This window comes from Heterocephalus glaber, unplaced genomic scaffold (assembly GCF_053883595.1).
Source record: "Heterocephalus glaber isolate CG9 unplaced genomic scaffold, H.glaber_assembly_v1.0 deba00001472, whole genome shotgun sequence".
NCBI classification, from domain to species: Eukaryota; Metazoa; Chordata; class Mammalia; order Rodentia; family Bathyergidae; genus Heterocephalus; species Heterocephalus glaber.
Window position 1 is genome coordinate 5,131,500 of NW_028258315.1, and position 247,964 is coordinate 5,379,463.

Here is a 247,964-nt window from a genome sequence, read left to right on the forward strand (position 1 = left end):
AGATAAATTTGGGACAATTTTAGTTTAAAAAGTATGAAGATTGTAATTGAGTAAAACATACTGAATATGTTTATTAAATCCATGAGTTCTCTAGTGACATACTCAATGGGAGCGACTATCACTCACCTTCTGGTTCTGAAAATTGCTATTAAAAGGAAAGAAGTAATGATTTGCCCTATATTTACAGGTAAATGCTGGCTGAATAATATAGGAACAGTAAAAGCAGGAAATCACCACTTTTTATTTGATCATGGAATAACCGATCTTACCAAGGATAAGCCATGGATGTTAAAAACCTTAAATAAAAGTTGATTATGGTCTGGAGAAAGTAGGCAAGAAAAGGGGAGACATTAATCAACAGGTACAAAGTTCCAGTTAGATGGGAGGAAGAAGTTCTGGTGCTTTCTTGCATAACACAGTGATAAAAGTTGCCAATAATAATCTATTTTATTATAAAAATAGCTAAAAGAGCCAAAATAGCTAAAAGAGAAGGTTTATGAAATGTTCTCATCATAAAGAAATAAAATATTTGAGGTGATGTGTATGTATATTTGCCTTACCTGATCATTCCACAATGTATACCTGTATTGAAACATCATACTGTACCCTAAAATGTATAAAATTATTTGTAAATTTAAAATAAAATAAAAGCTTAATGTATTAATTTAAAAAAAAAAACTTGGCCATGGTAAACTGGATTTTCACGTGGTAGGCAAGAATCATACCACAGATTACTCTATGGTCCCAAGGGAAAAGTATAGCTCCCCACCTTAAACAAATGACTAAACACAGCTTCACCAAGAGCAGACACCCAGTCAACACGTCTCCCATGTGACATGATATGAAGGGCCCAGTATCCTGTGACGTTTTTTATGCAACAGATTCAATTTCAGTCTAACCAAGCCTTTAGTTCTTTGTAACATCCAGATGGAGAAAATACAGAGGACAGAGGAACAAGCCAAGTGATACTATTAGAAGCCATCAGATAAATCCAGTATGTGGGACATTCTTAAGAGAAGCGGTCAGATATCTTCAATAATCAATATGCTTGGAAGAAAGGAAAGGGAAGGAATGATTGTTCCAGAAAATGATGAATGCTTTTGATTGGATCTTGTTTTGGACAAATCAGATACAAGGAGTGACTGAAAAATACTATGAATATTTAAGACATTTAAAAAACTTATTACACATTGCCAAGAACAATGGAATAAGAGTTTCAAAGCAAGGGGGAGTATTTTGTGAAGGATTAATGGCAATATGTCTTTTACTGAAATAATTTTTTTTTTTAGTACTGGAGTTCAAACCCAGGACCTTGCACTTATGAGGCAGGCAGCAGAACCACTGAGCTAAATCCTCAGCCTGAAATAAATTTTTAACTTAAGTATTTATTGTATTTTTATCACCCCTTGTTGATCAAATGTTTATGGCAATTTCTGTCAAATAAAAACATTCTAGTGTGTCCTCAATCACCTTATTGACCATATCTGGCACTGTATGACTTCTGGTTCTTCCCCAAAGTCAAAATAACCATGAAAGGGAAACGTTTTGAATGATTCAAAATGTTCAAGGCATTTACAACAGTGCAACTAAAGACACTCATGAGAAAAGACTTCCAGAAATGCTCCAGAAAGTGGTTAGAAAGTTAAGTGTGTTTGAGGCAAGTTGTAACATAGTTTTACATTTTAAATATTCAGTGTATTTTTATGGCACCTTAAAAATAAAACATGTAGGCAATAGAAGAAACAAATACTCGGGAATTATTATTGCTCGAGTTGGGTGTGACATTGTTGTGAAGTTATTTAGGACAATGTCATTTTTTGAAATGTACACTGAAATATTTAGAGGTGAAGTTTCTTGATAGATGTAATTTAACTTTCAAATGGTTTTAAAAAGATAGTATATATGTATGTATATACCAGTGGCTCTCAGTATCCTTGGGTTCAACCAAGTAGATTCAACCAAGTATGGATTGAAAATATTCCTCCAAAAGTTGCAGACTTTTTTGTCATTATTCCTCAAACAACACAGTATAACAACTATTTACATAACACTGACACTGTATTAGGTATTAGAAGTAATACAGAAATACATATACTCGTCATTTAATGACCAAGTTCCATTCCTGAGACTAGATCTTTAAATGAACTGGTTGCTAAAGGAGGAATTGTATACAGTATGTACAATATTCAGAACAAAGAAATGGTCGAAGGAAACCCAACCTGGTGACTTTGGTTTTATTTACATAACTTTCACATGCAGTAATTTAATGTATAACAGACTGTACTGTTCAGTGCAATCAGCAAAAATTGCAGCACAATATTGCATAAACAAGATGTTCTGTACCAAAAAGAAAAAAGACATTGAGGTTCTACACACAAGATGTACATAAAAAAGAAAAAAAGACAAGTCCGAGTGGCAGGTCAGTAGGTTCGACCAGCAGGCCTAAGTCGTTAAATCCAGTCATCAGTCATTGAACAGGTAGGTGGTTAAACGAGGAATATCTGTGCTGATTTAAAGTATAAGGCAGAATGAGTATAGTTTCTATGCAACTGTGATGTTGTTTCATATGAGACTTAAATTATGGATTTCAGTATTTCAGGGCATCCTGAAACCACCCTCAGATCCAAGGAACAACTCTGTGTGTGTGTGTGTGTGTGTGTGTGTGTTTGTGTGTGTGTGTGTAAAATGTTTACATATGATCCAAATATGGCAAAATGTTAAAAGTTGTTAAATTTATGTGGGCTGATTATGCTATCCTTTCTAATTTTCTATTATTATTTGAAAAGTTAAATTTAAAATAAAGAATGAAAAAATTATGAAAGTGCTATCAACATTTTTTGATTCTACAGATGTGTACTGACACAAACACAAAATTTTGAAGAAAAAAAATGGAATTTGTCCTAAAAAGAAAGTTTCCTGTATAGATTGCATGCATTCAATAAAGAAATCAAGAAAAAGGGCCAGATTATTAATATTAGATGATATTGACTTTCAAACAGACCAATTTCATGTTCCTATTACAGAATCATTTCCTTCCAAATCAATTGTTTGAAGCCATAGTAGATTGTTTGCAACAACCAATAAGATTTCCATCTTCCTGGAGACCTTTCCACTCTTGGTAACAAAAGAGACAGGACTGTAGAGATACCTATTTAAAAATTCAAAAGCAAATCCCTCATTTTGAATCTCCACAATGGCAGGTTCTGAAACTCAATTACATGTAAAGGACTAAAAGACTGGAGAATCTCTTCTTCAAAGCCCCCCAAAAAAGCACTTAAATCTCGCTCTTTTTTTTTGGTACCAGGGATCGAACTCAGGACCTTGCGCTTGAGAGGCAGGCACCGGAACCACTGAGCTAAATCCCTGGCCCTTAAATCTCACTTTTGAAGGACCACAACTTTCAGAATTAAAATAGTCAGGTATCTGGATTGGGTAATTGGATTCCTTAAAAGATAATGTTGGCTTCATAACACAAGAGTGAGAATGTAGTCAGTGGCTTTTCAAATCAAAACGATCTCTATGAAGAGCCAAAAGGGAAAGGAGACCTCTCACTTCCCACTCAGTTCCTTGGCGCATGGAAACTAGTCTTCCATCCATCCAAAACACGGCACCCCCATAAAAAATCACAAGATAATTCTGAACCCCAAAGCCATTCCTTATCCTGGTCTCACTCCTTGTTCTCTTCAGCAAGTACACAGAATAGCATTAACCCTGTTGACCACTCGCCGCTTCCTCCTTCTTCCCTTCCCTTCCTGGACAGGGAAACTGCACTGAGCTATTTTTCTTCCTTTTGGGGCAAATCTCCCATTTCCTTCTCTGTTTTCCTCGGGCACTAGACATAAGCATTTCATAAGACTCACTCTCTTCTTCCTTAAACAGCTCATATCCTTTCATAGCTTCAACCCTTTCCTTTCTACAGATGACTCTCTATATAGTCAGCTTTCCCATTGTTGGACACAATACCCAAACCCCACAATTTAAAGGAATGGCTTCACCTGGCTTACTTTTAAAAGGATTCAGTCCATGGTCAATTGGCTCCAAGGTAGAAAGATCTTGGTGGAAGGGCATAGTGGCGAAAAGCTCCTTCGGCATGGCAGCTGGGAAGCAGAGGAGGGGAATGGTGCCAAAGAGGAAGGGGTAAGGGGCCAGACATGACCCACCCAGACATAGCTAGAAGTGTGCTCTCCCAATCCTTAGGCTGGATCCCAAAGCCAATCAAATGGACACTCTACCCTAAGCAGGCCACACTCTCCAACTTACATCAGCCTTGCCCTCAATTCATCCTTAAGACCCAGACTCAATGTCCAATGACCAGCTGGAAACCTGAACATCATTATCCACAGGTGTTTAGACTTGGGAAGCAATTTGACCCCGACAACCCACTTCTGCACTTCCAGCTCTTCTGTTCCTTCGTATGTGATATATAGAGGGAACACAGCACATCTTATTATCGTTGGGTGTCACATCCTCTCAGCACTGCTGGACTCAACACAAAGTCTCCATCCCTTACGCGCCTCTTTGTGCTTTACTTTAGTGTTTTACTGGTTCTTAACACAAGGGGCAGAGCTGAGAATGTAGGTCAGGGGCACCACGCCTGCCTGGCAAGAGTGAGGCCCTGAGTTTGATTCCCAGTACAAAAAAACAAACAAACAAGGGGCTTTCTGTAAACACAGAGTTCAGATCCCCATGCCCAGGTTTGGAAGCCACGGCTCTATATGTAACATTTTCCAGATGAAATCAGGCCAAGGGCTTGCTTGTCCTGTAAAACTGGGCTATGATTTGGTGTGATGCCCCTTGCTTCTCAAAAAAAGCTACAAGAAGCAGTGTGATTAAAAAAGTGCTGCTGTACTTGCTGCAGAGGTGTGGCTGAGCTTCTGGACATTATTACATCACAAGGGGGCCGTTTGTGAGGCAGAGTTCCAGCCTGATGGGCAAACAACCAGGGCTGAAGCAGCCCGAAGGCCCAGTGGAAGGAAACTTACCCTGAATCTAGTGATTTGCTCATTACTAAGAGCACTCCCTTGAAGGTGATAGGTTTTTGTTTGTTTGTTTGTTTTGGTACCAGGGATTGAACTCGGGTCCTTGTGCTTTGAAGGCAGATGGCGGAACCACTGAGCTAAATCCCCGCCCCAAAGGTGATAGGTTTTGAAGGAAGTTCTGAAGAGACTCATCTCGGGACTAGGCAGGTAGGCATGGAAGGGAGGAAGTGGGAGGGCAAATGGAACCCATTGAGAACCCCAAGCTGCCCTCAACCAAAAGTTCCAACCACACATGCTTCATTTATGGAACTGCCATTTTTTTTTAAAAGAAGATCCCATTTGAACAAGTGGTTCTGAAACTTTAGAAGAATTTTTAAATTCTATGAGAGGCAGAGGTCTGGCTTAGCGTGAGTGTTTGCTTAGTATGCATGAGGCCCTGGGTTCAATCCTCCATGCTGGAAGAAAAAAAATTAATTCTAGGGAACAGAGAGTGGTGAAGTAGATTGGGAACAGACTGCAGAAGGCCCTAAATTCTAAAGAATTTCATCTTAGACCAATAAAAAGCCGGCAATAGATTTTGTGAGAAGAATAAGACAGTGAAAGCAATATTTAAGAGAGAATAACTTGGTCACAGTGTTCAGGATGGACAACAGAGTTGAGAGATGAAATGTAGACACCAACTGCCAAGTATTTTATATAATAAGAGTTTTAGTTTGAATTTTTTTTGAAGGGGAAAATGCATCGCTTCTCAGCCTTTTGGCTAAGATCAAGTGTAAAGGGGAAAATGCAAAAGACATCCAAAAGGAGAAAATTCTAGATTTTGTGATTAATTAGATTTAGGAGTAGAAAAAAAGGAAAAATCCAAAATTATGTCCAGATTTTAGATCAAATGCCTGGAACAATGATTCTACCATGTACACCAGGATAGGGATGCTTGAAGAGCAGGTAAGACATCTCTTTTTTGGCCAATGGAGTTGAATTGACAGCAGGACACAATGGTCACCACCTACAAGTGAATGATGATTCATAAAATTGTATATCCAACTCTGATCACTTGTCCAAACATGGATTCATATATCCAATCAGCTACCTGACATGTCCACTAAGATGTCTCAGAGTCGTCTCAAACACTGGGTATTCCAAAGGGAACCCCTGTCTTCTCCTCTTTGACCATGCATGATAGTACTGTGGAAGCTGAAGCAGGAGGGTCATAAATTCAAGCCAGCCTGGACACCTTAGTGATTTAGTGAGACTGTCTCAAATTAAAAATTAAACCAGGGCTGGGAATGTAGCTCAACACAAAGGCTCTGGTTTCAATCCCTAGTACAAAAGAAAAAAGCATATCCTCTTCAAGTCTCCCCAACACAGTACGTGGCACCCTCATCCATTCAGAACTCCCAGAATGTCTGAAGCCTAGGAACCAATCCTAATAATCCCTGCCACTGATTCACACTATCGTTTCTATGCCATCAGCAAGTCTGGTTCTCTAAACTCGCTGCCTTTGGTTCATTTTCATCCCTGGTCCATCAAATCACCAAGTTCCCATCATCTCTCACCTGAACTACTCCCCAAAGTATTCTGATCCCTCTCTAACCTTGTCTTTACACAGCAGCCACATGATATTTTCACAATGAAAATCTAATTTATTATATGTCTCTGCTGTAAAAGGGTTTCCACTCTGATGATTTTAGAATAAAGATGAAGTCATGGTGGCTACACGGCCTCAGTCCTTTCCTTACCTGTCTCTCTAGCCTCATCAAATACAATGCTAGCTGGGCCTTGAGTTGTTCCACACTCTGTCCTTTGCCCTGTGGCACAATACTCTACATGTACCCTGCTGCCTCCAACCTCTGACCTGGCCACCCTTCCCCTAGTTGACTTCTACTTTCCCTTCCAACACAAGAGCAAGAATCTCTTCCATGGGAACCCTCTCTGACATCATTGCCTAGTTCAAGTCCCTCATCATGACTTTCATGGAACCATGTACCTCAGTTCAAGAAAAATAAGCCTACTGAGAACAAAACAAGATATCAAAGCCTCCTACCTGCCTGTCAGCCAAGGATATTTTGTTCCTTCTTTCAAGTTATGACAGCAGATATCCTCTTGCAATAACAGTGTAGGCGGCCAGCATTAAGTCCTCTGAAGGAATGTGTGTTTGTCCCAAGAAGTCCAGCACCCAAGAAAGATAAGTAACAATTCTGTTCAGGCCCCACCTGGTAAACACTCCTTACACCACCAGTCATGCTAATTGATGGCTTCACCGATTTCTGTTCGTTCCTACACTGCCTAGCAGTTCTAATTATAAATTAGAAGAATCAGAACTTGAGGCTGGAGATTTGTACTAAGAATGAGATCTAGACTAATGAGTGGTTATGGGTCCCAGGCCAGCAGATCCTAAAGGAGATGAAAGCCATGAACTATCCCACCAGCCACCCTCAATAAAGAACACTGGTAATCATGAGTTCTGTACCTCAGTCAACTGGAAAGCCCTGGCATTTCCCAAATTGCTGCTACCAGCATCATCAGTATATCAGCCAGGAGACAAAGATGAAAGAGGCCACAGAGAGCCTTCCAGCCCCACATAGAGCTCTAATTAGGCCATTTTCCTGCTCAGAAGTCTGCCCTGGCTCCCACTGCCTGTACTAATCAGAACCGTCAGAGTCACCTGGGATTCTTCTCACATATGCAGGTTGTGGTCCCACCCCGATGATTCTCATGAGTAAAATGGAAAGAAAACAAATACTCCTTCAGTATATAATATATATCCTTCAGTATATAACACTCAGAGGAGCCAAGCATTCCACCTACAATACTTTATTTGACCCTTTCCACATACTTTCAGAGGTCTATCTCTATTCTCATCACCATCACACATGAGGATATGAGACCCTGAGACTCAAACTATGTGTCCAAGATCACATAGTGAGCAAACAATGGAACTGTTAATTTGGTCCCAAGATTGTTGTGTTTTTTATGTAGGCTTGGGATGTAGCTCAAAGTCAGAGCACTTGCCTAGTATATGCAAGGCCCTCGGTTTGACCTCTACACTGGAAAAACAACCCTGTATTGTACCCTATAAGCTCTGGACATCTAAATTCTTCAGCTGAGCATTCAAGACCTAAAAAAAAATCAAACTTCTAAAATGGGTACATTCTATAGTATACAAACCATACCTTAATTAAAAGTAGGCTGACTCTTGAAACACTGGTCATATTTGGGTTTTTCAACAGTTGTCACCCTACAGAATGGAAGACTGGATCCAACTATGGTGGCTCATTTGTGTCGAATCTTTCCTGCTCTTGGTGTATCTAAAGCTATCCATCTGCCCATAAGTACTGCTCCAATGGTGTTACACAAATTCTAATGTGCAATCTTTCATTTCATTCTTAATAGTTATTTTTTAAGTTGAGTGTTATTTAATGCTATGTAGTTTTAAAGACATAGGATTTCACTGTAGCCCTCTTTTAAAAAACATTAATTCCATGATGTCGTTACAGTTGGAAAGCATTGTCTAAATGGGATTGATTCTTCCTTTGAGGCCTTCCTTTATGGCCTAATACATGGCCTATTATTGTAATGTTTCTAGGTATGTTCAAAAAAGAATGGTTTGTGTTTATGGATATGTTTTGGTTTTTTTTTTTGGTACCGCGGATCGAACTCAGGTCCTTGTGCTTGCGCAGCAGGCAGCGAAACCACTGAGCTAAATCCCCAGCCCTATGGATATGTTTTTATTGTATTTTATTTCTATTTGATCCACAGCTCTTAGAGATGCATGTTATAACATTTCCAACTATAATTGTTAATTTGCATGTTTTCCCTATTTATTTTATTTGATACAGTTCAAGATTGTATTATGATGATTATTTATTATATTTATGATGATTATTATGATGTATTATTTAAACATTTTAAAACTATGAAATATAATATACATGAACACAGAGGAGGTGAGCCACTCCCAGTGCCCAGGAGGAGGCTTCCAGGGCTGCCATACCACCGCCCCCAGTACAGATGAGGTGAGCCACGTGGGCACCAGCAGCACACACCACACTACCACCACAACCACCACCACCCCCCCATCGAAATGAGAAGACATGTAAACAAGTCTCAAAACCAGACTTCCAGATCACTTAAAGCAACCCCAAAGGGAAACAAGATGGAACACTCTGATACGCAACCACCTGGACTCACTGAACTGGCAACAAAAGAGGATCTGGAAAAAATAAAATCAGAAATAATTTGTCAGATAATAGCAGACATTGTGTCCATAGTGCAAGACATGATTAATAAATCTAGAGAGGAGACAGATAAAAAAAATAGAGGAGCTAAGGAACATGATGGAATCCCAACATAGGAAACAAATGGAATCCATAAAATAGATACAAACAGATTTCCAGGAGATTAAAAACTCCACTGAAAGCTTACACAGCAGAATGAGCCAATGTGAGGACAGAATTTCAGATATAGAAGATAAGATTGCAATTAGTGACAAGGAAAAGAAAAATTTTTTTTAAATTGTAAGGGACCACGAGAAATCAATCCAGCACCTGCTAAACGATCCAAAGAAGAATAACACAAGACTGATCAGAGTCAATGAAGAAACAGGAGAGAGTGCAGATGACATAAAAAAAACTGTTCACAGAAGTGATGGCAGAAAACTTCCCAAGCAGGGGAAAAGAACTTGACATACAGATAAATGAGGCATATACGACTCCAATTACCCCTGATCAAAAAAAATCTACACATAGGCGTATAATAGTTAGGATTCCAGAAACCCAACAGAAGAACAAAGTTCTACAAGCAGAGAAAAAAACAAGTCACATACAAAGGAAAGCCCATCAGAACCTCAGCAGACTTCTCAATGAAAACCCTCAAGGCAAGAAGAGCTTGGAGTGACGTATTTCAAGCCCTAAAGGAAAACAGCCTCCAACCCAGACTGATGCACCCTGCAAAACTATCTTTCAAAATTGATGGTGAAATAAGATACTTTCACGACAAAGAGCACTTTAGGAACTTCATGAATACCAAACCAGCACTCCAAAAAATTTTAGACAATATCCTAGGAAAAGACAATGAGGATCACAACCCCAGGAAGCTCAGCAGAATGAATACATCGGGCATGACAAGAAATTAAACACAAAGGGGGAGAATCCAACAAAAAGAAAAAGTCATGACAATGATAAGTCAATACATATCAGTTATAACCATCAATGTTAATGGTCTCAATTCACCAATCAAAAGAAATAGACTGGCAGAATGGGTCAAGAAGCAAAATCCAACAATAGGCTGCATACAAGAAATACACTTAATTCAAAAAGAAACTCAGACTGAAAGTTAAAGGGTGGAAAACAATACTCCATGCGACAGGAACCCGAAAAAAAAAGCAGAAGTAGCTATCCTCTTTGCAGATCAAGTGGATTTCAAACAAAAATCTGAAACACTTCTGGTCCCAAGAATTTCACATAAGGGATAGTCAACTTGTATGTACAAATCTATTGTGAACATGTGTTTTCATTCCTCTTAAGTAAAAACTTAAGAACAGAACTGTTGGTTCTTAACAGTAATACAAGAAATTTCTATATTGATTTCCAAAATGGTTTTATCATTTTGCATTCACATTAGCAGTATTAGAAAGTTCTAACTGGTTCACACCTAAGCTGACATTTGTTCTTTTAAAACTTTTAACTTAATCTCGCTAGTGAGTGTGTAATATGATCTTGTTATTGTACTGATTAGCATTTTTCTGATTCTAGTGTTGCACACCTTTCCTTGTGCTGTACTGGCTATTTATTATCTTCTTGTGTCTATTTTTTAATTGGGTTGTCTATTAATGAGCTATAAGAGTTCTTTATTGTGGTCATAGGTTATATGTATTATAAATATGGTCTGTTTAAAGACTACTTTTCATTTTCTTAACGATGGCATTTAAAGTTCTAAATTTTGACGGAACCTCATTATCGATTTTTTCCTTTTATACATCATGTTTTTTGTATCCCAGGAAATTCTTGCCTACCCTAAATTCATGAACATTTTCCCTTATAATTTCTTCTTAAAGTTTTATAGTTTTAGTCTTTCATATTTAGGTTTATAGATCCTTTCAAGTTGTTTTTATGTATGGAAATAAAGTGTTGAGGTTTATTTTTTACATACGGATACCAGGTGTTCTAGTACCATTTGGTGAAAACACTATCTTTTCCTCTGCTCTTGAGTTTATGTTCTATAAAATGTTAATGTTAAATAATCTTTCAAAACTCAGTGGACATATATGTGTGGTTCTATTTCTTGATTCTCTGTTTTATTCCATTAATCTACACGTCTTTCCTTTTGCCAACACTGCCTTGATTACTGTAGTTTTAGAGAAAGTCTTAAAATTAGGTAATAAATGTCTTCCAACACTGTTTTTTTTTCTTTTTCTTTTCATTTCTTTTTTCTTCTTCGTACTTTTCTACGTCCTTTGTACTCCTTACATAGCTTTTAAATTTCACTATCCAATTCTTCATTTATAGCAAGTAAACATAGACCTGAATTTTTATATATATCTTGTGTTTTCTAATCCTGCTAAATTCAAATACAAGTTCTAGGGGTTCCTAGAGACTTCTTAGTGATTTCTCTGTGGATGATCATTTCATCTACATATAAAGATTTTACTTCTACCTTGTCAATCCTATGCTAATTGTTATGACAGGACCATATGGCTTTTTCCTTTCCTCTGTTAAAATGATGACTTTTGGGGGTGGATCTTCCAATGCTGAACCAACACTGCCATTCCTATAATAAAATCAATTTCTACATGCTGCCAGATCTGACTTCTAATAGTTTGTTTTGTTAAACAAATTTTTATCTATGTTCATTTTCGATTTTATCTATGTTCTTTTTCTTCTATTATCTTTATCCAGTTTTAGGATTAACACAATGTTGATTTCCTAAAATGAGGGGAGAAGTGTTCCTTCTTTTTTCTGCTTTAAATGTTTGATATAATTCATCAGTGAAAATGTATATGAGCCTGTTGTTGTCATATAGGTAGGTTTTCAAGCTAGGAATATACTTTCTTTAATAGGTGCTATTCAAATTTTGTATTTCCTCCAGAGTCGGTTTCATTAATTTGTCTTCCAAGGTACTCCTTAGAAGTTGTCAAATTTATTTCAAAAAAGATTTTTATAATATGCTTTCTATATCCTTTTAAATTCTGTAAAATCTGTGGTAATGTCCTCTAAATTTTGATATTATAATGTAAAATGCATAATTGATATTGTATAATAGGAAGAAAAGGTCTAAAGGAGTAGAGGAAGTGGGAGGGGTAGGGGAAAGGAAAGAAGGGAAAAGAAAAAATATGAGAAAAGAAAAAGAAATGGAAAAAAAGTCTTTGCAAATAGGGAAGGGTGGAAGGGGTGAAGGGAGGGCAGTGGAAGGGAGAAAAAATAAGAACCAAGATACTCATGTAAAGGTACAAGATCCCAATGATGAATGTAACTGTATTTTATACCTAAAATGTACCAATAAACTTAATGTAGAAAAATAAAATAAACTACTTGTGGAAAAAAAAGAAATATAATATACATGCAGAAATTGTATAAAGCTTATCTGTAAGTCTAAATAAATATTTATAAAGTAAACATGCATATAACCAGCATTAATGTCAAGAAATAAAGTATTGTCAAATTTTTAAACAGCATTTTTAAAAATCCAACTTCAGCCCAACTGTCAAGGCTTGTTTGTCGCAGTCCACCTTCTCCCCCAGGCCTTACACACACCCCATTTTCTTAGGGGCAGGTGTTCACTGCCCCATATTGATTCTGCCATTCATTGCTTGGCCATCTCCAGTCCTCACCTTAACACTTTAAGACTCATACACGAGGCCTCTTACCTCAGCTACACTGCTGAGAAACTTACCCAAATTGCAACTAAATGGTAGTTTTAGGGAGCCTTCCTTCATTCTCTCCTCTGCAACAAGTCTCTGACTTTCTCTGTTTGTACTTAACATTTAAAGACAGTATTGCCCTTAGGCCAGTTCCTCTGCTTTCCCCATACTGTACTCTCTTTCTTTATCTACTAGATAAAGGCTCCTGGGAGGCAGGACCAGGGATTTACCCTCTGCACTTCGTACAGCTGCTGATTAGGTGTAAGGCATATGTAACTACTCGACCAATAGTAAACCAAAATTAAAGAGAAATGAATAGAATCCTGCTATGTTTCATCTGTCAAGATACCTGACTGTTTTTCTCATTCTTTTCCTTTTTGCCTTTAAAATGTCTCTGGGTTTATTTCATCTCCATTTTAGTTGCTACAATTTTATTCCAGGCCCTTCTCACACCCAAGTAGCTACAGAAAGAGATAGGGGGAGGAAGGAAGGCAGGAAGAAAAGAAAGAAGAGAGAAAGAAGTGGGAGAATAGTAGTGTGCTCAGACCCCTCCCCAGACCAAATAAATCAGAATATCTTGGGAAAGGGTCAAGGCATCGATAACTTTTCAGAGTGTCACCACTGCCTATCAGGTCCTTTTTAATTTGATCAATCTTACCGCTAAACTTTAACCCAAAAACCAGTGAGTCTTTTAAAAACACAAGTTTCAGTGCATGTGGTACTCCTAACTCTTCTCAGCCAGCGACTCCGGATGATTTACGTAGGAGACACTCAGAACAAGATGCATAAACAAAGGGGAAAAGAAGGAACTGAATGTCAGGCTTTCACGGCCTTGCGGAATGGTCCCATGCAACACATTCACTGCTTCTTCCCATGGGCTCCTCCTGGCTCCACCTGTGCGCTGCGTTCCTGTCTTTATTCTCCGTCCTCACACCTGCGGTTTCTTTTCCCTCTCCCTCGGCCACATCCTAACCACCCTTTAAGGCCCTTCCCATGGTTTACCTCCTCTACAAAGACCCCCAGTCCTCTGCTCTCATCCTAAGTCCTAGTCTGAAGTAGCCATGATGATGTAAGATTGTATTACATACTGAAATTGGCTAACAGAGTAGATTTCACGTGTTCCCACTGCAGACCCCAAAGAAGGCCAGGATGACAGGAGAGATACAGTAATTTATTTAACTAGTGATTATTTCATTGTACATATGAACATCAAAATTTCTGGTTGTCCACCTTAAATATATGCAATAACAGAAAAAGGAATAAGCCAGTCAACGTGACATCCCACAAAACCGACTCAACACCAATACTGGTCTGTGCACATCCTTTTCTCCCCAAGGACACGAAATCCTTGGGAGCTGAAGATTCCATATCTCTTGCCAGCAGCTCGGCCCCCAGCCCAGGTGGAAGGGAGACGAGTGCGAATGAGTACTTTCTTTAGAAGGGGCCCTGTAACCCAACCCTCTCCTGCTACGAATGAGGAAACAGGAAGGCTCCAACACCTGGAGAGAAGGCGCTGAGCGGCTGATCCCATCGCGCACGGATGCTTGATCGTGGCCGTCTCCCTTCCCCCTCCTCTCCTAGATTCCACCTCAGGAGGGGCAGAGGGCCTGTCCTCTCAGCGCAGGCCTCCGGAGCTCTGGTTCCCAGTGACAGCTCACTCACCCGCTGCATTTGGAAACAGAGCCCTGCAGACTTCACAGACCACAGCACCTGGGGAAATTCAGACCCTGGAATCGTCCTCTGAAAATCTTTCCCCGAAGAGTCATCCGTGGTGCAGGTCTGTGGGGAGCCTTTCTAGTCTTGCCCCTGACTTACACACTAAAGACCGAGTTTCCTAGAGGACAGGCCACCAGTGCTGCATAAAAGAAAAAAAACTCAGACCCCACTGCTGCCAACTGGGGGAGAAACAAGTTCTGTCAGCCAGTCTGAAGCCGCCAAAGGTCCTCCTGGAGAGACTATGTCTGTCCTCCTCACCGGAACAGCTCCAAACAGCAGCAGCCCCAGGGATTCGGCCAGGACCCTGTGCAGCAAGAGGATTAGAATCCTGCACTCCAGCAGTAATGGCTCTGTTGTCCCAAGCCCCTGGCAGGCAGTGAAGGGAGTTCCATTCCCAGGAGATGGGGAGATGCCAGGAATTGCCCCTGAAATTCTTGCTGGGGGAGACTACAGGCCAGGGCACCAGTAAAGGTGAGGGCCATTAGGGGAAGAGAGGGTGAGTCACGCAGGTGGCTGCTAGCTCTCTTTGCAGCTGGTGGCCCGGGGCAGCCAGGCAGGAACAACCTCCTTCCCCAGCACAGCTGAGGGCACTTGCGGCCAGGACAGCTGCCAATGGAGGGTTCTCGCAGGCCGTGTCCTGCCACTGGATCCTCCCTCTCTCTCACACACCCACTCACACCTGGAACTGCTCTTCTGGCCTCCAATGGGACAAAGACTTACAGAGTTAGAGCCTGCAGATTTTACAGCCGGAAGTGGCTTCCACATGAGAAACTGGATGAAAGAGCACAGAAAGTCACGCACCACCCATTTGCTATAGCGATCCAAGCCATGAGAACGAGGGGGCGAGGGATCTTCTCCCTGGCTCTGCCCTTTGCCAAGCACTACATGACCTTGGGTGCTGGGAGTGTGGTTCATCATTCCCACATCAATCAAATGAAGGGGACCAACCAATGGCAAAGACCTGGACAGCTTCTGGAGCTCGCGCCTTATAATTAGGAAGCTGGGGAGAAGATCGCACAGCCAGTCAAGGGCTGAGCACCTTGACAAGGAAGCTGCTCCCGCCAGTGGCCCTTCTCTGCCCATACTCCTTACCCTGCTATTCCCAGCCCAACTTTCACAAGGAGCAGCCAGAGGAGGAGCGTCTGGCTCTGAGGCCAGAGGGAAGGCTGTCCTCCAAGTCGGTGGGCTGCATGGGTAACTTCCAGATGCCAGGAAAGGTCCTCTGGGCACCTAACCAGGGCTCCCCACAGAACCTACAGTGAGTGAGAGTCCACCTGTCAAGGGATTAAAGCAACTTGACTTTCTATGCATTATATGAACTTCAAACAATTAAATAGATATTCTACTATTAATTTAAAAATTGAGTACAAATTAAAAACTCTACATGAAATTCTCTTTTTTTCTGGCTTAGAGTAATACTTGGTAAAACATATACCCCGGCATTGGAGCATTCGCACACAACTCCTGTGCATAACAGTAGCAGTTTACATCCACTGAGATCACACCACGTGCCAGGTTTGTGTATGCACCATTTCGCGTCATGCCTGCCACAGCCTGTGAGGTGTGTGTAGCTGTGACCAGCACCTTCCAGATCCAGGCACTGAAGGCTGGAGACAGAGCCATGTGTCTGGGCTCCCAAGAGAGAGGTGGAGCCAGCACTTAGACCCACACTGGACAGACTTCACGGTCCTCATCCCTGACCCCTCACCGGACTACATCTCTCTGAACATTCACACCTGATGTCATTAGTCTCTAATGCTGCTTTTGGAATTGGGTTTTGACAGTGTAAGGAGAGAACCTCAGAGTGTCTGGGTTCAAGTCCCAGCTCCACTACTGGCTACATGACTTTGGAAAACCTAACCTCTATGAGCTATGATGCCTCCTCTTTTAAGTAAGAATTATTATAGGAGGCTGCTCGCAGTATTGTTGTGAACATTACATTTAAAAAATCCCCGTACAGTACTCAGTGCAATGTCTGGTGTTATAATAAGCTCTCAACAAATTGTGGTTCAGGACACCAAAGATCAACATGGCCCTTTTTGGCAACATTGCTGCTGCTCAGCCCCAGGTGGAGGGGTCATCTTCCCTGCTGCCAGGTTGTCAGCTTTCAGCTGCCCTGAACACTCCCTGCAGTTTCCGGGAAATGTACATCTGACCCCCGATTAGACTACGACTCATAAGACCAGCTGTCATTTCCATGGGCCACGGTGCAGGATGCATGGACAAGCCGGGGGAGCCAACCCTTTCCAGTCACCTCACAAATCCCTGGACAAACCTCAGGTGCTGACTACTAGAGAATTCATACACTGCCTGGTTTAGAGAGACTTGAGCTGCCAGTCACCTGTGTGGACAACAGCGATCTAGATGCACCATCTAAATTGGGGTTCCGCTTACCTCTGTATGATACAAGTTAAAGTAATGTTAAAGGCAAGTGACGTTTTCACCTGCGTGTCTTGGAAACCAAAGAAAATAATCTTAGCTGTTTTTAATCCGTCTAAAACAAATCCCAAAAGGCAAAGACTCTCCAACATCATCTCTGATGCCAAACCACCCATTGTCCTGAAGGCACCTCGTGCTGTTCATGCCTCTGTGCCTGGGCTCCATTCCCCAGGAATGCTCGATTTCCCTAACTCCATCTAAACACCTCGTGACTTCTTCTCTCTCCTTTCCTGAAGATGCTTATGTGTTTACCTCCCTGGACTGTAGACCTCATGAGGACAGGAGCACCTCCTTGCCATGTTCCAGTCCATCGGAGAAGGTAAAGACAGGACCTGAGATGGACCTTAAGGTGTGACACAGGCACCTTCTCATGGCTTTGAATTCTGGTCTTCCAACCCTCATGAAGAATATCAGACCACTCGGCTTCCTCACTCTCACATTAATGCATCATTATGAATTGCAAGTAACCAAGATATTGGCATATACTGAAGTGAAGAAAAGCAAGTTCGACAACATTAAACATTGTTTTTATTCTTTGTCCTTTTAAACGTGTTGTTACTTTGGACACGGTGCTTAATGACATTTATGGCTGCCTCTGCAGAGCACAAAAGCCGCATGGCTCTCAAATTCAATATGCACTTGAGGAAAGTAGTTAAATGACACGAGCTGGTGTTTCTCCATTCACTGCAGTTAATTCCTCTTACTGCGGTTGTAATTGCAGGTGGTGATCACAGACGAAGAGACCTCAGAAGAGTCTTATCGGATTCCAGGCAGGACTGAGGCCAGCATGGGGTAAACGCAAGAGTAAGAACTGGGAATAGGAAGACCCCTACCCGGAAGCCATTCTTGAAGAGAAACCATGGTAAGACCATTCGGCTCATATGCATTGACTCTGACGCGGTAGGGCAGCATTTTAGAGGGCTCCTCCCTTTACTTAAAAGTAGTTCTTTTTCTTGGTGTGTGTTCACACCAGCGTTCTGGTATTTGACGGCCACGGCACTGTGGTCTTCTGACAACAGCCTCTCCCTGGCACCCTCTCCTCGCCTTCCATTTGCTCACCACCGTCTCCCATCCGGCTTCTCTAAATGAATCTTTTCTAGCCAGAGCTTCTGTGTTGGCACATCCGTACTTTTGCCTCTCCTGTTGCTTTCTTTAACTATCACAGCAGTCAGAAGGCTGAGACAGGAGGATCACCGTGAGTTCAAGGCCCGCCCAGGCTACATAGTGAGTTCAAGGCCAGCTTGAATTACAGAGTGAGACCCTGTTTCAAAAAAAACAAAAATGACTTTTAATGACCTAAAAAATAGTTGGCTGGATTCCACTCTCCACTTCCTCCGAGCCAAGTGACAGCCCGTCCTTCCCTGTGTTTACCAGCACCTCAGAAGGCAACACCAGTGCTTTTGCCTTGTCTTCGTGGTGGGATGCTTGGACTCTTGGCAGGGCGGGATGGAGCGTGGAAGTGATTTTCTGCATTGCTAACAAGTAGCAAGCTAATCGGGATGTCAGGGGGCTACCACCCTGGAGGCATTCTCATTCACTCATGCTTCCTGTCTGATGTTTCCCTCAGAAGGGCACAGGGTAGGCGCTCCGGGACAAAGAGGGCAGAAGATCAAGTGAGGGCACAATTATATCCCACCAAGGCAGAGCCAGCGCCGGTGCAGGTCCGTTCTGGGAGGCTGAGTTTGAAGTCAATGGGGGCCTCAAGTGCCAGTCAAGCAGGCTTCAGGGGGCGGGGAGAGAAATCGGGAAGAGGAGGATGAGTCGGGGATAAGGGGCCCGAGGTGGCATCTGAGAGGGGTCGTCCTCAGTGCCTGGCTCCTGTTTCCGACCTGGGTGCTTTCGCTGCATGGCTCCCCAGCAGGAGCTGCTGGGCTTTTAATTTCTAGGCAAAGAATTCCTGCCGCAGCCTCGACCCAGGGTCCACAGGCAGGGGTTTCTGCTTAGGCAAAGCTGCATGCCAGTCTTTAAAAGGAATGGGATTCTTTTATTTTCACTGTTTCTCTCATTTTTAAGCTAATACTTGTAGAAGGTTTTTTTTTTTAATCTTAAAAGTATAAAAAAGGTTTTTAAAAATCCTGTGTTCACTAGCCAGAGGCCACCTAGTTTATGCCCCAAGCTTTTCTGTGTAATTAATGGAAACTAATATTCACATATTGCTCCTGTTTTCTACTTGTATATTTTTTAAAATAAAAATTAGGCGATGTTATAGGTAACTTTGGGTATTATTTTCTTTCTCGCCACATGACAGATCATGGTCTTTGACATCTACATCTATGTCCTCATTTTGGACTCCTGCATGCTGCTCCAACCTTTACTGATACTGAGGTTATCTCCATTTTTACATACTTGTAGACTTTTCTATGATTAGCATACTTCTGTGTGTATCCTTGTGCATGTAATCTGGAGTTTTCCCTTAACACAAATGTGTAGAAATAGGATTACAGGGTCAGCAAAGTGTTTAACCCCATTAGTACGCATTGTCCTTAGATGAAATTTACCTTCAAGTGCTTTAACTTTTAGCCTCCTGGCCTCCTTCCCTGTGAGTTCTTCTCGCCTATCCTCTACTCCCTCTTCTGATTCAAGCCCCTACCGTGACCCCAACTCTTTCAAGGCCTGAGTTATCAGCTAATCACCTCAATCATTAGGATATCCACTTGTACAGCTTTTGACATTGTGGCTCGTTTTTATGAAGACAAAAATGGCTTCTAGAGCCAAAGGAATGAAGCTGCAATGCAGGCAAGCAGGAGCTGTTTCAGGGTGACTCTGGCCTGATGCACTGAGTTAGCATCGGGAGCGGCATTGCGAAGAGCAGATGCTCCATCCATCCACACTGGGAGATGGCGTGGATCTTTTATGAGCACAGACTCTTCATGTAAACAGTCTCCAGAATTTCCATTTCCAAGATCTCTCGACACTTTCCCCCAAAGTACCTTCTATGGCCTCTACAGAGAAAGTTGTTTCGCTATCAAAGTCAGACCAAACTCTCCCCACTGTGTTCAACAAAATGTGTTCACAGTTGCTTGGCCTCTCGATTTCTTTCTGCCATCCATTTCCATGGTTATTATCACTTAGGATGAAGACCCGGTAATTACTAAGTCCATTCTTCTTCAACTCTGCTGCTTTGTTAGCCATGAACATCACAAGCTAAGCTTGCAAAGTAAACATCTGTCTTTCTAACCATGGTAGCTAAAGAGAGCTTACTGTGGGACTTGGAGGTCTTATTCCACATCCTCACGTTTCTCCAAAGGAAAGAAATTTATAACTTATAAACACTGAGTCGAATTCTTACAAATTTCATAAGGCAGCAAAACAAAATGGGAATATCGTCTTGAAAATTTGGTCTAAGCATATCCATATAATTATTTTTTAAAATACAACCAAAATGAATGTATACTGATGATTTCTTTCCAATAATTTGATGTTCTTATAGGTTGTCAACTTGTTAGAAATTTCATTTTCCATTATCTCCTTACATACTGTAAGCATTCAATAAATGTCTGCTAAAATGAACTAAATTTAATATACTTAGGTCAGTATCTTTGATACATGTTCATGGTATCTAATAATTATAAGGTAATATTAACAGCAGCCATTCCCATGAATAGCACTTTCTTTGTCTGTGGAGAATGTAAACATACCAAAGGGAACTATCCTGAGGGGCTTGAGGTGGAGTGTTAATTCCTAACTTAGCCACAGCCAACACTGTTAATTTGTTTTAAATAACTTCTCCAACTCTGAGGAGGCAGCAGTGATTTGGGGAGCAGAAGTAGATCAAGAAAACTGATATTAAATGGCAGGAGTAAAGGGGTACATATTTGAAATTCTGGCTTCCTGGAGTAAATAGTCAAAAGCTTTCCTAGTGGAAAATAATATCTTGAATTGAAAAGCACTCAGATCATAGCAGATTTTAATCCAATTAAACTTCCTCTTCCCAGGCGGCCTATTTACTGAAGCAGTATGATAGCTGTTAATATTGTCATTTAATAAATGTATTTCTAGTGGAAAAAATAAAACATGCTATATATTCCAACTATTACCCCAATGTACATGAAGATTTCTTCTCAAAGTATTAGCTCAGATGGAGATTGCTACTTTTCCTTTCCAATTGATCTGCCTCTTAGAAATTAAAATAGAACAATAACACCATGCACAGTGGTACAGGGCTGTAATAGCAGCACTCTGGGAGGCTGAAGCAGGAGGATCACAAATTCAGGCCCAAACTGGCCAACTTAGCAATTTATTAAGACCCTGTCTCAAAATAAAAATAAGTAAATAAATTAAAAGGGCTGGGAATGTAGTGCAAGAGTCAGTGAGAGGTCTTGCATTCAATCCCCAGCACTACAATCAATCAATCAATTAATTAAAATACACTAATTAATGAAATTAGTAACACAATTCTATGCTCTTCATGACAAGCAAATATCTTCTGTTCTCAGGATCACAGTATGCAGGAAGGACATGGACATGAGAAACTATCAGATAAGATGCCTAAAAACGTATCTTTAAATTCGGAGTCATATTCAGATAGCCCCATTTTTTTTACTGTGAGGCACTGTATCACTCTCTTCATTCAAAACTTCCTAGTAAGCTCTCACTCGTTACACTTTGCTGTCTTCTGCATTCTTTGGGTGACTTCCCCAGAGAGCAAAGAGATTTAGACACAAAGCAACAATGCACTTTACAGCAATTTCCCTTAGGAAAAGAATCTGACACACATTTATCAATAGTGGGAAATATTCTGTTATTGTTCAATAAAACAACTTTGGATTAAACGTGATCATAAAAATATTTTGAAAGATAAGATAATGTTCCTCAAAAACCAATCTTAAATTTTTTTTTTTTTTTTTTGGTACCGGGGATTGAACTCAGGTCCTTACACTTGTGCAGCAGACGAAACCACTGAGCTAAATCCCCAGCCAAATTTTTTTTTTAAAAGAGCACACGCTGCAGTAGCCAAGCCATCCCAATGTACCTAGGATTGTCTCTGTTTTACCATGAGATGTCCAAAGTCCTGGGAACCCTGCCACACAGACCCCAACTGAGACAGGAAATGGTGTTAGCATCAGGAGTCTTTGAATGAAAATGTCAGGACAGTAAGAGCATTCCACTGAATTGAGGCAAGCAGAATCGACTGAATGAGAAGCTGTGTATTTAAAGTATTAGGTGGAACAGGAATCAGCCAGGGTCCAGGCAGGAGACTAATGGCAAGGTCAGGCTCGGTAATACAGGAGAGGCTATTCACAGAGGCAAGGGCAGAGTTCGGAAGCCAAGGCGATGTAGAGGAGTATCCTGGGAAGCCATGTGCACCTGAGGGGTGGCAGCTGCCAACCTGGCTTCATCACAGGGAGCGAGCAGACTCCACTCTGAGGATCCACATCTGTGCTCTCCCTGGCCAAATCCAACCAGAAGGCAGGGGAGGGGACCAGCCATGGAGCTGTCAGCTTCCCAAGCCAGAGCACAGGGTGGGGAATGACCTGCAGGTGGCCAGATAAGACCTATACCTGACATGGGAACAATTCAAAAGAAAGGGAAAACATGAGTCTTTGGAGTGATGAGACTGTGGGTAACATTGTTGCTTTCTTCTTCACCAAGTGTTTCCAACACACATGTGTGGGGCAAAAGAGTGGCTCTGGTCATTTCACCATGGTGTTCGACACTGAGTATGCTTTGCTTAGTGGGTGGAGCTGCCTTGCTGGTATTGCCTGTGTTTGGAACTTCACACTTCTCATAATCCAGTCTATGATTGTGCTCATCTTTTTCAGCTCATATAAATCTTGTAGTTAACTAAAGCCTAGCCTCTGGTCTTAGCAATTCAAAATCCAAGAAAAGGTTGAAGGTATTATTTTAGGCACATACTTACACAACTCACTAGAAGCAAAACCTGAGTGTTTGGGTCTAAATAGTCCTTGCAAAAGTAAACAGAGATCAATTTATTACTTCTTTGTGCCTCCTGACCTCATCTGCCTTTAGGTAAGTTTGAATTAACAAATCTAGTGTTGAAAGGAGATATTTGTATGTTTTAGTCTATTTTTTTGTGTTAATAACACAATGCCACAGACTGAGCAAAGTATAAAGAAAAGAGATTTATTTGGGCTCAATGCTTGGTCCAAGGTCAAGGAGTCACATCTGTTTAGCAGCCTTCTTGCTGGCAGAATCCTGAGGGGGTGCAGGGCATCAAGTGGTGAGACACAGGGAGCAGGCAAGACCTACCCCAACTGGTTTTTATAACAGACCCACTCTCAAGATAACCAGTTAACCTATTAGGCTATTAATCTCTTAATCATATGTATGGATTCACCCATAAGGTTTGGATCTAGAATGGTCCCCATGTGTTAAAATCTTGGTCCCTCACCTTCATGCTATTGGCCAGTGGTGGAAATTTGAAGAGGTGGAAGGGACTGGAGATGCAACTCAGTGGTAGAGCACTTTCCTAGCATACACAAGGCCTGGGGTTCAATCCCCAAGACCACCAAAAAAAGAAAAACTAGAGGTGGGCCTAACTTAGGGTTTAGGTTATTGTGTGCATACTGTGTGCATGTCCTCAGAGGGAACTGTGGGACCCTGCCTTCTCTTGGTCCTCTTCCACATCCCAGCCACGCCCCACACACGTTCTACCATGGCCTACCAGTCATGGACTAAAACTTCAAAAGCTATGAGCCTAAACCAACCTTTTCTCTTCATAAATTGATTACCTCAGGCATTTGCTATAGTATAGTGGACCCTCAAACTATGACCAGCCTGACATCTGAACAATTTAGGTTATGACCAGAATTTTAGTTTTAACTTACAGTCTTGAGTTATGACCCAAATGCTGGCCGCTTGTCCTTCCAGTGGTCTCAGATACAGATTTAACTCTTAAAGAATTCTGGAGGGAACATCACAACATCCTTTCCTGTGTGGGGTTAACAGACAAATCCTGGCCCACTGTCTCTAAGGACACTGAGATCTGCCTGTATGCAGGAGAGAGATTTTGAAGGCTGTGTAGAGGAGCCTGAGCCTTCAGTTGACCAACTTGAGTTACAACCAGCCCTCACAAATGAATTGAGTTCATAAATCAAGGGTCCACTATAACCAGAAGCTAATTCAAGGACAGAGACCTTATCACCTCTTAAAGATCTCACCTGGCCCCACCTCCTGTCTCATAATGGGAAATAAATTTCAGTATGTGATTCTGAGGGGACAGACCATATTCACACCATAACATTATATGAATATGAAATTATCTTCAGCCATCCTAATTGTCTGCATTACTTTCACTATTGAACCTTTGAGTCCCACATTCATTCCTTCCCCCTTAAAATTTCAACACATCCCACACACTGAGATGCTGACACTGTTGGATTTATCTGCAGGCCTCTGCCCAGGGTTTCTACTCTGAAGGAACCGCTCTTTCTGAAAATGAGTATCTCCATGCTTCTCTAAAATGTGCCCATTCTTGTCAAAGCCAGAAACAAATGAGCAAATTGCCAAGCAGGAGTTTACCATATTTATGTTTTCTCTGCTACTTCCAACTCTCTAAGTAGCAAGTATACAGAGGAACCATTACAGGAAATCATTCATGTGATACCCAACCATGGTCCCCTGATATCCCCTCTACCACCAGGAGTGCAATGTTTAGAGGCTAAAATTCTAATAAATGTCTCATAAAATCAGATTTCACTCTGATCGCACTGAGCCACAGCTAATAGCTCCTAAAAAGACCACACTTTCATGTGAAGGGTGCTTGTTATCTTCAGGAAGATTTTGAAGGAGTTACTCTGAGACTCCTTTCCTTTCTTTGTGAAATAAGGAAAATTAGGGTCACTCATTGGCTGTTCTAAGGGTTCCTATAATTTCCCAAAAATACATGACACTCAATGGGCACCAAAGTCACATCTCTTATCATCACACACCAATTCAACCTAGTATGTAAACACATCGTTTCAGTAAATTTTTGTTGAATAACTTTACATTTTGGTAACTTAAGAAATGCATCTTCCATAAAATGTCAGGGGGCTCATCTCCACCTCCTGGAGCAGAGCAGCCATCAGTAAATGTATAGGATGGAGTGAGACAAATAACAGCATTCTGTTGAGGAAAGGTGTCCAGAGAAGCACAAATTTCCTTTGTGTCAACCTATTTGAGGTGTAATCAATCCATTTTGTCCAGGCAACATGCATTTAGGGAAGGGAGAAAGGGAGAGATCTTACATACTTTTGGAGAGGAAGCTAAAGCTCTTCCTAGATGCCATAAATAGGGCCTCTTGTCCACTCAAGTAGATAGCAATGCTCAGCCCTTGATAGTCTTGAGCTCATCTCTTGCCAGGAGAATGAATCAGTACCAACAATGAGGGAAGCTGCAAGTCTTCCCTCTGTGTACAATTCTAACCCAATAGTATTTGCTTTTTTTCAAAGCCTAGAGTTCCTCTCTTTGTCTCCTTTCCATCTTGACCCCCTCTTCCTCCACCAAAGACATTAAAATTTCTCAGTACCTCCACTGGACACTGTGATTAACATCTGCCCTGAGTAGACATAAACCCTTTCTTGAATTTTCACTGACAAGCTGCTTCCAGCTGCCTCCAGGCCGGGACACCCACAATAAAATACAGTGTTTGCTGAGGATTCCAGCTGCCACCCAGGGGCCCCACGTACTCAATGAATGGCATTTAGCAAAGCTAGTGCTGAAACGGTGACAAATGGTATGTTGACTTTTTCCTGTGTCTGTGGTTTTAGGACCTGTCGGTCTCAGCATTGCTGGCTCTTTCTTCCGCATTACCAACCTTTTCCACATTTAAAGCCTGTGACTGCTCCCCCTCCGGCCTTCTGTCAGAAAGTTGAGTGCCGCTAACAGTACCCATCTGTTGGTTCGATGGACGGTCACACCTGAAACTACTGGCAGAGACTGATTTTATAGTGAATCCATGCTTCAGAATTGATGTTCATGTTTATTTAAAAAGCTCTTTCTTCCACTAATCAAACAGTTTTTCTCTAGTAGACTGCTATCACTCCACTCACATGGAATGACAGGACTGTTACTTCTTTTATCTTGGGTCACACCCAGTGAAATTGGGCTTGTTTGCTTTTGATTAGCCACAGACATCTGAGCCAAACGTCCCTGGCTGGCTTTGCTCCCAGTTGGACTTTGCCTCAGGCTCAGTCTCTGGGGCCACTACCTTGTCATCTCTACAATCCCAGGAGCCCTTCCCTGGCCTGGCTCTCAAGGGTGTGTCTCACTAGCCTGGGCTTCCAGATCTTCACTTTCTTTTCCTTGCTCCACCTTCCTCTTCCATCCCTCTTGGTTCTAGAACATTCCCAGTTATTTCCTCCTCAAAGTCCTGCATTCAGACTATTGGCTGAACTAAAATACAGATGAGATGGAGAGAGCTGGGCACTGAGAAGCCCATTATTTAAACTGTTCAAAGACACCAAAAAGGACCCTCTACTCCTGGTGAGGAATCTCGGACTTCTGCTTATCAAAGGGACAGAAAATCAATTTCGCTGCAGGCTTGTTGAGAAATTCCACAAAGACTACCGACAGAAGGCTCTGGTTGTGAGGTAGCCTCCTATTTTCAGCTGTGAAGACACCTGAGAGCATTTCTCCTTGAAGCATTTCTCCTTTGAGGAGATGCCACGGATTCTGGGTCCTTCCTGTACACTTCTCCGTATCTTGCCCACACCAAGACTCCAGATCTGACAGCCAAGGGAAATAGAAACATGGTTATGCTGCAATCCCAAGTACGCGTGGGGTACACTCTATAGGCAACTGAAATATCTCACAGTTTCACACCTCTCCATGAATTCAATACGAATGCACTCATGCACAGCCTTCACCTTGTTCTCAGGTCTACTTCCTAAGCCCAGGCCCAGAGGCACGGCCTCCACACTCTTCCTCCCCCTGTCTCCATCTCCCAGGATCCAGTCCATTCAAAGTAAGCTGCCAGATGTCTGCTGAGAGCCCACTGCTAGTCGGGCCCAGCAGTGGGCTGGAACCCACCCCTGCCAAGCCTCACCTCTGTAGAATCTCTGCATCTACACCTGGAATTGCCCTGAGCAGATGCCCTGGTGCTGCTCATACTGGACCAAAGGCCCGAAGGAGGCCTTGCTGACTGCTTTTGCTCAGCCCTGCTTCAAGACTTGCGAGTGCCAGAATCTGCGCATCACACTGGAGGCACAAAACCCACATCCGTATTTCTAGACCCTTTACCTGCCCAGACCTCTGGGACATCCAAAGCCCAGACAGGCTAGGGTTCTCACCAGGTTATTGACTGTTGCAGAGGAGGAAGGATTTGTCACACCTCAACAAGACCATGTGCCAATTTCCTCAGGAAATTAGAAATCTATCATTAAAAATATTTTTAAATGACCCAATTGCAGTTAGGATTAAAGAGATGGTAACACAGATAACCTGACACATCCCAAAGATTCCAGAGCTCTTCTGTTCCGAAAGTAGCCGGCGATTTTCTTTTAGTAAATACATTTTTCGAGTGATACCGATTGAGCTATTACCGGAACTAGTGTCTCCAGCCACTGGTAGTCTGGAACATGAAAAAGGTGTGCTCAGGGAGCCGCGGTGAAACTGGCCCAAGATGATAAGCATCACTGCAGGTCAACTGGACAATGGATCACATGACTTAGTTCAGCGTTTTTCTAAGGTTCTACAGCTAGGTGACATCACTGACCTGCCCTCAAGTGAGGGAAGAAATTCTTCACACCAAATGTCTTCTCACTCAGCAAGTCTATTTTAAAGTATTGCTCAGGAGCTAAGGCGGATTCAGCCTGAGGTAAAAAGGAAAAAGTCAGGGAATACACGGACCGTCTATTCCTAGAGGCGCTCCCTGAATGGTAGTCAAATCAGCCAGCATGAATGCACAGTGTCTGTTCTGGGCTGGAGACAGGGGTTCAAAAAACGGGGTTCAAAGTCCAGACAGAGCTGTAAATCCAATACCCTCATCCAAGACAGTCAGCTGGGTTGTGTAGAGGAAAGAGCTCCACGGAGCCAGAAGATTCCAGGAAGGACCGAAATCTTTTCTATCTTCCTTCTGTGGTACTTGAGGTTGAACCTAGGGCCTTTCCACTGAGCTACATCACCATCCCCTCTGTTGGTGGTGGCGTTGTTATTGTTGCTGCTAATTTTGAGTCAAGGTCTGACAAAGTCACTAAGTTGCCGGGGCTTTGGGTTTGGACTTAGGATCCTCCACCCTCCGTCTCCCAGAGTGCTGGGATGACAGACGCATCAGCAGAGATGGCACCAGAAAGGAAGTCCGATACCAGGTCACACGGGACTTCGAATGCCATGCTAGGAATGCCCTCAGTCCCACCTGCTCCCATCGTCCTCTGTGGACACTGCATCGTTGTCCCTCTTAATACCTCACTCCATTGGGCAAACATGCCAGGTCTGCTCCCCTCCAAAACAAATGTTCAATGTGGCTCTATGAAGGGATGAGATCACAAGTCGTGTTATCTTCCTCTCCCTGTGTTTCTAACATGAGGGTTTGGGCGAGGATGGCTGTGGTCTTCTCCTCACGGTGCCCAGTGTTGCGCATGCTATCTGGCTGTACAGGGAACACTGCCTTGCTGGCATCACCTGTATTTAGAGCTTTACACTTCCAATAATCTAGTCTAGGGTTGTAATTTGTCTTTTTCAAAGCCACTTAACACTTTCTGCTTGTATAAATCTTGTAGTTAACTAAAGTCTCCAGCTCTTTTTCATGTGAAGTGTTCACATAAATCAGGAATCTCCCATTCAATTCTCATCTTTGTGAGTAGTTAAGATATAAATCCTTCCTGCTGACATTAGGGTATCAGCCTACCCAAGTTACCAGTAGCCTTCCAAACGGGGCCGTCATGATGTAATTCACATGGTAAGAGTCCAGGCGCTGGGCCGGGCACCCCCAGCTTCCTCTCCCAACCACCCTTCCACATGCCCATCCTACACCCCCTTCCATGTGCATCCATAGATCAACAAAGCATTCCTTGGACTACTACTTCCTACAAAAATTAATATGTCGAGAATTCAAGGTAGTGGTAACCTGGATGGGGTAGGAAGGTGGTGCAATAGTCATTTTCTTGGGGCCGGGGATTTAGCTCAGTGGTTTCACCGCCTGCTGCGCAAGCGCAAGGACCCGAGTTCGATCCCCGGTACCAAAAAAAAAAAAGTCATTTTCTTCATCACTGGGACAAAACACCTGACACCCACAACTTGAAGTAGGAGAGGTTCATTTTGACTCACGGTTTGTGGAAGTTTCAGTCCATAGGCGGCTGGTGCTGCTCAGGGCATGGCAGCAAGAAAGCAGAGTGAAGGGAGGGGTTGGGGAGCGAGATAAGCCCTTCCGGGTCATGCCCTAGTCACCGCCTCTTCCGGCCAGACCCCACCTCCTAACAGCAAGTCCGCTGTTAGCTCCACAATCCAATTCCCTTCCAAAAGCCCCACTCTGGAGCACATGAGGCTTTAGGGGGACCTAGAGATAGAAATAACAAAAGGAAAATGTTTTAATCCTTTGAGGTATCCAATTCAAAGCGACTGCTTTATTTTATGTTCTTTCATATGTCTAAACTGTTACATGATAAAAATGTTGATACCTGACAATTTTAAAGTACAGTAATATGTAGGGATGATTGAAGGGGGGAAGAAAATTATTAAGATCCATTGAATTTCAAGAAAAAAAAGAAAGGCAACAAAAAATGACCAGGGAAAAAACACTGAATAAGGAAAATGTAAGGAGAGGAAAGAAAGAATTCAGATGAAGAAGGGAAATGAAAGAAAAAGAAGACAGGAAAGAGACACCAGCTTGGGAGCCAGCCAAAACTAGCAGGGTTGGAGGAGGATTTAGCCAGGTGGGAATGGAGGGGGGTCTGGGCACAGATGGGGCCAATGAGGATGGACAGGCTCTGGAAACCATGCTGCAAGGGCTGGAGAGACAACAAACCCAACCCACCCTCTGGCTATAGCCCTCAGCCAGCAAAGGGAGTCAGTGTCCCACTGCAGTCTAGCTGGCACATGGCCCACAGCCAGGAGGTGCTGACACTGCCGTCCTCTAATGAGGTCAGCCGGGCCTTGCGTCCCAGCTGGGTGCAGAGCCCCAGGCTCCAGAGGTCTCTAGGTGACTCAGTGTGCTGTCCCCCTCCCTCCCCTAGGGCCTGAGCAGTAGCCTGTCTGACCAGGAGCCAGCAGAGCCCTGCAAGCCTCAAGAGGAACGCCGCGCTCCTACCACGGACACCTGCCAGGTAGGTGCAGTGACATCCTGGTCACGGCGACGATCTGGCTTCAGGGGAGAGGCAAGGCTGCCCACCCCACACCACATGGCAAAATCAACTCCCAGGGGATGAGGAGATCTGTGGGTTTTAAAAAGATAAGACCATAAAAGTATGAGTGACTCAGATAAGTGAAAAAAATGAATTACACTAAAAACAACTGAAGCAGTAATATGCACTGATAACCGGTGTGGCGAGCACACGGACAGAGGTGAAAATCATGAAGTGGCTTCATCATTTCTTCACTCCCATCACCCAGTCTCCAAATTTCCGGTCCCTTCATGACTAATTGGGCTGAGCAGATGGCTCTTCAGTGACTCTATTTTAAAGTCAGTTGCATTCTGGTCACTGAGATTGCACTTCAGGTGTTTAACCCATTTTCCACTCAGAAAGAATGAAACAGTGCAGTTTACTGCCAGCGTTCTTTCAATTCCCAGGGACGGGGAATGACTGTGTTTTGTAAATGGGAACACCACTGCTAAAAACAGAATGCTACCAATAGAATGGTGTCTTGTGTGTCCGACGACTACCAGTGTGCTAGAGAGTGATGCGGAACAGTAATAAAAGCGAGGTATTTGGGGCAAGCTTGGAGGTAGGTCAGGGCTGTAATCCCCGAGTTCCCTCGGGGTAAACGCAGCAGTCAGAAGTGGTGCCAGGAGCATTCTGGGGCAAACTGGACATGGGTTAAATTTGGTAGCTTAAGTCAAATACTAATTTTATGTCATTCAAAGGCTTTTCCCTCCCCCTATCCCAGGCTGGACCTGTGACTGGTGGAACTGTCCTGGAGAGGAAGGCTTTTTGGATTTTTTTTTTTTTCATTTTACTGCTTTTCTCTTCCTCCCTTTGCCACCCCTGAGGTTGGGGTTTGACAGGAGGGGAAGGGAAAGGCACAGTCTCACAGTTGGGTCCCCTCTCTGGGAAGGCCTCATCTCTTGGGGTCTCATCATCGCAGTATTTCCGGGGTGCTGTGGTTCGGCTCACAGGCCCACTCCCAGGCTCCTCCCACTGTGCTCCTCAGAGCTTGGGGTGCAGGAGAGGTGACTGCTCCCCAGCAGCCCCTCTGCTGCACCCACCTGGCCCATGAACACTCTGACCCCCGGGACACTCCAGAGGGGCGGTGGGCGCTGCGCCTGCTCCCTGCACTGCTGGGTGGGCTATGCCAGCCACACTCGGCAGTGCAGATACTCCAGAGGAAAAGCAGGAGTACGTTTTCATGTTCACACAGGCTGCTAAACTCGAGGAGTGCGGGGGTCCCAGACCCACCTCTCCCAGGAGCTTTCTCACTGCTGTAGCAGCAGCTAAGGCCCTGCATCCAGCAAGAGAGACAGGCCACAGGCTCCTGTCCCCAGCAAGCAGCCGGTTTGTATTGCAGTGTTCCTCGCTGTCAGTGGGGCTGCGACTTCCCCGTACACCGTGCCAAGTCATAAGGGGAAAGTGCCTCTACCACATGTACCTGGCAGACTCCCTGGTTCGGCAGCATGTTGCGAGGGTCACCTGCCTCCCCTCCCAATCCCAGGGCTGACTCGGAGCTGTGGACTCTGCCACTGTCCAACATCCAGAGAAGGATCGGAACCCACGTTGCCAGCCTGAGAAACAGTTTCTACCAGATGCACATCACTCTCACACCGTCCAAAAGTCAGAAACGTCTCAGTCAGACCATGGAAGGTGGGGACCATCTGTAGTGGCCAGGGGAGGCCCCCACCCCACCCACTCCCCCTAGACCTTTCCTGAGCTTGCATCCTTTGGATGCTCAGTGAACTCTAGGGAGCCCTTCTCAGAATAATGTTCATATGTTTATAAAATAAAATACACAGGATTACCAAGACACTCATATTACTGATATGCAGTTATCAAAATCATTTTCAAATTTGAACTCTAAGAATGATGCTTTTTTTAACCACTTCATCAAGATTTGATCGGCACAAGCTGTACATATTCAATATATACCCTTCTGCATTTGGCGATAATTGCACACCTATGAAATCATCACCATAATCTGTGCCATGATTATGTCCATCGCCTTCCAAAGTTTCCTTCTGTACTGTTTGTTTATCCATTCAATCATTTGTTTATGTAGTAAGTGAACACTCATCAGAAGAGCAAGCCTCTTAGCAAATGTTTAAGTATGCAATAGAGCAGTGTTAACCATAGACACTACACCGGGCAGCAGACCTCTAGGATTTATTCAACTTGCATAAACGACTCTGTACTCTTACACCCATATCTCCTGGTTTTCATTCCCCTAGCACTGGGCATCCACCCATTTCACTCTGCTTCTGTTGTATTTGACTATTTTAGGTTCCTTGTGTTAGTGCTATCACATAGTATTTGTTCCTCTATACCTGGCTTACTTCAATTTAAATGCTGCTTTAGTCACAGACTGTGTAACCCGACCTAGCAGTAATTCCTAAGTAAGGATGGATATCAGTGATATCTTAAGACATCTGCAACAACTGCATGTCACGTGAAAACACACGTGGTTTCTACTGGTGACAAATGTACAACTGTGGCCGATACTTCTGTAGTTCGTTGGCTGTGTCCACAGCTGAAGGAAATGCCAAATTTCAACTAGAGGATAGTGAAAATATGCATGAACCCCTTTCCCATCCTTGTCTGTGGACCCTCTGAATTCCATCTACAAGCCCTGGACATAGATGAGGGAAGGAGCCCTGCCCTGGGGTAGGCAACCCTAACCTAACCCCAGACCAGGCCACCTGCCCTTGGGGATCCTCCCATATCCTTGTGGCCTCTGCTGATATGTAGGTCAGTGTGGGTGGAGGGCAGGTGGCTTGCAGGGCCGGTTTGGTGGCCTGTTGGTGAGGGTTGAGGGTCACCTAGCAACTCCTTTAGGAGTGGACAGAAGTTAAGAGAGGGGAGGTCTAGTAATTGTCCAGTTGCTGTAAGGTCTATTTATGCCCCATGTGTTCATGAGAATGTCCCAGAATTGACACCCCAGAAACTGTCAACAGTGATTATTAACTCTGGGGAATAGAAACAGGGGTTGCAGGGAGGAAAGGGAAATAGCTTTTCATGTTAAACTCTTGTCTCTTGGGAAAAAATTAATAATGAACATATCTTCTTTAAATGATGAAAAACAAGCTTTACAGAGACCATTAAGTTTTTCTAAAGGAAACTAGTGTGACTTTAACTGATTAGAGGCAAGTAAGGGCTTTCTAAGCATAAAATTAGTGAAGAATTGATGGAGGGATATTGACAGATTTGATTACCCAAAAAGATAAGTCGAAACACAATAATGTCACAGAAAAAACTAAAAGACAAATAACAAACTTGAAGTAATGTTTCCAACAAAAATATCAGAAAAAGAGAGTGAATGGTCATATTGTGACTCAAATTCATAAATCAGTAAGAAAAATAGTAAAATGCTACAAACAGCTGGTTTGGACTTTTCAATTTTCTTATTTCTGCCCTAATTCCAAGATGCCTATCTCACAGGAAAAAGTGAGCAACATAAGAGAAAAACAGGGGAAGCCAAATACATGGATCACATCACAGGAATCAGCACTGTCTGAGGGCGTGTCCAGTCCACCTCTGTCCCCAGGTCAGCCTGAGGTTTCTCACTGCCACAGGTGCTGGGAGCCTCATCTGGCCTGGAGCAGCTCCAGGAATGTGGACCAGAACTTCTACACCGAAATGAAAATGATTTGCTCCGGAAATAAAATACTGTGCACATTTGCTCTTAGCTTTTCGGAACAGCATTGCACCATATGGAAAGGAGCTTTGGGCTTTGGGACCACAAAAACTTGGGTCCAGGTCCTGCCTCTTCTCCCCTTTACTACGGATGCAACTCAGGCAAGTCCCGTGTCTAATCCCATCAACCTGCCAAACAGGAACAACCTCCGCCTCACAGCCTGAAGGGAAGGCTGGGAGATAAAACATGAGATCTTCCTTCACACCATGGACACAAAAAAGACTCCAGGACAGCTTTTTAAAAATTAAGTAAGGCATTAAAATGTTTAGAAATATAGGGTAATATGTTTATGACTTTTAAATACTAAAGGATTTCTCAAAGAAGGCCCAAAAAGGACATATAATAGAAGAAAATATATGGAAATTGGACTACATCAAAGTCAAAAGCTTCAACATAATACCAGATGTCTTAGAAAAGGCAGAGACAACCCAGATATTTGTAATATAAAAACAAAGCCAGGATACAAATCAATATTTAAAAATCAATAGCTTTTCTATAAACCAATACTGAATTAGCTGAGAAATCATAAAAATATTCCATTTACAAAAGCTTTAAAAAATACCTAAGGAAAAAAATACCTAGCAAAGGAAGTGAAAGACTTCTATCATGAAAATTACACAACACTGAAGAAAGAAATGAAAGACATTTATGGATCATTAGAATTAATATTTTTTAAATGGCCATATAACCAAAAGTGATCTGTAGATTCAGTGCAATCCCCATCAAAATTCCAATGACAATCTTTACAGAACTATAAAAAATAATCTTAAATTCATATGGATACACACAAGATCCCCAAGAGCCAAAGCAATCCTAGGCAAAAAGAGCAAGACCAAGGGCCTTACAATACCAGGTTTCAAATTATACTACAAAACCAGCATGGCACATGGCACCAGCACAAAAATAGACACAGGGACCAACGGAATAGAACAGAAGACATAGAAACAAACCCAAGCTACAGCCATCTGACCCTTGACAAAGGAGCCAAAAGTATATGTTGTAGAAAAGGCAACGTCTTTAACAAATGGTAATGGGAAAACTGGATATTAATATGTAGAACACTGAAACCAGACTCCTATATCTCACCCTGCACAAAAGTCAATTCAAAATTGATCAAAGACACAGAGATAAAACCTGAAACTTTAGCAGGGCCTGGTGTTGCATATCTGTAATACCAGAACTCTGACAGGCTGAGGCAGGAGGATCATAAGTTTGAACCTAGGCTGGGCAATTTGGTGACTCACAAGAGCCTCTCAAAATAAAAAATAAAAAGGGGTGAGGTTGCAGCTCAGTGAGAAGACCTTGGTTTCAATCCCCAGGACTACAAAACAAAAATTGCAACTGCTGGAGGAAACGTAGGAGAATTTGAAGTCTAGGCACAGGGAAAGACTTCCTGAACAGGACTCCAATCACACAGGAAATACAGCATGAATCAGCAAACTCGACTACCTCACATTTAAAATGTTTCTGCACAGCAGAAAAAAAACACACAAAAAAACCATGAAAGTAAAGAGACAGCGTACAGAATGGCAGAAAATCTGCCAGCTACTCTTCTGAGAGATGATTAATAGCTAGGATATATAAAGAACTCAAAGCTAAAAAAATCAAAGAGCCCAATCAACAAATGGGCAAATGAATCGAACAGGGAACATCTCAAAGGAAGCAATACAAATGCCCACTGAGTATATGAAAAACTGTTCAATGTCTTTAGCTGCTAGGGCAGTGGTGGCAGACCTATGGCACATGTGCCACAGTGGGCTGCTTATTTCATTGAAAGCCCTAAAAGGTTTGCCATCACTGCTTCAGGGAAATAAAAATTAAAACTACATTGCAGTTCCATCTCATCCCAGTCAGAATAGCGATCAACTAGAATGAAAAAAATAATTATACTGGTGAGAATGGCAAGGTGGCAGGGAGAAATCCTTCTACACTGTTGGTGGGAATATAAATTAGCACTGCCTGAAAATTCCTCAAAAAACTGAAAATAGAACTACCATATGACCCACTCCTTGGTAGACCTGAAGGAATTAAAGTCAGCATACTACAGGGATACCCACATATCCATGTTTATTGTGGCATGAGTCACAATAACCAAAATATAGAACTAGCCTAGGTGCCCATCAACGATGAAAGGAAAGGAAAATGTGGTATGTATACACAGTGGAGTAATATTCAGCCATAAGAAAAATAATATTATGCCATTTGTAATAAAATGGATGGAACTGAAGATGATCATATTAAGAGGACTAAGCCAGACTCAGAAAGACAAGTATAACTTTTTTCCCCAATGTGTTGAATCTGAAACAGATGACATGGAAGTAGAAGAGAGACTCTTATTAGGCAAGAAGAAGAGAATAAAGGAGAAGGGGAAGGGAGATGGTGGGAGGGTAATGGGGGATGGATGGGATAAAAATATGCATACGTGAAAATAACATATTGAAACTTGATATTTTGTAAAATTAACGGGCACTAATAAAAATGTCTTTAAAAATAAAACAAAGCATTTGTATCTAGAACATGCTAAAACTCTTTTAACTAAACTTTTTAAAGAAAATCCAATAGAAAAATGAGCAAATGATGTGTACAAGAATCCACAAAAAATCACTATGGTCAGTAAGTCTAGGGAAAGATGCACAATTTTATCATAAATATGGAAGCACAAATAAATCCCAATTTCACTTCCATAAAATTTTTTTTTTAACTTTCAAATTCTGACAGTGTCAGGGAGGATTGTGAGGACTGGGATGTGTATGCACTACTGGTGGGACTATAAATTAATTCAACCCCTTAGGGGAACAGATTGGCAATTATTCAGGAAAGGTAAGAGTGGGCATAACCTCTGCTCTGACAATTCTTCTGAAGAAACACTTGCATATGTGTGAGGAGAGATAGATAACAATGTTTACCGTAGTGTTGCTTTGCAGCAAAAACTAACTGAAACCAGTTCAAATGTCTCTCTGTAGGAAGATAAGTAATTAAACTCCTTTACACTCATGCAATGGAATACTATACACATCTTAAGGCAAATTAACCAGATTTATATTGAGCAAGGAAAAGGAATTGCAAAAACACAATTTTGAGTTGTATATAATACGATACCCAAAGCAAAACTAAATATTATTGACACTTGCACATTTATACAGTGTTTGGATCTTAAATGTCCCCCCAAAGGCCTAAGTGCTAGCAGCCTGATCACTAACCTGTGGCATTATTGGGATCCTTTAGGGGGTGGGGCCTAGTTGGAGGAAGTGAGGTCATCAGGGGCGTGCCCTTGAGGAGATATGGAATCATGGGACCTTCCTGTCTCTCTCTTCACTTGCCAGCCACCATGAGGTGAACAGTTTTCTCTGCCACACACTCCAGCCATGTAGTACTATGTCAAGGCCCAAAACAACAGGACCAAGCAACCATAAACTGAAGCCTCTGAAACCATGAGCCAAAATAAACTTTTCCTCTTTTCAAGTTGATTATCTCAGGTATTTTGTCACAGTGATGGAAAGCTGACTGATACAATACTTGTAATACTGAAGTATGAAAACACAGTGTGGATACACACTAATTTCTGAAGGGAAGGAAACATGGACTATTACTTACTTTTTTATACTTTTAAAAAGCTTCTCCAAAAAGAAGTATGAAATACTAAAAAGCATGTGTGACCTTTATTAGCTACTGATTAAATCTCAGCTGTTTTTGAAGTTATCCACCAAGTATAAGCAAGTAAAATGTACTTATTCCTGTGTCCCAGTTATAATAAGATGGTCACTTCTCCCCACCCAGCTAACAGCAGACTATGTTGTAGACCAACATGAAGTTAATGTTGAGCTTTGTGTTAAGCCAGTGGTACTCAATTGGGGGCAACAATCACCTTCAGGGGACACTTGGCAATATCTAGAGACATGTTGATTGTCACAACTATGACAGAGAATATGCTACTAGAATACAAAGGACTCCGAAGTTCCATCTAGCTATTAAATCTCGCAAACTCCAGAATCTCTTATTGAAAAACCAAAAAATAAGTCATTCACATTTACATGCCACACAATTGCTAGAGTAGGAGCAGAAGAACCACAGTAAGATTCACACCAAGCTAGGCATGGCAGTGTGTACCTGGAGTTCCACCAACTCAACAGGCTGACAGGAAGATCACTTGATCCCATGAGTTCAATGCCCCCCCAGGCAACATAACAAGATCTTGTCTCTTTAAAAAACAAACAAAGAACACAACTTCATACTAGAAGAGGGAAGAAAGAAAAACAGTGCAGGGATCGGTCCATTACAATATTAAATCCTGCTGGACAGGAATGGCGAAGACTCCCTGTGCTGGAAGAGGAGCACATGCCTTGATTGGCCCCTCTGGCAGCTACTGCCTTGGAGAAACTCTCGTGTCCATTGTTGCCCTTGCCTGCTGGCTTTGCCCTCGGGGAGGTTCTTCCTTACAAAGGAAAATGGCCAAACCATAAGCTCAGAAAATAGGATCGTTTTTGACATTGTATGGTTTCCACAGCCACCTTCTTGCTCTTGCAGGTAGGTTCCCAAGGAACCTGAATGGGAACCCGAAGAGCTGAATAATCAGAAGGTTTTGCAGGGCAAGCTTAAGGTTTCTGTCCAAATATACTAAGTTTCCATCCATTCTATTTGACTCCAGAAAGTTCCAAGTCTGAGTTACTACAGCCTAATATCATGTGCAGAAATACTCTTTAAGCCTGAAGGCTCTGATTTTTGTTTACAGCTCTTTATGCCCTGTACATCCTTTCCCTCTCAAATTAATACTTGTGGCCTTGGGACTGTTTGAAACACAGAGAGAAAATGTTGGGAGGGATGACAACATCCTCAACCTGAGCTCTGTGGCCGGGCTTGTTTCCATACTCTAGAAGCAACTTCCAGGGAAGATGTTTGGAAGGGCCTTGGGGCCCTGACTGCAGTCACTTCTTACTACTGCTTCCATCTTGAGTAGGGAAGTAGTTGAGTTTTTCACCCCTGCAAGACTTCCAGTTCCTAGGTTTAGCCTTGGTTGAGCTCACAGGCAGAGACTTCCCCTTACAAACCTGTGTTTCCTTCTATCTCGGCTGGCCACTGGGATAGCTCTAGCTCTGGGTTATATCTCTATCATGGCACTAAGCTAAAAGCTACAAGAAGCAATCAAAACGAAGGAAAATTTTACATTTCTTACCTCTAGCCCTGCCTGCACCCTCAGTTTGCATGTTGCTTGCTTTATGTGATGTAGCAAGTGACCATTTGATTAAATGCTCTGCTGCAGCGTAGCAAGTCACTAACTTTCTGACCAAGGATATCCCTCCATTCTATCACTGTTCCAAGTCTGACACAATTGAATTTTATCATAGAATAATATACATCTATACAGTATGAGGTAGATATAATCTAACTCCCAGGTATTAAATTGATATCGGATAAGCTTTAGCTGCTTAAAACAAGAAAATACAAAATAATAGTGGTTTAAACATAGAACGAGGTGCCAACCCCCACAGATAATAACTTATGAAATGTAATATGGCAAATGCATTGTGTTATATTTCTATAAAGTATAATAAATACCAGAGATAACCAAATTATACAGAGAAAAGTTATATTTTGGCTCACAGTTTCGGAGATTATAGTCCATGGTTGGCTGGCCCATGGCTTTTGGGCCTATGGCAAGGCAGCATGCTGTGGCAGGAGTTTATAGGTGTGTTGCTTGTGGCCAGGACATGAAAAAGAGGGGAAGAGTCCAGGGTCCCTCTGTCCCTTCCCAGAGTAAACCTCCACTGACCTAAGACCCTCACTAGGACCTGCCTTTTAAAGTTTCCACCAATCACACCAAATAGGGACCAAGTTGCTAACACAAGGTCCTAAGGAGAACATCTACAATCTGAACTATAGCACACATGTTTGCTTATTATGACAGTTCCTACCAATAACTTACACCTGAGGGTTTTGAGCTTAGCTAAAACACCCAAGACTAAGAATGACAACAGCTCCTTTTCTAAGTTGGCTCGTGAACCTTTTCTCAAGTTGGAACAGAATGTAAGATGCTGCATCCCATAAGGAGAGATCCAAAGATCTCATCAATGTCAACCGGCTCCTGAATGAGAGGCTCAGCAGAAGCTGCCAAGAGAGGGAGGGGGCTCCATCACTGCTGAGCAGGACAGCTGTCAGGTGGGACCCTGAGGAAGGGTCTTCGGGGAAGTCCACCAGCTGAGGGCCATCAGGTGAGAATCCGGCTGTAAGAAAGTTAAATTCGGAGTGACACCTGTTGAAATCAAAGAAAACTCTAATGTCCTACTCCAAAAATCATTATTATCCACGTTTTTAAACACCAGATGCCAGGCAATGTACTAAATTCCTTTTTTTCTTTTTTCTGCATGTTTGCAATACATAATAGTGATACTGCTTGAGGGAATTAGTACATGTATGTAACATATCTTGATCATTTTTTATCCTTTTACCACATCCTTTCATGTATTCTCCTTCCCCTGACCCCCTTCCTCATCTCCAAAAGTCTGCTGCTCATCTCCTATCATCTATCTTCTCATTTACTTATTTATCTTTTAAGTCTGTCATATGAGAAACCATGTGATATTTAACTTTCTCTTCCTGATTTATCTCACTTAACATTATAGTCTCAAGATCCACCTATTTTCCAGCAAATGAGATGATCTCATTTTTTTTATGGCTAATGTTCCTTTGTGTGAATCCACCACATTTTCTTTACCCATTCACCTGCTGATAAATTTTTATATACTTTAATCTCCACAGCTTTATGAGGTAGATACTGCTATGATCACTATTTTACAGATAAGGAAACTGAGGATTAGGTTAAGTAATTCACCTAAAATCATAATGAACTGTGGAACCAGGACTCGAATGCAGTTTTCTTGGAGACCAAAGCCAATCCCCTAACCATGGCAGCACATCATTCAAATGGTAGATTTGGAAGGCAGCTATGCTAACCACTACACCACCAACGCCTCTTCAAATGGGAGATTTGGGGTTTTGTTTCTTCTTCAGATTCCTAATCATGTTAATTATTCAGCACAAGACAATTACCCAGAATCTGCATAATCAGTCGGGTTTTAGAACGAGGAAAGTCACTTCAGCTGCACATTCATGACTGGTATTTTCAAGACACATGCTATGGTCTTTATGAGCAGAAAGGAGGGGAAAAGGAAAACAATAGCATTTGGGAAAACAGACCAAGTACAGTCTGAAGACTTTCCATCCTTTTCTCAGAAAATCTCCTTTGCTTCCCTCCCTTTCTTCTTCTTTTATTAAATACTGAGTGTCCACTCTGTGTCCAGCACTATGACAGCAAATGTCACGAAGCCCAACTCTACACTCACAGAACAGGGTACCGAGTGCTGCTGAGGGTTAGCACAGGGGCTGTGCACATGCACAAGAGCTATGTTGCACCCAGTCTGTTGGGAAATGGAGTGAAAAAGGCTTCCTGAGAGCACCCAAGCTGAGACCAGAAGGATAAAAAGAAGCTGGCCAAGCCCAGACAGGCCAGGAGGCAACCCTGGCAGAGGAGCACCGTGTGCAGAAGCCCAGAGCAAGACAAAGCATATGTTCAGGAACTGCTGAGTTTAACTAGAATTTGGGAGCCACTGGCAGGGAGGTGACAAGAATAGTCCTGAAGGTCAAATCACGAAGGTCTGTGTGTACCACATGAACCCAAATAGATGCAACAAAAACAGATATGTGGATCAATGGAACACAATTGAGGGTGCAGAAACTGTTCCTGACACATTCAGCTATTTGATCTTTGACAAAGGGGCCAGAAGCATATGTTGGAGGAAAGATGGCCTATTCAACAAGTGGTGATGGGGAAACTGGTTATCTGTGTGCAGAAGACTGAAACTGGACCCTTATCTCTCACCGTGTACTAAGTGAAAATCAAAATGGATCAAGCATCTAAACATTAAAACAGAAACATTAAACCTACTGGAAGATAAAAAAGGTAAAAGACTTGAAGACATAGGTGTAGGAAAGGATTTTCTAAACAGAAGCTCAGTTGCACATGAAATAACAGCAAAGATTAACAAATGGGATTATATTAGACTAAAAAGCTTCTGTACTCCAAAAGAATCAGTCAGTAGAGTGAAGAGATAGCCTACAGAATGGGAAAAAATTTGCCAGCTACTCCTCAGACAGAAGACTAATATCTAGAATATACAAAGAACTCAAAAAAATTAAACCACCAAAAATTAAAGATCTAGTGAAGAAATGGGCAAAAGAAATGAACAGACTCTTCACAGAGGAAGAAATACAAAGGGTCAACAAATAAATGAAAACATGCTTAACATCTCTGGCCATTAGAGAAATGCAAATTAAAACAACACTAAGATTCCATCTTACTCCAGAAAGAATGACAACTATTAAGAAATCAAACAAGAACAAATGCTGGCTGTGGTGAAAAAGGAACCCTCCTTCCTTATTGGTTGGAATGTAAACTAGTACAACCATTATGAAAATCAGTATGGAGATTTCTCAAAGAATTGAAATTAGAAATTCTGTATGACTCAGCTATCTCCCTGCTAAGTATCTGCTCAAAGAGCTTAAATCAGGCAGGGGATTTAGCTCAGCGGCACCACACCTGCCTTGCAAGCACAAGGTCCTGAGTTCAATCCCCAATACCAAAAAAAAAAGAGCTGAAGTCATCATACTACAGCAATACATGCATACCAGTGCTTATAGCAACACAACTCAAAATAGCTAAATCCTGGAAACAGCCTGTATACCCATCAACAAAGGACTGGACTAAAGAAAATGTGGTACCTATATATAATAGAATACTACTCAGCCATAAAGAATGACACATTTGAGGCATTTGTAGGAAAATGGATGCACGTGGAAAATATAATGCTGAATGAAATAAACCAAACACACACACTTAAATACTGTATGGTATCTCTCATTTGAGTGAGCCAAAGTACAAACAGAATAATAAAGGATGGACAGGGGATTTAGCTCAGTGGTTCCGGCACCTGCCTTGCAAGCGCAAGGTCCCAAGTTCGGTCCCCGGTACCAAAAAATAAAATAAAGGATGGACAGAAAGGGGCATGGCGATGAGTCTCTTGCAATAGGGAAGTGGTCCAAGGGAACGAGTGCGAGGGATGAAGAGTAAATAAGAAAGATGTGCCATGTGCAGAGATTTAATAACCTCAGTTAATGTGAGCATTAGATGCCATAACGTGAGCTAAGATTAATGATACCAACAGGAACAAAAACGGGATAGGATGGAGGAACTGGGGGAGGAGGGCGGGTGGGGAGAGGGAAAGAGGGGGCGTTAAAAAAAGAAACAAGCCAGGTAACGTGCACATATATACAAGAAGACTGTAAACTGCATGAATTGCAAACACATACTAATAAAATTTTCAAACATAAATGATTTTTAAAGCACAATAAAAAATGAAATAAAAAACAAGTAGACCTTATCCAAAGGAGAACGGAAGGGGAAATACAAGAGGGCCCATCAGACTGGGCTTGGGAAAATTCATCCACGCAGCAGGGTGGCAGAGAACGCTTTGCAGTCCAGAGATGCTGGTGGCCGGAAGTTCAACCACAGGCGGGGCGGAAGTGGAAGGGCCGCCGCGCGATCTCCCGAGAAGGTGGAGTGCGTGTCACAAGGGAGTGAGGAAGAGGCAGCAAGGCCGGGACCCGGGCTCCTGACCTGGACCATTAGGTGGTGAGAGGCACCAGAAGCAGGGTCAGAGAAGAGCAGATGCTGTTCGGGTGCGCCTCAAACTGAGGTCACGAGTCAGAGTTCGCGGTAGGGACCTGGCCCAGTGGAGCAGGGGCCGAGTGGGTGGCAGGCAGAGTAATCGGAGCCCGGGGATGAGAGGACCCAGGTTCGGCTGGCCTCCTCCCGGCACCGGCACCGGCACCCGGCTGCACACACCGCCCCTCTTCCCTCCCGGTCCACTCCTTGGGCTCGTTTTCTGCCCCACCGCATCCCAGATTAGTCCTGAGTCTCTTTCTCTCCAGCACCCTCTCCTAGCTACTCTGGTAAATAATTTAATGCTGAAAATTCACAGGCATTAGTGGATTATTTCCTAAAATATTTCTGAATGTTAATGGAAAGTGATCGATGGAATTTGAATGCAATGGAAAACTTAGAAATTAGCCCGGCCGTGAGTAGTGGTGCCCACCTGTAATGTAATCCCAGCACTTGGGAGGCGGAGGCACGATGATCGCAGACAGTCCAAGGCCAAACAGGGCTACATAGCGAATTCAAGGCTAGCATGAACTACATGGTGAGGCACTGCCTTAAAAAATAAATCAACCCGCCTGCCTCACAAGTGCAAGGTCCCGAGTTCAATCCCCAGTACCAAAAAAATTCAAAACAAAAAAGAGATCTGTGAATTTTACTATTTTTTAATTTATTTTGGCTACGTGGTTATTATTGAGGTGAACTAGTCTTCAAGTCCCTACATAACCCACACATATGTGGTTTTCAAAAATCAAGTGTTTGGTGCTTGCTTTGAAAGCATAGGTATGAACTCCCTTTCCAAGGCCTAACCCTTTTATCTTAGGGAGAACCAGCAGTGACACTAAGTGCATTTATTTATTTATCTGTAGTAATGGACGAGTCGTATTTTGGCCGCTTTAATGAGAGAGATAAACAAAACAGAGTCGGAACACACGTGTCTGTTGCTCACCAGGGTGAAGTTCCCCAAGTGAGAGCCACCTGGCAGTGGGTGGCAGGGAAGAAACTGCTTTGGAAGTTAAATGCCAACGCCCTAATGAGGCTTGCCCATAGGAATCAGGAGGGGCAGTGTTCCCATGGCAGGACTGTGCTTGTCACACTGTGCTGCGATTCTTTTGTTTACAGCTATGTCTTTGGTCCTATGCTTAAGTTCCAACATGAGACCTATCATAACTTAACCATCTCCCTCTCTGCCTTAACACCGTACTGTGTATAGCAGGTGTTCAATACCTGTTGATCAAATGAATGAATGATTAACTCCGCAGAGAGAGATGCCTTTCACAGCACGTATCAGAGAGATTCTGGACCCACTAAGTCACCCAGGCATACTTTTCAGGAGACACAAGATTCCTACCACTCTGTCTTCTACCTGGGAAAAAGCAAAGGAATGCTTATTAATAACAGACCATGTGGCAAATGCCTAATTGGCTTCTGGTGGGGGGAATTCTGAGGAAACAAAACTGGAAACTGGTACTAATAGGGCTAGCAGTGAAATGGGAGGGGGCATAACCGAGCACTGTGGCATCAAGAGATGCCAGGGAAGAGACAAAAACCACAGGGGTGAACTGACAAAGGACAGGGAACCAGGAAAGGAGGACAAGTACCTGGACTGAAGGACTGAATGGGAAAGACAGGAAAAATTAATTCTAATTTTAAAAAGTAAAGATAGAAAAATTTGGCAAACTGAAAGTGAAAAAGAAAGAGGAAAATTTTTTTTTAAAAAAAGGAATGTACAGAAAACCAAGAAGTCTTTTGGCTTACAATTCCTCATCCTTAAAGGCTTCTATAATCTTTTCCCTCTGCTATTCAACATTTTCTTAAATTTCTTCTTTTCCTAGAAGTCTTTTAACAGCCTAAAAGAAAACATTGTGTGTGTGTGTGTGTGTGTGTGTGTGTGTGTGTGTGGCTAGAGATGGAACCCGGCCCCTCCTATAATAGAAATGTAAAAGTAGAAGGAACTTCAGCAGTCATCATACTCTTTCATTTAACACGTGATAAATCGAGGGCCAGAGGATGGCAGTTACTTCCCTGTAGACACATTATCAGATCTTTTGGAACCTGATGCCAAAATCACACTGCCTATATTTCTAGTACCATGTTCATGTCAACAGATACTTGTTTCCTGCTCCCACTTCTCCAAACATTTGACTGTCACTGAAACTGAAAAAAACAAGTCATTTTTAAGTAAAACTATAAACATTTCTATGTGAAAGAATAAGCAATAGGCCTGGGAGGAACGGAGGCTGTTTTTTTCAGTATTGCTGTACTTCCAAGATCTAGCCCAAGGTCAGGCACAAAGTGGTCTTCAGTAGAGTTTTGTTGGATGAGTGGGTAGCGGGTGGATGGATGCATGGATGGATGGGTAGACAGATGGATAGGTGGATGGATAAATGGGTGGGTAGATGGATGAATGGATGGATAATTAGGTCGATGCGTGGGTGGGTGGATGTGCTCTATATTGCCATCATTATCCAGCTATTTATCAAATGGACTTATAATGTTTTCTGGCTCTAGGAGGTATCTGAATTCAACTTGCATGTGCATATGGGCAAAGATCCCAGATTGTTTTAAAGAGTGCTCAGTCAGTATTGATCTAATAAATAAATGAGACCATGGCATTCTCAAGTAAGTTATAATCTTGTTGGAAACATAAGTCGGGGGCAAGTAGAAGTGATTAACAATACAGGAAAATTGGCCTCTGAGTAGGGGCTCCATGGAGGTTAATTGACTAATTGTCAGCTTGAATGGGAACGCCCACCGGAATGGAGTCAGCGTGGTTCTGGGCATGGAAGACCCGCAGAAGGAGGCTTGTTGTGGGAATGGTGTAAAAGGAGAATGGGAGGGAAGATTCCAGCTGATCTTCCTTGGAGGAGCTTCACTGTGGCTGCGTTTCTTTGGAGAAATGTTGGCAGTTTTCCTTCACAAGAGCTTTGGCTGTTTTCTCCTTGGAGGAAGCTTCAATCCTCATCTTCATCTTGGACGTCATCTCCTGGGTTCCAATGTAGAGCCCTCAGCCCTCTGGCTCAGACCCTTCAGCCTTTTGGCATAGACACTGCAGCTTCCAGCACTGGCCCTTGGGCCTTTCTGGTGCAGATCCTTCGGTCTCCTGGTGCAGACTTGCACGAGATGTTGCCGTCAGCTCCAGGCCCTGACTGGAGCCTTCGGGTCTCCAGTGTGCAGACAGACGTTTTGCACTCTTCTACATCTGACTCTAGTAATCATTGGCTAATACAGGCTCTATCATTTCTTTTCTAAACGGTGTCCCTTTTGAGAGTGAAAGGGGACTTATTAATACAAGACGATAGGAGCCAACTGGACCATATGGTCAAGGTAGATAAAGCGAGTTCAAATGAAAGGGTTAAAATTTCCATTTGTTTGGGGAGCCCATGGGCCTTTCTACATGCTGTGTCCATGACCTGGAACATTTTCTTCTCATTCCTAATTACTATCCAGTCTTCTTAAGATTAATGAATACGATGTATTAAAATGAGTATAACAACTATGCATAGATGTTAAGGGCCAGAAAAGAATTGAAGGGATTTCTATAAATGCTGTAAGTTTGTAGACATGAGTTTATCACTTAAAAAAAAAAACAGACATACTTTTCTAGAGTTCTTAATTCCAGATATTTGGCCTGGGCAAATGTTCTTTTTAAATTTTTCATTTTATTATTACATGATTATATTCATTGTAGGGAGTTGATATACGTACATTACACAATTTAATTCTTTTTACACTCTCTTCTTCCCTCCCTCCATATATTGATCCCTTTTGCAAAAGATCTATTTCCTATTATATAGTTTTTATTTTGCTCTTTAGTTTATTTATATTTTGGATGCAATAGTTAAGCTTGTGTGCCTGATTTATTTCACTTAACATTATGGTCTCAAGATGCATCCATTTTCCTACAAATGACTCAAATTTATCATTCTTTTTAACAGAATAGTACTCCATTGTGTATAAGTATCACATTTACTGTATCCGTTCATGATGGACATGTAGGCCACTTCCCAGATTTAGCAGGTATGAACTGTGCTGCTGTAAACATGGGTATGCATGGATCACTTTAATATGATGTAGTTAACTCTTTGGGGGAGATATCTAGAAAGGGAATATCTGAGTCAAATTTTAGTTTTCTGAGGAATCTCCATACTGATTTCCATGGTGGTTGTACTACATTATCCTCCCACCAATAATATAGAAGGGTTCTTTTTTCCCTGCAGCCTCAGCAGCATTGGTTATTATTTGATTTCTTGATGGTAGCCATTTTTTCTGAAGTAATATAGAATTTCAGTGTTACATTTCTCTAATGGTCAGAGATATGGAACATTTTTTCATGTGTTTGTTTGTTGGCCTTTGGTATTTCTTCTTGACAAAATTCTTTTTAATGGTCTAATGAGTGTAGCTCAGAATTTTTTTAATGATAGAAATGTTGCTAAGAAGAGTAGCTTGATATACAATGTGTCCCACAGATGAACAATGCCACCATCGCCTACCATCTGTCTGTTGAAGTACACATTCTCAGGTCCCATCCCAGACCTAGGGAGTGGCTATTGGCCTGTAAATGAGGCCCTCCAGTGATTTGTAGGCACATCAAAGTTTGAGAAGTATTGGTTTTTACCACATTAATTCTTTCAAAAGAGTAGAATTTATTAAACATTCAAACACACTTTTTCTACCTTGCTCCTGTTCTCCTTTATAACATGTATTCAAATATGAAAAGAAAAATAAATCAAAAGTATTCAGAATGCACTTCCTTTTGCTTTTAATCCATTTAAGTGTCTAGAACTTTAATGATGATAATGAGGAGGACCTGGAGTTACAGAGCGTGGGCACGCACACCCTATTCCCACAGAGGCGTTCTCTCTCCAGGGGTAAAGGTGGGAAACAAACTCAAATCCACAGGACAAACTACTCCAATCTGCACCAGACCAGCTTTTAACTTTATCCAACCAGTTTTGCTTTTAAAACTCTCAAGGGGAGGGGAGGGTCATGACAGAAGGAAAAACCATACTTGGGAATGCAAAGTATTCCAGGAAATCTTCTCTTTCCTTCATTGTAAATATTTAACAAAAGGCTTTATCTTGAAAGAATAAAGTCAAAGAAATATTAACATGCAATGGGGTTGCCTTGTTCATCTTGCCTGTTCCTGTTTTCCCAGCTCTGGGCCCAGCATGAACTTGGTAACCCTGGGCAAAGCCATAGCTGCATGCCAGCCTACACTGCATCTCTATTTTTGCTGGCTTCTCCACTCTCCAACATGTGTTGCTGCACATGTGACCCAGTGAATCAATCCCCTGTAGAATGAAACAGTAATGACCTTGGGGCAATTAGCACAGGGACGGCAGAGCTTCTTGGCAGGCTCTTCCTGTGTTAATATTCTCCAAGAGACTCCTGGTGGGTGCTCTTGAGAATTCCATTACTGCCATCACCGAGGAGGGTGGGAATAGCAGGGATAGAGATCAGGCCCTTCCCCTTCCTTCCCAGGATAAATGTTGTGAAGGGCAATGAGGGGCCTGCTAGTGCCTTTAAATAAAGGTCTTTTATGGCTCTTTAAAGCTGTAAGTCATTCAGTCACAGTCTCTTTTGCCTGCTGGCATGACAACTTTAAAAATTTACATTTCTGAACTTGTACTTTAACAGGCTTTCATCATCACTTCAGGGAAGATTTAAGTAGGAGAAATCTGGATGCTATTGACTAAGTGCCCTCCTGGGGATCTCCTAACACAACCCGCTGCCCTGCCTCCTAGGATTTCACATTCCAAAAAGGATAGGGGAACCCAACCCGTTACTCTGAAAGGCTGGATGGACAAGGTATTTCAGAGTGAAAATTATGGATCCTAGCTCCCCCAAAAGGTTTTAGAGCCCACTCCTCCTTTTTTTGGCCATTGTCTATAAAATGAGGATTTTTACCTGTCATACTTCATAATGTGGCAATGGGAGCCTGCATTTAAAAATTCTCTCAGGTTGGGGATAGAGCTCCGAGGTACAGTACATGCTTAGCACTGGTGAAGCCCTGGGTTCAATACCAAGCACCACCACACACACCCCAAAACCTGGTTCATGCCTACAAACTAAAATAATACATATATCCTTAATTATCTCTCTTTTATCTTACACTGAGAAAATGGGCTCAAAGGAATCTTATGGTGACTAGACAAGAGCTCCCTGAGAGTACTCACCCACATACACGTTAGCGTTCCATTACTGTAGCCAAATACCTCAGCTAATCACCTTCTGAAGAGGAAAGGTTTATTTTAACCCACAATGGTCAGTGGTTCTGTTGCTTTGGGGCCTGTGGTAAAGCAGGCACATCATGGCAGGAATGAAAGCACAACAAAGAAAGCCGCTCACCTCGCGGTGGCCCAGAAGTGAAAGAAAGGAAGAGGCTGGGATCCCAGTATCCCCTTCCAGGCCCCGCCCCCAGTGACCTCACTTCCACCTGCTAGGCCCCACTTTCTGAAAGTTCCACCCACTTCCCATAGCACCATGGGTTGGGAACCAGTCCTTCAAAATATGGACCTCTGGGGCCGGGGATTTAGCTCAGTGGTTCCACCGCCTGCCTCGCAAGAGCAAGGAGGCAAGTTCGATCCCCGGTACCAAAAAAAAACCATGGACCTCTGAGAAACACTTACCCAAACCATATCAGTAATTTTCCTTAGAAAACCTTGTCCTTTTCCCTTGGGCCATCAGTAAGCAAAGTGCACACCCACCCTGACAACACAGAATACCTGCACACTATGCTCTCGCTAGAAAATACTATTCTGAACTCCTGCTCTCCAATCCCTTAGCAAAATACTAATTTTTTTTTTAACCTGGCAGTTATTTAATTTGGTTCTTAGTAAGAAATTCAGAACACCAATTTGTGAGGGTACATTCCATTTGTCAGAGCAAAAAGGGATCGGATGTAGACCCGGAGCTGAGGAACAGTTTTGAGTTTTGGTAAAATCTGCGAGTCCACCACTCTCTGATCCACCTTGCGCTGCTCTGAAATCTGGTGTATCTCTCTCTCGGTGTCAAGGATCTCACCCTCCTGGTGTCTGGGCCTCCGCAGCTTCTTCTTTTTGAAGTAAGCAGGAGTGAGGTGTTTGGGGATTTTCACATTGCTGATATCGATTTTGGTGGAGGTGGCAATGACAAGCTTCTGGTGTGTTCTACACAGAGGAACTCGATTGAGGTTAAGAGGCCCAGTCACAAGTAGCAAGCCACTGGCCAGCTGCTTCAGGAAAACCACCCTCTAGCCTCGGTGGCGCCCACTGAGGATGATCAAGTTGGTGCCAGGAGTGTCGCTGGCTCGAAGTTTACTCACGTGCTGACTGAAGGATTTTTTGCTGTGGCTCAACAGCTTTCGGGGCACATCTTCAGCAGGGTAGTACCGAGGCATTTTGCGAAGCTTAACCACCCGGGTACCGCCATTTTTGTCACCACCAACTGGTTTTGTGACAGTAGCAAGAACCTTCTCCTTCTTTTTCTTCTCAACCTTGGATTTAGCAGCCGAGTACTTCCTCTTGTACAAAGCCTTTCTGGAATACGTAGCAGATTGGGAGTATCTACCAATTCCTCTAACCAGGACAGGGTTTCGGCTGCAGTGGGGCTGCCCCTTCTTGGATTTTTTAGCCTTCTTCACATTCTTTTTAACTGTGCCAGTGGCATCAGCCTTCTTGGCTTCAGGTTTCTCGTCTTTAGTACTGGGCTTCTCAGCTTTTTCGCCTGCCATCTTGCAAGATGGGAAAGAGTCAAAATACTAATTTTTGAGAAACAATATTTGTGGAAACGTACACAAATTCTCCATTCTGCTGGATATCTTAAAATTTACCTTTGGATCAAATCTGATCATCAGAGCTCTGTGTATTTAGATCACAGGCATTTGCCTCCTTGTAGAACTGATTTGACTGAATGGTGCTTACATGAAGGGATGCTATTGCACTCAAGTCCAAGAAATGCATTCTTGTGTTTAACCCAAGGATGTGCTGATTGCCTCCTCTGATAGAGTGACAGATTCCTCTTTATAAATATCTACAGGAGAAATTTCCCTGGGGTTGTAGCTTCAGGAGAACTTTGGTTTTGCTAAAAATAATTTTTATCTTATGACAAAAAATCTCAATAATCTCATTAACTGGGTTATTAGCTTTCCATTATTATAACAAAATACCTGGAGTAATCCACATAAGAGAAAAAATTTATTTTGATTTGTGGTTTCACAGAGTTCACTCCATGGTCTGTTGTCAGAAAGAATATCAGGGTGGAGAGTGTGTGGTGGAGAAAGTTGCTCACCTTATGGCAGTTGCCAGGAAGTGAAGCAGAAAGAGGCGAGGGCTGGGGTCCCAGTATTGCTTTCAAAGTCACGTCACCAGTGACCAGAAGATCTCCCACTGGGCCGCACTTCTTAAAGTCTCGCCACCTCCCACAGTACCAACCTAAGGACCTTTCACATCTGGGCCTCTGAGGGACTCTTCCGATCTGAAGTACAGCACTGAAGCATTTCCCTTTCTGCTCTGGCCACTAGGAAATGTAGAGCTAAATTTATTTAGCAAATGGATTGTATTGCTCTATGATAATCTTATCCTTGGCTTTAATTTTCTTACTCCTTTTTCCCTTTGACAGTTTATTTTATCTTTTTGATTGCCTGTATTTTGTAAGCCATCATGTTTCAGAAAATCAGTTGGTGCCTGGTGTGGTAGCTCATCTTCATTCTCCCAGGACTTAGGAGACTGATGCGGGAGGATGACAAGTTCAAGACCAGCCTGGACTACAGTGAGACACTGTCTCATAAGCAAACAACAATAATAATTATGAAATAAATTGTGGAAAGTTCATAAATTTTAGTTGAATTGAGTTCCTAACATCATTTCCCAGTGAAGCTTTGATTCAAAGTTTTTAAGCAAGACGCAGGTATAGCTCAATGGTACAGCACTTGCCTCGAATGTAGGAGGCTATGGGTTCCATGCCCAGCGTGGGAAAAAAGAGGTCTTTAATCCAAGTACTTTTAACTCCTGGGTCTTGGCAAAGGTGCTCAGCTATGACTTTTCAGAGGCATACTTAAGTTATGAACATAAACTAATCACATTTCCAAGTCCATAAAGTTGATAAATTTTCATTTTAGAAAATCTAATTTAGCTCCATTAAGATTTCTTAAACTTTCAGCTCAATGTTGAAGAATAAAGAACTTGATTGACATTTAATTCTTAGACTCAGTAACTTGCACTGAAGTAAAATCTCAATCAGTTGTCTTGGATCAGTTAGATCTTGTGACAATTTTCACAAGGAATAGTTGAAGCTTTCTCTTTGGTTTCTGAGCAAACAAATAAAGAATTTAAATTGTAAGAAGAAATAATTGAATATTAAAGAGTGATTTCCCGACAACTTGTATTCACATTTGCATATTAAAATGCTATTACATTATCCTCATAATCTAATGTGGATCTGCTTGGTACTTTAATGCACTACTTATAAACACTGTTAAATCAATATTTGATTAGTTTTCAGGAGAGTCTATCTTTCAAGGTGATAAATACACACTCTTGGAAAATATCCTATAGATTAAATCATTTGCTAAGGTCTTTAAAAAGTTGTTTCAAATCAAAACTACTCTGGAATGTGATGCCTGGAACAGGCCTTACCTGTGATGATTTGTAATGTCTGCTGCTTCTTTCTTGAAATCACATCTCTATTGAGTTTTCTAATATCACATTCTCTTTCTTCCTGTTCCCTCTCTGATAATGCTTTCATCTTGTTAATGATTTGCTGCTGCTCCTCTCGTTCTCTAACTGTGGGCATTCCCCAGCTTCAGCATTCAGGCTGGCAGCTTCTCTCTCACGCTTGCTTTTTTTGCAGTACTGGGCATTGAATCCAGGCCCTCCCATCCGTAACTAATCCTCTTAAAGCATCAATTATCACCCTTAAGAGATGACGCTCCTGTCCTGAATATTCTCATCTCAGATTACGTACTGGACACTTCCACTACCACCTCAACTACATCGTGTCAGCTATCAATAATCACTGGTAAATTTGTTCAAGTGGTACCTAAGACTTAGCAATAACAAGATAAATCTCCTTTATTGATTGTATACTGCCTGCTACATCAGGTGATTTAAAAAGAAAATCTCTTTTAAGACTCTGAGCCATCCTAGAGAAATGGGTTTTATCACCTTTACCTATTATGAAATTGGGAATAAGAGAGGTTAAAAATAATAATGTGGAAAAATAAAACTTACCTTGGTCTCACAGCAGCTTGAAATAATAAAATTTGAACTTTTCTGTCAAATTAAGCTGCCTCTCAAAACTTATATCTAAAATTAAATTCTTTTTTTACATTGTATATAACAATCTTTTACTTCTTAGGTCTCTATTTCTATCTGCGGTGCCATAATTCTCCTAATATAGAAGTTTGAAACTTTAGATATTTCTTTGGCTCTTCCCTCTTCTTTATTACTCTTTATATCAAATCCATCAGTAAGTCCTGTAGTATTGCTTCCTCCTAATTTTCCTTTCTTACTTCCCTTGCTTCGCACACTATTAACGCCTCCCATGAACTGCTGTCCTCTTCTGCCTTTAGCTCTTGTGCACACCCTTCTTCCCTAGGGAATAGTGAGGGACCATGCAAGGGCAGCCATTTCCCAGTAGTTTAGCTGATCAGAGACTCCGACGGCAGCATCTAAGGTCCTGAGCCTGACCATCGAGGCTCTGCAGCCACACATGCATTTCACTCCAGTCTCCGGCTCTCTCTGCATTGCCTGGGGTGGGGATTTTTGCCCACATCGTCTTTCTTCTCTTGAAACATTCTTCTCTCTGTCTTTCCCTGAAAATGACCAACTCAAGTTCCTGAGTTGGTTCTTCCATCTCCACCTTCCTCGAAAGTTCACCTGCTTTGTTTACTACTTGCATAACTTTCCACAGCACAATTACATGTTGTCTTGTGGTATAATTAAATTTGTATATGGGGACATATTTTGCCTCCTGATCAATTTTTAAGTTCTTGCAGTGCAAGGATGATCGCTTTCCAACATCTTCTATATCCCTCAGGCATTTGAAATGAGCTATCATGTAATTCACTCTACAAACAATATAGTATTCAAAGAAAGAAAATTACTTTCGTAGGGCAATAGGGTATCATTGATGGCTTTAGAGTTAAGAATATCTGGGGCTGGGATTTAGCTCAGTGGTTCCACTGCCTGCCTCACAAGCACAAGGACCCAAGTTCAATCCCTGGTACCAAAAAAAAAAAGAATTAAGAATATCTGATTCAAGTCTGATCCCCTATGTGAATTCAGTGCTTTCAGGTTCTTCCATAATACAAGGTTACTTGTGTCATGGCCTATTGCAATGTTCATTGCACCTTGAGAACCATCCAGCCAATCTCTGGCTCCTACATACACTAAAAAACAAACTACAATGGTTGTTTGATAACTGAAGACCATCACTGTCAGTTGAGGTCCTATATGAGTGTGGATCATTGATATCTGTATCTGTAACTGATATGGTATCTGTAACTGATATGAATAAATGTACACCATGGTATCCGTAACTGATATGAATAAATGTACAGAATATATGCTCATAGTATTAAGTAACTTTGTTGGCTTTTTTATATTGAAATATATAATTTTAATATTGAAATAGTTCTCCTTGAAAGCAATGATTTCCAAAAGTCTGCAAGAAAATAAGAAAAACTATTCTAATGGTGAAACTAAATAATAAAACTTACAGAATTATTCTGTATTTTGCAATTATCTCCTATGTTTGATATGGTTGAAAATCCTTTTGTTTATGAAACAATAGTGACAATAAATCATAGGGGACAGTGGTTGTAGTTTCTATTGTTGCTCTAATGTTTTCCCTTAAAAAGCAGAAAGTAGGCGGGGGATTTAGCTCAGTGGTTTCGCCGCCTACTGCGCAAGCGGGAGGACCCAAGTTCAATCCCCGGCCCTGGTACCAAAAAAAAAGGCAGAAAGTTGTCAAACTGATGATGATTTGCACAATGGTTTTGACAATGTTACACGTGCATGTTACCCCAACTGCTTGGGACTCCTAATCTAACTCAAGCTCTTTGCTTTGAAGTTGAGAATTGTTTGATTTACAGAAGTTAAATGGCTGGTTCAGGGTCACCTAGCTCATACTGCAGACCTGATGTGATAATTCAACTCTATTAAGTCTCTGTGCATCATTCTTTAAGTGAATGACTGTCTTTTCTACAAAAGGAAAGAAGAATCTACTTTCCATATGACAGCTGAAGAAAAGGCATTATATAAATTTTATTCAATCATAACAATTTTACTAAAATACTCCCAGAGAATGGCTTTGTCACTAAATGGAAGAAATCGATGGTAGGTGAAATAACATCAGAGATTTTTTTATAGTTTTTCTGAAGTTTTCACTTCTAAAGTTTTAATTTTATTTTTTCCATTTATTTTCAAAGAAAATTTACTTTTATTAAAAGTATCTTTGTATAGACAAAAACTCTGGAAAACACAGAACTACAAAAAGAAATAAAAATGATCTATGTACAGAGAAATAATTGGTGATATTTTAGGATATTTCTGCTAGATATTTTTTGTTTCTATTTTTACATAGTTGAAATTATACTGATATGCCTTTACATTTCCTAATTCTTTATTTTACTTCTGTGTCTTATTTTTTTTTAATGTAATATTTACACATTCTAAAGCTCAGAAAGAACAAACAAGTATAAAGGGACTCCTTCTGATACTCTTCAGTCACCTCATTTTCTTTCCTAATGAAAATGAGTATGTCTTCTTCTTAAAATTTTTCTTATGTGTTTTCTTCCATACATATTTTACACACTGTGGTCAAACTCTTTAGATTAATATTAAAACATATATATTTCTCCATCTCATTTAAAATCTCATAAACATCTGCTTTAAGGGCTACTAGTTTACTGTATAGATATACCATAATTTATTTAGTTGTGCTTATCTATAAGACATTTAAAATGCTTTCAATTTTTTATTTTTAGCAACTCTTCAGATCCTAGCCCTTAAACGGAAAGAGCTTATTGATCTTTTACTTTTGAAACTTTAGGACCAATAACTAAAAATAACTTTTCCACAAATCACTTTTCTTGGACAAATTATCCCTGTTTTACTTTACCCCAATTATCGAAAGCAAGTCTATTGTTTCTTCTGCTGACGGTAGACAGTCAACCTGGGGGTCGGAATAGCTTTTCCCCCACTGAACCGACCTCAGCTGGATAGCCAATCTTCTTGTACTCAAGAAAGAATATGCTCTCACTTAGGGTCCCATGAACATTGGTGGTAGAAATGCAGTACTGACCGGCTGGTGTTTGACCTCATCATCATGGAGGACTGGTGCTTGACCTCATCATCATGGCGGACTCTTGTGTCCTGTGTTGTCTAAATCCCCTTTGGGGGCCTTCTTGCTAAAGCAGAGCAGCGGCGATGCATCCAAACACAAGCAAGGACAAAGAGAGAGAACAGCATAGCAATACAAAAAAAGAAAGAAATGATGATCCAAGTAGAAAACATACCCAAGAATAAATGAACGTTTATGCTGCTTTCAGAGGACTATGCAGTTGACAGGCTCAGCAGTAAATGCTGAAAGCATCAGTTCTTTTTAGATTGGTCAGAAAAAAGTTTGCCTCACTTAGAGGAATATTCGTGGATTTGGCAAGGAACAGAGAAAGGACAGGAAGCTTCAGCAAAGCAAAGGAGAGGCTATTTCTGGCCTAGAGGAAGGTATATGTAAAAGTAAGCTATTCCGAGTGAGAAATCTGGACCTAAACTAGGAGAAAATTAGCATAAAGGGACAGAAGAAGCTTGACAAGAAAGGAAAATTCTCGGTTGAAAGATCTGTAGTAAAGGGGTGAAAATATGGGCTTCATGTAGATGGAAACTTGACTTTCAGAAAAACAGACGAATCAGTAAGGCTTTGCCCCACACTTTTTTCTGGCGTTCTCTCCCAAACAGCCCATCTCCCAGCTCCATCCCACCCCAAACTAAAGTCTGTTGGCAATGCTCCATTCCTTGATGTGGAAATATTAACATGTTCACAATTTATTAAATGTTATGCAACTGTAGACCCAACCTACCCTTCTGATTTCATTTCCAACTATGTTATCATACTGGTCTAAGACTCTCTTTCATAGAAATGTTCAAAGTAGCTGTGGCAAAACTAATGTTTGCTCCCAACCATTTTATACACTTCCTAAAAACTCTTTCCACAACATGACGGCTAATTTAAGACAAGCTCTGAGGGGCAGATGAAGACCCAGATTGAGCGCTCCCCAGTTACAGTTAAGATAAATCCACCTTTAAATAGATCTTCTCAAAGCTGTGTCTCAAATTCAATGCAGGAATGTTAAGCACCGTGGGTGGGTCTGCTGCAGAAATACTTTTTGGTGCAAGTGCTCTTCCCCACGAAGCTGACTGTGAAGACTTACATGATGCTAGCTGAGGTCCCAGGGACCTTCCGCTCTAGCCAGCAATCTAGGCAGTGCTTGCATTGTATCTGTGGCTCTGGTCCCATTCTTCAGTCGTTGTTCTCAACTCACTTCCTTGCTGTAAAATGAGGATAACAATGCTCACTTTACAGAACTGTTGTAAAAGGTAAATCCAGTTTCTGGTAATGGCAGACTAAATAAGTCAGAGTAACTTTTCTGCTGAGTATGATCAGAAAAGTAGGGAGAAAACCATATTTAAAAAATCTAGTTCAAGGCACTGGAAGGCTAATAAGATACTGAGCAAACTCAGCCAAAAGAAGGAAGCTTGGGTGCCCACGGGGTTGAGCTGGGTGCAAAGCTAAAGGGTGGAGAGACCAGGAGTTTGAGCTGCAGTTCTAAAAGCCACAGAGGTGGAAGGCTGTCAGTGTAAAACTCTGAAGGACCTCAGGGAAGAGGATAATTCAGACGTAAGCATCCCAAGAGACTACAGCTCAGCTTTGAATAGTCCCCACCCACAAACTTGCTTTTAGGTGACCTGTGTTTGAGCAGGTAGGCAGCTGGTAAAAGTGAACATAAATCTGCTTTGGAGGACAGTAACAGCATCTCAGACCCCAAACATTTCTACAGTTTCACACATACAATATCTGACACACAATAAAAAGAAATCTGATACATAGGAGTAAAACAATATGAACTGGAATCAGTAGTAATATCAGACAACAGTAACAGATTCACAAAGCCTACAGATAACAGAGTTTGGGACACCAACTTCAAAATAACCGTATTAGTAAGGTCAAGGGATGGAAAAACAAACAAGATTGAGAATTTCAACCAAGAACAGCAATAGAAAGTAAATAGATACTCTGGATTAGAGAACACAATAAACAAAAAATTTAAGAGCAGATAAGATGCAATGAAAAAGAGAATTAGTAAATTAAAAGATCAGAAGGAAGTTCCCAGAGTGCAGTAGAACGTAAGAATAGAAAAATCAGAAAAAATAGTAAAGCACATGGAACTACCATGCAAAGTTCTAATACACATTCACTAGAAGCCCAGGAGGGAAGAGGAGACTAGGGTGGCCTTAATATTAAGAGATAATTTTCCAAACTGGTAAAAAAAAAAAATTAATCTGTAGATTCACTAAGTCCTTCAAGCAGTTCGAGTAGTCCTTCAAGTAGTTCTTCAAGCAGCAGGAAAATGATTCCAAAACGGAAGTTGGGGTACAGTAAAAAATGAAGGGCAGCCAGGGATGTGGCTCAGTGGTGCCTTACCTACCTGGTAAGCACAAGGTCCTAAGTTTGATTTCTGGAACTGGGGAGAGAAAAGAAAAGAAAAAGGAAAAAAAAAATGAAGGGCAATAAAAATGACAAAATATGTAGGTAATCTAAGTAATACTGACTGTATAAACCAATAACTATAATGACTTTGGCATTTAAAATAGAGAACTAAAATACAAAACAAAAATGAGGACCGAACATTGAATAAGAGGTGCTAGAGACAGGGACAATAGGACATGAAAAAGATGGTGTCGACGTTTAATTTTCTTGCATTATCCAGGATGAGGCTGCAACTATTGTTATTATACTTAACCATACTTACTTATTATACTTAGTTGAGAAAAAAGGAAAAAGAACATATGGCTTTTAAGGTAATCATGAGAAAAAAATTTAAGTAATTACTTTAAATGTAAATAAACTAAATTCCCCAATGCAAAGACAAAAGATTCTCAAAATTGGTTAAAAATTAAATTGCTAACCGTAAGACACATATAAAATATGGGGATCCAGAAAGTTTAAAAATACAAATCTGGAGAAAAATGTTAATTATCACATTCAAAAAAAAAATCAAAAGAAATTGGTTGTAGGTATCTTAATATAAAACAAAGTAGACTTAATGTAAAAAACATTATTAGTGTCTATATAATGACAAAATACTTGCTTTACCAGGTAAATACAATAATTTTAAACTTATAACTATGTGTCAAGTAACATAGTTTAAAAATACATAAAGCAGGAGCTGGGGATTTAGCTCAGTGGCACCACACCTGCCTCTCAAGCGGAAAGTCCTGAGTTCGATCCCTGGTACCAAAAAAAACATAAAGCAAAAACAATCTGAACTAAAACAGACATAATTACAATTATAATAGATTTTTAACATACTTGTTCATAACTTGTGCATAACACCTGAGCGTATTTGTGACATATATAAAATTTTAATAATATCAAGGGACTGAAATTCTAAAGATTATGGTTTTTGACCACAATGTCATTGCGATAGAAATTTTTAAAGTTTTAAAAAACTAGAAAATTGCTATAATTTAAAATTAAGAGGCAGGGCATGGTAGTGTATACCTGAAATGCTGGCAATCAGGAGGATTGTCAAGAGTTCAAGGCCAGCCTGGGCTACATAGTGAGTTCAAGACCAGCCTGAAGTACATAGCAAGACCCTGTATCAAAAACCTAAATAAATAAATGAATAAATAAGATTAAGAAATATACTTTTAATAATCCATGACAGAAAAAGAAGCCACAATGGAAATTAGAATATATTTTGAAGTAAATGATAATAAAAATACAAAATACTATGACTTGTTTATAAGTTTAAGTGCATGCATTTGAAAAAAACCGAAGATTAATAAACAAAATCATCTTAAGAAATTAGAAAGGGCCGGGGATTTAGATCAGTGGTTTTGCTGCTTGCTGCACAAACGCAAGGACCTGAGTTCAATCCCCAGTACCCCCAAAAAAAAAAAGAAAAAGAAAAAAAGAAATTAGAAAAAGAATAAAACTCAAAGAATAAAAACAATTAATAATAGTAGAAGCATAATGAGATAGAAAAAAATCTCAATGTAGATCATCAAAAAAGCCAAGAGTTGGTATTTTCAAAAGACAAATTTATATATCCCTAGTGAGATTGATAACGAAAAAAGAGAGAAATCATGCATGTATTCAAATAACAAAAATGGACATTACTACAGATCCTACAAATATTAAAATTTTATGAAAAATTTGAAATTTTAGATGAAATGGACAAGTTGACACAAGAAGAAATAGAAACCCTGAGTGTTCTCAGCTTAAAGAATTTGAGTCTTTAATGTAAAACCTTCCAACAAGAACTCAGTACTGCAGAAAAAAAGAAAAAAGGATGCTCCAATACTAGAAGGTTTTACAAGAAACACATACAGATAGTATAAGAATAAACAGTGGCATTCATACACAAACTAAAATTTGGAAAAGAGGACACATGATAATTACATGATAATTTCTTTTATGGGTTCTCAATCTTCCTTATGAACATAGATTCAAAATCCTAAGTGTGAGAAAACCAGGAAGGAGGGAGAAAGGAAGGAAGGGACAAGAAAAAAGTGAAAATAGAAGGAAAAAATGGAAACAAAGCATTTGTTCATAGGGAGGGGAGGGAGCTTGAGGGGGAAGGGGATAGAATAAAATTTACTTTAAAATAATGAGGAAATTAAGCTCAGCACTTTATAAAAAGGAAAAGGCATCAAAATCTTATTTGACATAACCTAGAAAAAAGTGTTTGGTTTAAGGTTTTAAATAAAGCCATATAAGCCAACACATTTACAAAATGAAGGAATAAAATCATATGCTAATTTTAGTAGATGTCAAAAACTGATATCCATTTATAAGTTAATAAAAATATCTTTTAGAAAACTAGGATTAGAAAGAAACTCTCTTGCTCTTGATTAAAGATGCCTACAAGATTTCACCAGCAAATAGCGAAATAATTGCAATAAAAAATTAGACAAAACATCCATTATCATTTTTATTTAATGTTATATTGAAGGTCCTAAATGCACTATCAATAAATTTATGGGCATGCTGAGTATGTTCACATCATTAGCAAACCAAGATCACCAAAAATTTATCTTGAAATGATTTAATAAAAAAAATCAAATTCAATACAATAGTACAATAATTCCCTAATTGTTCTGTCCCAATCACCTGTCCTTCAAAGACAAGGTTTAAAAAAATATAGATCTGATTAGAAAGTAAGGAAGTTCTCAAAATATACACCCCATAATGACAGGTGTGAGTCAAAGAAGCCAACGGAAAGGGCTGCCTATCTCCAGAACTGGGACAATCTGAATGAGATAAAGAGTATGGATTATAGTCCGAAGTATAAATTAAATATCCATGAGTCCTACGCTGATATAAATGATTAACAAATGAATAAGTAGGGGAGAAGAGACAATCTCCTATGCAGAAGAATCCCAAATACTTTCGCAGATGTTCTGCTCTCGAGGTGGTGCCTAGGTTCTCACTGTGGGATGCTTATAGGGGCTCCCTTTCAAAGAGGACAGTGTGGAAAGGTGAGAAGGGGGTGTGAGGGTCACTAACTTACAGTGGAGAAATCTCACACGCTGTACTAGAGCCAGATAGTCAAGAGCAACGTCAACAGCGGTAAGAATGCTGACGTGCTGAGAGTGGTACTTCACCTCCGCGGTCTTCCTCCCCCAAACACAAAACTCCAGACTGCAACTACAGGCATTCTGCCTACAGTCTTCTAAATAACTGACTAATACTCTCCAAAACTGTCAAGGTCATCCAATAGAAAGTCTCAAAAATTGCTACAGCCAAGATTAGCCTAAGGAGGTCGGAAGACTAAACATAATGTGTGTCCTGGGTGGACACTGGTACAGAAAAAGAAAATCAGGTAAAAACTAAGGGGGTCTGAAAAAGCATAAACTCTAGTTTAATAATAATGTATCAGGCTGGGGCCATAGCTCAGGGGTGGACCATGTGTTTAGTATGCATGTGGCCCTGGTTCCATGCTGCACACACGTGAACACACACACACATATACACACACAGATAAAAATTATGTATCCGTATCGGTCATTTATTGTGACAAATTTGTAAAGCATACGGGAACTGTCTGTAAATCTCAAAGTTAAAATAAGATAAAGTTTATGAAAAAACATCAACAACTAAATATGCCCTAAATACTGAGTACAATGTGCTATGGTTCCTAATCTCATGAGCTATTGAAAAGTCTGCCAAGCATTGGGCTGGATATGGGGATACTACTGCTCCTAGGCTGGGGATAGGTGCGCAGGCCTCTCTTGTACCCTAAGTATCATTTGTATATTGGGGATTGGCACCTGCTCTCTTGCACGCTAGGCAAGCACTCTACCACAGAGCTATAACCCCAACCTCCGTTGTATTTATTCTTTATGTCTGTTTGAATGTCAAGTATTTCAGTTTCTCAGGATGTTAACTGTAAAGCAATTGTACAGAAGTAAAAATGTCAATTTTTCCTGTGTGTCTACTTAAATGTTTTGGTTTTGGTTTTTGAGACAGGGTCTCACTGTGTAGTTCTGGCTGGTCTTGAACTCACTATGTTGCCCAGGCTGACCTTGAACTCCTGGGGATCCTCCTGCCTCAGCCTCATGAGTGCTGGGATTACAAGCGTGTGCCACAATGGCCAGTTTAAATGTTTTTTGAGACATCAAACTATTTGAAAATAAGTATTCAGCGTTCCTGTTTTACTGGTTCCCAGGGTGTCCCATGTGCCCGTAGGATGCCTGGCACAAGTCCTTGAGGAGAAAGCAGAACCAGCTCATCCCTGGGTGGTCCAGACTCACTGCTTCCAACCGTTTTCCTGACTGGTAATTAAGGGCGTCTCTTCCCTGACAATGTAATGTCTATCTATCCGGATAGATTGTTAGCTGTCTGGGAGCAGGATTAGCAAGAGGCCTGGTGCAGAACCAGTGGGCAGTAAATATTCACTGAATGAAAGCATGACTATAACTTCATGAGGAGAGGTGATGTACGACCGTAATCACAGAATTCTGGGAGGCTGAGGCAGGAGGACAGGAAGTTAAATGCCAGCCTTGGCAACTTAGTGACTTAGGGAACTCCTGTCTCAAAAGACTTTAAAAAGGGCTGGGGATGTAGCTCAATGTGAAGGTCCTAAATTCAATCTCCAGTGTGAAGAAAGAAAGAAAAGAAAGGAAGGGAGGAAGGAGGAAGGAAAGGGAGGACAGAGAAAGGAAAGAAAAGCCACTCAGGCCTTTGAGTTACCTGTACCTGAGCATGAATTTTAGCTTTCCCACTTTGTGTGAATGGAATCAGTAATAGTGCCTATTCCAAAGGCTGCTCTGTGGATGAATGTGCTTGCTTAGGGTTCTTTGTAAATGATGATAATTGTATTAGGTGCATGTTGAATTAAAGAGCTTAATATTTGTAAAGTGTTTATCTAGAACAGTTCCTGGCACAGGGTGAGTGCTTCTTATTTGTGTTTTTCTGATGTTGCTATTGACCAAATTAAATTTCATTCATTTTGTTCAGTCTGTTAGGGATATTACTTGGAAATTCTACATTCTTCAGAAAGAAAAGACCTAAAATATATACTATAAATTCTCATTAGCTCAAAATACATCATTCTGCGATATGTGATAATTCAGAAAGGAACCTGGTCTGAACACCTTTGTAGTATTTATGGGGAAATGATGTGTGCTACAAAAAGATATCATTACAGGGCCAGGGATTTAGCTCAGTGGTGCCGCTGCCTGCCTTGTAAGCGCAAGGACCCAAGTTTGATTCCCGGTACCAAAAAAAAAAAAGATATCATTACATTATTTAAGGAAACCATTTCAAAGCACTTCAACAATGTCATAATATCATTCATGTAGCATTAACAATCCCAAGCTTACAGGGATTTGTCTGACACCTGTCTTTCCAACATTGGCTTTAAATTTTTTAACCTAGCTCAAAATGTAAGACACTAATTTTGCATCATGACCAAGTACACAGTAATATGTGTATATGAATCTATATTTATGCATATATGTGCATGTACTGTATAAATGTGTGTATGTATAATGGAAACAAACTTTACTACATAGCAGTTACCCTTAGTGAAGTGATGAATGCTTTTTCCATTCATTGCATTCTATCCATTCAATTCTGTCTCATTCAAAAAATGCTAGTCAAGCTCTACTAAAAAGATTTAATGAGGGTTGGGGATTTAGCTCACTAGTTCTGCCGCCTGCCCTGCAAGTGCAAGGACCCGAGTTTGATCCCTGGTACCAAAAAAAAAATTTAATGACCGACTATAATGGTTTGAAGCCAGTAGCTTGATAAAAATATACATACATACGTATATATATAAAATATATTCGTGAACTCAGGGCCTTTGTACTGAGCTATACCCCCAGCCCTTTTTTATTTTTTGTAATTTTGAGACAGGATCTTGCTAATTTGCCCTGGCTGGGCTCAAACTCATGATCATCCTGTCTCAGCCTCCTAGAGTGCAGGACTACTGGTGGGCACCATTGCACCGGGCATACTTCTCCTATATCAGTACAAATATCTATTGCTGTGAACCAGCGTAGTCTCAAATGTTAGCCTGCATTGGGACCCCCTGAAGACCTGTTAAATAGGTTGCTGGGCTGCAGCGGGTGAGTGGGTGAGAACTGGCACTTCCCTCCGAGAACTTCCGAGGTGGGGCCCTTGCTACTGGGCTGCAGGCCTCAGAAGACCCACTGCAGACCCAAGAAGCTCTGCTCTGGTCACACTAGGGACTGAAAACAAAGGGAGCCCCATTGCGTGTTTTCATACACCTGTCTGGCTCCAGCTTTACTTTCAAATTCATTCACTCTTTGCCTTAGATTCAACACTCACCTACCTGGATCCTGAGCGAATTCTGGTTTTCCCCGATTTTGGTAGGCCTGTATTGCTATATTCCCTACCAGTCAAACTGTCCACATTCATCTTCTCAGTTGTGGGTCTCTCTCTCTCTCTCTCTCTCTCTATCTCACCAGAGGTTGATGAATTTACTAGGATAGCTTCACTTGTTTGATAAACATAATTAATCATCACAATAATTCAAAGGAAAGTTACCTTTGCTGGTTTTTTGAGAATTCACAATGAATTCGTTACTTCTCTGATATAAAGTTGATCGAAAGGTAGCGGTAGTGTCTTGTAGCTCTTTGCTCTTTATGATTTCTGGTCTCTTCTCTCTCCAGAAGTTGGGGAAATGTACACAGTTATTAATAAGAAAACTACCTTGCTCTTGATCAGTTATTCCAGTTAAAAGAAGGGACAAAAATACACATTACAGGGCCGGGGATTTAGCTCAGTGGTGCCATGCCTGCCTGGCAAGCGCAAGGTCCTGAGTTTGATCGCTGGTACCAGAAAAAAAAATACATATTACAAAGATCTTTTGGATAGAATCACCATCAGCTAAATAAAAAAAGAACTGCAGGTAGATCCAGCTGGGTGTGGAGGAGCATGCCTGTAATCCTAGCAACCTCCTCCCTAGGGCAGGAGGCTGTGGAGTTCACATCCAGCCTGGTCTACATAGTGAGTGTAAGCCCACCTGACATAAACTGCCAGACACAGAGAAATAGAAAGAGATACATAGAAAAAGTTACATTGAGATGACAAAGAAAATGGCCCTTAGCTGTAAATTTCTCGGTTTTGAGCAGTGGTAGTACCTCTGCCTAAGAAGACATTGATGAAATCAAATGTTAAGAAGTCTCAGATTTGCCATCCATAGGGCAAAGAGTTAAATAAATGGTGGTATGTGGCCAGAAAGCAGCAGTGCGGCAGCTGGCCACCGGCTTTGACACGAAAGAAATGATACCCAAGGACCAGGACAGAGAGAGGCAGGGAGAGGCTGCCAGCTGAAATGGGGAAATTGACTATTTGACCAGGGAAGGAAACAGCGGCTGAAACCAGAAATCAGATGTTATTGGTTGGCCAGAAAAGGGCACTGGTATCCAGTTTAAACTCTTGGGGAAGGAAAAACTGGTTGGCTTCAAGTTCAAAGAAGGCCCTCGGATCTGAATTCATCTTATGACTGGTGCTCTGACTCTCTCTTGTGTCTTAGGTTGGATTCGTTCTTACTTTCCTTTGAGTAGATGACTGGGTGAGGGAATTCCAGCAAGTTTTATGAAGTGGGGATCCCATAAGAAGAACAGGATTTAATTTCCTTTTTAGCTTCAGTGTATTTAAACAAACATTGATCTTTTCTTCATCAAAACCACAATTAAATTTTGAGTTTTGGAGCAGGTAGCCAAGATGCTTAGGAGGGTAGGAAGTGCTGAAAGAGGACTCAAGATCAGCAGCTTTTCCCAGACACCCAAATTTAAAATGCTGTTGGCTTGGAGAGTAGTGGTTACTGATTTTTGGCTCCTTTCGTTTTGAAAGCCCCATCCCCCATCCCTCTCCGGCTCCTGGGATTCAAATGTAGATGAAATGCAGATTATTGAGAGAAAGGAAGAGTGACTGGTTTGGCTGTTGAGTGGGAAAGGGGAAGACCTCAAATTTAAGATTGTAGGCACTGCTCTCCTGAAATAGAAAATGGCTGTGATTCCTCATTGGAAGCATGTTACCTTGAGTAGTACTGGTGGTTGATTATCCGTGATTTGGGACCATCCGGAAAAGGAGTAAAATGGATTACATGGTCAGGTAAGAGCTGAAATTTACTGCCAGTAGATGTGTATTGTGATTGTGTGTGTCCGTGTCTCTTGTTGGCCATTTCTATAATCTTCTGAGGTTCATGTACCTTTCTAGTACACAGTATTTATTGTACAGGATGTATTTCTGGTACAGCCTTCCTGATGCGTTTAGGGGATGCGATTTCACTTTTATTCTCAATCCACGAGAAAGTACTTTTGCAGAGCACCCACACGTGTGGTCATGGTAACTACAGCAAAGTGGACAGCTGAGAACTTGGCCAGCTACTTGGACACTGGTTAGCTTCCAGCTGGGTCCTCTGCGGGGCGGAGAGAGGCGGTTGGGGCTGTTTAGATCTGCCTGCCGAGCTTTAGCACAGTCTACCAGGGTTACACTTGGAACATGGACGGCTAACCATTGCCGCATAAATAACCCAACTGAAGATGAAAGGTTTAACGTAAACTCTTTTCTTCCCCCTGGTATTGCCTGGGGATTGAACCGGGGCCTTCACACTGAGCTACATCCCTAGCCCCTTTGATTTCGAGACAGGGTCTCAGTAAGTCGCTAAGCTCCCCACGTTGGGCTCTGAATTTTCGGTCCCCCTGGCTCCCCTTCCCAGAGTGCTGATATTACAAGCGTGGGCCACCGCGCCTGGCGTGAGATTGACTTTTTTGCTTACCTGTGTAAGGTTGCACTCTCCGGGCTGCTCGCCCCTTCTTTCGGATAACTAACTCAGTGTCTGAGTTTGGGCGTTGCCGATGTCCTTCACTGCTCCTTTCTCCTCCCTCTTGGGCAACAGTGGCAGCATTAGAGGCTCTTTAGAGATAAATACATTACAGCACCATTAAGCGTGGCGATCCACCTTGTGAATGCTTAAGCTGTTTTTGAAAGTGGCAGTCTACGCTGAGGGCAGTGGGCAGAAGCCATGCTTTTGCTCGGTCTATCACTGTATCTAGGTTTGTATGGGAGATGTATTTGTTCACTGTATACCGATGGCCCCTTTTATCCTTATTTTTTAATTCTCTGCGTGACTTTAAAAAAAATCATGACCTTCACGTATTTGACCACCTCGTGTTCGTGTGCGCTAACTGCTGTGAGACTTCTGTCTGTAAAGTCCTCGTCTTCGCCTTCAGGGAGCTTACAATTTCTGTGGGTGAATTGGCAGTCTGGAGATAGCTAGCACATGTAGCAAATAGTGCAGATGCTCGGGAGGAAGAGGACAGAATCCGCTGCGCCGTCCGAGGGTCCCGGCTGGAGGCTGATGGGAAGACTGATTCGATTCTTGTACCGGAATCTGATAATGTAGGTAACGGGATTCTCGTGGACGCTGAGATGCGAATTCACTGGGCCACAACTTCCTTGGCTTGAGAATGCAGCCAGGACAGCAGGTCTGAGGGCAGGTCTGGTCGAGGGGGCCAACCAGAGATGGGGTTGGGAGGAACGTTAACTTCGCGAACTGGGAGCGCAGCTGGAGGTGACGTCGGGGCCGGGGACTGCGGGCCCGGAAGGGCTTTGCAGGCGGAGGGAACGGCAGGTCGAGGTGCCCGCCGGAGGGGCGGGATGGGGCGCCCTGGGACTCGGGGCCTGGGCTGCGCGGGTTCCGGGGCGTGGGGCGGGCGGGAAACTCCCCGAGGTCCGCACAGACCGGTCGGGTTTTAGAAAGGAAACCCGGGAGGAGCTGGGCTCGGAGCTGTGGGATGGGATTGAGGAACGCGGTGGCCCTCGAGGAGGCGTGGGGGCCGTGGGGGCCACGCGGGCCGGAGGGCGCCTCGCTCTGCCCAGCACGGGGACGTCCTGACCCGGCGGGCAGCCCGCGCCATCTCGCGTGGGGAGCGGAAGGAGCCCCGCGGCCGACAGCCTCGACCCTGGGAGCCCGGACCCCGAAGTCCCGGCTCCGGACCCCCGGGAGGAAGCCGCCGCCCGGGAGGCGCTCGGGCCGGGCTCCGGGTCTTGGTGGCGGCCGCGGGGAGGTGGCGCGGGGCGGGGGCTCCGCCTGGGGTTCTCCTGCCGCGGGGAGCGGTCGGCCGCCGTCGGGGCTGGGGTCCGTACGCCTGCCGGCCGGCCCGCACACCCCCAGCCCATCTCGGGCCCTTCCCCTCGGCCACCGCCCTCGCCCGCCGGACCCCCCGAGGTCCAGGACCCGCCCTCCCCGGCCGCGAGAGCCCCGGCCCCGGCAGCCCGGGGGGCGGCGCCACGACTAAGCCGACCCCGGCGGGCGGAGGAACTTCGGGGAGCCAGAGCCCCGCCCCTCCCCGCCCACACTCCCCGCCCCGCCGCGCCCGCGGCCCCGCCCACCGGCTCGGCTCCTCCCCTTCCTGCCGGCTCGCTCCCTGCCGCCCGCGCGCCCGGCCCGCAGCGCAGCCACGGCTCCCCGCGCCGCCCCACCCCGCCCCGCCCGGCCCCGCCCCGCCCCTCCCGCGAGGGCGGCCCGAAAACCTGGAGCGCGGGCGGGAGCGCGGCTCGGCCGGCCGGGCGGCCGCACTGGGCATGCTCAGTCGCCAGGGCAGGTTTCTCGGTCGCAAGTAGGAAGCTTTCTGCACTCGGCCGGAGAGGGAGCCGCCGATCCCGCCCCAGCCCGCCCGGCCCCCGCGGCGGGGCGCGATGAGCCGGCGCTCGAGCCCCAGCCGGCCCGCCGGGCAGTGAGCGCGGGCGCCCGGGGCGCGTGGCGCAGCTGCTCCTGCGCACAACCCCGCCGCGCCGGCCGAGTCGCGGCGGAGCGCGAGAGGCGCCCGGGTGCACCGCGCCCGCGCCCGGCGCGAGCAGGAAGCGCAGGCCACGCAGGACCAACTGAAACAAAGTGCGGCCCCGCGCGCGCCCGCCGCCGCCATGGCCTCCGAGGAGCTGTACGAGGTACTCCCCTCCCCCCGCCGCCGCCCCGACGGCGCCGCCCCTCCCCCGCGCGCCCGCAGCCCGGGTGGGCGCTCCACGCGAGACCCGCTGGCCGAGCGCTGCCGCCTCCGCCGCGCCCTGTGGGCGTCGCGGGGCGAGGGCGCCTTCCTGTCCCCTCCGCCCGGCGGGGCTCGCCTTGGGGAGGGTGGGGGCCGCGCGGCCGTCCCTGCGCTCGCCGCCCGCCCGGCGATGCGAATTAGCGCCGGGACGGCCCGGCGGGGACCGCGTGCTGTAAGTGGGGAGCAGCGGCCGGGCCGGGAGTGCGAAGGTAACGCCGCTGCCCGCCGCCGCAGCCTCGCGCGTCTTCGGGAGGGTGCGATCCTGACCCCGCGTTGTGGGCCGTGGCTTTGCCAGCTCCGACTCGGAGTTTGGGAGTTAGCAGTCTGCATCTTCCGCACGTTTTCTCTGGCTCGGTGCAACTTCTGGACGTCTCTCGGAGTAGACTTGGGAGTGCGGTCGTGTGGAAGACTTTCCGCTCTTTGGAATGAAAGAGTCTTGTGGTTCGCGTCTATTTACAAATACACGTTTCTGAGAGATTCGGAACTTCTCGTTGCCCTATAGACGCACTTTAGGGTACGATTAGGGACTTGGGCAGGCGTCTGTCACCCTAGAGCCCCTCACCCCAGTGATCCTGGGAGGTGTCAGCGCCTTGTGTATTGCTGCTGTGGGCCTGCAGTAGCGCCTTGTTGACAACAGCAGCACCACTCCCTCTAGCAACTTTGTTTCTTTGGGGTTGCCTTTGAAAAGCAAGTGATTGCAGAAGTTCCCGGGAGGAGCCGAAGGTTCTTGCCTCTAACATTGCATGTGGTCGGTGCGCTTACTTAGCTGGCGCTGAAAATGTTACGTTTCTGTCAAGCATTCTACACGTTAGCGGTGCCCTGCTGGACTCAAGATCTTGTCTTAGGTCATTTGGGGATGTAAAAGACAAAATCTCCCTCATTCCCCAAATTTCCCACCCACAAAGCAAAGTGTTTTCTGTGGGGAAGGCCCAGGAGTGGCGGCTGGGGCGCTGGAGGTCTTCCCCGCCTCCTCGAGCAGCGGGGAGGTACAGAGTATGAGGTGGCAGGGATTTCACTTTTACCTTAGATCGCTTTTCCGCAGTTTAGTCTTGAGTGTTCACACTTAGATTTGTTTTTGTGATGATAGGTACATAATCAGTTCCATTAGTGTTTGGATGAGAGTAGCACCTTATACATAAGTTGTATCCTGTATGTGTTAAAATGAACCTAAGGACACATTTGCCACTGGTGCGTTATGAAGTAAATGTGGTATTTTTTTCTGTTTACCCTGTATCTTGAGGTTGTTCTATTCTTTATTTTCCTGGCAGAAATTTTAAGTATCATTTCATACTAAGTTCGTGTTCATTCAGCATGTTTATTGAGTGCTAGCCATCAGGAGAGATAGAGTATTCGTGCCCTGAAGGAACATTTGTTGGGAAGAAATAAGTACGTCCCAAGGAAATGATAGTGCTGTACAATTGAACTTTTGATTCTGAGTTTTATTTTAGTTAGCTTTGGTTAAAAGGTAATGAAAACTGTAATTGAGGTAGTGAATTTAAGTATGCATAGTACGTATGTAGTGGTCAGTGTCTTTCAGACGAAGTTTCCTGCTGCTCTTAGTCAACACTATTAAGATTAAAAGTTGACTTTAGGAACTTTTGCATTTTGACTGAAAGCCTGGTTTTGGAGTCAGGCAACTAGTTATTGACATGAGCTCAGTTTTCTCATCTGTGACCTTGGGATCAGTGCTTTCCTCCTAGAGGTGTGATGTTTACAAGAGAAAACACGGAAAGCATTCCTTGCAGTTCTGATAGCAAATACTTAGTGATGATAATTATTGTATTGAAACTCATCGACAGTGCCTCTCAGAGGCATCTTTTTGTTTCTATAGATGTGGAGTTGTGTTGTTTTGATCAAGGCAGCCTTATTTGTAGGGTAACAATGCTATGAAGCTATAAATGGACACTACAGGGTGACAACCTGGAAATCTCTAGTACTTGAGTTTCCAGGGAAAGGGACATACTCTTTTTTTCCTCATTCCCCTCCCCTCCCTTCAATCCCTCTGCCGTTCCTTCTTTACAAGAGCTTTGTTTCAATTTTTTCTTCTGTTCTTTTTTTTTCTTGTCCCTTGTTTCTACCCCCCACCCCACCCTGGGTTTCCTTTCTCATTGGAACATTCACTTACCATTTCCCAGTATCTGTTACATATTCTGGTCCTTATTTGCACTTTTGGTTTCTCACACCAGAGAAACAACGTGATATTTAAACGTGTGTGTCTGATTTATTTCACTTAGGAGTATGGTCTCAAGCTTATCTCTATTATTATATTGTATTATCACATAGTCATTTCAAGCTTATCTATTATATTATACTTTATTTTAAAAATCTTCTTTACTCATTTGCCAGTTGATGGGCATTTGGGCTGTTTCCAATATTTGGCAAACTGTGCCACTATAAACGTGAGTGTGCATATATTGCTGTGGTATGATGCTTTTAATTCTTTCGGGAAGATACCAAGAAGGGGAATAGCTGGGTCAAATGGAAACTCTAGCTTTAGTTTTTTGCAAAATCTCTACACTGATTTCCACAGTGGTTGCACCAGTCTACACTCCCAGCAATAATGGAGCAGGGTTCCTTTTTCCCAAACCCCTCCAGCATTTGTTATTGGTTGATTTCTTGACAGCAGCCATTCTTTCTGGAGTGAGGTGGACTCTCAGCATTGTTTTAATTTGCATCTCTCAAATGACCAGTGATGTTGAACATTTTTTCATGTATTTACTTGCTGTTTCTGCTCTTTCATCTGAGAAATGTCAGTTTATTTAAGACGCCCGTGTTTGGATTGAGTCTAAATTTGGAGGGTCTGATTTTTTTTTGAGTTCTTTATATATTCTAAATATTAGTCCCTTGTCTGAGGAACAGCTGGCAAAATTTTTTTCCCACAGAAAGTTTGTCTCTTCATTCTTTTTTTTTTCCGTACCAGGGATCGAACTCGGGTCTTTGTGCGCTTGCGCGGCATGCGGTGAAACCTCTGAGCTAAATCCCCTGAGCTAAATCCTCAGCTGGCTCTTCATTCTTTTGGTGGTTTCTTGTGGTTTCTTTTGCTGTGCAAAAGCTTTTTAATAAAATGAGATTCCAGTTGTTGATTCTTTGTGATATTTCCTGTGTGATTGGGTTTTTGTTCAAAAAATTTTCCCCAAGGCCGGGGATTTAGCTCAGTGGTTCTGCCGCCTGTCTCAAAAGTGCAAGGGTCCAAGTTCAATACCCCATACAAAAAAAAAAAGTTTTCCCCAATTTTTTCAAGAGTTCTACCTATTCTATCTTCCACCAGATTTAATGTTTCTGTTTTAATACTTAGACCTTTGGTTCATTTTGGTTTTAGTTTACTGCATGGTGAAAGATATGAGTCTAGTTTTAATCTTTAGCATGTGGAAAGCCAGTTTTTTCAGCACCATGTATTAAAGGTGCTGGTTTTCTTCCAGTGGAGGTATTTGGCTCCTTTGTCAAAGATAAGGTGGCTGAGTTATGTTTGGAGTTGTTTCTACATCTTCTAATCTGTTCCAGTGATCCTTGGGGGTTTTTTGTTTGTTTTTGCCAGTATCATGCTGTTTTTATCACAATAGCTTTGTATTATAATTTCAGGTCAGGGATTATGATACCTCCTGCCTTGCCTTTTGCTATTGTTTTTGCTTTTGCTGTTCTAGATCTCTTCTGGTTCCAAATGAATTTTAAGAATGTTTTCTGTAATTCTGTGAGATATGCTATTGGTATTTTGATCAAGATTGCATTAAATCTGTATAACAATTTTGGAAGTATAGCCATTTTCACTATATTGGTTCTTCCTACCCAAGAACAAGGGATATCTTTCCATTTTCTGATAGCCTCCTTGATCTCCCTCAGAGTACTGTAGTTTTCAATGTAAAGGTATTTTATTTCCTTCATTAAATTAATTCCTAGGTATTTCAGGTTTTTGGATGCTATTGTGAAAGCTGTTGTTTCCCTAATTTCTCTCTCTGTAAGTTTGTTATTTGTGTACAAGAATGCTAGTGATTTTTGAGTGTTGACTTGGTATCCAGCTGTGACTGAATTTGGTTATTAAATCTAAGTCTTTTGGTGGTTTTTGGGCTCTTCTATGTAGAGCATCATGTCATCTGCAAATAATAATTTAACTTCTTCCTTTCCTATCCTTATTCCTTTTATTTCTTTCTCTTGTCAAATTGTTCTGGCTAGTGTTTCGAGAACTATACTGAACAAGAGTGGTGGCAGTGGACATTCTTGTCTTGTTCCTTATTTTAGTGTGAAAGTTTTCAGTTTTTGTCCATCCATTTAGTATGATGTTGACTGTTGGTTTGTTGTAGATGGCTTTTATCAGATTGAGATAAAAACCAACTATACCCATTTTCTGTAGGGTTTTTATCATGAATGGGTGTTGGATTTTGTCAAATGCTTTTTCTGCATCTGTTGAGAGGATCATGTAGTTTTTGTCCTTGGCTCTGTTAATATGGTGTATTACATTTACTGATTTGCATATGTTGAACCATCCCTGCATCACTAGGATGAATCCTACTTGGTCATGGTGTGTGATCTTCTTGATGATTTGATTGCTGCATTCTGTTTGCCAGTATCTCATTGAGGATTTCTGCGTTTACGTTCATTAGGGAGACTGGCCTGCAGTTTTTGTTTTGGTTGGATCCTTCTTTGGTTTTAGTATCAGGGTAATGCTTGCTTCCTTCCAGGAATGAATTTGGGAGTACAGCTTCCCTTTAAGTTTCATTAAAGAGTTTGAGAAGTAGTGGCATTAGGTCTTCACTAAATTTCTTGTGGAATTCAGCAGTAAATTTTACAAAGCAAGGCCTGGGCTTTTCTTTGTTGGTAGGTTTTTAATTACATCTTCAATTTCATTGACTGATACTGGTTTATTTAGAATTGTTACATCTTCTTGATTCACCTTTGGTAATTCATATGTATCTAGGAATCTGTCCATTCTGTGTTTTCCATTTTATTATAGCACAGGTTTTTGAAGTAGGTATTGATGATCTTCTGGATTTCTGTGGATCTTTTCATCCCTAATTGCATGAATTTGAGGGTTTTTTTTTTAATAAGATTGTCTGGGGGTTGTCAATTTTATTAATCTTTCAAAGAACCAAATCTTCTGTCATTGATTCTTTGAATTGTTTTCTTGGTCTCCATTGCATTAATTTCTGCTCTTATATTTATAATTTCCTCCCTTATATGAACTTTGGGCTTGACTTGCCCTTTTTCTGGAAGCTTGAGGTTCAACATTAGGTTGTTTATTTGAGCTCTTAATATTTAGCTGATGTGGGAATTACTGCTATAAATTTCCCTCATAAGACTGCCTTCATTTCATCTCATAAGTTCCAGTATGTTGTACTGGCGTTATTGTTTGATTGTAGAAACTGATTTCTTCTTTAATTTCATCTGTGACTCATTGGTTGTTCATTGGTTGTTCCATGTGTTTATGAAGTTCTTGTAGTTTCTTTTCCCAATGATTTCTAATTTCATTTCACTATAGTCTGATAATATGCATGGAATAATTTCAGGTTTTTTACATTTACTTAAGCATGTTCTGTGAGCTAGTATGTGGTCTAGTTTGGAGAATGTCCCATGTACAGCTGAGGATGTGTATTCTGATGTTGTGGAGTGGAACACTTTAGACATCTACTAAGTCCATTTGTTCAAAAGTGTGGTTTAGTTCTGATATTTATTTGTGTTTTATTTGTGTGTGTGTCTAGTTGATCTATTTGTGACAGTGCAGTATTGAGGTCCTCCATTACAATTGTATTAGTGCTTATTTGATTTTTTATGTTCGTTAATGTTTGTTTTATATAGTTGGGTGTGCTGGTGTTTGATACATATATATTTATGATTGTTATCTCTTTCTATTGAATTGTCCCTTTACAAAGATGTAATGACCTTCTTTGTCTCTCTTAATAACTCTTGGCTTAAAATCCATTTTGTTGGCAAATAGAATAGCTACCCCTGCTTTTTTTTTTCCAGGTTCCTATCACATGGAGTATTATTTTCCATCCTTTCACTTTAAGAATTTGTTTTTTAATTAAATGTGTTTCTTCTATGCAGCATATTGTTGGATCTTCTTTTTTTTGTACCAGGGATTGAACTCTGGACCTAGCACTTGTGAGGCAGGCATGGTGCCACTGAGCTAAATCCCCGGCCCTGGATCTTCTTGATCCATTGTGTCATTCTGTCTCTTATGATTGGTGAATTGAGACCATTTACATTGATGACTATAACTGGTATGTATTGACTTATCCATGTCATGTTATTTTCCTTTTGGTCACCCCAACCCCATTTAATTACTTGCCTTGCCTGGTGGATTCATGGAGTTGTAGTCCTCGTTATCTATTTTTAGAATGTCCTTGGGAACATTTTGGAATGTCCTTCAGAACATTTTGAAGTGCTTGTTTGGTGGTCATGAATTTCTTCAGGTGTTCTGTTCTTTGCCATGGAAGTATATTATTTTTCCATCAATTTTGAAAGATAGTTTTGCAGGGTACATCAATCTGCACTGGAGGTTGTTTTCTTTCAGGGCTTGAATTACTTTAAGATCTCTTTGACTTGAGGTTTTATGTTGAGAAGTTTGCTATGATTCTGATGGGCTTTCCTTTATAGGTGATTTGTCTCTTTTCTCTAACAGTTTTTAATATTCAGTTCTTGTGTTGAATTTCTGGAATCATGACTATGATATACCTTAGTGTACTTTTTTTTTATCATGACTAATTGGAGTTCTGTATGCCTCAGTTATATATGTCAAATTCTTTCTCCATGCTTAGGAAGTTTTCTGCCATTACTTCTGTTAACAGGTTTTTTTACGTTGTTTGCGCTATCTACTGTTTTTTCATTGACTGATCAACCTTATGTTGTTCTCCTTTGCTATTTTCAAGAAATCTTTATTTTCATGATTGCTAAACTGCAATCTTGTCTTCTACATTTGATATTCTGACCTCACATGGGCTCATTGTGCTGCATATACTTTCAATCAAATTTTTAATCTCCTGGATATCTATTTGAATCTGTTTCATGGATTCCATTTCTTTCCTGTGTTGGGGTTTCATGGTTTCCATCATTTTCTTAAGCTCCTCTATTTTTTTGTTAATCTGTATCTCCTCTAGAGTCACCAACCATATCTTTTATAATAGTTACCATCTCTAGATATCTGAAAGATAATTTCTGATTTGATTTTTTTCTACAGCCTCATTCATCTCCTTTGTTACTTCCTCTGTGGGTGGGTTTTTTATTGTTTCGCTCACTGCTCCCTGGGTTTGCCTTTGGTGAGCTGGAAGTCTGGGGTTGCATCTTGCTAGTCTTCTCATTTCTTTTTTTTCGTTTAATTCCTGGGTTGATGGTTATCAATTGCTTATGGCAGGTAGCTGTATTGCTAGTGTTTAGAACCCTTAAGAAATGACTACTTCTCAGAGATGTCTTCCAGGTGTAGCTGCCTTTTGCGTTCATATCTATTGAAGTATGGAAAAATGTAATGTATTGAATTATGGAGTGGTTAAATAGAGCTAGTTAAATGCATTATCTCAGTTATTTTTTGTGATGAGAACATAATATCCATCCTTCATACTTCTTAGCAATACCAATATATCATCAACTATAGTTCCCCTTGCTATACAATAGATCTCTTGAACTTACTCTTGTATAAATGTAATTGTGTATCCTCTGACCAGTATTTCCCCAACTTTCCCAGTAGCCACTATTCCAGTCTCAACTTGAAAGATCCACTATTTTAGATTCCACATAGGAGTGAGTTCATGAGGTGATTGTCCTTCTGTCCCTGGCTTATTTTACTTAACATAATGATCTCCAGGTCCATGTATGATCTCAGAGATGACAGGTTTTCATTCACATTTTATGGCTGAATAGTACACTACTGTGTATGTATACTATATTTTCTTTATCCGTTTATCCATCAAGAGACTCCGGCTGAGTCCATACCTTGACTATTGTGAATAATGTTGCAGTAAACAAGGGTGTGCAGGTGTCTCGTCCCATACTGACTTTTTATCTTTTGGATACATACCTAGTAGTAGGAATGCTGGATCATATGGAAGTTCTATTTTTTAATTTGTAAGGAACCTCCCTACAATTTGCCACAACAGTTGTATTACTATGCATTCCCATTTAACCATGTCCAAGGTTTCCATTTTCTCCACATCCATTCTGTAGATTGTTGTTTTTTTTTCCTTTCTGTTGTTTCCTTCACTATCCAGAAACTTCTAAATTTGATACAGTACCATTTGTTTATTTTTGCTTTTGTTTCTGTGCTTTTGAGATCATATAAAAATAGCAACAACAACAGCAAAAAAGGACTCATTATGCAGAACAACGTCTTAGAGCTTCCCTCCTATGTTTTCGTGGTTTCACAGTTTTGGGTTTTACATTCCAGTCTTTAATCTGCTTGAGTTGTTGTTTGTTTGTTTTTTTTAGATGATGAGAATAAGGATCTAATTTTGTTCTTCTGCATGTGGATATCCAGTTTTCCTAGTTAATTTATTGATGTGATTGTCCTTTCCCCATTGTGTGTTCTTGGCACCTTGGTTGAAAATTGGTAGGCTGTAAAGGTTTGGTTTGTTTCTAGGCTTTCTATTTTGTTCCATTTGTTCGTGTCTGTTTTTATGCCAGTACCATCCACTCTTGGTAACTATAACTTTGTAGTATAATCAGAAGTTAGGTAGTGTGATACCTTTTCTGTTCTTTCTACTCAGGACTGCTTTGACTACTTAGGATTTTCTGGAGTTTCCATATAAATTTTAGAATCATTTTTTTTTTCTTTCTGTGAACAGGAATATTGTTGGCTTTGATGAGGATTACACTGAATATTTAGATCACTTTGCATAGTGGGAACATTTTAGCTATCCTGTTGCTTATAGTCTATGTACATAGGGTACCTTTCCGTTTCTTCATGTCTTCAGTTTCTTTCGTCAATGTTTTATACTTTTACTTGTAGAGATCTTTCACTTCTTGGTTTATTCCTATTTTATTGTAGCTATTATAAATGAGTTTTTTCCTTTCTTTTCAAATAGTTTGCTGTTATTGTATAGAAGAAACACTACTGATTTTTCTATGTTGATTTTTATCCTGAAACTTTATTAAATGTATTAGTTCTAATAGTTTTTTGGTGGAATTTGGGATTTTCTGTATATAAAACCATGTTGTCTGCAAACAAGGGCAGTTCAATTTCCTTTTCAGTTTAGATGCCTTTTATTTCTTTCTCTTGCATAATTCCTCTGGCTAGGCCTTTCAGTACATGTTGAGTAGAAGTGAGAAGTGGGCAACCTTGTCTTGTTCCAGTTCTCATCAAAAGAAATCTCAGTTTTTACCCATTGAGTGTTATGATTTTGTCATATATGGCCTTTGCTGTGTTCAGGCACATTCCCTCTATGCCTGATTTGTTCGTGGGTTTCATCATGAAGGAATGTTGAATTCTGTCCTGTGCATTTTCTGCATCCATTGCAATGATCATCTAGTTTTTGTTCTTCGTTGTGTTACCATGTCATGTTCATTGATGTGTATATTTTGAACCATCCTTGCATCCTTGCATCTTACTTGATCATGGTTGATGGTTTTGATATGGTTTTAATATGGTGCTGAATTTGGTTTGCTCGTATTTTGTTGAGGATTTTTATATCTGTTTATCTGGATGTTAGCCAGTATTTTTTTTTTGGTACTGGGGATCGAACTTGGGTCCTTGCACTTGCGCAGCAGGCAGTGAAACCACTGAGCTAAATCCCCGGCCCAGCCAGTATTCTTTTTTATCATGTTCTCATCTGGTTTTGGTATCAAGTTAGTGTGAGTTTGGAAGTATTGCCTATTCTACTTTCTGGAAGGGCTGGAGGAGGTGGTGTTGGATGTAAATATTTGGCAGAATTCACCTGTGAAGCCATCAGGTCATAGACTTTGCTTTGGTGGAAGACCTCTTATTAGTGATTTAATCTATGATTTTATTGGTCTGTTCAGATTTCCTATTCATAAGTCAATTTTGATAGGTTTTGGTTGTTTTGTTTTTTGCTTTTGTTTTTTGAGACAGGGTTTCAGTATGTAGTCCAGGTGGGCCTTGAGCTTGCAGCAGTCCTCCTGCCTCAGCCTCCTGAGTGCTGTGATTACAGGTGTGTGTCACCAAGCCTGACAATCTGGGGGTTTTTGGTACCAGGGATTGAACTCAGGACCTTGTGCTTGCAAGGCAGGCGGTGGCACCACTGAGCTACATCCCCGGCCCTAGGCCTGACAATCTTGATAGTTTTAGGAGTCCAGGATTTCTTCTAGGTTGTCTAGTTTGTTGGACCATAATTGTTAGTCCTTTATGATCTTTGTATTTCTCTGCTGTTGTAATGTCTTTTATTTAAAATCATGTCTGATTTTATTTTGTCTTAATTTAGCTAAAAATTGATTTATTTGGTTTATCTTTTTTAAAAGCTAAGTCTTTGTTTCAGTGATTTCTTGTATTTTTCTAGATCCTCTTCATTTGTTTTTGCTCTGGTCTTTAGGGTTTCCTTCCTTCTACTAATGTTGGGTGTAGGTCTTTCTTTTCTGGTTTCTTGAGGTGCAGAGTTGGGCATTTAAGGTTTTTTTTTAGTATGCATTCCCTCCTAGAACTGGTTTTGCTAAATCTCATAGGTTTTGGTATGTTGCAATCTCAATTTTATTTGTTTCAAATTTTTTAAATTTCCTTTTAATTTCTTCAGTGGCCCACTGGTTGTTCAGGAACATATTAAATTCGTGAATTTCCAGATGTACTTCCTGTTACTGATTGCTACTTATATACCATTGTATTCAGAAAAGATACTAGGTATGATTTCAGTCATTTGTTAAGACATATTTTGAGGCCCACTGTATAATGTGTCCTGAAGAATGTTCTGTGTACAGTCGAAGAATATGTATGTGTGTGTATATATACACACAAACATATGAATTCTGTTGATGTCGGATGGCATGTTCCTTGTGTATGTCTGTTAGGTCCATTTGATCTGCGTAGTTTAGGTCCAGTGCTTCCTTCTTGATGTTCTGTGTGTTGCTGCAAGAAGGGTGGTAAAGTCCTCTGCTGTTACAGTGCTAAAGTCTGTCCTTTCAGGTCTACTAATGTTTGTTCTATGTATTTAGTGTTCTGACTCATGGTACATGTACATATACAAACATATATAATATTTACAGTTCTTACGTCCTCTTGCTGAACTGACCCTTTTGCTGTTCTATAATTTTTTTTACAGTTTTTGTTTTAAAGTCTTATCTGATAGAAGCGTAGTGACTCCTGTTGTTTTGTAGTGAGTATGTTTTCCATCCCTTCAATTTTTGCTCTGTGTGTGTCCTTCAGTGAAGTGAGTCTCTTGTGGGCTGCATGTACAGCAGGTCCTTGACCTGGGATGGTTTGACTTAAGATTTTCTGTCTTTACAGTGGTACTAGCGGTACACTTGCAGCAGGAACTGTACTTGAGGTTTTGGATTTGGGTCTTTCCCAGGCCACTGATGTGTGGTGTGATTCACTTTTGCAGGGCTCCTGTGGCTGTGGGAAGAGTTGGAACTTTTGTATTACACTCCTTGGTTTCAGACACCCAGGGCACAAGTGCAGTTGGGCAGAGGTGGGGATCTGCAAGAGAGAAGAGGAGCTCAGGGTGGGCCACACTGGTCCTTTCTGCAGGCTTCTGAGCCTGAACTAATAGTAAGACCCTGTCTGAAAAAACAAAAAAATAAAGCCTAAGCATCATTTTGTGGTCATTATTTTCTGCAGTTCAAATTACTTTAATGGAAGAGCAAATGACTCTCCATTCCTGACCTTACTGGAAGATTCCTCCTCCTCCAAACGCTATGCCCTGTGCTGATCCATGTACATTTCAGTTCCTCGTCTGCTTTACATGGCTTCAACTCTAGGATGGAGAAAACTACTAACTTAACTATTTCCCACATAAGCGCATTCTCTTTGTCTTGTTAAGCCGAGCAGGAGAGTGGTTCAGCTCTCTAGAGGCTCTGGGACAGGCCTGTTGCATTGGAGGAAAGTTGGTGCGGGTATATGCAAGCATTTTTCTAGGAAGGAGGATCAATAGCTTTCATGCACTTCTCAAAGGAATCTAGGATCCAAAGCAAATACTGAATTGGTCTTTAAGGTTTTTATTTTTATTAGAACACGTTTGCAGTACGTAGTGATCACACTCATCATGGGGAGTTGATACTGGACATGGCACATCTTAATTATTTTATCACCCCCTCTTCTTCCTCCTCCTTCCATTCTCAGTCCCCTTCTCATTTGCAAAATATCTATTTTCCTGTATCTTACTGTGTACCTTTTATTTTGCTCTTTATTTATACTTCGGGTCTCCTATAAGAGAAACCATGGGATAGTTATGCTTGTGTGCCTGATGTATTTCATTTAACATTATGGTCTTAAGGTGCATCCATTTTTCTACAAGACTCAACATTTATCCTTTGTTATAGCAGAGTAGTACTCCATTGTCTTCATTCATCTGTTACTGGACATACAGGGCACTTCTAAGATTTAGCTCTATAAATTGTACTGCTATAAATACAGATTTGCATGTATCACTGTAATATAACATCTTTTTTTCTCTTTTGGAAGATCCCTACAAGGGTAATAACTAATAACTGGGTTGAATGGAATTTCTATTTTTAACTCTTTGAGGAATCTCTGTGATTTCCATAGTGGTTGTACTAGTTTACATTCCCACCAACAGTGTAGAAACCCCACATACACGGTCTCTCCAGCATTTGTTATTATTTGATTTCCTGATGATGGTCATTCTTTCTGGAGTAAAATGGAATCTCGGTGTTGTTTTAATTTGCATTTCTCTAGTGGCTAGAGATGTTGAACATTTTTTCATGTAGTGTTTGTACTTTTTCTGAGAAGTGTCTATTCACTTCAGTTGCCCATTTTTGATTTGGGCTTTTATTGAGGGGATGTAATTTTTTTTTAAGTTCTTTATATGTTCTAGACATTAGTCCTCTGTTTGAGAAGTAGTTGACAGAAATTTTTTCCCATTCTGTAAGTTGTTTCCTTTGCTGTACAAAAGCTTTTTAAATTTGATATAATCCCATTTGTTGATTCTTGATGTTATTTCTTGTGCAGCTGGGGTTCTGTTCAGGAAATCTTTGCCTGTGCCTGTATCTTTAAGAGTTTTACCTGTGTTATCTTCCAGCAGATTAAGTGTTTCTGTTTGAATATTAGGTCATTGATCCCTTTGATTTTATTTTGGTGCATGGTGATAGGGATCTAGATTCAATCTTCAGCCTATGGATAGCCAGTTTTCTCAGCACACTGTTTATTAAGGAGGTTGTCTTCATTCCATTGTATGTTTTTTGCCCCTTTGTCAAAAATCAGATAGCTGAATATGCTTGGGGTTGTTTCTGCATCTTCTATTCTGTTCCACTGATCCACAAGGCTGTGTTTGTGCCAGTACCATGCTGTTTTTATCACTGTAGATTTGTAATATAACTTGAAATCCAGGATTGCTTTTGCTGCTCTGGGTCTCTTCTGGTTTCATACAAATTTTAGGAATGTTTTCTCTACAGAGTGTGATTGGTATTTTGATTGGAACTGCCTCCAGTCTATATATCAGTTTTGAAAGTATGGCCATTTTGACAATACTGGTTTTGCCTAGTCAGGAACAGGCTGTATCTTTCCATTTTCTGATGTCCTTCTAGATCTCTTTTTTCATAGTGCTTTAGCTTTTATTACAGAGGCTTTCAGTTTGTTAGGTTGATTCTTAGATATTTACTTATTCTGGAAGCTATTTGTGAATGGTATTTTGTAATTTCTTTTCTTGGTGGGTTCATTATTGGTGCACACAAATGCTATTGATTTTTGTATGTTTTGTATCCTGCTACTTTGCTAAATTTGTTTATTCTAGGAGTCTTTTGGTGGAATATTTTGGGTCTGCTATTTATTTGTTTATTTGTTTATTTATTTATTATTTTTTGGTATCAGGGATCGAACTCAGGACCTTGCGCTTGCAGGGCAAGCGTGGCACCACTGAGCTACATTCCCAGCCCCTGGGTCTGCTTCTTAAAGGGTCATGTTGTGTGTGAATGAGAAAAGTTTGGCTTCTTCCCAGACCCTTGAACTACAACTTGCATTCAGGGCTAGGGAAGTAGCTCAACGGTTGAGCATTATTTAGCATGTACGAGGCCCTGGGTTCCATCCCTAGTGCGGGGGAGAAAAAGACTTGGCTTTCACTGCTCTTCAACTATTCTATTATTTTATCAGACTCACTACTGCTTGACCCACAGTCTGCAGTAAAACCTCATTAAAATGTCACTGACTGGGTGTGGAAGTTATTTTGCTATTTCCAGTCTTTTAAGCGATTATTTTAAAAATTACACATACATGAAATCTAAGTTCAGTACCACTTTTGACAATACAAGGACTTTAAAGTTCTTTTACCCTAAGCTATCCCTGAACTTATATAGTGTTTTTCAGTGTTTTATTATGTCACAAAATAGGATGTTATTAGTTCATATGGATAATATTAGTTTAGGTTTATTTGTATCTTCACCAGTTTCTTTGATCACCAGTCTTGTACTGTAGTACTTCTTTTTAGGATTGTTTATTCCTTTAAGTACGTACATCCATTTGAGATTTCTTTAGTTAAGGACTATGGACAGAAAAAGTCTCTAGTTTTTAGATTATTTATTTGGAAATGTTTTTATTTTGCCCTCCCAATTTTGAATGATAGGATTGTCTCTTATGTAAAAGCAGTTAATTTGTTACTTTATTTTGGCATTTTGAAGACACTACCCCATTTTCTGGCTTCCTGATTATTCTTGAGGACTTGTCTATCGATGCAGTTACATTACAGGCAATCTCTCTTTTGTGGGTTTTTTTTAAAATTCTTTTATTGGTCCATTTTAGGTATACAATACGTTTACATTCATCATTGGGTGTTTGTATCTGTACCTGATGTATCTTGGTTCCTATTTATTTCTGCATTCCCTGTGCGCCCTCCACCCCCTCCAGCCTTCCCTATTTACAGAGACTTTGTGTACATTTTTTTCTTTTCTCATAATTTTTCCTTTCCCTTTCCCCTTCCCCTCCCACTTCCCCTACCCCTTTGGACCTTTTCTTCCTATTTCAAATTATCAGTTATCCGTTTAAATCCTTATTTACACTTTCAGTTTCTGACACTAGAGAAACTATTCGGTATTTACACGTGTCCTATTTATTTCACTTAAGAGTATGGCCTCGATATGCATCCATTTAGCTGTAAATGACTCTAGTTTCTTGTTCTTTATGGCTGAGTAGTACTCCATTTTATTAAAAAAAACCCTGTCTGTGGTTGTTTTTGAGGTCATCTCTTGGACTTTGATGTTCTGGAGTTTTATGCGGTGATATTTTGCAGTAACGTTATTTATTTTCACAAAGACATTTGGTATATGTCGTGCTTCTTTTGTGGATTTGTGCTCCATTGGGTCTAAAACACTCTTGGCCATTGTCTGTAAGTACTGTTTCATCGGGAATCCCAAGTAGGTGGGAATCGGACCTTCTCATTCTGTCTTCTTTGTCTCTTACTTTCCCATTTCCATGTCTTTGTTTTTCATTTTTTAGTTTATTCTCTTTTCTAGGCATATATGAAAGTTATCCGTTTTATTTTCTTTTTGTGAGATATGGTCTAGATATTTCCTTGACTCTAGCTCAAGTTCACATGAACTGTGTGTAATCTGCTAGATTTACCCAATTTACCTGATGATTTTGAACATGCAAATATAGCATGAACTAGATAGACTTCCTGGGGACTTTTTAGGAAAATAGGTAAAGTAGTTACAGAACAGTTGGTTCTGAAGCAATGCATTCACCTTTATTCTTCCTGTTTTGCTACATAAGCATGCTCCTCTTAACTTTTCATTACCTGAAGTTGTGTGTCAGTCACCTTTCCATCTCTGTGACAAAATACCTGGCACAAATCAACTTTAAGGAGAGCTTCTTCACGGTTTCCAAGGCTTCCATCCGTCCATGGCCAGCTTCATTGCTGTGGGTCTGGCGAGGCAGAACATCAAGGCAGAAGAGTGCAGTGGGGAAAGCTGCTCACTCCTGGCAGCCAGGGAGTGGAGAAAAGGCCGAAGAAGGGGCCTGCGGCCACACGGACCTTCAGAGGCAACCTGCTCCCGGCAGCCGGGCCCCGCCTGACAGCGCACCCAGCCACAGACTTGCCAGTGGGTTGATCCGCAGGTGAGAGGGGCGTGCGCACCATCCAGGCAGCTCTCCGCCCCACCTTGGAACCTGGCCACGCTGGGATCAGACCCTCGTGTACGAGGAGTCTCTTTTTCAAGCCAGGACACAGGATGTGAATTTGGCTTGCCTCGTGCGTGCCTGCATCCTTTTCCCATACCCATGAGTTGCCGATTCTCCAGGAAGTGGCAGGTTGCAGCTTGCCAGCCGGGGTGTCCTCTTTTAGAACCTGAGCAGAACTCTCCACAGCAGGGCTCTTCCCACCCGGGTTCTGTGGCATCAGTGCATCTTTTTACATTATAACGATCAATTTCACTTGCTCACACCTTACGCTCTCCAGCTGTGATGTCTCGTGTATTTGCCCTGGAAAGGTTGGCTCCTTGTGTGCCTTTCAGTGTACCTTAGGACCTAATCTGAGGACATGAATGTGGTAAACGGTCAATAATTGCTGGCTTTTAGTTAAGATGTAAGTATTGTTACAGTGATAGAGTTATACCTTACACATGAGAATTATATACTTAGGGATCTTGTTTGAGAAAACCCTACAAAGTGTTTTGGAGACAAACTAGAGTTCTAAATTGAATACAAATAACTTAAGGAAGGAAATTGTGTTTCTAGAAGGAAAACTTGAAATATTAGTATTGAATGAATTTTATATTTAAGAAACATAAATGGACTTTAGCTCATATTGGTGAAAAGTGTGTGTGTGTGTGTGTGTGTGTAGGGGAAGACATCTATCAGTAGCGCTAAGTAGTTGGAGAAGTTAGTGTCAGTGTATTAGGAGGTGCCTCTGCATCCAATTCCACTTATAATAGGCTCTTCTCTGTGTGGTATCTAGCATTTGTTTGATAAAACCCCACTATGTTGACTGCAGATCATGAATATCCTTGGGTTAAAATGTACCCATTTTTCACTAGTAGTTTTCTATTTGGGATTTCAGGGCCACACATAGTTGCACCCACAAGTATTTCTTATTTTAGCGTGTAACTAGTCTGAAGAACTCAGGTATTGAGCATACATGAGAATAGAACAAGAAAGAATCTTAGTTTGTTGAGCAGATTTTCTACCCTTCTGCACGTCGGTCAGGTCTCGTGTCCCCTGCAGACTGTTTGCCTTCATCTGAGGCATCATCTGCCAGGATTTACGATATTAGAAGAATGTGTTTGGTGAGGGACAGCTCTGCCAAGGGGGCAAACTTGAATTAGTAAGTTTGCTTATGAAGCCAGCTGGAGGTGAGCTGGTGAAGACACCTCTCTTGCTACCTGCAGATTCTTGGAGTTTGTTTTGTGCTTTGGAGACAGGGTCTGCTACATAGTTCAGGTAAGTCTTGAACTCACGATGTAGCCCAGGCTGGGCTCAAACTTGCAGTCTTCCTGCCTCAGCCTCCCGAGTGCTGGGATTACAAGTGGGCACCACTGTGCCTGGCCTCTAGCTCTTTATCTGTGCCACCCAGCGAGAAGTTCCGTGCTTGTGTTGTAGCTCAGGTACCTGAGCTCTCCACCAACACAGACCAGCCAGATCCTTTGCCTGCCTGTTTCCCTCTTAGGCTTTCGATTAAAGCAAAAGTTCATGATTCTTCTGTTACTGCCTGCCTCTGAGGACGGAAAGAGGGGCGTGTGTGCACGCAGGGAGCTCACTGGACTGTGATTTGTTGTGCTCTTGGAGTATGCTATCCCTTTCACAGTGGGATATTTCCCAGGATGCCCAGGGGAGACCTGACACCATGGCGTACCAGCCTTCTGTGTAGTTGTTTCCCCTCTGCACATTGCTATGGCTTGGATTTGCAGATCCCTTAAAGGCTCAGTCGCCATCATAGCAGCGCTGGAGTTGGTGGAACCTTTCCAAGATGGAGCTTACTGGGAGGTGTGCGCGTTACTCGGGCGTGTGCACCGGGATGGAGACTGGGGCCAGGTCTCCTCCTCTGTCTTATTTACTTCTCTGCCATGAGTTGGACAGTTGGTGTTACCTTCCACTCCCCATCTTGAGGGGCCACCAAGGGCCTGAAGCAAGGAAGCCAACCCTGACTGAAGCTCCCAGACCTGTGAGCTACAGTAAACCTGTCCTCTTTTAGGTTGTTTATCTCTGGGATTGTGTTTCACCAAGGGAAAGCTGACTGGCTGATGGTACCTATTGGGGCGTCCCGAGGCTAAATTCTGTGGTAGTGGAGGGATGTAGGTGAACTTTTAATTTAAAAGTGTCTTCAATAGGGAGTGGGTCTCTCCCATTGGAAAAAAAAAAGTACTCAGAAATCTTGGTGCAAATAAAGACATCCGTGTACCCTGAAGGTGGAGGGAGTCCTGTGCTCTCGAGGCCGAAGCAGAGACTGGAATGGTCTGCTGCGTCCCCGAGCCTTCCCCTCCACGGTGACGGTGAGAGGTGTGGGAACTAGCGGTGGGACGGAAGCTCCCACCCTGTCTGGGCCTCATCGCTGCAGTTCACTGTTTAGACCTAGGAGCTTCCCCTCAGTGTGGCCTGCGTTTACCTATGTTTCTCCGCAAGCATCTGCCTGTCCAGCAGCTGGCCCCTTCCTGCCCCACGTGTTAGGGTGTAGCTGACGTTATCCTCTCTGGCTTCCTGGGCCAAGGGTTGGGGTGTTGCGCCTCCGCCACTGCACCCGCTAGATCAGCCTTGTAGGGGTCTGTCCCTGTCCCTTGGTGATGTGGTGCGAGCCAGGCTTCTTTGCCCTGCAGCAGGCCTGGGAGGTCTCAAGATGCACTTCCAGCCTGCTGCTTCTGTCCAGCAGGGGCGGAGCAGCCTCAGCCAGAAGCTCCTGCTTTTCACAGACATCGTCTGTCCCATGGCATCCTCAGGAAAGCAGAGTCTCATTTCCGCTAGCCCTGGGTCCTGGCACACCTTCCCCTGCAGGCATCTCCCCCAGGCCTGTGCCCTGAGGACAGGCTCTGCGGAGCGAGGGCTCCCTTGGCCTGAGAGGGCCAGCATGCATTAGACCTCTCAGGAGAAATCGTTGCAGGATTGGCAACTGCACCAGGAGTTATTCTGGAATTCCTTGCTTTGGTTTGCTGTAGCTCTCTGCCATCGATAAGTTTGCGTAGGGAATTAACGCCAAGGGAGCTGGCCATGCCCAGGCCCTGGAGTAGCGAGGGCCTGCCGGTCCTGACCCTCAGCACCATAGGGCACCTGCTGATCACTGATACGGGGCAGGGCTGGTGTGAAAGAGCTGCCTGCCGAGCACAGCTTTCTTAGACGGTCCTGTAGCGAAGCGACAGACGGCCCTTCCCAACGCAGTGTTCCACCGAGGCATTTTGGCTGTGCCTCACCCTGGTCTGAGCTGAGACAAGGTGCTGTCTCTCCGCCTCTCCTGAGCCCTCCTCCCACCTGCCGCCTGAGCTCCATCCTGTGGTGTGGAGGTGAACTGAGTTTTCGGTTCTTCACGGATAATAAAATCCTTCCGTCTTTCTAAGCAAATCAACTTTCAGACTAAATTTTCTTATAGTAATCTGCACTTTCCCAAAGGGCCTTTGTCTGTAAGGGAAAATAGGTTTCCCATTCCTGCTGAAGGTCATGGTTTAGGATAAATTGTCCATCAGGCATTCGCTTATTATTTGTAGGCATCGATAACGATACAGAAAAAGCAGAGATACAGGAGACTTTCCCCTTGTTCCTGGTTTTGGGTCTGTATTAGCGGAATGCTCCTTGCTTTTCCAGTGGCAGTGTGAGATTGAACCCGGGCCTTTGCATTGAGCTGTATCTCCAGCCCCTTCTTAAATTTTTATTTTTAAATTTTAGAGTAACTTACCCAGGCTGGGCTTAAAACCTGTGATCCTGCGTCAGCCACCCAGAGTGCTTTGCTTACAGGCATGTGACCCCATGTTTGGCCTGTGTTTATTAAAGATGGTATTTGTAAGGCTTCTTAAAGAAAACTTATAAAAAGTATAATACTAATTTTTTTTTTTGAGACAGGGCCTCACTGTTACCCAGGCTGGTCTTGAAGTCTGGGCACAAGGGATCCTCTTGCCTCTGCCTTCTGAATAGCTGGGATTGCAGGCATTCAGCTTGCAATGAAAATCTTTTAAATGGGAAGACAACTTAAAACTTTTTGAAATTCTTTTAATGAATTTTTAATGAGCAGTAAAAATCGTGTGGTATCAGTGGCCCAGTGACCACTGGGTGTTGTAGAAAAACTTGTCTGGAGTCCAGGAGGTGCTGCCCTGTGGCTTAGGGTTCGCTTTGGTGTTGGAGAGACACAGCCCTAAGGAAGTGAACAGCCCAGTTTTCTTGATGGGAGACTAGAGGTAGGAGGAGTTCTTAAACTCTTTGTAGTGTGACAGATGATGGGGTTTCCATTATAGAAGACAAACAAGGTTTCAGTGACTGTCCTAATCCGCCTTCTCCTCCGAAGCCCTGGCCGGTATTTGATAGGTATTTGAGGTCATCAACCAAAAGCTGAGGGTTGAGCAGGGCTGAGCGGACCTGACTGAAGTGATGACACTCCCTGGGGTCACTTGTGAAAGTAGAATAAGAAGGCTCAACTCGTTACCTGTAGTTTCAGAGGCTGCCAGGAGCCTTTGGAGTGAACAAAAATGAGTGCGGCGGGATAGGGTCGAGAGTTAACCAGCTCCACAGGAGGTGAAACAGAATTTGCAGGAAGAGTGAACTTAATGCTCATCTTGGATAGCACCTCATCAAAGATTTCACATTAAACAGATGCCCCTAAGGAAGCAGGAAACATTGATGAAAACAGTGAAGACCAGAGATTGGATTTGTCCAAACAGGTTAACTGAAAAAAAAATTTTTTTTTTTTTATCTGATGAAAATCAGCAAGTGCTCACCTTGGAAGAGAGTTGGAAATTTTCTGCAAAGATGATGAACACAGTGATTTGACGTGTATTGTGAGCTTTGTTGTTTTGAAGAAATAGAAAAAATATGTTTGTAGAATATGGTAAGGAGCAGTTATCCAGTACAAACAGTAAAAGGCTTGTGCACATCAGCAAGCATTAGCATTCCTAAGGATCTAGAAAGCACCACTGTCATCAGCCGCATTGTTCCTTCTATAAATGGTTCTGTGAGTCAAATAGATTTCAGGATGTGGAAATCAGGAAGCTCAGAGCCAAAGAAATGTAGAGAGAACAAACCTGTGGTGCTTCATTGTATGATTGAGAAACCACTTTGATTTAAAACAAAAATTTGTAGCTCTGAATTACTTTATTCCAAAACCCAGGTCTCTCTTAGTGAAGATGGGGTGCCATGGGGATGTGGTCTATGGTGGTAGTCTGTACACTTGAAAAGATTACACATTTTTCAGTTTTAGGTAGAGTTTCATAAATATCAACCAAATAAAGATTGATATTGTCAGCTGGGGATTTAGCTCAGTGGTTTTGCCCCCTGCTGAGCAAGCGCAAGGACCCAAGTTCGATCCCCGGTACCAAAAAGAAAAAAAAAAAAAAGATTGATATTGTCACTGCTCACCTGTGTGCTGTTGTCTAGTTTTATCAGTTACAGAAAAGTGTTTTAGAATTTCCAACTGTGCCTATTTGTGTCTCCTTTTATTTCTGTTTCACATATTTTGAAGCTTCGCCATTATATGGATTTGTATTTTTAATATTGATTTTAATATTGATGCATCTTACCCATTGTCTTTTAAAAACACTATGAAGTGTCCTTTGTTTCTAGTTTCTCTTTGAGTTCTGTATCAGTATGTCCATCCCAGCGTTGGTGTATCTTCACCGGCCTGTTACTTTCAGTTTATTTCTGTTGTTATATGTGAAATGCTGCTACAGCATAGTTGGCTCTTGCTTTAAAAAAAAAAAAAAAAGAAAAGTTCAGCCTGAGAATCTGCTTGTGCTGAAACTGTTTACCATTTATTTTAAAGTAATTATCGTTATGGTTGCATTTAAGTCCGTTACTTTGTGCTTTTCTCAGGAAAGGAATTTTATTTGCTTTTGTTCCTCTCTTTTGTGTTAATGAGAAATTTGTATTCCATTTTAATTCTTTTGAGTTTCTAACTGTACCCCTGCTTTTTGGGCTATGTAGCTGATCAAGGGTTTACAGCACTCAACTTAATGTTGTCTCTGTGCTTAGTATTAATACTGAGTCAGCATCGAATCTCTGAACGAAACTAAGAATTTCAATAGTTTATCTTCACTGCCTTCTCTTACCCTTAGTATTGGCATTTGGAAGTGTAGTGCTGTAGATTTCGCTTTAAGCTGCCGTCTTTGTAGAAACTGGAGAAATTGCATAGCATACACATCCATATAATTGCCATTTCCAGCTCTCCATTTCTTCCTCTAGACCCAAGTTGTCATCTAGCAGAATTTCCATTTGCACTGGAGAACTTTGTTTTGATGTTGTTGTTTGTTGTGGTGCAGATCTGCCAATAACAAATACTTTTAATTTAATGGGAAATACCCATATTTTACTTTAACTTTTAAAGGCTAGTTTTTCCAGATGTCCTAGGACTGGTTGAGAAGTTTTTCCTCAGTAGTGGTCCCAGTGTCCTTGTATGTCCATAGTTTGTAGTGAGAAGTCTGTGTTTATTCTTGTCCCTGCTTTTCTATTACATGACATTTTTCTTTGCCTGCTTACAAGATTGTCTTTGAAATCTTTGCTTTCAGCAGTCCAACTAAGGTGTATCTAGTAGTAGTTTTATTTGTGCTATTCTCTTTGAGGTTCATTGACCTTTGACATATTTTTCAGATGTGTTACATCTTCAGATTTTTTTCCTCCTTTCTCTCTTCGAGATTCCAATTAGTGTACTGCTTCCTGTTATCACACAGGTCTTTGAATTCTACTCATTTTTAAAGTATGGTTTTTTTTGTTGCTGTTCTTCTTCAGATTATTCAGGTTGATTGCAGATAGCAGAAGAAAGCACCAAGGTTTGTCCTTAGCCAACCTACTTGAGTTCAGATCTAGAATTTTCATTTTTCTATGTTGAGTGTGCCATATTTGTTTCCTCATGGATACCATATTTTCCTTTGATTCCTTGAGCATGTTTGTAACCTGCTTAGAAATCCCTTAAGTCCAATATCCAGGCTCACTTGGAGTTTGTTTTTATGTTTATCGACTCTTTGTTTGCATGAGTTATATTTTCTCATTTTTTGTTATCTAGTTAAAACCTGGGCCTGTGACTGAGCTCTTCTGTGTTCTCAGGATGATGGGGTTTGATATAGCAAACAGTTAAGGTGCTTGGGTACAACCACAGACTTTGTCTCCCCATAGTTGGAAGCTGGTTGTGACCCTGCTGTGTTCTTAGGTCTTTCCACTGCCCTATGGGTCTCTCCTGTGTCTCAGAATTGGGGAATTACCTAAGGATTTGGTAGAGATGGACTCACACCTTCTAGTTTGCTTTCACCTGAGAATTCCCCCTGCCATGGAGCTGTTCTGCCAACTTCGAGCTCTGTGCTCCTCACGCCCAAGCATCTGCCACCCTAGCTGGGCACGGCATTATATTCACAGATTTGCCTCCATGTTCTCGTTCAAGATTTCTTTCTGGTCCCCAGCTTCCTTTTCACCACATTGCCTGTGGTTTCCTCAGCACACATGTAGTTAAGCTATCAGCTGGGGCTTCAGCATTTTAGCCTCAGCATTTGGGTGTTACTCCTACAGTTCTGTCGTGGTCGGAATGCTTGAGATGCTCAGCTCCTGCAGTGCAGGGTGAGCTCTGCTGTCCGGGCCTTTCGCTGGTAAGACAGGAACTGGTTTTCACAGCCGTGGTGGCGGTGGGGTTGGGCAGTCAGTGCTTTTCGTCAGAAGGCCACAAACTCCCCATTCTCCCCGCTTCTGGCTGTAGTTTGGGTAGTTTCAACTCTCCCTGCCTTTGCCAACAGTCTCTAGACGGCTTTCACAGTTCAGTTGTCTTGCACGCTGTCCGTGGGCATCCAGAGCCCCTTTGCCTCCCCTGCCTTTGCAGAAAGGTGGCACGTTCGGCGTGTCTGCAGCCATGGGGGTGTACTTCCCCTGTTATAAGCGTGTCCTTCTGTTGTGCATCCATTGCTTTCAGGGTCATTGACCTGGTCTCTGATTTTGCTGTCGAGATGATTTTGTGTGATAAAGCCATCTCCTCCTGGACCTGCAGTTGGTCTTTGTACCTTTCTCCAGGGAGCCACAGCTCCAGAGCGCCCTCTCCTGGGCTCTCAGGGTTTAGAAGCGTCCTGGCGCGGAGTGAGCGCGGCTCCGCCCTCTCGCTTTTCTCTCCTGCTCCCTGCGCTCCTCTCCCTCCCTGCTCCTCTGTGTGCTGCCCCCAGGGCTTCCCTTGGCAGAGGCGCCCGGCTGGTCTCAGGAGCTCCGAGGCTTCAGCCTGCCGCAGACCCGGCACACCTGACCACATGAAGATAGATGTGCAGGGCTTTGGGGCGGAGCTGCGGGCCGACTTTTTGTTCCCGGCGTGGACACCCTGTTGCCCCCTTCCCACTGCGCGGATGCGGTACACCTGGGTCTCCCGCTCCTGCCGCTTTGCCCCTGCTCGGTGTTATTTTGAGCCTGGGGGTACTTAGCTTTCTGCTAGCTGCTGATCCGAAGTCTTTTGCTTTTATTAAGGGTCACGGAGCCTGAGCTGCCCCCGCTGTCCCCAGCGCCCCACGTTTCCTGCTGCCTTGAGGTGAAGCAGGTTTCGTTGTGTGTCGAAGGCTGGAGTGTCCGCATTCTCTCCCCACACTGCCTGAGGAGCAGATTTCTGAGCATCTCTGTCCGGGTCAGCCTCTTATCTCCGTTGGCAGCCGGGACCTCGCCTGCGCAGGTCTTGATGTGACCTCCTGGCTGCCTGCCTGCGCCTGCAGCGCTGTGTGCCGACCCGGTCGCCGGCAGCCTGTGTCCCCGAAGCGATCTGGCTCCAGACTTGGCTTAGCTTTCTTGACTTTTCTTTCTAATTTTGTCTTTATGTTCTCAAAGAGATCCATTCCTTCTTTCCAGTTTGTTAGTGGTGACTTTTACAGTATTTAAGAGGCATTTTACCCAACTCTGTGTGTGCATTTATGTCTCAAGAGTGTCTTGTCCACCACATTGGGGGAAATGAAAATTTTATTTCGTCTTCTTGGAACTTGGCCTTTTTTTTCTGTGACTTCTCTGTCCCAAGGCTCAGTGTTTTCTTTTCAATCTTAAACCTTTTTTGACTTTTGAAACACCTTTGTTTTCTGTTCATGTCACAACAGTGTTATCTTCTTAAACTGGTACAAGGGCCATCGTTCTTGTGAAGCCTGGGCTTTTCCCTGGCTCAGTCACCTCTGCCAGCTCTGCACCCGGTGCTGGGACTGAGCCCAAGGGGAGCGGTCACCGGGGCCACTCGGCACAGGGCTGCCTGGGATCAGAACCCATGGGTCCCCCATCACCGGGAGGCAGGTGCCAGTCACCCCCCCACAGCCTTCAGCTTGTGGACTCTGGACCGAAGGTCAGATCTCCGGCCCCTTCACCTGGCCAGGGCCCCCTCACTCACCCCTGCTTCATACACAACAGACAGAGCAGCCCTCCCTGCTTCCGGGCTGGGGCACTTTCTCTCATCCTTGACAAACATACATATACTGTTTTTGAAAAACCAAACCAAACCAAACGCTGGGCTTGGTGGCATATGCTTTATAACACCAGTACCCGGGATGCCAAGGCGGGAGAGCAGCAGGTTCACGGCCAGCCTGCACTACATAGTGAGACTCTGCCTGCAAGAGTGTGTGTGTGTGTGTGTGTGTGTGTGTGTGTGTTCCTGTGTGTGTGTGATGGTCTAATGCGCCCTGTGAGACACGTTATCTGTGCCGTGCCCAGTGCTAGAAACTCCAGCGCTAGTCCACTGAGAAAGATATCTTTCAGTGAGAGTAACCTGCAAGAGTAATTAGATGTAGCATCTGGGCCTTCATAGCTTATCGCTTAAACAAAAACACAAAATTAGCAAATTATGTGCAACTCTTGGCCCATTTAGCCTGTATCTGTATCCCATTTCCTTACGCTCAATTCTGTATCCAGGTTAAATTGTTTGATTAGGGTAAAAGTAAGAGGGAGAAATTGTTCACGGTAGCCCGTAGTTTGTAGTGACTTTTATTAGAATAAAAGTTTGGGTCACAGTTTTAAACTAGACCAAAATAAACGTACATATGCCACCCTAGAATAGAAGGGACTTTTATTTTTATTTTCTGTTTTTTTGAGACTGGATCTCACTATATGATGCAGGCTAGCCTTGAACTTGCCGTGTAGCCCAGGCTGGGATTAAACCCCTGTCCTCCTGCCTCAGCCTCCTTAGGGCTGGGCCTACAGGCATGAACTAGAAGACTTTTAAATAGTAATAATATGTAATCCAATGTTGTTCTCAGGACACTAGAAACTCGTCATATGCTAATCAGTTGAGTTAGGTTTTTTTGTCTAAACTTACGGATAATTTTTGCTTTGCCATTAGCAGCTTTTAGAACTGAACATAAACTCGTGTTAGTCCAGATAGTCCTTTGGTACTAAGGATAATATTCTGTTCTCGTTTTTAAAAACGAGATATGGTTGGTTAAAAGAGAAAAAGACGCTAAGCCTTGTGCAGGAGTCAGGGCTGCGCTGGTAATCTGGGGAGATCTTGCTGTGTAGTGAGAGGTGACCCGCCAGCCACCAGTGGTCCCGGAGGCCGCCGTCGGTCTGAGGGCGCAGATGTGAGCTCCGGGACTGCTTCTGCCGCGCTGGGCTGGGGGCGTCCTCTGTTGGTGGGCGCGGGATCCTCGCACCCCGCTGCGGGCTCTCCGAGCGAAACACCTCAGCTTTTCACGCTGCGTAGGGGTTGTTTTAAGACTGGTGGGAAAGCGGGCGTGGAGCCGCGTCCCACCTCCTGGACGGTCCGAACCCGGGCACCGCGGGCGTCGCTCGGGCACCCGTCCTCCCTCCCTCCTCGGTCCCTGTGCTCGCGCGGCCCGGCGTTTTCGGACTTACCCTGTAGAACGCCCCCAAGTTGAAGCTGAGTGCATTTCTGGGAGGCCGTCCCAGAAGTGGCGCTGCCCATGTCCTGCCGCGTCAGTTCGCCGGCACCACACAGCCTACCCACGAGGTCCGGCGCCCGCTTCTCAGGACAGCCGTAGTCTCGGGATGCGGACCGGAGTTTCAGCATGGGCATTTCAGGGTCGGGGCGCGAGTGTACAGTGAGGATCCCGTGAATAATAAAGATACCGTTTTTCACTTTGTAATCAAGGTGTCTGGGAGGAGATAACTTTGACATAACTCACCTGCTGCTGCTCTGCAAACTTCTGCCCTCACCTTAGTGTGCCATCGGTGGATCTTGCCCACGATAATTTGTTACTTTTTTGTTATATAGATTGTTCAAGTTTCCATCGTTGGTGGCACCTTCAGTTTGGCTCCTGTGCCTCGTAGCCCCCCAACATTTCATTTGCTACCACAGGGTACTGAGGGCTTCTCTTGTGCCTTTCTTCCTTGCTGGTCTGGGGAGTCGGCCACTTCTCCAGGCGCCTGGTTTCCCTGGAGGACGGCGCAGAGAGCACCAGATGCGGCCGGATGTGCTTGTCCTGCGGCGTCGTCCGTCTCCCCTCCTGTGAGACAGAGCATGGACACCCACGCGTGACGCCTGTATGCGCCCATGTAGGCTGCATCTCTTTGCACGGTCCTGCCTGTATGTGTATTCCAAAACCCAGCGTTCGTATTGGTAAGTTTCGTTTCCAATCGAACACCGATAATCTTCTAACTTTCCTAATGTAACTTCTTTCTCCAACAATGAGAAACCCGGCTCCTGTGATCTACAGTGCACTTACTCAATTTGGGTTAAAGTAGTTTGCTCACCCATCTCCCTGTGAGAAACAGCTTTATTAACCACATCAGGTGTCAGTGGATACTGTGGGCCAAATCCAGTCCACTTCCTGTTTTTGTGAATAAAGTTTTATTGGGACGCACGTGCCCACCTGTTTGTGTATTTTCAGTGTTTGTGTATTTTCAGTGGCTGCTGCTTCAGGACAGTGGTCCAGTAGAGTAGTTGCCACAGAGACTGGATGTCCTGCAAAGCTGAACATGTTTCCTGTCTGGCCCTGTATAGAAAAATCGTGCTGACTCCTGAACTCTGAGAACACAGATTTTGTGTTTAGTTCTTTTTATCTTTGGCCTAGTCAGAATACTGTTTTCCACAGTTGCTTTTTCTTTCCGCATCCGCCAGTGTGGTTATTTTATTCATTTGTCATAGTTAGGTTTGTTCCTTCCTGCTTGTGCTCCGTTTTCGTTTCCCCCACAACACACAGTGGTTGGTTGTAATTACGCATGTTTGGGTGTGTGGAACATCACTGCGGCTCTGAGAGCAGGCACTGGGAAGATGTGTCCAGAAGTGTAGAAATGTCACTGTTTCCCCATTCCCGGTCTGAGAAGCTCCACCCCTCTTCCACCCACCCCTTGGGAGTGACCAGGCTTTAGATCTGGTTTGTCTTTCAGGTGCAACTCTGCTGTGTGGTGCTGGAAATGGAACACAAGGCTTCGTGCCTGCTAGGCGAGCTCTGTACTTCTGAGCTCTCTCTGCATCCCTGCATGAGTCTTGTGCATGTCAGCAGGTACCCGGGTGGTTTCTTGGTGAACAATCTTGCTTACAGGAAGAGTCACCCATGGGTCCTCTCATACTTAGCCACCTGTCTTGGAAATCACTCCAGATCAGCTCTTAGTGAGCATCCTTGTTTGTTTTGTTTTTTGGGAGGGGGCATGGGTGATTGAACTCGGGACCTTGCGCTTGCAAGGCAGGCGGCTGAACCACTGAGCTAAATCCCTGGCCCCTACATCCTTGTTTTTAAAACTAGCTGAGTGGAACGCCATCGTGTGAATGCTCCATAGTTTATTCAGCTCCTCTCCTCAGAATGGCATTTAAAATGCTTCTAGTAGTTTACAATTACGAACAGTGCTGCAGTGAATTATATATGTGTAGTTTTATACATGGTGGGGTGAGCCTTTAGAACATGTTCCTAGAAGTGGGGCTGCTGGATCAGAAGGGAAATGCAGATGTCGCTGTTCGCTATTGCCAGCTCCTCCAGCAGAGTGGACCCGACTTGCATTTTCCTGAGTGCATGGGCGCCCGAGTGCCTTCGCCTCGCCAGCAGTGTGGTCACACTGTTCTCTAATTCCATAGGCGAGGACGTTTATCTGTGATTTCCCTAGTAATGAGTAGAAACAATTTTTTATGTTCGGTAAGTTACATATTTTTGGTATTTTTAAATTTCAGGTGTGATTTGTCTTTTTTGTATTTTCCCCTTTACTGTCAGATCGCGGTCCTGTGCTCTTGAGGTTTTGGTGTCTGGTGCAGCCGTCCGCACTGTGGCCTCATGTGGAGCACAGGACTCCCTGGCTCTCTGGGCCTCTGCAGTGAGGCTGATCTCACTCGTGAGTGGGGCCCGTGGCCGCGCCCCATCTCCTCCGGCCAGCGTGTTGAGACTCAGCGTCAGTGTTGGGGTTTGGTGGACACAGACACACTGACTGCAGCGGGCTGCTCTTGAACGTGCCTCCTCCTGGTGCTGCCGGCCAAGGGAGGCCCCCTCCGGGTTCTGGCTGCCTTGGGCCAGCCGGACACTCAGCGATTGGCAGCATAGAGGGGACCCTGTTGCCTAGTTTAGAAGGATTTCCTTCAGATGGATGAATGAGCAAGAATATGAGGTGGGTCAAACGGCGGGCTGGGTAAATTCCCTGAATTCTGTTGTCTAGATAGTATTTCAGCTAGAAATAGCAGTTAGTTTTGATAAACTTGCTGGACTTAAGGCAATTTTACATAAAGACAGACCACTTGGTTTAAAAGTGGTTTTCTGCAGTACAATGAGCAGTCAGCACCATTCATCGATCACTTTCTCAGCTCCTGTTCTCTTCTGGCCCAGTTAGTGGTTCTTGTTTGAAGTGAAGAGCTGGCCAGCATTGATTGACCCTGGTGTATTTGTCCTTAGGACAATCCTAGAATTCAGTACTGTATGCCGAGAAGAGTTCTGTCTGGGTTTTTAAAAACTAGCTTTTTTAATAATTTTTTTTGTTTTGGTACCGGGGATCGAACTCCAGTCCTTGCTCTTGCGGGGCAGGCGGTGGCAGCACTGAGCTAAATCCCCGGCCCCCAAAATTAGCTTTTAATTATGTAAGTACTCGATTACATTATTCTTGTAACATAAATTCAGGCATTATCGATAAACTCAAGCCTAGGCCTCTCCTCACCCCTGCCGGCGTGACTGTCACTGCGGCTCCCTGGAGCCCCCAGGGCAGCACACCTTTGCTGACTGGCGGCCCTGGGGTGCTGACTGGAAGCCACTGTCGCAGCAGTGGTTAGAGCAGGGCAGACTCAGGCGCCATCCAGACGTGGACGCAGCCTGCCTGTTAGCCAGACCTCAGCAGTCGAGGCACACACTTCTGTGCTCGTGCCTGAGGAAACAGCTGGCAGGAAGACACAAACGTTCCAGGCAAGATCTTGCCCAGCTGCGTCCAGAGCCTCGGTGTCGATTTGACTGTTTCTGTGATCAATGACGTGTCTTTCAGTTTTTAGAACGTTGCTTTAAGTACTGTGGCTTTATGACGTTTTCATTTCAGGTTGTCCAAATCCCCCTTTACTGTAATTCTTCGGAATTACTGACTTTTTAAGGAGTTTCGCATTCTTCTATGGGAAATGTTAGCTTACCTAACTGTTGTGTTCTGCGTACAATTCTAGTGGAGTTTTCATGGCAGAAGAATTGCGTTGAATTTCTAGATTAATTTGAGCAGAGAAGTTTGACTGTTGAGCCTTCTACTACTCATTGAGGATGGTATTTCTACTTCAACTCTAAGTCCTTTAGTAAAGCTTTGTATTTGAATGTGTTTATATGTATATTTTACATATTTTTGGTTTAATCTGTTTTCTGTTAGCTATAGTATTCTGAGGTAATTTTTCTAGCTGATATGAATGTGATTGGAAACCATACTAGGGACTGAACCCAGGGACTTCACGCTGAGCTATATCTCCAGCTTTTTTTATTTTTTGTTTTGTTTTATTTTAATTTTTATTCTGAGATGGGGGTCTCCCTGAGTTATCTAAGCTGGCTCACGCTTGAATCCTCTTGCCTCAGCCTCCCAGAATGCTAGGATTATTACAGGCATGTAGGTTGGGTTTTTTTTTTAGGACTTTTACTTTGAATTTTAAAGTAGTGAAGGAGCTATTGTTTACATTGTAAGAAGATGAAACTATTAAAATCCCTGAGAAATTAATACAACCATATTAACTCTTTCATGTGGTCAATATTGTTTTAAACACTTTGCAGCTACTGTTACAGAGCAGTTACGCCTTCATTTCTCAGCGAGCAGACATTAGGCTGGTTACATAATGCAGTGGGGGGACAGCAGCAAGGCAACAGCTGTGTGTTTTAGTGGAGATCGTGTATAGGGTAAATCGAGGCAGACGCGGCCTCACCCCCTCCGTGCATGCACCCCTCCCGCCATGTCGGCTGTGTGTGCTTCCTGGTTTAACACATCATCAGTGTTTTCCTCACACCATTAAAACACTTTTATAAATGTCACTAGTGAGTATTTTCTATCCTACCAGTAGTGTTTCTAAGTCTATTTAAACCTATGGGCTTTTTTGTAGTTTTAAAAAATACTTACACATACAAAAGAGTGTCACATATGAGTTGTGGAGTTTAATTCTATAGGGGACGGGCAGCCTCCGCCAGAGCCTTTGGTGCTCACGGGTTGAGCTGTGTGGGGTTCCCAGTGGGTATTTAATTGCAGTGCGGCTAAAGTAGCACTGTGACCTGCTGGGACCACGCTCTCCTTTTTAAGAGAGGATTAGAAAAATACAGTGAAATTACTGGGTCAGAAGCCGTGGACATTGTAAGCGTTGTAGGAGTCTCTTATTACAGGAGCACTGGAGCGGGCCAGGCATGCGTCCCTTCCAGCGCTGGGAGTGATTACACTGAAAACGGAACTCTCAACTCGCCTGATAGGAAAGAGTTATCTTTGTATTTGTATTTTTTTTGAAATTTTTGTTAACCCTTTTCTAGTTAAAAATAATTTCATATTAACTCTTCGTGTTAAGGCCTTTTTATGACAAATATATTTCTCAATTTATTTTCTTTATATTCTGCACTTTTTATTTAGCTGAGTTTTGCTGCTTAAAATGAGCCAGGGGCCAGGGATGTAGCTCAGTGGTGCCGTGCCTGCCCCCACGTGCAAAGTCCTGAGTTTGATTCCCAGTACAATAAACAAACAAACAAAATAGCCAGGTCTACTGGTCTTACTATTTATAATCTGAACTTAGTCTCTTCCCAAGGATAAAATTAGAATTTTTTTAAAGCTTTTTAATTTGCAGTTTGCCCAGGTGGAATTTATTTTGCCAATTTTTGGTCTGAATCTCATAACCAGCCAGTATTTCCTTCCTTATTTCTGCCTCATCCTGCCCAGGTAAACTTTGAGTACTGGCATCAGTTTTGAACTGGTCTGCTAAATCACGATTAGATCAATTTACCTGCGTAGTCCCATTTCTTGGGACAAAACATTCCCTTGAAGAAAGGTTTTGTTTTTTTTTTTTGTACCAGGGATTGAACTCGGGACCTTGCACTTGAAAGGCAGGTGCTGGAACCACTGAGCTAAATCCCTGGCCCTGAAGAAAGTTTTTAAGAGTGTCTTTTTCATAATAAGAATGTTCATAGGTGATTCTTGTTCTGCCAGCTACTGCTAAAATTACATCCTCTCAGCCTTGATGTCCTTGAGTAAGGTAGTAGCTATTAACATTCAAGCTGGAAAACACACCCAGAAAGGAAGCAAGTAGTAAGAATGTTACCGACACTAGAGAGATGCTTTATTCCTGGGAAGGGGAGGGAATTGGAAGCCTGTGGAGAAAGGGTTGGTACTGCTCTGTGCACGTGACTCCACCTGCAGCCTCCAGGCAGTGGGGCTGTCATGTCACAGGTGCCCTGTCTGGCGTCTGTCTAAGCGTAGAGATGTGTTCAGTAGACCGTGAGCCGTAATTGAATTGTCTTCCATGTGCAAATGGACTTTTCTCTTTTTCGTGCCCTGTGTGTTGTGTTGTGTTGTGTTGTGTTTTTGACAGTACTCGGGAGTGAACCCAAGCCCTTTTCACTGAGCAGCATCCCCAGCTGTTTTTCTTCTGAGACAGGATCTCACCAAGTCACTAAGTTGTCCATACTGGGCTCAGATTTGTGATCCTCCTGCCTCAGCCTCTCGTATCGCTGGGATTACAGCTGTGTGCCATCACACTCAGCTGGTGCCATTTTCTTCCCCTGCGCATCCTGTGCTTATCCTGCTTTGTGGAGTGGCTTTTACCACCAGATTAGCTTTCTTCCTTGCTCTCCTTCAGGAAGAAAGCACAGTTGTATTCTGTTATAAATGCTAAGTAATAAAGTCTAAAAGTTAAGCCAGTTCCTACCACCCTCCTAGCATTTAAATGATAAATTTTAAAATGTGGCCTTAGGAGTCCATCCTCAGAACCACCAAAAACAAAACACAAAACAAGAAACCACAATAACAGAAGTGTTTGCTGGGCCCCGCCCCTACCCCAAGTACCTGCTGAGAGTCAACACAGGTGCCGAGTAAGTGCCACGCTGTCGCGTGCAGTTCTGTGACTGGAAACTTCCCTGAGCCTGGGACATGAGTGTTGGAGTTGCAGACTGCCTGTAAATCTGAATCTGTTCACCTCAGTGACTAGGGCACAGCTGGCTCTCTGCATCATGGCCCGCATGTGAGTGAAACTGTTAAAACACTTGTGTCCGTACTAGAGTATGTCCAGACATTTTTGCCATTATTCCCTAAACAATCCAGCATTTCACTTGTTGACATAGCATTTGCACAGTGTTAAGTACTCTGAGGGACCTGCAAGTGGTTTAAAGTGCACAGGAAGAGGTGCAGATACTGCCATTTTATAGACGGGACTTTGGTGCCTGAGGGGTCCTGGAGCCAGCCGGTCCCTTACAGATAGCAAGGGACCGCTGTAGAACTTGGCTCTTGTGGTCTCTTCTGTTCTGTTTTTTGAGACAGAGTTTTGCTGTGCAGTTCAGGCTGGCCTTGAGCTCACTGTGTAGTCCAGCCTTGCCTTGAACTCTTCCTGCCCCAGCCTCCTGAGTGCTGGGATTACAGGTATATGTCACTTGTGTTTGGCACTTGGTTTTTTTGGTTTTTTAACGTGTGGGTCAGCATTTTTTTTTTTATCACCAGGGACATACTTTGATTATATGTGTGCCTTGGATTTAATGTTTTATAAGTGGCACTGAAATTTGAGGTATTCCTAGTGGGCTAACAGGAGAGCTTCCCACTCGTGTATGTCGGTCACTCCCAGCTTTGATGCTGTTCAGTGCGCAGCCTGGGAAGTGGCAGTCTCCTCGTGGCCCGCTGCCTGCCAGGGCTGAGGAGGGCTCTACCCAGACTTGTCAGGCTCACTGAGCCGCAGCCCAGCCGACCTGCCGTCGCCTGCACCATGGCCCTCAGGTAGTGGGGCTTCTGCACCTGTGCGCGCGCACGCGTGTGTGTGTGTGTGTGTGTGTGTGTGTGTGTGTGTGTGTGTGATTGATACTTCACCTCAGGAGCGAGCAGTCGTGACTCTGTTTCCTCCTTGGTCTGGGCTCAGTTCTCTTTTTTCCTCATCGTCCATCCGCGAGCAGGTGATCGTGGCAGTGGTTTCCAGGGTGGGGTGGGTGCACTTTGTGCCTGGAGACACTGTTCTTGGAAGCATTGCCAGAGGGTGTGCTCCTGCCACCCCGTGGGTGGAGGCCAGGGACACTGCCGAGTGCCCTGCAGTGCACAAGCCCACGTCACAGGGACTTAGCTGGCTTCGAACACCGATAGTGCTGAAACTAAGGAACCCTGGTGCAAGTGATGGGTGGGAGGTCTGGGGTGACTTTAGCAGGACCAAGGGCTTTAAGGAAGACCGACTAGGCAGAGAGATGGAGAAGGGGGCAGTCTCGGTGGTGGGGAGGCATCGGGGACTCGTCCCTGTCCCTGCCCGCTCCTGTGTTCTCCCTGGTGATTGGCCCTCAGGCTCACGCAGAGCACCATAGGCAGCCGTGGAGAGGTCTAGATCTTCCCTCCAGGGCGCAGACACTCCTGACAGATCCATAAGGAGTTCTGCGGTAAGTAGGTGTACCATTTGTCTGTTGTTTTGGGGTCCTGAATAGACTATGACTTGAAAGTGATGATTAACAGTAGCCAGTTTGCTCTTTGAAGGTCCAAACGAAAGACATTAAAAATAAACCTTTACTTGTGGTGGACCATAGAGCCCAGCTTTCTTTTCTTACCTCTTCTAAGCACTGTGATTTCATTGTGCATAGTACACATTAGACCCAGGTATTAATTCAGTTAGCAATTTGAGGTTCTAAGCTCAGTGTCTCATGGCAAAGAAAGATCAGTTTCCCCACAGTTGGATTCCGGTACCTTCTCTTTCTGGCAGCATCGAGCTTTTCAGGGTCCTTCTGTTTAGCTCCTGGATCTTGGGCTGGTGTCCCCTGTGAGCAAGGTAGAGGACTCTGACACTGACCACAGTCGACAGGCCTCCCACTCCTATGCGTTCTGCTATCCTGCCTTATGTTGTTTTGAAGAGGCTGGGTAGGCATTGAGACCTTGAGGAGCTACAGGAAGGGAAACAGGATCAAATTAAACAAACTCCCTGATGAGCATGTTGAGAAGTGAGTAGAAATGACACCCACAGGATGACTTAGATGCCTTAACTGCAGGTGGAAACTGCCCTTCGGAACCAAAAAGTATAGCCGAAAGCACTGAATATCGGAAAGCCTTTAATATACTGAAAATGCCGGAATAATGTAACATTTTGAAATCTAAAAACATCTACAAGCCTTGCCTCACATCCAGAACCTGTAATCCAGAGTCAGAACTGTTTTACATCTCAGTTCTGGGTGCACACTGAGTATTCAGTATTCAAAGCAGTCAAACCGCTTTTGTATTTTCTAGCCTTTATATTAATCTTACTAATGATGGAATACAGTCTCATTTCACCTTATCACTATTAGTCACTATCTTACCTTTTCATTTTAGTGGTTCTAATGTGTTTATGACAAGAGACAGTCCACACATGTGAAGAAGAAACCAGAGGGGAGGTGGTTATCGTTACCGTGGGGTAGTCGCTGTGTGACAGCGCTTCTTGGGTTTCTACACAGTGTTTGTTTTGTTAAGTTGTGAAAGGGGCCTCACTAAGTCACTAAATTGCCGTACCTGGGTTCGAACTTGTGGCCTTCCTGCCACAGCTCCCCAGAGTGCTGGGCTTTTCAGGCCGTGCCCAACTCCATGTACTCTTAAGGGACATCATGCCAAAATTTTTTGAAGAAGCATTATGGGGGTGTGTAACGCCCACTTTTTTTTTTTTTTTTTTTTTGGTACTGGGGATCGAACTAAGGACCTTGCAGTTGTGAGGCAGGTGGCGGAACCCCTGAGTAAATCCCTGGGCCTCGTCCGCTTTTTTTAAAGAAGTCTTTCTATTGATGAAATATTTTAACTTCATGAGTTTTATGGTATTAAACAGGAAAATAAAATATCAATAAAATATTAAATTTTAATATGTAATGAGTGTGTAGAATAAACATCAACATTTTCAACATCGAGATCTAAAAAACAGCAGCAGAAAAAATTTCTTATGTGAACTACAATGAAAATACAAGCAAAACTACAACAAAGTAGTCTTTGCTTCCATTCTCACGCCTAAGGCAGTCTTCACACATGACAGCAGCATGTTCCGTGCACATGTATCGCTTACACTGACAGCACGTGTGCTTTGTTTTCCTGTCTTCTTTGGTAGGACGCACTTGACATCTTGCTGCTCTTCCGGTTTTATCACGAGGTTCTTGTGATGTTCACTGGTCTGCTCCAGAATTTCTTTGCAAAGGTCTTTGAGCAGATGCATACTGTTCTTCCTCTGTTGTGATTGATTATTTATCAATTCCAGTTCTAGTCCTCTAAGACAATTTCTCCATGATTATTTTGTGCTCTTCATTTTCTTTGTAAACTGTGAAACTATGCCTGACATGTTTAAGATCTAGTAAAACACAACTTTGGCCAGTGGTTTGTGTTTTGAGTGACATCATAGTTGCTGCATATCTCATCAACAACATCTGCTCCGCCTTTTGTTTTGTTGTGAAATGTGACCATTTCTGACTTCATTTGAGGATTCACTATCAATTTTTTTTTTCTTTTGGTTTGGTTTTTTGAGACAAGGTCTCCCTACGTAGTCCAGGCTGCCCTTGAACTCACTGTGTAGCACCAGCTGACCTTGAACCCACAGGATCCTGCCTTAGCCCTCTGCCCCAAGTGCTGGGATTACAGGCATGCACCACTGTGCCTGGCTTCATTAACAATCTGTGTGTGTGTGTGTGTGTGTGTGTGTGTGTGTGTGGTGTGTGGTACTGGGGTTGAACTCAGGACCTTGTGCTTGTGAGGCAGGCGTGGAACCACTGAGCTAAATCCCCATCCCTTCCTTCATTAACAATCTTGTCATGGTGTAATGCTCACAGTATCAGTATTACTTTTGTTTTTCTTCACCATATAGGAGGCTGTTATGTTTTTATGAAATCCAAAGGTTGTACTATACATTTTTCTATTGTGAACTTGCATCATTTTTTCAGGAATCTTGACTCTGTTCTTGCAAATAATTCCTGTGCTAGTCAACTGGTGTTCTTTTGGTTTTTTTAGTTTTGTTTTTTAGCAAATATAACATCAATGGGTAACTTGTGAACCAATTGTTGAATGTGACATTTGGGTTACTTTTTTGAAATAGGTGCAGCAAATCTGTTCACATCATACAGTTTATTGCTATAGGAATGAAGACCTGGTAGCCAGGTTCCAGGATAAATTTCTAAATTCAAGGTATAAAATGTCTTTACATCTACAAGGGCATATATTTTATACCATATTTGGCATATATTGCTGAAACCTTCAACAACCACAAAATGATGCAAGTTTTTTGTCAGTTGTCATGTATTCAGATATTGTATAAGTTGCTTGACAGTTTGAAACAAAGCTTTCAAAAAATGAACAAATAGCAGCCAAATTGTTAGGGTTTTTTATCTTTTTTCTTTCTTGGCAGGTCTTTTTGTTGTCAAAGCTAGGGAATTTTGAAAGAAACCAAATCTCTGAGTTCTTTTTTTTTTTTTGTACTGGGGATCAAACTTGGGACCTTGTTCTTGCAAGGCAGGCGGTGGCACCACTAAGCTAAATCCCCGGCCTTCTTTGAGTTCATTATTGTTCTAAAAATCTCAACCATATCTGTCACTTCTTCATAAATCCTTTAGATTCTGACAATTAGAATGATAAAGTCCTGATCTGAAGGCTTTTAGTTCAGATAGTGAAATATCATGATAAATATACTTTTGAGTATTATTATTATTGATGCATATAGAATGTTTTACTTGTATTTCATTATTAGTGTATTTCAAAACATCTTATAACATATTGTCCATTACAAACAGTTTCTAACATTGAATTGCAGTATTGGCATTCTGTCCAATAGGTTTCATCCCTGGCCAGAACCTACTAACATCATCTGATTAATTTCTAACTTAGCATTCAAGTACACATGACCATTTTTGTAGCATTTAGACTAGTCAAATATTTATTTACATTACTGTTTTCTTCCTCATCTGAATAAAAGTCTTTATTCTGTACTTCTCTATCTTGCTAAACTTCTTTGGCTTACATGATCCATCTCATCATCAGTAGGTGAATCACTTGATGACTCACTTTCAACCTCCTCACAAAATTGTAAAAGTGGATTTTCATACAATATTGTACTGAAATGGGTGATTTCTACAAGAAAAAAATTTTTTAATGTAATAAAAAATTATGAACACAAAATAATAGCACGTGACGTGGATAAAACTCACCCATTTATGTAGGGAACAGGGAAAGGAGACATTACTAGAACCTCTGCAGTAAGTCCTAGTCTCCCGAGAGCCAGTAGCACAAGATGAATTACAGGAAAGGTAGAAAAATGAGACTTTGAGAAGAAGCTGAGCTTTGGGTCTGATCAGTGCTGCTCTGGGCAGCCAAGAGGAAAGCCCCCAGCTTACTGGGAGAAACAGACTTAACAAATGAGTTGCAGAGTGTTCAGTACATCGGGATAAACAAGGTGTAACAAATGACTTGCAGAGAGTTCAGTACATTGGCATAAACAAAGTGTAACAATCCAAGAACAATGAGGAACTGAGTAGATGAAGATTTTGTTCCTCCCAGGATGTCTTCAGCTTGTGTAATCTTGTCCTGGAGCATCACAGCATCACCTGGTCATTGAGGTCTCAGTTGTGACGGAGAGCCAAAATGGAATTATGTCTCAAAAATGCCATAGCTGGCCTGTAGGCAGGGGAACTAGGCCTAATCAAATGGTTTTTCCCTAAAATTATGTAGCATTGCTCCCAACACGTTTACACTTTGACACACATGCACACTCCTTGGCATTTGTTGTACCAAGTGGGGGAACCCAAAGATTGTTTCCTGTATTCCCCCAGTGCAGCTACTGAGATGCAGAGCCAGCTACCATTATGCTAAAGTACATATTTTCATTAGAAAAATATGGTTAGGGTGTATTTTACCCACCGTGATGCCCCAAGTGAAGTTTGTAGTTTAGAACAATTGAAAGTATACCCTTCTGGGATTATATGGATTAAAATTTGCATCTGTGTTGTCCGTTAGGTAATCCCAACCATGTCATTATTTGGCTCAATTTCAATTAAACCATAAGCAAACTTTGAATTGTTTTTTGCTATTATCGCAGTGTTGTGTTTGCCACCCACACTGTTGACATTTCCTTTTTTTTTTTTTTAAAGACGTTCTCTTTGTCCTTAGTCATTTAGGAGTATCACTCAGTTGAAATAAAAATACAAATGTTAACTTGGAGAAAATGTGTTAGTATTTATTGATTAATAATTTTGTAGCTCTCTTAAATTAACTCACTTATATACAGTTGGAAAGTGCCAAAGATAACTGTGTGTGTCAGCTTTCCCACCACCAAGATAAAATGACTGATATATACAGCTTAAAGGAGGAAATGTATTTGTCTAATGACTGTGGTTGGCTGGTTCTATTGCTCTATGTCTGAATGTTTTATTCTTTATTGAAAGTAGTGAGTGAGGTCTCCAACTATTATATCTATCTCTCCCTTTAGTTTTGTCAGTGTTTGCATCATGTAGTTTGGAGCCCTGTTATTTGGCACACATATGTTTACAATTGCTATGTCTTCTTGATGAATTGACTTTGGTGTCAATGCACTTTAACTCCTGTAACGGTTTTGACTTAAAAGATTTTTAAGTGTCTGATATAGTAACAGCCAATCCAACTCTTGGTTACTATTCACATGCAGTATCTTTTTCCATAATTTCACTTTCAGTATTTTTGTGGTTTTGAATCTAAAATGAGTCTCTTGTAGACAACATATATTTAGATTATGTTTTTATATCCATTTTGCCAATCTTTTATCAGAAAAGCTTAATTTACATTTAAAATAATTACTGATAAAAATAAGTAAAATAATTACTGATAAGGAAGGACTTGTTTTGTTTTACTGTTTGTTTTCTGTTTTACGCATCTCTTGTCCCTCATTTCCTCAATTACTGCCTTATATGAATAGTTGATTTTTGTTTGTAGTGAGTTGTTTTAATTTCCTTCCTATTTCCTTGTATATATTTTAGATATATTCTTTGCGGCTATGCTAGAGATTGCATTTAACATTTTAAGTTCATAACTGTGTAATTTGAATTGGTACATACAAACATCTGTCCCATTTATGTTGTCAGAAATTTATCCGTATATCTTTATCTTTAAAATCATATGTGAAATATAAAATGGATTTACAACTCCAAAATAAGTAATACTGACATAACACTGATTTTTATATTTGCTCATGTGGTTAGCATTACCAGAGAACTTTTTCAGTTGTTGCCTAACATGCTTTTTGTTTTTCTTCCCCTTTGATACAGGGTCGCACTATATAGTTCAGGCTGGCCTTGAACTCAGCTGGCCTCAAACTTCTCATGATCTTTCTGTCTCAGCCTCCCAAGTGCTGGGATTGTAGGGATGTGCCATCATGCCCATCTTTGCATGCTTCCCTTGAAGGACTGCCTTTAGCATTTCTTGCAGAGCAAGTCTAGTAGTAATGAACAACTTCACCTTTTATTTATCTGCAGATACCTTTTTTTGAAGATCATTTTGTTGAATATAGAGATCGTAATTGTCATTGCTTTCTAACTAGACCTCTTGGTTTCTGATGAGAAGTAAGGTGTTAATCTAATTAAAGGCTCTGTGTATATACTGTGTACAGATGAATCACTGCTCTCAGCATTCTTGTGAAAATAGCTTCCAATAGTAATGTATTTCAGTGTAAGTCTCTGACTTTCCTGCTTTGAAATACTTGATCTTCTTGGGTTTATAAATCCATGTCTTTTCTTAACTTTGGGATATTTTGGGCATTATTTCTTCAGATAATCTTTCTACCCCTATCTCTTTTCATCCTGGGTCTACTATAATTGTTGGTTAGCATCATCATATACCACTAATCTTTTGGGCTCTTTTCTTTATTTAACTTTATTGTATTTCTTTCTACACAATCAAGATGTGATAATTTTAAGTTTGTTGGTATTTGTTTGGCTTGTTGTTGAACCCCTCTAGTGAACTTTTAATTTCAATAATTGTACTTTTCAGCTCAAGTATTTCCTTGGTTCCTTTATATAATTTCTATTTCTTGATTTTGCTCCTAGATAACTTTTCAGATTTCCTTTAGTTCTATTTCCTTTAGCTTTTTGGAGCATATTTAAGAGAGTCGATTTGAATTCTTTTGTCAAGTCAGTCAAATGTTCAGGCTTCCTTGTGGCTGATTTTTGTTAGTTTATTTTTTTCCCTTTTAATAGGCCGTACTTTCTTATTTTCCTTTATGACTTGTGAAGTTGTTAAAAACTAAGCATTTGAATGTTACAATATCTTAATAGTAAGCATCTAGTTTTATCCCTTTCTCATGTTTTTACAAGGGTTTAAAAAGTTGTTGAAAGCTGCAGTAGTCTATTGAGTGATATTTCTATGACACTTTTTGCAAAGACTGTATTCCCTATTGTTGCATGTGGTCACTAAAGTCTCTGTTCCTTCGTTTGTGTTTTGCTAGTGTTTGCACAGAGCTTTTCTTGTATACCTGGAGCTAAATGAAACAAACCAGAACCCTCTCCTGATCTTTGCATATTGACTCTGAGATAGGGCCTCTCTTCCATACTTTGCCAGCCTTGTGCTGAACCTGGGCTGAAAGCCAACTCCTGGTACTTTGCTTTCTCCCCTCCCTCCTTGATCCTGAATGATTCTGAATGTCCTGATTTTGCACAGATTCTCTTCTAGAGTTTCCATATGTAGGTCCTGTGGAGTCCATTGTATGTCCCAACTGTGTGATTTTTGTTCGTTTTGTTTTGTTTTTTGAGACAAGGTTTCACTGTGTGGTTCAGATTGGCCTTGAACTCACTATGTAACCTACGCTGGTCTCGAACTCCCAGCAGTCCTCCTGCCTCAGCCTCCCGAGTGCTGGGATTACAGGCATGGGCCACCTTGCCTGGCAGCCATGTGATCTTTTATCCCAGGTGTCTGGGTGCTCACCTTGCAGTGTTTCTGAACAGTGTCCCCACTTTTCTAAGCTTAGGGCATCAGTGTGTCGTGTGCAGTGGGCCCCAGTTGGTAGAACACAGCTACACAGTAATTTGTGCACAAGGTCTTCTGCTGTCTTCTGAACCAGAAGGCCGGAACCCCAGCTGGGAAAGCAGGCAGCTGGGCTGGGAAGAGGGTGCAGAAAGGGAAAGTAAAAAGTACACCACAGAGCTTTCTTGCTGTTTTGAAGCTGCCACATCCTTGATTTACTTCTGTGCTCTAAACCCTTGACTTGATTCCACAGTTGTGATAAACTTGGTTCTAACAGTCACTGCTGCTGCTTACTATTTCTGTGGGGCGTGAGACCGGAGAGCTTCCCACTCCACCGAGTTCCTGGTCTTGTCTACTTCTGAGTGGTTGCAGGCAGAGGTCAGCAAGGTTGTTCAGTGTTGAAAGTGTGCAGAAGCCCCTTCCACTCGGCTCCGGTCGGCCAGAGGAGGCTCAGCACCCCTCCAGCCCATCAGCCCTTGGCCCTAGCTATGGGCATCTGATACGCACTGTCAGTTCATCCTGTGCCCCCGTCACCAGGAGGATGCTCGCCGCGCTCCCTATGATTCAGACGGACTGTAGATGGTACCGATGATTCTGCTGCTGAGCCCCTGCTGTATGCCAGACCGGGCTGCCCTGTAGTGCACCGTGACAGCCATCTTCCCTGGTGGGCAGCCATAACTGGTGAATGCCTTGAACTCGGTCTCTTTCTAGTCAATGCTTTTTCATCTGGGAACTTCAAAGTCATTTATTCATGAGGCTTAGATTTCCGTATCAGACACAAGTGCTACCCATGACTGTAACATAGAAACAGGTTCTCCAGAACCCAGAGTGGGTTTTAGTCGTTTTACACTGTGCTTTCAGTCCTGGCCCCCTAGAGGAGTTGAGTTTTAAGCCAGTGTGATAATTGCCCATCTGCTTTGCTTTATCCCACACCGCTCCATATTTTATTTTGTCCCTCAGGGCCCCCGTGGAATGGCCTTCTGCTCCCTTTCCAGAACTTCCACCTGTCCTTGCGTGTCCACCAGGGAGCAGGGCGCTCACTGTCTGGCTTTCTCCCGTTTCTGCAGTAAGTGCTTTGTCCTGCTGCGGTCCTTTAAGAAACTGCTCATTAAAATATACTCTTTTTGTATGTATGTCACCATACCACAGGGAAAAAATAAGTCACACACAAACATTATGCAAAAGAGAAGGTAGCAAAGAAGTCTGTGCAGTGGACTCGGGCTTGGTGCGCTGGCCCTCAGCGTGGCTCAGCGGAAGATGCTGCCACCGAATGCGGAGGAAAAGGGACGAGCAGCAGTGCAGGAGCTCACCCTCTCCTGCGCCTGCCCTCTCGCCAGCGACAGCCCTGGGCACAGCGAGAGCTGGAGAGAGGGAAGCTCAGTGGGACAGAGCCGGGATTTGTCCCCCCGGGCGCCCCAGGAGGGGCAGCAGGTGTGGTGTAGGCTGTAGGCGTGTGTCTGTCGGAGGGAGGAGCGCAGGACAGGCTCGGTGTCTGTCTCCTTCCCGTTCCCGTGTGCATCGGTGCCTCCCACTGTGCCTCGTGTGTAGCAAGCGCCTCTCACCAAGGGAGCGAGGGTCCACATGAGGTCGAGCGGCCGTGTTGGAGGCCTGGGCCTGAGTGAGTGGTGCCCCGTGTTTGGAGCATCGAGAGCCAGTTGGTTTTGTTTTCCTGATTTGCCTCAGCGCCTATTCATAGAGCATTAGGACTGTCAACGGCCCCACGTCTGATGCTCTGACTCAGGAGTTTTCAGCTTTGAGATGGTACAAAAGCAGTACACGTGAAGCAGAAACCACACTTAGAATTTTTTTTATGTATTAAGTTTATTAGTACGTTTTAGGTACACATTCTGATCAGATTCATCTTTGGGAATTCGTACCTGTACCTGTTGTACCTTGGTTCTTGTTTTTTTACATTCCCTTTCCCTCCCTTCCACCCCTCCACCCCTCCCTGTTTACAAAAGCTTTGTTTCCGTTTTTCCTTCTCTCATACTTTTTCTTTCCTTTCTCTCCATTCCCCTGCCCCCCCTTCCCCTTCCCCTTTGCCCCTTTTCTTCCTGTTTCACATTATCTGTTCTACATTTTGGTCCTCATTTACACTTTTATTTTCCCACAGTGGAGAAATAATTCAGTATTTACACGTGTGTCCTCTTTCTTTCACTGAAGAGTATAGCTTCAGTGTTCATCCATTTAGCTATAAATGTCTCTAGTTTATCATTCTTTGTGGCTGAGTAGTGGTCCATTAAAAAAAACTGCATCTTCTTTATCCAGTCACCAGTTGATGGGCATTTGGGCTGTTTCCAAGATTTAACTATTACAAACTGTGCCTCTGTTAACATGAGTGCGCATATACATATATCACTGTGGCATGATACTTTTAATTCTTTGGGGAAGATTCCCCAGCAGGGGAATAGCTGGGTCACATGGGACCTCTAGCCCTAGTTCTTTGAGGTATCTGCATACTGATTTCCACAGTGGTTGCACCAGTCTGCACTCCCACTAACAGTGGAGAAGGGTTCCTTCCTCCCCACAGCCCCGCCAGCATTTGTTATTTGTTGATTTCTTGATAGCAGCCATTCTTTCTGGACACACTTGGAATTTGGAATTTTGATCTTTTCCTGGCCGCGTGATCCATCCTCTAGTCAGCTGTGTCACCACAAGGGAAATAGCCACGATTGTACACACGCAATATCCAGCGCTTCATGAGAGAAGAGGCCCTTGGTGACTTTGCACAGCTGTAGGCTGCTGTCAGTGAGGCCGAGCCAAAGTGTCTCATGCGTTAGAGTATTCAGTTCATTTTCTGCTTACTTGGGCTTCTGTGGGACGTAGCTCTATACAGGTGGAGGAAGGTCTCAGCCTGACCATGCTCAGGCTCCCCTCAGCTTGCCTTAGGATTCCAGGACGAGAAACCCAGTGTAAATTGAAAATACAAGTCAGAAATGCATTTACTACCACAGTTAATCCATTGTGAAGTAGAAAAGTCGTAAGCTGAACCATCGTAAGTCAAGAACTAATTCACGTGACGGCAGGTGTGAGCAGAAGTGGACTGAAAGTTGCCCATTGATCTGAAACACCCGTCGGCCAGTGTGGGCTTCACTGTAGTGATGGACATATAAAGGAGGTCTGTTGAAACCTTTCACAACTAATCTGAACTCCTGTGTTACAATAAATACATCGATCGTCTGACCATTACCAAAAGTGATAATTACAGTAAGTGCATTTTCACATATTATTATTGTGCGCATTGCACGCAGTGTTACTAATGTTTTTTCTTGAATATGGTTTTGTTCCCAAAATTCTCCTAAAATTGGTTCAAAGTTGATTTCAAGTTATTATGAGATTGTTGACATTTTGAAATGAATTTCAGAATTTTTGTATATTTTTAACTTTAAATACCCATCTTTTCAGTTTGTCACTTGATTTTTATGGGAATTAATTTCACTATGTTTATTTGTAAGCTTTGATTTCAATAATTATAGTTTGCCAAATGCTTTAGAAGTTGACTTTTCAGCAACAAAAATTCTGTTTGCAAAGTTTTGATAAATTTCCAGCTATTTTTTCTCTCCGCTACTGGGAATTGAACTTTGGTCCTTCACACTGAGCCACATCTCTAGCTCTTTATTTTTTTGACAGGGTCTCACTAAGTTGCCTAGGCTGGACTTAAGCTTGGAGTCCTCCTGCCTCCGCCTTCCAGGGTGCTGGGATTACAGGCTTGTGTCACCTTGCCCACCTTTCAGCTAATGTTGAACAAAATGCAGTTCAATTTTCAAGGGATCACCGAAAAAGGATTCAAATCATTTCATAATTCTTGGATTGGTTTTCTACATAGTCTTGACTGCTTAACAGGTGAGAAGCAAAAAGAATATACACGCTACGCTGGGGCACTTTAAACATTGGCTTAATTTGTTTTTCGTTAATGTGCCTATAGGAAAATATATCTGCATTAAACATCACAAAAGCAAATAATGTTCTGCACTGAAAGTGAGAAGTAGCTTTGTAGTTGAGCCCTTGCCAAATGTGCGTGGGGCCCTGGGTTCAATTCCCAGCACCTCCCACAAAGCAGAAACCCGAAAGTGCTACATTGAAAGTGCTACACTATTATTGTGAAAATTTACTTTTTACAATAGTAGTAGGTTTAACATTCTGAGGCAGGATTCAGCAGATGTGTTTTATGTAAAGGGCCAGACAGTAGATGTTTTATTTTTTGAGGACCAAACACTTTTGTCATAACTGCTCACAGTTCTGCTGTGGCATCTGAAAGTAGCCTTAGGTGATGTGCAAAGGATGAGAATGACTGTGCAAATGAAGCTCCTTCGTGGACACTGAGCTGTGAATTTTATATAATTTCATGACCACAAGTTATTATTCCTCTTGTAGTCTTGTTCCAGCCTCTGAGAACTGTACACACCATCCTTACCCCGTACGCCTTGTCAGAACAGGGGAGGGGATTTGGCCCACAGATTATAGTTTGCTGACCCTTATGAATTGGATAGAAAAAGTGAAAGTAAAGTCATGATGGCTTATGATTTTTCTTTGAAAACTGGAACCATGTAACTACCTGTAAAGTCCTTCCACAGCTGGAGGGGCACATGATTACTGTGTCACGTTTTCTGTGCATAGGAAAACATTTAGGGGAGAAGATGGCATAATTAATCAGAACAGCCCTTTGATCTAACTGGAAGGTCATGCCACAGGTTTTTGAATGTAAACTCTAGCTGCCTGCCAGTTGTCTTCAGGCACTGTCTTCTCAGGGAACAGCCTGCGGCAGGTACTGATACCTGTTCAGAGTTGTTCTGGCTCTCATGGGTCACTGATGGGACTGTGCCCCATGGCCATTGTGGACAGGTGTGTACATTACGCATTCCTCATTAACTCTCTTGAGCAGTAGCAATTCAGAGTTTATTCATTAATCGTGCTTTCTAATTTCTTAGTTCATTGCTACTACAAAGGCTTATTGACAAATAAAAGTAATCAAAACAAAATATAGATAGTGGAGGTTTCCACCATTCACTGAATGACAGAGCTGTAAGTCTTGTCTCCTTTGATTGTTTGCCACATGTCACGGCTGTGTCTAAGGTGTCCCCCTAAAGCGTCATGCAGTCATGGGTGGGGCTTTTCAGAGGTGAATGATCTACCATGTGATGCTGTGGTAAGGATGTGTGATCACTAAAGCAAGGCACTGATTGGCCTGGCATAGTTCTGGGTGTGGATAGTGCGAAGGCCACCCTAGTGTGGGTGGCACCACCCAAAGAGTGGGTAGCCTGGATGGATACCAAGGAGCAGAAAGAAAGCCTGCTGCTGCTTCTTCACTACTTTGCTCCTTTGCTGCCCTCTGGCCCTCTCCCCCCGTGTTTGTCCTCCGCCATGCCGCCCTGCCTTAGAGCCAGCAGGCTGTGGACTGAAACCTCTACAAACTGAGCCAAAGTAAACCTTTCCTCCTCTACCTTTGGGTGTTGAGTATTTTGTCTCAGCAACGAGAAAAGTATCTGAGACGCCTCGTGCTGCCCACTGAGGATCTGTGACACTGGCATCCTGTGGCCCATCACTGTGCTTGCGGAGCTGTGAGCTACCCTGAACCTGGGTAAGGGCCAGAAAACAGGCAGTTTTGGTGAGGCGAGAACTCTGTATGTCTTGAACACTACTAGACTGGGTTTTGACAGAAGCAGCGTATATAAGGGGCGCATATGAAACCCATCCTGGCTTTTTCTAATGCAGTGTTGACTCATAATTAAAAATGGAAAAATACAAAGGCCAAACCAGTTTGGATATTGACGCAGCAGGTGGACGCCAAGACTGTTCTTGGCCCACCAGGACATGTGGTTGTCCTGTTTAAATCCATGAAACTAAGCTTTGCCGGAGTGTGGACGCTCTTCTCTCTCTCGTCCCAGTTTGGTCAGCCCATAGCCTCCTTTCAGGTTCCTGGAACCCTTGGCTTCAGTCAGCTCACTGGCCCCGTGCTTACTCCACAGTGCGACGCAGTCACTGCTGTCCCCGACTTCAAGCCCAGCACACTACCAGCCGACCCCAGCTGGGCTGTGCTCTGCCGTCAGGGTGTGTGAGCGCGGCTGCAGATTTCTGGCTCCTTCCCAGAGGCTGGGCTCCATAAGTCACGGGAAAGTGCTGGCGCTCCAGAAATGAAGGCCCTGCCTATCACTCCGTTGCCCACTGCTCCTCTGTGGGTCTCTAGTGTCCCGTTTGGTGGATCTGTCTTTCCCCACATTTTCCCATCAGCGAAAAGGGCTGTTCCCATGTATCCTTGTGCAGAAATTATTGTGCAGAATTTCTAATGACATGTCTAAACTGAGCATTTTGTGATAGTGGCATCTAGGTCTCAGATCATTTCTGGTTTTGTGTGTATTTCTTGTTTCATTCCTTGTTTTGATTTTGCTTTTGCGTTACTGGGGCCTTCGTACTGAGCTACATCCCCAACCCCTTTTTAATTTTGAGACAAAGTCTTGCTGAGTTGCCTGGTTTAGGGTCAAACTCAGTCTTCCTGCCTCAGCCTCCAAGATGGCTCAGATGACGGGCACATGCTGGTTTAAACTCAACGGTGACTTACTCAGAGCTACTCGCACACAGTTTGAGGTAGCGGTCTCCCTGGTGTTGCCCTTGTCATGAGCTGAGAGCCCACTGAGTTACAACGGGACCACGTGGCCCCTTCTCTCAGCCACTGTGCATCTCACGTTCTGCTTCTGAAACTCGTTTCCTCCAGGATCAGCCAGTGTGGTGATTTTCAATTTCATATTTAAAAAATTCTGCTTCAGAGCAGATGCAGTACAACCCCCCTAAACATTAGCGGCTTTTGCTGTATTTTAAAATAAAATAGGAACTGTGTCGCTCTCCGGCAAGGAGACAGCTCAGTAAATGAAGGCTGGGAGATGCCAGGAGCCTCCAGCTCTCCAGAGTGGAGTTGGGACCTATTTTCGGGGTCTGCAGGTCGGGTGGCTGTAAGCCTGGTGCCTGCTGAAGCTTTCCTGGGTGTCCCAGCAGGCGGGACCGGCCCGGGTGCTGAAGAACTGATTCGGAGCAGTTGAGTGCCCCAAGGTGAAACTGGAAACAACTGTTCCTTGCTTATAAATAGTGATATTTAATAAGATCTAACCATAGTTTCCTCTTATTCTATGAAAAGTGTAAGCACTGTACGGGGGGTTCCATCCCAAGCTCGAGAACAATGCCTAGTACACAGTATCTCCAGGGCATGGTGGCATGCGTCTGTAATTCCATCTACTTGGAAGGCTGAGGCAGGAGGAGTGCAAGTTTGAGGCCAACTTGGGCAATTTAGCAAGAGCTTGTCTCAAAACAAAACAAGAACGTGGAATGTAGCACAGTGGTAGAGCACTTGCCTAGCATGCCTGAGGGCCTGGTTCAGTCCCAGTGCTGGGCAGCAGTAGTTCTGACAGTTTGCCGAATGGATGAATGAACAAACAGCGCACCAAGTTGATCAGTGACCTCAAGTTTCTTCAGTGGCAAATTTTTATAGAAATTGGAGAGTTTTGTGAAGGCTTTTTAAAAAGCAGTCGCAATTACCTTTGATGTCTTCTCCCAGATAAACAGATTGAAATCAGAGTTTGTATGCCTCCTATGGCAGTATTGAAAGTGTTCATTTTCACTTTTCTTTTTGGGGAGTTTTTTTTATTAGTCCATGCTTGCAGCCCCTAATGATCACATTTGTGGTGAGGACTTTGTACTACATGCACAGAACACATCTTCATTCTCTTTTCATCCCCTTCCTGTCTCTCCCACCTTGCTCCTTCCAGCTTTTCTCAAAAATGTTCTCTTTTTGACACGTGCATGAGCGAGCAGGCGCAGGAGAACAGCGCCCGGCTTCTGTGAGGATGTCAGCAGGAAAAGGGCTTAGCCCCATCTTTCTTTTTCTTTTTTTTATCAGGGATTGAACTCAGCTCCTACCTTTCTTTTTATTTACTTATTTACTTACTTATTTGTTTGTTTGTTTGTTTTTGGTACCAGGGACCAAGCTCGGGTCCTTGTGCTTGCGCAGCAGGCGGCGAAACCACTGCGCTGAATCCCCAGCCCCCTACCTTTCTTTTAAATGCCCAAAGCCAAGGAGTATAAATTGTGGAATTGTAAATTCTAGTAGTGTTGAAGTTAAAAATATAGTATGAAAAGCCAATTACAAACCAAAAAATAGTGACTTTCAGCAAAACGAGTCTATAGAAGCATACATTAATGATGATATGCCAAGAGCAAGTGTTTTTTTGCTTTTTGGGGGTTTTTTTGATACCAGGGATTGAACTCAGGACCTTGCACTTGCGAGGCAGGTGCAGTGCCACTGAGCTAAAAATTCCCGGCCCGAGCAAGTGCTTTTTGAGGTTAACAGAATTACAAACAGGAAGCTACAGGCACTGTGATCAGTATGAGGATCATGATATTTATGTAGCATGTTCTTTTCAAAGGTTCTTAATGATCTCGTATGTTCTGTGTGGTATGTTACTAATTTGGGGAGATTATTTAAATAAATGTCCTTGTTTTCTTTCTCTGGTGCCTTTGTACATAAAGTCCACTCACTGTTCAAAGAACACTGTCCATGTAATTATATTTTATATTTAATGTAAAACTTCCCTTCAAATTGTAAAATTGGTCAAGCCAGAAAAAAAGGTCCCTCTATAAGTGTAAGCGTGTTAGATAATTCTTACTTGTTTTGTACCTGTTTTTGTTGTAGGGTCTCACTATGTAGCCCAGGCTGGCCTCACACTTGTGCTCCTCCTGCCTCAGCCTCCTGAGTGCTGGGGTTACAACTATGTGTCACCATGTGCACCTATTATGTGCCAGGCACTTCAAAGCTGAAGAGACACAGCAGCAGGAAACAACAGATGAACTCTGCCCTCGTCAGCTCATGTAGAGCTCAGAGAAGTGGAGCCAATAAGTGGGAGACACAGTGACACGGTGCACAGTGTTGGTCCCTGGGACAGCACAGGCGGAGAGGGGGCAGAGGAGGCCAGGGCCCACTCCGCCACTAAACAGGGTCTGTTGGGGGCCAGAGATGCAGCTCAGTGGCGCCACACCTGCCTCATAAGCATAGCACAAGGTCCTGAGTTCGATCCCAGGTACAGCAAAAAAAAAAATTGTGGAAGAGGGTCTGCTGGCAGGGTGACATCGGTCGGTCCCTTCACTGGAGTCTGGTGTCTGCTCCTGAATAAACCAGTGAAAGCAGCACACACTCTGTGTCCTTCATAGGGCTGTGTGGGGAAGACGTATCATCAGTAGAAAGGCATTACAAGTGCACACAGGGAAAGTGCTAGCCTTACCCAGTCTCTGCTTGTGGAGTCATTACAGTAATGACCCAAGTCAGTGCCGGTTTTGCAACTTATTCCTTAACTCAGCAAATACTTGGATATCTGCACGCTGGGCACTAGGGGTACAACAAGGCTTAGGCCAGAATCTGCTTCACTCTAGCTGGTCAGTAGTTTTGGGGACCTAATGGTTTATGCCTCTCATGTTGCTATACAGTGCATTACGTTTTATTAAAAAGTTCTGTTTGAGGCACAAGCACAAGGACCCGAGTTTGATCCCCGGTACCAAAACAAACGAAAAACAAAAAAAAAACCCAAAAAGTTCCATTTGGTGAGCTTTCATCAGTTAACTGCAAAAGTTAATATTTTAGTAAAGTTCAAATATAAACAAAACAACAAAAACAGGTACAAATAGATAAGAATTATCTAACATGCTCAAAACTCAGTGTGTTTGGCTTTCCCGTTACTATCAGGTCCACTTAACTAGTGATTTTCTCTTGTCCCCTGAGCGTCTGAATTTTAGACGCATCCACGGAGTCCCCTCTGAGAATTGCAGTCCAGTGCTAGATTTCATCACGGTGCTCAGAGGACACTGAGGGCAGGAGACTCGTGCTGAGCCCACACCATCCTGTTGTCCCCTGTGCAGTCCACGCCCGAGCACCGCGGAAACCCTAACTGAGGCATGCAGAAATTCACGCAATAATATAAAAGTTTTCCGTCTTGGGGGCCGCATTCCTGGCTCTCCAGGGCCGTGGGTTGGACGTGGCCTGATGCACAGCTTCTGGAAGCCACACGCTGGAATTTCAGGTAATGAAGGCTGGCTGATGAACGAGATAAATCCTTCTCCTCTTGGGAGAGCGGTGACAGAAAAGAAATAACTTGGGCTCTTAATAAAATTTTGTAAAAGTTGATATACTACTTAAAAAAATGTGTCATTTGTCTTATTAACCAACGCAGGTTTCTTAATGTCTGTTTATGTGTGTTACCTGGCTTGATTGAGACAGGGTCTTTCTGTATAGCTCAGGCGGGCCTCAAACTCACTGTGATCCCAGGCCAGCCTCAGACCTGGAGCACTTTCCTGCCTTGACCTCCTGAGGACTTGGCTTACAGGCGCGGACCACAGCACCCAGCCAGCATCCTTAATTGATCAAGCAGGAAATCCATGAATACCACTCATTTAATTAAATAAAAATGATTTCCATTCATGCCGGGGTAGGGGAAGGTGTCAAGGCAGTTAGCTGAGACCTAAACCCAAAGTCTGGTTAGTTAGGAGGATGAGGATTTGGGATTTAAACATAAGGCCCTGCAGGTTTGGGGCAGCCAGCACTGTCCCGAGCTAACTCATTCGGAGTTCCAGCATTCAGTTTTGTGGCAGTAACAGTAACTGGGTCAGCACGGCGGCCCTCTCTCGGACGGGGTGGTGTAGTTCCTTTCAAGCCCCACCACAAGTCCCTGAGCTCAGGCGCTCATTCTGTAACCTTGGGCACTTTCCCATCGCTTTCTCATCTGTGACATGGGTGATACCAGGTAACGAGAATCCGATGGCTTGGTCTGTGTTGAAGATTTAACCCAGTGCTGGCACAGAGGCTGACCGGTGTGAGCTGTCACTGAGCCGGAGTACGGCAAGGCGTTCCTTGGAGATGTGAGCCCTGGGTCGCCTTGATGAGTCGGCCAGGGCGCCCAGCAGGTTAGGGCTGGCCCTTTCTCACTCTCCGTGGCAGGTGCCATTTCTCCCCTCCTGTCTTGAGGGTGCAGAGGCCGGGGTCTGCAGGTTGTCTGTGGTTAAGGGTGTCCCTGGAGGGAGAAACAGAAAGGTGCAAGGAGTTTTCAGATGGGCACTGGGACAGAGGCGCTGGAACCAACCCTGTTGAGCTCTTTGCACTGCATGGCCTCCCTCTGCCACGGGAGGGGCAGAGTCTCAGAGGTGCTGAGTGTGTGTTTCTCGGTGGCCGCCAGGCAATGCGTGTGCCTGTCACCCTTCGCGTTTAGGTGACTCGCAGCCACAGTGCGGGAGTGCTCTGCAGTGGGTGCTGAAACTCGCAGGCCACTGCCGAAGGGAGGTCACTGTCAGGCAAACCTTGTGCACTTGGGCTTAAGGAGGCGGTGTGGATCGTAACCCGTTTTCCACACCAGCCCTCTATTTTACATTGACCTTTTGCCATGGCTGGGGCAGTTTCCTGTGTGTCTCACCCTCTGGATGCATCTGCTTGTTCCCTGTAATGTATTTCTCCACCCCCGGACTCCTGTACTTTGGGAGTTTGGGGTTTAAAGCCTTGGTGGGACTCAAGTGGAAACTTCTGTGCTGCCTCGGTGCCCTCCGCTGTGAAGAGTGGGACCCTCCGCTGTGAAGAGTGGGACCCTCTGGGCTCTCTAGAAAACCTCGGCGATGCTTTGCGCCGGGCAGACGCCGTTGCCCATTAGTGTTGCGGCGCATGCGCTCAGCGCGCCGCGTGCCGGGAGGCAGGGTCTTGCTGTGTTGCCCAGGCTGGCGGGCAGGGAGCTGAGACTGCAGGGAGCTGAGACTGCAGGGACCTTCCGCCCCGCCCAGCTCTCCCACGTCTCCAGAGGGCATTGCAATACCCCGACTTTGTAGAGTTGTCATTCCGTCTACATTTCAGAGGGAGAATTACTTTGTAAGGAATAACCCGTTTTCAAAGTTTAGATTTGTTATAAAAGTTATCTTTATTGATGGTAAAGATTTAAAATCTTTTGTGTCTGTATCCTTGTGTGCATAGGCTTTTTATTCAGTGGTGCAAAGACAGACATTTTTGGGGGGTTACCATTTGGGGTCCTTCTTCATGGGTTCCCTTGTCCTTCTGACATCGCCCATGTCCCCTCATTGGGGTTTGCGTCTGCGCTGAGGCATTGAAGGGCAGCCCAGGCCTTAGTTTCCGCGCGGGCAGCCATGGATGACCATCACTGAGCACGCGCAGATGGCAGTGCTGGGTTCTACTTCCCTCCTGTGTACCACAGTCCGTCCTCACGATACCCCTGTGAGGGTGGTTCCTTATCTTCCCCCCATGACAGTAGGGGTGCCAAAACTCAGAGAGCAGAGAGTTATGTAGCTTTTCCACATCTAGGCAGATAAATAGTAGAGCCCACTTCTGAGTCCAAGCATTCAGCTCCCAGACTCCAGAACCGCTGTTGCTGGTCCCAGCCAGTTCCTGCAGACCTGTCCCGGGGTCCTCCTCCTCCTCTAGCTTTTAGTACCAAGGATCCTGCTTAAAGTAGCTCCTGACCCTGCTGAGGTGCTGCCTCCTCCTCTAGATGATTGCTCTGGGCTCCGCCTCCCTTTCCTGTTTCTTTTCAAGGCCGCCACTACTTCTGCATCCAGGATGACCTGACCTCTTGGGTGGCACCCTGGCCGCAGGCACACAGCAGCTGGGGGGGTGGGGGTCAGGCCCAGCTCGCTTGCTCCAGTGCCTTCACACACTTTGTTGCTCTTTCTTCTGGGACCTCCTGCTCTTTAAGACCCAGCACAGAAGGGCTTCTCCTGGGAATGTGTTTTCCGGATTGTCTCTGCAGAGACCCTGGCAGCACGCACATCTTGGACGTGTGTCCCTAAGGCTTTAGTCCCTGTGCACACACGCAGAGCTGTGTGTGTGCTCGAATTCTGGCCCTGGCTCTAGCCATAGCTTTGGGTGTGTGCTAGGAAAGCAAGTCAGTTCCTAGGTTTTCCTTGTGGGGAAGCCAGGGAAATCATCCTCTCCTGAAAGTTACTTGTGGACTCCTTTTCTCCAAAAGTTGACTTCAAGATACAGGTAAAAATATAATGCATTACAGATACTGTGTACAACACTCAGTGCATAAAACAAAAAGTTCACAGAACACCGACCGTGCTGTGTGCAGAATGCTGTCTGCTCTTATTTGTCTTCTGAAAGGCCATTGATTAGAACGACTCTGCTGAACACTGCTGAACACTGCTGACCTGGTGCCTACAGGTGGACAAATGGAAAGCTTTAACGTGCAGAAGGCCAAGACTTAGAGCCCTGCTACCAAGGCCAGGTTCAGTGTTGGAAGGTCTCGTGTTCAGACCTTGTTCTTATGCTCGGTGTCTGTTTGTTGCTCAGAAGGACAGGTTGGGTCTGGTCGTGGCCATATGTCACCTCTTGGACTGTCAGGAAAAGTTACAGTTTCATTTCGGGCATATTAACATACTGATATGTTCATATAGTGTTGGGCTCTCAACTGTGCTGCATGGTGCCTCTTCTGTGATCACAGCACAGGTGTGTAAAGAGCCTCAGGGTAGACAAAACACAGAGGGAGAAGGCAGCAAACAAGACGATAAATGTGAACATGGATTTCTCTCAGTGCTAAGGGAAAAAAGTGGAGAAGGGCTATGGAGTGTAGGGATGAAGTTACAAATGTCAGACAGTACAGCTGAGGCCTCATGGAGAAAGTGGCTTTTGAGTGAAGGAAGACCTGCAGCAAGTGAGGAGCTGGCATAACACAGTTGACGAAAGGACTTCACAGGCAGAGGCAGTGGACACGTGCAGGGGCTGAGGCCCAGAGGGCACTTTGGACGGGACTGGATGGGCCTTGGGGAAAGAGGGACCCTGTAGGAGGTGTCTGAGGTGTGGTGTGACCTCACACGCATGTTCACGGGACCCTGAAGGGTGTCTGGCGGAAGCAGGGAGAATAGCTGTGATGCTGGTGCAGCGGTGTGAGCCAGCGGGACTTGGCCTAGTTCAGCATGGTGACCGCAGGGACAGAAAGAAGAGCTTTGATTCCTGAAAGACCAGACCTGGGGCAGGAGAAAGAAGACAGCCAAGGGTGACACCATGTGGAACGCAGTGGGTTACAGGTGAAGTAGTTTCTGGGTGCAGGAGCACCCGGAGCCCAGCTTGGGGCAGGTGGGAATTAGAGATGCACTTTTGGGGCTCCTGGGGATTGAACGCAGGGCTTTCTCTCTGAGCTAGAGTCCCAGCCCTCTTTTGTTTTTTATTTTGAGACTTAATCTTGGTAAGTTGCCCAACCTGAGTTTGGACCTGGGATCCTCTTGCCTCAGCTTCCCAGAGTACTGGGATTACAGGCATGCATCTCACACCCAGCTGAGATGTTCTTTGTATCTGATTAGCAAAACCAAGAAGGGGTTAGGAGCCTTCATTTATGATTTTCACACAGCTCCTCAGTTCGGAAGAGAAACCTCAGGAGCCGTGTTCTGTGCATGGCGGTGCTGTGTTGTCATGTTGCTGTGTTGGCTCAGTCCTCAAAATCTTTCCCAGCCCAAGGAGGTTTGCTGAGTGGCGTGGGTTCACATGGGGCTCAGCAGGACAGTTGGTGGCCTTCTCCAGTTAGAGGAGTGCGGTTCGTTTCCTTGTGGTGAGGAACACCCCACACAGAGCTTACCGTGCCACCATCTTGGTGCTGTCACTGTTCACCACTGAACACTCCAGATTCTGCCATTCTTCCCCAAAGTGCTTGAATTATGCAGGTTTACACGGACATTTTTTTATTTCTGCATGCACTAGATTAAATCTGTGCTTGTAACGCTGTCCTAAACACTGCCACGTGGCGGCCTTCCTGTGTGGGCTGAACTTGCTGAGAACTGGGAGAGAAGTGTGGTGGGTCCTTGTGAGGCCTCGCCTTCTCCCTTGACTTGCCTCAAAGCCGAAGATTGCTCTGGCTTCTTGGTGATGGAAGTCCCTCAGAAAGGGGCAGGTTGATTTGGAACCAGAAGAGACCTAGAATAGCAAAAGAAATTCTAGGCAACAGAGATACGGCTGGGGGTATCACAATCCCCAACTTGAAACTATACTACAAAGCTACTGTGATAAGAACAGCATGGTACTGGCAAAGAAACAGACCTGAGAATCAGTGGAATAGATTAGAAGAAGCAGAAACAACTCCAGACATACTCAGCCACCTCATCTTCGATAAAGGAGCCAAACACCCTCACTGGAGGAAAGATAGCCTATTTAATAAATGGTGTTGGAAAAACTGGATTTCAACCTGCCAAAGATTAAAACTATACCCATATCTATCACCACGTACTAAACTAAGGTCTCAGTAGATTAAAGATCTAAATATTAAGACAAACATTAAATTTGCTGGAAGATAAGTTAGGTAGAACTCTTGAAGACATTGGCATAGGAAAAGACTATGAACAAAACCTCAGTAGCACAGGAACTAGCAGAAAGAATCAACAACTGGGATCTCATCTTATTAAAAAGCTTCTGCACTGCAAGAGAAACCACCAACACAGCTAAGAGACAACCTACAATGTGGGAAAAAATTTTCAGCACCTGTACCTTAGACAAAGGACTACTATCTAGAATACATAAAGAACTGAAAAAAATCAGACCTCCCAAATTCAAAGACCCAATTCAAAAATGGACATCTGAAATGAACAGACATTTCTCAGACAAAGAAGTAAATGCAGCAAATAAATATATGAAAAAATGTTCAGCATCACTGGTTATTTGAGAGATGCAGTTGAAAACAACATTGAAATTCCACCTTTCCCCAGAAAGAATGGCTGTTAATAAAGAATTCATTCAATAACAAATGCTGGCGGGGATGTGGGGAGAAAGGAACCCTTCTCCACTGTTGGTGGGAGTGTAGACTGGTGCAACCACTGTGGAAATCAGTATGGAGATAACTCAAAGAACTAGGCTTAGAGGTCCCATTCGACCCAGCCATCCCCCTGCTGGGTATCTTCCCAAAAGAATTAAAAGAATCATACCACAGTGATATATGCTCACCCATGTTTATAGTGGCACAGTTTGTAATAGCTAAAGCTTGGAAACAGCCCAAGTGCCCATCAACTGGAGACTGGATAAAGCAGATGTGGGTTTTGTATAAAATGGAGTACTACTCAGCCATAAAGAACAAGAAACTAGAGATGTTTATAGCTAAATGGATGCATATTGAGGCCATCCTCTTAAGTGAAATAAATAGGACACACATGTGTAAATACCGAATAGTTTCTCTAGTGTGAGAAAATGAAAGTGTAAATAAGGATTAAAATGATTAAAACGAATAATTGATAATTTGAAATTCGAAAAAAAGGTTCAAAGGAGTAGGGCTGGCAGGAGGGGAAGGGGAGAGATCAGAGTTACAGGCTGGAACCTGGAAAGAATCCATATATAGATTGTGTTTAAAACTATAGGAAGAGATATAGATAGAGACTAGGCTGGAGCTCATCAGTGGCTTGGGAAGGAAGAGTCACTGAGATCAAAGGAGAGGAGGGTGTGTTTCCAGAAGAAGCACATACAACTATGTACAGTACACAGTGTGATAAATGACTGTTACTGTTTTAGGTACTTACCATAACATGCTGTGCTTTTCATCCTTTAGAGCATAGTACTACTTATATAAAAGAGTTTATTGTAAAACTGTGGTGCTATGCCAGTGGTAGCCTCAGGTATCTTGTGTTTAACTGCATATTCAGATAATATCAAGGGGCCATCACAGATGATTGACGTATACCTTTTCAGTTTGCACTTAGAAGATGGCACTCTGTGCGGTACTTTGCGATACACAGATGAAATTGCCTAGTAACATATTTCTCAGATTATATTTCCATCACGTGTCACATGACTGTATTGAAATTTAAATTAAAAAAATTTGGCCTATGTGGAGCCTACTAGCTAATTAGAATTTTTTTCCAGACCACTATTTGTTCAATATTAGTTTTGAAAATCTATCTAAAACAAATCACATCCTCTGATGTCTTGTTAATGCTTGAGATGTTTTTTTTTTAATTATATGGAAAAATGTTTAAGTACTTTTCAGTTTTGCTTTGGTTGAGTTCTACTATATTTGAATATTATTATACTATTTTTTCCCTTGCATTGTTTTTTTTGAATAATTTTAATTTTTGTATATGTGTGTATTTGATAATAAAGTTATTCATTTAAAAAAAAAAAGAATGGGGCAAGTTGCTTAGAACATCGCTGCCTTTTGATTGATGCAGATTCTTTCCAGACACTTCCTGCTCAGTAAGTAAACCCCAGGAGTAACTTGGGGCCTTCACAGTTTCACCAGTTTGTTGATCCCTTTCGTCTTTCAGTAAATTCTTATTGGACTCAAGACTTTTCTTCCTTGCCATTTGCTTCTCAGAAGGTCCTGTCAAGTTAAAAGTGGTCCCTTCACCTAACTTCACAGGGAGTTACTGATGGCCCTGCTTCACCTTGAACTATGCATTCCTGAGGAAATAAAGCCAGCTTGGCACATCCTTATTTCTCATGGGGCCTGCCTAGATGCACAGTCACCTCCTTGCTGAAATATGTGAGTTAGAAAGGCAGGTTATGCCGGATCTGATTGTGTCTGTTCAAACTAAAGATGTTTCCACCTCTCAAGTCAGCTTGTCCCATTTCTGATCCTTATATATTGCACTAGCTCGAGGCTCTTTGCTTCCTTTACTTATTTTCCTTGCCCTTCAAAATTGTGCTTATTTCGATTAGGGGCCTCAGTTGTCCACTCTCTTTCATCTCCTTTTATTTCAAAGTATGCTTCTTATTTTACCAAACACATCAGCTACTTTTCACAGTAGCCCACCAAGGTATGGATAAATTGAGCTTCTCTAATCCAGAATCTGAAATGCTGAAGAGTTTGAACCCTGACATGATGTTCTTAAAATTTTAGATTTTGGGGGGATTTCAAGTTGCAGGCTTTCAAATTAGGGATGCTCAGCCAGTCAAGTGTATGCAAATATTCTGAAATCCAGAGAACTCAGAAGCATGCATTCCTTCCGGTCCCCAAGCATTTTGGATAAGGGATGTCCGGCCCCGGTCACTGTCACCCTTCTGCGCAAGAAGAGCAGACTGCAGCCTGGCCAGCCTGCCTGAGTCCCTGCCCTTATCCATCCACATCGTACATACTTCTCTGCGGCTTGCCTCCTGTTTTTGTTTGCTTTAATTCGAGGACATGATAGAAATCTTTCTCACATCTTTGTACAGATCAAACTTTAGGGCCACCAGCATGAAGCTGGAGAGTGGAGACTTTGGAATTACGTCTCCTAGGTTTGAGTCCTGGCTCTTCCGGTGCCGCTCCCTTGATGTCACTTAACCTCTTTGTGCCCCCATTCCTCCTCTATAGAAAGGGAGCACAGACACCATTTAGCTGGGAGGGTTTTGCAAGAATTAAATCAGTTAATACATATAAAGAGCTCAAAACAGTGGATGCCAAATAAGCACTCACTGACATTAATTACCTGTGTTAAATGTCAGGTACCTCGTCCTTTGTTCATTCTGCGCTTACTCAGGACCGATTCTTTTGCTAGAACACTTCGAGAGTACTGCTGGAGTCAGTCAGGTGCTCATACTTTACCGATTCATCATATTCTCAGTAACATTTCCTGTTTGGCAACTGGCAGTTCTCTTACTAAGCTCTTTGAAATGACTCCTATCCAGTGATGTCTTAGTGAGTCACATAATAGGTGTGCTGTGTAGAACAAACCTTGGACTATAGAGGCAGGGAAATTGCGTTTCAAGGATGAGCCCCGTCCTGTGAGGTGTGTGCTTATTTATTACCCTCCTACCCCCACGCGCCCCCTGTACTACTTACCATGGATCCCTTGCTTCTCACTCTCGCCTGTCACAAGTCTGCCACGCTTGGATGCGTTGCTTAATTTGGGACACTGGGTTTAACCTCCCCAGGCAGAGTCCCCCTTTGCTTTACAGGTGAGAATGGCCAGGATCATGTTCCTGCCACCACCCTAGTAAGCCTGTGCTGATCTCCAAGTTTCACCAAACTCATTTGGGTGAGCTTAACAGAAGGAAGGTGACCTCCTTTCTGTGGCTGATATATAGAAAAGCAGTTGTACTGTGATTTGTCTTTGGATCATTTTGATCGGTGCTAACTTTGCACACTTTCACCTTAGGGACTCTGCCTTATTTATGAGGAAATTTTGTCTTTCGGATGCCCTTTATTTACACACTGCTTTAAGAAGTTCAAGTTGGGTGTTTGGTGAACCAAGGGTTCTCTGTCTTCACGCACCACCTCCTCTGTCTGTGCCTTGGGCTGCCCACAGGTACAGCCTTGTGAGTGGCACCGCCAGAGCTTGGCTGCTGGGGAGACTTACAGAAGAAACACACTATGTAAGGATCGTCAGAATGAGTTTATACTTCCTGGCTTTTCTTCTACACTGTGACTTCAGTGTTTCATTGCATGTGCGTAATGCACGCACTCATTACCACCCCTTCTTGCCAGCCAGTCTCCTCCTCAGCCCCTTTCCATCCCCCAGCAGCTGCCATGTTGGAGCTTGTGCCTGGAGATGGTGTTAGCGAGTGGTGCCAGCAATCGAGTAGTATAGCCAGTGACACTCCTTCATTAGCAGCAGGGTGTAGGTGGGGTTGGCTGTGGGTAAAGTTAACTCAGGCCCAGGTGGCAGGCAGGGAGGATATGGCCCAGGACTCGCTGTTGAAGGCTGGTGTGTTAACTGTCTGTCCTGTCCCCTTGTTGTAACCATCTGAATGGCTTTGTCCACATTAGAGCTCTACTTCCCTGTATCTGATTCCTGGGTGGGCCATTAAATCCTGCCAACCTTTTCACAAGGAGGAGGTGGAAGAGACTTGTAGGAGAGAAAACGGAAACTTGCCTCTTACGATGAACAATGTAGCCCAGCGTGGTAGCACGTGCTTGTAGTCCCAGCTGCTCAGGAAACTGAGGCAGGAGGATTGCAAGTTCAAGGCAAGGCTGGACAACTTAGTGACCCTATCTCAAAATAAAAACTAAAAAGATCAGGCAGTGTGGCTCGGTGGTAGAGCATTTGCCCAGCATGCACAAGGGCCTGGGCTCAGTCCCCAGCATGGCAAAAAACAAACCAGCCCCATAATGTGATAACTAAGGATATATTTTTATTAGTAAAGTTATCACTGTATTTTGCAGTTATGTGCAGGTATTTGAATTTGATAGGGTTGCTCTTCAGAGACAGTAGTTAGCAAAGATTTGCTTCTTGGCGACCCCTGGAGGATACCCTGTGAGCGCAACTTCCTGGCCTCTACTGCTCTGTATCTTTCACAGGGCCTGGTGCAGAGACCCCCTGCATCTTATTTATCCCTGTGCAGTTTTAGTGCTCCACTCAATAAACCCTGAGTACTTTGGTTACAAGAGACTTGAGTCTGGTCAAGTGATAAAGACCTCGACCACCTCCTTAAAGCCCAGCATCCCACAGCGCCCATTCCCTGTTAAATCTCAACAGCCACCCACGTAAACACATAGTCCTGCTCTTAAGTCAGAATGGCCTCCCTCTCCTCCTCCCAGTCCCGCTTTTCAGGAACCAGAAACAAAAATGACTGTCCTTGTGCTGAGAGCCTTTTCTTGAGTTACTGTGCAGCATCTGGTTGTATTGTTCTGTCAGTTCCTGTAAACAAACAAAATGTTCTAGGAAGAAAAGCTGGAGTCCCCTTAGTCATGCCTGCTCCCCTGATACAGTCTCTCATCGGTAGGTTTGAACTCCCAAAGAAGGGTGGAAGTGTTACTGTTTCACCAGAAATGTTTTTGTTCTTTTTCCAGGGGGAGAGATGAGGTTTTGCGGATTTGGTCTAAGCGTCTAAAGGCTTTAAGCTCTGGCAAGGAGCCACTTCCACCTGGTGCTGCTATACCCTCACAACTTTCTTTCCTTGAAGAAGAAAACCATTTCTTCCATGAGCTGTATAAATTTGAAACCCATACTAAACAATGAATTTGTACTATCTATTAAAACAATATTCTTTGCAGCTAACCTATGAAAGAGCTGTAAACATGACCTGATACACAAAGATCTCAAAACTTCTGGACCTTTGGAGCAGTTCACTTGAATGCCTGCAATAGAAATTGGTTAGTGTGAGCTAAATTTACAGAATTTCTGCATAAAGTGCATGAGTGGATTTAGGTGTTATACTTAAGAATATAGGCATAAATTTGCCTAAATAAAGCAGGAGCAAGAATTCAGTGTATTAAAAAAGGATCATGACCAAAATTATGCAAGAAAATTTAATGTACATTATCATAAGATCATCTCAATAGGCTGAAGGCTTTGTTAAAATTTACCACCCTTAATTAAAAACTCTTAGAGAATTAGTAATAGAACCTATTCTATCTGATAAAAGATGTCTACTCCAACTTTAAATATGTTAAATGCCGCATCTAAAAGGAAACCAAGAAACACAACTATCTTTACATGCAGATATGATCGTTAATAAGAGATGGACACAAAATAATAAACAGATAAAATCAGCTGTTTGTGTCAGAGAACCAGTTCAGATATGTAAATAAGGAAGATTAAAACCAACAAAATTAAACCACAAAATTAAAGCCACATATCTACAAGTCAAACACAATATGCAATCTTTATGAAAAGAATTACGTTATTGAAGGAAATTAAAGTGAACCAGATAAATGGAGAAGCATCCCATGTTCACGGATGGGGAGACTTGCCGTCGTGAGGCCCACCACCACTGCTCTCAAAGTTAGGAATTCAGAGTAATTTCTGTAAAAATCCCCAAATGAGGGGTTTCTGTTTTGCTTGTTGTTTTTCCTACCCCTCCCCACCCATGCTCCACTTTGGTTGCTGTTCTGTGACACAAGATAATCTTACACTTTGTTGGGAAGGAAATTGGGCCTAGAGTAGCCAAGATGGAATGACTGACTCTGCTGCGTCCTTGTTTACCCTCCTCTTCACTGTTTCCATTGTTTGCCCCTGTCTTGCTGTTCTCAATCTTGTCCTTTCAGCCTCAGGACTTCCTGTCGCATTAATTTCTTCAGGTAGCTCTGCTGGCAATGTATTTGGGAGTATCTTTATTTTGCCTTCATTTTTGAAGGACGGTTTTGCTAAATACAGAATTCTTGGTTTTTCTTCTGTGCTTTGAAGATGTCAGAATACCTGCTTTCTGACCTCTGTTGTTGCTGATATAAAGTCAGCTGTTAATTGTATTATTCTATACATGATGAATTTTCATTTTTCCTTGCTGGTTTTAAGATTTTCTCTTCATTTTAATCTATATCTGGAATCTTCCTGTGCTCATATTAGACTTTGCAGAGTTTCTTAAATCTTCATCATATTAGGATATTTTAGCGATAGTTTCCTGTAATATTTCTTTTGATCCTTCTCTCTCGCCCTTTCCTGGTGCTCTCCTTACTTGTGTTTCTGTATTCTTGATGTATTCTTCACATTCTGAGGCTTTTTTTTTGTACCGGGGATCGAACTCAGGACCTTGAGCTTGCACAGCAGGCAGCGGAACCACTGAGCTAAATCCCCAGCCCCACAATCTGAGGCTTTGTTTCTCTTAAATTTTCTTGTCTCTCTGTCTTCAGTATGGGTAAATTCTGCTGATCTCTCAAAATTTCACTGATTATGTCTTGTGCCATTTCAGATCTTTTTAGTCAATCTAGGAAATGTTTTTGTTTTTATTATATTTTTCAACTATAATTTTTTGATAGCTTCTTTGTTTCCATTTCCTATTTGAGTTATTGTCCTCATGCTTTCCTTTAGTTTTTTAAAACATTTTTGTTTAACCTTTTAACATATTTATTATTACTGGTTTGAATTTTTTTTCTGGAAAACCCAAGTTCTGGGCAAACTTAGAGACAGTCTCCACTGAGTGATTTTATTGAACATGGCTCACACTTTTCCTGGTTTTATTGTTGTTTTTGTTTGTGTATTGTATTAGTTGGTGCTCACAAGAGCTTGCAGGGCTGGGGCAAAGTTCCTCCAAAGCCTGCACATGCTCAGAATCAGATTCAATGCAGGACACAGAAATTTACAACACTGGCCTAGAATGGCCACCCACAGAGTCGGAGGGGGAAGAGTGCAAAAGATGTGTCCACAGGCTAGAGATCTGAAGGATCCAGCCGAAGGCCTGGAGCCTCGGCAGTGTCCCTTACGAGTCACTTGAGGGGGCTGAAGGATCCGAGATGGAAGGGGCAGCACCAGAAGCTGAAGAATCTGTGCCCAAAGAGAGGAAATGATGCCCAAGGCGAAGGTGAAGACTGGAGCTCCTCTAAAGAGAACAGCTGAGGCTCCTCCGAGGAGCATCAGCCACTCCAAAGCTCTTCCAAGGAAGATCGGCCTAAGTCCTTCCCTCCTGTTCTCCTTTTATACCATTCTGAGAACAGTCCTCCTTAAAGTGGGTCTTCCTCGCCCAGAACCATGCTGACTCCATTGAGCTGCCCAGCTCAGTGTTCCCCACTCGAGTCAACAATTAATTAACCACCACATGTGTTTTCAGGATTTTAATTGTTTTTCCTGATCATTTTCTGGGTTGAGTGCTTTAAGTCACTTACCTGGCTGTGGTCGAAGGAATCCTGTCACCCCTACATTGTATGCCACTGATTTCCCTGCTCGGCTTCCCACCCCATCCCAGTTCTAAGCTTTACACGTAGCCTGACTTTCTGGGGATCGCATTTGCATCTGTAGTTCATTTGGTCAGAGGCTGTGTGCACACACCTGCAGCCCACAGGCGTCCGCCCTTGCTGTTGGAGTTGGTTGGGTTGGGAATGCATTCGAAGTTCTGGCAGCTTCCAAGGCAGCCCCCGCTTTACTCTGCGGGTCTCCCAAGTGTCCGCCATGTGCACACATAGGCTCCCAGGCACTGGGGCGTGCGCAGTGTTCACGATGTTCATCAAGTGCCTCAGTGGTTGCCTCGCTTCAGGGCCTCCCTTTGAATTTCCTCCTGCTCTTCCAGTCAGTGGCTGCCGATTTCTGCTGTTCTTGCCTGCAGTGTAGCTGTTTGCCATGAATATATGCTCCTCAATCTGTCATTTGCCTTTTTTGGCGTACTAAACCCTGAAATGATTGTCTTTGATACTCTTGTTGAGTTTTATAGTTTTTTCCCCCAGTAGAAATGATTTATAACCTTTTACTCCTCTGTAGCTGAAGTCTCGCTTGGCTTTCAGGGACCTCCCTCCCCACTGTCTTCACTATATTCCCTGGTGGATCGCCTTCTTCTGCCCTCATACATACTCTCAGCCCTCACACTCCTGTTTGTCTTTACCCCTTCATAGTCCTCCACTGATCTCATAGATTTAATAATGGTTAGTGCCGACATACACCAATTTTTAGACCAGATTTTGGATGTGAGTCAAAAGGCCTATTCTCCATCTCCTCTTAGCTTTCTTAAAGCTGAGCTCTTACAGCTGATCACATCCCAGTAGATGTCAGCACCATCTTTGCAGTTGCTGAGGTTTATAGCAAATATCTCGATCAGTTTTTAATCTTCATCTCTCATATTTTGCATGCAGTGTGTTAAGTCCTGTCAGCATTGTTTTCCAGAGGGACACAAGCAATAGGGTAGGGATGGATGGGAGGGGACTACTTAGGGGTTGGGGTTGGGGCTCATATGATTATGATTGGAGGCTGAGAAGTCACAACAGTTTGTGTTGTCCGTTCCAGCTCTAGATGAAGGTCTTCCTCTGGTTGCCATGTTCCTCACTGCCTCTTGGTAACCTCTCCGCCACTTTCCTGTCCTCTTCCTGTTCGTTTTCTCTTAACAGTTGTATGGACTGTTTTTAATGTATTACACTCATTTCACCTTACTGCTCTCATTTGAATTATGGGCTAATGGGGAGATACATTGTTTCTGTTTTGTGTTACACTCAGCAAAAGCAAGAGGCTTGATGTGTTGTAAGGTCTCAATAAACACTGAGGGAATGAAGGTAAGCAAATCCGTCTGATGGGGGGCTCCAACTAGATTGTTGGGAACCCCCAGCTGGCAGATCTCCACCCACGTTCGTCAGACTTGGAGTCTATGGATCCTGACTAGCCCTCCCACAGTTCTCTCTAGCCTGTAGTAGTTTTGTGTCAAACCTGTATTCGGAGTTATCCCTTCCACACTATAACAATCTCCCCTAGATAGACTTGGGAGAACATAATACTTTCTCACAAAATCCGCTCTGCACCTCTGGTCTAGCTCACATTGGTTTCTGATATCCATACCACAGCTGAAGAAAGTAAATTCCCATTGTTTCTGCGCTGACCCCAAGCAGTCTTCACTGGTCGTGGCATTTGGGTTGTTAGGACCTCCTTTGTGATGTCAGGAAATACTACAGCTTCCACAACGTCTGAGACCCCGTGCAAAAGGTTTCAGTTTCTGGCCAAAGCAGTTGTTTGTATTCTGGTTCCTAAAGGCTTTGTGTGTCCTGGTCAGAGTACATGTGTGTAAGTGTGTCCACATGTGATCTGAGTAGTCCTTTGTGAGCTGCAGAACAGCCTTATTACATTACACACGGCAGTGTGTTGTCTCCTCTGCTCGATGTAGTCATTCCTGTTAGCAGAGCCTTGGGAGCTTCTCAACGCAGACGCACCCACTCCGTGAATCAGATTATAATTTAGGAGAATGATTTCTCAGCAAATTGCATCAGTGAAACCTGTCACCAGTGTTACCTTCAGCAAGAACTACCACGTGCCTGGTATATTCTTTTCTTACTTTAGTTGTGGTATGTCTTGGACTTTTGGTTTGGGATTGTTTGTAGAACATGAGGTTTCAAAGTGAATACTTTGGCAAGGGTTTTAAACTTTAAAGTATGTGGAGGCTTGCTTATTCCACAGAGTGTGCTGTATTATGAAAATAGAACTAGATAGAAAGTTCTCAACCTCAGAAATCCCAGCTTATTTTTGTCCCTCAACAGTTTCATCTTTGTCTTTATACATTTAATAAAAGCCAGACTGTAAAGCATAGTAGCATCATTCAGATTCCAAACAGGAATTTCTTTATGATTTCTTCAAGCTTTCTATTTAGCATTTTTGGTTTGTGTTGCCAGTGAGAAATAACAAATGCTTTATTCTGTTTTTAGCTATCTGAAGAATAAGAGAGTTGTTAGGAAATAAGTTGTATCATTATTTTTCAGTGGTAGCAGCTGTGTGGGAGAAGTTCTGATCCACCCTATTTATACAATACACACATATAGATTTGATTTAGTTTATAATCTGTCAAGTATAAAAGAAGCAAGTGGTATTATTTGTACCAGATACCACTCTACACTTATTCAGACCAAAACACTGGAAGTATGACTTAATGGTAAATTTTTTCAGTGACTTAATGCTTTTAAGAATTCTAACCCATTTTTATTTGTGTATCACCTGTAAAAAGAAAAAAAAGGTGGTGGATAATATGATAGGTGTTGGAACTTTCAGCAAAAGGGAGCTCTCTGATCTTTTATGCTTACAGGATTCTTGATCTCCTGCTAGGGATGGTAAGGGACCTGTCTCTTCATATCCATTCTGAGACACATTGCACTGCTGTGGTGTCCAGTGCGCTCATGGGATGGGAGAGGTAGGACAGTGATGATACTGCCCTGTGTGTTTTTCATTGGGCAGATGGAAATTCACATCTGCTAATAAACTCATAGCATTGTTGTTCTCAAAGTAAACTTACACTAACATACTGGAAAACATGGTTATTGAAAATCCTATACCTTAATTCTACCAACCTGTTTTAAAAACACATTGCTGGATCTTTCTGTCACTGTTAAAGAAATGAAGAAATGAATGTAGTCTACCCCCAGTTGGACACAGGCGAGTAGGAGCTTTCTGTAGGGAGCAGTCGTGCCTGGATTTCACCTCCTCTCGTCCATTGCTCCCCCTGCCCTGCCATCACCCCGTCTGTGTACACACTTGTGTCTTTTGAGCATCCACTTGGTTATTTCCTTGGGGTTATTCTTGAGCCAGTTTCACATATGAGAGCAAGATTGTTTCAGAGTCTTGTGGTGCACATTGTTAAGTTTCCCTCCATTCATTTCTCCGGCTCACACAGCCTCGGCATGAAGGATGCAGTTTCTTTGCACCCTCCTGAGCCTTCTGGAGAGAGAATGTGTCTCACTTGGGCGAGGTTAAATATTATTCTTGTGTTTACTAGGGGTTTATTTTCTTTTCTAAATTGCTTACTCAGAATTTGGCCTTACAGATGTGAAAGAGCTTTTCGTGAAGGAACAGTTAGCTGCTTTTTCACAGCTTGGGTGTGCACACGTGTGTAGCTTTTCTGTATCACGTTGGCAAAGCCTTCCTCACCCTCGGTGCAGCGGGAACTCCTGTGCTGTGAGGAGCTCAGGGTCTTGCCAGCCCAGCAGTGGGTACAGATACCATGGGCCAGGAGCGTTTGTCCTGCCGAGATTGAGTCAAGACCAAGCGCTGGCCGGGTGGTTTTCTGCTGAGCTTGTTCCGTGAGGTATGGTGGACATGCAGTAATGCATGCATCTTAAGTGAGCATTAGACGCATGGACATGATCCACCTGGGTCGCTACCATCCATCGATGGAGATGCAGCACATTGTCACCACCTCAGAAAGTCTTCTGCTCTTTCCCCTCCTCCCTGCCCCCTGCCATGGACAACAGGTATTCAGTTTTCCTTTCCAGCGTGTGTTGTTTTGCCTTTTCTAAGACTTCATACAACCGCAGTCATGCAATTCTACCCTTCTTTTTTTTGGTCTTGTTTTGTTTTGTTTGCTGAGCACAGTGGGTTTCAGATGCATGCACCTTATTGCACACATCTGTAGTAAGTACTGTAGTCCTTTCACCAGCCCGCACCTTCTAGGTTCCCCACAGCAACACTGGTGAGCGTCCGAGCCATAGCACGTTGTATGCACGCACCTCAGTGTGTGTGCACACATGTTCCTGTGGGAGGCTGCCTGGTACAGTTTGTGGCTTTAGCAACATTCTTGTTCAGGTCTCCTAGTGGATTTGTGCTCTTATTTCTCCTGGGTAAAATTCCTCACAGTGGACTTGTGGGCGTTTTCCGGAGTACTTGTGCCAGTTTTCACCCTGACACACAGTGTATGAGGGTTCCAGTCAACTCACATCCTTAGCAGTATCTCCCTTTGTCTTTCTAATTTTATGTCAGGTTTTTTTTTTTTTTTTGGTACCAGGGATCGAACTTGGGTCCTTGTGCAGGCAGCGAAACCACTGAGCTAAATCCCCGGCCCCTGTCTTTCTAATTTTAGACATTATAGTAAGCCTCAGATTGAGGTATGGGGAGACCTGAAGAACTTTGTTCTTTCAGGATTGTTTTGGCTATTGTAGGCTCTTTACCTTGCTATCTAAACTTCCGAGTTCAGTTGTTAAATCCCATGAAAAAGCCTTTGGGCATTTGTGAGTGGGTTGTGTTGTGTCCGAATATCAATTTGGGGAAAATAGACAACTAAATTTTAGAGCCTGCCAGTTTATAAACTTGGTGTGTTTCTCAGTTTAGATATTCAATTTCTCTGAGCCATGTTCTATCACTTGTGCAAATGTCATGATTGTTTTTTGTTAAATTTATTCCTAATGTTTTGCTGTGTGACTGTTTTATAAAGGAAAAATTTCAATTTCATTTTCTGATTGTTTGCTGCCGCTATATAAAAATTCACTTGATTTTTTAAAACTTTGGACATGCTATTGTGTGACTACTAAATTCACTTTTTTTCTAATTGTTTATAAATTCTTTTGTTGTTTTCTAAGTTTAAAAAAAATAAGAATGAATGTTGATTTTTCTCTCAACACTCTTTAATTGCAAAAACTTTGAAGCACTCAGCTAGGTTGAATGTTGCAGTGAAAATTTGTACTCCCCACACAGAGTCTTATGTTACTATTCATCCAGCTCTTCCTCCACCAGTCCATCTTATTAACACATTTAAGAATGTGAAAATATTGATATACTTACCCTAAAAATTTTATTTAGCATGCATGTCATTATCTAGGATTCCACATTAAAATTGTCCAACAATGCAATGTACAGATCTTAAAAACTGTAATCAGTTGCTGAGCTTAACAAATGTATATCCCTGTGTAACCCAGAAGCCTGTTTAGATAGAAAGCTAAGAGTCACCCCAAAAAGTTCACTTGGGTCCCTGTCCGTCAAATCTTTATACACTTTTTTCATTTGTTGTTTTACTTTTTTATCTCATTTGTCTCTTTACTTGCTTGCTTGTTTAAAAATTTTCCTTTAAATGGAATCGTGCAGTACATACCATAGTTTATCCAGTTGCCTGTTGTTGGAAACTTGGGCTATTTCTGGTTTGAGAGCATTATAAACAGAGCTCCTGTAAATACGTGTTTGTAAAGTGTTTTCATTCCTTTTGGGTAATTAGAATTGCTGGGTCATACATGAGGTAAGGTTTGTTTAGTTTTATAAAATGCTGTCAGACCTTTTGCCTAGGTGGTATAACATTGTAAAATACTGCCAGTGGGGTATGAATGCCTCAGTTGCTCAGCATTATGTATCTTTCCTTTTGGCCATTCTTGTGTGTGCAGCAGGAGTTCGTTGTACTTGTAATGTATAGTTTTTTGGGGGTTTTTGTACAGGGGATTGAACTCGGGTCCTTCCGCTTGCAAGGCAGACGACGTAACCACTGAGCTAAATCCCCGGCTCTGTAATGTGTAGTTTTAAGTGATGTTTATCACTTAATTTTTTTTTAATTAACAGCACACATTACTTTTTAATGTGCTTACTGGCCATTCATGTATCTTTTGAAAACTATATGTTCACTTTTTTATTTTTGTCCAGTTTTTATTTTTATCTTGTCATTATGGAATTCTAGAAATTATAAGCCGTAGGCACCAGGTGCTATTGAGATAGGATGACTGTATCTGGCATGTGTGAAGGATAGGAAATTTGGCAGGCCAGAGGTGAGGTGCTGTATGGCCTCATGTGTGTGTCCCTGTATCATCTCTTCAGTATCCACATAAAATCTTGCTGGGATTATTGGGAGAATGTTGTGTCTATAGATACATTTGGGAAAATCTAACTCTTAAAAAATATTTGTTCTTTTAATACATGAACATGAATATCTATTCATTTAGGTTTTTAATTTCTCTTGTTTTTATTGCATCTGTTAAAATATATGGCTTTCCTCTTTCATTTTCATCACATGACAGCTAGTACTCATTGATTTTATTTTATTCTAATGTTAAACTAACCTTACATTTCTGGAATTAGCCGCATTTGATTACGTTTTACTTTTTTATGGCCTTTGGTTCTATTTACTAATATTTTAACATAGGTTTTTTACACATATATTCACGAAGGCTATCAATCCATAATTTATTGTTTTTATTGAATTCTTTTTTAGGGTCACAGTGGCCTCTAACTGGGCCTAAAGATAAACTTGAGTTGTTTGTAGGAAAATGGATGAACCTTGGGACCCTAATGTCAAGTGAAATGTATCAGACACACAGGCTTAAGGAATGGAGGGAAGGGAGGGGAAGGGGATTTTAAAACAGTAATTGGGATGTTAGGTACATGAACCGATTCTCCACAAGGAATGTAAACATTATGTACTACGCACATGTACTGATTAGAAAAATAAATTACAAAAACACACAAACATTAACAGTGTAACTCAATTTTTTCTTATTTTATATCTGCATACCTGTGATGAGTATTATATGAAACATCTCCCCAAAAGTGTCATTAGATTGAAAGCTTGGTTGCCAGCTTCTGGGCTTCCAGGAATTGATTGGGTCACAAAGACTGTAACTTCATCAGATCAGTGAGATTGTCATTTGATGGCGTTTGGGAGGTGGCAGAAACGGGAGGCTGGGCCAGGTGAAGGCAGTGGGTGGTGGGACCTGACCTTTGGGACTCTCTGGTCCCTGGCCCCTCTCTCCCTCCCTCAGCTTCTGGCCGCCATGACACTTCCGCCATGACCTTCTGCCTCAGCTCGGGCCCGCAGCAGAGGAGCCAGCCAGCCCTGGACGGAGACCTCTGAAACGGAGCTAAAATAAACCTTTCTTCCTTTGAGTTGACTTTCTTGGGTATTTTGTCCCAGTAACAAAAACCTGACACTGAAAAACCTTACAGTACTGCGCTTGGAATTCTGTATTAAACACTGCGGTCTGAAGTTCCACAGAACATTTTGCTTCAAGGGAAGTCATTTCCTTTAGTATTTCCCAGAATAGAAATCTGTAGGGACAGTTTTCCATAGGTCTCATCTGTACACATTTGCCCTCTAGCAGAGCACTGGCTGTTTTTCTTCTAGACTTATTTTTTCAAAGATGTTTATTTAAAAAAAAAAAAAAAGAAAAACAAAAACAGTGTCTTCTGCCAGAGGTTGGGGCAGGCATGCTCACCACCCACCCTGAAAGACTGGGCTTTCTGAACTCAGGGCCCTCTCCAGAACAGCCTCCTGCGAGCACAGGTGTTGCCTGGCCCTCTGTCATCCTGTAGGACCCTGGGCTCTGCAAATTGGAATGAGAAAATGCTGGTACTCGGGCTACCGCAGCTGCTCCTGGTTTGTTTTTATCTTTGGTTCCAGAGTCTCTTGCTTTCTGCCAGCAACTACAAAGCAGCAGGTGCACTTGTCAGCTTGCACGTAAGGTGAAATTGCAGACCCGTCACAGTTCTTGGCAGTTTGGGTTATGAGGATGGGAAGCTGACAAGGACATAGTTTCTCACATAAGAGGACGGGGGCCTCGTGGATTAGCCTTTGAAATATTAGGAAAATCCATGGGCCCAGTACCCAACATATTTACCAGATTGTCAGCCCGGCAGTGGAAGAATCAGGGGGATGACTGCAGACTCCCTCCCAGGAGGAAGCTTTTTAAACACACTGCCCAAACAACACCCTGGTATGGCCAGCTCTTCTCTGGCAGGAGGATGTCCTCACCCATCTGGTGGGCAGAGAGCCCCAACCTTTCCAAACAGCTATAGGAGGGACTTCACAACCTCGCAGGCCAGAAAGCAGGCACATTATTAGGACTGAGTCCAGCTCTCTTGGGACGCGAGGGGTGGCCCTGGTTCAGGCAGGATGGTAACAGCTGGCCTGCCTCCCACCAGCTCAGCACTGCCAACCTCAGTTCCTTGGGGAGATGACAATAAAAGGCTCTGTGTCGTTGGCAGATTCTGGCTGCTATCGGGAGGTTATCCCAACAGACCCACACCTGTGGGGAAGCAGAGAGGAGGCCTTAGCTGGCACAGTGGTGGGGCGCTTACTGCCGCAGTGGGGTTTCCAGCGCTGATGAAGGTGACCCCAGCGGAGAAGGAGAGGCCCAACTCCAACAAATGAGGTGTCCATGCCCCTGCTTGGGAGATTCTCCCAGGCTCTTGCCTGCAAACGGTGAACACCTAAGAGGCGTTTCCAAGACCATGGGACAGTGAATGCCCACTGCAAAGGCAGATGCCCTTCAGAGCAGCTGCTGAGCACATCAGACCCAGATCAGCCGAAGTGTGCCAACCCTGTGGCCCCCACTGGAAAATAGCATGTCTGAGACTGCTCAGGCCAGGTGTCCCCAGCACCGAAGCAGATGGTGTCAGCAACGACCGTGCTGCTCGAGAAGAGGCTTCGCGCTGGAGTGAAGTTTAGCTGAGCAGCCCCTGTGCCACTCACACAGGAAGGCCGCTGTGCCTGTGTCCTGGGGTGATGCCACACTCGCCCCCTGTGCCCTAGCTGTCCACCTCCGCTCCCCCTCCTGCATCATGCAGAGATGCTTAGGGGCCAGGAGTGCCCCTGTCCCTACAGGAGACTGCGGCCCATGCTCACCTGCCTGCCCAGGCATCTAAGGAACTTCAGATTTGGGGGGAGCTGCACTTGGCTGCCTTGGGCACAGCCATCCAGGCCACCAGTCTTCCCACTCTTGTGCAAGTGGGTGGCCCTGAATCCACTCATGGGGCTTGGCCAGGCTTTGTCCAGCAAGGAAAGCCGGTAACATTTAGCGTCTTGGGTGGGGCCCACTGGGTCACCTCAAGGTGCTGGTGTTACTGTACACCAAAGAACTGACATGGTACGAGCTTTCAATTTCCCGTCCCGTAAGTGTCCTGGAGGATCCTCTCGACTGGAAAGAGCTTCGTGTGGAGTGTCGTACTTCTGTGGGGGTACGAGAGCACCCCTCCATTTACCCATCGTGGGAAGTCGGTGCCGGGCCAGGCCCTGACCCTCCGACATCCAAAGTGTCACTCTAAACGACATCCTCGTGCTAGGCACATGAGAAGCCTTGATCTCAAAAGCCACTTGTCACATGAAGTGGGAAGGTGTGCAGTGCTCATTCCTGTGGGCACTCAACAATATCTGCTGTCTCTCTGGCCTCTATGTGAAATAGGAGGCTTGGGCCTTAGGACGGGGAGTGTGGGCACGTGCCTCACTGGGCATTCTGCTCAGCCCTTTCTGTAGGCTGAGTTGAAACGCAGCACCCTTCGAGGGGTGCCCAGCCTGACAGTTGTGTGGAAGCTGCTCAGCACTGGCCAGCTTGGCTGCAAGTTCACTCCTTTCGAAAGCAGCTATTATCAGCTGACTATTGCCTTGCTACTGTGCCCTTGTGGAATCCAAATGTCTGTCACGTGGAAGTCTTGTGCCTCTCAAGCATGGAGTTCCCACTTTACGGTGATCAGTGGGGGTCAGTGACTCAGGTGGGAAGCTTCAATTGCCGAGTGGAAATGCCATGTTGAAGATCTAGGTGGCCTGGTCCCAGTAACATCCTGGCTGGGGGCTGTCTTTATGCCCCCTTCCCTCACCCCAAACAAAGCTGTTGGGTCCCTGGGCCCCTCATCCCCAGAGGTCCCTACGGTGCTCAGGTCTGATGAACTGCTGGTTTGGTTGACCTGGAAACCCATGGGGTTCACCCAGCTGCTCTGCTTATGAGGCGGAATGCAAAGCAATTCTTACAGCTCCCTTCTGTGAGTCTTAGTTATATTTCTGCTCTGTCTTGGGTGGCTTGCTGTCTTTTGCTGTGCCACTGGGAAAACTACAGACAGGAGGATAAAGGTACCCCTGTTTCTGGCTGCCACATTGTTAGGGTAGCTCATGGGGATGCCCCTCTGCTGAGACCAGCAGGACCCAGGCTGCCCATGGAGCTGGTGCCTCTGACCCATACTGAGAAGGCAGCTCCTGCGACTCCACACAGGAAGAAGCCCTTCCAGTGTCCTCCTCGCCTGTCTCACGGCCAGCCCTGGGCGTCCCGGTGTGGGCAACAGGACAGCTAGGACTGACTGCCTTCAGGCAGGCTCTCCAAAATCAGGACGAGACTCACTGAGCCATGGACTGCGACCTCCATAACCAGCTGGACAGCTGCGCCGCAGGCACTGTCAGCCTGTGCTGTGTGTGCAGGGCCCACAGGGGGAGCCCCAGTGCTTGCAAACAGCTTCCAGGACCATGGTTTGTCAGTCAGTGAGATTGCATTTCTTGGGTGAAGGCCAGGCACATGCACCCTGGGGATCACGAAGACCCCAGGTGTCTCAGGAGGCACTACCCAGAGACCTCGTGGAGCCCTCCTACAACTGGCGGTCTCCAAAACGAGGCTCCCCTTGAGGTGAGTGTTCAGGGCCACCCAGAGGGACCCTTGACCTCTGCGTGCTGGCCGAGGGCAGGGTGGGGCCTTCTGTGATCCGTGGGAAGGCCCTGGAAGCTACCCAGGTCAGTCCTGACTCCGGCCAGGCTCTGGGGGGACAGAAATGCCCTGGGTTTCTCCCTCGGGCCAGCAGAGTTGATGCAGTTGCTGTGTGTGCTGTTACACCTGCAGTAATTGCCCCAGCCAGGAGAAAATGTCAGTGCAGGCCCTTAGAGACAGAGCCTCTGTCCCTCTGAGTGTACCCTGCTGTGAGGTGAGGGTGTGTTTTGTGGGCTGAGTCCAGAGTGCTGGCAAGTACAACTCAGGCCTGATGCACAGAGTCCTGTCGTGCAGGTACCTTTAATTAAATGTGAGACAGGTTGAGTGGATTGTCCAGCCTCCATTGGTCAGATTGATGAGAGCTGCTAATAGTGTGAGTACTTGGGGAAATTTGCTAGAAGCCAAGACGGTGTGGAAACGGTGTTGTTGGGAGACAGTTCTCCAGGGACCTCATGAATTCCTGCGTCTTTGGAGAAGAGACCTAGACTGCTTTTGTCCTGGCGTGGACTGTACTTTCAGTAGCAGTAGTATAGCACACAGCTGCTTTCGACTGTGGGGTGGCTTTGCCCATGTTTTACATGATGCCGATGACACAGGCATGCCAACACCCCATTTTTAATTAAGGTGTTGGTTGCCTGAGCTCAGGGTTCCTGTCCTGTGGTCCAGCCGGGTGAGGGAGCAGTCTCTTCCGGGTCCTCTTCCTACCCTTCAGGGCCCGGGGCCCAGGTACTGGTGCAGATCAATTGTGATACTGGACAGTGCTGGTGCTGCAGTCAAGTGCTTTTCTCTGATGAGTCTCTTGTCTTCTGCCAACAGCCATGGAAATACCAAAATCTAACTGAGTAGATAATAAAATCTCAGATCCTTTCATTTTTTTGATGTATTCATTGCAAAAAAAAATTGTTTTAGCTCCCATCCATCGGAAAATGTCTTTTTTTCTGCCTTCACGCTTTTTTTTTTTTTTTTAGATTAAGTCACATACCAATCATTTCACCCAGATTTTACATTTCAGTGTCTGTTATTGTATCCTGTATAAGGTTCTTTCTTTCGTTCTTCCATTTTCCCGGTACCCGGGGATCAGGCTCAGGACCTTGTGGTTGTCAGGCAGGCATGGTGCCACTGAGCTGCATCCCCAACCCATAGAGAGATTTATACTCACCACCACAGTCAATTTTAGAATGTCATCACCTTGAAAGGAAACCCCGTATCTACTAGCTGTTATTCCCAATTCATGCCGTTTATTACTTCCCCCTTCCTAGCCCTAAGCATCCATTAAAAGAGAGGTTACCTTTTCTCCAATGTATGTTTCTGGCTTCTTTGTCAAGAATCAGATAGCGGCATTTCCATGGGCTTGTTTCTGTGTCTTCTCTTCCATTTGTCTGTGTGTTTTTGTTATTATGGCTTTGTCGTATAATTTGACATTGAATATTGTGGTGCTGCATTGGATATTGTGGGTCTTTATGCTTCCTTATGAATATTAGGATTGTTTTTGTGGTTCTGTGAAGATTGTCTTTGGAGTTTTGATTGGGATTGAGTCCCTTTTGATAATACGGGCATTTTAGCCATATTAATTCTTTCAATCTGAACATGGGAAGTCTTTGCATCTTCTAGCATTTTCAATTTATTTCTTCAGCGTTCTTTCAGTGTTTTGTGCTATTTTCATTGTAGAGGTCTTTCACCTCCTTGCTTAGGTTTATTTCCTAGATTTTTTTTTTTTTTAGGCTACTGTGAATGGAAGTGTTTTCTTGATTTTTTTTCTCAGCTAGTTCATTATTGTTATATGGAATTGGATATGGATATTGATTTTTTAAATGTTGGTTTTATAACTCAGAAACTTTTGGTTTTATTGCTTTTTTAGTGTTGCTTTTCTATTTCATTAAATTTGACTCAATTTTTATTTCTATCCTTCTGTTTGGGGTGTAGGTGGGCGTTTCAAGTGTGTGTGTGTTCATACTCGCAGGGTTTTAAGGCGGATGGTTAGGTTGTTGATTTGTGATGTTGGTGCTATAGGCACCTACCTATCCCTGTGAATTTGCCACTCAGTGCTTTGGCTATGTCCCATTATATGTGTGATCTTGTCTTTTTATCTGAAGTTATTTTCTACTTTATCCTGTGATTCTCAACTCTTTTTGGCCCATACTTTTATAGTACAGGTTGGTTAATTTCCATATATTTTGAATTACCCGGATGTGTTATTAATTTTCATTTCCACCCTATTGTACTGGAGTTAGTACTTCCTATGATTTCAGTCATTTCAAGTTTACTGAGGAGTGTGCCGTGTACACTGAAGACTTCTGCAGCCATTGCGTGGACTGTAGTAGTTTGTGTATAGAGCTGCTTAGGTCTTTTGTCTCTTCTTAATCTGTTTATCCTGTCCATTATCCCACATTGGGACTGAATTCTCTGCCTGGCACTGAGTTGTCACTTTCCCCTTCACCTGTGTCAGTTTGGGCTTCGTATATTTTGTTGCTCTGTTTTCAGGTACATACATACTTGTAACAGTACATGTTACATTTCTGTGCTGTAGGTCTAGCAGTATATACATTGGTTTATAAAATTGCTATTTAAATCAGTTAATAGAAGAATGAAAAAAGTACACATTTTCGCTATTTTGGAATTATGTTATATCCTGGTCCTCATTTTCCCTGCAGATTCAAATTTCCCTGTGTTTTACCAGCTCCCAGCCTGAAGAACTTCCTCTAGTACTTCTTGCAGTACAGGTCTGCTAGTAACAAAATCTCTGGTACTTTATCCAGGCAGTACATTTTTTACAGTTGGCAAATTTACATCAACCTAAAATCCAAAGCTTACTGTAAATCTGTGAGTCTAACATGACCATTATGGTATCATACAGAGTAGTTTCTCTGCTCTGAAAAGTCATCTGCACTTTTAGCCCTCCCTTCCCACTCCGTGAGTAACGGCTTTTTAAAAAATTAACGCTGTGGATACATCACCCCCTGCTTCCGGTCCTTCTGAAGATAGGTCAGTGCTGACCTTACAAGCTGCTTGTACACAAGGAATTCTTTTCTTGCTGTTTTCAGATACTTTCTGTGCCTTTACTTCCAGTATTTTAACTATCCTGAGTCTGTTTATAGGTGGCTTTCCATTCATCCTACATGGTTTTTTCCTAGCCCTACAGGCTGTCTTTAAATAAGCAAGATGCTTGCAGCCATTTTCTTCCCCAAAATTTTTGTTCCTTTTTCTTTGTCCCTTCTTTCCATTATATATATCTTAGTGTTCCTGCACAAATCCCATATTTCTCTGCAGCTCTTTTCATTTTCTTCATTTTTCTATCCACCTAGTAGGACTCCAGCTTACGTTGGTTCTCTGGTAAAGTAGGTGTCCTGTGGCTGCCCTTGTTGCTATTAACTCCTATTTTAAAGAGTACCTTAGGCTTAAACTTCCCCACAGTCTGGCTCAGGGGGCTGGTTCTCCTACTAAGGATGACCTATCCCTGGGCAAAACTTGTGACCCTCTGTGTGTGCTGAGCAGAGCAACAACTTCTGGTCTTCTCAGCTCTCTGCCACCAATACAAAACCTGCTCCCTACATGGGAATCAAAGCCTGCTGCTCCTGGATTAGAGCAGTCCCGAGACCGCTCCATCATCAGGGACTCGGCCACTTGAGCTGCAAGGAGAGGAGGGAAATGCTGGGGGACACAGGTAGCCTTGACTGTAGCAGCAGGAGGGGTCTGTGTTTCCCGCTGCACCTGAGCGGTGCTGCTGCCACTCTGAGCGCGGTGGGGAAGGAAGGAGGTGGGCCATGGAGCAGATAGCACAAGCGCTCCCTGTTCGTACTGTGGGCTGCTGTCCTTCGTGTACTCCGTGTCCTTAGCACAGTTTGCAGGACTGAGATTTTGCTGAGGATGTTCCCAGTGTTGCTAGTGTGCGTGGGAGCGAGGCACGGAACTTCCTCTGCCCCCACCCAGGAGTGGACTTGCGCCGTTGCTTCTGAAGCCTTCGTTCTGCAGACAGAGCTCTGAGCTGCCAGTTGTGCTCTCCAGGCTTCGAAGAACGCTGCTCTCCCCCCACTTCAGTGACCGTGTGCTTGACATCCTCCGCTGCACCCTGAGGTGGTCTTCCCGAGCACTGTTGTGGTCTTGGGGTCTGTGATGTTCGGTGTGCTTTAAGCTGAACACCGTTTTGCTTCTGAGTCTGGAGCTTGGGTCCATAGCCATGAGGCTAGGCTGTGTGCACTGGTGCAGCCTTAGGCAGAGCCTGGCAGTGTTGCCCTGGAGACGGCATGTCACCCACGTGGCCACAGCCTGTTGCTGGAGGAGTAACGTGTGTCCTGGTGGCCCACAGGTGCCTCCCAGCTCCTTTCCTTTTCGTCATTTTCATGGGTCCTTCCACTGCAGCAGCCAGGAGTGAGACCACTCGCAGGGTCCTCTCAGTGAATCAGCAAACCCGAGAGTGGTCGAGGGGGTCTCGGGGGCCCCTGGCCTTCCAGCCATTGATTTTTAGCAGCCTGGTGTCATTCAGGAGCATGCCCAGGACCTGAGGCTGATACCTGGGTTTGTGGGCTCACCCTCCTTAGTACATCCTACCTGGTATGTCGTACCTAAATTTCTGTCCACTCCAGACCTTGTCTTCTGACCCCTGAAGGTTGCAAGATGATGCTTTCTGCCCAAGCCCTGGGCCGCAGGCAGGGGAGTGCACCCTCAGACCAGGAGCTGGTGTGGTTCCTTCTTGGGTCCTGTCCCCTCTGGGTTCCCTCCAGCGCCTTGCGGCAGTTGTGGTTGAATAACCCCTCCCTCTCTGGCACTGGAACCATCTATCCTTTTTGTGTGTGACTTAGCATCCACTCCCCGGTCCCATCCCATACCAGTGGGGCCATCTTCTTTGGGCTCCACAGGAAGTGACACTGAAGGAGAAGATACTGGCTCTATCTTCCAGAAACAGTTGTTGGAGCTGCCTGGGAAGAATGGGTGTCCTGGGGAATCGGGTGTCTATTTTTATCCTACAGATACTTCTCAACTTATAATGGGATTCCCTCCAGTGAACCCGTCCTAAGTTGAAATAAAAATGCCTTCACACACACTGTGCAGAGCAACACTGCCCACTGCCGCGAAGAGGAGCTGTTTGCCGCGTGATCACAGGGCTCATCCTGGGGCCTGTGCCTTGCACCTCCCTGGCATCCCAGGAGAGGGTTGCACTGCATCATCCGTCCGTAGCCTAGAAGAAGATCAGAGTTCAAAATCTGAAGTAGTTTCTGCTGAATCTGTATCACTTTCTTACCACAATTAAGCCTCAGTCATGTCGGAGTCCTTAGCATAAACACCATTCTTAAAATTTAAGGCAGCTTTTCTTGTTCATAGTAGTTAAGGTACAAAGACTTTCCATTTTTTCATTTTCTCATAGTAATTCCATTCCCTACTTTCCTTTCCCCTACCCCTCCCACTTCCCCTTCCCCTTTGCCCCTTTTCTTCCTATTTCACATTATCTAGTGTACCTTTTAGTCCTTATTTACACTTTCAGTTTCTCACACTAGATAAACTATTCGGTATTTACACATATGTGTCCTATTTATTTCACTTAAGAGTATTGCCTCAGTGTGCATCCATTTAGCTATAAATGTCTCTAATCTCTCATTTTTTATGGTTGAGTAGTACTCCATTTTATTTAAAACCCACATTTTCTTTATCCAGTCTCCAGTTGATGGGCAATTGGGCTGCTTCCAAGTTTGAGCTGTTACAGACTGTGCTGCTATGAACATGGGTGCACATATATCACTGTGGTATGATTCTTTTAATACTTTGGGGAAGATCCCCAGCAGGGGAATAGCTGGGTCAAATGGGACTTCCAGTCCTAGTTCTTTGAGGAATCTCCATACTGATTTCCACAGTGGTTGTACCAGTCTACACTTCCACCAGCAGTGGAGCAGTGTTCCTCTTTCCCCACAGCCCCGCCAGCATTTGTTATTGGTTGATTTCATGAGAGCAGCCATTCTTTCTGGGGTAAGGTGGAATCTCAGCATTGTTTTCATTTGCATCTCTTGAATGACCAGTGATGCTGAACATTTTTTCATATGTTTATTTGCTATTTCTACTTCTTTGTCTGAGAAATGTCTGTTCATTTCTGATGCCCATTTTTGAATTGGGTCTTTAAATTTGGGAGGTCTGATTTTTTGAAGTTCTTTATAGATTCCAGGTCTTTATAAATTCTAGGTAGTAGACCTTTTCCTGAGGAACAGCAGGTGAAAATTTTTTCCCACGTTGTGGATTGTCTCTTCACACTCTTGGTGGTTTTTCTTGCTGTGCATAAGCTTTTTAATAAGAAAAGATCCCACTTGTTGATAGTTTGTGCTAGTTTACAGGCAACTGAGGTTTTGTTCATGAAATCATTTCCTATACCAGTGTCTTGAGGAGTTTTACCTAACCTCTGTTCCAGCCAGTTCAGCGTTTCTGTTTTAATATTTAGATCTTTAATCCATTTCGATTTTAATTTAGTGCATGGTGAGAGATACAGGTCTAGTTTTAGTCTTTGGCAAGCTGAAACCCAATTTTTCCAGCACCATTTTGTTGTTGTTGTTTGCATGTTTTTTGTTTTGTTTTTGTTTATTTGGGTTTTTTAAATTATTCTTTTATTGGTACATTTTAGGTATACAGTTCATTTACATTTATCATTGGGTGCTTGTACCTGTACATGATGTATCTTGGTTCGTATTTTTTCCCCATTACCTGTGCGCCCTTCACCCCTCCACCCTTCCCTATTTACATAGACTTTGTTTCCATTTTTTTTCCTTTTCTCATAATTTTTCCTTTCCCTTCTTCCCTTTCCCCTTCCCGTCCCGCTACCCGTACACCTTTGGACCTTTTTCTATTTCAAATTGTCAGTTATTCATTTTAATCCTTATTTACACTTTCAGTTTCTCACACTAGAGAAACTTCGGTATTTACACATGTGTGTCCTATTTATTTCACTTAAGAGTATGGCTTCAGTATGCATCCACTTAGCTACAAATATCTCCAGTTTCTCATTCTTTATGGCTGAGTAGTACTCCATTTTATTAAAAAACCACATCTTCTTTATCCAGTTTCCAGTTGATGAGCAGTTGGGCTGTTTCCAAGCTTTAGCTATTACAAACTGTCCAGCACCATTTATTAAAGAGTCTATCTTGGGCCGGGGATTTAGCTCAGTGGTTTCGCTGCCTGCTGGGCAAGCGCAAGGACCCGAGTTTGATCCTTGGTACCAAAAAAAAAGAGGCTATCTTTCCTCCAGTGAGGATGTTTGGTTCCTTTGTCAACGATGAGATGGCTGAGTGTGTCTGGAGTTGTTTCTGCATCTTCTAATCTGTTCCACTGGTCTTCAGGTCTGTTTTTTTGCCAGTGCTATCCTGTTTTTATCACAGTAGCTTTGTACTATAGTTTCAAGTTGGATGTTGTGATACCCCCTGCCATGTCTCTGTTGCTTAGGATTGCTGTTGCTATTCTGCATCTCTTCTTGTTCCAAATGAATTTTTGAATTGTTTTCTCAAGGTCCATGAAGTATGCTGCTGAATTTTCAATTGGGATTGCTTTGAATCTATATAGCAGTTTTGGAAGTATGGCCATTTTCACTATATTGATCCTTCCTACCCAGGAGCAGGGGATGTCTTTCCATTTTCTGATGTCATCTTCAATCTCTCTTTTCAGAGTGGTATAGTTTTCAGAGAAGAGGTCTTTGATTTCTTTCGTTAGGTTGATTCCTAGGTATTTCAAGTTTTTTGGATGCTATTGTGAAAGGAATTGTTTGCCCTATTTCTGTCTCAGTGAGTCTGTTGTTTGTGTAGAGGAAAGCTATTGATTTTTGTGTGTTGACCTTGCATCCAGCTACTTTACTGAATTTGGTTATTAAGTCTAAAAGACTTTTGGTGGAGTTCTTGGGGTCTTCTATATAGAGTGTCATGTCATCTGTAAATAATGACAGTTTGACTTCTTTGTTTCCTATCTTTATTCCTTTCATTTCTTTCTCTTGTTTAATTGCTGTGACTAATGTTTCCAAGACTGTGTTGAACAGGAGTGGTGATAGTGGACATCCTTGTCTTGTTCCTGATTTTAGTGTGAAGGGTTTCAATTTTTGACCATTTAGTATCATATTGGCTGTTGGTTTTTCATAGATGGCTTTTATCAGATTGAGGTAGAGACTGTCTATTCCAATTTTTTGTAGGGTTTTTATCATAAATGCATGTTGGATTTTGTCAAATGCTTTTTCTGCATCTATTGAGATGATCATATTGTTTTTGTCCTTGGCTCTACTGGTATAGTGTATTACATTGATTGATTTCCATATTTTGAACCATCCCTGCATCCCTGGGATGAATCCCACTTGGTCAGCGTGTGTGATCTTCTTGATGATCTTCTGACTTTGGTCTTTTTCTTGTAAACCAGCGTATTTTCATGCCTTGTGTTGGTTTATATTTTAAATGCAACAGTAGAGTCAGCCTTTCTTCCTTCTCTTCCTGGCTTTAACTGTGTGGGTTTCTTCTGTGGTATTCTGCTCATGTGTGCATGAGTCTTTTCTCTGTACTCTTCTTGTCTCTGCAGCCCTGAGTACATGTCAACACATTACTGGCCCTGGGACTGCCAGGGTGTGGTCCAAAGCAGGTGAAGCGGGCAGGTGGGGACAGGTGTTTGGAAGGGTCCTGTGGACTAATTTCATTGTTCTGCAAACTGTTGGAGGGCAAACCAGATTTTACTTTTTCCACATTTTGATTTTCTGGATTGAGTTTTAGAAGGAAATCCTAACCAAAAAAAGAACTTCTGGTGGCTCACTATTTAGACAGCTAAAGATGTTAGGATTTGGGTTTTCTGCTTCTGTTTTCACACCACGTGTGATTGTGGATAACAGTACTGCAAAACAGTATCTGGGTGAGTTGAGAGAGATTCGCACACCTTTCTTCATAGTGTTGGCTTTTAAATTCTTGGTAGAGCTTCTCTGCAGGTTTATGCTTTACATTTTCCCACAAAGGCTTTATGTTGTGTGAAATACTTTCCATTGAAATTCTGTAACTCGAGATAGACTTGCAAGTACCTTGAGAAAGAATTCATGATAGAGGGTAGAAGCAGTGTTTTGTTTTTTGGCTTTTGGGTTTTTTTGGTACTGGGGATCGAACTCGGGACCTTGCACTTGCAAGACAGGCGGCAAAACCACTGTGTTAAATCCCAGGCCCCATAAAAGCAGTTTTATGAGCTAGAAATACTCAGAGAAAGGGACTGAAAGATTTATTTATGAGCTTGTCATGTAATTCTCCTTCACCACAGAGTACTCAGGAAATAATTTTAGGTTTGGCATTCCAATACCAATTCATTGAATCCAAGTGACGCCTTTTTATTGGGAGATTAATTTATTTCAGCTGCTTTTAGTGGGGGGAGGACATCTGTCCTTCAGTGGGGACGAGGGACACCTCATGTCCCCAGTTGTCTGAGGTTAGCTTCTGGTACCTCAGGTCTCCTCAGCGGCTGTGGCGTCTCAGTACCGTGGAGGCCCGCCTGCCCCTGAACATCTTACTGTTCCGTCACAGTTTCAGCTCAGGTTAGCTGACCTCGGCCGCTGGCTGGCTCTAAGAGTGCTGTTTACCATTTAGAACCATGAACGTGGCTCTTCTTAGTTTTTCTTTTCTATTACATGTCTGTGTGGTGTTTACAAGCCTTGCGTGGGGTTGATACGTGTACAGAACACCCCTTAATTCTTTTCTCATCGCTGCCCTCTGCCCCTCCCACCGAGTCTTGATCCCCCCTCTCTCTCTGAGAAAGACCCATCTCCCGACTTCTTATTATCTGTCCCCCCTTTGGGGTGTATTATTTTCTGACACGTAGAAATTACACAATACAGATTGCAGTGTCCTTCAGCAGTTTTCATTTAATGCCACCTCATCCACGGAAGTATTATCTGTGCTTGTGTCCTGTGCACACAGCACACACCCCAGGCCGTGTGTGTGCTCAGTGGCTGGGCTTTCAGTGGTGTGAGAGAAGGCAGTGGCAGGCAGAAGGCGCCGGAGAATGAGTGTCTCAGGCCTGCGGCCGGCAGCCTCCCAGCCCGTCCCACGTGAGGTGCTGTCCCGCCTCAGTTTGCACAGAGCGGCAGGACCCGGGGAGGGGCGGGGAACGCGAGGTTCCTGGGAGCTGTGGCCTCGGGGAGAAACCCAGGGGTGCATGGTTAAGATGAGAAGGAAGAAAACCCACTCATCCCGGTGCTCCTCGGCCAGTTTAACTTTAAGGAAATGGACAGAAAGAGGTTACCCTGGCTTGGTGTGTGTGCTTCTGGAACGGAAATTAATTTAGGGGGAACAAAAAAGCATTAAACACAGTTTTCCCCTAAGAGAGAATCTCTTTATCCCATGCATTTAAAACTTTTAAACTGTTGCCATGAAATTGATTTACATGAAATTTTCTAGAAATACATCTTTTACTTAAATTGAAATGCTTGTACCTTTATTCATAATGATTCAGAAGTGAAGAAGCAGGGCCTAAAACCACTTAAAAAGCTCTCGTTCTCTTATAGACTGTAGACTCGCTTTCCCTGATCTGACATTAATTTTTGACTCAGGAGATCGGTTAGGAGTGAAATCTCCCTCTTGATGAAACAGGGTCTTTTTGTTCTTAATCCTTTCTGCATGGAAGCAATAATGTGTGCTTAATTTTAGGCTGTTCTATAGTTAAGGGTTTTAATTCTCTGAGCCTCAAATAGATATGTTGGAGAATTTGTCTTGTGTTTTGAACAAGGTAACTTACAGTTGTATTCAATCCACCCGTGTTAATTTTAGAATATTAGAGAACTAGGTACACTGTTATGCCTTCCAACCTAACCTGAACCTTTGCCCAAATCTGCTGAGGTTTTGATGGTTGGTGGCTGTAGAGCATGGCAGCCATACTGAGAGAGATGCCTCCGAGACACACTCACACGCTGCCACCGGGGAAGCAGGCTGGCGGATTTTACACTGACTGCAGATGTAGCGACAGATCCGTGTATTTCTGCAATAATGTATGTGGGCCTTGTGTCAAATATTTTTTCTTCATGTGAACTGTAAAAGATCTCATTTATACATAGAATGTTAAAGTAGTAGAATGCTGGGCGTGGCGGCACACGTCTGTGACCCCAGCACTTGGGAGACTGAGGCAGGAGGATTGCTGAGTTCGAAGCCAGCCTGGGCTACATAGTGAGTTCAGGGCCAGCCTGAACTACAAAGGGAGACCCTGCCTCAAAAAAAAAAACTTAAAAAGGTAGTAGAATGTGTCACTTTACTAAATGCTTATAAGGCACGGCTGCATCAGTCCTCATGTTCAGAGGTTAGCAGCATCTTCCTTTAAAGATATTAGTATAAAATTAAAACCAAGATTGGAAGGCAAATCGCCTGGCCATCCTGGACCACTTTATCATGATTAACGGCCTCTTTAGTTTTAACTCAGTGCCTCAGAGTAATACAGTCCCCGCCGGGAATTTCCTCGGTGAGCCAGTTCCTGGTACACAGTCCTCAGTCCTTCCTTGGGTGTCACCTGCTGCTGATCACCCAGGGATGAGCTGGCACATGGCAAGGGAATGGCCCAGCCCCGGGTGTTCTGTTGCCGTTTTATTTTCAGGTGACTGAGGAAGGGAAAGAAAAGTCATTGTCATGGTCTGCGGTGCCTCTTCCTATTTTGATGTTTGCTTTTTAAACTTTACCTTCCTTAAATAATAAGGTTGCTGGGGTTTGTTGCTATTGGACAACTATTTATTTTCTCTCTTTCTGTACACAGGTTGAAAGGATTGTTGACAAAAGGAAAAACAAAAAAGGGAAGACCGAGTACCTGGTGCGGTGGAAAGGCTATGACAGCGAGGATGACACGTGGGAGCCCGAGCAGCACCTGGTCAACTGTGAGGAGTACATCCACGACTTCAACCGGCGCCACAGCGAGCGGCAGAGGGAGAGCGCGCTCCCGAGGGCCAGCAGGGCCTCTCCCAGCAACGCCCGGAAGCAGATTTCCAGGTCCACCAGCAGCGGCTTCTCCAAGTCCGCCCCGAAGGCACCAGTGATGGGCAGGGACCCTGAGTCCAGGAGCAGCGCCCTGCTCGCAGCCAGCCAGAAGCTCAGGAGAAGCACGGCATCCGCCCTGCCCAGCCGGAAGAGCATGGACCTTGCAAAGTCGGGGATCAAGATCCTCGTGCCCAAGAGCCCCACTAAGAGCAGGACCGCTGTGGACGGCTTTCCGAGTGAGGGCCCTGGGAAGCTGGACTCCGTCGAGCAGGGTCCCGAGGACTCGGGGGCACCAGAAGTGGCGGCAGAGAAGCCCGTGGGAGCTCTGTTGGGCCCTGGGGCGGAGCGGGCCAGGATGGGAAGCAGGCCCCGGATACACCCACTGGTGCCTCAGGCGCCGGGCCCCGTGACTGCAGCCATGGCCACAGGCTTGGCCGTCAACGGAAAAGGTGAGTGTTCAGGCCGCTCCTAGGAGGTCTGCCTCATGCTCAGAGTCTGGGGGATTCGCACAGGGGTCTGCTGCACCCTGGGAGAGCGTGCCAGTTTCTTTCCTTGAAGCCTCAGGCGGCGTTTGGCTCCGTGTGCTGTCCACAGCTGGTCATCACGTTCACCTGCACCAGACAGCGTCCACTCCCAACAGGTGACAGTCTAGGGTTTGGCCGCAAGTCGGTTTCTGCCTCTCTTAGACAGCGTCTCGCATGAAGAGCCCACCTGCAGCTCTCAGTGTGGCCAGTGTAGATGCAGAACCCGTTCTCCTTGTCTGCACCTCCGTGTGAATAGCCAGGGAAATGTCTTTCCGAGAGGACATCACTTGCCTAGCGGAGCTTCTGGGCCCCAGTCTGCTGTGCCGCGCTTGCTCCGCCTTTCAGAGTGGGAGGCCACGCAGCACTGTGTCCCTCACTGCAGGGCCCCGCTTGCCGTTGTACTGCACCCACTGTCTGCAGACAGCACACCTGGGAGTCCTCTGCTGCTCGCCTATGCCACCTGGCTGGCCACCTGTGTGGACCGAATTCTGTTACCTGTTCCCTCATCCAAGCCTCACTGGTCCTGCCTCCCTTTAGGCCTTGGGGATGTCTGACCTGCCATAGCTCTCTTGGTAGGGTATGTGTGTGAGTGTCTGTGTGTAGCTGGAGATCGAACTCGAGGCCTTAAACATGCTCAGCAGGTCTTCCACCACTAGCTACACCCCTGCCCCTGCCTGTCCAGTAGCTCTCTCTCTGCTTCTGCCTTTTCACAGCTCCGAACCATTTTGCCAACATCTCCTGAGCCCCACGCCACTACCTTAGGGACCAGGTGTGCCAGCCCTCACCTGTTCTCCACATTGGCACCAGGGCAGCTGCTGCCTCATGAGCTGTGCTTCACCATCTGGTTCAGTGGCCCCTCATCCTGGGCCCCTTTTTCCTCCTTGCCGTGGTGTTTGTTGGGGTCTAACGTCTTGACCCCAGCTCAGTGGAATAATACAAGACAGTGAGCTGGTGTGTTGAGGGAGCTGCTGTCCTGTACAGTGAAATGTTCACCCAGGGCATCGTTTGGACAGCCTGGCTATATGGCGACATCAGGTGTTTACCTTGGGCTAGGTCCTTGCACAGCAGCGGAGCTGGGCATAAACTGAACTCTACAGTTTCCCTTTGGACCAGAAACACCTGTGCTGCTGGAGATTTTCACATACAGACTTGACCCAAATCCTGCTACTCTTCCTGCTTCAGCTTGTCCTCATCTGAGACCTATAGACTTGTTCCCAAGTGTGCTTCCCTTGTCCACCTGCTTTTGGAGGTAGTGCTAGTAGATTGAGTTCTCCTTTTTTTAAAACATGTTACTGTGGCTTGAACCCAAGGCCTAATGAATGCTAGGCAGGTGCTGTACCATGGTGCTACTTCCCCAGCCATATAGTTCTCTCCTACTTTGTCGTGCAGGAATGGTCACAGAAAGTTCAGGGGTGGAGGAGACTTTGTAAGTCACCTAATGGCACATCTGGGCCTGCTGCCTCTGCTACACAAGGGACATCTGCGTCTTTGTTGATGACACAGGGCCAGGCACTGTGCTGGGCCCTGGGTACTAACTGACATCTCCTGGGCCAACCCAAACCTCTGCCTGGTTTTGTATGGCCTGCAAGCAAAGAGTGGTTCTCACATTTTCTAATGACAAGAGAAGATCATTAGGAATGTATACTAACCCATGGAAATACAAGCCATTGCAGCCTGTGTGTCCTGCATGCAGTTGGATTGGAGCATGGCTGCATATGCTCTTGTGCGTGCAGTCCCTGGCTGCCGCCTGCTCCAGAGGCAGCAGAATCGTCACAGTGGAGACTGTGACTCCAAGCTGGCCTTCCCTGCTGTAGGACAGGAGATCTGTGGGCCCCCTTTCAGGGTCCACAGAAGTTCTGTATGTGCATTCTTATGGGAGGAACCCATGGTTTTCAAAACTGACTCAACAAGGCTGAGAACCCTGTCCTTGCTATGAACCAGAAGTCTGGCCTTGATTGGTCACCACTTCCAGCCCCACTTCCTCCTCCTCCTTCCTGTGCCTCCAGATCAGCTGCACCCCATGTAAGTTTGCACATTTGCTTCCACATTTGTCTTCACAAAAGACTATACTCCTTCGCCTTTCCTGTGTGAGGAGGGTAGATCGCTCCTGGCTGGTGGTTGGGGAAATGAATCACTCAGGACCAGGGTGTGTGCCAAGCATGTGCGAGGCCCTGGGTCAGTCCCCACCACAGCATGCATGCAGAAATAGATAAGTAAGGTTCTGGTTACGTTTTAAATAAACTTCTGTAAGAGTGGCTTTATTAAACCAAAAGGGACCTGTAGGCATAGAACCTTAAATTGCTTCACCCAGGCTGTGAGGGAGAGGCTGGTAGGGGAGTGGCTCTGCATCCAGGGCCTCTCGAGATGCTTCCTCCAGGCCCCTGCCATCCCCTTTGCCTCTCACTCCCTCCTCTCTGGCTGTTGGGCATCGAGAGCCCTGCGTCCTGTGTGCAGCCGAGAACATAATCTCCACTCGAAGGAAAATAGCAGCCACTCAGGAATATTTTTAGGACCGTGGTGAGTAGCAGCCCTTGTAGCCCATATTGGTATCAGGCTTGCAGATCAACACGGGAAATAGGGCACCTCCTCCTCCAAGGTGTCCCATTGGACTGTTCTTTCTGGGGGGAAGGAAGGAGATGGCGTCTCTGACAGGATCGGCCATCCTGCAGACTTGAGGATTGGCCAGGAGGTGCTGTTGTTGCTTCCTCCGGTCGATTGCAAGGTCCAGGAAGGACATCTGTCCAGAACGTGCCCGCTGCACAGTGGGTCCTGCACCCACCTGACGGGTTGTGGGTGCTCTCCGAAGATGAGGATCATCCCCGAAGTTGTGGTGCCTATTGCTGGCCTGAGCCAGCAGGAAAGGGAGCAAGAGGGGAGAAGTGGGAGCCGGGAGCAGACAGTCCAGAAAGCCACGTGTTGTCTTTCCTGAACGAGGAGCAGAGATGATACTGAATTTCCAGTACAGTGTTGGCCCACACTCGTTAATTTTTGAAGCAGTTGTTTGTTTTTACTTTCTAGATTAATTTTAGAGCTGCATAAGGAAACTGATTTGTTTTTCTAAAACTAATTGAAGCAGATACTTGTGGCATCGTTGGGAAATGAACCACCTTCTATTCCAAACATTCATCCTGTATTCCAGGGACATATTTGCCACCAAAAACAACAAATTTGAATTACTGAGACATGTTAACATACGCATAATGGCTTTTATAGAACAATGGTGCATGTGTTCAGTTTTTAACTGAAAGTTTTGAAGGATGACTAGCTTCACTCAGAGATGAGAGAAATTCACAAATGTCACTGATGCATATTATTTCTGCTCTTCTTTATCAGTAAACGAATGGTGATTTTTTTACTGGTGATTTCTTGTTCTCTTAATTGCTTAATGAATTCTACAAAAAAGAAATTGCTTTTAAAAACTGGATTATCATGACTCTGTTCTTCATGAACTCAAATACGTAATTGGTCATCATGCCAGAAGTAGGAAATTTGAAAAAATGCTGTTAACAAACTTAAAGAGGAGGAAGTAGGTGTGACCTCACCAGTGTGGTCATGTGGACTTGGCTGGTAGGTGTTGCAGTCAAAGCCAACATAGTAGGAAGGTGAGTGAAATCTGATAGCACATCTTCCATCCCAAGGGCATTTCGTCTGGCTCAGGACAGCGTGGCTGCTTCCACGGGTGATTTCTTCTCAACAAGAGTAGGAACAGAGGCCTGGGCTCGCTCTTCTCTGTGGTGAGCAGGAACATAACTGGGATGCCAACAGCTCCCTCTAGAAAGAGGCCCCCTAGCTCCACAGGGCCATGCAGCATTTAGGCTCCGAAGTGAACCCCAGGAAGGCTAAGAAGTCCAGAGCCCAGTACCCCCAGCCACACTGTGCAGCAGGGCCACAAAGGGAATGTCCACTTGAAAGGAGGGACACGTGAGCCATGTAGGGAAAGGGTATGTGAGAGGGTTTGATCTAAAAGCTCTCCATTTGAAACCAGCAACGCAGGAGGCATCGTGTGTGTAGCAGGCCGTGCTAGGCCTCCTGCACAGGTTACCTCACATCCCGCACACCAGGGACACAGCTGCTCACACAAAGAAAGGGCACAGGGGCTGAAGTCCCAGCCAGAGGGAAGTGGGCCTTTGAGGTGGGCAGTGCCCAGCCTTCTCTCCCTCTCATTCCAGAGTGGTTCATGGGCGCCCGCAGTGGAACGTGCGACCCTCAGTGGCAGATGGGCTCCTCCACTCTCTTGGAGGCTGCACTGCTCCTCAGATGTGGTGTGCTTGAGAATTCAGTGCTGTGTCCTAGCTAGGCACTCGCCTCTTGCAAAAGCCGCAAGAGTGAATCTGCTACTGTAAGAAGCGGGTTATCCTGAGCAACTTTGAAAACATCAAGCCATAACCATTTTAAAACTTAGAAATGTGCGATTATTTGCCGATCATTGGTGTCTAACCAGGCCCCTTTACAAAAGTGTCCTGGTGTTTGCCACTTGCTGGAGGAGCCAAGGCCTTGAGTGTGGACTGCTGGCGGGAGGGCTGTGTGTAAAGCATACTCACAATGCGTCATTTACTGCTTCCCGTTTGAGTTGCTTTAAGGTCCAGTGAGTGCTTAGCTGTTTGTATGTCTGTGTCCATAGTCCCAGGTTTTGGTTTGTATTCCCAACACCTGATTTGACAGCTTATTTAGCCTAGAGCCTTTCCAAAGAATTCAAAGTACTTTTGGGCCAGGGATGTTGCTCAGTGTCACGGAGCCTGCCTGATAAGCACAAGGTCCTGAGTTCGATCCTCAGTACTCAAAAAAAAAAAACTTCAAAATAGTTTTCATTAAAAGACAAGCTTCCTGCTGGGGATTTAGCTCAGTGGTGCTGCCACCTGCCTTGTAAGTACAGGGTCCCAAGTTTGATCCCCTGTACAAAAAAAAAAAGGATAAGCTTCCCCTGTATAATTACATCCTGTTTGGTGTAAAAATGAGTTAGATGTAACCAGCCTAAGAAGAATGGGGGGCCATTTCCCTACCCTTCCAGGATCTGGCATGGGGGCCTACGAATTAAACTGACAAAGACAGATTAAACAGAAGGAAAAGGCACTTCCATTTAATAAATGTTTTTAATTTTATATGCAGGGTCAGGGGGCACAGAAAGAAACTCCTAAAGAAGTAGTTAGATTTAAGACCGTATATACCATTTTAACAAAGGACAGTGAACTGTGGAGATGTCCCTAGACAAAGGAGAAGAGGGTTTGGACTTCTAGAGGTCTTAAATTTTAGAAAAGTCAATATATGTGCAAACTAATGGAAGATGTGTGCAGTTTTAGTAAGGTTTTTTTATGCAAGTGTCTCTGCTGCATCTCTCCAGGGATTAGGTTTATTTTCCTGGTTCTGAAGCAGGGACACCTTCGTAAATGGAAATGAGTTCCCTGCTTGTGGCAGCAAGGGGTGGGTGGGGGGCAGAGAGTTCCTCCATCTATTGCGTCCTAACTGCCTTCAACTCAAATAATCCTTACTCTAAGTGTCAGGTTTTTGTTCTGATCCCACTCAGAAGTTTTGGAAATAAACCCAGCCAGCTCCTCCAGCACACGTAGATGCCTGGCCTGGCTGCTGACCACCCTATTCTCTGGAGGTATGCAGGCTTCTCCGGGTGTGAATCCTTCCTCCACTCTTGAGTGTTCTACCCTGTTTTCCAAGGAAGTCAGAACTCGGGACACTGTGATCCAGTACAACTCAGAGACCCATTCCCAGCCTAGAGCTCCTGGGCACTCGATGTGACTGTTTAGTTTTCTCCTGTTATTTCATCTTTCTTTTGTGTTTTTTTCTTACAGCAGAGGTTGTCAGAAAATGGTCCCCAGACCAGCAGTGCTTGGGATCTGGTAGAAATGCAGCTGTTCAGGCCCCACTCCTACTTCCAGCATGGGAACCTCAGGTTGAATCCCAGCAACTTAACACTTCCCAAGACTTGCCGTCCCGTGTTGTTTAACTATAAAATTTTGTTTTTATGGAGCAAAGGGAGAAATAGCTCCTGATAATTCTGTTCACAGTCTATTTTAGATCTCTGTCGTTATGTGTGGACTTCGTGTGTCTTCCTTTCTCCCGCTGGATGCTAAGATCCAGCTCAAGGCTTCCAGGTGCTATATCGCCGAGCACACCCCGAGTCCAAGCTTAGCGAATCTGGAGTTCAGAATATATGTAGCTTTTGTCATTTGCTATCAATACAGATTTTAACAAAAATTATAATTAAAACACCTAATTTTGCCCATCCCCCCAAAAAACCCCTCCTCTTTCTGCTCTCTAGAAATCACCACCCTTGGTGGGCATGATGACACATGCCTGTAATTCCACCACTCAGGAGGCTGAGGCAGGAGGCTACCTGGGCTACATAGTGAACTCAAGGCCAGCCTGAACTACAAAGGGAGACCCTGTCTCAAAAAAAAAAAATCACCACCCTTAACAGTTTTTTCTTTGAGGAATTATATAAATATGTACGACATGCACATCTTCTAACTGTAACCATGGATCTTACTTGTCATATGGCTCTACATTTTCCAGTTTTGTCTGGCTTTCTATTAGGTGTGTGCGTCTTCCCCCCACACACACACTTTTTGGCTCATTGTGGATGCTGCTTCATATCCTCCCGAGTGCTCTACTTCATTCTTCCGGAAGTGTGTGTTGGAGTGTCATGCAGTGTATGTGATGGCCTCGGTGCTCAGCAGGGCCGCTCTGGGTTTGGGCCTGGACGCCTGGCTGCCTGCCTGGCATCCCCACTCCTTGCCCTTGCCCTAAGGTGCTGGCGGTGGCATCGGGCACTGTACTAACCCAGAGTCCCTTATCCCAGAACCCACACACCCACCCCGGGGGCCTGAAGCCAGAGCGCCATTCGTTAGGTGAGAGCCTCAGCACAGACATTGCCAGTGCCCCGTAAATAAACGCATCTCACTGATGTTGGAGCTGCAGCACTGTTGACGCACGTCTTGTTTTATACAGAGGTAATTCACCGGCACCACAAGTTTTCACGCAAGTGATTTAGACATACTGGAAGCACAATGTGAAAGCTCATCATTGCCTCCCTTCCTGTGAGTGCCACCTGCCCCAGAGAGAAGCAGCAGTTGTGGCGTGTCATGCAGACCTTTTTCTGTGTGTTGGAACTCTTTGTTAGGCGGTCAGACTACACCATTTGTCCTGGCATTTCATTTTTCATTTAACACCACGCTCTTTCTGTCTTAAGATTCAAGTCATTTCTTCCTTACAAACTTCACGTAAATATGATTTCTTATTAATGGATACATAGCGAGACCAACCCAGACGCCTGTACACTCTTCACCCAGATTCTCCAGCTGTTGCAGTTAGCCTCATTCCCTGTCTCTCTTCACTCCCCCTCTGCCCATGAGTGTATTTACGCACAGGGATGTATGTATGTGTTTATATTTTCCCCAAAACCATTCGAGAGTTGGCAACTTGCTGTTGTAAACAGTAGCAAAATGTAAGAGCCGTAATTGATTAAGAATTTGATAAGTGTTGCCAGATTGCTCTCTAAAAAGCTGTAAAGATTGTGATTTCCCATTTACCTGTTGTTAACATTTTAATCCACTCTTCAGAATCTGCCAGAGAAGGTAGAGAATGACATCTCATTGTTTTGATTGTGGTATAGGATAGGGCTGAGGATTTAGCTCAGTGGTTCTGCCACCTGCTCTGCAAGCGCTAGGACCCCAGTTCAATCCCTGGTACCAAAAAAAAAAAAAAAAAATTCATTGATTGTAGTATAGGAGAACTTTTCAGATTAATTGGGAGTTTGCATTTATTTCTGTTACTTCACTGTCTATCCCTTGCCTGTTTTTCCATTGAGTGGCTTACCTTTGTCATAAGTGTGAAGATTTTAGAGTGTGCATGTCCTTGCCAAGGGACTGCACATCTTATTTGCACACTCGAGCTGCCATGAGCGGGCTTTGGAAGGGCTCAACTGACCTGCAATCCTCTTGACCCTGATTCGTGGGCTGACACCTCCAGGGCAGGGCCGGGCAGGGCTAAGTGTCTAGAAAACCTCCAGCTAGTTTGCTTTGATGTTACGGTTCCTGCTCAGTCCTGAATGTGCCAAAGGGTATTGCTTTAATTCTGAGTTTCATGAACTATAATTTAAAAGTAATTTGGATTCCTCAGATCAGATGTCAAAAAAGAAATACTTGTAACTGCAATTTCTGCTTCTTTGAACTTTAATAGAAGAAAAAAAAGTCATATTTTTCCGGTTAAATTCCCTTTTTCTCTAATATTATCTCTCGTTGCTTTGACATTCGCTCTCATACTAGAGAGAGCCGACCAAGCTACAAACCCCGTGCATCTTCTCTGTTCTCATTTTGTCTCTGTCTTCTGCAGCGGCACAAGGCTTCTGGAAGATTCCTCCAGAGACCTCCAGTCCCCTACAGGTGAAGGTGACTATATACACAGGCAGAACATGCAGTTCTGTCGCCTTTGTTCTGTCTTAAGTTCCTCCAGCATTCTTCCTCCTCATTCAGAGAGCCCTTGATTTATAGATAAGACTGGTTATGAAAGAGGAGATGATTTGATAAAACCCAGCAGAGTTGTTGAGAAAACAGGGTCCCCGTTAGAACTTTCTTCTGGCTTCTCTCCTTCTGCTGCGCCAGAGGGTGGTAACAGGTGACTTTATAAGGAATTACTCCTGCTAAGTCGTATCTTAGTGAAGGCCTTGTCTGTCCAGATGGGTGTAACTGAACTCACACTGGGTCAGACGGTGACATGTTGGCTCCTGTGACCGAGATCCAGGACCTGGAAAGCTGCCGAGGCCCGGCCTGCTCCATCTCGGGGCTCCTTTGCTTCCTCAGCAGACGCTGCCCACGAGGAGGCCAAGTGCTGTCAGAACGCCTGGGCTGGCACCCTGGCCTCTCAGTGCCTGGGGAAGGGAAAGATGCTTCTCTTCCTGGAAGTCCAAGGGGGAGATCAGCTTCCTCTAAACTCTCCAGTCTGGAAGGATTGGGTCACATGAGGGGATCCAGGGCTGACCACAGTAGCCATGGAAGTGGGGACTGGATGCCCCTGACCAGCAGAGGCCAGCAGTGCAGACACAGCTGCAGCTGCCAAAGTACAGCTAACAGTACCGCTTTCCAGCCTGACAGGATGAGTACCCTGAGCATTTAACAGCACCATCAAGTAATGTCCCATGTCAGCTTTTGGGGGTCCCTTCAGTCGGAGCCTGGTCCCTCAGTGTAGCTGAGCACTGACTGCTTCTCCCCAGGAGCTTGGGCTCAGTGTTGTCACTTTCTCAGTCTTTCACTTGCTATTTTTGACTCTGTGGCAGCGGTTCTTCCTCCTCTTGTAGTCTTGCCTTTAGGAGACGGGCTCCACTACCTCTGTCCCCTTCCTGATGTGATGTTACCTTTTACAAGGCAGTCACATTAATTCCAAGTGAAGAACAGCTGTTTTAAAAGTTCACCAGAATTATCTGAAAGAAGATGCTAGAGATAAAGTTCCCCAGGGCTCCTTTGCTTTGAGTGGAGAAGCCCTAACCGATGTGGCTCGGACACCTGGATTGGGGGATGAGAGCCTATTTCCTAGAGAATCTCTGAAAAAAATAAAGCTGTGGGCATCGTTCTGGGAAATGTGGTGTAAAAGAAGTGGCTGCTGTAGGCAGAAGGTGTGTGCAACTGAAGAGAGCGCCAGACAAGTCCAGGGTTGCGCAAAGTATGATTTTACCAGGTCTTAAACTGTGATCCCGTGGGGGACAGAAGCATGCTTCAGGGTGGCAGCAAGACCAGTGGGTCCCCACTGTTTGCATCAGAGGAAGGAGATGCTGCTTTTTTTGTTGTTTTTTTGGTACCAGGGATCAAACTCAGGACCTTGTGCTTTCGAGGCAGGTGCCGGAACCACTGAGCTAAATCCCTGGTGGAAGGAGCTTCTGCACTAGTGAGGACAAAAGTTTCTGTGCCACACCGGACTGTGCTTGGTTTTTTATGTGCAGTGCATATTGGAGACTTTGGGCTGTCCTGGTGCTCACACCGCCAGTTCCTAAGGCTCCACCCACCACTCTCCTGCTTTGCTTATGCAGAGTGGGGGACAGGCAGGGGCTTCTCAGGGGCCATCCTGGCAGCTAGGACCTGAGATGGCTGTGGTCAGGTGAAGGTGGATCCCAGCAGGAAAGATTCGGACCAGATGCATAGATTCCTTAACCTCCAGATGGTGGAACTGGAACTGTGAAGGCATCGCAGCAAACATTTAACCGTCTGTAGAATCCCAGCATTGCACTGTGATAGTCCGAGTGTGTACGCAGTAGGTGCCTGACACTTGTGTGCGCAGGAATGGGTTGGAGGAATTGCTGTCCACTTTCACTTGCACTGGCATCTGAGGTTTGAAGAGTGAAGGGTGATTTGCCTGGGTAGGCGGGGGAAGTTACCAGAGCACTGAGAGGCGGGAAGGCTCTGTGCTGCAGGCAGAGGTGGAGTGAAGTGTTCCTTGGGCTGAAAACACTGAGGAAGACATCTGTAAGCGGGTGGTAATGTCGGCTGCGTTGTGTGACCTGCTTGCTAGTGTTGGAGAAGGCCCCTCACCCTCCAGAGTTTATGGTCCTGAAAGGAGCTTCCAGCAGCAGAGCTGGGCCAGCGCCTCAGGCTCATGGCCCCTGGGGAAGGAAATCAGCTCCATGACCCACGTTTCCTCCTCGTCACCCCCACCCACAATCCTACTGCAGTGTCTGCGGCTCGGTCTTCACCCCACGCCCTGATGCCCAGCCTCCTGCGAGACGATGCCCCCACTCCCTGGCCTCCCCAAACCCCACGCTGCTCCAGGCCTTCTCTCTGCGGCCTGCATCCAGGCCCCAGCTCCTCTTCGCTGCTGCGGCCGGCCTGTCCTCCTTGGAGATTCCCCAGAGAGGTAGGAGCACAGCCTTCATCCCGCCCAGCTGCACCTAAAGGTCCTAGAGGACCCACACTCGCTCCTCCCAGTGCAGCCAGGCTGTTATCCCCTAGGGCAGACAGCCCGGGGCTGAAGGGTGGGGAGCCTGCCAGAGCACTGCGTGCTCCCACAGCTACTCTCAGGACCGCCCCAGCCCTGTCCATGGCTGCCCTTCTCCCCAAAGGTGACTGCTCTGTTTCACAACGAGGAACAGGCTTTATGTTGCAGACCCCCTGTCCTGTACCCTCTCCTCGCCAGCCCTGATTCCTCAGCCCCTTCAAGGTTCTGCTTTCTGTAGACGTCTCACTGGCGCCTGATTTCAACTGTGACAGCTCCCGCCCTCTGCTCAGCAGGGTCCTAGCCCACCTTGCTCTGCAGGTGCCGAGGCCAGGGCCTCCAGCAGCCCACCCTGCAGCCATATTTTACTATCTCTGTGGCTTCAGGCTGTCCACTCTGGCTCTCCCGCTCTCCCTTCCCCCCTCCCCTCCCCCACCATGGCATCGGGGATTGAACCCAGGCTCACAGACGCTAGGTGTGTGCTCCACCACTGAACTACGTCACGGGCCCAGTTATCTATCTGTTTCTCTGAGTTTGGCTACTCCTGGGTGCCTCACACAAGTGCAGTTGTCACTTTTTCCTTTGGTCACTGGCTTACTTCATCAGCTTTGCATCTTCTTGGTTCATCCGTGCTGATTGCCTGACAGGGTCTCCTTCCTTGTGAAGTCTGAATAACGCTCCACTGTGGATAGACAACATTTTCTTTATCCGTTCACCACTCTTGGTCACTGGATTGCTTCTGCCTTCCAGCTGTTGTGAATATCGCTGCTGTGAACATGGGTGGACAGCGGCTCCTGTGAGCCCATTGTCAGTTTTTTGGGTAAATAATACCCAGGATGGGATCCCCAGGTCGCATGCAAACTGTTCTGGCGGCACCTCACTGTTTTCCACAGCAGCCGTACCATTCCTGCTGAAGGTGCACCAGTTTCTGCACATCCTCTCTGGCACTGGTTTCCCCTCTGTGTTTCCACAGCAGTGTTGTCTCTGTTCCCCTTGGGCCTCCACTGCTGCGTGAGCTGTCCTCCCTCCCTTCCCTCCCTCTCCTTCAGGGACAGGACTTGCCTTGCCATGACACCGTATGCACAGGTGGCTGTTGGCTGCATGGCTGAGGGCTGTCCCCGTGGGATTTTGGCTGCCCCGAGGCCCCCCCCACCCCCCGCCCTAACCACTTGGGGACCTCTTCCAGACCAGACGATGTCAGCAGGCGTGTGCTCCTGTCCCCGTGTCCCCACTGCATCTGCACGCATCTTTCTAAGTGTCGTTAATGTGTTCCTCTTCACTGGGAACTTCCTCAGAGTAAAAACCAAGAAGTTTCATCTGGTTTTCCCATTTCCGGCCACATGATCAGTGGTCACTTATGTATGTGGAGTAGATGAAAGCACTTTCTCCTTTCATGGTTCATTTTAACATAGCTTTTCATATTGACCTGGTTTTGAAGATTAACACTGTATTATGTGGCCAAAATCTAGTTAAAAGATCGATTCAACTCCAGCAAACAATGGGACCGTGCGGAACACACCGAGACTGCCGGGCGCACACAGCTGCGTGCCAGCCCGGGTGCCATGGGCAGAGGCCTCTCTGCACCCTCACAGTCTCTGAGCCTCGGGGAGCCCTGGGCTCACCCTCCCCGTGTCCGGGGCCTCTGAGCCTGGAATCGCAGGGCTGGATTTGTTTGACATGACTTAAGCACAGTGTGGGTTCCGTCGGATTATCATTAGCGACTTCGCAGTTCCAGGGACAGATTTTCTTCTGGTTTTAAGGCATTTGTTTGAACCTTGCTTTTAGCTTCTTATTGGTTACATTCTCGGCCACCTGCCCAGGGTGGCTTCTGGAAGGACCGTTGTGTCCGGAGTGTGTGCTGAGTGCCAGGCTTGGTACACAACCCTTACCTCCTGCTCCGGCCTGCTGGACCCAAGTGCAGAGGGAGCCGCGCTTCTGACAGTAGGGTTGCATTGGGAAGGCTTTGCCAGGCCACTGTGCAGTGCGGAGGGTAGAAGAAAGTAGTTCCCTCGTGTAGCAAGCCCCAGGTCCCCGACTGGATTTTGTGTAACTGCCTCTCCCTCTAGGACTGTGCATGGGGTCCACGGAGGCATTCAGAGTAAGTAGTAGTAAGAAAACATTTTAAACTTGCCTCCAAAGTATTTATCTGTCACTGCAGATCATTTTCCAAGCCCAACATTTGCTCTTTGAGGTGAGTGGGTTTGTTACCCATCCTTCCATTCACCAGGCGTCCTCCCCGCCCTGCTTTAGAATTAGGTTTATCTGTAACATTGCTCTACCCCTGCCCACTGTCTTATATGTGAATCAGTTGTGCTTAAACAATTCTTTGATAGGAATATAGTAGTTCTCACCTGCACCTTGAAGTAACCCTTCCGCCCAGTTACCTCAACCATGGTGGCCTCTGGTTTCTCCTTGCTTGTGTGTGCGTGGCGAGGGGAGGGACAGCTGCAGATGTGCAGGACCACGATGTCCAGTTAGCGTGCGTGTGTCCTGTACCCCTCAGCCCAGGCCTCATGCTGAGGATCATCACACATGAGTCCCTGCACCGTCACTGGGACGTTTCATCACTAGCAGACCCGGTCTGTGTCCTCAGCCGACCTCTAGATGAGCAGCCCACCCTCACAACCGGCTGAAGAAGGTGACCCCTGCCCTGGATGCCCGGTGTCCCTGTCCCAGCATCCTCCCACCGAATCACCGTCGGATGAGCAGATACGAAACCCAGCAGCACGGGGATGGTGTTGTGTGGCAGTCTCGCTGGAGCGGGTGGCCGTGATCAGCCTGTCCACTGAAATGGGCTTGCCTGTGCTCTTCCATCTTCTCCAGACCCCCGCCCGGTAAGAGTACCAAATGCACTCAGAAGTCCTTGGTGACCTCAAGGGCTGTAGCCATTGTCTTCGACCGATCCAGGGGCCCACACGTCGGGGTGATGGCTTGTGGGTGCCAGCCTCTTCTCTCTTGAGATGAACCTGTGTTAAATTGCTTACAGATTTTTAAAACTGTATTCTGTTGAGAGGACATTCAGAACCTCTTCTGAGGTGGCACATGTAGTACTGGAGGGGGTGTCCAGAAGCAGTCTGTGGGAAAGCTAAACCGCTGTAATGAACAGGGAGTCATCGTAAGATGTGTTTTTGACAATTACACCCACAGAGCCCTTGGGTCTGGTCTGCGCTGGAGTTGAAGGGCACCTTCTGTGTTCAGAAGCCTCTCGCTTCCCCAGTGCTGGCTTCAAAAGTGTTGGGCACCTCAGGATTCTGATCTTCTATCTGTGCTGCGATTGCGGTATGGCTTGAGTGTGTCACCTGCTGATTCGTGTCCTCACTGTGGTTGTGTTGAGATGTGGGGCCGGTGAGGGTGATCAGCCTGATGCTGTGGAACCCCAGTGAGCCCCTTCCCTCTTCTCTCTCAATTGCTCTCACTTTCCATCTGACCACGGGAGCACTCCTGTGCTCCTGCCATGCTACCAGCTACTATGAGGTCCTCAGCGCATGAGCTTGAAGCATCAAAACTGTGAGCTAATGGGCCGGGGATTTAGCTCAGTGATTCTGCCACCTGCCTTGCAAGCAGAAGAACCCGAGTTTGATCCCCGGTGCCAAAACAACAAAAAACTAAAAACAAAACAAAAAAAAATGTTGTGAAAAAAACCCCAAAAAACTGTGAGCTAAGTAAACCTTTTTTCTCTATCGAGTTACCCAGCCTCGGGTATTTTGTTATAGTGACAGAAAATGAACAGTTACACTACATTTTCACAGGACAGTTTCTGCTGTTCACTAATCACTGCAAAAATTCCTTATGTCTCTATAGCATTTGGAGCCTTGAAAGAAAATGCAAGATGTGATTGAAATAGAGTGTGTTTAAATAATTTGCTGCAGTAGAAAACATTGCCATTAATCCCAAAAAAATATTCCCTCTCATTTTAAACACTTTTTCCCAGTATTCTTGTCACTCTGTGAAGCAGTTTTGGGCATCTTCTTTCATGGGTGTCTTTAGCTACGCTGGTATAGCTGCCTCAATGTCCTGAATCTACTTAAAATGTTTACCTTTTGGAGCTGGGGATTTAGCTCAGTGGTGCCGCACCTGCCTCACAAGCACAAGGTTCTGAGTTCAATCCCCAGTACTGCAAAAAAAAAAAAAGTTTACCTTTCATGGTCATTTTGACTTGGGGAAGAGCCAGAAGTTCCACAGTGTCAGATGGTGAATAAGGTGGATGAGGCTGTAGCATAATGTTTTTATGAGCTGCCTTCTGTGGGATGGCACTTGGCAGCTGCATTCACTGTGTTTTTTGTCACATCTCTCAAAGACACTCATGAAAAAAACTTCCAGAACTGCTTCGGACAGTGGCAAGAATGGTGGGATAAGTGTGTTGGAGGCTCAGAAGAGTACTCTGAGGGGATTAATGGCGATGTATCATTTACTGTATTAAATTGATTTAAACATTCACCATATTTTTTATCACCCCTGCAACTTATTCCTAATAAAATCTTAAAATCAAATAGTGAGACAGCGTGGTCTGTGAGGAGTGGGGTCTGCAATTTTAATTAAATACCATGTTGGTAATGGGGGAGTGCTTTGAATTTTATCCGGTAAGAGAAGCTGCCTGTGCTATGGATGGGTGCTGTCACTTGCACTGGAAGAAACACACATTGTTACCTGAAGCTCTTGAACTAGATGGAGATTATTCTTGTCTTGCCGGCATTTTAAATCACGTACCCCATATTAACGTTGTAATTGCAGTGTTTTCTTCTTCGGATGACCCTTTCAGCAAAGCTTGGTGGTATCTCCCATGCTTGGCATGGCCTCTGAGGGTTAGGTGACATTTGGCTTCATAGGAACACTATGACAGAATAATGTGCACAATATCAGTATGGCCCGGAAGACCACGCTGTCTACTGACCGTGTTGCTGGCATTCCGATCTCACTGTCTTGGCATGCTTTCCACAACATGGCATGGTCGCCTCTTTGTGTCTGTCTTGTGACCATACACATGTCCAGGCTGCAGGGACAGGGACAGGGCCACTCGCTCCAGACCAGCTCGGAGCATGGGGACGTCTCACAGAGTGTAACTCTGAGTATGGTGTTTCCCTTTACAGACTTCAGAGCGAAAGTAGAAAATACATTGTTCTGTTTCCTGTCTTAAATTTGATTTTAGCTTTTCAGGAAGACTTTGTTTGATAGGACAGATGTTCTAAAATCATGGCAAGCTATCTGTATACACTGTTAACTGAAATTGCCACCACCTTGTAACAACAAACCAAAAGTAGTGTGAAACAGCCTCAAGCTGAGTTTTGTTGTAGTTTGGCTCTGTTTTATGTAGGGGCAAGGGGTTGCCGTGGTGAATTTTCTATTCGCAGAGTACTCCGCACGCCATTTTCTGGTAATGTGTTCTCCACGAGTGGTCAAACCAATTTTCCCCCATTTTCTTAGCCATTTGGAAGGATTACATAGCATACAGTCTAATTTGTGTGTCTTTCTTGATTGTATAGTCTGTCCAGCGTGCACTTTCCCGTCCTGAGAGTTGGACACATTGCTGTTTAACAGGTTCACGTTAGAAACTGCAGCTGCTCTGACGTGAGGCCCGCTGCGAGCCAGGTGATGGCCGGCACAGGTTGTCACCAAAACGTCCAGCCACAGAGCTCCTGCCGCAGGTTCAACATGCGCTTCCTTCACATATGCAGGAATTGAAACAGAGATTGTGTTGGCATTCAGCTGTCAGAGCTGTTCAGTAGTCAAGATTGATCTCAAAAGTCAATTTTACAGCTGCTCTAATTCTTCATGTGTATTTATGAAGACTTGGCAAGTGTGGCCTCAGATTCTAGGTTTGTGATACCGCAGTCAGCTTTCCATCTCGGTTTCAAGGAGCTTTCATCTACACCTGTGAATGACACGTCAGGGGTGGGGTGCAGCTCGCGGGAGAGTGCTTGCTTACCACGCAGGAGCCCCTGGGTCCCTGCCCAGGACGACCTCAGAAGATAAGAAAATAAAGACCTGCGAGGTTCCGTGCCCTCTGTCGCTGTGCAGCAGCGGCCCGGCCTTGCGCCGTGGGTGAACCTTGGCGGCAGCCTGACTTGCTGACCGGAAGGAGCCTGGCAGGGCAGGCTGTGCCCACTCTGAGACTCATCGCGGTGGCATGTTCGTGGACTCTGGTTTGAGGAACACTGATGGGGAATGTGATTTAGAAATTTGCTTAGGCAGATACCTCAGTTTCAGCCTAACTTGCCTGGCCTTGAAGCTTTGCAGATTAAGCTGTAGGACTCTGCTGTAGGACAGCTTTGCACAACATCAGGCCTCTTAGCCCATCGCCAATGGAAATGGCAGCCCTTGGAGCTGTGGGCCAGCAGGGCTTCCTGCTGGGCTCTCCAAGGCTCCAGGGTCTGTTTCCTTTAGCCTAAGACCTTCTCGTGGTAATACCCAGTTTACTGCCATCTGCCCTGTTTTTCCTCGCCTCTGTCTATCCCGTATGCTCAGGACATCCGGCAACCCCTGCCGAACAGGCCTCGCTCTGAGTCATCTACATGGAGGTGCTCTGTGCCTCTTGTACTGCAATGCCTGCTAGTGAGCTCGCCTTTCACCGCACATGGTAGCACCCAGATCTGTTGAGATGCTGCGTTCTTGGCTAGATTCTGGTTACGTAGCTTATGCGCAAACGATTCTATGCTTAGACTGGACGTGGGGTTTTAAAGTCCCCATGGCCATGGAGGGGGCGGCGGTGCTGAGTGTACATGAGTGGGTGGTTAGGGCTGTGAGCCGATGCCCTCTGCGTTTCAGCTATGAACATTCATCTTCCATGAGAATGAGTCTTTTAAGGAACCCAGCCAGAAAGGAACCTCCCAGAACGGGAGGGGAAATAAGTACTTAGAAGGAGAGAAGATACACGAGCATTACGTGATTACTTAGGTCTCTAACTTTTTAAAGTAACCCATCTGATCATGAGCATTGTAAACGCTGATTAATTACCCTGGATGGGTGGGGTGGCCCTGGGCTTCCCGTTTCCATCGGGGAACTCCAGCCAGGAGCAGGAGCAGGAGGCTCTTCTTTTCTCCCATGATTTTGCTAGCCAACCTGTCACCTGCCCATGCCCTCCTCTGATCTCTTGCCATCATCACCACCTACCTCAAGCAGTTAGTGTCAATTTTTATTACCTTTTTCCAATCCATTCTTCGGCTTACGACTGGACGATACTGTACAGCTGCAAGTCATAGATCACTGTCTTGCTCATGGCTCTTTCTTGCTTTCTGCTGTCTGGAGGTAAAATACAGGCTTCTTACCATGACCTACAGAACCCTTTGGGACTGGCCCTGCATGCTTACTCTGCGTCCAGTGAACTAGGTTCCGCCATTCTCTGGAATTGGCCAGTTTCTCTCCTTCCTTAGAGTTTTGCACTTTTTTTTTTTTAACCTGACTCTTTATCCTTCTAGTCTCAGCCCAGTTGGCACTTTCTGGAAGAAGCTTTCCCTGATCTCTCCTCCCTCAGCCCTTGTCATGCTATCTAAACTAGGCTGCCTCTGTCCTGCGACTGTGTGGCATCTGCCAGACTTCTAGTTGCGTCATTGCCAGTCTGGGGTGGGTGGGTTGGTTGGTTGATTGACTGGTTGATTTTTGTTGTTTTGTGATTAAACCCAGGATCTTCCATTGAGCTGCATCCCAGCCTCCTGTAGTGGTAGAATTACAGCCGAGTGCCACCAAGCCTGGCTGCATATTGGTTTATTCATCTCATCTGCAGGAGGTTAGGCACCATTGTATTTATTCAGCCCTGTGTAGTCAGCATGGAAAACATTGCCCGTCAGTAGTTACCTGCTCAGGTTCTGATTTCCTTCTTTCTCGTCCTGCCAGGTTAAGTTCTTGAGGGCAGACTCCGTTGTTTTATCTGTGCTCCTAGCCAGAAGTACTCAGGAGTGAGTGAGGGAGCGAGCAAGCAAAGCTCTGTGTGTAATGAGCATTCACCTTTGTGCCTTCTGCTTTCTTCCTTCTATTTAGTAAGCATACTGCACACTGTGTGCCAAGTGTCCCGAGGTCCACCTGGTGACACACAAGTGACCGTATAACTGCTTTGCTGTCCATGAAGCAATGTATAAATACCTCTGAGCGACTTCAGAGAAAGGGTTCCAAAGGTGGAGCAGAGAACAGGTGCAGTCGAGCTGTACAGAAACACTGAGAGGGAGTGGAGTCTCCGAGGGCCTGGAAGGATTTGCTGGTGTTAGCGGCAGTGTTGGGGCGAGTCAGTTTGGGTACAAGTCAGGAGGAGGGGATGGTTTGTTCACCTCTAGACCTTGCTCGATAGGACTTCAGACAATTTACAGTTTGGAAGGACAAGCTTTCAGTTTTGTTTTCCAAGTAAAGACTTCAAGATAAATAAAAACAAAAACATACTGAAGCCAAGGGAGTGAGTGATCTGTCTGGAAGACGTGAGGCCTGACTTTGGAGACTGCGGTGGGCAGCAAATCCGGCTTCAGGCTCTGACCCTCAGAATGAGCTCCCAGGCTGGAGCCCAGAGCCCGGCAGTAGGGACAGAGAGGCCGTTGAATTATGAGACAGCGGGGTTGGGTGGTGATCAGAGAAAGGCAGTGTCTGGAGAGGTTTTAGTGTGGTTTTGAGGAGCTGCATGGAGCCACCTCTGACAGTGGGGCTGTCCTCACCCCTGGGGAGAAAGTGGTGTTGACCCACACAGGCTTCCTACTCCCCCGGGCCCTCCAGGCCAGTATGGTCCCAGCCATCTGTGGGGCACCTGCAGGTGGAGAAGGAGAGGTGATAATGAGAGGCCAAACAGCAGGGGAGGGCAGAGGGGTCCTGTTGAAGAGGAAGCGTTGCCATGGCCTTCCCTCTGCTGGTCCCTGCGAAGCTCCCAAGGCCCTGGCCAGGGGTGGAGCAGCTCGGATGAACAGTTCATCCTGGTAGGTGGGCCTGGAAGGCCACAGTCATCCTGGTTACACAAGCCTTGGAGGAGGCGACTGCATGTAAGAACCACAGGAAAAGGAAGCACACCAGATTTTGGCCACCATTAAAAACACCGAACATAGCTACACTGCCAAAACCCTGGCCGTGTTGGTGTTCGGAAGCCTAGTTGGGGGGCGGGGCTTGTCTTTCTCACCTTCAGACTCGTAAGGCTCATGCCTGGCTCCGATTACTGCAGAGAATTACAAGTTGGCTGCAGGGGCAGCGAGCGTGGCCAGCGGGGGTGTATATAGCATGCAGGAAGCCTGTGTTCATCCCCAGCACCACAAAAACAAGTGTTTACACTCTGCTGTTGTATGAATGACAAATTGGTCTCTTTGAAGTATTCCCTTTGAGCCTTATATTGGTTTTTGGAGACTATAATAGAGGTGATAGAGTTCTTTTCAAATTGACACAGCCTAAGCTTGGGAGAAGAGACCCAGGAGGAGAGCCTGTGAGGTGTGTGGGAGCAGAGAGCAGATGTTTGGTGACCACTTGGCTTTTTTGGGCTTTGAGTTGATGGCATGTAGGAAAGTTGAGTTGGTAGCATTTTTAAAATGATGTGCTCTTAATATAAAAGTATCTTACATAAAATTTACGCCTTAAATGAGCTCTTCAAACTTCACAATGCATGGTCTAGATGTCTTAAAATTGTTGATTCTAGAAATTTATCATCAGAGGTCTCCCGCAGTGGGCTTTAGAGGCACCTTGGTGAGTCGTTTTGATGTGGGCCAGATTTTTAAGATGCACTCCGTAAGAATCAGTTTCTGATCAGTGCAAAGGAGCTGTTTTTAGATCCAGTAGACACTTTGGTTTTTTTAAGGAAATGTGTTTGCCTCTTCAAAGATGGCGTGCCTGTTAACATGAGAGATGGGCTCTGCTAGCTTGCTCTGTCCTGCACCTCTTCAGAGCATATCAGAAAAGGTAGAATATTACAAGATGATCGAGCGTGCAGGGTGTGAAGACTGAAGGCAGGTGTGCTCTGGGAGGACAGCAGATAGAAGATGGAGAGCAGTGCTGGCTGCTTGAGTTCAGCTTCCCCTCCCAGCGCACTGTCCTGGGCTTGGGCGGGCAGAGGCAGCAGAGCACGCTGGCTTTGGAATTGCCTGTGTGATTCCTGGGTTTTTTGTTTGTTTGTTTCAAGTTTGTGGAAAATAAGCAAATTCAACATTCAGTCTGTTATCACATGATCAAAGGCAAAATTATATGGTTTTCAAGACAAATTTTTTTCTCCTGCAGTTACCATTGTTCTCATTTGTTTCTAATCGTATTCAGCCTGAAATTTCAAACACAATAAAGAAGGCTATAACTCAGGGGAGCCTGGGCTGTTTGAAAAAAAAGGGTAAGAAATAGCAGAGGAGCAAGTAGGGAGGGTTCAGAAGACCAGAAATACGACCTCACCCTGCCCTGAGATGGGCATGTGTGGAGTCCACACGGCATAGTCAGAACACGCATGACCGAGTCACCCACTGCTTTGGGGACCACTCATCCCTCAGTAACCTCACGAGGAAAATTGTGTGTCACTGACATCCGGGACACTTTGATCGCCATGCAGACACACGTACACAAACCTCGACAGTCCAGGTCAGCCTTGCTGAGAGGCCTCCTCATCCAGACAGTGGCAGCCACAAGGTGTAGACAGCTGCGGCCAGCATGGCACAGCTCACTGTTCTCTGTTCACCTTGTTAGGAGTGAAACAGTATGCTCCAAAACAATAAAAACTGTGGTATTGTAAATGCAAACACTAAGTCATTTCTGTGATCGTTACCAAGCATTTTGCCCCGTGCGTGACACACAGTTCTGTACTTTTCCGCGGCTGGCAGCATAGGAAGTCTGCACGCACCGGCATCACCACAGACACGTGATGCAGCATCTGGTGCAGCTGCTGGGTGCCTCTGTGGTGTGAGCTCCTGCTCTTGTGACCTGGTACGCTCCCTTCTGTGTGTGGACCCGGTCTTGCATTCCTGAGACAAACCGACTCAGTCAGGGTGCATATTCTCCTTTATGTGCCAGTGGATTCAGTTGTCTAATAGTGTTCTGTTGGGGATCTGGGGTCTGTCTTCATAAGGAATGTTGGTCTGTGGTTTTCTTTTGAAGTCTTTGTCTGGTTTTGGCATCCAGGTAATACTGGCTTCAGGGAATTAGTACAAATGTTTCTTCCTCTTCTGTTTCTTGTAAGAGTTTGTTGTGAAGGACTGGTGTTAGCTGTTTAAACTAAAATTCACCCGCAAAGTGATCTTTGTGGAGAGTTTTTTGATTGCTGATTTATACTCTTCACCAATGATAGATTTGGTCACAATTTCCATTTCATCTAGAGTCAGTTTTGGTAGTTTGTATCTTGCTAGGAATAGTTAGGTTATTTTAATTTGTCGATATTGAGTTGTTCCTCATATTTCCTTATAGACCTTTTATTTCTGTAAAGTTGGTAGTAATATCCCTTCTTTTAGTCCTGTTTCAGTATTTCTCCCTTGATTAATCAAGCTAATGATTTGTTGATTTTCTTTTTCAAAGAACCAATGGAGTTGTTTTGGTTTCTGGTGTTTTTCTGCCCTCTAGTTTATTAATGTATTTTATTATCTTTATTTCTGTTCTGCTTGCTGCCTAGTTCTCTTTCATTTATTTGTTTGTTTGTTTATTTGCTTTTTGTACTGGCATCAAACCTAGGACCTTGCTCTTGCAAGGCAGGCGGTGGCACCACTGAGCTACATCCCCGGCCCTGCTCTTTTATTTCTAATTTCTCAGGGTGGAAGCTTAAGGTAGTGGCTGTAGTTTTGTTTTGTTTTGTTTTGTTTTTTGGTACCGGCAGAACCACTGAGCCACATTCCTGGCGGCTGTAGATCTTTTAAAATGCAAGTTATAGAGCCAGGTATTTAGCTCAGTGATGCTGCTGCCTCCCAAGCAAAAGGTCCTGAGTTCAATCCCTAGTACCAAAAAAAAAAAAATGTAACAGTTCTTAAAATGCAGGTTACTCTCAAATTTCCTCTTGTTACTGATTTCTAGTTTCATGTCCCTGTGTTCAGAGCTCATGCTTTACATGATTTAAGTCCTTTAAATGTGGTCAGACTTGTTTTATGGCCTTATTCCTTCCTGGAGATCCTGCCTTGTGTACTGGACAAGGTGTGTTGTGCTGTTGGGGAGGATGGCTCTGTAAATGTTAGGTCTCACTGGCTTATAATGCTAGTCAAGTCTTTACTATAATCATTATCCCCAGCCCTTTTATTGTTGTGTTTTGAGACAGGATCTCACTAAGTCGCCCAGGCTGGCCTTGAATTTATGATCCTCCTGCCTTGGCTAGGATAATAGGCTTGCACTGCTATGCACAGCAGTTATCCAATATTTTTATGTTCCAATTTCATTTATCATTTTTCCTGTAGGTCTACCATATTTATAAACATCTGGGAGTTTGTTGTTTTTTTGGTAACTGGTTGGATTTTTTTTGAAAGCAAAACCTTTATTGGTACATTTTAGACGTACATAATAACATTCATCTTAGGGAATTTGTACCTGTACATGATCCATCTTGCTTTCTTTTTCCCACCCCCCCCTTGACCCCTCTTCTCCTTATTTACGAAAGGTTCGTTTCCATTTTTTCCTTCCAGTCTCTTTTTTATCCTTGGCCCTTCTTTCCTCCCCCCACCCCTTCCCCATCTCATTTGCACATTTTTTTCCCATTTCCCATTTGGAAATCTTACATTAAGACTTCAGTTGTGAACTACAGTGATCTTTATATAATCAGGACAGTGTATCCAAATCTTTTGTGCCCATTGACATTAGAGAACTCTTACTGCCTTTTAAAAATTTTTTGGAAGATGTTGCTTCACTTTCTGGATTGTATTGTTTCTGACAAGGAGTCGACACTCGAGCATTGTTCCTTTCTGTGCAGTGTCTTTTCATCTGGTTCCCAGCTAGACCATCTTTGGTTTTCAGAGATTTGCAGATGATCTGTTTAGGAGTAGGTATTTATTTTTAAATTCTGCTAGAATTTCTGCTGGAGTTTTCTTAGTTTTCTTGGCTCTTCTGCTCTGTTTTTGTGAGAGTTTTATTTTGTTTTTTAGTCTCTCGACTCTGTTGACCTATCATCATGTTCATTGAACTTTTCCTTGCTGCTGTGGACTCTACTGATGCCTGTTGAAGGAATGCTCCATTTCTCAGTGTCATGCTATTTTAGTTTTAGCCTTATTAACGTGACTCATTCTTGTAAGAATTCTTCTATTCATGCAAGTCATCCACTTTTTCCAGAAGATCCTTCAGCATCTGTCATAGTTAAGGTTCCTTATGATAATACTGTTACAGTCAACTGAGCTGTGGTTCTGTTGATTGTTTCTTGGCAGTGGATGGTATTTTCTCCTGCTCTTTTGTATGTCATAATTTTTGTTTGAATGCTAGTCATCTTGTATAAAGCAGAAGAGATTGAGATTCATAATATTTATGTGTAGAAATGGGCATGGCTTTCCTCAGGCAGCCAGTGGATGGGGCTGATCAATCTGGTCAGCTTGAGCTGCATGTAGATTTTGTTTGTGAGTACCTTCAGTGCACCATGAGCTGCAGAGTCCTGTAAAGATGCTCTGTGTTTAGGGTGGAGGCTGGGGTTGTAGGAAAGTTTTTCTGATATGCTGTCCACTTGTAGCCATGCCTACATGCCGGGATCACAGAAGACTTCTCTTTCCATGGTCCTGTCCTCCATGGAGCCCTCCCTGGAGTGACTTGTTGATTTTTACTCAGTTCTTGTTAGACTGGGGTAGGGGTTCAGTGGAAATGGGAGCAGTGTGGCTGTGTTCCTCTGGTCCCATCTTCCTTTCCATCTCCAGCTTGCTGTGTCTCTTGGAGCTTTCTCAGGCTTTCCCCCCTGCCCCAGGCCTAGAAGGGCTGTCTTTTTCCTGTCTTCTCTTTCCCTTGGCATGAATGAGTCAACAGGGTCTGCTGCCATTTCCCTTGGGGGCCTGAGAGGAAGGAGCAGATCCAGGAGCTGGGGAGCATCCCTCCCGCTGCTGCGTGGCCATCCTGCTCCCGCCACACCTGCATCTCCAGAGGGCGGGCCTGGTCTGATCTGCCTCACCCCAGGTCTTCCTCGCCAGTGAGATCCTTGACGGTTAGGGCAGCCCAGACCGGCCTGTGGCAGATCTTCGGGGTTTCATCCCTGGTGCTGTCACCGTGGAGAGGCTGCCGCCCCAGCTTTCGTTTGCGAGGGCTCCTCCTATCTGTGGATTGCAGGCTCTGAGTCTCTGGCAGCCCCACTCTGGTGAGTCCAAGGACAGTTGTCTTTTGTAGTTCCAGCTCTTTGACCAACTTTTTAGCTGTGAACAGCCTCTTCCTTCAGAGCAGTAGACTGTTTTCCTCAGTGGACCTTCATTTGATAAACTTGTATACTTCTTTTACTATTGGAATGGTTAACTTGATTGCTTCACAGTTTGAGTGTGCAGAAATTAATTTTATTTTTGTTTTTTGTTGGTTGTTTGTTTTGGTACCGGAGATCAAACTCAAGACTTTGCACTTGTGAGGCAGGCATAGCGCCACTGAGCTAAATCCCCAGCCCATAAGTGTGCAGAAATTAATTTTAAATCCTCTTAAAAACATAGCTGCAAACAGGTTTGAAGTGGCCACTATTGGTTACAAACTTTGTATACTTCTACCATTCCCTCAGGAAATACTACTTCATGTTGTTGTTGTTTTTAACTTCGAAAGTATCTTTCTGTAAAATGTGTGTTCCTGTAAGTTTCCTTTAGGTAGTCACGAGGTTAAAAAAGAATACAGTCTTCACTGAAAAAACCAGAAGACTGAGTGAAAGTCACAGATGGTAGGGACAGTTCCTGAAAGGTTCATTGTGAGTTCAGCGATGACCTCGTCCCCAGGCTCTGAAGAGGAATTGGAAGGCCAGCAGAGTGCCTCGAGGGCGATAGGATGGATTGGGCAGCTTCTGTTCCCGGGACCACCCTTCCTGCCGTGACCGTTTCCTTGCCGGGCCTACGGGTTCCGGGCGAGCAGCTGAGCTCTGAGGACAGAGGACAGAGGCAGCTCTCTGCCTGTCACAGCTGGTTTCGTACTGCAGTGAGATCACATCTTCTCAAGTTCTTGTGGTGCTTTCTGATTTAGAGGGCAGACGGAAGAAGTTAGTAACTGCCCTGTGGTGTTTTCTGCGGTTTGAATACTTAAGACATTGATAGAAATGGTGGCGCTTGGATTTTCATTCTTGACAGCTGCTGTGGACCCTGCATTTGGAAGGGTGAATTAACATCACTGTGGCTGCAAACCAACACCTTGCCCTGGCCTTGCTTAGGCCACCTCATACTGCCAGAGGAGGTGATTGTAGTTTTGCCTCCTGGGAGGGGTCTTTGTGCTAGAAATGGGAAATTAGCCCGGCACGTGTTAGCCCAGAGGATGCCAGACAAAAGAAAGATAGGTGGTGAGTTGATTTTCTTTGGCGTAGAAGTTTGATTATAACTACTGTATGTGTAACCAAGATAGTGTGTTCCTTTAACAGTTAGGATCTGAAATGAGTGGCCATGCAGGTGGTAATAAAGTAGGGCAATTAGACTGCCATTTGTTAGGTACCTCACTAGCGCAATAGCTGTAAAACCTGGCTGATTCTAAAAGTCAAGATAAACATTACAAAGAAAAGTGTCAAAAGAATTCAGACCCATGTCGAGTAAAATGCAATCACTGTTACGGGAAGAAAAAAGCTTTGCAGATGCGATCTATAATAAGACACAAACACCACACCGCCGCCTCCCCCACTGGAGAGTTACGCCATGTAGACAGCACCCTTACTGTTTTTCTTCTTTGCGTAGTGTTGGAGCTCCAACCCGGGCCTTGTACATGCTGCTTGGGCACTCTATCCCTGAGCTCTAGCCCTTGTAATTGTTGTATTTTCATTCGTCTTTTTCTTGTTAATCCTTTTTTATTCTCCATGATAAAGGAGAGGATGAATTTGATGATTTTCTGTTCCTTTCTTGGTACTTGAGTGTGACATTATAAAATAACCATGCAATTGTTTCTCTCCAGTGTTTGACCTGTTGGCAAACTATTTTAATGATGAGGGAGTATAATAAACTAAATTTAAAATATCACCTATCCTGTTGGATTTTCTTTAGGAACTTGCTTAGAATGGTAAGGTTTATATTGCCTAAGTCATTTTTAATTTTTTTTAGTTTGTCAGAAGTAAAAACAAAATGTAATATTTGCATCTGTAATTGAAGCCTAGTCTCACAAATAAAGTTTTCCATTAACTTTTTTAAAGGATACTGTTGCCTTTTAAGGATTTTCGTTTCCTGGATGTTCTTAACTTTGATTCTAAAATGTTGGTTATAGCCCATAGCTTTGTAACTGCTTTATTGCTTATGTGTTTTGAAGAACTAAGATGGGCATTTAGATTTCCTTTGGGCTATGAAAGGGCCCGCTGCCTTTCTAGATTTAGGAGTCCAAATCCCCTTAGGGATTAGTGCTCTCTGAAGAGCTCAGTGTAACTCAGAATGAAGATTAAAACTGACAGGAGGTTCTTGCACACATGATAATCTACAGCATACTGACCTTTATACAAGCCTTTAAAACATGAACAAGGACACTTGGTCCTCTCTGGTTGTACCCCAAACTTGGCGTAGTTCGGGGTGATAGTGCCAATTGGAGTGCTTTTGCTCTGGAAGAGCAGAAATCTTCTAGTTTTTATTTTTCTGCTGTCAAAAAGTCAGAGTGGGCACATATGGGAGCCACTGTGAAGTGGCAGGAAGGGGTGACCTCAGACCACACGAACAGCATAATACCTGGCATGGATGGAGAGGCTCTTAGCAGTGTGTGCCAGTGTGAGGTCCTATATTCCTGTCCACCCAGTTGGGGTTGTGCATTTACACCTTCCTCCAGACACTTGCACATAAACACATGTGAAATTTGCAATATTCTCATATTGTTCCTAGGTATAGGTATATCCGTTGTGTTGTAACACAACATTGTAGTAGCACTGACAGCATATTGTCTTTCTTGAAGATGGCTGAGAACGAGCATATTAAAGCCAACCTTAAACCCAAAGATCCCTGTGGGAACTTATGTAATTGATGGAGTTGGAGCAGAAGGACATTTATATTTACTGGTAAAACATTTGTGTAACATGTTGTGAGGAAAGAGGATATTAATGTTTAAAGCTTACCTTTACTTCCATGTTCATAAAAAATTTCCCTTAATGAATTCATTTTGCAGATTATGCAGTGAGTAAAATTGGTAAAATTGTACGTTTTTGTATAGTTAAATAGGTGAGAATAGCAATATTTTGAAATGTTAAAGTATAAAGATAGGTTGTTAATGCTGTAGACACTGTATTCCTTGGTCCCTAACTTGAAATAATGACCATGAATATCTGAGATAAGTCAGAAACAGGTTTTGAACTCTTTGCAGTTGAGACTCATACATGTTGAACTAGCTGGCTCTAGATGAAACGGTCCTAAACTCAAAATACAATCCAAGGAACACCAGTAAGTTTTACTTAACGAAAAGTAATATTGCAGAAACTTTCAGCTGGATTTTGAATGCTGTAGTATGGTATGTTTTCAAGTGGTTTCCTGGTTGTGTGAGTCGTATAGGTACAGTATCAGGATTTACAGAATTCCGAGAATTACTCACCTCTGCAAGAGCCGTTGTTAGCATTTTCACAGTTTGCGTTAAAATAAACTCAGAGGAGAGCACTGTTGATGGCCAGCATCCGGCCACCCACCCCTGTTCACGCCTGGTTTCAGAAGTGGGTAATGCAGGAGTGCAAGCTTGGACTCAAGAGCTTGGTTATCAGATTTTGCAGACTTAGCACAGCTTTCGGGTGTGCCCTGGATATAATTAAGTGACTTAATTAATTCAGCATGTGTGATGTCACATAAGTAGTAGCCCCTGTGCTGTGTTCATTGGTCCATATTTTAATCTTAAATAACAGCGATATAATATTGTCCTGTTGTATGTACAGCTTAACCATTTCCTTACCATTTGACACTTGAGTTTAGAGCTCTTTATGACTTTCACTTCAAAAATAAGGCTGAGAACCTTTTGTATGCAAAAACAAGTCCTTGGGCAGTTTTAATTTTTAGGAGTGGTGGGCCGAGGATGTAGCTCAGTGGTTCCGCCGCCTGCCTTGCAAGCGCAAGGACCCAAGTTCGATCCCCGGTACCAAAAGAAAAGTGACACAGTTTTTAGGAGTGGACTTCTAAGGGTGAAACTGAAAGCAGAGATTGCTTGGTACCGCTTACACGGCTGCTTTCTAGAAATGTGCCGTTCATGAATGGCCCTTTCCCAGCCCTGACTTCCTAGTCATGTTTTCCTAATTGAAAGATAGAAATGCTTATTTCTTTTTTTACATGTGACTTCCACTCTTCATGTTTTGGTGTTTTGTTCCATTGAAGACTTTTTAAAAAGCAAATCAGCTTTCTAATTTTTTCATTCCTATTTATTGAATGGTCCATGCTAGCACATACTGGTTTGTAATGCCTGTGTTTTAATCTAAGAGCTTTTCCTAGACTATCTTGTTTTCTTCTGTACCGGAACCTGTTTGTTCTTTGTGTGGACCTCCCTAACTAAGTCAGGAAGGTATATTACACTCATTTTTTTCAGTAAGTTTCTCAGTTTGTCTTCCTGGTAAATCCCAACCTAGCACAGAGGCTCTCTGATGAAGCGTAACCATAACACCCAGAACTTTTGTTTTTCTTTTTTCTTTTTAAACCGGGAATCAAACTCAGGACCTTGCGCTTGGGAGACAGGCGTGGTGCCACTGAGCTACATCCCCGCCCCAGCCCCCAAAGTTCTAGGGGCCTCTTGGACAGGAAGGCTCCTCATCTGAGGATGCGTCCCAAGGATAACTGACATGGAAGCCAGAAGTTCCAAGCCGATCACTGGCGGAACATCATGTCAACTGCCAAGCACCCTGCTACAAGACGTTCTCTGTCTCCACGGCGCTCCTCCCTGTACATGGAGGGCGCCTCTGCAGGGCCTGAGCCTCCCACTCTCTGCAGCTGCAGGGCGCCCGGCTTCAGGCCGCAGGAGAACAGAAGACCCCGGGCGTCCTATAGGATGGGGGTGTTTTCTCAAGAGCGTGCTGTGGAAAGATCTCACCTGCCATCGCTTCCAGGTCAAGAGGACTTGATGCTTTTCAAACCTTGCTGTAAGAAAGTGCCCAGGGTTCCTGTGGTACTACCAGTTTCACTAGTGTGACAGTTTGTGGGGCCGTCGGACCATAATGGGAATGTGAGGGTGAAGTACACCTGTAGACATTAAATATTTCGCCATTAAAAAAAAACATCCTAACCAAGGGTTTTGTTTGTAAGTCTGTCTGAATTTTTCTTCCTTCCTTTTTTTTTTTTTTTTTGGCTTATATTCCTTAGTAAAATTTGATGTTCTGTGTATTTCTTAAAGGTTCGGTTTATTCCTAATTTTAGTTTCTATTGCAGGTGAATTTTTAATTCCTATTTTGTAAATACTTCCTTGAATGTAGAAAAGTTACTGTTTAGTGTCTCTTAGTGATTCTTAACCTTGCAAAGATAGTCATGATTTCTTAAAATGCCCTTGGGAGTAAACTTTCAGCTGTAAGTAAGATATGATTGTGATGCATGATTAATAAGTGCAATGTTCTGGGTCACCTTTGCCAAGTTCTGACTTTAGTCATTTTTACAAATCAAATTGAGTCAATTTCATTCATTTGCTCTGAAGCTCCATCTAACAGTCAGCTGCTCCTTAACTGCCTAGCCTGAGAATGGTTTCAAGAAGTTGCTGTAGGTGGGATCTTGAGTATCCCTCAAAGGCTCACGTGTTAAAGGCTTGGTCCGCAGCTTGAGGTCTTTAAAAGCTGGTGGAACCTCATGGCCTACTGGGATGTCTAGGTCCTTGGGGGCATGTCTCAGAGGATCATGGGAAGCTGTTCTCTTCCCATCTTTTTGCCTCTGGGCCATGAGGTCAGCAGGTTGGCCCAGCACTTGCTCCACCATGATGTGCTGCCCCAAGTAATGGGTCAGTTGGCCATGGACTGAAACTGCTGTAATGGTGAACCAAACTGTCCTTTCTCCCTCACTGTCTCGGGTACTACAGGAATAGAAAGCTGACTGACAGAGGCAGTTCTTTGATAATGTCACTTTTTAACCTTTCTTGGTTGTTTTCTTTTCTTTTTTGGTTTCCCTGCAACAGAGTTAAATCTTGAGAATTCTTAGGTAGTATTTAATTCTTAAAGTAGTTCCAATAGTAGTCATTTTTATGATATTTTAATATATTTTCATAGTGTTTAAAAAAGGATTTTTCTTCATTTTTGTTAGGTTGATATGAAAGTAGGGGAGAGATAACTGCTTACTATGCAGTCTGTTTAGGTTCCATTTTACCCACATTTTGCAGTCTGGTGTTCTTCATGCCCTTTTCTATATCCAAGCAGAGGTCTCATGCTATTTCCCCCTGCCTAAAGAAGAAATTCTCTCTCAGCTTTTATCTGGAAATATTTTTATTTCTCCTCTTTCTGGGGCCAGGACAGAGATGTTGGGGATCGAACCAAGGGCTTCATACATGCTAAACATGTGCTTTCCAACAGCTACACCTCCCATACCCCTCCTGTGCTTTTGAAGGGCATCTGTGTTCTTTATATGTATTTATAGGTTTACCTTTTTTTCCTTGTACATCATGCACTTGAAAGATGCCATGCCCTTTTCTTCTGACTTACCTGTTCTACCAGTAACACCCTTTTGTTTTTTCCTTGAAGGTTTTTGGCAAATTATGATGTCCTTTAGTTTGAGGGAGGGTCCCCTGTTTGGTCTTTAAGCTTCTTGAATCTGTAGGCTTCCTGGCTTTCATCAAAGAGAGAAAACTTTCATCCATTATTTCTGCAAATATTCTATACACAGACTGATTACACAGATGCTAAACTACTTGGCAAGTCTACTCACTGTTTCTCCTGTCTCTTTCCTGTCCATACAGCATTTTGAGTAAAGTCTGTTGTCATGTCTTCGAGTTACTTGATCTTCTCTTTTGTAGTATCTAATCTGTTAAATATATTCAACATTTTTTTTCTAATCTTTCATTTTCACATTATGTTGATGTTGTCTTTGGAACCCTGGAGGCTCTTCTTCTCTTTTTTAAAAGCTGAGCATATTTAAGGATTCCTGCTCTGTTTGTGACTTAGAATCTGAAAAATCCCAAAAGACACTATAAAGTGATATTTTGGGCAGTGATACAATGACTCCTGGTGCTTGTATACATAAACATTAGATGACAACATGTTTTACAGTGAACAGTGCTTTTCCCCACCTTTTTCAAAAGACTAAATATAAGAAAACCTAATCTCTGGAAGCAGAGATTTTTCGTGATATGGTCCTGTTTGCCATTAATAAACGAGATCCCATCAACAAAATTCAGCCTCTCTGGGAGCTGCCTGTTTCTCTGGGCTTTGTGACCAGATAGTAGCCTTGTCACCAGGATTTGTCGGACGTCCAGGCAAGCAATTTCTCTCTACTTTTACTTGGTAATGATAGCTGATTTTAAAAAAAACTTCTAATCTTAATTCATTACTATGAAAGTGTGATTTCTTCCTTAGAACATATCTCAGAAATACAGGTGTAAACCGGATCTCCTGGTGCATGCATGTAATCCCAGCACTGGGGAAGCCAGGACAGGAGGATTACCATGAATTTGAGGCCAACCTGGGCTACATAGTGAGACCCTGTCTCAGAAAACAAAACAAGAAAAGTGTGAGTGTGATATGAGACAAACGTTAGAGAACGCCACCTAGAGTTGGAGCCAAATGCATCTCAGCTGTGTATGTCCCAGGCAGAGCTGCCTGGACTGGAGCGGTGTGATGGAAACACTTGCGCAGCTCCTGCCTTCCAGGGAGAGTACTAGAGGCTGTGACTGATTGCGGCTGCCTGCCCCGGGTGCAGGTGATCTGGTGGGCAGCTGGAGCACCTTGGACTTAGACTTGTCATGCCTGATCTCTATTCCAGCCTTTTTTGGGGGGGTACCGGGGATCGAGCTCGGGGTCTTGTGCTTGTGAGTCAGGCAGTGGAGCCACTGAGCTAACTCCCCGGCCCCCAGCCTTATCTTTACACAGTGAGGTTACTTATAACGGTTTTGAAAATGGCCTTTTCTGTTAATTTCATCACCTTTCATGTTAAGTCATTTAATCTTGGTCTGATTTTCCTGCTCCTTTGCCTGTCAGTTCAATTTGATTGCTGAACATTACAATTCAGTTTGCGATTCTGCATTGTGTTATATGCTTTTTTAAAGTGTGGGGTTTGTTCTGCCAGGACAGCGTAACTTTGTGTCAATTTGGTCCTTTCAAGGCTTGCTTTTAAGCTTTGTCAGTGTAATTCTAAGTATCCTCTATTCCAGACTGGAATTAGTTTCACTGCTGACTTTGCTCCGGATCTGGGGTCTCCATTGAATGTTCGTGTATTCCGTGAGGTCTTTCCTCTCTGGCTGGTGAGGACCCCTGCCTGGGTGGACTGTGGGAATTATTTAGTTTGTAGGTCTCCAGTAACTGCTCTTCCCTCAAACGCTGTTTGTGTGAGAATTGTAGACCTTTCCCTGTACGTGCCTGCACTGGTGTCAGCAAGGACTCGAGGGGATCTCGAGACACTCCTGGAACCTTCTCTGTAGCTCCCTCGCTTCCCTCGTCCTGCCCCACACATGGTAGCCTGCTGGGTCCGCACACTGTGTCCTACTTGAGCATTTTTGCCAGACTGGGCCAAGTTCCCCTCTGGACCCCTCCATGGGGCAGCCGAGGGTGTCCTGGCCGCCTTCACCCATGCCTTTCTCTCTGGGAATGAGCCCTCCCTGCTGACTGGGGTCGGAGACAGTTACTCCATGTATGTCGTTCTGTTTCCTGGTTGTCAGTGGAGGTGAGGAAGTCCAGATGCGGTTCTTGCTAAGGTTGGGAACAGATGCCAGGAGTCCTTTCTAGAGAGCCTTTGTGAAGCTGTGATGTTGAACAGATTAATCATCTGTGTCTGAGGACGCCTCTTTTGCCTTGAACATGTTAAGCAAAAACCCGTTATTAGAAGAGACACTAAAATAGGTTTCTTTCCTAACCAAATCACAGGAAAGCATTGGTAGGCTCTGCATCCCAACCCCTAAGGAACTGTCAGTTCCAGCGACAACTTCAGAACCTCTGTTTCCCCAAGAATTGCTGGTCCCGGAGGCACCCTGCACTCACAGTTTCTCGCGGAGGATGTTTCTCCCTGAATCTCCGGGTTCACCTTTGGTTTAGTCATAGCAGTCGGTTCTGCTCTGAAGTGTTGAGGTTGGCTTGACATAATCAGCTAGCCGAGTGGTGTCTGGCGGGTCGCAAAAGTTCTCGTCTCTCAGTCAAGCATCTGCACTGTAGGGGCTTCATTTGTTGCTCAGTAACTATTTTACACGCATTGTGAGCACTGGGGATGCACAAGTGAGCGAGAGAAACAGGGACCCTGCTCTGGGGTGTCGGCACTGGTGGCCTGTGGTTCTAAGCTCGGTTCTGTCGTGAGCACTGCTGCTCCTAAACACCTGAAGGGAAACAGGAGCTCTGGGAGCCGCGTGGGGTTGAGGCACTGAGGCCCTAGAGGATCAGACTCAGCAGGGACCTCAGTGATACAGGAAGCCAACATACTTCTTACACAAGAGGCCAAAAACCCAGTTCAGTAGTCTTGGGGAGCCCAAGCTGAAACTGATCCATTTCTAAATTGCAGAAGCACGGAGAGCTTCAAAGGCACTGTTTTCTCAAAGACTGTGTGGGGCTTTTTCTGAAGCTCACAGGGAATGGCCACGTGGGCATGATAGGCTGGAAATCCTGCTTCCGCAGAAGGAAAAGTTCTCAGAGAGTTTGAGGAGTCTGTAGCTTTTAAACAGAGAAATAAAAAATGCTATGAAAAGAAAGACAAGTTCAGGGTAGCAGAGGCTGACCCTGAGGCGGCCTGGAGTTGTCCTAGAGGATGCAGCCGCCAGGGGTCAGCACCTGCCTCGGTCAGCTCAGGCTGCTGTCACAGACACCATCGTCCGGGTGGCTTCTAGACAGCAGAGATCGGTTCCCTCAGTTCTGTAAACAGGGAAGCCCAAGGCAAGGAGCTGGCAGGTGGTATCTAGTGCGTGCTTCCTGGCTCTCCTGTCTGTGATGCCCTTCAGAGGCGAGGGTCCCGTTTGTGAGGCTCCAGTTCCCTGTATCACCACCGTGGAGGTGAGGACTTCAGCACATGAATGATACCGACCTTTCTGCACTTCGATACAGCATCAGTTAAAAGTCCGATTCGGGCTAAGTGACTCCTGGAGACCCAGCGCCCTGCAGGTGGGACATGCCTGCTGAGAAGGCCCAAGTCCCCATCCGGCCTGTGACCACGAGTCCATCCCTGTAGTGGATCCCTCCACACGGCTTCCCTGCTGCCTCAGTTACTCCTGACCCAGGAAAGTCCTCATGTCAGCATCACCTAGGAATTGTGTTTTGGGGTTCTATTAAACCCTTTTTGGGGCCGGGGATGTAGCCCAGTGGCACCATGCCTGCCTTGCAAGTGCAGGGTCCTGTGTTCAATCCCTGGCACCTAAGAAAACACTGTTTTAACCATTTCTTGATTGAATGAACATTTATGGCTTTTATTTAACATTTGTGCCTTTCATTGTCCTGTAGTCCGGCTCCTGTGCCTGACGCTCTCGGAAGACCACAGGCCCAGTGTAGGGAAGACCTCTGACCTGCCCTCCCTCAGCACAGGCCCTCTGCACATGCCCACGTTGTCCTTGCCAGGACAGGCCCCTCCTCCCACACCTGCTCTTCCTCAGTCCAGCTGTCACCCGACACCAGCCTGCCTTTGTGTCCCCACCCCAAGCCCTGCAGCATCTTACCCAGATGAAGGAGTCCCTCCCCTGCTGCCTCAACTCGTCAGCCCCCGTGGATGTTTCTCTCTCCTGCCGGAGGGCTCAGGGGCTCAGCGTCACCCAGGCCTGTTTCTCTGGACTCAGAAGTTGCCTGGCTGTGTTGACTCGAGCTCTGATCGCAGTAGGTGAAGGAATGGTGGACAAGGCCACAGCGAGTATAGACTGGATGAGGCAGCACTGTGCATGAGAATAGAGGACCATGCTGAGGAGAAGAGCAGATTACTGGGCTTCTGGGGAGAAAAGACTGGAAAAGTTTGAAACAGAAAGGCGAAGGACTGGTGGAAGAAAAGATGAAGGTTAAAGAAAGAGAAAAGGACTTTCCCAAGTTGCTCAGGATCCACTCCATCCTGATGATGATGCCGTACCAAATGCTTGGCGTTCAGTCGGCAATACTTCGGGTTACAAACCTTCGAGACCTTACCGGTAGAACTGCCAGCGTTGGAATGATGGGCTAACGCCTACCCATTGCTGTACTGTTTGTAATACTCTTAAAAATCATTGAACATTATTCCAGTGTGGGTTGGGAAAATGAATTCTAGGACATCCATACTGTGGGCTGCTGCATGGCCTTAGAAAAGAATAAAGTGGGCCGGGGATTTAGCTCAGTGGCACCACACCTGCCTCATAAGCACAAGGTCCTAAGTTCGATCCCCAGTACCAAAAGAAAAAAGAATAAACTGTCCCGATGGAGAGCAAATTCCCAAGGTGCTCTGCTAGAAACGTGTGTACAAGACACAACGTCATGTCTCGTGCGCTGCCACTGTGTTTTTTGAAAGAGTAGAAAGGAGAGAGATGTTGGAGGGGGGTTGGTTTTTTGTTTGTTTGTTGTATATAGATCAAGACTCTGTAGGAGAATGCTGAGAAACCAGCCCCAGGGGCTGTCCGTGGAGGACAGGGTCCTGGGTAAATGGAGGTGTCTTTCATCACATATCTCTTTATATCCTTGGATTCTTAAAACATGGCATTGTGTTACTACTCTTGAACTTCTTAAAGGATCGTTTTTTTTTTTTAATTCCAAAGATTAAAATAGATAATGCCATTTCTCTACCAACGGAATGAAGGCCAAGTTGTCTTACCAGGGAAATACTTGGCTTTGTTAAAATGTCTATTTATAGGTCTTCTCTGATGATTTTGGCTTATTTTCTTTCACTCTGAAAGATTCCTGATTTATAATTTCTCTTTTTTTTGGTACAGGGATGGAACTTGGGTCCTTGTGCTTGCGAGGCAGGCGGCGGAACCACTGAGCTACATCCCCAGCCCTGATTTATTATTTCTTATGATTTTTGTTTGAGAAAACTTTTACCATTACTAATTTTATTAGTAAAGCCTGAAGTGATTTTCACATTTCTTTCCTTCTCTTTTCCATTCAGAAGCTCTGTACATTTATTACCATGTTAGCTAATATTTAGGCAGTTTAGATCGCTGGGAAGATAATTATTTGTCTTCCTACATGAAGTCTTCCTCTGGCCCATCTTGGTAGCTCTAGTATAAAGTGTCAAGCCCCTCACTTTCATGATAATAAAAGATTAAGTTAGAAGATGGAGGTTTGCTTCAGTGTTAGAACACTTACCTACTGTGTATGAAGCCCCAGTTCCTTCCCCAGCATCAAAAACGAAAGAGGAAAGTCATCCTTGTTGATGTTGAAGAGCTCTGTGACACATGAGGGAACATTTTATGTGGCCAGTCGAGACGAGGGAGAGCTGTCTGGAGCTATTCAAATGGTTGTTTGGTAAACAACCATTGCAGTGGACTGGCCTACAAGTAGCCGGTGCCGGGGAAGAGCGCTGGCCATCCACACCGTTCTCCAGGGTGGTGCCTGAAGTGGCAACCACCTCGCTCCTCTCAGCCTGCAGAGCAGGTCGATGGCTGCATTCGTGTGTGTGTGTGTGTGTGTGTGTGTGTGTGTGTGTGTGTGTGTGTGTGTGCACGTGCACGCAGGTCCCTCTGGCGTTCACAAAAGGGAATCTGGCAAACGTCCTTCACTCTGATAGTATTTTCTTGAGTTAGCTTCCCTTTTCCTTTCAACTTCTCAAACCTAAAGTAGTTACTTTCCACGAGACCCATTCTTTTCCAGTTCCATTCTTCAGAAGTCTCAAGTTCTGTAGCTTCCTTTCAGTAAGTACCTCTCCATCTTTGTTTTTTAGGCCAGATCAGCAAGATTGTGACTTCCTTCGTAGGCACTGAAGGAAAATGATTACTTTAAAGGTAGACTTTCTGAAAGTTCTGGTTTTTAACCTTCTTGAGGCCTCCCTTAGGTCCTGGGTTTGTGGTGTGCATTCTGCTCTGAATCAGAGATGTCTGGGCAGTGGCCTCATGTAGGACATCACACAGCACTGTGATTTCACACTCTTGGCAGGTACGTCTCCGTTCATGGATGCGCTCACAGCCAATGGAACAACCAACATACAGACGTCTGTTACAGGAGTGACAGCCGGGAAAAGGAAATTTATTGACGACAGAAGAGACCAGCCTTTTGACAAGCGGTTGCGTTTCAGTGTGAGGCAAACAGAGAGTGCCTACAGATACAGAGATATTGTCGTCAGGAAGCAGGATGGCTTCACCCACATCTTGTTGTCCACAAAATCATCAGAGAATAACTCACTAAATCCAGAGGTGAGAGACGTTCCTTGGGCCGATTTGTGCTTCCTGCTTCTCCACACCCGTTTTCCCCAGCCTGCTTGGCAGAGTTGGTGCTTTCCTCTGTGCGCTCTCTAACCCTTCCAGGGTTAACTGTTCCTGAGGCCCACCGGAAGGTAGGGGGCAGAGGTGACCTCAGACTTGCGGCTGCAGTGACAGGCAGTAGGCGTGTGCTGATGTCCACTCCATCTCCTGGGTGTGGGCTCTGTCCTTGTCACCTTCCAGGTCAGGAGCTCTTCATCCATAAGGCATGGGGCCCAGGGAGCCTGTGGCCTCCCTAAAGTCACATGGCAAGCGTGTGCATGCACACTTTACTTTAGCCTTCATCCCCTCTTGATAGGTTCTTTGTTCAAACAAGAGTAAAATGCCCTGGGTCCCAGCCCCTTCCGAGATTGTGTCTTCACCCAGTGACGGCATTGTAGCAGGACACACAGTGGCAGAGAGGTCCAGTCGTGTTGAGTAGTCAGGAAGGCAGCTTCCAGAGACCCGGGGAGTCGAGTGCTTGAGTCTCAGACTCGGCTCTGCAGCGTCTCTGGAAGCAGGAGTGTTTGGATCTGCCCCATACTGCAGCATTTCCCAGCTCGAGGGTCGCTTGTTTTCTGCTTATGAGCATCTTGGGCAGGATGATTCCAGACAAGAAAACCAAACCACAGAAAGCCCGTGTTTGGCCAGGGTCACATAACAAACCAGTTTAGGGCCGGGCCTCGGTACATTTTTAGACTGCAGGGTCCCTTTGCTGGTTATTTTTTAATGCTTTCTAGGGACCATTTTAACTGATTCTGTGCCCTTCTAAAATAACCTTCCCATGCCAATATGCTTGACTTCAATGCACTTGTGCACCAAACTATTTAGGTCTGCATCCCAAGCGTGGTAGGATGGTTTAAAAGGGGAGCGGGATGGCCAAAATAAACCAAACTGAACGCCTTTCTTTGAACTGGTTGAATGTGCCACCTGCTGTCCAAACTGCAGAAATACCCAGTAGAGATGATGTGTAACTTGCCTAGTTTCTGCTGAGAACTGCACTGGCTGAAGGCCGTGGTGACTTGGATTCCTGTGTCTCTCTAATTATTTATAATTCTGTATGTGGCTGTATTTGTACGCCATCCCAGTACCCCAACTCGAACATTAAGTCGTGGTGGATGGAACGAGCCCCCTTGGGCTGGACGTGTTTCCTGCAGCCCTTGGTCGCCCCGTGTAGAGTGCTTGTAAGAGTCTGTGCCCAGAATGTTGTTGACCGCTTGAACCTGTGGTGACTTTCAGGTCATGAAAGAAGTCCAGAGTGCTCTGAACACGGCCGCGGCCGATGACAGCAAGCTGGTGCTGCTCAGCGCAGTCGGCAGCGTCTTCTGCTGCGGTCTCGACTTTATTTATTTCATACGGCGTCTCACAGATGACCGGAAAAGAGAAAGCACTAAAATGGCCGAGGCGATCAGGTATGCAGCAACACTGTGTGTGAACGTTGGCTTGGGTGTTTGTTTTTAGTGTACGGATCCGAGAACGAAAGCCCAGACAAGCCTTGAGAAGAAAATGTGCATCTTCCTCTGAGACACACTGGTAGCAAAATTAATTAGAACATCTGTCTTTTCTTGGGGCCTGCCATCAATTGCCACTTGCCTTGGGCAAAGCACCAGCTTCGAGGCCGGCTGAGGCCAGCAAGTGTGCAGGAAGGGCTGGTGATCAGAACGCAGCGTGGCCAGTCTCAGGCACAGGGAGGCCTCTTGATCTGCGCTGCAAGTGGGTTCTGTCCTCACCCTAAAGAAAAACGCACTCTCTTCCAAATACTAACTTCACTTGCTTAACTCTGAAATCAGTTGCCTAGGCTTGGTGACAATTCATGAGACCACATGGAGAGATCTTTCTTTTTAGTACAGGCAGGGCACATTTTTCTTCAGGCTCCTCCTAAGTGCCAACCACACAGAAAACTAGACAACAGAGGCTGAAAAGTGAAGTTCCCTTTCTCTTCCACCACTCACTTGTATGTCTTCCTAATCCTGTTTCTAAAGACTTGTTCTTAAGGGTTTTTTACTTTTTAAATGACATAAAAATTACTTATACGGGAGCCAGGCGTGGTGCACACATCTACAATCCCAGCACTCAGGAGACAGAGCTCAAGGCCAACACGGACTACAATAGTGAGTTTAAGGCCAGCCTAATCTACAAAGCAAGATCTTGTCTCAGAAACCCCAGCCACCCCCCAAATTGCTTATACTTACAGTGCACAACCTGATGTTTTGAAGCATGCATACATTGTGGAATGGCTATCTCAAGCTAATTAACACATGTACCATCTCAGTGTTTTTGAGGGAGGTGTGAACATGTGAAATTCAGTCTTAGCATTTTTCAACTATCAGTATATTACTACTGACAGCCACCATGATGTGCAGTAGCCTCTTGATCTAAGCATTTTCACATACATATTTCCTATACACAGATAATACAGATTTATTTATAGTTCTATGAAATAAGTGGAATTATCCCATGTTCCTTTGCAGCTTGCATTTTTCATCCAGCAGTGTGACTTTGACATACTTTATACCCTCACTGTTAGATTTTCCACCACCGTAGTAAGAGTTCCCAAAGCCTTCCCCACAACCACCCAGTTCTGCTGCCAGCACATCCCCTCATTCATCTTGCTGATCACTGTACATGAAAACACCTATCTAATATTTCAGAGGTGAATTTTCTGTACAGTGAATGAAACCAGTCATCAACCAGTAAGATTTGTACTTCCCCACTCACCTTTCAAAAGCACATATCCTTGATGACCCCTAAGAATCTTTTGTGTTTACCTTTTTAATTCATCAAGGATAAAAAGCTAGAGTTGCGGGCTTGCAAAATGGCAGTAAAATGGGATGGCTCTGCTCTAAGACTCCAGATCCTCACAGAGTTGGAGTTGAGGTGTGGACAGCTCGCAGGCTCTGTCAGCTGAGGTCTGAGCACTGCCCTCCTGCCACTGGGCTTCCTGGTCCCCTCAACTGCTGTCAAGGTGCACAGCAGGGCTGGGTTGCTGGATTCTGCTGCCGCCGTTGTGAGTCTGAGGTATGGCAGGGCCACTTTCCTGGAGAGATGACCGCCCATCGGCGGAATCCTGGATCCCCACACTTGGGAGTTACTTGGCCTTTTGTAATATATTAATCACTTTCAAAATTAATATATATATACACTTGTATCTAGGAGGTTGTTCCCTAATGTTTCTGAGCATTGCCATTTTTAATGATAGTTATTTTATAGAAATAGTTTGATTTGGGGGCGGGGCGTACCGGGGATCGAACTCAGGACCTTGTGTTTGTGAGGCAGGTGCAGTACCACTGAGCTAAATCCCTGGCCTTGTAGTTTGAAATTTTATACTCTGACCTTCTTAAGTATTTTGGCCTCCTAAATAATCTCAGACTTGTGGTCTGGTAGTCGATGGCACCATCTTCTTCATCAACTTGGAATTAAGCTGCTGCACTTAAGCTAATTAAACAGGGTCCATCATTTTTGGACAGTAGAATCTGGCACCCACTTGTAGGTGTTCCTCACTCTTAACCCACCTGTTTGGGACAAACTATGTGACGTAAGGTACAATTTTTTTTTTTTTTCCGTACCGGGGATCGAACTCGGGTCCTTGCACTTGCACAGCAGGCAGCGAAACTGCCGAGCTAAATACCCGGCCCCCACGTAAGGTACATTTTAAAAGTACAAACCATTATGCCTGCCGTGGTAACTACATTTTCTACTCGCTCACACCAGACTCACACATGATATGGTGCTTTTCATAGCTCTGCTGTAGGGAGGAGCCGAGCCGACAGCCAGTGAGAGCCTCCTCTGTTTGCTCCCTTCTCCTGAGCTCTGCTTATAGGTCTCATTGGTGCCCAGCCTGCTCCTCCTGCAGTGTTGGATCCCCTTCCCGTGGCCAAGGCTCGAGGCTGACTCATGGTGTCGAGATCAGTGAGACAGAAAAGATAAATCCAGGCTGATTAAATGGAGACCTCCTTCCTTGAGCTGTAGATAGCTTTAAATGTTGATTCCTGTCACTCCCCGCCCCATGTCTGCCAACCCTCCCACCCCTGCTCTGTTCCCCTTGCTCTCCACAAGAAGCTGAACTGGTTCTCGGAAAGAGCCTGCTTGTTTCTTCTTTAAAAGACTATATTTTTGTCAATGTGAATTTTTCTAAATATACTCTGGCAGAATCAGAAAAATAATTAGTTACACCAGATTCACTTAACTTTTCTCTTGCTCATTTGCATTTAAATTAATTTTTACATGGATAAGATTGGCTTATACACAAAAGCTCTTACTATGTACATTTTTTTTTTCCTGTGGCATCTTATCTCCAATTTCTTAAAGCTTTGAGGCAGAGGACCTCATTGTAGCAAGTTTCCAGAAGAAAACTGAGAAAGAGGAAGATTGGATTAAACATCAGTTGTCAGGTATCCAGGGCAGCCAGTTCCCGTGATCAGAATTTGGTGATAACCAGTTTGCAGATTAATTGTAATGAAGTATCCAGCACGTGAGTGATTGAAACAGAATTCTGGGCATCGATGTACCATGAGGCTTTGCAAGTCTAGGGAACCCTGGCTGCTGCCCTGGCTGCAGGTCAGAGCGGGGGCTCCTCTCCCCGAAGTGAGGCGCCTTCTCCCATGAAGGAGGGAGGTGAGGGAAGGGGGTTCTGGGTGAGCAGATCCCTGATTAGAGGATTTGGAGAGGAAATAAAGCCGGCACGTAAACTGCCACTAGAACTTGCCATGGCCCACATTCACTTTTTCTTGTCCAGACATTGAAAGTGAATCGAAGCTGGGAAGAGGCAGCAACGTAGCCGTTAAAACTGGGTCTGTGAGCCCCTGCCCCAAAATTAAAAAGGGCCGGGGATGTAGCTCAGTGCACAGGCTCTGGATCCAGTCCCCGGTACCGAGGGAAAAAAAGTAGATCCTTGTTGCCTCTTTTCTCCAGACAATTCCTAGACTCTTTTCTTACGTTATTATCTAACTTTTTTCTGCCTATGAATTAGTAAATGTTCTTCCCAAGAAGAATTCTGCTTAGTTATAAATCTTCTTAAACTAATTACGTGACAAGGACATCCCTTTCCTTCCCTGCCAGAGCAGCACAGTCTTTGTTTCAGTTAACAGATAACTCAAAAGAAACGTGTGAATTCAGTACTGCATCTCACACACACATGTTCATGAGTTTGATTTTAAGTTGTAAATACACCCAGCGGAAGCAGTGGCCAGTCCCTCCCTCCTTCTCCAAGTACTGTGGCTTGATTTGTAGCTCAAAGTGCTAATTAATAAATTTTTGAGGCCTTAAGAAATCAGAGCCAGGCAGGGAATTTCTAGGATTTTTGTTGTTGTTGTTTAAATAAGCAGTTTTCTGTGTGAGCCACATTTTCTCTGCCATTTCAGTGCTTTCCCATCAGAAAGTGCCTCTCTCTGGAAGAGGAGACGGGAGATCTTCACTTCTGGGTGTGCTGGCGAAGTCTCCCTCCCTCCCAGGAAGAGGCACATGTCCAATCAAAGTTATCGTCCCAGGCAGAATTAAAATTTCTCCAGCCTAAGTGAAAATTCTCATCTTGTTTTATACGAACGATGTGGGAAGAGACCAGTATTGCATGAAGTAGTAGATTCCAGTTACTGTTTGTCTGCATAGCCATTTTATTCCACTAGTTCTGATCCTTCTTTCCGTGCTGATTTCCCATGCGCGCACACACATGCCCCTGCGTGGCTTCCATGTCAGCTCTGGAGGAGCCACTCCTGGCACCTGGGAGAGACAAACTTGGGGAGCATCCTCTCCACCTCCTGCAGAAGGCATCAGAAGCAGCACTGAAAACAGCTTTTCACCCCTGTCATCAACCCCAGACTGTCCCAGGCAGCACCCTGAAGTCCTTCGCTGGCTCCTCCAGGCCAATTTCCTGAGCCCCAGAGGCTCGGTAAACCCCAGTGTGATTTTCTAGCAGTGCCTTGGCTGCTGTCCTTTAAGAAGCCTCCCTGCGACTCAGGTGAATGAGCTCATCCTTGGTCACTGCAAAGGCCCTGTAAACCTCGAGGCGCCTGGAGCCCCTCACTGACTGCACCCTGGGGCTGAATTCTGCCCCTTCTCTCCCTTGCCCTCCACACAACCCACTCACCTCGCCATCCTGCCCCTTCAAGAAACTCCATGGCCCAACCTGCTGGGGTCTCGGGGTGAGGGGCGCTGCCTGAGGTGCCACGTCATGACTTTCAGAGATCTAAGCAAATCACCGGCTTCTAAGTTGCTGCATTGTGGAAACTGGGGGGCTATTTTCGCGTGCTCATGATGGGCTCGGGTTTAGAATCCAGCCCAGCACAAAGCACTGTTTATTCTGTAGTTCTGTGACAGAACTCAGAAGGCCTAGAAGGGATCAGCCTTTGTTTGCTCCATCCGTGTTTACCCTTTTTCCCATCGTGTTCCGTCCTAACAAGAAACCCGCTCTGAGCACACAGTCAGCCTCCAAGCAGGGAGCACCCTGAGTTGGAACTCTGCAGACCTACAGACCGCCTTGGCTGGGTGTGGCTGCCTGCCCCTCCCTGCCTTGCTCGCCCCTCTGAGCTCCTGCCTTGTGGGAGGCACCAGCTCACAGTGGGTGTGCACTGGAGGGCAGGCGGGGCCCTGTGCTTGCTGATCTTGTTGGCCAGTCTCGCCGTATACTAGTCCCCCAGGTCACCGGGTCAGACTCAGGAAACAGCTGTTATTTCCACCTAACAGTGAGCTGTCTGCAGTCCCATACCAAAGCCAGACCCCAGCCGCTGCTGTCACAGCAGGCCCGGCCAGGTGTCCTCTAGGATGGCCCCTTGACTGGTCACGCGAAGCCCATAGTGTTATGGGTTTATGGGGAGGGTTAAGGAGCAAGGTGCATTGGTCAGAGAACCCAAGAGCCAACTGCAAACTAAAGAGCAGTCCCAGCTGCTGCTGTCAGCCCACCACCTTCACTGCAACGCTGTGTGGTGCCCAGCCTACCTGAAGCCTTCTCACCACGCAGCAAATAAGTCCACAGCCTGCAACTTCTGGGGGAAGGTCTCAAACAAATCTCAGCTCTTCATGATTTCCAGGGTTTATTCTTGGTAAATTGAGTTCCATAGTAGATTTTTTTTTTTATCTGCTCAAATATACAATGTTTTGAGTAATTTCCCATTTATTTTTCATTTTAGAAACTTCGTGAATACTTTCATTCAGTTTAAGAAGCCTATTATTGTAGCAGTAAATGGCCCAGCCATTGGACTAGGAGCATCCATATTGCCTCTTTGTGATGTGGTTTGGGCTAATGAAAAGGCTTGGTTTCAAACACCCTATGCTACCTTCGGACAGAGTCCAGATGGCTGCTCTACCGTTATGTTTCCCAAGATTATGGGAGGAGCATCTGTGAGTACCTTTTTAAAAATCATTGTAGAAAACATCCTGAAGAAATCTGATTTGGATATTGTTTTTCTCCGTATATACAATATGTCATGTGAGAACTCTCCTTCTAGTACACTTGTAATTTGCTCTGGTTCGTGGAACATTGTGATACTGTTTCGCATCTTCCCCTAAGGAGTCCCAAGAAGCTTTGCATGATTACCACCCATAGCCACTGTCAGTAATGCCCAGTTTGTGACCCAAACAGTGAAGTTTGCAGTAGAAAAGCTCTTTACCTAATAACCTAAAAGCTGTACATGAGGAGTAAATGAGTAAAGTTGCAAAGATGAGAGGAAGTTTTTCCATATGATGTTGTGGTTTTGATTCGTTGACTGTTTCAATGAGTCCACCTGTGATAATACTTGGCGTTTCTGTTGTAGCTCGTAATTCACAAGTGATTCCTGGCACTTCCTTCCATAGACCCTGAGGTAGGGCAAAAGGTGCGTCCCCTTGGGCTCTTGGTGGCAGACACCGAGGCACGTTGGGCACAGGGCAGAATTCTTGGGTGGTTGGCACCCGTGGAAGGGGCAGAGAGGAAACAGGACTGGGCAGAGAAGCATTGGCCGTGGTGCAGGAGGGCAGCGCCTGGCCACTCCCACTCCCCGAGAGCTCCAGAGCACCTTCGTGGTGTGCGGGGTGCCTGAGGACAGGTGGCTCTGCAGCTGGGGAGGGCCCTGAAGCAGCTGGTGGCCTTGTGCCCACAGCACCACCTGCAGCGGGCAGCAAGAGCCCACAGTGGGGCCTGTGGTACAGCTCTGGGTCAGGGCCCTCCCGGCGGAAACTCGGGATCCGTTAGGCAGGAACCCTCTCGTTTCGGGCAGGACCCGCCTGAGAGTGTTACAGTGAGTGGCAAGGACAAGGGTGCTTGTGTCCCCTCCCTGCTCGCGGTGGAGAAGGCGGCAGGCACCGGCTCACGACGGAGCCGTCGACCACAGTGCACCCTGGCCTGACGCGCTCGGCCACGGCAGCCGCCACTCTCTGGAGCTCCCTGGAGGGCTGCCTCACTCTGGGTGGTCCCAGCCCGTCTCAGGCAGACCCAGCCGCCTGTGGGACTCTGCCTCTCAGATGGGGTCGCAGCGTGGGCCTGAATGCAGCCCTAGTGAAGGAAGGGCGCAGCTGTGCAAGGCCAGCGCTTCGGCATGGTGTCCGTGTCCCTTTCTGGCTTTGAGCAGGTGTTCGGCAGCAGCTTGACCTGGGAGAGCCGGGGGAGGCCAGGAGGACTGTCTTTGGAACACGAGTCAACTTTCCATAATTTTCAGCGTACCCCAAAGATTTTAAAAAGAAGAAGGAGAAGGAGAAGGAGAAAATTCTGTCAATGAAGTCAGAGAAGGGGAGGAGGAAGATAGAAGAAGCAGCAGCCCCACTGCCACACCTGATCAGAGCTGCTGCTTCCCAGCTGGAAGGGCCGACCCCGCAGCCCGCACTCTGCTGCTCAGCTGGCCACTCTGCTGCTGGATTCTTTTTCGTCTCAGGAGACCAGTGTGTCGTCCTGTGAAATCCCAGGGGCTCAGGCCTATGCCTGCTTGGGCCAGAATGGCTGCCGTTGCACACTGGACAGGGAAGCCCAAGAGGCCCCTGCTTCCTGCTGTGCGGGCTGCTCTCCTTCCTGTTGGAGACCCGACCTTGAAGCAAGGTGTGCAGTGCACTGTGCACAGCTGTGCATCCTCCAGGAGCGCCCATGCTCCCTTGGCCACAGCTGTTGCAGGTGCGGCCGTGACTTGGCCGCAGGCCCCAAGGTGCAAGGAGAGTCTTCTGGTCGACCCGGTACTCTGGCCCTGGGATCCTCAGAGGCTGGTGGGGCAGGACTTGGGGGCAGGACCCGCAGACCTGGAGGAAGGGTCCGTTCCCAGTGCAGTCACTGTGCCGACAGGGCAGTATCCTCAGGATGCTGTGGCCCAGTGGCTTAGCATTGACGTCTCCCGCTGGCAGGCTGGACTTTCGGGCACTGACAGCTGATTCACCTTCCCAAGCCTGGGTCCAGCAGTGGAGCTCCACATCGCACACCACGGCCACCTAGTTCATGCATCCGCCTCAGCCAGCAGCCCAGCTGGCTCGTGTTGTCATGCAGGGCCCCTTCCATGGTGGATGCCCCCACAGACAGGAACTTGATACAGCCCTCTGCCCTTTCCTGTGGCTCCACCGCCTGCGGGCCTCACAGCCCTCCCGTGGTCAGTGTTACTCCGACCTGGACCTGCCGCTCCTGCTGCCCTGGGCGATGGCTGGGTATGTCCCCTGTCAGGGTTTTCCTTGCCTCTGCGCCAGGGAGGCTTCAGTGCAGTCCCTGCCCCCCGTCGGGTGTACTCGCCCACTCAGCAGCTGACCATGCCAGTCACAGGTGTGGGTGAGCGGCCGCCTGTGCTCCCCCTGGAGTGTGCATCTGGTCCCAGCTGTGCCTCGGCCGCCGGCCCCCAAACCCTATGGCTTGGCTATGGTTTCTGTTGTGTGGTCATCGCATCCTGTGCTCACACCTGGGTCTCTGGAGCGCTCGCTCCGCTGCAGCAAGCTCTCCTTCCTGAGGGTGGCACAGCCTCCCAGGACCCCAGGGGCTGCCCTGGGTCCCCTGTCTGGCCCTGGCCGTCAGCCCCCGTGGCATCTTGTGCCCCCCTCCAGTCACCCCCAACACTCCTGCCTTCCAGCTCCACCAGCCTGCGCCCCACCTTCCCCACGCTGCCTGGGGCCGGGACTTGCCAGGGGCCTGATCAGAATCTCCCAGGTGAATCACCTCTCCCGTACAAACTCGCCATCGGGCCTGGCCTGGGTCCCACCAGTCTTCCCACAGCCTCATCAGCACCTGCTGCCCGTCCTGCAGTCCCTTTGGGGAAGGAGGCGATGCAGGACAGGAAATGGGACAGGTGTTCAGAGGCAGTTTTGGAGAGAGAAGTACATGCTATCTCCCTGCAAGGGAGTGGTGTCTGTTCGGTAGGGACCTGTGGGCATTTTCTCGGGCACACATGACCAGAGGAGGCTGAGGGCCTCCACCCAGAAAGCCCCGTGACAAGTTTGGGGCCCCTCCTGCAGCTGCAGGGGCAGGTAGGGGATTAGCTTTGTCTGGAGGTCGGCCGCCCCAGGTAGCTTCTCTGGTAGCCGAGGTGGATTTTGGCAAGTTAGCTTTGACGAATTGGTATCACCGTCGGTGGAAGTGTAGGGAGGAAACAGGGTTGGGCAGAGGTGAAGCTGAGCAGCTGCAACAAAGCCTGTGCACCCCAGAGCTGCAGCGCCCACAGGTGTCTGCACTGCACCTGGCTGTTGGGTGCAGTAGCCCCCATCTTCGGAGAGGCCACCGGAGGGGCAGCTCTGGGTCCCCGCTGTCACGCTCCCGGCAGCTGGGCAGCAAGGGTGTCCTGGCTGGGGCGTCTGTCCAGCCCGGGCAATGCTCATGCCCTCCAGAGAGATGTGGGGCCGCATCTGCCTGTCTTACCCATACCACCATGCGGCACCCCAGACACTGTCCAACTCCAGGTAGAGTCAGGACCAGCAGGTTCCTCAAGTGCATCGTGAGTTACTGCCCCAAGTGGGTTGCTTCCTAACACTGCTGCTGACTGGCAGTGAAGAAGCCTTGTCAGCGTGATGTGTGAGGCTCACTCCAAGTCATTTCTCGGGTTTGCCCTCTGCCTGCGTTTGGGTCCAGGCAGACGCATGGAGGCACTGGGCGGCAGGGGAGGGGCAGACCTGGGGAACATGACAGGAACTTGAACTTCAGCACCTTCCGGGCACAGGCACTGGGAAGTGGAGCCTGTGGGCCTGGGCTGCTCCGTGGTGGGGTCTTAGAGCTCACTGTTTTCAGGCAGATTCCTAACTGGCTTGAAGCCGTCACAGAACGAACACCTGCTGCTCAGTCAGTCGTGTTCCCCGTGGACAAGTCCTGGGTCATTTGTGGCAATGTCTGGAGACATTTTTGGTTGTCACAGGTGAGGAGACACTGGTCAGTAGGGGCTGGGGTGCTGTTCACCATCCCCAACACACTTGCCCTCTGCCCCAGAACTGCCCGGGAAGGAGCCAGAGCTCACACTTCGTGCACTGTAAATCCAGTGTGCGGTGTGCGTAGTGTTTGACTAAACAGACACTCTGGGCAGAAAGCAAGTGCAGTGCGTACGAGGGGCTGCGGCAGCTCTTGTCAGTCACTCCCTTTCATGAGCCATAGCTGTCTTTGCACTTCGTGCAGCCTGAGGCAAGCCCAGGATGGGTTTGCTTGTGCCCACCTTCCTGTACAAGGCTCTGCCCGGAGAGCAAGTGAAAGGGATCAAGGGCAAAAGAACTCGCAGACAGCAGGAGTGCAGAGCCCCCTTCTCAGGGTGCGGAGAGGTCTGCTGCAGGGAGAGGGCTTGGCAGGAAGCACAGGTGTGGCATGTCATTAGCCCCAGAGTCGCCTTCCAGGGTGCCCTCCTTGTCCCCAAGAGACATTCATAGGTGCCTGCTGTCACGGTCCCCCACCCTGCCTGCAGGCTTGCGAAGTGGTTTGGGTGCTGTCATGGACGCCTCAGCTGGGGGGCGCCCAAAGGATGGCCCAGGTGACAGCGCTGGAGCCCTCCGTTGCTCACCAAGGGTGCACCCCTGGAGCCTGAAGACAGCCCCAGGCGTGAGGCGGGCCCTCAGCTGCCCTCCTCACCAGGCCTCTGCCTTTCCCTGTCATCTTTATGGCCGCCAGGAAGAGCCCTCTGCCTCCCTCCCTCTGGCCACATCAGCTGTCCTTGTGGCTTGTCTGCATTTAGTCCTCCCTGCAAGTCTGCAGCGTGGGTGGAGTGTAAATCCTCTCGTCTAAACTCCTGAGAAGGGGCTGGGGTGGGCTCATTCAAATTGAGCCCATTCCTGCTCATCTGACCCAGGGAATATTTTTCTCAGGGAGTTATTTCATTGGATTTGGATTTTGTTTTTGTTTTGATGAACTGTCATTTTTTTTTTTTTTTCGGTACTGGGGATCGAACTCGGGTTCTTGCGCTTGCAAGGCAGGCGGCGGAACCACTGAGCTAAATCCCTGGCCCTTGATGACTGTCATTTAAACTGAGTCGGTGCCTGTTTCCAAGGAAGGGTTAGCAGCCTCAAGTTGGTCCTGTCATTTGTACTCAGTGAACTCAGACACGTCCTTCATGTCCTGCACGCCTGACATCTAGAATAGGAGAGGGGGCCGGAGGGCAAGGCTGGGAGAGTGGGCGCCACCCAGTGGGGCTGAGGAGGGTGCAGGCATCTGGGAGGGACGAGCCCACCCCAGAACCAGGCAGAGGCCCAGCAGGGAGCAGTGGGGGCTTCCAGATGCCCTCCAGGGAAAGGAAAGGACGTGCAGGGAAGTGGCAGCGCAGCAGGACAGCGGGTCTGCAAGGGCGGCGAGGAAGATGTCTTCCAGCGCTTGCCCCTCCCTGCGCACTGGGCTGGGCGTGGCTGCTGGCACCTGCTGCCACAGCTCAGGCTTAGGCTCTGGCTCGATTGACTTGAGATCAGGCCTCGTGCTTGACTGCCGGGCTGAGCTGTGGCCCCGTCTTCTCTGTCTCTTGAGAACGAGACACCTGGGGGAGTAAACAGCCATTGCCCTGGTACGTGGCCTTGGCGCCCCACCCCGCCCTGCCGTCCTCCATCGGTGTCAGGCACAGCCAAGTGGTCCATCCATCATTTATTCATGGACCGTGCTCTCTCGGGAAGGGCTGGTGACATAGCCAGGGGCGAGAGAACAGGACATGCCAGACTCTCTATCCCGACGCTGGCCGCGACTGAGCTCCCCAGCAGCCCATGCGGTGACCGCTCTCGCCACCCCTGCCTCTGCTGGAGGCCGCGTCAGCCCTGCGGTGCGCCCTGTGTGTGTGGCCTTCGCAGGCAGACCTCTTGGCGGCTGGAGGGCCTTTTCGGGGTCACTTCACCTCTGGAAAAGGGAGCCACCCACGGCTCTTCCCCTGAGCCTCAGAAGCTTACGGCCAGGTCTTCGGGAAGGTTGGCCCTGTGAGAGAATCCAGACAGGAGCCTGGCCTGTTGGGCTGCGTGCTCTCCCCTCACACCCCACCGCCGTGACTGCGCCTGGCGCTGGTGGTGTGAGATCCATGTAGATTGTGCTGAGAACTGAAAGGTGCGTCGAATCCAGGACAGAGGTTAGGTCCGTTTTGCATACACACACACACACACACACACACACACACTAACTTTCTTAAAAAACAAAAACGTGTCACTTTCTCCAGTGAGTCAAGTGTGACTCTCAGACCCTCTTCGCCCGCAGTAGTTTGGGGCACACTCAGGTCCTGGTCAGTTTCTCCTTTTAGTTCCAGATGATAGCGTGGCCTCCAGGATGTCAGCAGCAGCCTTGTGTCAGCACAGAACATTGTCTCTGTGTCAGGAACAGTCCCCGGCCCCGGGACAGAGGGCATAGTAGTCCTTCCCTGGCTGGCTCAAGTGCCTGCCGTTGTCTGCAGCCCACGCTCCCGGGGTTGTGTTGCTATTCAGTGAGCCCGCGCACAGGAGAGGCTGACATGATTTAGGAGGAAAGGAAATTACACCAGTGACTTTCCAGATTAACCACGGATCTTTTCTCATTTAGATTTTTTAAGTCCGTGTGATTCTGTATTACACGTTAGGTAAGCCTATTTTCTCGGAAGTCACTGGGAAACTAGATTGCTCTCCCGTCTGCTCAGTTGATTGTGCCTTGCACGCACTTTATTCTTAGCAGCCCCTGGGCGTGTGGCGGAGCCCAGTATTCTCACACTTGTGCCCTTGTGCATTTCTGAGGGATGAGTTTTGGGACGGGTCCTCCCTGCCTGCTTCCCCTCCCGTTTCACATCACATCCGATCGCCTCTTCTTCCTTGCAGGCAAATGAGATGTTGCTCAGCGGGCGGAAGCTGACAGCACAGGAGGCGTGCGGCAAGGGCCTGGTGTCCCAGGTGTTCTGGCCGGGGACCTTCACCCAGGAAGTCATGGTTCGCATCAAGGAGCTCGCCTCGTGTAATCCCGTTGTACGTCTCTTGCGCATTACTTTACATCTGTATATATATCTGGCCTTTTCCTCCATCGAGTTCATAAATTAGACAGTAAAGCATTTCCTAGCTCCTGCACATTAGCTCTCAGCAGAGCTGCCTTTCTGCACAGCGCTGACAAAAGCCGCTGTTAGTGGCATCGCGCCAGGCTGCTCACCTGGTCCTCCTTAGAACACGGCCGGGATTGAAGGGCTAGACTTCAGCAAGAAGTCTCAAAACATAATCGTTCAGGAGCGTCTACAAGCACCAACATCCATGTCATTCTTCAGTCTTTGCAAAACCCTCTCGTAATCATGTTTAGGTTCTCCCAACACACAGTGGGCCAGAGGTCTTTGCTTAATAAAAAGGCTGAGTGATGTTCAGTCTTCTCACAAAGTTGCATTTAGCAAATAACAGGATGAAATGTTATCTCGTGCTAACTGACACGATCTCACATCTAAACTGTCCCAGATATTTGAATGGCCTTAGAATTAAATTCCGTTTAATAAATCTACTCAGTGGGCATACTCAGGGTTTGTATTGTGCATTGGTGGAGTGAACTCCAGTTCAGGGCCCCACACCAGCCCTCAGCAGAAGTGCCTGGCCCAGCGCTGCCCCAGGGCTGGGTGGGGGCCAGCGTGCAGCCACCCAGCTGTCTGGAAAGAGTTGAAGCACTCTCTTGAAGTTGAGAGTTTGCCCATCATTTAGTGAAATAGTCCTCCCTCCGTCTCCATGGGGTGCTGGGTCTGGAGAAAACAATACATAGGGATACCAAAGTCCACAGGTATTCGATCCCTTCAGCAAAGTGCTGCAGGACTTGTGTCCTGGGCATCTTCTATGCACCGTACAGGGTCTGTAGATGACCTGTGATGCAGTGTGAATGCTGTCAATAGTGGTTACACTGTATTTTTAGGGAATAAAGATGGGAGGTGGGGAGTCTGCCCATGTTCAGCACAGGCATAGTTGGTTATGCATTTCCCCCAGATTTTTACATCCAAGGTTGATTGAATCCGTAGGTGTGGGACCCACAGGTACAAGCGGTCAGCTGTTCCTTAAATACACATCAGACCTGACAGCAAGGTCCACTGAGCACAGTACGGAGGAAGGAGTGGCCAGGCTTGGCCGCCGCAGTGCACGGGAGGCGCAGGGAGGCGAGCTCGCTAACCCCCGCTTGTCGTCCGCCAGGTGCTGGAGGAGTCCAAGGCACTTGTGCGATGTAACATGAAGCTGGAGCTGGAGCAGGCCAACGAGAGGGAGTGCGAGGTGCTGAAGAAGATCTGGGGCTCAGCGCAGGGTATGGACTCCATGTTGAAGTACTTGCAGAGGAAAATCGACGAGTTCTGATCGGTGGCCACGCGTTGGGGACACTAGAGCTGGCCTGAGCGGGACGTCGGCGGCTGCAGTTGCCATGGTCCATCCTCACGGTCTGAAACACGCTCACCCGTAGCTCATCCTTGGAAGCAGGACTGGAGACATCCGAGCTACTTCCGAGGAGCTTTTCAGTCCTCTACCTTTAAAATAAATAACTACAAAGCTCTTTTGTCCAAACATCATTATTTTATACTTATCCACACACAAGTGTAAAAGCGGAGTGGTGAGCACTAGACTGCTCTCGGAAACTCGCTCTTTGTTTCCTTTGGCTGGTACTGTATAAAAGAGAATTGTGTTTTGTTCTTTGGGTGACAGGAAAGTCTGGAGTGTTTGTTTTCCTCATTTTTCCCTCCTAAAAGCCAGCCTCACCTTCTGTGCCCCGCATAGAGATACAAAGATCTGGGATGTTTCCTTTGCCTCCAAGGAGCCAGGCACAGATACTTCCGAGATGCAGAATTCTAAATTAGAAGCAAAACTCACCTTCTAGGAAAAGTGTTTCCTGGGACGGACTTAGGCACTTAGGGTTCATTCCAAAGCACCCTTGGGTTCCCCCTTCTTTCCTGGTATGTCCACTTCTTACCCAGTTAACATGAGGAAACCACTGTCTCTAGAAGAAAGCCTGTTTTGCAGTATTAGTGAGTCGCTCACTAGGTTAAAAATGAATATCTAAGTTACAAGGTAGTCCTAGTGGGCTTTAAGTAGTTTTTCTGACCTTTTTGGAAAATAACTCCATTAAGTGCTTCTTGTTGCTGGGTGAGAAATACTACTTTATATACAGTTTTGGTTTTCTATCTGCAGATATGATTGATGTATTACACCAAATAAAAGTATTTTTATGTTCATAAAGTGTAATTTTTAGGTTCACTTAGAATATATTTTATTTAATAAGTTAAAATTCTTCTGGCACACTATTAAATACAGAAAGTCCTTTCCAAACAAAAAGAACTACCTTTAGTCGACACTTAAACTGCTCTCGGTCCTCACTCTTCCTGCACGCCACGTGCTATGCACGGCACGGGGCTGAGAGCACCCGGTGGGATAGGGCGCCCCCTGCAGGAGGGGGGCTGATTCCCGACTGCAGAAGCCTGTGAGTGGCTGGGATTCTGGGTTTGCAATCATATTGAATGTATGAAGAATGACATAAAATCAAAACCTTATTTTTGTACAGTTTTGAAATTTTTACCTAGAACTGACCGACTCCCCGGCCACACGGAGAGCTGTATAGTGTGTAAATCTGCCTTTACCTTGGATCGATTGGTACAGTATTTTTGCATCTGTGGGACCTACTTTTTCGTTCAGTAGTTTGAACTATATATAAACTGTACAATCTGTAAAGTTTTTATAGAATAAATATTCAGCTGTGAAAACTGGTTAAATAAACTAATATTTCTTAACACATTGGGACTGTTTCTCTGATTCTTCACCTGAGAGATTTCTCGTGGCATGTTTTGCCTTTTATGTGAAATACACAGCTCCCCCTACTACCTTTGTGCAGAGCAAGGGGACAGACCGAAGCGTGGGACCACCCGCTAGTCCAGTTGGAGCCCGCCAGGCCACCTGGACCTTCCCTCTCAAAGAAGATGTTCTTGCAACACAGTTCTACCCGCTGGCTACCTGGATCTCACATCACAGAGATACTTCTTTGACTTGCTCCTTTGAGTTTAAAGGGATTTACAGGGTTGTAACTTCCTCTGTGCTCAGACCTACAGCATATTTTCATTCTTGTCCTACAGATGAAGGATTATTAAACACTTGGCCCAGAGTCACACAGGTCAGAGTAGGGCCAGCTAGGATTCTAATCCTGGTAAATGGCAAAGCCCACGTTCCAGCGCCTACACCTGGTGTGTGTTTTCTGAAATGGATGATAAGAGGCTAATGCAGCAAGTTCTCAGACCAACCCGGACTTTGTGTGATCCAGCCCATGTTGGACACACCCCTTTCTCTAAACCAGATCTTTCAACTTCTGAATGGAGAATCAGGTGCAACTAGAAGAGCATTGGCAGTATGAGAAATTCCTAATATTCATGCCACAGTGGATGAGGGCAAAAGTAAGAAAAAGCAATCTTTCATGTTGGCGGAGGTCTAAATTGATGATAAAGGTAGACTTAGCAAGTCCCATTTGTAAGGAATTTTTTTTTTTTTGGAGACTTCCTCATTATGTAGTCCAAGCTGGCAATCCTCCTGCCTCAGCCTCCCAAGTGCTGGGATTATAGATGTGCACCACTCTGCCCAGTTTGAGGAATGAGTTCTCGCAGGAAATAGGAAAATAAAGTGCAATGCAATTAAATTTATCTGGTTATCTAAAACAGTGAAACATTGGAAATGGCACATCTGTCCATCAGTAGACTTGATTAATCAAAAATGATCCCCAGTTTAAAATGGCTTGACATGATTTTTTTACTTGACAGTGGGGTGGAAATAATGCATTCAGTAGAAACTGTACTTCAAACTCAATGGCTTCGCTGAGCTAACACCACGTGGTCCCATCCTCATGCTGGGCCATGGCCTGAGCGGCACCTCCCAGCCCCCCAGTCCCATGGAGACAGCACCACCCTGCAGTATGTTGTGCTGAGGGCTGGATTCGAAGTAGTTAGGTGTGCTCACTGCATCCTTGACCTGTGAGATTTTCAACTTCACCACAGCATTTTCAGCCAGAACTCCATCATAAATTAAGGCATACCTGCATGTGACTACCACCAGGCCATATAGGGGTACTAAAAAAATATTTATAAAACCCTAGGGCCGGGGATTTAGCTCAGTGGGTCTGCCGCCTGCCTTGCAAGCAGAAGGTCCCGAGTTCGATCCCTGGTACCAAAAAAAAAAAAAAAATCCTAGGTGAAGAGGGCATGTTATGAAACATCTTACGTCATAGATGCCATTTTACATTTTTAAAAGCTTAAAACAACACCCAGAAGAAAGACATTCGTCAGGTTGTCAGATGCTTCCCAGCTCCTGGGTTTCAAGGCCACACAGCCCCTGAAAATCAGACTGGTAGCCTGTTGCTGCTGTGTGCTGGATCGAAAAAGGATGGAGTTGCAGTAGCCCTCAGCGCAGTGCTGGAGGATGATGACAATGCACGGATTGGAAAGGTGTTCATGCTGGAGTTCAAGAAGAATGCAGAGCTGGCCATCCACCCCTTAAGTTCTCTTGGGCCATAGGGAACCCTCGGGAGCCGAAAGACACACATGCTGCCGTGGGCAACAACACTGGCTGCATCATCCCAAGCCACACCCTCGCCACACTAACCATCAACCTGGTCCACACGATCTGGCACTAACCTGCCCTACCACATCGAGTGCGCCAAGGCCTGTGTTCACACAGAGACACGGGCATAGAAACAGATGTGGATACAGACATAGATACAGACATAGCCATAGACATGGACATCGCCACAGATAGACAAAAATAGCCCTAGTTATAGACATAGGCATAGACACAAAGAAACAGATACAGACACACAGGATCTCAGACCAAACTTCCACTTAACAGTCTACTCTCTGCATTTAGTTAACCCCTCTCTACAGGAACAAACACAAATGACTTTATCCCCGAGCAGTGGAGCTCTGTGCAACCCATACAAAGAAGCAACGATGAAGGAGAAGGAGGAAGAGAGAACATCGCTTCCTTAAACGAAAAGTACAATCGGTCTCATTTTTCAGATGAGAAAACTGAGACTCAGATTATGTAGTTTTTCTAAGGACATCTTGTAAGGCTTGAGCAGGGATTTGACAGCAGCCGATTCACACACAAGATGAGGACTCGCTCCTTCATTGACCAGTGGGCTCCATGCACCCTAGGGTCCTGGTACCGTGAGAGGGGTGAGGGGAGCAATGAGCCTGGGCTTTCTTCTCTGACATCAAGTCAATGTGACATTGCTTGCTTTGTGGATTTTAGCAGTAATTGAAGGTGTGTTGCGTGCGGGTTATTTTAGGTATCCCTGCTGTGCAAATTTTCCCTGTGAAGCATGGCATCCGATAAAATTCGATACATTTTTAAATAAATCCTTTCTTATAGAAACTCTAGATGCTCGCTGTCTGAAACTTGGGCATAAAATGCAGGTGGAAGATGTCCCATTCCGCTCCATTCAAGGCTGGTGTGTGGCTGTTGTCATCCAAAAAGCCCCTCGGTGATCTGGTGGTGAGGGATGGTCACATCGCATACACAGAAAACACACCGCACTTCTGGCATCGTCATCACTTGTCATCTCTAGTGGGTGGGACTGCGAGAAACTTACTTTCCAAATGAGCAGCTCTAGTGTTTTCATTTAAGCCACTGGGGAAATGCTTCTTGTCCCTACCTCAAGAAATGTAACCCAGCTTCCCAAATGGGCCCTTGCCACAGCTCTGGAAGTCTTAAGCCCCAGGGACAGGAAATTCGGCCTTGTCTTAGCACTTTTCCGATGCGTTGTTTGTACAGTGATGATGGTGTCACTGTACTGGGAGCGTCCCTCCCCCCGCCCCCTGTTGCCTTGTTTTATTTCCTTGTCACATACAGGGTGGAATTCTAGCTCATCCGTTGGTATTTGGGGCTCTCCTCTGTACCTGGCATGATGCCAAGTGAGTGAGTCATGGTACAATTTTCCCAATGCTTTATTTGCAGATAGGAGAGATAAGCTAGGAATTTTTGTTTTGTTTTGGTTTTTGGTTTTTAGCACCAGGGATGGAACTTGGGTCCTTGAGCTTGCGAGGCAGGCAGCGGACCCGCTGAGCTAAATCCCTGGCCCATGTAGGAATTTTTGATACCGAAAGAAAATCCCTTTCCCTTATCCCCTGGGCCGCTGTGATCCTGTTCACCAGCCCTCTCTCAGTCTGGAGAGTGTGCTTCTTTTCTGTCTTCAATAAATGTACACTTTTGCTGCCCTTTCTGTGTCTTGTCCAATTCTTTGTTAGAGAGACCAAGAACCCGGAAAGAAGTTCCACAGGACCCTCCATCCGATAACAGAACCACTAAGGGATTTTAAAAACAGGCTTCTGAAGTAAAATCAGCAACACTTGGTGTTTGATGGGCTAGGGCAGAAAGGGTAATGACCTCCAGGTGTGTGGTTTGCAAAAGCGGAACCAATACTTTGGGAAACAGAGCACACGGAGGAAAATCACGGTGGCACAGGAGGACTCTGCATTTTGTCCGGGCCTGGCCAGGCTGCGGATGCTGGGGCACAGTATGTGGCAAAGTCAACACACCCGTGTGGGGCTCGGGCTCAGCTAGGTGCAAAACCCATGAGTGTGTAGGTGGAACTGAGGCAGGAAGATAGAGTGTGGCTAAAATTGGTTGGGAAAGGAAGTGTGGGAGACTTCTCAAAAGAACTAGTATCTAGGTCTCTCATCTCTAGAACTAATATCTAGAGATGACAGAAAGACTGAACCCTTACCCATGCTAGACAAACGCTCTAGCACTGAGCTACCCTAGCCTGTGACCTGTATTCGATACGACTGAACTACGCACTAAAAATGGTTTAAATTGTAAATTTTGTGTCACATGCCTTACAATTTTAGTAAACAAATTATTTTAAAGAAGATTTTCCATAGAGTTGGTTGATGTTTGTGTTTGAATTGGAAACAAAATGTAATGTTCTTGATCAGCGCAATGTTGTTTTTAAAACCCTCAGGAGGAGCTTTGTGTGGAGTAGTTTACAAAGTACAAGTAACTTGACCTTTCCAACGCATGAAAATAAGAATTAAGGAGTTTGTACATCAGCAAGACAATCTTTTCAACCAACAATTCCATTCAACTAGCACTTATTGGGCATCTCCATGGGAGGGAGGAAGATTTGTTTGCATTACTACTTTGCATTTGTTCCTGCTTTGCTTTCTCAGAAATGCTATCTTGTGTCCGAGGCAGATAGATTCATGTCAGAGCCCAAGCCTTGCCCTGAAGAAGTTGGAAATGCTCCGTCTTGCCCTCCTGTCGGCCCCCACATGTCTTGGTGTCCTTCCATGTGAAAGACTCAACCCATTCCTTTTTTTTTTTTGCTTTGCTTCTTTCTAGACAAGGTCTCACTATGCAGTTCAGGCTGACCTTGAACTTACGATATGTCCCAGGCTGGCCTTGAACTCCCGGTGATCCTGCTGCCTCAGCCTCCCAAGTGCTGGACTACAGGCATGCGCCACCACGGCCGCCAACTCAAGCCATTTCTGTGTTTGCCTCAGTGGTCAAAGTGCCTTGGAGAATGCTGGAGGGTGGGTGGTGCTGAAGGTTGTGAGTCCAGAAAATTCTGAATGAAAACAGCACTGGCAGAACAGAATGGCTTTACCAACTGCGGCTGGTAATTCTCTGGCTGTCTAGGGTTTGGGCAGGGGCACCAGAAGGTCTGACGAGAGCAGTGGAAAGGAAGAGCAGGAACGGGGCGGGCGAGAAGAGAGTGACCGGACTATGGAGCCCAGTGGCTGAGCCTGGCTCTGCTGGTGCCCCTGCTCCTAGCCGAAGGCCCCGCTTGGCTGTGACGGAGGGAGCTCGGCCCCAAGGCCAGCGTACAGCAGCGCTCGGCACAGTTCCGCGTCCAGCTGAACTTGACCATGTGTTATCCTGGGCTGGGGAAACCCGAGCCTGACTCTCAGAGCCCAGTTACTGCTTTTGGCTCCAGTGGCCCAGGAGCCAAGACCACTTTTCAGACACAACAGAAATGTCTGTGTTGCCTCTCAAATGGGCCGGCAGACTGTTGTGGAGCCAGGTCTTTGATGGAATGAGTTGGGATACAAACCAAATATTTAAATGGATATTTTCCCTCCTTGGCAGGCCTTTTTCAGCCTACCCAAGGGCTTGTTTTTATATAAGATTTGGCTTCTTTAAAAGTGGGGTTTTTTCTTGAATTTGCCTGGGGCAGGCAGTGGGTGAATTTGGAAGTTCCAAGGCTAATGTCAGGCCCTAGCGAAGGTCACCACAGCTACCCCTCTGGGCCAAAAGTGCAGTTGTTAGAAAACCCATTCATTCGTCTGCTGGCTTCACGTGGTTATGTGTTACTTAGCCACCAGGTCTTGGGTTTATGCCAAGCAGCAACCCACTGTCTGCTATCCTTCAGAGAGAAAGAATAAGGCAGATTTGTTTAGTTCTGTCTCTTTTTAAACTTCCTGGGATAAATGAAAGCAGGGGCTGTTTAGGAACACCCTAAAGTGCTGTGAAATACTCATCTTGGTGGAAATAGGCATCTTGCTTCCTTTTGGAAAACGTCATTTTGTGAAAGGAATGTTTACCCGTACATTTATCTGAGATTTTTCTAGATATTTTGAAGGTCCCCTTCCTCCCTCCACTGTACATCGAGAGACTTGGCCTGGACCCATCCCCATCCCCATCCCTGGCTGGCCAATGCTCCCATGGGGCAGGCAGTGGCAGCCAAAAGAACCCTTTCAGGACTGGCAGGAGTCGGAAACCCCACCCCGTGGGACTTCAAGGAATCCCATGGCCAACAGATCCCTCCACCACTTGGAAAACCCCAGAGGGACATTTTCCTTCGGGATGCCCCACATCAGGTGGCCCAGCAGTGGATCCCAGCCCTCCAGTCTCTGCGTAACTTTCATCTGGACATCGGTCCTGGGCATTCCTTTCTCCTCCCGTCTTCTGCCCGCCCTTGTGCAGACTGCAGGACTTGTGTCTTCCTATGGCTGCGCTTTCTCTTCGTCATTTATTAGCAGGAACACACATCTCCACATCCCCTTCTCTTACACAACCATGTGGACACACACGTGTGCACAGTGTGCCTGCAAGTTAGCCCCCAGGCTGAGGACCAGCCCGCTGTGCTCACTGTACAGGCTTTCATCCAGGCACAACCACACCCATGTCGCACACTGATTCAGACCAGAGCCTGGCCCAGTGTCCAGGGACCAGTGGGCTTCACAGGGTCCCTGGGGGAAGGAAATGAGTAAACAGTGCAGTGCATAGCGATGCCTGGCACACCATGCACCATGAGCTTGTGCCGTAGGAATTCCTCGGAATTCCATCCTTAGACATCCACACAAACTTACAGAAAAGTCCAAGAAGACCCTCAGCATCCCACAGCTGAACTTTCCCAGGCCAGGAGAACTCGGGGGTCAGCAGCTTCTCCCTGGGAGGTCTGAGGCTCTCCAGTCAGGCAGGCGCTGCTCCCTCTCTCTCTGTGGCATCTGGGGAGGCCCAGCAGGCTCAGTGTCCAGCTGACCCCTCAGGAAACCCACAGCTGTCGGGTCTGGGCACAGGTTTTGAAGTTACATCCTGGCCTTTTGACTGAGAGCAAACGTGCTGCCCAGAAAACAATTCCCCTGTACTCTAACAGTAGACAGAGAGGAAATGTCTACTAAAGGCAGAAGTCCTAAGTGCTCAGGGGACAGGTAGTGACATCAACCCCAAAATTCATGATTTCATCAATGGAACCCAGATTTAGGGAAAAAGACAATGAACCTCTATCACAAAAGGGATTTTTGTGGGGGGAAAACACTTTATGAGGCCAGTATTACTCTGATACCAAAGAAAATGAGAAAATTAAAGCCAGTATCCCTGATGAACATAAATGCAAAAATCCTCAACAAAATACTAGAAAATGAAATTCAAGAGCATGTTAAAGAGATCATTCACCTGGCCGGAGATTTAGCTCAGTGGTTCTGGTGCCCGCCTCACAAGTGCGAGGACCTGAATTCGAACCCCGTACCAAAAAAAAAAAAAAAAGATCATTCACCATGATAAAGGAGAATTTATTCCTGGAATGCAAGGAAAGCTCAACATATGCAAATCAGTGAAGTGGTGCAAACAGAATGGACAAAAACCATAGTAGTATAATACATGCAGAAAAAGGCATCTGACCAAATTGAACACCCTTTTATGATAAAAACTCTCAACGTATTAGGATAGAAGGAAAGCCTCAGCACAACAAAAGTCAGTATTACAAACCCATAGCTAATATTATACTTAACGATGAAAATTTGAAAGCTTTTCCTCCAAGATCAAGAACAAAACAAGGATGCCCATTTTCACCATTTTTATTCAGTGCAGCACTGGAAGTCCTATCCAGAGCAATTAAGTGAGAGAAAGAAATACAAGGCATCCAAATCAGAAAGGAAGAAGTTAAATTGTTCCTGTTTAGGGCAACATACTTTCCCATCTCCCTTCTGTCTCTCTTAGACAGAAGCTATCTTTTTTTCAATAAATTTTTTCTACTCTTAAAAAAATTTTTTTCCTGTTTGTAGACAACATGGTCTCATATATGATCTTATATAGAGAAAACCTTTAAGAACATAAAAACCATTAGAACCAATAAACAATTTTGTTAAAGTTGAAGGATATAAAATCAACATACAAAAGTCAGTTGCATTCCTATCTACTTACAATGAACTATCCAAAAATAAATCATGAAAACAATCCCATAGTTACCCCAGAAATGCTTAGGAATAAATTTAACCACAGAAAAGAACTCTCCAGTGAAAACTGTAAATCAATGATGAAAGAAATTGAAGAAGACACAAATAAATGGAAAAACATTCCATATTTATGGACTGGAAGAATCAATATTGTTAAAATTTTCATATTATCCAAAATTATAATTCCTATCCAGTGACATTTTCCCACAGAAATAGACAAAACAATTGAATGGAATCACAAAAGACATAAGTGGTAAAGCAATTCTGAGCAAAAAGAACCCAGCCAGAGGCACTGCACTATTTGACTTTGAAATCTACTGTCCAGCCACAGTAATTAAAGCCAGGATGATATCGGCATAAAAACAGACACATAGACCAAGTGCAACAGGACAGTCTGAAAGCAAGTCCGTGCATTTGCCATTTGTTATATTTTTCACAATGATATGAAAAAACAGAAAGATTCTTCAATAAGTGGTTCTGGGAAAACTGAATATCCATGTGCAGAAGGAGATTAGACCCTCACTTCATACCATATGCAACACTCAACTCAAAGTGGATTATAGACTTACACAATTGAGCTGAATCTGTAAAACTCCTGGAAAAAAACGGGGGGAAAGCCCCATGACATTGATCCTGGTGATAAGTTTTTGTTTATGACCTCGAAAGTATGGGCAACAAAAATAAAAAACTAGAATTATATCCAACTTCAGGCTTCTGCACAGCAAAGGCAACAATGAACAGAGTGAGAGACATCTAATATTTGCAAACTGTAGTTGGATAAGTGGTTAATATATAAAATATAAAAGAAACTCAATTCAATAATCAATAATAATAACAACAACCTGATTTTAAAATGGGCAAAGAACCTGAGTAGACATTTCTCAAAACATACAAATGGACAACAGATATGTGGGAAAATGCCCACCGTCACTAGTCATCAAGGAAATGCAAATTAAAACCATGACGAGATATCACCTCACACCCATTAAAACGGCTGTGATTTTAAAAGAAGAAAGAACACATGTTGGTGAGGATGTGGAGAAAAGGGAACCCTTGAGCACTATTCGTGGGGCTGTAAGTTAGTACCTACATTATGGAAAACCGAGTGGAGGTTCTCCAAAGACTAGAAATAGAGCTACCATGTGATCTAGCAATCCTGTTTCTGGGTGTATTTATCTAAAGGGAATGAACCAGGGATTTAGCTCAGTGGTGTCGCACCTGGCTCACAAGCTCAAGGTCCTGAGTTCGAGCCCTGGTACCAGGAAGAAAAATAATAAAAGGCTTGACCCATCCTTCTTACTGGGCATGGTGGTGCACGCCTATAATCCCAGCACTTGGGAGGTAGAGGCAGGAGGGTCACCATGAGTTCGAGGCCAGCCTGAACTACATAGTAAGACCCTGTCTCAAAACAAACAAAAAAAAACACAAAGGAAATGCAGTCAGCATGTTGAAGAGATGTCTGCACTCCCATGCTTGCTGTAGCATTTATTCACAATCACCCAGGTATGGCATGTTCATCAAGGAAGGAATGGATAAAGAAAATGTGGGCCGCGTGTGGTGGCTCATGCCTATAATCCCAGCACTCTGAGAAGCTGAGGCAGGAGGATTGTAAGTTTGAGAACAGCTTAGGCAACCTATCAAGACCCCGTCTCAAGACAAAAAATAGAAAAGGGCTAGGATACAGCTCAGTGCAAAGGCCCTGTGTTTAATCCAAAGTATCATGGGAGCTGCAGATGTGATACACATATCTCATAGAGGAATTGTGCATTCCGGTTCAGCCATTAAAAAGAAGGAAATTCTGTCATTTGTGACGACATGGATGAACCTGCAGGACATGTGTTGAGTGGAAGAATCCACCCCAGTGACTTTTACTAACTCACAGCCTCTCATGTACGTATTCTTTTCATTCCTTCCTAATAAAACATTGCGTTCCAAAATCTGGGAGTTATAAGGATTCGCAAGGTAGATGTGCGTGCAATGGAAAGCGTGTATCTCTTGGAAAAGGAAGGGAATTCTGACACAGGCTGTAACGTGGATGAGCCTTGAAGACACCGCTTATTGAAAGAAGCCAGTCAGACAAGGCAAACAGTGTAGGATGCCACTTACACAATCAGCAGTGAACACTCAAAGCAGAATGGAGATTCCCACTGGCTGGGGACAAGGGGAAATGGGGAGATACTGTGTAGTGAGAGCAGGCTTTTTGTCTGGGGTATTGAATAAATTCTGGCAATGGATAGTGGTAGTAGCTGCAAACAGTATGGTTATACATAACATCACTGAACTGTACAAGAAAAAAGGTAAAATGGTAAATGTTATTATGTATACTATTTTACCTTGATTTTTGGATAGGGGAAGTGATACTGCAGAGAGGGGAAGGATGCAGCCTGTCTTAGAGACTTCCTCATTGCTGAGACAAAATACCCGACACCCAGAGTTAAAGGAGGAAAGGTTTATTTAGCTGACAGTTTGTAGAGGTTTCAGTTCCAAGTGAGCTTGGTCGAAGGCAGGGTGGCAGGGCAGAGAGGGTTGTCACAGAGGAGAAACAGTTCATGACAGACAGAAGACAGAAAAATCAAGCAAACAATAGCAGCTTCTCTCTGCCCCTTTTATGTTGTATTTAGGCTGCTCGTTTAGGGCAGTGCCAAACCAATCAGTAGACTAATTTAGTACTCACACACCCTTAATCCCAGCATCACACACTCTAGATCCAGCCACCCCTGAAAAAGCCACCTATGACCACCTGAGTCTTTGGGGCACATCTAGACACAAGTCACAATGCAGCCGGTGAACTCCATACAGCGTGGAAACTGCTACAGCAGGGAGGCTGCAGGGTGTGCAGTGCCCAGACCCCCGGGAGAGAGATACCGCCTGCTGTTTAAATGCCCAGCTACAGGGGCTGAGGGTGGGACTCAGTAGCAGAATACTTGCCTTGCACATGTGAGGCGCTGGGTTATACAGTCCCAGCACTGCACACCAAACATCTCCAGCTTTGGAATCAAGCTTGATTAGTCGTTTTGGCTTGACTGCTTACTTAGCCAGTGGGCTTGGGGAGGTCACCTCATCTCTCCAGCCTTATCTATAAAGTGTGAACCACATCTGCTCAGGGGTCTTCTGTGGACTTTAATGGATAGAATGTGCAGACAAGATGCAGATGCTCAGAAATGTCAGCTACTATTATAAAATCAAATATATCGACTGAACTTTTATTCTGAGAACTTTAAAATGGACTCAAAATGGAATAGGGGCAAAGTTTACCAGTTGAGGAAAAGAGACAAGTTTTAGGAGTGCAGAAGGCATTCTGTGCTCTGCAGTTTCCCACAGGGACAAAGACAGAGAGGGCCTTTGGGAGCCTGACACAAACACGCCAAATTCTGACTGGCTGACATTCTTGGGCCTCTGCATCCTATCTGGGCCTCTCACGCGGATGACTGTCAGGCAGCCTGGCCTAGGAGCTTTCCAGAGCTACTGCCTGTGGCTGCCAGTTGTTATCTGAAATGAGAGCCAGATGGGAGCTCTTCTCAAATGAAAGGGCCCCAACTTTCCTCATTAGCCGAGGGGAACAAAGAATGTCTACAGGAATATACTTTTTTTTTGTCTGCCTGATTTCTCCTCACGAAGAGCTCACAGTGCCAACAGAGCGATGGCCCAGACTTCCAGCCCTTACATCCATCACCACCAGCATTCAGGAGACTGTGAGTCCTTTCCAAGAGTCTCCCTCCCTAAACTAAGGACGGTCACTCTATAGAGGGAATGCGTGAACTGCTTACTATCCTTCAACAGGGCACAGGTTGTTAATTAAGCAGAGTTGTTTCTAGACAGCAGAGCTTTCTCTGGAGAAAAGGTTTGCATTCACCATTAGAGGAAGATGGTGCCTCAGAAGCTCTGGCCAGAGAGCTGGTGTCCTGCTGGCAGTGTCTTCCCAAAATGGTACTGGGGCCAGGGGTGGGAGAGGCAGGAGCAGCTCCAAGAACAGAAAGTTCCAGGTGCTGCTCCTCCCCAGGAGAACCAAGACTCCATCCCTCCTAGCACATCCATTCAGCTCCTCAGTCATGACCACTCTGCATCACCCTGAGGACGCAGTTAATGAGCGTGGGTCATCAGCTGTCCTTACCACCCCACAGTAACTGTATCAAGTAGAAACCAAATGCTCAATAAACATTACAGCAGACTCAAGTGACTCATGAGGGAGCTTCGTGGTGAAACAGGCCATGCGCCAGCAGGACGGGGAGAGCCCCTGCCTCGGGAGGCAGGAAAACAGTGCAGTGTTTCTCTGATTGTGAGACTGGCCTCCAGCTGTTTCCAGAAATGAGCCACACTGGCTTCCTGCTATCTGGCGTAACTGGAACTCTTCATTACAGTGACGCAGAGTGACTGCACTCGAGGAGAAACCTGTCCCCCTCCTCTGGAGTCTGCAGAATATGCCTGCGGTGGTCCCTTGGGCCGCTACATCTGGCACGTTCTGCAGAGAGAATCCGAGAGCAATCTCAACGCCTTAAAGGGGGAGCTTCTAGTGCGGCTTTTGTGGGTCGCTGCCTTACCTGCCCCTTGTTCCAAACCTAAGAAAACTGCCCTGGTGATTTTATTCCCCCAGAAACCCCTCGACACTTGTTCCTGAAGTTCTTCAACTTTAGCTACCTATTTATGTAAGTGTCTCAACTCAGTCTTTTAAAACTCTCGTATTAGGGGTTGAGGATTTAGCTCAGTGATTCCGTCACCTGCCCCAAGTGCCCCTGCCACAAGCGCAAGGACCTGAGTTCGATCCCTAACAAAACAAAACAAAACAAAACAAAACAAAAACAGAACGAAACTCTTGTATTAGGCTTTTAATTTAAAACAGAAAATAGTTTAACATAGTATCAACTAGCAGTTATGCCTTGAAAAAAATCAGTGGGAGCTGAGATTATTCAAGAGAATTAACAGCAATAGGTCATATTTCCAAATGTCAATGACACCGCCTAAGTTAAACTCCTTATTGTACCTCGTCAGCTCGGTGGGTGTGCACATTTGTGGATCACAGGAAAAATACGCTGAAATGCAAACAGCCTGCTTCTTGCTCAGGCTGGGGTTCCAGCAAGCCGAAGGATACGTCCAGCAGAGCAGCTGGAGGCTCTGTCAGCTTTCACTGATGCGTCTCCCCAAGCCAGTGACACACAATCATGCCTCTCGGACAGAGACATACCCTGAGAAAGGTGTCATTAGGCGATGTCATCGTTGTGGATGGTTTAGCCACCTGCACCCCAAGGCTGGCTGGTACGTACCATATGTGATTCAGCTACTCCTTCAGGGCCGGGACAAACAGGCCCATGAGATCAGAGGACAGACAAGAGTGTGATATGGCCAGGAGCCGCAGTAAACACAAGATGTGGGTGGCCACTCTGGCACCACACAGCCAACTGTTTTACAGGTGACTTCTTTTTATAAGTAGGAGTACACTGTAAAATAATGATGAAAGTACAGTATAGCCATGGAGAGGCCTGCATGCTCACATTTATCCCAGTGCAACTTGCAGTAGCTGAGCTATGGAAGAGGAATGGATGAAGAAGCACAGACGGAGTATTACTCAGGTATAAAAATGAACAAAACCATGTCACTTGCAGGAAAATGAGTGGACCTGGAGGACCATCATGTTAAGTGAAATAATCCAGACTCAGGATGTCAAATATTGCATGTTTTCTGTCATATGTGGAATCCAAATAAATTAAAAAATAAAAAAGCTTATATGAAAGTAGAAGTGAGATAACAAGAGAAGAGGAAGGGTTCGGGGAGGCAGTAGGGTGGGAAGGGAGGTGAAAATGATCCAAATATGCTGTGATGCCAGAAAGAAAGGAAATGCTCAACAACCCACACATGCACACTCACACACAGCAAGGATGGCGTGTGTTAAAGGGGCACAGGAACCAAATGAAGGAATGCTCAGTGGTCCGAGGGAGAACAGTTAAGCAACAAAAACAAAGAAACCAGGGCCGGGGATGTAGCTCAGTGGTTCCGCCGCCTGCCTCACAAGTGCAAGGTCCTCAGTTCGATCCCCGGTACCCAAAAAAAATCAAAAACAAAGAAAGTAGTACTGGATCATGACTGAAAATATTGTTTAAATTAAATCCAAGAGTCCATAGTAAGATAAATAAATGACTGAGCAAATTAATGAGCAGAGAAGAAGAGGTAAATCTCCTCTGCCAGATTCCAAAGAAGTCAGGTACCTATTCCACCCTGAGGTGGGGCACCCAGCTCCCGAGTGACTTCCTTGCAGAGAGTCAAGTGAGGGAGGGGAGAAGAGCAGCCTCAAAGTGGGAGCACCTGGTAAACACTACTTCCTCCCGTTGACCAAGGACAGCACTGACAGTCCTGTAAGTCATACTGAGGTTCTGTACCCTCGAAGAAATGCAGTGAGGTAGCATTTTGTCTTCCCCAAACCCGTAACTATGGTCTGACTGTAAGGAAAACAGTTCCAGCAGAGGGGCAGGCTGCCGTCCACCTGTCAGTGCTCTTCGAAGCTCTCACAGTCATGGAAAGCAAGGGAAGTCTGAGAAACTGTCACAGCCAAGAGGGACCTGGGGAGCCAGGAGAACAAAAGGTCACTTTGTGTCCTGGATGGAACCCTGGAAAGAAGGGGGACATCAGGGGAAAAGAAAGCTTGAATAAGGTCTATAATAATGTACCAATATTGGTTCCTTAATTGTAACAAAGATACCCATACTAAGATCTTAGTAACAGGATAAATTTTCTCTGTGTGTGTGTGTGTGTGTGTGTGTGTGTGTGTGTGTGTGTGTGTGGTAGGAAGCACAGAGGAATTCTGTAGTAGCTGCTCATTTTTTCTGTAAATATAAAAATGTCCTTAAGAATTAGAAAAAAGAAAACTCAAAACAACACAAAGGATGGAACAGTAAAAAAGAAAAGACCAGGGCAGAGAGGAGGCTGCAGATGGCCACAGCCACTTCCCTTCACAATGCCGAGCTTCCCGACCACGAACATGGTGTATCTTCCTAGTTATTTAGCTCTTTATCAGAGCAGCGTTTTGCAGTTTTCCTTGCGTAGGTCCTTCCCGTTTTGGGGGTCAGATTTTTGGGTCAGAGTACTTATATTTTTATGCTATTGCAAATGTTGATGTAATTTCAATTGCATGTCCTTTCTTTTCTCTTAGTATATGTTTGGGGTACATAATAATCACATCCATTTGGGGGAACTGGTACATGTAAATATCATTTTACTCCCTCTTCTCCCCATCCTTTCCTCTCCTTCCTCACCTGATCGCTGAGTCTAGAGCCTCCAATTTGATGTTGAACAGAAGTGTTAAGAGCAGACTTCTCTGATTTGTTAGGGCAAAACATTCGGTCTTTCCCAATTGATGATGTTAGCTGAAGGGTTTTTGTCGATGCCCTTCATCCATTTATTCCTAATTTGCGTAAAAGAAATGGATGTTGGATCTTTGTCAAATGCTTTCTCTGTGTTGAGATGATTATATAATTATGCTTGTTTAGTTTGTTTATATGATGAATTACACTAATTTTTGAATGTTAAATCAAGCCTGTACTCCTTGGATAAATCCCATCTGATCATGATGTATTACTTCTTTCTTACATTGCAGGACTCAAATTGCTAGACTTTTGCTTGGAATTTTTACCCTACATTCATGAGAAATATTGATCTGTAGTTTTTTTCCCTGATAAATCTTGCTAGAGATTTTACTTATCCATTCATTTAGTTTTTCCAAAGAATCTGCTTTTGGATCCACAGTTTTGGGTTTTTTTCTTTTTAAAATTTCAGAGTTCTATTTTGATAAAGAAGTTTGGGGTCCAGGGATTTAGCTCAGTGGTGTCATGCCTGCCTGGCAAGCACAAGGTCCTGAGTTCAATTCCTAGTGCTGGAAAAAGAAATTTGAATCCATAGATTTTTCTTTAGTTTTTCTTTTTAATTCATTTGACTCCCATTTTGATTTTTTTTTTTTTTCTTGTACTTGCTTTGGGTTTTAAAAAAATTTTTCTTTTTTTTGGTACCGGGGATCAAACTTGGGTCCTTCCACTTGTGAGGCAGGCAGCAGAACCACTGAGCTAAATCCCTGGCCCTTAAAAAAGTTTCTTACAGGAGACTGAGGTGGCTGATTTGAGACCTTTCTTCTTTTTTCAATGTAGATATTTTAATGCCATAAATTTCCCTTAAAGTTCTGATTTAGAGGCAATTCAAAACTTCTATATTATTTTCAAATTTCTCTTTAGACTTCTTTTACCTATGGATCCTTGAGTTAGTTTCCATATATTTGGGAGATTTTCAAGGATTTGTTGATTTCTAATTTAATTCTGTGGCCAGAAAGCATACATTCTATGCTGATTGCTTCTGAATCTGAGACTTTTTGAAGGGCCATAATAGCTCTATCTCTACAGTCCATGTTCACTTAAGAAAAAAATGTGTATTCTGCTGCCATAGCATAAAATATTCTACAAATATCAATCAGGTCAAGTTGGTTGAGCATGTTGTCTACTGTACTGATTTTCTGCCTTGTTACCTACCAATTATTGAGATGAGTACCAAACTGTTATGCTTTTGCTTCATTTTTTTCACTTCTATTAAGTTTTGCTTGATGTATTGGGAAGCTTATTAGGTGCTCAAATTCGAGAATTACGTTTTGTTATTTAATTTATCCAAATGATATAGCCTTCCTTAATCCCTAGCACTACTCTTTACTCTGATACCCATTTTGATACTAAGCCACTGCAGGTTTCATTTAAGTGTTATCATGGTATATCTCTTTCCCATCTTTATACTTTTTTTGAGACAGGATCTCACTTTGTAGTTCAGGGTGGCCCTGAACTGTGTAGCCCAGGCTAGCCTTGAACTCACGGCAATCCTCCTGCTTCTGCCTCCCAAGCCCATCCTTATACTTTTAATCTACTCATACCTTTATATTTAAAGCACACTTCTTGTGGGCAGAATGTAGTCATCTTTTTATGCTCAATCCAAGTTGACATTTTCTGCCTTTTAATTGGGCTTACATTTAATGTGATGAGGTTGAGTTTCTCATCTTGCTATTTGTTTTCTACTCATCCCATCAATTTATTGCCTTTTACATCTTTTTCTGTCTTCTTTGGTATTAATCAAGTGTTTTCTATTATTTCATTTTACCTTTTTATTGAAGAGCTAAGATTTTTTGGTTTGTCATTTTAGTGGTTGCTTTTTTATGCTACACCTCTTTACCTTTTCACACACTACAAATGCTTCATATTACAAGAATCCTACAATTGTATGCTCCGTTTTTAAAAGATATTATGGTCAGCCACTTTATTTTTCCATATATTTTAAATCATACTCTATTATTCTTAAACAACTGTCTTTAAAAGGTTTATATATTGCGCATGTACCCTTCTTGTAACAATTTTCAGTGCTCTATTCTTGCTGCACTTCCCTTCTGCCTCGAGGACCTCCATTCTCTTTTCTTGCAGTGCAGGCCAACAGGAGCTATCCTTTAGGTTTTGCAAGTCTGAAAACATCTATTTTTTCACATCTAGGATTTTCTTTGCAGTGGTGTTTAGTCAGCTGTTAAACCACTCAGTTGAACTTTCAACTTAATTATATTTTTCATTACTAGCCTTCTATTGGCAATTTTCTCAAGTTGGCTATTTTTATAATCATGCTCTTTAATCCTTATTTAAAAGCTTTATATTGCATGTGATCACTTTAAGTCTTTTCTTTTTTTTCCGGTACCAAGGCTCCAACTGGGGTCCTTGCACTTGCGAGGCAGGCAGCGGAACCAGAGCTACATCCCTGACCCACTTTAAGTCTTTTAAAGCTAGTGTCTGTTCATTTTAACTGCTGCCTATTTTTGTGTTTGTGATCTTCTTTCCAGTACCAGGGACTGCACTCAGGACCTTGCACTTGCGAGGTGGGTGTGGGCACCATCAAGCTACATCAGCAGTCTGTGATTTTTGACTATGAACTTATATTCCTTGAAACTATCTTTCAGTTCCTCCCATGGTGTTTTCAGCCAGTCCTTATCAGCCAAAATTCTTTCAACTTGTTCTTTAACAATGAAGAGTAGACATCTATCCTTCCCCTTTCCAAAGGTGACAGAGAACACATGATTAGGAACCAGGCTGGCCTGCCAGCGAATCTCAGACTGACTAGCAGTATGACCTTGCTAGCTTACCTACTCAGTGCCTCAGTTTTCCCATACCATTTACAACAGGGACTGGCCTGGTAAGGATGATCTGAGGATTTTTTATTACTTGAAAAAGATGTAATGAGTAACAGCACACACTTTGCCCAGTGATCCAACACTCCCTGGTCCCTGCCAACCCAGCCTGCTCTATCTACTGTGTGGAAGCCCACATCTGTGTCTGCACCAACGTAGAGAAATCTATGCCCCCTCACTGGATGACCAGCCCGTGGCGGCCCTTCAGAAGAGCGCTGGTGAAAGCTGGTCTGAGAAGCGTCATCATTATACAGGCCTGAGTGAACACACAACCCTTCACAATTAAGAAATCTGAAAACAAGCATAAGCATAAACAGATGTGATTTTAAATTTTGTATTTTTTAGGGTGGACAGTCATCATTTGCTCCAACAGCCATCTGAAGCCAATAGTCCAGGTTATTAAAAATCACAAAGGTGTATAAGTGTTCTCCTCCTTTCTGAAAACCATGTTCACTTTCTCTCCATGAAACGGGGCTGTCTGCAAAACCCTGCACCGACAATGTAACCCACGGAGCTAACTTCGGCTCATCAAAGTAGTGGCTGAAAAAGAAAAACAATTCTTAACAAACAGGCAGGTGAGGGAAGTCCATATTAAAAAAAAATTACTCAACATAAGTGGTATTTGTCATGTAGTAATGAGGTTTAAACTTTTGCTTTAATTTATAAAAATTAGGAGACACAAATTCCTGATGTTCTATCATAAATTCCAGAAAGACTGTCTAAAATACAGCACAGAAACAAACATCAGTGGTGTCCATTCTTATTCTGGAAGGCCATTTAAAAGAACCAAAACCAAAAATACTCCACAAAGTGTGTAAGAACAGTTTTCCTCTTGTTAACAGTGCTACTCTCAGTCTGCTCACTCAAACAATGCAGAATACTTCCATCAGAATTTTTTAAAGCTGGTCCTTTTAATTGAGAAAATCAAAGTGTGAAATTAATAAATATGAAAAAGGATGTTAGGTTTAAAAAGGAAAACCCTGCAGACTTAAATCATAGATACTTCACAAGAAGACTGAGACGGCATGCTTATTAAATAGGATTATGGCCAATTTAGTCTTTTCAACAGGGGACTTGACTGCTTACATATTAGACACAATCTACACATTTGGTTTATATAGTACCTCCCCAGATTAAAAACTCTGTAATATTCTATACAATACTTGGTATTTTAGTAATGCCCCATGATTCAGAGAATTTCACTGCTGGAACATATCTTAGATATGATTTGGATTCAGAGATGATCAACTCTTTTCCACTCCATTTCAGAATTAAAGATTTTACAATTCTTGTAAGAGATCCTAATTTGTCCTACAGAATATTACTGTGTTTTTAAATATTACAATTCTGCACCCCAAATGGCCCAGGGGAACAGAACCAGAAAAATGGGCGGTTTGTGTTCAAGAAGCAATAAACGAAGCTCTGCTTTATCTTTTCATAAGGACAAGTACTTGGCAACAGCACGTTCCTACCAGTGCGGATAATTACACCATTTCTGACATCATTACCACACTCCGGCCTAGCAAGGAGAAAAGGGGAAAACGGCACTGTGGGCCGGGCAGCCACGAGTAAAAGACAAAGGGTTCTCACCACAGCTGTTCCAGCAGAACACAGATCTTCTCCGCAACTATGAAACCAGTGACTGTGCACAAATAAGCTTTTTCCACCACTGTGCTTGGCTGAGGACAGCAGTAGGTTGATATGAAATTATTGGGTTCATTATTTCTGTTGCAAAGAGAAAAAAGAAAACATTTATACCCATGACATAATCACATCCAGAGTATTAAGTCCTGTGGAAACAAGCAGCACTCAGAGCCCTACACAATCCAGAGACCCAGATACCCACGGGTCTACACCACAGAAGACGGCACCCAGCCAGTCAAAGAGCTCTGGAGCGCTGCAGGACGCCTCCGCCTCTCCTCGGAGCTCGCCACTCTGCAGCACTGGGCACTGCAGATCTCTCAATGTGCTCACTGCTACTTTGGGCTGCTGCTCTTGAATCTGGTATTTGGAGAAGTATGACATCATCACTGATTCTTCTGTACCTTGAAACACACCACATAAGACCATGTGAAAGATGTAAGCAAGTTCAGCGAATCCACCAAGCCACCCCAATCCCTTTTGAGAGTTAGGGGGAAGCATGCAGGATTAAGTAAAAGGGAAGCTATGCTAAGCTGGATTCAAACTAAAATCATTTAAAGTTCCTTTCAGCTCCCAGTGCCAGAGTTCTGTAAACTTTCGTTCTCCTTCACACGTTTCTTGGAAATGTACAATACTTTCAGATTGGGCCCATATCAGTTTTATTTGCTCTACGGAAATTTCATCCTAACATATAAAACCCAAAGTAACAGTAATGGATGCTTCAGAGGAATAAACATGTTTGCAAATCTCTACAGAGGAAACCAAGAGGAATGGAATGCTGACAGAATCCCACTCAAGCTTGCCTTTGGAAACTCAGTAAAATCAAGTGTCTTTTCAGAGATGTCTGTGTAGCTTGACAGCCTTGGAAGGCAGAAACAGGCTCCCTCCTGAGCCTCCAGAGCACAGGCCGGGCTTGCTTACTGTTCAGTATAACAAATAAATGTCTCCCTCCCTGTCCCAGCAGAGGTGAGCAAGCTCACTGCCCATTATAAAAGGTTTGAGTTCCTAAGCTCTGGGTTCCTCACCTGTGATAGAACCTACTGCATGTGTCAGCATCACTGGACCAACTCTGTGTACTCTCTGGGTGCTGCAACATGGTGAACTGGTGCAAATGCTCATTCTCCATGTGTTGGCTAATTTTAGATGTCGATGTGACTGGATCAAGGGATAACTACACAGGGTAAAGCACTATTTCTGGGGCCTCCATGAGGATACTTCCAGAGAAGACTGGCATATGAGTCAGTGAACCAAGGGGGGAAGATCCACTCTCAATGCAGGAGGGCACCATCCAACTGGCGGTGGGCCTGGATGGATTAAAAAGGCAGAGGAAAGGCTAATTCACACTGTCAAGCTGGGACAGCCAGCTTCTCTTGCTCTTGGATGTCAAAATTCCAGGTTCTCTGGCCTTGGGACTATGACTTGTACCACTGGCCCCCAGGTTCTTAGGCCTTTGTGCCTGGGTCATTGGCTTGCTGGTCCTGAGGCTTTCAGAGAGGGACTGACATTCCTTGTCCTCCAGCTTGCAGATGCCTTACCATGGGACTCCACAACAGCAGGGAGCATTCCCCCTATTAAGTTTCCTCCCTCCCATCCATCCTCCCATCCATCCATCTATTGGTTCTGTCTCTCTGAAGAACCCTAACACTCTGCCTGCTATTTCTGTGAGGAATTAAGTCCTTTGTCTCTGACCCAGGAGTTCTGTTTTCCTCCAGCATCTCAGGCTGTTGCAAGCTACTCTGTTAACCTCAAGTGGGAAAAAAATCTTGGACTTTTTATAGTTCCTGAAAAACTCTGAAAGTAATAATTAAGAGTCTCAGGAACGGAAAGCTATCCAGAACCCACTGCATAGACAGTCCTCATATACGACTTCAAGTGGCTGAAACTTCAGTAAATCTCTTTGCTATCTCTTGTATCTACTCTAGGCAGGAGAGGCACCAAAGTATTACAGACTCATGGAAGCAACCTGGACACCCAGCAGCCAGAGAGTGAGCAAGACATTTGACCTACATGTTCCCTATCCTCAAAGGAAGCTAGTATGTCATCATAATTCCTAATGATTTCATTCATTGTAATTGTGAAACTGGCCAAAGACACTTCTAAAAGGATCAGTGTATTCAACTATGAGTGGAGTAACATACTTCATGAACATCAAAACATGAACTAAAGTTAGTGTACTAATCAATTAAATTCACAACAAAATTAATCTGACATTTAATGTTATGGCTAAGTTATTACCTCACAATAATGAACAAGCACATAATATATAATGGGAGTTAATTAAAATAGTCCAGCCAAAGATGTCTGCTGTAAGCTGGCAGAAGGAAGAGGGGAAACAGATAAGTTAGCTGCTTGGAAGCCAATCTGAAGATCTCTGCATTTGCTGTAACCCAAGAAGACTGAGTTGACGGCTTACGGGCCTAGGTTATCCTGCACTACGGTTCTCATCACATCAGAAGGGCTAACACAGTTGCCTTAATAATTCATCTAGCTATACAGCAGCCCTTTGCCATAGAGACAAATCACCATTTGATCTTCCATTACTCCTCCTTAACAATTAGATTTCAAAATCACTGTATCATTACACAATTTATTCTTCATACCTGTCTGATGCCAAGCCAAAAGAAAATCAAATTTCAATGGCTTCTTTTCTTTCAAGGACCAAGATATTCTTTCATACTTCTTAGAATCCATGATAAAGGATAAATCCATCAAATCAATGGAAACAACTTTAAAAAATGGAAAAAGGAATGTATGTTTCATTCAAATATATACAGCTTGCACTGTGAAGAAAATGTTAGGTTAAAAAAGTCAGAATTTCTGGAAATTTTAATAGGAATTACTTTGTTCTTTTTGCTCTTTGTATGGTTTACCAAATCAAAAATATCCCTTCAGTGGGTATTTCTAGCATTAAAAACTATTTCTAGTACTAACAAATGTTTTAAATTCATATCTTTCCTAGGTCAAAGACCAAGGGCAATTTGGGTCTGGTGGCACACGCCTTTAACTCTAGCTACTGAGAAGCCGACACAGAAGGATCACAAGTTCAAGGCCAGCCGACAAAACTTAAAGACTGTTTTAAAATAAAAAATAAAAAGGGCTGGGGATGTAATTCAGTGGTAAAGCCCCTGGGTTTGATCTCCAGTACCATAGACAGATAAACAGACAGATAAATTTTTAAATTTTTTTTTTTTTTGGTACTGGGGATTGAACTCGGGACCTTGCGCTTGCGAGGCAGGCACTGGAACCACTGAGCTGAATCCCCAGGCCTATTTTTTAATTTTTTAAAAAGACCAAGGGCACAAGCCCTCAGGAGTTCTCCTCTAATCTACTCTGGGATGTGGAAGCCTAAACTATTGATGTCCACAGCAGATACAGCAGCCAGAACCACACTGTTTCGCTCATAAGCAAATTTCTACTGCTCATCATAAAGACTCAGGGAAATTAAAGGAAACTGTTTCTTAAAAACAAGTTGTAGACTGCTCCTTGGGATTCATTACTTGGAATTTTTTACCCCAAACATGTATCTAAGGGACTAATTCACTCATCTTTATATAATGCCACCTGGGGTAAAGAGAAAAAACAGAGTTAACAACATCATCTGATCCTTTCTGAAGCTCAACCAATAACTCTTTGAGTCAGAAGTACAAAAAAGACCCATATTTTTCTGAACAAAGAGATCAGAGGTAATTCAAACATTTAAATGTAATTGCTGCCAGGGGTGTAGCTCAGTGGCACCACACCTGCCTGGCAAGCACAAGGTCCTGAGTTTGATCCCTGGTACGAAAAAAAAAGAAATTAATTGCTAAACAAAGATTACTGGACTGAAGACTCTAATGGAGATACATGTTACTTACTAAATTTCATAATTTTCCTTCCAGAATACTGAGATGGACGACCTTGAAGTCCAGTTTCTTCATAAGTGTCTTTATCCAGTGATAAAATTAATTTCCCTACAATTAATCAAATAATTTCCATTTAATTTCCATTAAAGAGAAGCTAAAAACATGACTTATATTGTCTAAGAATGGAAGGCAACCAAAGAATTAAGACATTATTTGTAATAAACTGCATGAGGACCTTATTAATACATGCATATTATTTATACATATATACATACAAAGACAGTATAAATAGTGAAACTAAAAATGATCTAAATTCCTATGAAAGAAATAGTTATACAAATATGGTATATTTCAAGTATCTTTAGGACATTAACAATTGTAAGTTAGAAGTATTTGCACTGTATTATGGTTTAGATCGATGACCTCCAAAACTCTAATGTACTCAGCAGCAGGGCTTTTAGAAGGTGACTGTATCACAGGGGAGCTACAGCTGAATGTGATGTTAAGAGGTGGGGTCTGGTGGGAAGAGACAGGTCACTGGAGCTGTGACCAGGAAGGGTTTCCTCCCTCCCCAGCTCCTCTGCTTCCTGGTTGCCATGACTTCAGCAGTTTGCCTCCACCTGGCTCTTCCACCTTGGCTTGGAGCCAGCTAACCATGGACCGTAACTCTGAGCTAAAATACAGCTCTTTTCCTTTATTCTCTCTTTTTTTTTTTTTGGTACCAGGGATTGAACTCGGGACCTTGCACTTGTGAGGCAGGCGTTGGAACCACCGAGCTAAATCCTCGGCCTGCTTTTCCTTTAATTTGTGGGTGTTGGGTATTGTGCCTCAGTGACAAGAAACTGACTAAGATACACTGATAGAAAACATGTCTATGATATGTAGCCTGGGAAAAAAGGAAGTTAAGAAACTAGGTAAGATAAAATTTATGTTGTCTTACTTATAAAACGAGCATGTATTTATAAATTCAAAGGAAATATAAAGAATATACATCAGACCGTTAATAGTTCTTCCTAGAACACAACTGAGTTTGCAGGGATGAAGGACTTTTACTTAATATAGATCTATATGATGTGACTGTTTTTTATAGTATGCATTTCTTTTATATTTGAAAATTAAGAAAAAAATCAACATTACCATTTGGTAGCAGAGCAACAGTATTATCTTCATCAATATTTGTATTGTATGTCAGTGCATAGCATGAACCTATAAGAGACAGTTAAGAGGAGAAATTCAGACAAAGAAAAAAATTACACTTGCAATATGTTAGTGGATTATTTTCACATGACAACCAAACTTTCAAGCAGGTAAGTATCTACCAAGGCTCTAGCTCACTCAATAAACCTAACACATGCCATGGTTAAGCTGCAGCACATACAAGGCCGTGTAGTTCCCTCTTCTACTAAAGGTTTACTATCACCAGGCAGAAAATGGACTCAGGATGGAATGTCTACCTGTGGGGATGCTGGCAGAAAGGCACAAACTAGAATACTACGTAAGTGTATATACCTTATGCCAGAGGTGTAGGTTAATATTCACAAGTGACTCAACTAGGTTCATATTCAAGTTATTCAATTTTTCCTCATTTGTTAAATGGAGATCACAGGCCTGTTACACAGTTGTTGCAAGGGTTAAATCTGGTAAGCTATTTAAAAGTGCCTGCTACAAAATGTGTCTGTGCCATTGCCAAAAGAATATCAGACTTCAAATGATGACCAGAATGTTCATGAAAACAAAGGCGAGATGTTTAGTCTCATACGCAGCCCTAGGAGCCTCAGAATGAGAGGTGCAACAAGGAAGAATTCTCCCCAGGTCTACGGAGAGGACAAATGTGGGGCTACAACAAGGAAAGTCTGAGGCCACACACAGTGACTTATGTATGAGGTGAGGGTGGAAACCCTAAGGACACTTTGAAATGTAATTTCCAACAACAGCTCCTAGGAAACAACTGGAACAAACCAATCAATACAGCAGACACAGCTGGGAATGTGGCAAGCAGAGGAGGGCCAGCACCACAAACTCTAGGATGATGACACTAAACCAAAAGGAGTATCTGGCCCTGTGACCAGCAGCTGTGGCTGCATCAGGAAACCAAGCTTCCGACTGTGGGGAAGGCTGACAGCAGTGTCTGCAGCGACACCAATAGCAGTGTATCGGGACACAGACTGCAAGACTCTTCTCGCTAGTGATCCTGCCTTAAGATGATGGATGCCCTTACGTTAGAATGTCCCCAGCCAGGACTTGGGGACCGCAGAATTCTCAGGGATGGGTGAGTGGTGCATGGATCTGCCCACAGAGACTATCCCCACTGGCCCTGTTTAAAACAAGAGAAATACCCTCGCATCATGCTGTGGTCTCCCTATACTTCCTCACCCTGCCTTATTCACAGGCACTGTGTGGTTTTTCTTACCTTTCTTCACAAAGGTGTTGATGAATTCGTGTGTAATTAATTCATAAAGAGGTAAGTTCTTCACAAAGTAATAGGGTCCTGTTTCCATGACCAGGTTTTTCAGTTCTTTCGATAGTATCCCACATTCAGGAATTAGGAAAGAAACCTATTGGGATGTTTAATGAAAACAGAGTCTTATTTTACCGGAGAGTAGCCCAGGTTTTTAGGAGTGAAGTATCATGAAAGTTGCTCACTACTGCATCACAGGATTCACTGGAACATGCAACACAGGCAACAAATCTCTTAAACTATCAATCTCCAGTGAAGAAAATTCACAATTCAAGTTTTCCATTTTTGCATTCAAACATATAGTATAGGGAAAAGACTGCACAGAAACGTTGAAACGGACTTGCTTGCATTTTATCTTTAACAAAGGGCAATATATTTTATGTCCTGTCCCTTTTACTACTTTAATTGCAAGAACGTCTCTGGGCGCATAAGGAATTTAGGGACATCCAATGACGGGGCTACTTGGAAGCAGAAGAGTTTCAAGTTTCCGTTTTCTAGACAGGAAATGTAGCAGGTCAGACCAGAGGAGTTAAGACATACAGCCCTAAATGCTGTGATAAGCTTTCCAACTAAAGCAGAGATGTTAAAATTCAACAGGATTCAAATGTTCTTCAGCGTCCCCGCACTGAAAATCCCTCTCCCAACACCGATCTTTCCGGGGAGTTCAGGTCCCCTCTTAAAAGTCTGAGAAGTCAATCAGACGATCAATTTAAAGTGAAAAATGCGTAGTCAAATCTGTATCGCCCTAAGGTTGGATTTATTTGGAGTTAAGTCAGATATAGAACCTGCTCCCATGAGCGGTTCAGGAAAGCACGCAGCCGGGTTGCACGCTGCTCTGGAAAGGGGCACAGGTATGCAGTGGGCGAGGGAGTCCGGCGGAGGGGGAGTCACGGGACCCGCCCCGATTTAGGGCGAAGGACAGCTGCACGAGGCAGTGGTCACTCCCGCCCCACGTTTCCTCACGCTTCCCCACGCTCCACAGACCTTCCCGCGTGGAGCCGGGAAGACCCGAGGTCAGCAGGCAGTCCTTCAACTCAGAACTGGGCTCCGCCCCGCGCCCGACGCACGCTGGGAGCTGTAGTCCAGTAGCCCTAAGAGCTACACGCGCAGAGCGGCGACGACACTACATTTCCCAGCATGCTCAGCGAGGGCTCGCCCCTCCGCGCGCCTGGAGGTCAGCCGCCAGAAGCCAAGACTGGCGCTGCTTCAAACCTCTCGCCCGGGGGGACCGAGTGCGGCCTGACTCACCTTGTAATTGTGATAGTGCGTCTCCACGAGATGCCGGTGGCGTGACTTGTCGTGGCCGAAGTTGGATTTCTCACAGACTAGTAAGTGCCGGGGCGTCTCTCGCAGACCACGCAGCGTGGCCATGCCTGCGGTGACTCCGGGTGTTCCGCCTCTCCCCTAGCTCGGCGCGCTCCGCCCCTTCTCGCCCCGCCCCTTCTATGCGCCCCCCCGCGGGCCCGCCCCTCTGCCCCGCCCCTCCTCCTGGGGCATGCGCAGGGCGGCTGCCCGCGCTCTACTTGGGGCGGGAGACTAGTCACGCTTGCTGGAATCTCACACCGAACCACCTAGTTGGATGGCGTTTGCCGTGCCTTCGCTGTTTGTAGTGTCAATGCTCGGCCCGGAAGACCTGGCACTGGACTTCGTCCCCTCCATCGCGGAGCTGCGTGCATCCCCACGCAGGACTCCTGGGACCTGGAGCTGAGCAACGGGTCCCCGGGCAGAACCTCCGGGACCGTCCCCTGCCGCTGTCCGAACGGAGAGGGCGCCGCGGTGGGGAGGCCCTGTGCGCCAGGCAGCAGAGCCGCGCTGCTTTTCTGATTCCCGGCACAGACTGGTTCCCAGGACCTTGGCATCCTACCGTGGACCTCTTGGCGGTGATCAGTATCAGCCCAAAGGAACTAAGGTTCTTGCTGGGCTTTCCCAAGAGGCTAAGGAAACGTGTGTACGAAGGAAATGGCCCATTTCTACGTTTCTGCTCTACAGTGGGGTTCTTTTGAAACCACTTTCAATGTTCCTTTAAAAAATATCCCTTTGGAACCACTTTTACTAATTGTTGCCTTTGAGGGTTACAGTGGTAAATCTCTTAAGTCATTTTTCACTTAGTTTTTCTGTTGAACTGCAAGTACTACATTGCTACATTCTTCTTAAACTGGAGAATTCGTAGCCCCGAATCTGTACGGGAGGGTTCAAAACACACCAGAATCCTAGTGGTACATCTCATTGTGGAGCACCAGTTTTACTATAGGATTTGGGAGAAAAAGTTAAGTAATTTACAAGGTAATAATTAAAAATTTAAAGCTAAGACGGGGCTGGAAGGTATCTGCATTAGTAACTGTTAAGGAGACCCTATTTCAAATTATTTTAAACAGTAAAATACATGGTATACCAAGTGAACGGAAAAACTACTAGTTTCCAAAGTCACAATATGGCACCTAGGTGTAAGGTGCAGATACGTTAGGGTGGAAAATGCTTAAACCCTGCTTCTTGGTCGCCTCACATTTAATGTGCTGGCTGCCTGACTGCACCTTCCTAACAGCCAGTTTCAGCCACCTTCCCCTCTTTCTGGTCTGCTGTCAAAAACAGTATCCCAGCCTTCCTGGTTTCCTCCGTGCCCCCCACTGGAGAGAGGTGCCCTCCCTTTCTCTGCTTAGCATCCAGACTGACTCATGAACACGTGAAGCACATGTAGAATGCTCCCTGCTCCCATGTAAACCCCGCCACTGGCTTCTCATTACAATAGAATAAAACCTTCAACAACTGACCCCCACCTGCCTCTTCAGCTGATAGGTATAAAATTTTCTATCAAAACCTGAAAGCAATATGAATTGACAGATATTAGATAATAGAATCTAGCACATAGGGCATGGAAGGAAAAAACTGGAAAAAAAAGATGGGCGATTTTAAAAAAGTAGGATAGAGGTTGGGTGGGGATAGAGACAGGGTGGGTCCTGGGTACCAAAATACAGCGGAAGGAGGGGAAGTAGTTCTGATGCTCTATAGCACAGTAAGGCACCTATGGTCTATAACAATTCTACATTTAAAAATAACTATGGAGGAGAAGATTTGAAAGGTTCCTGCTATGGCTTGTATCTAGATATCCCCCCAAAGCCTCGTGCATCCATAGGTAGGGAGTTTTGAACACAGCTGGATTAGGGTGTGTGAATGTTGATTAACTGAATGTGTGATACTGAGATTAAGGGGTAAATAATGGAAGCCCCACTCTGGGTATGAATGGCACCAATCAGTAGGCTTACACCCTGGATGAAATATAAAGGGAGAGAGGGAAGGCAGGCTTGCTCCTGCTGCTGCTGCTGCTGTTGCTTGCTGCTTTCTGCCTGCCACACCATGAAATGTTTCTCCTCTTTGATTCCCTTCTGCCATGCCACCCTGCCAGGTGACTATGGCCCAAAACCCCTGCCAACTGTCATCTAAAATAAATCTTTCCTCCTTTAACTTTGGGTGTCAGATATTTTGGCTCAGCAACAAGAAACATAACTAAGACACTAACTCATAGAAATGATAATAGATATTTAAGGAGATGAAAGTGCCAATTTCTGATTTGGTCATTTCATGTTATATACATATACAGAATTATAATACTGTATGCCGTGAGTACAAATATTGTATATCAATTGAAAATAAAATTTTTAAAAGCACACAAAGCAATGAAAACATAATTGGCCTGTGTGGATATGTCCAAAAGGAGGTAGTAACAAAGTGAAGTTTTTGAAAAACTAAGGTAACAGACTTGCAAAAAGATAGAAATACCTTTAATCATATCCTGAAAACAAAAAATTTGTACTTAGTAAACGTAAAGGGGTAAAAATTTCATATATCACATTTCTGGGCCATAATGCAACAAAATCAGAAACAGAATTTAAAAATAGTTATCTTGAGTTTGGCCTTGCAGTCAGATGCGGGTGGCTGTGCCCTGCTCCGTCCGACTTGCTCCACCCACTTGACCAGACCACCATACTTGGTAAGTTGGAGGGATCATCACCTCCCATTTGAACCTGGACTGTTTTTCAGGGGAAAGACAGCTAGAAGCTGTAGGAGAACCTTGCGGAGTTCAACCCTGCAGGAGAACAGGGAGCTCAATTTGGGACTTGCAGCCAGAAGTCTGTCTGAATCTCACGGGTCTGTGACTGGCTTGGTGAGACTCATTGACTTATAACTGACAGTACCAAAAACAAAAATGAGAAGACATTTAAGCAAGTCACAAACTCAGATTTCCACCCCACAAAAGACAATTTCTGGGGAAAACGAGGTGGAAAAGTCTGATAACCACCTGGACACCCTGAACTGATAGCACAGGAAGTAACAAAACAGATGAATGAGGCTCTAGAAAAATTGAAAGCAGAAATAATCTCCCAGATAACTACAGAGATGGTGAGCAGAGTGAAAGACATAATTAGAGGCTCTAGAACACAAACAGATAAAAAAAAAAAATAGAAGAGCTCAGAACCATGCTGGAAGGCATGAATGTCCAGCATAAGAAAGAAATAGAAACCATGATCGCCCAACATAAGAAAGAAATGGAATCCATGAAACAGATTCAAACATATATTCAGGAGATTAAAAACTCCATTGAAAGCATGAATAGGAGATTAAGGGAATCTGAAGATAGAATATCAGATATAGAAGACAGGACTCCAGTTAAGGACCATGAAAACAGAGATTTGTTAAAAATAGTAACGGACCACGAGAAATCAATCCAGCAGCTGCTAGATGGTGCAAGGAAGAAAAACATAAGACTGATGGGAGTCCACAAAAAAACAGGAGAAAATACAATTGACATTAAAAAAAAGTGTTCACAGAAGTAATAGTAGGAAATTTCCCAGACAGAGGGGGAGAAGTGGACATACAGATAAGTGAGGCATATAGAACTCCAACTAGCCATGATCAAAAAAAAATATCTACCCCTAGACACATAATAATCAAGATCCCAGAAACCCAACAGAAGAACAAAATCCTATAGGAAGTTAGAGAAAGGAAACAAATCACCTATAAAGGAAAGCCCATCAGAATCACGGCAGATTTTTCAACACAAACCCTCAAGTCAAGGAGAGCCTGGAGTCAAGTATTTCAACCCCTAAAAGAAAATAACTTCCAACCTAGACTGTTGTATCCTGCAAAATTATCTCTCAGAATCAATGGGGAAATTAGATACTTTCACGACAAAGAACACCTGAGAAAGTTCATGAACACCAAACGAGCACTCTAAACAATCCTAAGGAATATCCTAGAAAAAGACAAGGAATCGGCATCTGAAATGAACAGACATTTCTCAAAGAAGTAAAAGCAGCAAACAAATATGTGAAAAAATGTTCAACATCAATGGTCATTCGAGAGATGCAGATGAAAACAGCACTGAGATTCCACCTCACCCCAGAAAGAATGGCTGCTATTAAGAAATCAACCAATAACAAATGCTGGCGGGGTTGTGGGGAGAAAGGAACCCTTCTCCATTGTTGGTGGGAGTGCAGAATGGTGCAAGCACTGTGGAAATCAGTATGGAGATACCTCAAAGAATTAGACTTAGGGGTCCCATTTGACCCAGCTATCCCCCTGCTAGGTATCTTCCCAAAACAATTAAAAGAATCATACCATAGTGATATATGTGCACCCATGTTTATAGCGGCACAGTTCGTAATAGCGAAAGCTTGGAAACAGCCCAAGTGCCCATCAACTGAAAACTGGATAAAGAAGATGTGGGTTTTTAATAAAATGGAGTACTACTCAGCCATAAAGAACGAGAAACTAGAGACATTTGTAGTTAAATGGATGCATATTGAGGTCATCCTCTTAAGTGAAATAAATGGGACATGTATGTGTAAATACTGAATAGTTTCTCTAGTGTGAGAAACTGAAAGTGTAAATAAGGATTAAAAAGAACGATTCATAATTTGAAATAGGAAAAGGCCCAAAGGTGTAGGGGTGGTGGGAGGGGTGGGGGACAGGGAAGAAGGGAAAGAAAAAATTATGAGAAAAAAAATGGAAGTGCAGTTTATGTGGTTGGGGAAGGATGGAGGGGGTGAAGGGCGTACAGGCAATGGGGAAAACAATGGGAACCAAGATACATCATGTACAGGTACGAGCACCCAATGATAAATGTAAATGTATTGTATACCTAAAATGTACCAATAAAAGAAAATAAAACACACACACAAAAAAGAAAAAGACAAGGAAGATCACAACTCCAAGAGGTCCAAAAGAGGGAAGCCACCAGGCAAGGTAAGAAACTAAAGGGAAATAGAAGAAAAGAAAAAAAGAGCCACCAATAGTAAAACATCATGACAAGGATGAGTCAATATCTATCATTTATAACTATCAGTGTTCTTTTTTTTTTTGGTACCAGGGATTGAACTTGGGATCTTGAGCTTACAAGGCAGGCACTGGAACCACTGAGCTAAATCCCCAGCCCCATAACTATCAGTGTTAATGGTCTCAATTCACCAATCAAAAGAGACTGACAGAATGGATTAAGAAGCAAACTCCAACAATATGCTGTATACAA

At 44.6% G+C, this 247,964-nt stretch overlaps 3 protein-coding genes, 1 long non-coding RNA gene and 1 pseudogene across 9 annotated transcripts; 2 read left to right on the forward strand and 3 right to left on the reverse strand.

The window, feature by feature from the left end:
- The first annotated feature begins 4,998 nt into the window (after positions 1 to 4,998).
- Positions 4,999 to 215,396, forward strand: Cdyl (chromodomain Y like). Of its 5 annotated transcripts, XM_021260721.2 has the most exons (9): positions 4,999 to 5,186; positions 17,714 to 17,854; positions 30,105 to 30,194; positions 159,253 to 159,919; positions 198,036 to 198,292; positions 199,577 to 199,749; positions 205,459 to 205,669; positions 212,486 to 212,629; positions 213,815 to 215,396. In XM_021260721.2, exons 2-9 carry the CDS (start codon positions 17,852 to 17,854, stop codon positions 213,971 to 213,973), a joined length of 1,704 nt encoding a protein of 567 aa, XP_021116380.2. In that variant the 5' UTR covers positions 4,999 to 5,186; positions 17,714 to 17,851; the 3' UTR covers positions 213,974 to 215,396. The 5 variants fall into 5 exon arrangements, with proteins under 5 accessions (XP_021116380.2, XP_004847811.2, XP_087037253.1 ...); XM_004847754.4 differs by lacking the exons at positions 4,999 to 5,186; positions 17,714 to 17,854; positions 30,105 to 30,194 and adding an exon at positions 69,918 to 70,327; XM_087181127.1 differs by lacking the exons at positions 4,999 to 5,186; positions 17,714 to 17,854; positions 30,105 to 30,194 and adding an exon at positions 94,092 to 98,141.
- On the reverse strand, positions 45,889 to 57,460 carry LOC110349791 (large ribosomal subunit protein eL6 pseudogene; annotated as a pseudogene). The gene is made up of 2 exons (XR_015439291.1): positions 56,924 to 57,460; positions 45,889 to 52,925 (listed from the first exon to the last, which is right to left on the reverse strand). The product of XR_015439291.1 is annotated as a large ribosomal subunit protein eL6 pseudogene (transcript).
- Positions 58,038 to 69,966, reverse strand: LOC106007909 (uncharacterized). The gene is made up of 4 exons (XM_087181695.1): positions 69,769 to 69,966; positions 68,620 to 69,674; positions 68,157 to 68,293; positions 58,038 to 58,167 (listed from the first exon to the last, which is right to left on the reverse strand). Exons 1-4 carry the CDS (start codon positions 69,964 to 69,966, stop codon positions 58,157 to 58,159), a joined length of 1,401 nt encoding a protein of 466 aa, XP_087037821.1. The 3' UTR covers positions 58,038 to 58,156.
- On the forward strand, positions 126,242 to 148,513 carry LOC147826164 (uncharacterized). Its single transcript, XR_015439074.1, has 2 exons — positions 126,242 to 138,660; positions 143,839 to 148,513. It is a non-coding gene; the product is annotated as an uncharacterized LOC147826164 (long non-coding RNA).
- Positions 215,397 to 233,820: 18,424 nt separating the features above from the next.
- On the reverse strand, positions 233,821 to 242,868 carry Rpp40 (ribonuclease P/MRP subunit p40). Its single transcript, XM_004847753.4, has 8 exons — positions 242,690 to 242,868; positions 241,394 to 241,538; positions 240,121 to 240,189; positions 238,996 to 239,091; positions 237,742 to 237,867; positions 235,347 to 235,545; positions 235,091 to 235,225; positions 233,821 to 234,040 (listed from the first exon to the last, which is right to left on the reverse strand). The coding sequence occupies exons 1-8, from the start codon at positions 242,810 to 242,812 to the stop codon at positions 233,842 to 233,844; spliced, it is 1,092 nt and encodes a 363-aa protein (XP_004847810.2). The 5' UTR covers positions 242,813 to 242,868; the 3' UTR covers positions 233,821 to 233,841.
- Between the last annotated feature and the right edge of the window lie 5,096 nt (positions 242,869 to 247,964).

Excerpts from the sequence above, each read along its gene's own strand:
- Rpp40 (XM_004847753.4), bottom strand. The coding sequence starts at position 242,812 with ATGGCCACGCTGCGTGGTCTGCGAGAGACGCCCCGGCACTTACTAGTC. Across the intron at positions 239,092-240,120 it reads TGTTGCTCTGCTACCAAATG|GGAAATTAATTTTATCACTG; the intron begins GTAATGTTGATT and ends GATTAATTGTAG. Across the intron at positions 235,546-237,741 it reads TTTGGCTTGGCATCAGACAG|GTACAGAAGAATCAGTGATG; the intron begins GTATGAAGAATA and ends GTGTGTTTCAAG.
- LOC106007909 (XM_087181695.1), bottom strand. The coding sequence starts at position 69,966 with ATGCCCAGTGCGGCCGCCCGGCCGGCCGAGCCGCGCTCCCGCCCGCGC. Across the intron at positions 69,675-69,768 it reads GGGAGGAGCCGAGCCGGTGG|TCGTGGCGCCGCCCCCCGGG; the intron begins GCGGGGCCGCGG and ends GGGTCGGCTTAG. Across the intron at positions 68,294-68,619 it reads CCAATTCACCCACAGAAATT|AGCCTCTAATGCTGCCACTG; the intron begins GTAAGCTCCCTG and ends TTATCTCTAAAG.
- Cdyl (XM_021260721.2), top strand. Across the intron at positions 198,293-199,576 it reads ATAACTCACTAAATCCAGAG|GTCATGAAAGAAGTCCAGAG; the intron begins GTGAGAGACGTT and ends GGTGACTTTCAG. Across the intron at positions 199,750-205,458 it reads AAAATGGCCGAGGCGATCAG|AAACTTCGTGAATACTTTCA; the intron begins GTATGCAGCAAC and ends TTTTCATTTTAG.